General features: G+C 45.1%; 8 protein-coding genes, 4 non-coding genes and 3 pseudogenes across 17 annotated transcripts; 7 read left to right on the forward strand and 8 right to left on the reverse strand.

The window, feature by feature from the left end:
• The first annotated feature begins 34859 nt into the window (after positions 1-34859).
• Positions 34860-48316, forward strand: TRIM69 (tripartite motif containing 69). 2 transcript variants are annotated; one of them, XM_032417902.1, is made up of 5 exons: positions 34860-35415; positions 37049-37282; positions 38049-38071; positions 38154-38278; positions 47759-48316. In XM_032417902.1, exons 1-5 carry the CDS (start codon positions 35386-35388, stop codon positions 48298-48300), a joined length of 954 nt encoding a protein of 317 aa, XP_032273793.1. In that variant the 5' UTR covers positions 34860-35385; the 3' UTR covers positions 48301-48316. The 2 variants fall into 2 exon arrangements, with proteins under 2 accessions (XP_032273793.1, XP_032273792.1); XM_032417901.1 differs by lacking the exon at positions 34860-35415 and having other exon boundaries at positions 36842-37282.
• A 6201-nt stretch (positions 48317-54517) lies between these two features.
• On the forward strand, positions 54518-73466 carry TERB2 (telomere repeat binding bouquet formation protein 2). Its single transcript, XM_032417558.1, has 7 exons — positions 54518-54581; positions 54696-54777; positions 55487-55626; positions 57850-57911; positions 60647-60732; positions 67140-67228; positions 73324-73466. Exons 1-7 carry the CDS (start codon positions 54518-54520, stop codon positions 73464-73466), a joined length of 666 nt encoding a protein of 221 aa, XP_032273449.1.
• A 30577-nt stretch (positions 73467-104043) lies between these two features.
• Positions 104044-134626, forward strand: SORD (sorbitol dehydrogenase). Its single transcript, XM_032417717.1, has 9 exons — positions 104044-104242; positions 113566-113599; positions 116325-116489; positions 120297-120456; positions 124059-124177; positions 127576-127641; positions 128868-129043; positions 132181-132302; positions 133197-134626. Exons 1-9 carry the CDS (start codon positions 104180-104182, stop codon positions 133360-133362), a joined length of 1071 nt encoding a protein of 356 aa, XP_032273608.1. The 5' UTR covers positions 104044-104179; the 3' UTR covers positions 133363-134626.
• Positions 134627-139250: 4624 nt separating this feature from the next.
• Positions 139251-139932, reverse strand: LOC116640680 (annotated as a pseudogene).
• A 1491-nt stretch (positions 139933-141423) lies between these two features.
• Positions 141424-142011, reverse strand: LOC116640216 (annotated as a pseudogene).
• Positions 142012-148552: 6541 nt separating this feature from the next.
• Positions 148553-150007, reverse strand: LOC116640519 (annotated as a pseudogene).
• A 5477-nt stretch (positions 150008-155484) lies between these two features.
• On the reverse strand, positions 155485-173978 carry DUOX2 (dual oxidase 2). Of its 3 annotated transcripts, none has more exons than XM_032417611.1 (33): positions 173909-173978; positions 173546-173635; positions 173140-173304; positions 172364-172551; positions 172010-172211; positions 171723-171889; positions 171255-171315; positions 171042-171138; positions 170524-170614; positions 170144-170246; positions 169425-169588; positions 168657-168832; positions 168317-168435; positions 167814-167951; positions 167482-167595; positions 167080-167282; positions 166582-166767; positions 165368-165593; positions 165195-165288; positions 162931-163112; positions 162338-162407; positions 161848-161931; positions 161142-161320; positions 160768-160998; positions 160487-160586; positions 159757-159806; positions 159361-159488; positions 158964-159117; positions 157051-157283; positions 156645-156803; positions 156149-156304; positions 155912-156040; positions 155485-155607 (listed from the first exon to the last, which is right to left on the reverse strand). In XM_032417611.1, the coding sequence occupies exons 1-33, from the start codon at positions 173976-173978 to the stop codon at positions 155485-155487; spliced, it is 4632 nt and encodes a 1543-aa protein (XP_032273502.1). The 3 variants fall into 3 exon arrangements, with proteins under 3 accessions (XP_032273502.1, XP_032273504.1, XP_032273503.1); XM_032417613.1 differs by having other exon boundaries at positions 162338-162398; positions 162916-163112; XM_032417612.1 differs by having other exon boundaries at positions 162913-163112.
• Positions 173979-175103: 1125 nt separating this feature from the next.
• On the forward strand, positions 175104-178368 carry DUOXA2 (dual oxidase maturation factor 2). The gene is made up of 6 exons (XM_032417769.1): positions 175104-175284; positions 176384-176441; positions 176724-176858; positions 177109-177322; positions 177609-177823; positions 178175-178368. Exons 1-6 carry the CDS (start codon positions 175138-175140, stop codon positions 178366-178368), a joined length of 963 nt encoding a protein of 320 aa, XP_032273660.1. The 5' UTR covers positions 175104-175137.
• A 963-nt stretch (positions 178369-179331) lies between these two features.
• On the reverse strand, positions 179332-182461 carry DUOXA1 (dual oxidase maturation factor 1). Of its 2 annotated transcripts, XM_032417767.1 has the most exons (6): positions 182315-182461; positions 181917-181974; positions 181441-181575; positions 181013-181226; positions 180549-180766; positions 179332-179822 (listed from the first exon to the last, which is right to left on the reverse strand). In XM_032417767.1, the coding sequence occupies exons 1-6, from the start codon at positions 182459-182461 to the stop codon at positions 179566-179568; spliced, it is 1029 nt and encodes a 342-aa protein (XP_032273658.1). In that variant the 3' UTR covers positions 179332-179565. The 2 variants fall into 2 exon arrangements, with proteins under 2 accessions (XP_032273658.1, XP_032273659.1); XM_032417768.1 differs by lacking the exon at positions 181441-181575.
• Positions 182462-190417: 7956 nt separating this feature from the next.
• On the forward strand, positions 190418-220466 carry DUOX1 (dual oxidase 1). Its single transcript, XM_032417523.1, is given in 34 exon segments — positions 190418-190475; positions 192496-192579; positions 192768-192932; positions 194212-194399; positions 194552-194635; positions 194637-194754; positions 194875-195041; positions 195449-195509; positions 195626-195722; positions 197055-197145; positions 198111-198213; positions 198468-198640; positions 199789-199964; positions 200176-200294; positions 200910-201047; positions 201712-201825; positions 202562-202761; positions 203381-203566; positions 205666-205891; positions 206162-206255; positions 206520-206695; positions 208610-208679; positions 209076-209201; positions 209647-209825; positions 209991-210221; positions 210766-210865; positions 211126-211175; positions 212553-212680; positions 216466-216619; positions 217038-217270; positions 217518-217676; positions 218743-218898; positions 219145-219273; positions 219938-220466. Coding segments are annotated over 34 exon segments (4656 nt in total). The 3' UTR covers positions 220061-220466.
• A 1756-nt stretch (positions 220467-222222) lies between these two features.
• Positions 222223-241432, reverse strand: SHF (Src homology 2 domain containing F). 2 transcript variants are annotated; one of them, XM_032417711.1, is made up of 7 exons: positions 241371-241432; positions 231540-231681; positions 229569-229775; positions 227917-228057; positions 226515-226686; positions 226248-226367; positions 222223-223005 (listed from the first exon to the last, which is right to left on the reverse strand). In XM_032417711.1, the coding sequence occupies exons 2-7, from the start codon at positions 231571-231573 to the stop codon at positions 222819-222821; spliced, it is 861 nt and encodes a 286-aa protein (XP_032273602.1). In that variant the 5' UTR covers positions 231574-231681; positions 241371-241432; the 3' UTR covers positions 222223-222818. The 2 variants fall into 2 exon arrangements, with proteins under 2 accessions (XP_032273602.1, XP_032273601.1); XM_032417710.1 differs by lacking the exon at positions 241371-241432 and adding an exon at positions 240353-240853.
• A 5267-nt stretch (positions 241433-246699) lies between these two features.
• On the reverse strand, positions 246700-246771 carry TRNAH-GUG. Its single transcript has one exon. It is a non-coding gene; the product is annotated as a tRNA-His (tRNA).
• Positions 246772-248208: 1437 nt separating this feature from the next.
• TRNAH-GUG lies at positions 248209-248280 on the reverse strand. Its single transcript has one exon. It is a non-coding gene; the product is annotated as a tRNA-His (tRNA).
• A 664-nt stretch (positions 248281-248944) lies between these two features.
• On the forward strand, positions 248945-249016 carry TRNAH-GUG. Its single transcript has one exon. It is a non-coding gene; the product is annotated as a tRNA-His (tRNA).
• Positions 249017-257554: 8538 nt separating this feature from the next.
• LOC116640896 lies at positions 257555-257652 on the forward strand. The gene has a single exon (XR_004301112.1). It is a non-coding gene; the product is annotated as a U6 spliceosomal RNA (small nuclear RNA).
• The last annotated feature ends 27890 nt before the right edge of the window (positions 257653-285542 follow it).

Below are 285542 nucleotides of genomic sequence, written 5' to 3' on the forward strand. Positions count from 1 at the left end.
TGGCTAAGTAATATTCTATTGTGTATATGTACCACCTCTTTATCCATTCATCTGTTGATGGACGCTTGGGCTGCTTCCATAATTTGGCTATTGTAAATAATGCTGCAATAAACACAGGGGTGCATGTATCCCTTCAAATTAGTGTTTTTGAATTCTTTGAGTAAGTACCCAGTAGTAGAATTACTGACTCATATGGTAATTCTTTCTATGTTTAACTTTTTGAGGAACCTCCATACTGTTTTCCAGAGTGGCTGCACCAGTTTGCATTCCCACCAACAGTGCACAAGGGTTCCTTTTTCTCCATATCCTCACCAACACTTGTTTCTTGTGTTTTTTATTTTAGCCATTCTGACAGGTATGAGGTGGTATCTCATTGTGGTTTTGGTTTGCATTTCCCTGATATTAATGATGTTGAGCATCTTTTCATGTGTCTGTTGGCCATCTGTATATCTTCTTTGGAGAAATGTCTGTTCATGTCTTCTGCCTGTTTTTAATTGGATTATTTGTTTTTGTTATACAACTATTAGAGTTGTGTAAGTTCTTTTTATATTTTGGCTATTAACCCTTTTTCAGATATGTCATTTGCAAATATCTTTTCCCAATCAGTAGGTTGTTTTTAGTTTTGTTGAGGAGTTAAACATTTTTAATTGAATTCCTTTAAGATCTCTTCAGAGCTAAAACAAAGGAAGTTATATTTGTCCAAACTAAGTGTTTTCTTGATTGACAGACACAAGAAAATGTATATTTACAAAAAGAAAGCTGAAAAATACTCACTAAAATTCATGAACAAGAAATTTTGACACAAGTCCTTATGTTCTATCATTTCCATTAGTTTCCACTTCTTATAAAGTTTAATTAAACATATATTAATCATTAAGATAAGGTTTTAATTTCTTCAGTTATGGAATCTTTAGATTTGCTTTTATTCTTCTCTGTCCTTAGTTGATGAAACAGAGTATATGTATTTTGTTTATAATTTCTAGAAGGAAAAATAGACACTATTATCTATTCCTACTCTATCTTATTACTATTGTCTATTCCTACTACCCTCTTTTTAAATAAGGTGAAGTTAGTAAAAGTAGACACTTTCCCACAATAGTAAAAAAAAAAAATGTTTGTGTAACAGTGAGCTTTCCATTATTTGAAATGTTCAAGCAGTGGCTAGGAAGGAGTGAATTAAATGACTTATGATCTCTTTTAACTGAGAAGCTCAGATTAAGTGAACAAGTTCATAATCTTTCTTTCTTAAAAGAGTGAAAGTGACAGGGCACATGAAACAAGACTATATCTTGCTCTTGTGTTTGAGCCAGAGGTACCACGTAATTTGTCTTCTATAGATAAATTGTATTTCTCTGCTCTTAAGGTTAATTCTTCAGAAATCTGCCCTTCAGAGTTTTTAAAAATTACTTTGAAGAAATAAAAGCTTTTTGAAAAGTAACAAATGCCCTTTAAAAAAACAACAAATCCCTTTAAATATTTTACTAACCATGATTTCAAAAACTTCTCAGAAAAAAAAAAAAAACCCTGGGAAAAATTAAGCATTTTTTCTTCAAGTTTCCAATGACTTCATTGCTCTACTCCTTCCTTGACTTTTCTCTGCTTTATGAGAATATAGAAGGTGAGTAGAAGGAGGTGGATGTGTTTTCTTAGAAAGTGATCGCTGCCAGCCAGGTGCTTTCTAAGGATGAATTCCTATCCTGGACTTGAATTTCTCTCCTTCTCCCCTCAGGTTAGGCTTTCCCTAAGGAGCTGGAGCTGGCAGGGGGTGTGATTTCCTAAGATTTCCAGACAGAGAAATTTCAGAATCTCCTCTGTTTTCCAGAATCTCCTACTTTTCCCTCTAGAGTAGTGGGAAATTGTTCCAGCAATTTTGTCTCACAAGTTTGATCCATTTATTTTTTTTAAAGATTTATTTGAGAGAGAGAGAGAGAGCAGGAGGGAGAGGAGGGGCAGAGGAAGAGGAAGAAGGAGAAGCAGACTCTCTGCTGAGCAGGGAGCCTGATGTGGGGCTCGATCCCAGGATCCTGGGATCATGACCCGAGCGGAAGGCAGACGCTTAACCGACTAAGCCACCCAGGCGCCCCACAAGTTTGATCCATTTAAGAAATTCAATTACACAAAACATTGATTGGCCCTCTGCTGACTCAATGATTAGGAAAATGGGCTTTAGGGTCAGATATCAGTTCAAATCCAGGCTCTACCACTTAATTACTGTGTGACCTTGGCAAGTTATTTAACCTCTCTAAGCTTCATTTTCCTTAAAAATGGAAGCCTATCTCATAAGATGTTATGAGGATTAAATGAAATGATGTGCATAAAACATTTTCTACAGTAAATGGTCAGTAAATATTAGTTAATATGATTAAACTAATACCTTGTTTTATAGAAGACGTTACATTCTTGAAAGTCAGAGTAATTGGCAAAACCTCAATTGGCAAGATGAATTAACAATCAAATAACAAAAAATCATATAGTGTCACTAATAACATTAAATATATATTAAATATATATTTTCTTTTTTTATTAACATATAATATATTATTTGTTTGAGGGGTACAGGTCTGTGATTCATCAGTCTTACACAATTCACAGCGCTCACCATAGCACATACCCTCCCCAATGTCCATCACCCAGCCACCCCATCCCTCCCACCCCCTCCACTCCAACAACCCTCAGTTTGTTTCCTGAGATTAAGAGTCTCTTATGGTTTATCTCCCTCTCTGGTTTCGTCTTGTTTCATTTTTCCCTCCCTTCCCCTATGATCCTCTGTCTTGTTTCTCAAATTCCTCATATCAGTGATATCATATGATACTTGTTTTTCTCTGATTGACTCATTTTGCTTAGCATAATACCCTCTAGTTCCATCCACATTGTTGCAAATGGCAAGATTTCAATTTTTTGATGGCTGCGTAAAATTCCATTGTATATATATATATACCACATCTTCTTTATCCATTCATCTGTTGATGGACATCTAGGCTCTTTCCATAGTTTGGCTATTGTGGACATTGCTGCTATAAACACTTGGGTGCAGGTGCCCCTTCGGATCACTACATTTGTATCTTTGGGGTAAATACCCAGCAGTGCAATTGCTGGGTTGTACAGTAGCTCTATTTTCAACTTTTTGAGGAACCTCCATACTGTTTTCCAGAGTGGCTGTACCAGCTTGTATTCCCACCAACAGTGTAGGAGGGTTCCCCTTTCTCTTCATCCTCGCCAACATCTGTCGTTTCCTGACTTGTTCATTTTAGCCATTCTGACTGGCGTGAGGTGGTATCTCATTGAGGTTTTGATTTGTATTTTCCTGATGCCAAATGATGTGGAGCACTCTTTCATGTGTCTGTTGGCCATTTGGATGTCTTCTTTGCAGAAATGTCTGTTCATGTCTTCTGCCCATTTCTTGATTGGATTATTTGTTCTTTGGGTGTTGAGTTTGATAACTTCTTTATAGATTTTGGATACTAGCCCTTTATTTGATATGTCATTTGCAAATATCTTCTCCCATCCTGTCGGCTGTCTTTTGGTTTTGTTGACTGTTACCTTTGCTGTGCAAAAACTTTTTATCTTGATGAAGTCCCAGTAGTTCATTTTTGCCCTTGCTTCCCTTCCCTTTGGCGATGTTTCTAGGAAGAAGTTGCTGCAGCTGAGGTCGAAGAGGTTGCTGCCTGTGTTCTCCTCAAGGGTTTTGATGGATTCCTGTGTCACATTTCCTGTCTTTCATCTATTTTGAGTCTATTTTTGTGTGTGGTGTAAGAAAATGGTCCAGTTTCATTCTTCTTCATGTGGCTGTCCAATTTTCCCAACACCATTGTTGAAGAGACTGTCTTTTTTTCCATTGGACATTCTTTCCTGCTTTGTCAAAGATTAGTTGACCATAGAGTTGAGGGTCCATTTCTGGCCTCTCTATTCTGTTCCATTGATCTATGTGTCTGTTTTTGTGCCAGTACCATACTGTCTTGATAATTACAGCTTTGTAATAGATCTTGAAGTCCAGAATTGTGATGCCACTGGCTTTTCTTTTCTTTTTCAACATTCCTCTGGCTATTTGGGGTCTTTTCTGGTTCCATACAAATTTTAGGATTATTTGTTCCATTTCTTTGAAAGAATTGCATTAAATGTGTAGATTGCTCTAGGTAGCATAGACATTTTCACAATATTTGTTCTTCCAATCCATGAGCATGGAACAAAAAAGTTTTTCCATTTCTTTGTGTCTTCCTCAATTTCTTTCATAAGTATTCTATAGTTTTCTGATTACAGATCCTTTGCCTCTTTGATTAGATTTATTCCTAGGTATCTTATGGTTTTGGGTGCAATTGTAAATGGGATCGACTCCTTAATTTCTCTTTCTTTTGTCTTGTTGTTGGTGTACAGAAATGCAACTGATTTCTGTGCATTGATTTTATAAATATATATATTCATATACAAAGTGTACGAGTCAGTGGTTTTTCACAGTCACAAAGTTGTACAACCATCACCACTATCTAATTCTAGAGCATTTTCATCACCACAAAAAGAAATTCCATACCTATTAGCAATCACTCCTCATTTCCCCCTTGCCCCAGCCCTGGAAATCACTAGTCTAGTTTAAAACTAAAAACATACTGAATAAAATTCCTAAATGGTATCCATTTCCAAAAGATACTGCATTCACTAGGACTAACAAGTGGCTCTGGTAGGCAACCTTTCTCTTAAATCACCAATTGGCCAGGTTCTCCAAGTTTTATCTTAATCAGAATGCATCTAATTTTAAAGTTTTCCAGACAGACTGATTGGCTTAAAATGCAGTATTTTTTGTATTTGCATATTCCTTGAAGGGCATATTTTTCTGAGTTTGGTCTTCCAAGCACATATTGAGAAGGTGGAGAATAATTAGATTTTTTTCTCTTTTTTTTCCATAGAATAGTGTAAAAAATGGAAGAAACTTAAAAAAATTTTTTAGGTTATCTATTGGTTAATGGAACTTAAATGAATCATTGACATATGAAAGGATAGTAAATTAAAAATTTTCACTGTACAACAGAACCATGGGAGATAAGACTAGAAATAGGAGTTTGTAATATGTAGAGAATTCTGAAATCTAGGGCCTTTTTAATTAAAAAAAAAAAAAAAACCCACACAACTTATTTTGGCTATGGAAAGCAAAAGAAGATTTTTGAGGCAGAGAAGGGTTAGCCATTACTATTTCTACTATTATTAACTAGACTTTGTAACAGACTAGATGATGGGAAAGGAAGAAGAGAACACCCAAAGATAACTCATATTTCAAAACTGGGATATTGGTGGTGCAATACATAGAAATAGGGAAGTCAAGAGAAGGAAACAACTTAGGGAGAAAGATGAACTATGTTTCAGGCTTGTTGAGTTTCAAGGACCCAGTCGTGAGCTCAGAGATGTGGGCTTGGAGATACAGATTTGGGAGTCACCTCTATAGAGGTTGTACACAAAGTTGGGAATGAATGGCTCACTTGGGAAGAAGAGTATAGAGCTAGAAGAGAGCTGAAGATAGACCATGGTGATTGTTTACATTTATGAAAGTGAGAAGAGGAAGAGAAACCAACCAAGGCATAGGAGTGGTCAGAGACAGGAGAACTAGAACAGTATCATATCACAAGAGCCAAAGGAGAGAGACTCATAAGTCAAGGAGGATGAAGATTGAGAGTAAGTCATTAAATGAATGTTTAGCAAACCCCATGGCAAGATTTCAGAGAACAGTTTTTATAGTGTGCTGAGGTAGAGGGTCTGTTACAAGAGCAGAGATTCAGACAAGTTATCTTAAGTAAGAGGTAACCACACTTACCATGAGGATGGCTACCAAGGAATTGTGCTAGGCATCGGAATCCAGGAAGACTCATAGGACAGTGCTGTGATTAATGTAACATAGTCACTCTCCACATTTGTTTCTCTCTATAATTCTTGCCTTTACCAACTATCTGACTCCATCCTACATCTGCATTTCTTCTGACTTCTATTTAAAAGTTAGCTCTTAGATTCTGTTTCCTTTAAAATTCTTCATGCCATGACTTTTATGTCCCAAATTCTACCTCATGGCTATCTATATGATTTGCTTCAAATGTCAGTTTCCTGATTCAGTTTCCAAAGTTAAATTCGCAAGAGGTTCTAGTTTGCCCAGATCATCTTTTTGCATTAGGTCACACCTTGGGTTGTCGAATGGGTCAGAAACCCACCTGTATTTTATTCACCTGTGGCCTAGGAGAGAGAGTGAAGCCACATGATAAATGTAGTCTTCCCTTTTTTTTTTAAAGGTCTATTTACTTATTTTGAGAGAGAGAGAGTGAGAGAGAGCAAGTGCGAGCAAAAGCGGGAGGGGCAGAGGGAGAGGGAGAGAGAATCCGAGGCAGACTCTGTGCTGAGCACAGAGCCTGATGCAGGACTCCATCTCACTACACTGGGATCACGACCTGAGCTGAAAGCAAGAGTTGGACGCTTAACCAACTGCACCACCCAAGTGCCCCATGAATGTAGTCTTGACCTTTAGCATGGACTGTGTGAATGACAGCAACTTGGTTTAAAAAATCCAGGTGTGCAAAGAATAGTGCATAGCCTTCTCTGTAACACTGTTTAATATTGATTTTGAGTCCCCATTCCTATAGGCTGGAGAGAAATCCAACTTGTAATCTTTGAGGAGAGGCATCCATGCTGATTACTGCTGAAAGTACATTACCAAATCTGGACAAAATGGTGTATGAAGGACATATTGAAATATCTCTATAACCCGCTCCCCCCAAACACATAGAAATGTTGGATAAAGTGTCAAAAACAATTTAAGCTTTGGTTTTCAAATGGTAGAATAAAAATAGTGGTTTTATTTCCTCTGCTCTCAGAAACTTATCCTTCTTTAACTCAAAACTACAAGGAGAATGGAAACTAGACAAACTCTACTTGCAATATAACTAGAGACATCTGTAAGCCTGGATTACAACCCTATGAAGGACTGCCATATCAATATAGTGAAAGTCAAACAGGAATGTGATAATGGATGCTTAGGGATGCAGATTTTATACAAAGCAAGAGTGACATAGCCCTCCAAAGAAAGTGCCCCAAGACCCGCAAGCACTTGTACAGAACAACGAGAACAGGCAACCAGGCTAAAGCAGGAACTTTCAGGTACCCATTTGTCACCAAGATTTGAGACACAGGGAAAGTGAAATTGAACAAGGACAAACAAACCATATTTGTGGAAAGCAGTTTGTTGGTGAGGAAGAGTGGAGGAGACGGACTACATTGTAAGCAACCCTGCAGTGCTGATCATGGGGAAAAGTAAGGGCTATAAGAACTCATATGCACATTGTTTCATAAAAAAAATAGCCTCAAATATGGCCCTGTCTCCACCCTCTTGCAAATTTCTTATAAATAACTAATTCAGGAAAAACTCACTTCAAAGATGTTTAAAGAAACAAAAAATAAACAGCATCTATAAAAAAGAAGAAGAAAATGTCCAGAGCAAAGTACAGACAGCTAAAAAATGCAGTTAGAAAATAAGGAAAGGAAATTAAGAGGAAAGGAGGCTAAGAAGCTCTGATGTTTGTCTGATGGGAGTTACAGAAAAAGAGACTGGAGAGAATGGTGGAGAGGTAATATTCAAAAAGAAAATGGGGGGCGCCTGGGTGGCTCAGTCGTTAAGCATCTGCCTTCGGCTCAGGTCATGATCCCAGGGTCCTGGGATCGAGCCCCGCATCAAGCTCCCTGCTCAGCGGGAAGCCTGCTTCTCCCTCTCCTACTCCCCCTGCTTGTGTTCCCTCTCTCACTGTGTCTCTCTCTGTCAAATAAATAAATTAAATCTTTAAAAAAAAGAGAGAGAGAGAGAGAGAGAGAAAATGGCTATTAGATCCAAGCAGGCAAGATCCAGGTTTGGGGAGATCAGGTGTCAGGGATAGTGAACACAGGTAGTGTGCAAGACTAGGGAACCAAGATCTATGGACACAAGCCAAAGAACTTGGACAGAAAATGATGAAAATCTAGGTATGGGAAGAGAGCAATGGAAATAGTCATCAGTGAGAATGGAATTTGATGATGAGTCAAATAATTTTCAGTCATGTTCCCCTGTCTAGGATAGATGTGAGTATGAGCAGAACTAAGTCCATAAATAGAGGCAAACACAAACTTCTACCTGGGAATGGGGGGCTAAGAATGAGAAATAAAGCCGTGGTGGATACTCAAATTTTCAAGGGCAATGTACAGCAGATGGAGAGAACTCTGGTCTTAGAATTCTTTGGATTCCCTTGATTCTATCACTAATTTGAGTATCAGAACAAGTTCTGAGTTCTAGTTTCCCTTTCAAGAGCATGAGATGTAACCAATCCTCAGGGATTCTGCCTCAGAATATGTCTTCTGTCTATATTTAACTTTTTCATTCTTCAGAGGACCTAATATACAAGTTGAGAAATAGTATATGTACATTTAATATTTCTCCCCCCATTTTAATCTTCCTCACTTTTTGTCTGCCTAAGATATGATCTTTCTTTTTTTTTTTTAAAGATTTTATTTATTTATTTGACAGAGACAGACACAGCAAGAGAGTGAACACAAGCAGGGGGAGTGGGAGAGGGAGAAGCAGGCTTCCCGCAGAGCAGGGAACCCAATGCGGGACTCGATCCCAGGACCCTGGGATCATGACCTGAGCCGAAGGCAGACGCTTAACGACTGAGCCACCCAGGTGCCCCTAAGATATGATCTTTCAAGTCCCATCTTAGAGATCTTAAATGTTTCTCTTGACCATACACCCTACTCAAATGTCAAGGACCTATCTATTATGCTCCCCTAAAACATTCTTATCTCCGTCATACAAATTATCCTCCTACTTTGAGGAGGTCTCATCTCAGTCCCCATTTTTATGCTCCTGGGTCACAGCCTTTCAGCTTTAGCATTTATTTAGGAAAGGGTATGAATACACAGAGCTGGCCATGGTATATACTGGGAGCAATGGGTGTTTGCATTTGAAAGTCTGGGTGGGCAAGGTCATTTTAGGAATTTAGTAGAAAACCTTGTAGAAAGCAGAGCCCAGAATCCTGAAATCTGAGCAGTCAATAGTTATAACTAGGTCCTCCACACAGTTAAGTCAGACAAGCCCCACTGGGCCCCTGAGACTCCAGGAATTCAATTCTGGTAAGGGTATGGCCTGTGATATAAAACTATAGCACCTCCTTGCTGATTCCAGAGCACAGACAGGCCCAACCCATAGCTGGTGCTCAGATGAGATAGGATAAATGTGAGTGGAATGGGACAGAAAGGCAGTACCACCCCAGACCTGGACAATGGAGGGGCTCTTTCCTGGGCCTGTGCTTTGAGGCTTCTAGTCTGAGCCTCTTCCAGCTATGTTCCTCTTTATAAGACAAAGAATCCATGAGACTAAGGAGCTTACACTCTCTCCTACTTTGAATCACATGCCATGTAGTCAGGACTCTAAAATTCTCTGCCCAAAAGATTCTGAGCCCACTGCTAGGGCCTCTGTAGCTCCCAGCTGTGTGCCCAAGGGGTAGCTGTGTGCAGGTGTGTGTGTGTGTGTGTGTGTGTGTGAAGCTTGGTTGTGTGGGCTGGGTTTTCCACACACATGATTATGAGGTATATGGGACAGGGTAAGGAGTCTGGGGAGTGAAAAGAACGGGCTAGGGGCTTCTAGTTGTACTTTAACCTGACCCAAAAATGTTAGTGGAGACTCAGATGTGAGAGGCTTATAGGCAGAGGCTCTCTCTATTTTATTCATTTTATTTAATTTATTTATTTTTTTAAAGATTTTATTTATTTGACAGAGAGAGAGAGAGAGAGATGGGGGGAAGAGCAAGCAGAAGCAGGGGGAATGACAGGCAGGGGAGAAGCAGGCTCCCTTCTCAGCAAGAAGCCCGATGTGGGGCTCGATCCCAGGACTCTGGGATCATGACCTGAGCTGAAAGCAGCCACTTAACTGACTCAGCCACCCAGGCACCACTATTTTATTCATTTTAATGCCCCAGCAAGTATGGGCATTAGAACAGAGCTGGCATTATTGAATGCTTACTTCATCAGACTCTTAGGTATTGAGATCAAAGCCACTTCTGGTGGCTACACATCAAACAGTAGCCATAATACAGCATTATTCAAAGCAGGATACTGTTCAGTATAAAAATTTTGGCTCTGGAGTCAGATATGGCTTCAATTTTTTTAAATTGTAAAATTTACATAAAATTAACCATTTTAAAGTGTACAATTCAGTGACTGCTATTTAGCACATTCACCATATTATGTAACCATCACCTCTATTTAGTTCCAAAATATTTTTATGACCCCAAAAGAAACCCCATACCTGTTAACCAGTCACTCCCCATTTCTCCCTCCCTCCAGCCTTTGGCAACAACTAATTTGCTTTTTGTCTCTATGTATTTACCTTTTCTGGATATTCATACAAATGAAATAATATAATATGTGACTTTTGTGCCTCGCTTCTTTCACTTAGCATAATGTTTTTGAGGTTCATCTATGTTGTAGCACGTATCAGTACTTCATTCCTTTCTGTGATGGAATAATCTTTCATTTCATGGATATGCCACATTTTGTTTATCCATTCATTGGCTGATGAACATTTAAGTTGTTTCTACCTGAGACAAATGTGAATGGTGCTGCTATTAATATCCGTGAACAAGTTTTTGTTTGAATACCTGTTTTTTAATTCTTTTGGGTATATGCCTGTTGTGGAATAGTTGGCCATATGTTAATTCTAAGTTTAACGTTTTGAGGAACTGACAAACTGTTTTCCACAGCGGCTGTACCATCTTATATTCTCAACAGCAGTGTATGAGGGTTCCCATTTCTCCACATCCCCACCAATATTTGTTATTTTCTATTAAAAAAATTATAGCAATCCTAGTAGGTGTGAACCAATCATTGTGGTTTTTATGTGCATTTCCTTAATGATGTTGAGCACCTTTCATATGCTTGTTGGCCATCTGCCAATCTTCTTTTGAAGAATGTCTATTCAAGTCCTTTGCTCATTTTTTAAGTTAAGCACAAACATGTGCTTTTGCTGTTGAGTTGTTAGAATTCTTGATATATCCTGGATATTTGACCTTTATCAGGTATAGGCTTTACAAATATTTTTCTCCAGTCTTTGAGTTGCCTTTTCATTCTCTTGTGGAAAAAAACCCTAAAATTAGTTTATTTTCTTGCAATAACTTTATCTGGCTTTAGTATCAGGATAATGCTGGCCTTACAGAATGAGTTAGGAAGTGTTCCCTCCTGTATTATTTTCTGAAAGAGTTTGAGGATTTTAATTCTTTAAATGTTTCGTAGAATTCACCAGTAAAATCATCTGGTCCTAGGCTTTTCTTTATTGGTAGGTTCTTGATTACTAATCTCTTGTTATAGGTCTATTCAGATTTACTATTTTTCTTGAGTCAGTTTTGGTAGTTTATATGTTTTTAGGAATTTTTCCATTTCATCTGGGTTATCCAACTTGTTGGCATACAATTGTTTATAGTGTTTTCTTATAATCCTTTTTTAGTTCTAAAGCCTGTAGTAATGTCTCCACTTTCATTTCTGATTTTAATTATTTCAGTCTTCTCTCTTTCCTTTTTAAAATCATTAGCTTGTTAAAGGTTTGTCAATTTTGTGGATATTTTTCAAAGAATCAACTTTTGGTTTCATTAATTTTTCTCTATTCTCTATTTCATTTATCTCCACTCTAATCTTTTTTTTTTTTTTTTAAAGATTTTATTTATTTGACAGAGAGAGAGATAGCGAGAGCAGGAACACAAGCAGGGGGAGTGGGAGAGGGAGAAGCAGGCTTCCCGCTGAGCAGGGAGCCCGATGTGGGACTCGATCCCGGGACCCCGGGATCATGACCTGAGCCGAAGGCAGACGCTTAACGACTGAGCCACCCAGGCGCCCTCCACTCTAATCTTTTTGTTCTTCTTTCTGCTAGCTTTGGATTTAGCTTGCTCTGTTTTTTTTTTTTTTTTTTTTTTTTTAGCTTTTTAAGGTAGAAAGTTAGGTCATTGATTCATGGTCTTTGTTTTTTAAATGTAGGTGTTTATCACTATAAATTTAACTGTGAGTACTGCTTTCATCACATGCCATAAGTTTTTGTCTTAATATTTGCCATACTATTTTGTCTAATATTCGTATAGCCACTCCTTCTCTCTTTTGGTAACTATTTGTATGGGATATATTTTCTCATCCTTTATACTTTTAATCTATTTGTATCTTTGCATCTAAAGTGAGTCTCCTGCAGACAGCATATAGTTAGATCATGTTTCTTTTATTCATTCTCCCAAGTTCTGTCTCTTACTCAGAGTTTAAGACATTTGCATATAAAGTAATGACTGATTATGGAAAGACTCATTTTACCATTTGCTATTCAATTTCCACATATGGTATCTTTTTTGTTTCTAAACTCTCTATTATTGCATTCAAACTGATTTTTTCCTAGTGAGCCATTTTGGTTCCCTTTTCATTTCTTTTTCTATGTGTTATTTAGTACTTTTTCTTAGAGATTACCCAGGGGGTTACAATTAAGTATCTGAACTTCCTAACAATCAAGTGTGGACTGATACCAACTTAGTTTCTATAGTATAGAGAAACTCTATTCCTTGTCAGCTCCATTTTCCCCTAATTTTGTTATTGTCACAAATTACATCTTTATATATTGTGTGCCCATTAACATATGCTTATAATTATTGTATATTTTTCTTTTAAATCATATGGAAAAAAAAGAGGAGTTAAAAATCAAAACCTGCAACAATATTGGCTTTTATATGTAGCTACCATCACCATTGTTTTTTATTTCTTCATATGGTTTTGAATTACTTTTCAGTGTCCTTTTATTACAGCCTGAAGGACTCCTTTTAGTGTTTCTTGTAGAGCAGGACTACTAGTGTTGACCTTCATCAGCTTTTGTTTATTTGGGAATGTCTTAACTCCTCTTTCAGTTTTGAAGGATAGTTTTGATGGACATAGTAATCTTAGTTGACAGTTTTTTTTTTCTTGCTATACTTTAAATATGTCATTCCATTGCCTTCTGGCCTCCATGTTTTCTGAGGAGAAATCAGCTATAAATTTTATTGAGGATCTCTTGTACATGATGTATTGCTTCTCTCTTGCTGCTTTCAAGATTCTCTTTGTCATTTGACCATTTGACTATAATGTGTTTTGGTGTGGATCTCTTTGAATTTATCCTGCTTGGAGTTTGTTTAATTTCTTGGATGTATAGACTCCCACTTTGCATATGTTGGTATTCTTGATAGTTTCTCACAGGTCTCTTAGGCTCTGTTAATTTTTGTTTATTCTTTTCTCTTTATGCTCCTCAGTGAATTTTTTTATTTCAGTTATTGTACTTTTCATTTCCAAATTTTCTATTTGGTTCTTTTTCATAATTTCTATCTCTTTATTGATATTCTTTATTTGGTGAGATATTGTACCCCTGTCTTTCTTAATTCTTTGTCTGTTTAAGCATATTTAATATGGATGGTTTAAAGTCTTTGTCTGGTTTGTCCCTGGGTTCCCGTAGGGACAATATCTATTATTTTTTTTTCTGTGAATGGGTCATACTCTCTTGTTTCTTTGTATGCCTTTTTTGTTTAAAATTGGATATTTTGAATATTTTAATGTGGCAACTCTGGAAATCAGATTTTCCCTTTTCCTGGTATTTGTTGTTGCTTATTGGGGATTGTTTTTTGTTAAGTAACTTTTCTCTTTTTTTTTTTAAGATTTTATTTATTTATTTGAGAGAGAGAGAGAGAGCAGGAGTGGGGTGAGGGGCAGAGGGAGAAGCAGACTCCCCGCTGAGATGGGAGCCCAATGCGGGACTCAATCCCAAGACTCTGGGATCATGACCTAAACTGAAGGCAGATGCTTAACCAACTGAGCCACCCAGGCACCCCACTTAGTAATTTTTCTAAACTATTTTTTTTAAGTGTGTTATCTTTGTCATGTGTGTTCCATTAGATTAGTGGTCAGCTAGAGGTTTGACAGAGTTTCCTTAAATGCTTGGAGCCAAGAAAAGAATTTAAAAAAAGAAAAAGAAAAAGTACTTTTTTAATCTTTTCTAATTGGCTCTGTGTTAGGACACTCCTTGAACACTTAGCCAGGCCACTTACAACTCTGCCTTGGCCTTTACTTCCTGCTCACATGCAGCTTGAAGGTCAGTAAGAGGTGAAAATTAGGGTCTTCTCAGGCCTTTTATAAGCAGGTATCCAGACCTGGGCATGCACATGGGCTTCTTGATTCCCCACCATACATGGGAGCTTTTAAAAGCCCTCATTTCCCATGTATCTTATTTTCCAACTTCTTCCTCCCTAGGCTTTTTGGTCTATTTCTTATCCTGACTATCCTCTCTTCCCATAGGCTTCTGTCTTCAATCCTTTGCCTTTAAATACTTTCAGCAAAAGCATCCCAGGAAGCTGCCTCAGGCCTGGGAACTCTGAGTTGGGCAAAAGAAAGGCAAGCCCCTGTTCTGGTCCTCAAGGGAGCCAACAGACAGAATGGAACACACAACCACAGTTCTTTGAGAATAAGGTCCATACTCCCTCTGGCACTAGCAACCTGCACCAAGTGTGCAGCTGCCATCTTCATTGCTGTCAACAATTTAGGGAGTGAAGAATGGTAGGTGAATGATTTAAAATGCTACAGTACACTCTTACTACCATGTGGCAGCTTCTTCTTTAAGTTTTCCCTTGGTTATAAGTTTTTGACTAGATCCCAAAGTTCTGTAAAAGTTCATTCTGACAGTTTTGCAAGTTTAATAGTTGTTTTCTGACGTTCCCTATTCTGCCCTTTTTAGTGACATCAGTCCTGGATTCAATTTTTTCAATCGTCTGTATTTAGCACTTAAAATTAAAATTTAGTGATTAAGCATATTTAGTTTAGGTGAGGAAATAAAATCTATCTAGCAGCTGCTAAAGGCCCATTTCAATGTTACTCTATATAAAGTATGCAATGGTTACCATTTCAATCAATAGGAAGGGCTGGGCTCCTTTTTCAGTTTAATCCTTTTCCTGACCACTCCTGTTTCATTGATTGATGTTCTTAAAAAAAAAAAAAAAAAGATTTTATTTATTTATTTGACAGAGAGAGCGAAAGAGCATAAGCAGGGGGAGCAGCAGAGGGAGAGAGAGAAGCAGGCTCCCTGCTAAGCAGGGAGCTCAATGTGGGGCTCAATCTCAGGACGTTAGGATCATGACCTGAGCCGAAGGCAGATGCTTCACAGACTGAGCCACCCAGGGCCCTTCATTGATCAATGTTCTTAAAGTCCTGTCTGGAGCCTCTGTCAGCTTCCAAAACCAAAATCCCAAAAATGTTCAGAACTACAGAGAAAGAAAGAATTTTTCTCCTGAGTACTTGTCTCAAAATGAGGGTTGGGAAATACTAGGTAATTATAGCACCTGCTTAGTTCACTGAGTTTGGACTTGGACACCTGAGTCTATCTAGAATAAATAAGAGCAGATTTGCTAGCTCAAGATAACTGCTTGATAGTAAAAAGTCTGGATTATGGAAATCACTCAGAATCTAAGTCCTAATTGGCCCATTGGAAAAGAATCTCGCCTAACCTTCTCTCCTCTTTTTCTTCTCTCTCTCTTTCTTATTTCTGTTTGTTTTTTACAACTTCTTCTTGGGTAGCTCTGTACGTAGACAAAGGTGGTCATGTAAGTGATATGATTAGAGCAGAGGCAGGAAAGCAACATCTAAAAGAAATTTTGTATACTCAAGCCTGATATTCTGTGATTTTAAATGTATTACTTGGGATTGGAGGGGAAGATCACAGAGTAGGAAGATCCTGAGTTCACTTCCTCCCATGGATACACCAAGCCTGCAAGCACATATAGAGCAACTATCTCAGAGAATGACCTGGAGACTAGTAGAACAGCTCTTTCACAGCCAAAGATATAAGGAAAAAGCCACATTGAGAAAGGCAGGAGGGGCAGTGACGCAGTCTGGTTGGAAACCAAACCTTGGTGTGGTGACCCACAAGGAAGAAGGATATCACAGGCACCAAGGTCCTCCCTGAGAAGTGAGGGGTTCAAGCCCCACATCAGGCACTCTCTGCCTGGGGATCTGCACTGGGGAGATGAGTCCCTATAGTATCTGGCTTTGAAAATCAGTGGGGCTTAAATCTGGGACTGCTGGAGGGCTATAGGAAACCAAAACTCCACTCTTAAAAGGCCCACACAATCTCTCTTGCTCTCAGACCCAGCACAGAGATAGTCATTTGAAAATCATCTGGAATATAGGTGAAGGATATTTATTAACTAATTTGAGATGTGTGCTCTCAGGGCAAGGATCTGTAGGAACTTACTCCAGGAACCTAAGTATGGCAGGCACCATTTTTCTTGTGCTCCTTCAGCATAGTTGGACTGATGCTGGCACATGCCAGTTCTAACACTCTCCATCCACCTTGCTGGCACTGATTATCCAGCCCCAGCATTCCCCTGCAGGCCCACCATACCCACACAAGGTGGGCAGCTTTAGCTGGGACCAGTGCCTTGGAAAGTGACTCCTGGGGGTGCCTGGGTGCCTCAGTCGGTTAAGCGTCTGCCTTCAGCCTGGGTTGTGATCCCAGGGTCCTGGGATTGAGCCCCATATCAGGCTCCCTACTCAGCAGGGAGTCTGCTTCTCCCTTTCCCTCTGCCCCTCCCCACTGCTTGTGCTTTCTTGTGTGCTTTCTCTCTCAGATAAATAAATAAAATCTTTAAAAAAAGAGAGAGAGAGAGAGAGGAAAAAGAAAAGAAAAGAAAAGTGACTCCTGTCCTGGGGGGCAAGGGGGCCAGCCCCACCCACCAGCATACCTGAAATGGTCACAGCCAGGCCTTGCAGCCAGCTACACCAGGAGCCAGCCCCACTCATCAGCATGCTCACAGCAGCTGCAGCCCACACAGGAGACACCCTGGAGTGCCTGGTTCTGGTGACCAGGAGGGATGCACTTCTGGGCCCCACAGGATGTCTTCTACATAAGACCACGGCCTTCAAAAACAGGAAATGTAGCTGACCACAGAGAATCAGACAAAATGAGAAGACAAAGAAATATGTTCCAATAAAAGAATAAGAAAAAAACTCAGAAAGAGAACTAAACAAAATTGAGATAAGCAATCTACTTGATGAAGAGTTCAAAGTAATGGTCATAAAGATGTTCAATGAACTTGGAAGAAGAGTGGACGAACTCAGTAAGAACTTCAACAAAGAGACAGAAAATATAAAAAGAGCCAATCAGAGCTAAAGAATACAATAAGTGAAATGAAAAATACACCAGAGAGAAGCAACAGCAAATTAGAGGATGTAACATGAATCAGTGATCAGGAAGACTGGGTGATTAATGGAAAGTGCCCAGACTGAACAAAAAAAAAAAGAGAGAGAGAGAGAGAGAGAGAGATTTTTTAAAAATGAGGATGGGGCATGTAGGTGGCTCAGTCAGTTAAGTGGCTGACTTTGATTTTGGCTCAGGTCATTATCTCAGGCTCCACGCTCAGTGGGGAGTCTGCTTGAGGATTCTCTCTCTCCCTCTCTTCCTGCCCTCCCCATTCATGCATGCACTCTCTCTCTCAAATAAACAAATAAATCTTAAAATAAAATAAAATAAAAAATGAGGATAGGTTAAGGGACCTCTGGAACAACATCAAGTGTACTAATAGTCACATTATAGGGGTCCCAGAAGAAGAAGAAAAGAGAGAAAGGGGCAGATAACTTACTTAAAGAAACAATTGTTGAAAACTTCCTAACCCGGGGAAGGAAACAGACATCTAGGTCTAGGAATCACAGAGTCCCAAACAAGATGAACCTAAAGAGATCCACAGATAGACACATAATAAAATGTCAAAAATTAAATCTTAAAAGTAGCAAGAGAAAAGCAGCTAGTTACATACAAAGAAGCACCCATAAGACTATTAGCTGATTTTTCATGGAAACTTTGCAGGTCAGAGGGCAGTGCCATGATATATTCAAAGTGCTGAAAGGAAAAAAAAAACCTACAACCAAGAACACTATTCCAGCAAGGTTATCATTCAGATTTGAAGGAGAGATAAAAAGTTTCCCAGGCAAATAAATGTTAAAGGAGTTCATCCCACCACTAAACTGACCTTATAAGAAATATTAAAGGGACTTCTTTAAGCAGAAAAGAACAGGCCATAACTAGAAGTAAGAAAATTATGAAAGAAAAAATTCACTGGTAAAAGCAAACATAAAGGTACTAGATCATTCACTGATAAAGTTAGTATGAAGATTAAAAGACAAAAGTGTAAAATCAACTATATCTACAATAATTAGTTAAGGGATACACAAAATAAAAAGATGTCAAATATGACACCAAACATATAAAACATGGAGAAGGCAGAGTAAAAATGTAGTGCTTTTAGAAAATATGTTCAAACTTAAGTGACCATCAACTTAAAATAGATTGCTGTGTACGTAGGGTATTAAATATGAACCTCATGGTAATCACAAACCAAAAACCTATAATGGATATGGATACATAAAAAAAAATAAAGAGAAAGGAATACAAGCATAACATTAAAAAAAGTCATCAATTCATAAGGGAAGGGAGCAAGAGAAGAAAGGAACAGAGAAGAACGATAAAAACATCAGAAAACAATTAACAAAATGACAATAAATACATATCTATCAATAATTACCTTAAATATAAGTGGGCAAATGCTCCAATCAAAATATATAGAGTGATTGAATGGATAAAGAACATGACCCATTTATATATGCTGCCTATAAGAGACTCACTTAAGACCTAAAGACACATACAAACTGAAAATGAAGGAGTAGAAAAATATATTCCATGCAAATGAGGTGAAAAATAAAAAGCTGGGGGAGCAATACATATATCAGACAAAATAGACTTTAAAACTGTAACAAGAGATGAAAAGAGAATTACATAATGATAAAGTGATCAATCCAATAAGGAGATACAATTGTAAATATCTATGCACCCAACATAGGAGCACCTAAATATATAAATATTAACAGACATAAAGGGAAAAGTTGACAGTAATACAGTAACAGTAGAGAACTTTAACACCCCACTCACATCAATACATAGATCATCCAGACAGAAAAGCAGTAAGAAAACAATGCCTCGAACAACATATTAGACCAGATGGACTTAACAGAAATACACAGAACATTCCATCCCAAAACAGCAGAATATACATTCTTTTCAAGTGCATATGGAACATTCTCCAAGGCAGATCACACATTAGGCCACAAAACAAATCTCAATAAATTTAAGAAGACTGAAATCATGTCAAGTATCTTTTTTGACCATAACAATATGAAACTAGAAATCAGTTACAAGAAAAACTGGAAAAAATGTAAAGACATGGAGGCTAAACAACATGCTACAAAGCAACCAATGGGTCAACAAAGAAATCAAAGATGAAATAAAAAAAATACCTTGAGACAAATGAAAATGAAAATCCAATGTTCCAAAACCCTTTGGGATGCAGCAAAAGCAGTTCTAAGAGGGATGTTTATAGTGATACAGGCCAATCTCAAAGAAATAAGAAAAATCTTGAATAAACAGTCTAACCTTACACCAAAATGAACTAGAAAAAGAACAATAAACAAAGCCCAAAGTTAGTAGAAGGAAATAATAAAGATCAGAGTGGAAATTAATGAAATAGAGACTAAAAATAACAATAGAAAAGATCAATCAAACCAAGAGCTGGTTCTTTGAAAAGATAAACAAAATGATAAACCTTTAGCCAGACTCATCAAGAAAAAAATAAGAGAAAACTCAAATAAATAAAATCAGAAGTGAAGGAGAAGTAACAACCAACACCACAGAAACACAAAGGATTATGAGACTACTAGAAAAATTATATGCCAACAAATTGGACAACCTGGAAGAGGTAGATAAATTCCTAGAAAACAGGGAGAGTCCAAGATGGCAGAGGAGTAGGAGACCTAATTTCATCTGGTCCCAGGAATTAGCTAGATAGCTATCAAATCATTCTGAACACCTATGAACTCAACTGGAGATCAAAGAAAAGAAGAGCTACAACTCTATGAATAGAAAAGTGACCACTTTCTACAAGGTAGGAGGTGCGGAGAAGTGGATCCAAGGCAATATATGGGAGGATAGACTGCATGAGGGGGAGCCTCTGTCAGCTGGCTATGGGCAAGTGATATAGCAGTGGAGCACAAAATCAAAACTTTAAGAAGTCAACTCTGGTGAGGGACATAGCTCAGGTGGCTAAATGGAAGTGGATCCCTAGCTGGGACAGTGTGGTCTCAGGATCCTTGAGGTCACAGGAAGACTGAGGGTGCGTGAGTGAGGCAGAGCTCCCAGGCATCAGAGCAGGGAAGCCAGGTGCAATCAGTGAGCCCAGGGGTTGGCTCTCAGCTCAGGGTTGCCATAAACCACAAACCATGGCACAGTCGGGTGACTGCTTTCTGAGCAGGGGCCCAATAAGTGGCAGAACTGGCGAGACCTCCCTTTCTCCCCGGGGAGGAGCAGTGCAGGAGCACACTGCAGGAGTCTGCAGGGTTTGGAGACTGAAAACAGGGTTGTGTGCCTGAGATGGAAACGCTCGGTCACAGGCTAGGTGAGCATGGAGTGCGGCTGGAGACAGGGAGACAGGAGTGATTGACTGCTTTTCTCTGAGGGCTCACTGAGGAGTGAGGCCCGGAGTTCTCCGCTCCTCTGAGGCCAGAGATTGGGAGGCTGCCATTTTCATTCTCATGCTCTAAAGCTGCACAGAAAGACTTCAGGGAACAAAAAGCCACAGAGAACAAACCAGAGCAGATTATTTAGCCTGGCCCCCTGGCAAGGGTGGTACAATTCTGCCTGGGGCAAAGACATTAGAGAATCAATGCAATAGGCCCCTCCCCCAGAAGATCAGGAAGAACACCCAGCCAAGACCAAGTTTACCGATCAATGAGAACTGCTAAACAAAATTCCAGAGCTAGGGGAATACAGCACATAGAATTCATGGCTTTTTTCCTCTTGATTCTTTAGTCTTTCAACTTTAATTTTTTTTCTTTTCCTTTCAACCAATTTCTTATTTTAGCAACTCCTTTTTAAAATCTTTTTATTTATTTATTTATTTATTTATTTTTAAGATTTTATTTATTTATTTGACAGAGAGAGACACAGTGAGAGAGGGAACACAAGCAGGGGGAGTGGGAGAGGGAGAAACAGGCTTCCCGCTGAGCAGGGAGCCCAATGTGGGACTCGATCCCAGGACTCTGGGATCATGACCTGAACTGAAGGCAGACGCTTAACGACTGAGCCACCCAGGCGCCCTTAAAATCTTTTTTAATTTTCATTTTTACAGTTATATCCTATCTCTTCATTGTATTTAATCTTATTTTTGTATATATATAAGTTTTCCTTTCTTTACAATTTTGGGATACAGTTTCTTCTAACAGACCAAAATACACCCAAAATCTAGTGTATGGGTCTGTTCTATTCACCTGTCTGATCATTTTCTCTTTTTTGTTCTTTTTCTTCTTCCTTTTTTTGTTTTGTTTTGTTTTGTTTCCGGTTTTGTTTTGTTAAAGTCTTTTTTAATTTTCATCTTTACAGTTATATTCTATCCTTTCAATGTATTTAATTTTATTTTTGTGTATATAAGTTTTTCTTTCTTTACAATTTTGAAATGTAGTTTCTTCTAATAAACTGACCAAAATACACTCAGGAGATAGTGTATTGCTCTGTTCTGTTCACCTGTCTATTTATATCCTTCCTTTTGTTGTTGTTGTTGGGGTTTTTTTTTCCCCTCTTTTGTTTTTTTCTTGTGTTTTATTTCCATTTTTACAGTTACATTCTATCTTTTCATTTCATTTCATTTTTTGTACACATGTAAGTTTTTATTTCTTTACAATTTTGGGATCTAGTTTTCTAAAAAACAGACCAAAACACACACAGAATCCAGTGTCTTGTTCTATTCTGCTCACCTATCTGATTATATTCTTTTTTTTTTTTCTCCTGGTTTCAGGTCTCTTCTGATTTGTTTAGTGTATATTTCTCTGTGGTCGTTGTTGCCATTTTAGTATTCTGTTCTCTTGTTCATCTATTCTTCTCTGAACAGAATGACAAGATGGAAAAACTCACCTCAAAAAGAAAACAAGAGGTAGTACTGACTACCAGGAAACTAAAAGTATGGACATAAGTAAGATGTTGGAACTAGAGTTCAGAATAACTATTATAAAGATACTAGCTGGGCTTGAAAAAAACATAGAAGATACTAGAGAATCCCTTTCTGGAGAAATAAAAGAACTAAAATCTAACCAAGTCGAAATAAAAAAGGTTATTAATGAGATGCAATAAAAAATGGAGGCTCTAACTGCTAGGATAAATGAGGCAGAAGAGAGAATTAGTGATACAGAAGACCAAATGGAGAATAAAGAAGTTGAGAAAAAGAGAGATAAAAAACTACTGGATCATGAGGGAAGAATTTGAGACATAAGTGATACCATAAAGCAAAACAATATTAGAATAATTGGAATGCCAGAAGAAGAGGAAAGAGAGAGGGGAACAGAAGGTATATTGGAGCAAATTATAGCAGAGAACTTCCTTAATCTGGGGAAGGAAATGGGCATCAAAATCCAGGAGGCACAGAGAACCCCCCTCAAAATCAATAAAAATAGGTCATCATCCCAACATATAACAGTGAAACTTACAAATCTCAGATACAAAGAGAAAATCCTGAAAGCAGCCAAGGACAAGAGGTCTGTAACCTACAAGGGTAGAAACATTAGATTGGCAGCAGACCTATCCACAAAGACCTGGCAGGCCAGAAAGGACTGGCATGATATATTCAGGGTGTTAATGAGAAAAATATGCAGCCAGGAATACTTTATCCAGCTAGGATGTCATTCAAAATAGAAGGAGTATTAAAAAGCTTTCAGGACAAACAGAAACTAAAAGAATTTGTGATCACCAAACCAGCCCTACAAGAAATATTAAAAGGGATCCTCTAAGCAAAGAGAGAGCCCAAAAGTAACATAGACCAGAAAGGAACAGACAATATACAATACCAATCACCTTACAGGTAATACAATGGCACTAAATTCATATCTTTCAATAGTTACTCTGAATGTAAATGGGCTAAATGTCCCAATCAAAAGACACAGGGTATCAGACTGGATAAAAAAGCAAGACCCATCGATATGCTATCTTCAAGAGACTCATTTTAGACCCAAAGACACCTCCAGATTGAAAGTGAGGGGGTGTAAAACCATTTATCATGCTAATGGACATCAAAAGAAAGCTGGGATGGCAATCCTTATATCAGACAAAGTAGATTTTCAACCAAAGACTGTAATAAGAGATGAGGAAGGACACTATATCATAATTAAAGGGTCTATCCAACAAGAAGATCTAACAATTGTAAATATTTATGCCCCTAACATGGGAGCAGCCAATTATATAAGCCAATTAATAACAAAATCAAAGAAACACATTGATAATAATACAATAATAGTAGGGGACTTTAACAACCCCCTCACTGCAATGGACAGATAATCCAAGCAGAAGATCAACAAGGAAATAAGGACTTTGAATGACACATTGGACCAGATGGACTTAACAGATATATTCAGAACATTCCATCCCAAAGCAACAGAATACACATTCTTCTCAAGTGCACATGGAAAATTCTCCAGAACAGATCACATTCTGGGTCTCAAATCAGGTCTCCACCAGTACCAAAAGATTGGGATCATTCCTTGCATATTTTCAGACCACAATGCTTTGAAACTCGAACTCAATCACAAGAGGAAAGTCAGAAAGAACTCAAATACATGGAGGCTAAAGAGCATCCTACTAAAGAATGAATGGGTCAACCAGGAAATTAAAGAAGAATTTAAAAAACTCACAGAAACAAATGAAAATGAAAACACAACTGTTCAAAATCTTTGGGATGCAGCAAAGGCAGTCCTAAGGGGAAAGTATATAGCAATACAAGCCTTTCTCAAGAAACAAGAAAGGTCTCAAATACACAAACTAACCCTACACCTAAAAGAGCTGGAGAAACAACAGCAAATAAAGCCTAAACCCAGTAGGAGAAGAGAAATAATAAAGATCAGAGCAGAAATCAATGAAATAGAAACCAAAAGAACAGTAGAACAGATCAACGAAACTAGGAGCTGGTTCTTTGAAAGAATTAATAAGATTGATAAATCCCTGGCCAGACTTATCAAAAAGAAAAGAGAAATGACCCAAATAAATAAAATCATGAATGAAAGAGGAGAGATCACAACCAACACCAAAGAAATACAAACACTTATAAGAACATATTATGAGCAACTATATGCCAACAAATTAGGCAATCTAGAAGACATGGATGCATTCTTAGCGACGTATAAACTACCAAAACTGAAACAGGAAGAAATATAAAACCTGAACAGACCCATAACCAGCAAGGAAACTGAAGCGGTAATCAAAAATCTCCCAACAAACAAGAGCCCGGGGCCAGATGGCTTCCCAGGGGAACTCCAACAAACAGTTAAAGAAGAATTAATACCTATTCTTCTGAAACTGTTCCAAAAAATAGAAATGGAAGGAAAACTTTCAAACTCATTTTATGAGGCCAGCATTACCTTGATCCCAAAACCAGACAAAGACCCCACCAAAAAGGGGAATTACAGACCAATATCCCCGATGAACATGGATGCAAAAATTCTCATCAAAATACTAGCCAATAGGATCCAAAAGTACATTAAAAGGATTATTAGGACCAAGTGGGATTTATTCCTGGAGTACAAGGTTGATTCTACACAAATCAATGTAAATGGTAAGTATTTATCCTTTCTGATGGCTGAGTAATATTCCATTATATATATATATATATATGTATATATATATATATGTGTATATATATATATATATATATCTCATATCATATCTTCTTTATCTGTTCATCTGTCGATGGACATCTCTGTTCTTTCCATAGTTTGACTATTGTGAACATTGCTGCTATAAACACTGGGGTGAGGTGCCCCTTCAGATCACTACCTTTGTATCTTTGGGGTAAATTCCCAGTAGGAGGGCATGTGATGTAATGAGCACTGGGTATTATATAAGACTGATGAATCACAGAACTGTGTCTCTGAAACCAATAACACATTATAGGTTAATTAATTGAATTGAAATAAAAATTTTTAAAAATTCCTAGAAACATACAATCTTCCAAGACTAAATCAGGAAGAAACAGAAAATCTGTCCAGGCTGTTTACTAGTATTGAAATTGAACGAACAAAACAAAGCAAAACAAAAAACTCCCAACAAACAAAAATCCAGGACCAGATAGCTTCATAGATAAATGCTACCAGACATTTTAAAAAGAGTTAATACCTATCTTCAAACTATTCCAAAAAATTGAAGAGGAAGAAATGCTTCTAGATTCATTATGTGAACTTTCATACCAAAATCAGATAAAGATGCTATAAAAAGAAAATTACAGGCCAATATCCCTGATGAACATAGATGCAAAAATACTCAACAAAATGGTAGGAAACCAAATTCAACAATACATTAAAAGGAACATTCACTATGATCAAGTGGGATTTATTCCAGGAATGCAAGAATGGTTCAATATCCACCAATCAATCAATGTGATACTCCACATTAACAAAGTGAGGGATTAAAAATCATATGATCATCTCAACAGGTGCAGAAAAAGCATTTGACAAAATTCAACATCATTCCCAATAACAACTCTCAACAAAACCAGTATAAAGGGAACATGACTCAACATAATAAAAGCCATATGACAAACCCACAGCTAACATCATACTTGATGGTGAAAAGCTGAAAGCTTTCCTCTAAGATCAGGAAAAATACAAGGATGTCTACTCTTTCTACTTTTATTCAACATAGTACTGGAAGTCCTAGCCACAGCAATCAGACAAGAAAAAGAAAAAGCATCCAAATTGGTAGGGAAGAAGTAAAACTGTCTATTTGCAGATGACATAATACTATACATAGAAAACCCTAAAGACTCCTCCAAAAGCTATTAGAATAATAAATGAATTCAGTAAAGTTGTAGGAATACATATATTATATAATTATATATACATACATATATATACATATATAATTATAAAAATTATATACAGAAATCTATTGTGTTTCTATACACTAATAATGAGGTGGCAGAAAGAGAAATTTAGAAAACAATCCCATTTACAATTGCACCAAAAAGAATAAAATACAAAATACCTAGGAATAAATTTAACAAAAGAGGTTAAAGACCTATCCTCTGAAAACTATAAGACACTGATGAAAGAAACTGAAGACAACACAAATAGAAAGCTATATTGTGCTCATGAAATTTAAAGAATTAATATTGTTAAAATATCCATACTACCCAAAGCAATCTACAGATTCAATGTAATACCTATCAAAATACTGGGGTGCCTGGGTGGCTCAGTCATTAAGCGTCTGCCTTTGGCTCAGGTCATGATCCCAGGGTCCTGGGATCAAGCCCTGCATCGGGCTCCCTGCTCAGTGGGAAGCCTGCTTCTCCCTCTCCCACTCCCCATGCTTGTGTTCCCTCTCTTGCTGTCTCTCTCTCTGTCAAAAAAATAACTAAAATCTTAAAAAAAAAAAAAACTATCAAAATACCAATACCATTTTTTATAGAACTAGAACAAATAATCCTAAAATTTGTATGGAACTACAAAAGACCCCTAATAGCCAAAGCAGTCTTAGAAAGAACAAAGCTGGAGATAACACAGTTCCAGATTTCAACTTATACTACAAAGCTACATTAATCAAAACAGTATGGTACTGGCACCAAAAAATAGATATATATATCAATGGAACAAAATAGAATCTAGAAATAAACCCATGCTTACATGGTCAATTAATCTATGATGATTAACTGAAGTCAAGCATATACAATGGAGAAAAGACAGTTTCTTCATTAAATGGTGTTGGGAAAACTAGACAGTGCAAAAGAATGGAAATGGACTACTTTCTTATACCATACACAAATAAACCCATAATGGATTAAAACCTAAATGTAATACCTGAAACCATACAACTCCTCAAATAAAACATAGTAAACTCTTGGACATCAGTCTTAGCAATATTGTTTTGGATCTGTCTCCTCAGGCAAGGGCAACAAAAGCAAAAACAAACAATTTGGACTATATCCAACTAAAAAGCTTTTTCACAGTAAAGGAAACCATCAACAAAATGAAAAGAAAACCTACTGAATGGGAGAAAATATTTGCAACTGACATATCTGATAAGAGGTTACTATCTAAAATACATAAAGAACTCAAACAACTCAACACCAAAAAGAAAAAAGAAAAAACAAGCAATACAATTAAAAAATGGACATAGAACCTGAATAGACATTCTTCCAAAGAAGACATACAGATGGCCTCTCATTATCTGAGAAGATGCTCATTATCATTAATCATCAGGGGAATGCAAATCAAAACCACAATGAGATATCACTTCATACCGGTCAGAATGGCTAGCATGAAAAAGACAAGAAATAACAAGTGTTAGTGAAGATGTGGATAAAAGAAAACCCTCATGCGCTATTGGTGATAACGTGAATTGGTACAGCCACTATGGAAAACAGTATGGAGTTTCTTCAAAAAATTTAGAATAGAAACACCACATGATCCAGCAATTCCACTTCTGGGTATTTAGCCAAACAAAACAAAAACATTAATTTAAAAAGATATGTACATCCTTATGTGCATTGAAGCATTATTTACAATAGCCAAGATATGGAAAAAACCTAAGGGTCTATCCATTCATCTGTCATCAACAGATGAATGGATAAAGATATGATATATATATATATATATATATATATATATATATCTCATATCATATATATATATGTATATCCTACATACATACACAATGGAATGTTACTCAGCCATAAAAATGACTGAAATCTTGCCATTTGGGACATGAATGAACTTAGAGATATTATGCTAAATGAAATGAAATGAATCAGGCAGAAAAAGGCAAATACTGTATGACTTCACTTATATGTGGAATCTAAAAATTAAAACAAATGAACAAGCAAAACAAAATAGAAACAGACTTATAGATACAGCAAACAATCTGGTGGTTACCAGAGGGGAGAGAGATGAAGGGATGGGCAAAATAGGAGAAGGTGATTAAAAGGTACAAACTTGGGGTGCCTGGGTGGCTCAGTCGGTTAGGAGTCTGCCTTCGGCTCAGGTCATGATCCCAGGGTCCTGGGATTGAGCCCCGTATTGGGCTCCCTGCTCAGCGGGGAGTCTGCTTCTCCTTCTCCCTCTGCCTGCCTGTCTGCCTGCTTGTGATCTCTCTCTCTCTGTGTCAAATAAATAAATAAAATCTTAATAAAATAAAATAAAATAAAAGGTACAAACTTCCAGTTACAAAATAAATAAGATCTGGGGATGCAATGTACTGAATAGGGAATATAGTTAATAATGTGTAACAAACTTGTAGGGTGACAGAGGGTAGCTAGGTTTACTGTGATCACTTAATAATGTATATAAATGTTGAATCACTATGTTGTACACATGAACATATATAATACTGTATGTCAGCTATATTCCAATTTAAAAATTTCAGTGTGTTACTTTGGACTACCAGTTCAAAATGACAGGCTGCACATATTTGTCCACCTTGTCAAAATCCCATAAAAAATTCATAAAGCATATATACCAAAGAATATAATGGTGCTAGAACACAGGGAATAGCCTAGCAGCGGACCAAAAATGGAATTTTTGCATAATATAAAGAAAATGGGATTTAATGGTATAGAAACCAAACAGTTGAAAAATCTGTAGTACAACACTAGAAAAAGAGAAGATGCTGAAGTGTTCAATCTTGACAAAATTCTGTAAAAACTCTAAATTCAATCACTTATGCTCACAGCAGAATGAGGCCAAGGAGAAGTCAGCTAAGTATTAATTGAGAGATTAGCAAAGATGGACCAATTCAGGCTTTGGGTCAGCTCCAGGTATAGCTGGCCAAGACCCTCTCACTAAATAAAGCATGAGTATGCTATCATTATGGGAGTGAAAGCTGGAAATAAAACAGGACAGTGCTCCAGAGAACTTGAAATTCCACAACACAAGTGGAACCTTCACACCCTGTAGGGATGTTTATCTCTAAGCACATCCCATCTGATTCATTTAAGTCTACCACTGCATTAACTTCCTCGAGTATGCCAAAGAGGCCACAGAACTTCAATATTAATAGATCTAGGCTCTCATTTATAAAGATGGATACCCATGAATCATCAGAAATTTGAGAAATCCTAGGAACATGAAAGAAAAGTCTCAAGTTACGTAAGCAGAACAAATAACCACCAAAGAAACAAAGTTAGTGCAGGAAATAAAAGAGAATTTTAAAAATCTCATCTACATCTTAATAGAAATTAAAGAGAACAAGTTCATCCTGTCTTTGAGAGCAGAGTATCTAGAGAACAAGAAAGCAGCCTTGAAATTAAAAACATTATTGCTGTCTAGCCAAAAACAGCTCTGTGGAAGGGTTGAATATCAGAACTAATGCAGCCAAAAGCAAATTAGTGAGTTAAAATATCAAATTTAAAAATTCTCCTGGGACGTAAATAAAGCGAAAAAGAAGCTTTAGAGAAAAATTAAGAAACACAGAAGTTAGATGTAGTAAATCTAATGTCCATCTAGTATAAACTCTAAAGGAAGAAAACAGAAGATAAACAGGAAGAAATAACCAATAAAGTTAAATAAAAATTATCTGATATTTTTTTTTTAGCTAAATAATGTTTTAACTGATTAGGGTTGAAAAGATCACTTAATACTGAGAAATACTGAAAAGAGAAATAAACTTAGAGTCATCCTGCTAAAAATTTTGAATGTAAAGATGAAAAGAGAATCCTACACATTTCTAGAGGGAAAGAAACTCATTCCTAAAATAAATTAGAGTTAAACTGGCACTGAATTTCTCTTCTGCAACATTAAATGCAAATAATGGAAAATGTCCATAAAGTACTGAGAGGAAAACATTTGGAACCTAAAATTTGAAATCTATACAAACTATCATTCAAATGATAGGACAAAATCAGGCTATTATTACTAGAAGTGAAATTATTCCAATGGAATATACTCCCCATTCATCCTTTCTTTAAGAAATGCTTGAAGAGAGGCGCCTGAGTGGCTCAATCGTTTAGAGTCTGCCTTCGGCTCGGGTCATGATCCCAGGGTCTGGGATCGAGCCCTGCATCGGGCTCCCTGCTCCGCGGGAGGCCTGCTGCTCCCTCTCCCACTCCCCCTGCTTGTGTTCCCTCTCTTGCTGTGTCTCTCTCTGTCAAATAAATAAATAAAATCTTTAAAAAAAAAGAAAGAAATGCTTGAAGATATACTCTTCAAGTTGCATTTCAGGCAATACTGTGAATGATTTTTTTTTTAAGATTTTATTTTGAAATAATCTCCATACCCAACATGGGACTCAAACTCCCAAGCCTGAGATCAAGAGTTCCATACTACCAACTGAGCCAGCCAGGCAACCCTGCTGTTAACCATTTTTCCTGGAAAATCTACCACTGTAAAACACCCAGAAATGTCAGTTAAGATGTAACAAACATCCTTTGACATGCATACTGGAGTGTACAAGAAAGTAAAGAGAAATTCCAAAATAAAAAAAAGCATATAGAACTGAAAAGCATCAAGGTAGGTTAGAGTACTGAGACTCAGGAAAACTCAGATTTAACAATCCTTAGACCTGCACGAAGTAGGGAGTTGGACCTGAGACTTTTGAATAAAGCTGGGACATTTGAAGAGCTACAGCCTTGGTGAAGGAGTGGAAATGAGAGATAATAAAGAATCCTAACTATCTTGATTTGGGGTCTGAGTGAAAAATAAGAGTCTCCCTTGAGAATTTTTAACCACAGCTTGCCCTCATACAGGAGTAGGTGTAAAATTTACAATCTCCCTATGATCTAGAGACTTGAAACCAATAAAATTAACATAAAATGGTTGGTAGTAACTTACATCTTCAAGAAGTAAACATAAATATTCCCTGGAGGGACTCATCTTTAATCTAGGCAAAATACAAAATAGATAAATATTGAATTACACTAAAATTAAGAACTTCTATTCATGGGAAGACACTATAATGGGAGTGAAAATATAAGCCATGTACTGAGAGATGGAAGGAGATATTTATAACCCAGGTAACCAAAATAGGACTAGTATCAGTGTGCTTGGGTGGCTCAGTCGGTTGAGTGTTGAACTCTTGGTTTTGGCTCAGGTCATGATCTCGTGGGTCATGGGATTGAGCCCTGCAGCCAGCTCCGCACTCAGCCAGGAGTCTGCTTGACTCTCTCCCTCTGTTCCCACCACACTATCTCTCTCTCTCTCAAATAAATAAATAAATAAATAAATAAATAAATAAATAAATATTTAAAAAATAGGACTACTATCTGGAATATATAGAGAACTACTCTGAGTCAGTAAGGAAAAGACAACTCATTAGAAAAATGAACAAGACTTAGACATTTCTTCTCTTAACAAAAGAGGATCCACTAACATGTGAAAAAATGTTAAACTGCATTAGTAATCTAAGAAATGCAAATTAAAGCTCTACTGAGATACAATTACACATCTGCTGGTGTGGCAAAAATTAGAAAATCTGACAACAATAAGTGTTGATGAGGCTGTGGGATAACCAAAATTCTCCTTCTCTGCTACTGGAGTGTAAATTGCTACATTTATTTTGGCAAACAGTTTGGTATTATCTAGTAAAGGTGAAGAGATGCGTATCTCATGATCTAGCAATTCTATTTCTAGGTATAGGTTCTAGAGAAACTCTTATACATGTTCACAAAGGGACACATACAAGAATATTATTAAAAGCATTGTGTGTAGTAGTCAGAAAAATTGAAATGAATGTCTACTAACAGTAGACTGGATGCATACGTTGTGGTATATGCACATAATGAAATACTATATATAATTGAAAAGGAACAGTTGCATGGCTTCTCCATGGATTAATCTTACAAACATAATGTTAAAAAAAAAAGGAAAACAAGTTACAGAAAGATACATACAGTATAATTCCATTTACATAAAGTTCAAAACAGAAGAAAAAACTAAACACTGTATTAGCTAGGGATGCAATCATAGATGATGAAATAATAGAGAAAAGTATAGTAATGTTCAAGTCAAAAGGCAGAATATTGGCTATGAGAAAAAAGGAGACATATGCAATTGGAAAAGAACACACAGGGGTCATCAAAGGTATTGGCAATTAGTGTTTTACTTTTTAACCTGGGTAGTAATTACAAAGTGTTGCTTTGTTATTATTATTTAAAATATATATAAATGCTTTATATACTCTTATGTATCTATATCTCACAATAAAAAGATAATAAGAGAATATAGTTTTATACCAATACATTTATAAACTTAGGCAAAGTAAACTCCCAGAAAAATACAAATTACCATAACTGTGTCAGAAAAATATAGAAAATCTAAATGATCCCATAACTATTCAAGAAGTAAATCAGTACTTCCAGCTAATGCAAAATAAAAAAACAAAGCATCAATCCCAGAAGTTATGCTGGTGAATTTGGCCAAATACTCAAGGAACAGATAATTCTATTATTTTTACACAAACTCAGAGAAGAGAAAAAGAAGGCACACTCCCCAATTACTTTTATGCAGTTAGTATAACTTAGATAAGAAAACCAGACAAGGATGGTTTAAGAAAATAAAATTAAAAGCAATCTGAGTCATGAACATAGAGGTTGAATCCTAAATAAAATATTACCAAACTAAATCTAGTAATACATTAGTAATACATAAAACATATATCATGATCAAGATAGGTTAGCTCCAGGAAAGAAAAGTTGGTTTAACATTAAATAACCTAGAAAAACCCTTGCATATATGTATATACACACCAGGAAACATGTGAAAGAATATTCATAGTAGCATTGGTTGTATGGCAAAACACCAAAACAGTGCAATTGGCTATCAACAGTAAAACAAGTAAATAAATTTTCATCAATAGAATATTATATGGAAGTGAAAATGAATGACTTTCAGTTATGTGTATCAACACAGATGAATCTCAAAAGTTATGTTGAAGAAAGCAAAACAAATCCATATATATATATATATATATATATATACACATACACACACACTTGTATTTATATATGTATGTATATATATTATATGAGCTGGAATGTTCTCAGCAACACTATTTATAATAGCCTGAAACTGATAACTACCCAAAAGTCTTTCAACAGTAGAATAGAGAAATAAATTATGGTATATTTTCACAATGTAATACTATACAGCAATGAGGATGAATGGACTACAATTACATAGAATAATATGTAAAAATCTCACAAATGTAAGGTTGATAAAAGAAGTCAGCAACAAAAGAATAAATAGTGCATGGTTGCATTTATATAAAATTCAAAAACAGGCAAAACTAGTGTATAGTGTTGGAAGTCAAAATAGGGGTCAACCTTGATGAGGGATAGTGACTTGAAGCAGGCATATGGGGGACTTCTGGAATGCTGGTAGTTTTCCGTTTCCTGTTCAGGGTGATGATTACACAGATGTGTTCATTTTGTGAAAAGTCATTGAGTTGTATGCATGATTCTGATTTTTCTATATGTATGTTATTTCTGTAATGTGTTCTTAAAAAAGGAGGAGGAAAAGTCTGGATTATATTATGGTTGGTGATATTATATCACTGAGGAATCTGACTGATCTTCCAATTCTTTGTATATGACTTCTAGAAAACAAAACAAAAAAGTAATAACTAATAGAGCAGAAGTTGAAAGTAAAACTTTTAAGTAATACATGGGGCAAGTGGGTGGAAAGAAGAATGTACAACAAAAAGCACTCTTAGTTTGTGTACTCTTTCTTCTGCCTTAGCTCTCCACTAAAGTTGATATAGTGTTGGGAGTAGAAATAACGTTTGAAAATGATGAATTTATCAGATCACTTTCAAAGAGGAGACTGGTGCTTTTACTCTGGCTGCACCTATTCTCAGCTCCTTTAAGAATGGAGCCCACTCTCCTGGAGTGCTGAAATGGGTAGCAAGAAAGAGAAACTTATTTTAGTTGTTCTTTCCCAAAGGTATCTTCCAGACCCTCCTCCAACATCGACCCAGGCAACTATGGGGAAGTGCATGATCTGATCACCCAGATACCCTCTAAAGTGCAGATACAAGATATTACTAAGGAGCTACACTGCCCACTGTGTAATGATTGGTTCCGTGATCCATTGATGCTAAGCTGTGGCCACAACTTCTGCCAGGCCTGTATCCAAAACTTTTGGAAGCAGCAAGCAGAAACATTCTGTCCTGAGTGTAAGATGCTATGTCAATATAGCAACTGTACGTTCAACCTTGTACTCGAGAAGCTGGTAGAGAAGATTAAGAAGCTACCCTTACTCAAGGGCCATCCACAGTGCCCAGAGCATGGAGAGAACCTGAAACTATTCAGTAAGCCAGATGGGAAACTGATCTGCTTTCAATGCAAAGATGCTCGGTTATCTGTGGGGCAGTCTAAAGATTTCCTGCAGATCTCTGATGCTGTCCGTTTCTTCATGGTGGGTGAGCCCTAGGTCTTGAATAATGCCTTAGGAAAGCTGGGAAAAATCTTTTGTAGGGTTTCTTCTTTCTTTCAACCCCACCCCTTTATTCAGATGATTATTAGTAAGCTCAGAAAATATAACATACCTTGCAAAGTTCTTTTCTAGAGTTGCTGATTATAGGAAAGGAGCAGTGGAGTAGCTCTGGCCTACTCCCTCAATCAATCAAATATTTATTTACCTATACCCTGCCGTGACAGCACTCTGCTAGATGCTGTGTAGAATATGGACGTACAAGATATTGCTCTTGTTATAAAAGTCTTGAAATTTAGTCAAGTTTAAAATGAATAAAACAACAGAAGCAAGATAGTCTACTATTGAGAGCTAAATTTTGTCATATTTGTAATTCATAAATATTTAGAATTTCAAAGAATATTAGAGAAAACTGAAATAGGGGATGTATGGTGAATGAAAGCTTGAATTGGGAAATCATTTGCATTTGAATGGGCAGAAGAAAGAAATGAGTATCCTAAATGATAACAATGTAAGTAAAAGTATAGTTAGTGAGAACAGTATAACTAGAGTAAAAAATGTAATCTTCTTCAAACCCCTGTAGTAAGCCAGTAAGAGCATAAAACTAAGTTTTTCTGCTGCTTTTTATTTTCTTTACAATTCTTAGAAGAGACAGGAATTATGACTTAGGGGAAAGGAAAGACTTGCAGCAATAGCTCACTTTTTTTTCCTCACACCCTGGGGCTTTAGGAGAGATAGCCCTATGGTCCTTCATCTCCCAAGTTAGTGTGGGTTAATTCTGTGTGGTATCCCCAGAAGGAGCTCACCATCCATCAAGGTCAACTGGAGGCAACCCTGAAGGACCTTCAGTCCCTGAAGAATATGCAGAAAGACGCTATAGCTGCTTACAAGGTGAGAAGCAGGGTAGAGGGGTTATGAAATAGAACTGAAACACCTTCCTTGTAACTTCAGCTATATGAGTAGAAAGGTGCCTGTACGTGTATTATCAATACACTAAATGGCACCTGGGCTATAGAATTAGAAAATAGACACTGTAGGGTGGAAAGAAATATAGCAGGGAAATAAGTTCTCAATGGTTGATCAACAGAGAGAGCAGACTGACCTTTCCTGTTACAGGCTGATGCTTCTGAAGGCTCAATCACTAGGTGATTGTTCTGAGGTTGAGATCTGTCTGATCTTTCCCTTTATATATGGCAAAATAAGGGATTTATCAGAAAAATCCACTAAAGATTGTTATGTCCAAAGAAATACATTTCTTTTCTTTGGGTTTATAACCAGGCTACCTCTGATTGAAGGTCTCTTGGATTGCTGGTTTTTTACCATCCAATTTGATCTTTCCTAGCTTCCCCCAAACTAAATAAACTATTGCCTAGAGCTTCACAGGAGCTCTAGGAGAACATTAATAGTCAGAAACTTGGCAAAGCAGTCCCTAGGTTATGGGGCTAAATTGGGGGTTCTATTTCTTCACTAATTATTCTATGGAGGAGAATCTTCTCTGGCTTTTGGCATCTGGAAGAAGAAATATGTACCATGAGGGAAAGAAGAAGGATAGATGGAAATAATGATGTCTCCAGAGAATGTTGTTTCTGTTGTAAGAGTTTCCAGTTCAGCTATTACAGTCAACATTCATTCACTCAAAAATTATTTATTGAGTGGGTAAGGTATTACACTAGATACTATATTACACTAGGGTGGGAGACGGATTAATGGGACTAAGTAATCCCATTAATAGCAATAAAATGACAACTGTGATAATTAGTATAAATGAAAATAAAGGGTACCATGAGAACATATACATGAAGAACTAATCTAGGCTGAGACCCAGGAATTGTTGCAATAGAAGTACCTGAGTACATGAGCATAAGAAGTTAGTTTTGGTGAAATTGCTGGGGATGATAAAGTCCTGGGTGATTAAGAGAATGAGTAGATAAAGGTGGGGATCACTAGAAATGAGGAGGATAAGGATCTGAGAAGCCTGGATGTCAGAAGGATGTTGCAGTACCTTAAGAAAGGGGTATAGCAGTTATCAATTTCAGTGCTTCAGACATTGTCCATCTCCTGTTTCTTCTATATTGTCCTGGCAGTGGAAGTGGCATCCCCCCAGCTCTGATTTCTAGATAAGAATAGTTCTTTCAGCCTCCTTATGGCCCCAGTTTAACAGCATCACTTGGTAGACATCACTTCTGGGTAGGAGGGTACTATCATTCATTCTAGAATGTTTAATTAACCCCACAGCCTTATTTAATATGGCATTGGTTACCACCCCCAGTACTGCAATAGGTACCTAGAGACCACTTTTGACTATTTCATTCCTGAACTATTATAAAACTAACTGAGAAAAACAAGCAAGTCTCCCAAAGGACTCCTACTATTTAATATAGTTGAGTGATAATACTCAAGAGCCATTTTAATGCATCTTCCTGTTATGGTATTTCCCAAATTGTATGAGTACTGGTGGTGTGGACCCCCATCCCCAAGTGCTAGTCTCAGTAATTACCATGGTGATGATCATGGAGGTTTCCAGGAAAACAAGCTACATCTGCAGCAACACATCTCCTTGGAGTTTCTAAAGCTACATCAGTTCCTGCACGGCAAAGAAAAGAACATTTTAAATGAGCTCCGAGAAGAGGGGAAAGCCTTGAATGAGGAGATGGAGCTGAATCTGAACCAGCTTCAGGAACAGTGTCTCCTAGCCAAGGAGATGTTGGTGAGCATCCAGGCACGGATGGAACAGCAGAATCCCTTCGACTTTCTCAAAGTGAGACTCCCTATCAACATAATTATGGGTATACTAGTTGGGGGAAGAGGGTTAGAAAGATGTAGAAGCAGCTTTTCCCCACCAGGACGGGGAAAAAAACCTACTGTAGTGCTCTTTAGATTCTCTGGGAGAAAAGCAGAAGGCTACTTTTGCCTTACACTCAATAGGAAGCTTTATTTTCACCTTCCTAAAAAAGATAATGCCATTAATAATGGTATCTATTAATATTTTTATATTTATTCATAAAGAACTTTGAAGGTTTATTTCTCAAAAATAAGAATGTTGCAACCTGATTTGTATCTTAGACTGGCTTTCAACTGACCTATTTGAAAGGTGTTTGCCAGTCTTTACTACCTGAAGCTTGACCTCTAAAGTGTCATTGATTATCACCTCAGCAATCAGAAGTTTACTTAGCCAGAGTAAGGAAAAGTGGCTTTGGGACTGGAAGACCTATAGTGGTTTTCCATTGAAACCATGTAGCAGTATAGGCAGAAATGGCCTAACTATTAATTTCTCTTTTTCCATGTAAAAGAGAACTCTAGAAAATCAGAATAAGATAAAGCCAATTTGTCCTGGGTTAGATGAAGGATACCTGATCAGAAAAGGCATATGGAGGATGGGAAGAGTTGGTGGTGATGGAATGGAGACATCTGCACAGGATCCCAGTATTTATGGTCAAATTCTGGTGGTGGCCAGTATCACCAAAGAAATTTCTGGTGTTGATAAGCAGGCATCTAACTTCTTTATTACTCCTTTCCTCTTCTAGGATATCTCATCTCTCTTGGATAGGTAAGTGTTTCTGTATGGTATTAATATCTTTCCTTCAGTCCCTGGAGGATGTCTAAGAATAAATGATTTATGTCCCCTTCAGCTTGGAACAAGGAATGAAGGTGCTGATGCCCAGAGAGCTTATCTCCAGAAAGCTGAACCCAGGCCTGTACAAAGGTCCCATCCAATACATGATGTGGAGGGAAATGCAGTTTTCTCTCTCTCCAGGTATCAGTGGGTAGTGGTTATTGGTTCCTGGGTCTCCCAGGAATCTATGTTCCTTCTGTGGGACCTCTTCTGTGGCCCTAATTAGTACTACAGAGTTTGGGATGGGGGAAGGGTGGAGTTTAGCCAAAAGAAGACTATGGTATGACTTCAGTCAGTATGACTGAATTTCTTCTGGTACCATGACCTAAGAATTTATGACTTTTCACTGGTAAATAGAGTCTGATGTGAGAATTACTTCTCAGCCTATGATTTTGTTTCATTGTTCTATCAAATGTGACAACCAGTTATTTTATCCTGTTTTTATAAATCAGTTATATAAATCCCTGGGCTTCTCTGTCCTGAACGAGGAGGTTACTGTACATACTCTTGTATATAATAGAGTCTTTATAGATCCTCTTGTGTTTGGTGTTCATAATGTAGAGTATAACTTTTTAGGAGACTGTTTAGAGATCTTCAGTGCTTCAAAAGAAAACCAATAATTTCAATAGATGTGCCGAATAAGGACACAAGTTTTTGTTTATCCTGCAGATACCAAGGGACTGAGCTGGAGAAAAGAACACAAATGACAATTTAAGAACATAAAATAAAGTTCTAAATAATATTTATTTATTTTTTTAAAGATTTTATTTATTTATTTGACAGAGAGAGAGACAGCAAGAGAGGGAATACAAGCAGGGGGAGCGGGAGAGGGAGAAGCAGGCTTCCCGCTGAGCAGAGAGCCCGATGCCACGGGGCTCGATCCCAGAACCCTGGGATCATGACCTGAGCCGAAAGCAGATGCTTAACGACTGAGCCACCCAGGCGCCCCATCTAAATAATATTTATAAAATAAACTTCTAAATAAAGTTTTTTAATATATTTTTTAATTCACATAGAATCATTATTATTGTTTGTAGTTACTGATTTAATGAAAATCAAATTTGTTCCTGTTAACAAATATTCCAAGTAATTGACATTGAAAACACAGTTTTGCTGAGGTTTAATTAACATAGAAAAAAATATGCCAATTTTAAGTGTACAATTTGATGAGTTTTGACAAATGTATCAACTTCTGTAAACATCTCTAAACGTTTCTATCACCCCCAAAACTCCTGCATATCCCTTTGTAGTCAGTTCCTGCACTCTCTCCCTAGCCCCTAACACTCACAGATCTGCTTTATTTCACTTCAGTTTTCTAAACTCTCAAATAAATGGAATCATACATTATGTAATCTTTTGTGTCCGGCTTTTTTCACTTAGCATAATGCTTTTTGAGATCTACTTATGTTGTTGCATATATCAATAATCATGTTTTATGGATACATCACAGCACAGTGAATCTTTTTCCATCATCTTATTTTTAACTTGTTAGTGTTTTTATATTTTAAGTGCACTTTATGTAGCTAGCATGTAAAGCCTGGTGTTTTTTTTTATCCAATCTGACAATCCCTTAATTAATTGAGGCGTTTTGACCACTGACATTTAATGTTATTATCAATATGATTGGGTTTAAATCTAGCACCTTGGTATTTGTTTTTACTCATACCATCTGTCCTAGCTGAGGTAGTGTTTGTCAGGTTTCCCACTATAAAGTTACTCCCTCACCCCTTTACACTTTGGAAGGAAGTCACTATGCACAGCCCACACTTAAGGAGTGTGGAGTATCTACATAAATTATTTGGAATTCTTCTGCATGGGAGATTTGTTTCTTCTGGCTGGTAATTTTTTATTGAGTGCCATAGATGATCAATTTTACATTGCTGTTCACTGGATCTTGTTGTAATCCTTTAAGTTCTACTGGATTTAACTTTGGCATGTAGTTAAATAACCCTTTTCCTTTTGACACTTCCTTTAAGCTTTGTTGAGGTGTTTAAGCTTTGCTAGAGTGGTTCAAGAGCAGTCTTTAATCTAGGGCTAACTTAGCCCATTTCCTAATGTAATACCCTTCTGAGTACTCTGCCTGATGTTCCACATATTACAACATTTTCCCATTATGGCTGGCAGGATTGAAAACTATTGCCAGACTTGTGTGAGAATCCCTTTGTAGATATTTGAAAATCTTTGTATAGCTCCCTCTTCTGTGTTGCTCTACTCTGCAAATTCTAGCAGTGTTCAGATCACATGAAGTTTTTCTTCTTGTATTCTTCACCCTGTAAAATCAAAGTTCACTTCTAGCAATCATTTAAAGCACAAACTGATTTTTCTTTATTTTTGGTATAAGTCTACATCTAAGAAAATCAAATGAGATTCATTTAATCTATGGCTATTTTACTAATAATGTAACTTTGGTCAAACCTTGGTAAAATATACTTCATACTTTTATTTCTAGATCTTTGTTTATTCTTTAGGCTCATATTTTCTCCATTCCTGCCTTATAATAGAAGTTATTGATTCAGGGTAGAGGCTGGTTCTTTTTTAATAAATGGCCTGATAGTGAATATTTTAGGTTTTGTGGATTGTATGTTTCCACAAAACTTAACTACTTAACTGTCATTGCAGTGAAATGGCAACCATATACAATGTGTAAATGAATGGCTGTTAATGTGTTCAATTTTCAATTAATGTGTTCAATACAAATTTATTTACAAAACAGGCATCAGGCCACATTTGGCCTGCTGGTTGTAGTTTTATCAATTCCAGTGTAGGAAATAATTCAATTTTTTTTTTAAGATTTTTATTTATTTTTTGACAGAGAGACACAGCGAGAGAGGGAACACAAGCAGGGGGAGACGGAGAAGCAGGCTTCCCGCTGAGCAGGGAGCCCGATGCTGGGCTCAATCCCAGGACCCTGGGATCATGACCTGAGCTGAAGGCAGACGCTTAATGACTGAGCCACCCAGACGCCCCAGAAATAATTCAATTTAAAACACTTTAATATATTTCTTTTAGTCGTGTATCAGTAAAATATTACCGAAGTTCGTTCATTCATTCAACACACTCTTATAGAGAGCCTACTATGTGCTAAGCACTAAGTTGGATTCAATGGATATAGAAATAAAAGACACAGTTTCTGTTCTCAGGAATAAGGAGGCTAAAAGACCAAAGTAGAGTCTATACCAGCTACCTAGGTGAAAAGTTATTAAGAGCTAAGCCAAAGGCATAGGAACACAAATGGAAAATAAAGAATAGATTCTAGAGACAGAATTTCAGAAGCTGAAATATACTGGACAGGAATTGGTAGTAGGGGATAGAGAAAGGTAATGTCAAGGATAGAGCTATAGGAGATACAGATTTTGGAGGGGGTTGAGGAGTTCAATTTTGGCCATGTTGTGTTGAAGGACCTATAGGAAAACTAAGTGAATATATTCAAATGGGTAACTATTCTAACGAGCTCAGAAGAGAGGCCAGGGCTGGAATAATCAGAATGATGGGGTGGCTGAAGCTATTGTTGTAAATGAGATTTCCCAAGAAAAGTGAGAACATACAGTTAAGGAGGGAGCATCTTATATAAAAATAAAAAAAGGGCAATGAAGCCTCCCAAAAAGATTGAGGAATTTTGGCAAAAGAGGTAAGAGGAAGACCAGGAAACAAAGTTGACAGAGAATCTAAGGAGAGACAGTGTCAAAAAGAAGGGAGCATTCACTCATGCCAAACGGGAAGACCAATTTAGAAAATGATTGGAGGGGTACCTGGGTGGCTCAGTTGGTTAAGCATCCAACTCTTGATTTTAATTCAGGTCATGATCTCAGGGTTGTAAGATCAAGCTCTGCATTTGGGTTCCACGCTGGGCGTGGAGCCTGCTTAAGATTCTCTCTCTCCCTCTCCCATTTTACCCTCCGACCCCCCACCATCTCTCACCCGCTCTAAGAAAAAAGAAAAAAGAAAAAAGAAAAAAAAAGAAAATGATTGGAAAGAGATATTTTTAACAGGAATTGGGACTTTGGTAAGGGCAGTTTTATTTTTTTATTCAAGATAATTAACGTATCGTGTGTTGTATTAGTTTCAGGTATACAATAAAATGATTCAATGATTCATATATTTCTCAGTGCTAATTAAGATAAGTGTACTCTTAATCCCCTTTATCTATTTCACTCATTCTCCCACCCATCACCCCTCTGGCAACAACCAGTTTGTTCTCTATATTTAAGAGTCTGTTTTCTTGGGATACCTGGTTGGCTCAGTCAGTGGAGCGTGCAACTCTTGATCTCAGGGTTGTGAGTTCAAGCCCCCCATGTTGGGTGTAGAGATTACTTAAAAATAAAATCTTTTTTTTTAAATAAAAGGTTTTCTGGTCTCTTTTTTCTTTGTTCATTTGTTTTGTTTCTTAAATTCCACATATGGGTGAAATCATATGGTATGTTTTTCTCTGACTTATTTCATTTGGCATTACATCCTCTAGATCCATCCATGTTGTTGCAAATGGCAAGATTTCATTCTTTATGGCTGAGTAATATCCCACTGTATATATACCACCTCTTTTTTTATCCATTCATCAACCAATGGACACTTAGGTTGGTTCCATATCTTGGCTATTGTAAATAATGCTGCAATAAACAGGGGTGTATATATCTTTTCAAATTAGTGTTTTCATATTATTTGGGTAAATACCCAGTAGTGGAATTACTGGATCATATGGTAATTCTATTTTTAATTTTTTGAGGAGACAACATACTGTTTTCTATAGTGGCTGCACCAATTTGCATTCCCACCAACAGTACACGAGAGTTCCATTTTCTCCACATCTTCCAACACTTGTTATTTCTTAGGTTATTGATTCTAGCCATTCTGACAGGTGTAAGGTGGTCTTAATTTGCATTTCTCTGAGGCTTAATGATGTTGAGCATCTTTTCACGTGTCTGTTGGCCATCTGTATGTCTTCTTTGGAAAAATGTCTATTCAGGTCCTCTGCCCATTTTTTAAATTGGATTATTTGTTTTTTTGTTGTTGTCTAAGTTCTTTATATATTTTGGAAATTAACCCCTTAGAGGATATATCATTTGCAAATATCTTTTCCTATTCAGTTGTATAAGTTGTATAAATTCTTAATATACTTTGGCTGCTAGGATTGTGAGTGTACTGGTGTGTGTGGTTATCTTTCAGTGGGGCAATTTTAAAAGAGTGGAATGTGTAGAAGTTATATTATGAAGGGTTCAGGAGTGATTTGGAATGAAGCAGTAGTGAAGTGAATAGATCACTCACTAGAGAAGCTTCACTAAAAGGGAAGATGTGAATGTGGCAACAGAGTCAAAAGAAGACTTTTAAAAACATTTTATTTATTTTAAGTAATCTCTACACCCAACGTGGGGCTCAAACCCATGACCTCCACATCAAGAATCACATGCTCTTCCAACTGAGCCAGCCAGGCACTCCAAAAGAGAACTTTTTAAAACACAGTGAAGGAGGGCGCCTGGGTGGCTCAGTCGGTTAAACGACTGCCTTCGGCTCAGGTCATGATCCCAGGGTCCTGGGATCAAGTCCCACATCGGGCTCCCTGCTCTGCGGGGAGCCTGCTCTCCCACTCCCCCTGCTTGTGTTCCCTCTCTCGCTGTGTCTCTCTCTGTCAAATAAATAAAATAAAATCTTTTAAAAAAAAAATAAATAAATAAAAAATAAAACACAGTGAAGGAAAACAGCCTATAGAAAGGCAGAAACCAATGGTATAAGACAGGGGATAACTGATGGAAGTAGGGAAGAGCAAGTGCGATCTAGCAGAGAGAAGTATTGACTTTCCTCAGTTTCCTCTGAAAATGTAGAGGAGATAAAATGGTAGAGGCAAACAATTTTATCGGATGGAACTTGCAGAATGAGTGGGAAGAATTGAGGGATTCCTATAAGATGTACTATAGTCTCTTTGTGAAGCAGGAGGTGAAGTCATCTGCCTGGCAATAAGGAAGGAAGTGATGGAACAGAAGTTTGAGGAGGGAACTGCAGGTCTGAAATTGCTGTTGTGAGGAACTGGAGAGGGTCTGATTGGGAAATGCAGGAGTTCTAGGCGGTGCTGATGGTCAAGCACAGAGTGGAAATAATGAATCTGCAGTAATACCTACATGTATAATTTTGTGATTTTCCTCCTGCAATGGTCAGGAATTAGCATGTGAATTTTGATAGCTAGATAGATCCAGGGTTGGAGAGTTGCATGGCAGATGCTGCAGATACAAGGATAAAAGTGATAAGGTTATTGGCAATAAAACTGCCAATGCTAAGTGGTTTAGGGAAGGATTTTAAGCCAGGAAGCAGCCAGATTAGGATAATAAGGAGAAATAAGGGACCAGAGTCGTTAATGAAGTCAAGTAATGGTTGTAGGGGAGATGAGAGTGAGAAAATAAAATGTAAGAGAATGGGATATCTGAGTTTAAGATTTTAGAAAATGAATAGTTCCCAATGACTACAAGGTCCAGAATGTGGTCATTAATATGGACAGCTGAAACGTAATGGAGTCAAAAGTCACTAGCAGTAAAATCAAGAAAGCAAGAATGGAAAAATGGCCATATCCAAAAGATAGTGAAATCACTTGGGATGATGGGCTGGAGTTGGGGTAGTGGAGTAAAGTTAACGCAAAGTACAGAGAGTACAATGAGGAAGTCTGTACATAGTAACATCAAATAGAGATAGAGGATAATATGAGGTGGAATGACAAGAGCCTCAAAAGAAGAGTGATTTTTACATGAGGATAAGGATTTGAGTAGGGGTCTAGAAATGGCAGTGGTGGCTCCTGGATCTCTGGCTCTGAATTTAGAAAATAGTCTCATGAACTTTTCAAGTTGTATTTTTTGGAGAACAACCAGTCAGACTTCTGTTACAGTAAGATGGTGATGAGAGAATTCTGTAAAGCGACAGTGCAGGAGAGTTATTTAGGGAGGGAGTTCTAAAGGGCAGAATGGAAAGGGATGGGTGGGAGCAGTGGGAGGATGGGTGAAGGTAGAGGAAGCAAAGAACAGAATAATGGGGATAAGAGTACATAAGAGGATAAATCATTGGAAGGGTCTACATTATGGGTTTTGGCCAGGGAGAACAGGAATATGAGGCATGGTGGAATTAGTTGGGTGTCAAGGATTCAGATGGAACTCTAAAGTTCATTTATTTATTTAATAAATAGTTACTTGAATGCCTATGAACAATTCCAAATTTTGAAGGTATGTGAGGAAACAAAACAGATAAAGTCCCCACCCTCCCAGAGATTACATTCTAGTGGAGGAAATGGATAATGAAACAGTAAATAATTTCACATAGTGATAACCACTGTCAAGCAAATCAAGCAAGGTACATTCAGTAAGTAAGTATTCATGAGAAAAAATAAAGTAGGAAAAGGGTACAAATAGTGATGGATAGATGAACATGCTATTTTTGATATTAGCAAAAAAAAAGTCTTTGAGGAGTTTACCCCCCCCCCCCCCAAGTTTTACTATGGACATTGCCAAACATACAGAAAAGTTTAAGGAATTTTATAGTGAACACTGCTATACCTACCCAGATTCTATCACTAACCTCTCACTGAACTTGCATGAAGAAAGGCTGGAATAATATAAAGGAGGGAACCATATGGGGAAAGAGTGTTTGAGGACAAGGAAAGAAACTGTAAAGGCCCTAAATTCTGAATGAATTTGGTACATTCAAGAAACAGCCAAAAGGTAAAAGTGATTGGATCAAAGTAAGTAAGGGAGGTATGTGTTAGGAGATAAGGTCACAGAGGTAGGTAAATCATGTAGGTCCTGTTTGCTCTGTAAGGACTCCAGATTTTATCTTGGGTGTGATGGAAAACATAAGAGTGTGTTGAGTAGAACTGGATGATCTCATTCATATGGCAGAATAGGATGCAGATGGGCAAGAGTAGAAACAGAACAGTTAAAAAGCTATTGCAATAGTTCCAGGCCAGCAGTATTTGTGAAAGTTATCTATCTGTATTCTGAGTAGGCTCAGAATATATTTTAAAGGTGGAGTTGACAGAATTTACTGTTGGACCGAATATGGTATGAAAAGAAAAGAGGGGAGGCAAAGCGGACTTCTAGGAATCTTTGGAGCCAGGGCAGGCTGAATTAGCTGGAGGTATGAGAGGCTTGGTGACAACAGCAGACTGGGGTTCTAAAAACGTTGGTGAGGAGTTGGACATATCCAAAGAAATCCCAGTCCTCACCTTGGAAAGAGCAACAACCCAAGGCAAATGGGGATATGTGAGGGAGGGAAGATTCAGCCTGTATGAAAAAAGTCAGGATTCTACAAAGTCTCTTATTAGAAGAGAATTCATTGGGATGATAAAAAAGACTCTGGATTCTCTGGGAAGAGAAAGTTGGACTGGACTGATCTCACTTCCAAGGATAAATAAATTCATTAACAACAAATATATACATATATGTATCTGTGTCCCTTACGTGAACACATAGTTTTTTTGTTTCCTTTATCAAATTTTGTGCCAAGGTTTGATTACCTTACACCTAAAATTTGTGTTATCTCTTTGCTGATATGCTTCCAACATCTCTTCATTTAGAAATTTTTTACACTGCTGCCCACTTACTTGTCTAAACCAGTGCTAGACAAATAACCAGTGATGAAGAACCAGTTTTTAAAATCTCAACCTGTCATGGACTGATATATTTGTGGAAGACAATATAAACTAATTACCCGAAAAAGTAGAATTAAAAAATATTACAAAGTGCAAGCCCAGTTGTTTAATTATTAGATCAACTGACATAAAATTACTCTATCAGATTGTTATGAAACTTTCTAAGAGCAGGGCACCTGGGTGGCTCTCAGTAGATTAACTGTTTGATTCTTGATTTTGGATCAGGTCATGATCTCAGGGTCATGGGATCCAGCCCCAGGTTGGGCTCCTCACTCAGCGGGGAGTCTGATGGAGATTCTCTCCTTCTGCCCCTCCTCACTCACTGTCTCTCTAAAATAAGTAAATAAATCTGAAGGAAGGAAGGAAAGAAAGAAAAGATTCTAAGAGCTTACTCTTAATTTCTGTACTATTTTGTCCCAGATTGGTAACCACACATTCTGATTAGCAGTGGCATAAACCACTCCACATCTCAAAAGTCCCATTATCTATTAAACCAAATATAAATTTCTCACCATTGTCTTCTAAACCCTCTCAGTTAGCTCAGACTTACCTGCCTCTAATAGGCAAGCCCTTACCTTCCCTCTCACTATGTTTAACCCATTCCTTTTTGCCTCTGTTTACCCAATGCATCCTGAATACATTTCATAACTGAAATACTTATTGTCTTTAAAAGGTTTTCCAAGGACAAACTTACATAATCTTTATGCCTTCGGCATTTGCATTTTCTTAAATTTATTAGTACAGACTGATATTATTTGTATTGTTTTCTTTGTTTTGGAGCATAAATTGCTTCAGAGTAAAGTCAGATTTGTACCACAAATTAAAAAATGTCCAGAATATAGCCACATGGGTATAAAACAATAAAAAGTATATAAGTAATTACTTGTCTAAGAGTATATGTGCATGGGAAGATAAAGTACTGATGTCTGTGTAAAAACTGTCTTTTATTATGGGAATTTGCATTCATCCCTTTTCTTCCATGCCCTGCTGTCTTTTCTTACTAGGCCTATCTTCATTAACTCTGGACCCTAAAACAGCTCACCCAAATCTGATGCTCTCCAAAAATCGAACCAGTGTGTGGCATGGTGACATTAAGCAGGTAATGCCTGATGATCCAGAGAGGTTTGACTCAAGTGTGGCTGTGCTGGGCTCAAAAGGCTTCACATCTGGAAAGTGGTATTGGGAAGTAGAAGTAGCAAAGAAGACAAAATGGACAGTTGGAGTCGTCAGAGAATCCATCATTCGGAAGGGCAGCTGTCCTCTAACTCCTGAGCAAGGATTCTGGCTTTTAAGACTAAGGAACCAAACTGACCTAAAGGCTCTGGATTTGCCGTCTTGCAGTCTGAAACTGACTAACAACCTCAACAAGGTGGGCGTATACCTTGATTATGAAGGAGGGCAGGTGTCCTTCTACAATGCTAAAACCATGACCCACATTTACACCTTCACTAGCACTTTCATGGAGAAACTTTATCCCTACTTCTGCCCTTGCCTTAATGATGGTGGAGAGAATAAAGAACCCTTGCATATCTTACATCCACAGTAATTAGTCATGCTATTGTGTAAATTCAGAGTGTTATTAAAGAGGTATTAAAATAGTTTACCAGTCTCACTGGTTTCTCTTCCCAGTTTATGGGGAACTCTGGAATAATGAAGAAAGGATTCGCAAACTAAATTCCATTCTCAGTGTCTTAAGTGGATTTCACTGGAGCTTTTCAAGATATCCTTCCACTTCTCTGGGGTCTTCTATGACAAAGGAGCCACTCTTCATGAGAATGATCATCATGCTATTGTTACTGGAGCAAACTGTAACTTCAGTTTGTGATGCTTGGAAACCCTTTCCAAACGTGTCCCGAAATTCTATTATGCTGTCATTATTCTCAGCACAAGACTCTTAATAGATAAATTTTCAGATGTGTACTCTTCTTCCTATTTATCTTTTATTTTTAAAAGATTTTATTTATTCATTTTGAGAGAAAGAGAGAGCACAAGCGGGGGGAGGAGCAGAGGGAGATGGAAGAGCAGACTCCCCGCTGTGCATGAAGCCCAACGAGGGGCTCAATCCCAGGACTCTAGGATCATGACCTGAGCCAAAGGCAGACAGATGCTTAATCAACTGAGCCACCCAGGCACCCCCCTATTTATCTTTTAATATAAATTTTGCAACACATTTCTTTTCTAGAACTTGTTACTGTAATTTAAAAAAAAAAAAAAACTGTCCCAGAGATTTATAGAAAAAAAATAGGAAATCGTCTGGGCTAGTTTATAATTTTGTCTTGAATTCTCTCAAGATACTTTTTAGTCCAGCAAATCTGACTCTCTCACTCTCTTTTTCTTGCTTTATTTGTCTACGGAGGTACTTGTTTTTCTGTACTCAAATATATTTAAGTATTTCAGTCTGCTTTTGACTATGTCCTTTTCATCATTCCTACCTATAATTTAAATATCAGTATTTTTCATCTTGTCCTCTCCAGTATACTCATTCTCCAGCATGTTCCTTCTAAGTCTAAAGTTCTTAGCATCATTTATCTCAGCAGTACCCTTGATGAACTATCCCTTCTTTTCCTTCGAAGTCCCATCTAACTGGGCTTCATTCTCTATATCTGATAGGGTTTTTTTTTTTGTGGGGGTGTTATCTAGGACCTGCAGCACTGGCCCTTTAAAATTACAATTAGCACAGCTCTTTGGCAGGGTAAAAGCCCCCTAGCTTATTTATCATAAAGGGAAGGATACACACATACCACAGGTAATATTCCTGTACTGTTGGCATTTACAGTATACACATATTCATAGCTGCTGAGTTGGGTAAACAGCCATGACATGACTATGGCTACTTTTAAGAAATTACTTAAAAAAAAAAAAAAATCTGTGGCACCTGGCTGGCTCAGTCAGTAGAGCATGCGACTCCTGATCGCTGCGAGTTTAAGCCCCACATTGGGCATGGAGCCTACTAAATAAATAAATAGTGTATCTTTTTTTTTCAAAAGATTTTATTTATTTGAGAGAGAGAGCACACACACAAGCAGGGGGAGGGGCAATGGGAGAGGGAGAAGCAGGCTCCCCACTGAGCAGGGAGCCCAATGCAGGGCTTGATCCCAGGACCCCAGGATTATGACCTGAGCTGAAGGCAGATGCTTAACCGACTGAGCCACCCAGAAGCCCCAAATTTTGTATCTTTAAATAAATAAATAAATAAATAAATTCACTTCAATCAGAATGTAATGGCTTGTTTTGTGCCTGAAACCTTGCTAGATGTTTCAAAAGACATAAAAGAAGCATAAGAAGAAAAAAAGGTTCATTTGGAGAGACTTAAATTAAGATGCTTGGACCCCACCCAAGAGTAATTAAATCAAAATCTCTAGCAGGTGGAGCCTGGGCATTTGTAATTCTAAGAGCTCTCAGGTAATATTAATGTGCAGGTAGGGCAGAGAATTACTGAACTAAAGGAATTTTTTAAAATCTTTTCTAAGAAAAATTCAAACAGAAAAATCGCATTTTGTATGATAAACGCTTCTGTACTCCCCACTCAGATTCATCAGTTATTAACATTTTGCCACATTTTCTTATTCTCTCTCCCCCATATCCACCCCATATGATTTTGTGTGTGTAGTGTATGGCTAATGTTATTTTTGCTGAACCACTTCAGATTAAGTTACAGGCATTATGATTCTTATTCCTAAATACGTCAGTGAGTATCTCCTAAGAACCAAGATACTCTTTTTTCTTTAAAGCTTTATACCCAAAGTAGGGGTTGAACTCACCACCCCCAGATCAACAGTCACATGCTCTACTGACTGAGCAAGCCAGGCACCCCCAAGATACTCTCTTACATAATCACAGGACTAATTATCAAATTCAGAAAATTTAGCATCAACCTGGTACTACTTACTAGCTAACAAATAGTCCATACTCAATAAGTAATATTTCTAATGATAGGGTTTTAGACACTGTGGTAGAGAATTTCAAGTAGTATGACAGAGTTTGGGGGCCAGAATAGGGCCTACCTCCTACCTATTAAGTATATACAAAGTTCTAGATAATCGATATCTAAAGTCTGTCCTTGGGGATAGACAAGAACTACAGAATTCAGAGAAAGGGGAGGTTAATATTCACCAGAATAGGAAGAGAAAATTCTAAAGAAAAGTGGTGGTTAAGTTGGAGATAGTGAAAGATGAATAGGAATGAATAAAAATTCTAATCTGAATTTGGTAAATATACTCCTAAAAATGAATGCGTTTTTTTGTGGTGATGGTTGCATAGTTATATAAATATACTAGAAATTAGTGAACCGTATACTTATAATGGGCAGATTTTATGGGATATAAACTATACCACAATAAAATTTTTTTTAAAAAAGGGAAAAAATGAATTTTTTTCCAAATCACCAGGGGAACAAGGACAGACCACAGAAAATATGTATACATATTTTCCACTATTTGTAGGTATCCACCTTAATACTTTCTCTAACATACTACCTTAACTTTCCAGCATTTGTCTTAACATAGATGACACAAATTTATTTTCGCACAGTTTTCCCAGATAATTGGTTATTCTATACTGAATAATTTGAACAATCCTTCTATGTAGAACTCAGATTACAATTAAAGGCAGGAATCCTTCGAATGAGTATGAACCATAAAACACCAATACGAGACTTTCCTGCTAGAAATAGACTCTGAATGTATTCACTAAGAATTATGATTAGGGCTATCTTATATATTGTTTTATCGCAGGCTACAGGAGATGAGGCTGCTAGTAACAAAAATACGAAGTAGAAGGAAAAGTCAGTGGGTTAGGATTCACTGAGGTGAGAACCTTAAAAGGAGAATGCCTTGCACTTTTCTGGGATTAAACTGACTTTTAGAATAGCAGTGGCAATATTGCACAGTTGTATAACATAGTTGAGATATAGGAGAAAAAAAGTAATACTGGATTACCAAGTACTTCCAAGAAAAGAGATGCTCTGGACAAATTAATTTTTCAGATGAGTAAAAGTGATTTATTCAAGGCCAAATATTTGCTTAACTACTTTAGATAAAATCCTAAGTTGACCTACTTGATTATTTTTAAGAATTAAACTGTAAAATACACACAAAAGAGTGTATGTAATATATATATGCAATTTAGAGAATGATACAAAAAACAAACACTCATTAATTAACCATCTAGTTTTGCAAATAGTATCAAAACCTTTTAAGGCCCCATGTGTCCCTCTCCAGGCCCTGAGGTAATCATTATTCTACATTTTGTATGTGTTTTTTTCCTTTCTGAAAATAATTCATAGGTATATTTTTCCAACAACCATACTGTTTAGTTTTTTCTTTACTACATATATTTGTATTCCTAAAAAGAAAGATTCATTATGCCTGTTTTTTTTTTTTAATTAAAAAAAAATATTTAAGTAATCTCTACACCCAACGTGGGGCTCAAACTCACCACCGCGAGTTCGAGTCACAAACTCTTCCAACTGAGCCAGCCAGGGAACCCCCTTATGCCTGTTTTTTGAAGTTTAAATGAATGGAATCATGTTCTATGTCTTCCTTAGCTTTTTTGAAATTCAAAATTATGTTGTATTCCATTCTATGAAAATACAACAGTTTAAATACCCAAACTACTGTTGATAAATAAGTGGTTGTTTCTAGTTTGGTTTTGGTTGTTGCTGTTGCTTTAGCAACAATGTTGCCATAAACATTATTGTCCAAGATGTACTGGTAAAGGGGAGCAAGAACTTCTCTAGGTATATATGTAATAAATGCTGGCAGATAAGTTATGCACATCTTCAAGTAAGTAATGCTGAATTGTTGGTCACAGTGACTATGCCAATTTACATTCCTACAGTTCCCATTAATCTATGTTTTTAGCAATTCAATTATGTACCAGTAAAGTGGATACATAATGGTATCTCATAGTTTTAGTATGCATTTCCAGCTCCCTATGGCTGAGCATCTTTTTATAAGTTTATCGGCCATTTAAATTTCTTCTTCTATGAAATGTCTATTCAGGTGTTTGCCCATATTTTCTATTGTGTTGTTTGTCTCTTATTGATTCATAGGGTTACTTATGTGCTCTAGATACTAATCCTTTGTTGGTTATTCATACTGCAAATATCTTCTCCTACTGGTTAATCCTTGTGTCTGTTAAAAAGTTATTCTCTACTCAGAGGCCTGAGAGGTATTCTCCCCTGCTTTATTCATATGTTTTAAAGTTTTGCCTTTCATATTTAAGTGCTTAATAGTTCAGTCAAGTAGAAAGTAACAAGTATACATTAGCATGCACCTAACAACATAATTTCAATATATATAAAGCAAAAATTAACAAGAAATCAATAAATCCACAAAGGAGATTTTAATATGCTTCTTTCAATAACTGATAGAAAAATCTGACAATATGATTAACAAACTTGACCCAATAAACATGCAGAATGCTGCACCCAACACTCAGAATATCCAACAGGTGCGAATAATCTTTGCAAACACATAACACTGACCATATACTTCAATTCTAAAGGAAATTTCAATACATTCAGTACATTTTAAAAGTCATATTCTTTGACCTTAATGCATTTAAACCAGCAATCATTAACAATAAGATAACTGTGTAGTCACGTGTTTGGAAATTTTAAAGTAAACACAGTTTTAAGAAAATTTATAGCCTTACATGCACATATTAGAAAACAGAATGAAAGGCACTCATCTCTTTCAAGAAATTAATAGAACAGCAATTTAAGACCAAGGAAATGATAACAACAGAAATTAATAATATAGAAAATACATTAAAAAGTATCAACAAATTCAGAAGTTTGTTCTTTGAAAGACTAATAAAATTGGCAAACCTCTGGTGAGACTAAGAAATAAAACGGCACAAATAATAACAAATGAAAAAGGAACTATTGTTACAGAACCTGCAGGCATTAAAAAAGATAATAAAATGTTTTATGACCTTTATATCAATATTTTTGAAATTTTAGATTAAATGGACCCAACACCAGAAAAATATAGCTTATCAAAACTGATGTAAGGGGGTAGGTGGTGGATTGTGGAAACTGCAAAAGAAAAGCATAATTTTGAAACAAAACAAAACAGAAATTTCAACACTGGTGAAATTTGACTATATCAAAGAATCATTATTTTTAAGTGTGATAATGGTATTGTGGTTTTGTCTTTCTAAAAGTCCTCATCTTTTAGGGATTCTTTTTTTTTTTTAAGATTTTATTTATTTGACGGAGAGAGAGAAGCATGCAGGGGAAGCAGCATGCTGAGGGAGAGGCAGAAGCAGGCTCCCTGGTGAGCAAGGAGTCCGACTCAGGACTCGATCCCAAGACCCCTGGATCATGACCTGAGCTGAAGGCGGCCGCTTAACCGACTGAGCCACCCAGGCGCCCCTCTTTGAGAGATTCTAATTGAAACATTTATAAATGAAACGATAAAAAGAGTTTGTCTTCAAAATAACACCTGATGCCACAGAACGTGTGACCATGCCTGTAACAACAGCACAACAACTTTAACACTGAGGGTTTTAAAACTCACAAGCATGACTGACCCTTCTCCGCCATATCAGGGGAAACATGAGACGCTTCTCCACAATCCCACGCGTCCGTCAGCTCTCTGGTAGTGAGTGACCAGACTCCGCTTCCTTTAGCCTCAGGCTTTTCCCGCCCATTACTCTGAGAACCAATCATCGAGCTTGGCTTCGCACCTCAGCCCAATCAGCGATCCCCGTTAGGCCCTCCTCTCCCCCACACCCTCGCACGCACGCCGATCGCCATGTTTCAAGGGCAGCGGGGTTGGTTCTGCGGCAGCGTCGGCCGAGAACTGAGGCAGTTCTGGGGTAGGCAGCTGGGTGGAAGGCGCGGGTGAGGTGGTGGGCAGAGCATCTCTCTTCTCTGTGGTGCTTCGGCACCGGGGTACGTGATAGGCTCACCTTGTGCTCTTGCCTCCGCAGTGGCCGAAGGGGGCTCGATCAGTGACGCCAGGGCCGCCGATTTCTTGTTCAGCTGTGATGCCTCCCACCCAGACACGCTGAGGTACCTGAAGGCCACCTGGCAGTGCCTCCTGGGTCATAATGAGCCAGGAGCTGAAGATGGAAGTCACAGTCACTAAGAAATATTGACGATAGGAATAGACTGGAAAGGAGCAAGTTTTCAGTCCTAGATGGGAAGCGGGGAGGGATAAAAACCAGCTTTCTCTTCTCCTTTCTGCCACAATGACTCGGCCTCCTACTTGGTCCACGAGTCTTCCCTGAGTTCCAGTCTTCTGTTTCTAGCTGTCTCTCCCACAGCTCTGCGTGGTGCCTTGAAGGCCTATCACACTCAGTATGTTCCTACCAAATCTCCTGATTGCCCCTTCACACCTGCACCAGGTCCTGTGTTCTCGAACTTAAAACCCTAGTAGTTTCTTGTGAATAACAACCCCACCCCCATTAATCAGTCGGTGGCCAAACACCACCGTACATGTACCGTGTACCCCTGTAAATGTTCTTGGTGGGACTATAGTAGCTTTCAGAGAGGTTACTCTGCCTCCAATCCGCCCACCTGCGATCCCCCTTCACATTATGATTACAAAGCAGAGGTCTAATCACCACCCTGGCTGCCCCCTCCCCACTCCCTTATTCCCCAGTATCTTGATTGCCTGTAGATAATTATCCCTACTTCCGCTCACCTATTCTTTCTTTTGAAAGGTTGAATACATTCTTGTTTATTTTATAACCTAAAATATTTCCTTTCTTTCTCCTAGAATATATCAGAGCCTTGATTACATAGAAGATAATGCTACAGTTTTTCACGCCTGCTATCTCTCTGCAGTAGCTAATGCTGAAATAAAAAACTCGGTGGCTTTAGGTCATTTCATTCTTCCTCCTGCATGCTTGCAAAAAGGTTGGCAAAGATAATTTATCCGATCTCTGTTAGCCAAATGCAGCTAGGTCTCCCAACTTGACTGATCTTTGTTCTCAATAAGAGATTTTTGTGTTTTGTATCATTTAATATAAGTGGAAAATCATGGACTTGGGATCAGATTGGCTTGGGTGTATATTCTAGCTTTGTTTATTGCTCATTCACACATTCACTAAACTCCTATGTGTCAGGTTTCAACCCAGGTGCTGAGGATTCAGTGGTGAATAAGACAAAAAGCAAATCTTGCCCTCACAGTGCTCACTGGCTAGGATCCAACATTTACCAGTTTTGTGAACTTTAACAAGTTGTTTTGAGGATAAAATGAGATAATATATTAAGTAGTCTGACATGTGAACATTTAATAAATGTTTGCTAGTTTTGAATCTCTTCATTGTAATGAAATTTTAAGATTCGTTATAATAATGAACCCGTATGTTTGTATTATTATTATTTTTTAAGATTTTATTTATTTGACACAGAGAGAGCGAGCACAGACAGGGGAAGCAGCAGAGGGAGAGGGAGAAGCAGGCTCCACAGTGAGCAGTGAGCCCAACTTGGGGCTTGATCCCAGGACTCCAGGATCATGACCTGAGCTGAAGGCAGATGCTTAACCAACTGAGCCACCCAGGCGCCCCTTGTATTATTCTTTATACACTGGGGCGCCTGGGTGGCTCAGTTGGTTAAGCATCCTACTCTTTTGATTTTGGCTCAGGTCATGATCTCAGGGTTGTGAGATCAAGACCCACGTCAGCCTCTGTGCTGGGCCTGGAGCCTGCTTAAAGACACCCCCCCCCATCTCTCTTGCGCACATGTGCGCGTGTGCTCTCTCTCTAAATAAACGATGGGGCACCTGAGTGATTCAGTTAAGTGTCAGACTCTTGGTTTCAGCTCAGGTCATGATCTCAGGGTTGTGAGATCAAGCCCTGCATTGGGGGCTCCACATTCAGTGCAGAGTATGTTTAAGACTCTCTCTCCCTCTGCTCCACACCCCCCCCCCCCAACACACACACCACATACATGCTCTCTCTCTCTCTAAAATAAATAAATAAATCTTTAAAAAAATAATAGTAGTAAGTAAAATTTAAAAAGATCTGTTTTAAATGAAAACATGCTCTTTTTTAAGAATAAAAAGCATACATTATTATCCACCTAGACCAGTATTGTCTAGAAATGTGAGATGCAAATGTGAACCACATACTAATTTTAAATTTTCTAGTGTAAATAAGAAATTGATGTATAAAAATAGGTGAAATTAATTTTTTAAAGATTTATTTATTTTGAGAGAGAGAGAGCCCAAGCAAGGGGAGGGACAGAGGAAAAGGGAAAGAATCTCAAGTAGACTCCCCACTTGATCTGATGCTGATATCATGACCTGAGCCGAAATCAAGAGTCAAACGCTTAACCAACTGGGCCACTCAGGTGCCCCTAGGTGAAATTAATTTTAAGAATATATCTTATTTAACCTAATATATCCAAAATATTATCATTTCAATATATAACCAATATAAAAATTATTGAGATATTTACATTCTTTTTTTGATGCTAAATCTTTGAAATCCAGTGTTTATTTTACACTCACAGCACATCTCACTTTGGACCAACCACATTTCAATATGGTGCCCATATATAGCTAGTCCAGTGGCTACTATATTGGACAACATAGGTCTAGAGGAATGTTACCTTTTTGTCCTCAAGTGGGCTACTGTGGAAGCTTTTGAGATCATTAAGGATGACGACATAGTCCTTTGACATGCTGAGCATTGTTAGAATTCCTATTCTACTATGCCCACTAGACCTGTTTCTCTTTCACTCTTCTTTTACCAAATTATTGAATACTTGAGGACCTCTACTCTACAAATTAAGGAATTTTATACCTTTTATTTTAACTGGACAATTGTCTTCTTTATTAATGGTTGGCCTAAAGACAAAGATATCTAATGAAGTCATAAATTCCAGCAGAAAAAATTTACAACAATGATTCTCATAATGCTTTGGAATCATCTGGGAGGTTGTTAGAAATGCAAATTCCTGAGCTCCTCCTCAATCTTCTGATTCAATAAGAATCTGCATTTTAAACAAGTATCTTAGGTGAGTTTGATGCAAGTGGAATAATGCTGGCCTGGAAAATTCAGACTTCAAGTAAACTTCAGAAAATTCTACAAAATTACTTAAAAAATAGTATTGAATTTGCTTTTCTTACCACAGAAATAAGAAGAAAACTTGGTAGTTTTATTTGGGAACAAGACCAACATTTTCTGATAGAGAAGGTAAGAGTAAATTAAAGTACTTGGTTAAAATCTACAGTTTCAAAAAATTTTGAAAGCAATGTAATCTGAAAAATGTTTACTTATGACATGTTAACACCAGTGATCCAGGTTATGGAATTTAAAGGGCATGCTTTTATTGAACATTATCTTGTCTGATACTGTTTTCACACTAGTACACTGAGATATTTTCATATGAATAAAATTATTCATGTAAAAAGCTTGAAAATTTGCTTCTATCATTAATTAGATACAGTATTTACCAGTTTTTTACTGCCAGCATAGATTCTGATTTACTAATTCCCATGTTGTGTCATCTGTTAAATGTTTTGAATAATACCCCTCAATAAATGTGTACAATACTGAAAATTGACTGTTTTATAGCTTTTGCTATTCTGCTTCAAATTTGTCAGTGCTTTTGACTTACTTCAAAATCTTCATGCAGTAGCCAAATTTAGGAAAATTTGAGCATCAAGAAGAATGGCAGTAATGAATTATAGTACATTAAATTTAAAAGAATCCATGATTCAATAGTGATACTCCAAAAGCATAAAGAAAGACAAAAAGAACAGAAGGAAGGAAGGAAAGGAGGTGAAAAGAGGAAAGAAAGGAAGGCAAGAAGGAGGATTGGAAGGAAGGAAAGGAAAGGTGGGATAAGGGAAATTTTCCTTATAAAATAGTAACTACCACCCCCAATAAAATAATTGATTTAGGCAGGGTCATTAATGGATGTTAAAACCATGTTCTCAAATTATCACCCCACAGATTACTTACTGGTTACAAAGGTAAGTGATGTGCCTTCACAGTAGAGAGATCTGGTAGACACCACCTTAACCAACTGGTCGAATTTAGCATCACCAAAATTGGAATAACCTCTCCTTATGTTCAGCTTGATGTGATATAATAAAAAGCATACAATCTATACAGTGAGTGTTCTTGTTCAAAATGCTTAACCTAATTAACACTCAGACAATTTCAGAATGTGAGACATCACAAAACAACTATCTGGCTTAGACTCTTTAAAACAATGTCATAAAAAAACAAAACAAAACAAAAACAGGAATACTGTTCTAGATCAGAAGACATAACAACCAAATGTGATGTATAAACCTTGATTGGATTCTGGATATTTTTTAAGTAAAAAGTTAAAAAGACATTTTGAGAACAATTGGGAAAATTTAAATATGGACTATTAGGTGATATTGAATTAATGTTAAATTTCTTAATTGTGATGGTGGTATTATAAAGACAAAAGTGCTTTTGAAAGAAAATGCAAGCTAAAGATTAAGGAGTAAAATGTCATAATATCTGCAAACCTTTTCAAATGGTCCAGCAAAAAATAAAAAATGAGAGAAGGCATGCAAAGTGATAAAAATGTTAACATGTTACGAATCTAGGTGAAAGGTATATAGTACTTACTGTATTATTCGCTAACATCTCAGAGTTTGAAAATTTTCAAAACAAACACTTAGGTAGAAAAATCTTTATATGTCTGAAGCCAAACAATTAGCTTAAGCATTTTGTATTCTTTCATTAATTTGTTTTTTCTTCCCAAGTTGTGATCATCTGAAAATCATAGTTATTTTAGTATCTTTGGCTATGTTGGTTCTAAGGACCAAAATATCTAATCCTTGGCAGTCATAGTGTTTTCAGGGATGTGAGTGGTGATCAAATGGTTGTTATTTGACAATAATTATTGAGTATGCAGAACTTTAGAGCTAAAAAGCTCCTAAAGCCCATTAATTTAATCATTCAGATTTAGAAATGAGAGAACCGAGGTAAAGAGAAGGTAAAAACCTGTTTTAGTTCACATGCTAGACAATAGCAAAATGGAACCAAATTTTCTCAGCTCCTACCCAATCCAATATTTTTTCATAGAAAAATAGTAGAATTTTTTCATAGAAAAATTAGTAGAATATGCCTGTAGTGATGATTGATTCTAGAAATTATATGTTTTTATGATAAATGATTTTGTTAGTTCTTTCAAAATATTGATTGATATTAGCCAATTATAATAATGTAACCATAGAATATATAAGTAGAAAGTACTTCATTGAATGGCAACAACAAGGGTAAATCTGGTAAGTAATTTGGGGAACATTAGTATTGTTTGGAGTGGATTTGTGATCTAAACATAGAAATTTCCTAATGGCATATTAAGTAATTATATTATGTGACAGGTATCAGTATCTGAGTCACTGTCAAATAATCTTTTTGAAAAGCTTAATATATATTTAGTTCTTTCATAACTCCATAGCTAAATACTTCATTTTCATTTTGAAGGGGAAATGTAATTTGTTCAGCTTACTTCATGTTTTTGATTTGTAACTCACAGGAAGCCTAGGAATTTTCAAGTCAAGGATTTTAAGAAAGTTTAGTTAAATTTAAATTTTTTGTTTCCTTATCTTTTAAAAACTAAAAATTAATATGGCCAGGGAAAATTTCAAAAATTGAAAAGAATAAAATTAGTCAAAATTTTACAATCTAATACAACCACAGCTGACATTTTAAAAATACATCGTTTTCATTACATAGCCCTAAAAACAAATAGTATAATTGTGTGTGTGTGCAAAATTTTGTTTTTGACACTGAACTAGATTGAATGGATCTAAGTGTATAAATATTTTTATGACTCTTGATATATATTGCCAATTTACTTTTTTACTTTTTAAAAAAACTTTTGATTGGATCATTTATGTGCTGATTTTCAAAAATGTGATTTCTTTTGCTATCCACAGCATGATGAAGTAACACCAAATGAAATAAAGGCCCTTAGGGAAAGCAATGAACCAGCAACAGATCAGGAAAAAGAATTATCCAAAAGGTATTGAATTCATACACTGCATTGATATTCAATTCAATGTAGGCATCTTTGAGCACTTACTGGGTTTATCTCACTTAATTTTCACTGTCTTCTTACACCATTGATATTATCATTATCACCATTGCCATTTTACAGCAAAAGAGGTCTAGGATTAGATAGATTAATTTGCCCGAAGTCATACAAACTTTTATTATTAAGTGGGGAGAAGTTGGATTTGAACTGGGTCAGTCTAATTCCAGAGCCAACCACTATACTAGACTTTCCTTGCACAAAAGAAACAAGAATTTAGGGGCACCTGGGTGGCTCAGTCATTAGGCGCCTGCCTTCGGCTCAGGTCATGATCCCAGGGTCCTGGGATAGAGCCCTGTGTCGGGCTCCCTGCTTCGCAGGAAGCCTGCTTCTCCCTCTCCTGCTCCCCCTGCTTGTGTTCCCTCTCTCGCTGTGTCTCTCTCTGTCAAAGAAATAAATAAAATCTTAAAAAAAAAAAAAAAAAAGAAACAAGAATTTATGTATATTGTGATTACTGTTACATTAATTTTTAAATAAGAAGATATATGAAATATTAGCAGTAATTTTATTAGGATTGGAAGTTCTGAGTGATTTCCCCCTCTCCTTTCCAAATTGTTTGTAATGTGGTTACTTTAAGAAATTAAATTTAAAAAGACAGACAATCATGGACTTACCATTGTGTTAGAGCCGATCTAAGAGAGACCCCTTTGTTTCAGGCTTATTATCTAGTCCTAATTCCATGTTTTCCAGTTCCATGGTTTTCAAATACTCATAAGGAGTACTGGCTATTCAAAGGTCTGCTGAAATAAAAATGACCAAATAGTAGCTGTCTCTCTTCAATATAAAAGTTAATGGGTTTACTTTATAGTTTTTTCAATTTTAAGTTTTTCTTCTATAGTTTTTTTTCTTATATCTTTTGTACCTACTATTTGGTTTGTTATAATTTGAAGTTAGTTGTTATCTAATTTACACAAAGTTGTGCATTTAATTAAGTTTAGTAAACCATTGTTTCATGGTCCTGTGACTTCTAGACATTCTACCACTTAAGTTTGAGAATCCATATTTTAAGTCTTGGGATCTCTATGTATAGCACTCCTTTGAACTTACTTGTTATGGTTTTTTGAGATAAAAAACTGGTTAAAAAAAAAGGAAGAAAAATAAGAAGAGGTAAGACCATGAAGATATTCTTAAGGGATTAATAGAGGAAAGAATAATTATCCTAATGACCTTGTAAGAGAAGGCTGGGAAATAGAAAATAAGAAGTAACTCCCAGTGATTAACTTGACTAGTAAAGATATCAGATACATAAGTTCTTTAAGAAATTGTTGCCCTGCAAAACATGGAGGCCATCAAGGAAAAGATTGATAAGTGTGACTACCAAAAATATTTTAAACTTGTACCTGGCAATAAAAACACCATAAACTAAGTCAAAAGAAAAATATACACATGAAAAGACATCTGACAAAAACTAGTTTAAGATACAAAGGGGGCTTCCAAATTTGGGGAAAATATGTCCAATCCAATAACAATAACAATGGACAAAGGATATGAATAGATACCTTAGATAGGTATCTAACCTAGAGCCTTTTCTTTATGGAACCACCAGAGGGTGCAGTGTGAACATAGATAAAATATACTTTGCCCTTACTCAGAAAGCATTTGTTTCGTTGGCATTCTACTAGTGATACTGAATAGTAAGTGATGAACCAGTTATTAAAAACACTTGCTAAATATAAGACACTTGTGAGCTTATCAGTTCATTTGATTCTCATAACCTTGTAAGATAGATAAATATTAGCCCCATCTCACAGTTGAGGAAACAGGTTAGAGAGCTAAATGTCACCCAACATTACTCATATAGTGAAGCTGAATTTGAAGCTAAGTCTAGCTGATCCAGAATCCAAACTCTTAATCACTATGCTGTTTCCACTTCTCAATATGTTCCCCAAATCTTCTGAAAATTGCATGAATTTAATTATTCTATTATGAACATAATGCATGTAATTTGTCAAAATAGAAAATAAAGAAAATTTAAATTATAAGCAACCCCACCGTTTAGAGATAACTACCATCTCTTTCTAGTTTTATACAAATACATCTTGTTTTCATGTGCATTTTTCTTGATTACTAATGGCTTTGAACCTTTTTGAATTTATTAGCATTTTATATTTCTTCTCTGTGGTTTGTTTTTATCCTTTCTCCCTTTTTTATTGGGGGCCTTATTGTTTTTCTTATCAACTTGTCTGGCATCTTTATGTAATAGCTTTATTATCCTTTTGCCAGTTTGTCACATTATATACTCAGTTTGTTGTCTGGTTTATACTTTTTTAGAGATACAAATTTTAAATTTCTGCATCATTAAATTGATCACTTTTCCTTTATAATTTCTTTAGTTGCTTTCATGATCAGAAAAGTTCTTTCCCATTCAGAGATCAAATCAATTTTAAATTCTGCAGATATTTATTTTGGTGTATGGTAATAGATAAAGATCTAAATTGATTTTGTTTTGCAAATAAGAAGTTTCCACTTTTTTTTAATAATAAATCTATTTCCAACTGATGTGTAATTTCCCTTTGTCATATTTTTTTTAGTATATAGAGATCTATTTTTAAACTATTTGTGTTATTCCATTAATCTGTGGATCTATTTCTATATCAATACAATATTCTTTTAAGTTATATAACTTCATTTATGTATTTTAATACCTGACAAGGCAAGTCCCAAACTCATTACTCTCCTTTTAAAAATCTTTTCCTTAGTTCTTCATGCCTACATATTATTTTTCCATTTTCAAATTTTAATTATCAAAATCCAACTTATACAAAAGGGGATACTATGAAAATACTGGTCCCTAGTGAGCCAGTTTCCCTCCCAGAAGTAACCAATATTATAATTTCTTATATGTGCATATACTAACAAATTCATGTAAGTATTTTCATTTCTCCTTTTTCTTACAAATAGTGATAGACTGTAAGCCCTGTTCAGTCCCTTGCCTTTTTTCACTCAGTAATTTACCTTGGAGATCATTTCATGTTATTACATAAAGAGCTTTTTCATTTTTGCTTTGTATAGTGTTCTACTATGTGGATTTATCATAATTTATTTAACTAGTTGCTTATTTTAATGGATTTTTAGGTAATTTCTAATTTGCTATTAAAAACAGTGCTTCAGTGAATGATTATGTAATGTCATTTTGTGTGTGTGAATATCTGTAGGGTAATTCTTACGAGGTCAAAAGGCATGTAGATTTGTCTCTTTGATAGGTCTTAAAATTGCCCTCCATCCAGGTTAAACCAATTTATGCTCCTACTGGTTGTGTATAAAAGTGCCTTTTCCAATAAAAAAAAAAAACAAACTGTTACAAAAGTGCCTTTTCCAGCTAGGGTAACCAAACATCCAGGTTTGCTTAGAACTGTCCTGATTTTAACACTGAAAAGCCCCATGTCCTGAGAAATCCCTCAATCTAGGGTAAACTGGGATAGTTAGTCATCTTATTAACCCTATACCTTCTCCAACACAGAGTACTGTCATGTATTTTGGTCTTTGCTAATCTGATAGGTATAAAGTGGTATCTCAGTCTAGTTTTGTTTGAATTGCTATTATGATGAATGAGGTTGAGCGTCTTCAGATATTTGAGAACCACTTATATCTCCTTTTCTGTGAACTGTTTGTTCATATCCTTTACACATTTTTCTATTGATTGAGTATTGCTTTTATTTTTTGATAAGAACCCTTTACGTTTTAGGAGAATTACTTCATTATGAAATAAGTTACAATTAATTCTTAGCCTATTGTCTTTTGACTTTAAAAAATGTTGGGTTTTTCTGGTAAGCGCTGTGAATTGTGCAAGACTGTTGAATCTCAGATCTGTACCTCTGAAACAAATAATGCAATATATGTTAAGAAAGAAAAAAAGAAGAAGAAGAATGTAGCAGGAGGGGAAGAATGAAGGGGGGAAAATCGGAGGGGGAGAAGAACCATGAGAGACGATGGACTCTGAAAAACAAACTGAGGGTTCTAGAGGGGAGGGGGGTGGGAGGATGGGTTAGCCTGGTGATGGGTATTGAGGAGGGCACGTTCTGCATGGAGCACTGGGTGTTATGCACAAACAATGAATCAGGGAACACTATATCTAAAACTAATGATGTAATGTATGGGGATCAACATAACAATAAAAAAAAATTTAAAAAAAAAGATAAGCAAATGAAAGACTGATCAGTTTGGAAAAGTTTTTTTTTTTTTTTAAATACCTGTCAGTTTTCTTGAATGATGACTATGCCCTTAGTATATCTAAATACTAAGAATACAGTATTAAAGTACAGAAAATTAAATTAATAAATTTAAAAAAGTAGTAAAGTTCATATGCTAATGTCAATTTTATATATATAGCCAATGAAGAAATAAACAAATTAAAAAATCAAAAAATCAAAATAAAAATAAAAAATGTTGGGTTTTGTCATGCAAATATGTTTTACTGTATACATTTGTGCTTATTAACATTTTCTTTAATGGCTTTCAGGTTTTGTGTTGTACTTAGGGAAGTCTTCCTACTCTTAAGATTATTATCATTATTATTTTTTGCTATGGTTTCTTCTTAATGATTTCTTTATTTTTCAGTTTAAATCTGTGACACATTTGGAATATATCTTGGTGTAAGATGTGAGGTGGGGATCCACTTTCTTTTTTTTTCCTCCAGATAGCTAACTACCTGTGGCTATTGATTAAATAATTTATCTCCCCCCACACACCCTGTCTTAAAATGCCACCTTTATCAGAGGTTAGATCCCTGTAAGTATTTGGGTCTATTTCTGCATTTTATATTTTTATATTCCATTCATTTGTCATGCAACAGCACCACTCTGTTTTAGTTATTTATAATACGATTTGATATCTAGTGCTAGTTTTTCCTCTTTACTCTTGCTATTCTTTCTGGTTTATTTTTCTATCTGAATTTTAGAGACACCTTGTTCATTATTTTTTAAAAATTACTGTTGTTATTTCTGGTGACATTATAAAAAATGTATAGATTAACTTAGGGAGACTACCTCTGATATTGAATCTTCCTATCTGAGAAAATGGTATTTTTTCCCACTTGTTCAAATTTTCTTTTGTGGCCCTTAAGGAACATTTTCACATTTTCTTCATATAAATCTTATGCTTTTCAGGATGCATAATCATATCATTTGTTCATATGAAAGATTGCTTCTAGTAAAAAGACTAAATATCTCTTCCATTTCTTTCTCTACCCTCCCCCATCTCATTGCTTAGCCAGAAATCTTAAAGCCATAGTAAATAATAATAATGGTTATCCTTTTAGAGTCCCTAACTCTTCTGGGAACACTATTTTACTTTATTTAAAGGATCTTATCCTAACTGAGCTGTAGTTTCTTTTAGAAGAGTTCAGATGAAATCTAATTTTTAAACAAATTGAAAATAAAGCTTTTCTAGGTGGCGCCTGGGTGGCTCAGGTCATGATCCCAGGGTCCTGGAATCGAGCCCCGCATCGGGCTCCCTGCTCCGCGGGAAGCCTGCTTCTTCCTCTCCCACTCCCCCTGCTTGTGTTCCCTCTCTCGCTGTGTCTCTCTGTCAAATAAATAAATAAAATCTTTAAAAAAAAAAAAAAAAGAAAAAAGAAAATAAAGCTTTTCTATCACTAAGTGTAATTTTAGATTTTTTAAGGAAAATAATAAATTAAGGATGACCCCTACTTTTAATTATTGAGGTTTTTATTTTCATATAATTGTATTATCTATTGGTTATATGTAGTCTAAATACAGTAAACATTGTTACTTGGCACAGTTGGAAACAGAATATTTTAGTTGAAAACTACTAAGCTCTTAAAAGTTAGAATATAATTAATTATACTACACAACCACACTCAGAATACTTTAACTTTTTCTCTTTTTAACTCAGAAGTCACTTCAGAATCTTAGTGTACCTCATGATTTTCCCAGATTTCATTTTTTATTTAAAGCATTGAAGTAATAGTTAACAGAGTTCCAATTATTTAAACACTGAATAACAAAAAATGCTGTGATTATTTAAAATAGAGCCCACTATACTTTCCTTGGCATAAGATTACATATGTATATATATTTTATCTAATTGTAAAGTATTACTGAATTATTTTGCTTTTAATAATATTGAGGAAAAGACTTATGCCCCTACATACACAAAAAATATGTTTTTTGAAGTGGCCAAGAAAACCGAAAATATCTGTATGGGAACTTGTATTACTTAGAAGCACAAAAGAAGTCCACACATAACATTTTCACCCAATAAGATTGAAAAGATTGAAGTCTGCTGTAGAGCAAATAGATTACTATATATATTGCCTGGAATAATTTCTCAGGAAAACACAAATATAAATGTGACTTTCTGTATGTTTCATTTTATAGCACAGAAAAGCATTTTATAACGACTCCAGTTACAGAAAAGCAGATGTACTTCCCTCTTCAGAATTATCCAGTGAACAACATGGTAACAGGTAATTTAAAATAAAATAAAATTTAGAGAAAACCCAAGTAGGAAAGAAACAAAAGAATATTTTGTACAATAAAGCATTAAATACATGTACAACATGCATTACAACAAATGTACAACAATGCACTAAATAAATCTGCAGAATTGACCCAGAGATAGGTCCCATATTTTGTTAAAACGCTCGTCTATTGGTAGCGTGAATACACATCCCTGTTTACACAAAACAGTCCCAGTTTATGTCTGTTGTCCTGGCATCAGTTTTTTACTCTCAGGTGTCCCAGTTTGGAAGATAAATTATATGGACAACTCCAATCATAGTTTCCTTTGAGAATCTGATGAAACATAGACCCTTTTCCCTAGCATACAAACACACACAAACATAACACACCAACTTTACATATAATTTAAAGAGGTTCACAGGTGTCCACGGACTCCGTGTTTGGGTTTTCTAGTGCCTGACATAAAGAAAGACAGCTTTCTAAGGCTGACATGAGAGGGTGGAACCAAGGGAATCAGGTGGAAGTGGCCATTGGGATTGGGATAGTGGTGAGTGAGGTCGATGTTTAGATACTTTGATCTGAGTAGTATTTAGTTAGGGTCATTGATCATTTCTTTTTTAAAGATTTTATTTATTTATTTGACAGAGAGAGACAAAGCGAGAGAAGGAACACAAGCAGGGGGTGTGGGAGAGGGAGAAGCAGGCTTCCTGCTGAGCAGGGAACCCGACACAGGGCTCGATCCCAGGAGGCTGGGATCATGAACTGAGCCAAAGGCAGATGCTTAACGACTGAGCCACCCAGGCACCTGGGTCATGGATCATTTTAAAAATAGAGGTTTTTAAAAAAATTGTGTTTAAAACACAGCAACTTAAAAAGTATAGGTTTTTGAAATTCCATTTTAAAAATCATTTGTATATTTATCACATTCTCTTTGTCAGACTCTTGGAACTAGTCCACAAATTCCTAGATGTCTTCTCTCATAGTACTATTCCTTCTTACCTTTTGGTCTAGCCATTTGTTTCATTATTTTTTTTCTTCTGTTAATAGCCTTTAGAAAAGCACTTTAAAAGAACTTTTAGGGACACCTGGGTGGCTCAGTTGTTAAGCGTCTGCCTTCGACTCAGGTCATGATCCCAGGGTCTTGGGATGGAGTCCAGCATCAGTCTCCTTGCTCAGCGGGGAGCCTGCTTCTCCCTCTGCCTGCTGCTCCCCCTGCTTGTGCTCTCTCTCTCTCTGACAAATAAATAAAATCTTAAAAAAAAAAAAAAAAAAGAACTTTTAATGTGTCGTTTGAGGCTGAGACTTGGAGACATCAAAGAAAACTGTTACCCAGCTTTGACAGAGAAGTCAGTTCTGGGGTTCTTAGGAGGAATTGTGGGCTGCAAAGGACAATGAACTAAGTAGAAGTACTTGTTCTAATATCGGGAGCAGCAACTGCTACCCTGATTTATCCTTAGGCCTAAACATTCAGATAAAATGTAGGTGCCCCTTAAACCATGGTTGTGGCATATTACTGGTATTGATTTTGTTTCAGGCAACTCTATCACCAGATTCTAAATGTCTCATGTTCATTTGGACTTACCAAGTGTTTGATAACATATTTTAAAAATCAATGATAAATATTAAAATCAGCCATACAATAAAGACAAATGCTTAGATTTGGACATGTAACAATGCCGCTCTGTTTCATTGCTGCCTGACTATTCAAAAGACATGACAGTGTTGTATTAAAAGCAAACTAAAAAAGAACTACAAAAATAATCATTAGTCAGAATTTTTAAAGATTTCAACCTGTGATCATCTTTTGTTAATTTTATTGATAGAACCATAGTAAAATTTTCTGATCTTTTTATTTGCTTGATTATTTTCTTTCCTTATATTTCTACACTAAAATTTTATTTTATTTTTTTAAGTTTGTTTGTTTATTTTAAGTAACCTCCACACCCAACATTGGGCTCCAACTCATGACCCTGAGATCAAGAGTCATATGCTCTTCTGACTGAGCCAGCCAGGTGCTGCCCCTATATTAAAATTTTTAAAAATTTTAAATGGCACTTTCTTGGAAGAAAGTTTCAATCTTTAGAGATGATTCTTTGGCTTTAATTTTGATGTGAAATGACAAGTACTTCCTTTTTTTTTTTTTTTATCATGCCCATCTGCTGGTACAGGAAAGAATAACTTCTTGTTGGAATATAGTGAGTGACAGTTCTAATTTAGGCAGTGGTAGCAATTTTTGTGACTGTAACTTGACTGTCTCTTCCTCAAAATGGGTTGGGTTCAGTTCAATGAATGTTAAGTCTCTTAAAATAGAACTAATTAGATTTTTGTTTGCAGAAAATACAAGTTGGAACTATGCCCTAGAACCCGTGGCCCCAAGTTGTGACTACCAAAAATATCTTCAGATAGTGCCAAATGTCCCATAAATGTCCCATAAAATATCAAGGGATTTTCTGGGTCTGTTTTTGTTTATTTTTTGCTTTTGGCTGGAATTAAATTATTTTAGTCTGATATCACTAGTTATCACCCATGATAAGAAGTTCTGATTGATAGCTATATGTGTGACTAATTTTTAAAAATTAATAATTATAGGGGCGCCTGGGTGGCTCAGTTGGTTAAGCGGCTGCCTTCAGTTCAGGTCATGATCCCAGGGTCCTGAGATCGAGTCCCGCATTGGGCTCCCTGCTCGGTGGGGAGTCTGCTTCTCCCTCTGCCTCCCCCTGCTTATGCTCGTGCTCTCTCTCTCTCTCATAGATAAAATCTTTTAAAAAAGTAGTAAGTGTAAATATCTTGCAGGTAAAAATTTTCAAACCAAAAAGTTCTGATAACTAAAAGTTTGGGAACCTATAATGGATACTGTATTAGTTACCTATCACTGTTTGGCAAATTGCTCTAAAAGTTAGCAGCTTAAAGCCAACATTTATTACTTGATAGTTTCTGAGGGCCGGGAATCCAGGAGCATCTTAATTAGATACTTCTGTCTCAAAGTCTCTCATAAGGTTGCAGTCAAGTTGCCAGCTAGGCTGCAGTTACTCCAAGGCACAAATGGGATTGGAAAATCCATTTCAAAGCTCACTCATGTGGTTATGGCAAGCCTTGGGTCTTTGCTGATTTTTGGCCAAAGGCCAAAGTCCTCCTCAAGTGGGCCTCTCCATAAGGCTCTTCACAACATGGCAGCTTGCTTTCCTCAGAGTGAGAAATGCAGGAGGGAAAAAGAGCATACCCAAGACAGAAGCCACTGTCTTTTTTTATATTCTACTCTTAGAAGTGCCATACAATCACTTCTGCCATGTGCTGCTGGTCATTTTTTTACATAGAAACCTAGTCATTAGGCAAAGATCATGAACCATATGGAGTATAGTTATAGTGCTTCAAGAGACCAACCCAAGTACAGAGTCTCCTTCTAGAGACTACACAAATTTGTGAATACCAAGAGATAGGGATCATTTAGGGCCATCTGGGAGGCTGGCTACCATAGACACATATAGAATACCTTTCCTAGGAACTCTCTTTTCTTCCCCCCAGTACATCTGATTTACACAGAAACATTTTCTAAAACATGAGCTCCTCACCCCCAACTATTGCCTTGGGAATGAATACCTGATTTGAGTTGGGCCAGTTACAGCTCTTTCTCTAGATTTTTATGCATGGAACGCAGCCAGTCAAATCATTCTCATTCAGGTGACCATAGCTCTTAAGATCTAAAACTTGGGAGCCATGTAGTTCCATGTTTCCTACCATGTAAAGAAAGCCAACTTGCCTCAAGAGAGAAAAATTGAAATTAACATGCAGGGAAAACTGGATACCAGTGAGAGACAGCCATGAGCTCTGGTTACTTCTGAGGCCCACACAGAAATGTCTGCCTTCCTCACAGTTTGGTTGATATAGCAATCTTTCTAGTAGACTCCCCTTTCGTTTAAGCTAGTTTAAATTGAGGGTGCCTGGGTGGCTCAGTCGTTAAGCATCTGCCTTCGGCTCAGGTCATGATCCCAGGGTCCTGGGATCGAGCCCGGCATTGGGCTCCCTGCTCAGTGGGAAGCCTGCTTCTTCCTCTCCCACTCCCCCTGCTTGTGTTCCCTCTCTCGCTGTGTCTCTCTCTGTCAAATAAATAAATAAAATCTTATAAGCTAGTTTAAATTGAGTGTCAATCAACTTCAGCCTAAAGTCCTAACTACTTAAAAACTGCTAAAATAATCCATTTCTGATGCATAAATGTCCTATACTTCTTATAGGAATATTTTTATTAATGTAATAATTATTTTTAAAATTCCTATCCTCACACATATCTTTAGCAACTTCACACAGTGTATATGTGCAATTAACTAAATGTTAACATTTTTCTGTACTAGTTTATTTTACATAGAAACCTAGTCATTAGGCAAAGATCATGAACCATATGGAGTATAGTTATAGTGCTTCAAGAGATTTTCTAAAGTAAATGATTATGATTAAAATATCTTTAAAGACACTAATCAGTTTTATATTAGTGAATTCATAGTTAATTTATTAACTGTCAATTTATCATATATTATTAGAAGCAATCAAACTATATGCATATGTACCACATGTTGATGGTGGTGGTGTTCTAAAATCAATCATCTTTGAGCTCTACCAGAATTTTTCTCATACAGTACTGACTATTAAATTAGGTGTCAGTTTTAATATAAACTACAAACATATTACACATAAAATATAATCACTCAGATAAGCAGTAGCTATCAAGGTAATATCACTTAAATCCTTGAGTCCTTTTTCTTTTTTTTTGAAGTGAAGTGAAAGTTTATTAAGTGAAGGTGAGAACAGAAAGGAAAGGAAACAAAAGCCCTCTAGAGTGAGAGGGGCTCCGAATGGGTTGCCCTAAAGTATTGAGTCCTTAAGCTCTCCACATTCTAGGTGGGTTTTTTTTTGATACTCTTATCAATTTCAGATTATTAATGACATCAAAATTAATCACACTCATAACCTTTGTTGACTAAGCAGTAATACTGATTTTCCTTAATTTATTTTTTTAAAAGATTTTATTTATTTATTTGAAAGAGAGCATGGAGGGGTGGGGGTTGAGGGCCAGAGGGAGAGGGAGAAGCAGACCCCACTCCCACCCCATGGGGGAGCCTGATATGGGACTAGATCCCAGGACCCTGGGATCATGACCTGAGCTGAAGGCAGATGCTTAACCAACTGAGCCACCCAGGCCCCCTTCCCTTAATTTCTTATTAAAGAATGTTATCTCAGTGTTAGCAGTGCAGGAAAGTGTTCCCTGCTCTACTAGTGAAGATGAGCTGTTTGTGCTCTTACAGTAGCTACTTGGATAGATAGTTCTAAATGATTATACTCTAAGCCAGGCACACTTCCCAGTTATTTTGGTCTAGGTACCTTATGTTTTACCCCCAACCTGGACATTACACTCTCAGTAGTCAAAGTGGATAATCAAATATTTGTGTTTTAAAAGGAGCTGGAAGGGGCTCCTGGGTGGTTTAGTTGGTTAAGTGTCCAATTCTTGGTTTTAGCTCAGGTCATGATCTCAGGTCCTGGGATCGAGCCCCGAGTCAGGCTCTGCGCTCAGCGTGGAGTCTGCTGGAGACTGTCTCCCTCTCCCTCTGCTCCTCCCCTGCTCGCACACTCTCTCTCTCTAAAATAAATAAATAAAATCTTTAAAAATAAATAAATAAATAAAATAAGAGGTAGAAGGTTGCAGGGAGTGGGGAGTTGGGAAGGAGGGTATTCCCTGGTAATTATCAAGTTTCATGGAGAATCTTCTCCCTGGCATTATTTCTTCTTTTTACTTCTTTCTAAAAACATTCTTTAGAAATCATAACTTTAGGGGCGTCTGGGTGGCTCAGTCATTAAGTGTCTGCCTTCAGCTCAGGTCATGATCCCAGGGTCCTGGGATGGAGCCCCGCATTGGGCTCCCTGCTCCGCGAGAAGCCTGCTTCTCCCTCTCCCACTCCCCCTGCTTGTGTTCCTTCTCTTGCTGTGTCTCTCTCTGTCAAATAGATAAATAAAATCTTAAATAAAAAAAAAGAAATTGTAACTCTAATAAATCAAAGATACTGAAAAACAGTATGATAGGATTTCAAATATATATATATTTTTTATTTTGTAGGTTATATATCAATTGATGCCATGAAGAAATTCCTTGGGGAGCTACATGACTTTATTCCTGGAAGCTCAGGATATTTGGCATACCATGTTCAAAATGAAATTAACATGTCTGCTATAAAAAACAAATTGAAGAGAAAATGTTAAGTTTAATTGTCTTTATATCTAGGTGTTTATTTTTTCTAAAATATTACCAAAGATGTGCATAATTTTACATTCTCCCCTTTGGGACAGGGGGATGGGGAAATGGGGGAGAATTCTGTTTCTTTCTCAGAGTGTGTCTTTAGGAAATTCAGAATCATTCTGGCTCCATGATTTGACATTTGGGCTGGATTTTTCCCCCCAGCTTGTAATGTTATGTCCACAGATCCTGAGTACACAGTTGTTATGGAGTAATTGTCATTGACACACTTCATAAGAAGTCTCAGGCTCTCTCTCTCTGTCATATGCTCTTTTGGCTTTAACATTCTATTAATTATACATGTTTTTCTAGGTTCAATGCTGTGAATACTAAGCTTAATGATTCTGGTCATCTTATTTTGATTTTAAAAAATTAGAATGTTATTGTTGAGTTCTAAATTACTGTTTCTGGGGGTGCCTGGGTGGCTCAGTCAGTTAAGCGTCTGCCTTCGGCTCGGGTCATGATCCCAGGGTCCTGGGATCGAGCCCTGCATCAGGCTCCCTGCTCAGCAGTGCTTCTCCCTCTCCCACTCCCCCTGCTTGTGTTCTCTCTCTCGCTGTCTCTCTCTCTCTCTGTCAAATAAATAAATAAAATGTTTTAAAAAATAAATAAATAAATAAATAAATTACTGTTTCTGGCTTGAAAAATATGGAGTAAAACATTTTAATGATTCAGACTTCATGTGTGGACAGTTCCTGATAACATGTACCGGAAGTGATTTAATGTAAACAATGCTATTTCATCCAAAATGAGCCCTCAAGTCAACTTAGAACTACAGTGCTGGAAAGAACCTTAGAGAACAATGAGGAAGTGAAGGCCTTCAGAGGCTGTTTTGCCTAGGCTGACTAACTGGGGGCCAAGTAAGGACTAGAACATGACTGTCTTGATTTTACAAGTCAGTTTCTCCCCACTGTCTCACATGGTATATCCTGTAGCCTGTTTCAGATATAATTGACAGCAGATCTGCAAAGGGGACCAGAAACCAGCCAACATGCTTGGCTTATTTTTTAAATAATGATTTCAAGACGGCAACTTATCTTTATTCATATGGTCATGCTATATAGAATCTGGTGGATTTATTACTTTATATACATGATATATTTTTTGTGAAGCTATCATCTTTTTAAAACTGTACTTTCTCCTAGGAAGTGCATACCAACTGTAGAATTATCTAAAGAAAATGCAGTTTTTAAAAGTGTTTGGATCGGGGGCGCCTGGGTGGCTCAGTCGTTAAGCGTCTGCCTTCGGCTCAGGTCATGATCCCAGGGTCCTGGGATTGAGTCCTGCATCGGGCTCCCTGCTCCGCGGGAAGCCTGCTTCTCATTCTCCCACTCCCCCTGCTTGTGTTCCTGCTCTCGCTATCTCTCTCTCTGTCAAATAAATAAACAAAATCTTTAAAAAATAAATAAATAAATAAATAAATAAAAGTGTTTGGATCATTTGGGTATATTTGGGCCCTGGCCTTTCTCCCATGACTCAAATTTCATAATACAACATTATTACAGTAATCTCAGCATCATAATTTGAAAGCTCTATTTTCCCCTTGTGGTAACTTTCCCTTATTTATATTTGTATTTGTGATTAAACTCTTCTGAACTTGTAAACTATAAAAAAAAAAACTAAACTAAATGTTAATGACCTTTTCCTGAAACACATTAAATATTATCTCTCCTGAACACTTTATCTCAGTCACATTAAATTGTTTCTTACATAGAAACCAAGTCTGTCTGTGGATCTTAAATTAATTATTAAAAGGATTAAGTAAATTTACATTAAGTTGTGTACGTTGGGATTTCTTGGAAATGTTCAAGTATTTTTCTGATAGTGTTAATATAGTAAATAAAAAACTACAACCACAGTGATTTCCAAACAAAGGTAATTATATCTTTAGGAGTATAGAAAAGGCCAGGTGCAATGCATATCCTTGAAATACTACCAGAAGCAAAAAAATCGGTTGATAACGTAAGCCTTTCAGGAATTAGAAACATATGAACAAATAAAATAGGCAAAGATAAAGTGTTCTGTTAAAAATTGATGGTCTTAATGGGAAGTGAAAGAAAGTATGATTTTACTTATTGCTCATTTAAACAACTTCTTTTTATTTGCCTAGTATGTCTGACGGATATTGCCTCTGGCTCCCATCTTATAAAAATGCTCTCCCCACTTTAGAACTTTTGGTTATTTCTCTACCCTTTTGCAAACATATCTCCTCTGATGCTTTTCACTATTAGGCATAGTCATTCCTCATACTGCTTAATTTAGTGTATAGTTCTTAGTTCATCTTATTTCTTTCATCCTTTGTGACCAGATTACTTTTCTCTAGCTTTTGGTGGGGTTTTGTGACATTAGATAAGTTATGAGTTATTGGCAAAGTCTGCTAGTTTTTTTCTGAATGTGTGTTTCCCTTTCTTTCATGATGATAGAACCCCTAATTTCTACCTGGACACATGCTACCTGGGATAAAGACCATATTCTCAGTCTCACTTGAAGTTAAGTATGGCTATGTCCCAAAGTTTTGGTCAATCATTGCAGAGCAGAAAGGGCATCTGGGAACTTTTCTTAAAGACCTTTGGCACATACACTTTGTCCCCTTTCCTTCCACCGCTATTCTTTCTGTTTCTTTCATCTTGTTGCTTGGATGTGATAGCTATCATTTGAACCATAATAGCAAGAACTAGACCCTATGGTTGACAGAGCAGTAGACTGAGCCTGGGGCCTATAGCAGGAGCCTGGGATCCTGTGGTCACTGGAGAGATATCTGCCATCTCAGTCCTGGGTTGCCTACCTCTAGACTTTTATGTGACAGTGAAATAAACTTCTGTTTTGTTTAAGGCACTATACTTTCATGTCTCTTACTGCTAAAGTAATCTTAAGTGAGGCTTAAGGACAGGCCACTGACCTTATTGTATGGGAGAGAACTGTGTGGAAGATACTAGTTCTTTACACCTGTAAAGTATTGACAGATTTGTGATGTTGAAAATATGTAGGTGACCTTAGGGACATCACATATCTATTATAATGATTTATAGTAGGGTGCCTGGGTGGCTCAGTTGGTTAAGCGACTGCCTTCGGCTCAGGTCATGATCCTGGAGTCCCGGGATCGAGTCCCGCATCGGGCTCCCTGCTCAGCAGGGAGTCTGCTTCTCCCTCTCCCGCTCCCCCCTCTTGTGCTCTCTCTCTCTCTCACTCTCTCTCTCAAATAAATAAATAAAATCTTTAAAAAAAAAAAAAAAATAATGATTTATAGTAGTTTTAGTAAAAAACTGTTCTTTCAAATGGAGTATTTGGTTACACTAAGCAATGTGAAAAACTAAAAATAATCTGTTTAATAGTGAATGAATAGAATGGCACCTTAAATCATGTTTATTTATTTATAAAAGATTTTATTTATTCATGAGAGAGAGTTCAAGAGAGAGCACAAGCAAGGGGAGGGGCAGACGGAGAGGAAGAAGCAGACTCCTTGCTGAGAAGGGAGCCCAACGAGATGCTCAATCCCAGGACCCTGGGATCATGACCTGAGCCGAAGGCAGACACATTACTGTCTGAGCCACCCAGGTGCCCACCTTAAATCATATTGCATCAATTTAATGGAATAGCCATTTTTTTTTAACAGCTTTATTAAGATATAATCACATACCATACAATTCACCCATTTAATAGGTATAATTCAATGGTTTTTAGTATCACAACATAATTGTGCAACTACCACCACAACCTGATTTAGAACATTTTTACCACCCCAAAAAGAAACCCCTTACCCACCAGTAGTCACTGCCCATGCCCCCTCACCCCCACTCCCAGCCCTAGGCAACTACTCATCTACTTTCTGTCTCCATAGATTTGCCCATTCTGTACATTTTATATGTATGGAATCATATAACATGCTCTTTGGTGACAGGCTTCTTTCACTTAGCATAACATATTCAGAGCTCATCCATGTTGTATCGTGTATCAGTACTTCATTTCTTTTTTTTTTATAGGTTTTTTTTTTTTTTTTAAGATTTTATTTATTTGAGGGAGAGAATGAGAGAGAGAGAGCACAAGAGAGGGGAGGGCAGAGGGAGAAGCAGACTCCCCGCTGAGCAGGGAGTCCGATGCAGGACTCGATCCTAGGACTCCAAGATCATGACCTGAGCCGAAGGCAGTCGCTTAACCAACTGAGCCACCCAGGCGCCCAGTACTTCATTTCTTTTTATTGCCAAGTAATATTCCATTGTTTGGATGATACTACATTTTATTTATCTATTCATCAATTGATGGACACTTAAGTTGTTTCTACTTTTTGGCTATTGTGAATAATGGTGCTATGAACATTTCCTGTACAAGTTTTTGTGTGAATGTCTGTTTCTGTTTCTCTTTGGTATATAAAAATGGACTTGCTGGATCGCATGGTAACTATGTTCAACATTTTGAAGACTGCCAAACTGCTTTCCAAAGTGGCTGCACCATTTATCCACCAGCAATGTATGAGGGTTCCAATTTGTCCACATCCTCACCAACACTTGTAATTATTATTATTATTTTTTTTTAATATACCCATCCTAGTGGGTGTGAGTTGTATCTCATTGTGGTTTTGATTTGCATTTCCCTTATGGCTAATGATGTTGAACATTTTTTCACATGCTTATTGGCTATTTTTATATCTCCTTGGAGGAATGTCTAATTGTCAGAGGAGGTCATCGAAAGAATGTGACCACTGATTGACCCACAACCTGGACCCGGGCAAGTGGAGGCTCCTCATCCCTTCCCATGTCCCTGAAATGTGTGTTCTGCCCACTGTTTCCCACAGTGAGAGCCATTTTCAAGGACGCAGACTTGAGAGAGCAATATGGTGTTAAGACCACCTGGTCGATATATATACTGGACTCAGTTAAAGCCTCTATATAAAATTTTAAGATTCTGGTGGGTGGGTGCAGATATCTATTCATCTTGCAACTGCCCAAGACAAGTCTTGTATGTAAGTGCCCTTACTAATTAAACTCTCACCTACCAATCTGGAGTGGTCTGCCTATTTCTTCAGCATTTCCTTGCCCTCTTTGTATGGGACCAGTTACAGATTTCACCTGCAAAGCTCCTGAATTTGCAAATCAACATCTATGCAAGTACGTTACCCATTTTTAGTTTGGGTTGTCTTTTTATTATTGAGTTATAATAGTTTTTAAATATATTCTAGATATAAGTCCCTTATCATATATATGATTTATAAATATTTTCTCCCATTCTATGGGTTGTCTTTCACTGCCTTGATGGCATTGTTTACAGTGCAAAAGTTTTTAATTTTGACGAAGTCCAGTTTTTATATTTTTCTTTTGGTTTTGTATCTAAGAAGTCTTTGCCTAACCCCAGATCGTGAAAATTTAGGCTATGTTTTCTTCTAAGACTTTTTTAAAAAGATTTTATTTATTCACTTGTGAGAGAGAGACAGAGAGAGAGCATAAGCAGGGGGAGCGGCAGGCAGAGGGAAAAGCAGGCTCCCCGCTGAGCAGGGAGCCCAATGCGGGGAAAGGGGGGAGGGTTGGTATACCCTGGGATCATGACCTGAGCCGAAGGCAGATGCATAACCAACCAAACCACCCAGGCACCCCTCAGATCCTAAATTACTAAAAAATTAAGGTTTTTGACCAGATTCATGCCAATAAGTTTGAAGATTTAAATGAACTGTCTAAATTCCTAGGAAATATATCTTACTAAAACATACAAAAAAAGGAAATCTGAATAGCCCTATAACTATAGAAAACAATGAATTTATAATATAAAAAGCTTCCGACAGCCGCACAAGTTACTAGCATTATGATCTTAGCAAGTCATGTAAACTGTTTCCCTATCTGAGAAATGAAGATAGTAACATAATGTCATAGGTAATATTGATTTTGTTTTAAGATTTATTTATTTATATGAGAGATAGGGGGTGAGCAGGGAGGGGCAGAGGGAGAGGAAGAGAGAATCCTAAGTGGACTCTGCTAAGTGCAGAGCCCGACACAGGGCTCAATCTCACGATCCACCCCCACTCCCAGATCACAACATGAGCAGAAACCAAGAGTCAGACGCCTAATTCACTGCACCACCCAGGCGCCCCTGTCATAGGTAATGTTGTGGAGATTAAATGAGATAATGCACATGGCCTAGCAGTTGCCACATGCTCAATGTATACTAGCCATTATTAGTCTCCTTTACAGCTTTGGGTGTGTGTCACTGAGTACAAAAACGTGTGTTCTTCAGGCACCCTTGTATGCATGCTCTGAAAGGTAGAGCATGGTCTGGTCTGTCTTTTTTCTGAAATAAAAGTGTTTAGAGGCAATAGATGCACCTGAAATTTAAAAAATGGAAAGTAAATTAGTCTTCTCCTTAAATCAGATTCTCTCTGTTTTCCTTTTGTACACCTGCCCCAAAGCCAGTCTTGGAATTTGTCCCGCTGCTGTTGGTGCAACTTTTGTATGTGTACAGAACTACCTACACACCTCCAGGCATGAATCCCGACCTCCGTGATTGGGAAAGGTTTTGGCGACTTGTAATTTACACTACAACCTAGTCAATTGCTGTTTCCTCTCTCCTTCCAACCCTGCACTGGGGGCTGATTTCCCAGGCTGGTGTCTGATTTCCTGTGCTGACCGCTCCTGTGATCTCCAGGGCATGCAGTACTGACTAGACAGAATATTGCCCACGTCTCCTGTGTCACATAAAGTTCTTTCCAGCTTATCTGATCTCTTCTTGTCCTTTCCCTGTCCCTCTGGGGCTCTGCTCCAACCTGGTTGTTTAACATTCTTCAGGAGAGTCTACTTTCCTCGATCAGAGGGCTCTTCATTCCTCCAGTCCCTGCCTCTGCCACCATGAGTGTGTCACACAGACCTATCTCACTTCCTTTTGGAATTCCCAGCTTCACTTGGCAAGCCCTTCTTCCTGGCATTGTCTTCTTCAACAAGGTGCCTACCAGCTCTGGAGTCCTCACCCCTCCCATGGGATTTGCTCCTCCGCCACCCTGTTGGGATTTCTTCCACCCACCTCTTATCTTTGGAGTCTGTTTCATTTCCTTGTCCTAATGAGTCTCTTCACCACACCTCCTCTGTATTGTGTTTCTTCCTCATTTGTCAGATTTTTAAAAGCTGTTTGTTTCCTCCTTCCATTCCCACTTGTCCAAATCCTGTCTTAACCTCAAGCATCATCTCAAGGAGGAGTCTGAACAGGGCCTCTTTTGCGAGTCCCTCTTCTTGCCCCTCTCCTACCAGGCCTCTTTATTCTACTTACAGCACTGAGTTTACTCAACCTAAAATTATAATTATTTGTGTATACCTATCAAAGGCCCCATACTAGTTAGGGACTGGAGGGCAAGGATATTTCTTACTCATCTGTGCAGCTCCACTAGTACCCAGCACGATGCCTGGGGCACGGGAGTTGTTCAGGAACTATTTGCTGAACTGAGTCCATGAGCATGAGGCCCTGGAAGACAAAGGCAAGTATTTCCCCCAGTTTCCAGGCTGGGATCAACAGCGCCCTGATTGGCTTCACTGTTAATGAGGAAACAGGCTGTATGGACCTAGGGGGTGTCAGATAAAACAAAGGCTTCCATAATACATGTTTATCAGTCCTGTAAGGATTCATTCATTTATTCAACAAACATGTACTGATGACTAGGTGCTTAAACTTGCTGCAAAAAGAGATGACTAGGAGTAGGACAAATGTCCTTGAGGCCTTTGTAATCCAGTTGGGGAATCTGAAACATAACAACTGAGCGTAAGGCAAAATGAAATAAAATGCTGTAACATGGACCACATTCTCTGAGAGCACTAGCCCTTGATTTCAGAAGGGGAAAGAAGAGGCATATTGGAATAGATGAGGATGGTTCAGAAGAAGAGCAACTTTGTTTTTTCTAGTGGACTCAGCATTGGCATGACAACAAGGCCTCTGAACTTCTGGCCCACCCCTCAAATTCCTGCATCTGACCGGAGTGGGAGGTAGAGTGGGAAGGAGGAAGCAAGTCAAGTTCCTTAGACCTGTGCTGTCTAATATGTACCCACCAGCCAGATGGAGCTATAGAGCACTTAGAATGTGGCTAGTCTGGGCGTGCCTGGGTGGCTCAGTCAGTTAAGCATCCGACTCTTGATTTCCTCTCAGGCAGCTCAGGTCACGATCTCAGGGTCGTGGGATCGAGCCCCACATTAGACTCTGTGCTCAGTGAGGCGTCTGCTTGGGATTCTCTCTCTCCTCTCCCTCTGCCCACACCCCCACCCCTGCTCGTGTGCACGCGCATGCTCTCTCTCTCATAAATAAACAAACAAATAAATAAATAAATAAAATCTTAAAAAACAAAATGTAGCCAGTCTGGATCGAGATGTACGTATGTGTAAAAAATGCACTGGATTTTGAAGACAGGACAAAAAAATAGTTTTTACATTGCTTGCATGTTAAAAATAATATTTTGGATATACTCGGTTAAATAAAATATATTATTAAAATTAATTTCACCCATGTCTTTTTACTTTTATCACATGACTACTGCACAAGTTTCAATTAGATATAGGGCTTGCATTATACTTCTATTGGACACCACTGTTCTAAAGGCCGTTCCTCAGGTTTGGAGAGCCTAGAAAATTTGGAAAACACCTGAGGAAAGTGGATTCTGATACTGAATCAGGACCCAGGCCCAGTGGTATTTACTAGCCCTGACCTGTATTCAAACTCCAAGGACTTCCATCATCATCACTTGAGTCTGGCCTGGGCAGAGTCAGCCCACAGATAGGAAACCTGGTTCTGTCCCACCTGCATTTCCTTATGACTCAGGCCACAGGGACATATGTGACAGGGAGTTGGTTTGTTTTCTGTGTTTCTTTCAAGCAGCTTCCTTGAAGATACAAACAGCTCTTGAAAAGCAAAGATAAGGGACAGATCTGGTAGAGTCTTCCATAATAACAACTAGGTTTTTGATCATTAATCAAGTTAATATACTTTTTGCCTGGGAGGATTTATAACAAATTGTTGGCTGATCTTTAAGATGTTAAAAATGATATGTTTTACTAAAATAAAACCCTGAGGGTGTGAGAATAACAAAGCCTCAGTGGAGGAGCTCCAGCTACTGATAACACAGTTAAGTTGCCCATCTTGGGCATCTAGGTTCCCAACTATCCTACTCTACCCTACTGGCCTTACCCTTTGTGAGAGATCACAACCCTCTGACTATTGCTCTGAGATTATGCCCAGCCACTGATATCTTTAATGTTCTCTCAGCTTCAAGCCTTGACTCTTGATATTCCCTTTGCCAGTAATATTCTTCTGCCTCCCTTATGCCCCACTGTTTCAAGATCCATTTAAAAAATGAGACAGAACTAACACTTGTTCTGTCTTTTGTTTTCATTAAACTCTTGTGAGAAATAAGGATCCATAGGCAAACTCAAGTAATAGGACTTCATTTGAAGATGTCATGTGGCAATAAGGAAGATAAGCAAACTGTGGAAATCCAAGATTAGGAACTCTTCTGAATCCAAGATGGCACTAGGCATCTCAGTGGCAGAAGTTAATGGGTCTTCATTCTACTGTTCTGCCATTTATGTGACTCAGCTACTAAGACTTTGCTTACTGGGGCGGGGGGGGGGGGGGGTGCCCACTTCTGGCTTCCTCAGCATCCATTCTATAGCTTTTCTTGACCTCGCTACTTTTGCATACTCATAGTTTCTGTTTCCTCATTAACTTAGCCCTACTCAAGAACTATATTAGCTTTAAAAATAAAACTGCAGTTATTTTACCAGCAAAAATGGGTTTACTTGGGAATAGCAGAGAACTGCAATCCGGGAAGCAAGCTACAGCAAAGCAAGCTACAGCAAAACCATAGGCAAGTCCAGACAACAAAGAACCCTTTTTTATAGATGAAAGGGGGAATTTGGAAGGGCCATTATAAACAAAAAGACCGTTGGAGTAAACCGGGAGTTCAAAGTATAGTGGCTTTTCATTGGTTGAAGTTGTGACAGTCTCACCAGCTAGGATGTTGCCAGGGGAGGAGGAAAAACTTTCTCCCTCCTGCTGGCATAGTAAAGAAATACACACCTGCAAGGTCTGTCTCTACCTGTAGGGTCTGCAATTCACAAGGACTAGTAGGGTGTGAGAGCTCCCTCTGCTGGCCTCTCCACTCCTTTCTAAACAAAGGTTTCCTTTGTTACTTTCACAATTACAACTTGCTTCTGGCCCCACCTCTTCCTTCTTAACATCTTATTAGCTTCAGTTCTTGTCCCTAATTGCCTGATTCCCTCTTTATTTTCCATTTCAGGTTCTAGAGAGCAACCTGCGGTTATCTTACTGTTTAGACAGAACTTTCTCCACTGAACTGCATCATTAGTATCTGATCAGCCTGTGGATCTGGCTGATTTTGGGGTATCAGGTACCCACACATGGTCTGATCAACTGTGGACCAACAAACATGGCTGCCCAAGTTCTCTCTCAGCAAGGGCTGTAAGCATGCTGGTCATCATGATTGCCATGTCCAGGACACTTTCACTTGTATCATTTTAGTCCTTATAACAATCCTGCAAATAGATATCATTCTATTTTCTACAGATGAAGAAACTGAGGAACAGAGAGGTTACTCAAGGCAAAGCCAGCGTGCAACCCTAAATCTGCCATCAGAAATCACCATGCAGCAGCCTCAATGGAACATGTTAAGTGAATTCTCTTGAAACAAAACTACAAGGCAGAGAGATGTCAGAAGTAGGATAACATTGCTGCTCTCTGTTCCTCCCACAACTGCATAAAGAGCAGGTTTTCCTAGGAGAACTCACCTATGGTTTATGAGTGTGTTTGTGTGTGTGAGAGAGACTGTCCTGTGTATTCAAACCAAGGATATTACTTAGAATAAACCCTGATGGGGGCACCTGAGTGGCTCAGTCGATTGGGCATCTGCCTTTGGCTAGGGTCATGATCCCAGGGTCCTGGGATTGAGCCCCATATCAGGCTCTGTGCTCAGCGGGCAGCCTGCTTCTCCCTTTCCCTCTGCCTGCCACTCTGCCTATTTGTGATCCCTCTCTCTCTGTCAAATAAATAAAATCTTAAAAAGAAAAAAAAAGAATAAAGCCTGATGGATGAAATCTAAGATGGATCCATCTTGTACCACAATCCACTTTAAGGTAAATACAGATGCATCATCCTAAACTGATATAAAAACCCAGATTTATAAAACAAGTCAATGAAAATATAATTATCTTTTTCCCTGTTGCAACTTCTTCCCATCTTACTCTGGACCCTAGGTTATGGAAGTGGTGTGGGAGTGGTTTGAGGGAAACCACTAGGCTGAAGGCTCTTCAGAGTCCTCCTTATCCCAAAATAAGGTAGGTCAGGAAGATTCTGCACATGTGGGTACAAGGTGGGTGTGGTGGGGCCAACTGAGGATGGGGCCAACTTACTAACACACCTCTCCATGATTAATGAGGAGAGGGGAAAAGGTGAGAGTTGGATGAAATAATACATAGGAAGCCTTTAGAATAATGCCTAGCTGTATTCATTTACTGCTGTAATAAATTACCACAAACTCAGTAGCTTAAAACAACACACATTTGGGAGTGACATTACCAAGATGGCAGAGTAGGAAACCCCTCCATCTCTCCATAAAGATCAACAATTAGACAGTCATCCACAAATAAAAACAGCACTGGGGAGCTCTGGAGTCCACTTAATAAACTTCAGTAATGCATTTAAACAAAAAATTTGAGAACAACCACACAAAAAGGGAAGGAAGAACAGCTTTGTTTTGCTCCATCAACTCATCCCCCCAGCCAGCATTACTTAGCACCAAGAGGGAACTTCCAAGTTAGAAAGAGTTCACCTTACCAGGAAAGGAAGGGCAGGGTGAGCAACCGGCCTTGATAAGGATCATGTAGTTGATGGAGTAGACCCTAATGGCCTGAGCTAACAAGTCATCACAACCCCCAGACCTGGTGCCACCAAAGGATGTTCATCATCACTAGACTTGCCTTACAAGAAATGCTGAAAGAGTTCTTCAAGCTGAAACAAAAGGATGCTAACTAGTAATGTAAAAACATGTGAAAATAAACAACATAGAGGCACCTGGGTGGCTCAGTCAGTTAAGTGTCTGCCTTCAGCTTGGGTCATGATCTTGGGGTCCTGGAATGGAGCCCTGCATTGGGAGTGGGGAGCCTACTTCTCCCTCTTCTCCCCTCTCATGCTCTCTCTTGTTATCTCTGTCGCTATCTCTCTCTCTCTCAAATAAATAAATAAAATCTTTAAAAAGAAAAAAAAAGAAAAGAAACAACATACTGGTAAAGACAAGTATATAATCAGATTGAGAATACTCTAATATTGTAATATAGTGGTGTGTTTACCACTTAACTCTAATATAAAGCTTGAGGAACAAAAGTATTAAAAGTAGCTATAACTACAATAACTTATTAATGGATACACAATATAAAAAGATGTAAAATATGAAACACAAAATGTCATAGAAGATGGAATAAAAGGGTAGTTTCTTTGTATACAGTTGAAGATGTTAGCAGTTTGAAATAAACAGACTATAATATCTATAAGATGTTTCAAGTGAGCCTTAGGGTAACCGTAAAACAAAAACCGATAGGAGATACATACAAGACAAAAAGATCATCAATTCACAAAGGAAGACAGCAAGAGAGAAAAGAAGGAACAAAGGAGCTACAAAACAGCCAGAAAACAATGAACAAGATGGCAATACTAATTCCTTATTTATCAATAATTACTTTAAATGTAAATGGATTAAATGTTCCAATCAAAAGGCATAGAGTGGCTGCATGGATTAAAAAACATGACGGAAAAAAAAAAAAAAAACATGACGGAACTATATGCTGCCTACAAGAGATTAATTTCAGCTTTAGGAACACACATAGACTTAAAGTGAAGGGTGAAAAAGGATATTTCATGCAAGTAGAAATGAAAAGACAGCAGAGGTAGCTATACTTACATCAGACAAAATAGACTTTAAGTCAAAAACTGTAATAAGAACATCATATAATCCTAAAGGGGTCAAGTCATCAAGAGTATATAACAATTGTAAATATATATGCACCCAACATTGGAACACCTAAATATATTAAACAAATGCTCAGATCTGAAGGGAGTAATAGACAATAATATAATAATAATAGGGGACTTCAATATCCCACTTTCAACAATGGATAGATCATCCAGACGGAAAATCAATAAGGAAACATTGGACTTGGGTATACTTTAGACCAAGTGGACCTAACAGACATATAGAGAACAATTCATCCAATAACAGCAGAATACACACCTTAGAACATTCTCCAGAATAGATCATGATGACTCTCAGCAAATTAATAAATATTGAAACTGTACCAAGTATCTTTTCTGATCACAATAGTATAAAATTAGAAATTAATAACAGGAGGAAAACTGGAAAGTTCACTAATACTGTGGGAAATTAAGCAACACACTCCTGAAGAACCAATGGGTCAAAGATGAAATCAAAAGGGAAGTAAAAAAATATATTGAAGGAAATTAAAATGGAAACACAACATATCAAAACTTATAGGATGCAGCAAAAGCAATTCTAAGAGGGAAGTTTATAGCCACAAATGTCTACATTAAGAAAAAGAAAAGATCTCAAATAAACAGCCTAACTTCACATGTCAAGGAACTAGAAAAAGAAAAAACTAAGCCCAAGGTTATCAGAAGGAAGGAGATAACAAAAATCAGAGCAGAAATAAATGAAATAGAGAATGGAAAAACAGAAGAAAAGGTCAACAAAAATGAGTTGGTTTCTTGAAAAGATAAACAAAATTGGCAAATCTTTGACTAGATTTACCAAGAAAAAGAGAGAAGACGCAAATAAAATTATAAATGAAAAAGGAGATATTACAGCTGATACCACAGAAATACAAAGGATCATAAGAGACTTCTATGAACAGTTACACACTAACAAATTGGACAACCTAGAAGAAATGGATAAATTCTTAGAAACATATAACCTACCAAGTCTGAATCATGAAGAAATAGGAAATCTAAATAGACCAATAACAAGTAAGAAGACTGAGTCAGTAATCAAAAACCTACCAACAAAGGAAAGCCCTTTGGAATGGATGGTTTTACTAGTGAATTCTACCAAACATTTAAAGAATTGATGCCAATTCTTCTCAAACTCTTCCAAAAATTTGAAGAGGAAACACTCCCAAACCCATTTTATGAGGCCTGCATTACCCTGATTCTAAAGCTAGGTAAGAACACTACACAAAACGAGAATGTACTTATCTTAATGAGCACTGAGTAGTATATGTAATTGCTGAATCACTATATTCTACACCTGAAACTAATAGAACACTGTATGTTAACTACAGTGGAATTAAAATTTTTAAAAAAGGTTTAAAAAAATCCTAAAAAAAGAAGAACACTACATGAAATGAAAACTATAGGCCAATATCCCCAATGAATATATAGACACAAAATTTCTCAACAAAATACTAGCAAACTGAATTCAAGAGCACATTAAAAGGATCATATATCATGATCAAGTGGGATTTATCCCTGGATGCAAGAATGGTTCAACACACACAAATCAATAATTATAACACACCACATTAATAGAATGAAAGACAATAATCATATGATTGTGTCAATAGATGCAGAAAAAGAATTTGGCAAAATTCAACATCTTTTCATGATAAAAACACTCCACAAATTGGAAATAGAAGGCACATATGTTATTCAGCCATGAGAAAGAAGAAAATTCTGCCATTTGTGACAACATGAATGAACCTTAAGGGCATTTCGCTGAGTGAAATAAATCAGACAGAGAAAGACAAATTCCACATATATGTGGAATCTAAAAAAAATTGAACTCATAGAAACAGAGTAGAATGGTGGTTGCCAGAGGCTGAGGGGTGGGAGTGATGGGGGGATAGTGGTCAAAGGGTACAACTTTCAGTTATAAAATGAGTAAGTTCTGGGGATCTAATGTACAGCATGGTGACTACAATTAACAATTACTGTTTTGTGTACTTGAAAGTTGCTGTGAGAATAGAGCTTTAATATTCTCCCCATAACAATGACAAAATGGTAATTATGTGAGCTGAAGGATGTAACTAACCTTATTGCAGTAAACATCTCCCAATATATATGTGTATCAAATCATCACATTGTACACCTTAAACTTACACGATGTTAGATGTCAATTATATCTCCACAAAACTTTTAAAAAAGCCGCCTCCACACATTTATTACCTTACAGTTCTGGAGATCAGAAGTCTGAAATCTGTTTCAGTGCGCCAAAATCAAGGTATCTGCAAGGCCACACACCTTCTCGAGGCATAGTAAAAAACCTGTTTCCTTGTCTTTTCCATTCTTTGGTGGCACCTTCCTCCGTCTTGAAAGGCAGCAGTGTAGCATCTTGCTTTGGGCATCATCATATTGCCTTCTTTTGTAGTAACATATCCCTTTGATCCCCTCTTATAAGGACACTTTGGGTTACATTTAGGATCCACCAAGTTCATCTAGGATAATTTCCCCATCTCAAGATCCTTAATTTAATTACACCTGCAAAGTCCCTCTTGCCACATAAGGTAACATACATAGGTTCCAGGAATTAGCACCTGGATATCTTTGGGCGCCATTATTTAGCCCCTGCCATATTGGCATAAAAAACTGCTTAAGAAACATTAGCTGTTATTATTACTGGGCTAAGTACTTCATATGTATCACCTCATTTAATCCTCACTACAACCCTATGAGGTATAGACTATATCCCTACCTTACAGAAGAGAGGTTTGAAAACTTTAGTAGTTGCCTAAAATCAGATGGCAAGTGGAATTCCAACTCAAGAGACTAAACCCAGAGCCCATGCTCTTAGCCACGATCACAGTCTGGCTTTGGGGAGCACACCTATTACTCTCCCCTTACAGTAATGGTGAAGCGCCATCCTACTTTTCTATTTCAGTCATTTGAATGGATACATGTTTTCTTGGGGAGGGGAGGTCCTTCCCCATTGACTGGACTCTCTTTCAGGATAGGGAGTCTGTCGTGCACTTTCCCTTGTGGCTTGGTGCTCGGTACATACTGAAAATGAAATCAATGTTGTTGATTTAACTGTCAAAGCTGGAGACCATAAAGACAATTAAGTGCAAACAATACTGATCAAACAGAACAAAATCCACATCCTTATTTTGCCAAACCTTAGAGGCTGACACAGTGAGAAGGGTGAATTGAAATAGAGAACTTTAGTTTTACCTTCTAAAGGTCAGCCAGTCTATCGACCTGGGACATGTAGAGATTATAACTACTTTCTGGGAAAACATCTCATTTTGTTCCATAAAGAATAAATACTGTTGGGCGCCTGGGTGGCTCAGTTGGTTAAGCGACTGCCTTCAGCTCAGGTCATGATCCTGGAGTCCCAGGATCGAGTCCCACATCGGGTTCCCTGCTCAGCGGGGGGGTCTGCTTCTCCCTCTGACCCTCTCCCCGCTCATGCTCTCTCTCATTCTCTCTCTCTCAAATAAATAAATAAAATCTTTAAAAAAAAAAAAGAATAAATACTGTTTTGTTAATGCAGTATGTTCTAGTCATCCTGGCACTTTGAGACTGTGGTTAAACTCATCATACTATGGGATGGGTAGGAGATGGACAACATTCAACAGAAAAAAGTCAAATCAGCAAATAAACTATGAAGAAAGAGGTATCTACAAGGTCAAAGTGATAAGCATTCTGGGTGATGGCAGAGAAAAGCAGAGTGAAGGATAAGTGATAAAAGTATGTGATGAAGGTGAGGGACCTGGGTGGCTCAGTTGATTGAGGATCAAGTGTCTGACTCTCAGGGTCCTGAGACTGAGCCCGAGCCCCTCCCCCACCTTCAGGCTCTGAGGCCAGCGCTGAGTCTGCTTGTCCCTCTCCCTCCCCCTCTACTCCCCCCCTTAAATAAATAAATAAAATATTTGAAAAAAAAGTGTGTGATGAAGGCATGTATTTCTGAGAGATAATGAAACATGATGAAAGAGAAGAAGAAAAGGAAGATTCAGAATTAGGCAAGGAGAAGGGGAGGCAGTTTGATTAAGATTGTCTCTAAAACATGAGAGAAAGAACCAGAAGTGGCCATATAAAAATTGAGCCATCTCATAATAGACCTGTTTTTCTTCAGAAGGGGTAAGCGCTAGCCAGTATTTAGTATATCTGAGAAATCATCATCACAGCATTGTCTTTGATGAATTCTGTAGCAGCCACCCCAGAAACCTGAATCACCAAAGCCTCCTTTTTCCTTCCCTATTGACACATGACCTGACTAGACTGGGGTGGGAGAAAAAGACAGAAACTACAATAAGTAACGGAATATCCTTACTAGCATCTCCCAGGCACTAACCGGGGGAATGAGGGTGGCCGAAGTCCAAGGGGTTTTAGATTTCCACCCATATAGCACTAAGGGGATTGAACGTTGTGCTACTGGTTCATCTCCCTTTCCTGTGAGCAAATCTGGGTGGAAATCAAAATGTCACTAGGAAGGTGAGCATGAAACCAGGGGATGGGGAGAGGGTGTGCTGGGTGTTTGCAATGGCTAATGCCACCCTGCTTTGGTGGCCTGATGCCTCCACAGCAGTAGGTGGGGACTGGCTCCTCATATTCTTGGGTCAGAGAACTGTCTCTCCAGGATGGTTTTGGAAACCAAAACCCCCTTCTGCTAGCACATTTTTTTCTTCCCACATTATTATGTAATTGACTAGGTTTAAACCTAACTTAATCTAGTCCCATCCAGTTCACATTTTCCTGACATGACAATATACTCACACCACTTTAATCTGATCTGGTTGCCTCTGAGATTCATCTGTTACACATTTACAAATAATCCCTTTGGCTATATCATTTCTGCTGGTGTTGGATCTCATTCCTTTCATTTGGGTCTTCCTGATTTTATTCTAAGTTCGAGGATACTTTGGGGTGTCAGTCCAACATATTGCCCATATAAATACTGTCTCATTAATTCCATAAATTAACATATGGAGTAACTAGTGTTATTTTCTTTTTTTTAATGTTTTTTAAAAAAATATTTTATTAATTTGGAAGAGCACACGAGCAGGGGGGAGGGCTAGAGGGAGACAGAGAAGCAGACTCCCCGCTGAGCAGGGAGCCCAATGCAGGGACTCAATCCCAGGACCCTGGGTTCATGACTTGAGCCGAAGGCAGATTCTTAACCGACTGAGCCGCACAGGCGCCCCAGATATTTTCATTTTAAAGCTGAAAAAACTGACACTAAGACTTGCCCGGACTTTTCCGAAATCATACACCTTGATAAATTATAGAATTATGACTTCATCTCAGTCTGATTTCAAAGTTTAGCCTCATCTTACATAATACTGAAGTGACTATGAAAAATCAAGCTTCCAAACTGACATTTCAATCAGGAATTTACCATTATGTTCCCTAGTGATGACATCTTATACCATACACAATATTTCTTTTTCTTTCCTTCCTTCCTCCCTTCTTTCTTCCTTCCTCCCTTCTTTCTTTCTTTCTTTCTCTTTCTTTCTTCTTTCTTTTCTTTCTTTCTTTCTTTCTTTCTTTCTTTCTTTCTTTCTTTCTTTCTTTCTTTCTTTCTTTCTTTCTTTCTTTCTTTTTCCTTCCTTCCTTCCTTCCTTCCTTCCTTCCATTCCTTTCTTGTAATGTCCTTGTCTGGTTTTGGTATTAGGGTTATGCTAGCCTCATAAAACCTATTAGAAGCCTTTTCTATTTTTTTATTGTCTTATGTTGAGAAAATGTTATCTGTATATTTGTACCATTAAGATTGTACCATTAAGAGATAAAGAAGATGTGGTATATATATACAATGGAATATTATGCAGCCATCAAAAGGAATGAGATCTTGCCATTTGCAACGATGTGGATGGAACTGGAGGGTATTATGCTGAGCGAAATAAGTCAAACAGAGAAAGACATGTATCATATGACCTCACTGATATGAGGAATTCTTAATCTCAGGAAACAAACTGAGGGTTGCTGGAGTGGGGGGTGGGGTGGGAGGGATGGGGTGACTGGGTGATGGACACTGGGGAGGGTATGTGCTCTGGTAAGCGCTGTGAACTGTGCAAGACTGTTGAATCTCAGATCTGTACCTCTGAAACAAATAATGCAATATATGTTAAGAAAGAAAAAAAGAAGAAGAATGTAGCAGGAGGGGAAGAATGAAGGGGGGGAAATCGGAGGGGGAGAAGAACCATGAGAGACGATGGACTCTGAAAAACAAACTGAGGGTTCTAGAGGGGAGGGGGGAGGGAGGATGGGTTAGCCTGGTGATGGGTATTGGGGAGGGCACGTTCTGCATGGAGCACTGGGTGTTATGCACAAACAATGAATCATGGAACACTGTATCTAAAACTAATGATGTAATGTATGGGGATTAACATAACAATAAAAAAAATTTAAAAAAAAACTCAGACTAAAAAAAAAAAAAGATTGTACCATTAAGAGATTTTCTTTTTGGCCTAGTATATGGTCAGTTTTTGTAAATTATTCATGGATACTTAAAAGAAAATGTATTCTCTTTTTAGAATGCCACGTTTTACCTACATTATTAATTATAAATTTAGACTTTCTACATCTTTAAAGCTCCTACTACTGTGTTTCTGTTTTTCCTGGTATGTCCTGTGGTTTTATTTATTAATAGTAATTAATATTCACATTGATGCTATGGTACATAGTATTCATAGATATGCATAGATATTCATTTGGTACATTTTGGTTTGGTACACAGATGTTCATGACTTTGTAATTCATTGTGAATGCATTCTTTATCATTATAAATGACTACTTTTTGTCACTTTTAACACTTGTTTGTCCTGGTGTTAATTCTGCCTGATTTTAATTATAACCCTTCTCTGCTTGTTTGCAATTGTGAAGATTTCTGAATTATTTTGTTTTGGGTCCTTTGTATATAGCACAGAGTTGCATTTTGCTTTATGATTCAATCTGAATTTCTTTTACATTAATAAATTAGTTTGGCCCACTTACATTTATCAAATTGATGTATATTTGGTCTTAGTTCTCATATTATTTTATATGATGTCTTCTATTTCTTTCTTTTTTTTTAAGATTTTATTTATTTATTTGAGAGAGAGACAGATAGTGACAGAGATAGCACAAGCAGGGAGGAGAGGGAGAAGCAGGCTCCCGCCAAGCAGGGAGCCCAATGCGGGGCTCCATCCCAGGACCCTGGGATCATGACCTGAGTGGAAGGCAGATGCTTAACTGACTGAGCCACCCAGATGCCCCTGATGTCTTCTATTTCTTTACAGATTTTTTAAAGACTCTCAAACTGTGACACGTATTTTTTTTTATTTTTTCTGAAAAATTGGAAGGCTTATATTTTTGTTTTAGTGTATAATTCATACACCTAATCCTCATTACTTAGGCATTATTTATCAATCCCCTAATACAAACAAATAATGAAATTAGTCCATTTTCTTCTCCTTCTCCTGACTTCAGTAGCCCTTCTCTTTTTGTCCTTGTTTTCTCATTCATCACATGGTTGGCTTAAATTCATCTTCTAGTAGTTACTTCAAGGAAGGCTTATGGAAACAATATTTGAGTTCTTGCATGTTCAAATATGTCTCACTGTGCCTTTTTGTATAAACCACAGTCTGGCTGGGTACAAAATGTATGGGTGACATTTTCCTTGAGGACTTCTTAGGTATTGCTTCTAGCAATGAAAGTTGCTATGGAGAAGTCTAAACTAAGCATGAATTTTTTCCACCCTTATAAGTGACTAGATTATTTGCCTACCTGCCCAAAGGATTCTTTATTTATCTTGGAAATCAAGCTTTTCTCAGTTTCCAGAATAACATTTCCTTGGACGTCATGTGAACTTTCAGTTTGTAGATTCAAATATTCCTTTATTTTTGGAAAATTCTCTCAAATTATATATTGAAATTATTTTCTATTCTATTATTTTGGGTATCTTCATCAGGAAATCCATTATGCAAATATTGGATCTCTTTTGCCTATCTTCCATATCTGTCATTTTCTCTCTATTCCTTTTAAACTTGTTCCTTTCCATTTCATTTTGTTCGCTTTTCTCAATCCTGTCCTCTATGTCTTTCACTGTTTTTAGCAGTGCCTACTCCTCTGTGATACTTCCAGTTTTGCTTTCATTTTTTTCCACCTTCCTGAGGTCTTCTGGCTCACATTTCATTTCTTTCTAATATTTAACTATTGCTCCTCTTTTTCATCTCTATGCTATTTTCTTACAAAGGTAAATACATTATTGAATTTTTTCATACATATTAATTTTGTAAACTTTATTTATAGAAAAGTTGCAAGTACGATACAAAGAACTTTATTTCCTAACACAGTTGTCAACATTATGCCCCATCAAACTCAGGAAATTAACATTGATGTATAGTATTACTATCAGATAATCCTCCGACCCTATTCAAGTTTTACCAATTGCCCCAGTAATGTCCTTTACCCAAATGGATCCAATTCAGAATCACGTGTTGCATTTACTTGTCTTGTCTTTTTAATGTCCTTCAATCTGAAACATTTCTTCAGGCTTTCTTTGACTCCCATGACATTGACACATTTAAAGATTACAGAAAATAATTGCAGGATATCCTTCAGTTTGAGCTTGTCTAATGTTTTCTCATGATTAGATTCAGCTTATACATTCTTTGGCATGAATATCTCAACTGTTTTCTTCTCATTGCATCCCATAAAGTGGTACATAATTTCAGTATGTCCCATTGCTGATGATATTAAGTCTGATTAAGGTGGCATATACCAGGCTTCTCCACTATAAAGTTACTCTTTTCCCCTATGTAATTAATAAATATTTTGTGGGGAGGTGCTTTGGGTTATGTAACTACACATTCTTTGTCAAATTTTCCATTTATTAATTGATTTTTATCAGTATGGAGTTATGGTTCCTATTTTATTCAATGGGTTATGATCTGTTATTATTATAATTTATTTTTTATGTCCAAATTGCCTGTGTTTTGGCCAGTAGAAGCTTCTTCAAGCTGACTTCTGTGTCCTTTGATATGTCCCATCATTTGTGGAATACTTCCTTACTCTCTGGCACAACAAGATGTTCCAGGTTCATCTTGTACTTTTCTTTTTCCAGCCCTAGATTAAGTCATTGCTTTAAGAGAAGCCCTGGTTCCTTTTAGTGGAGAATGGAAACCAAGATTTCGGTGCTAGATATATATTTTGCTATCAGGTGTCACTGTTCCTAAGCTCTTTCTATAGACAGAGCTATGGAGTATTATGTGTGTGTGTATACACATATATTTATAATTATATTTATTTCTGCCTATATTGCAGATCATGAGTTCACACTGATCCCTTCAATTTTATCTAACACCATATAGGTTTCATTCTGTTTTTCTCTTTCCATATGTATACCTCCCTTCTCCAATAGTGAGAAACCCTGTTCCCATCATCCCTAATATATTACTTATTTTTTCAGTCCTCCTGTATGTACTGATCTCTTATCTCTGTGGCTCCCTCCCCACCTGAGCAAATGCTATCCTCAACATACTCAGGATCCTATACCCAACGCTGCCCTTTCCCTATGGTCATCCTCTTCATCATACCCAGTATCCCTCACCTCACACTGAGCTGTGCTCCCCCCATGTGGACTCTTCTTCACCCTTTTAGGGCTTTGAGACCCCATGTTATTACCACCTCCCTGTGAAGATGCCCTTCTCATTCCATTCAGGCTCTACACCTATGTTGCCCTACCCCCCCAACCCTACACTTTGCACCCCCTCCACCCCACCCTACCTCCAATGTGGAGATTGGATGCCCTCTTTAGTGTAACAGCAAACTTTTCTATCACAACTGTTATTTGCTCCTCAGCAATATTTTTCTGGTGAATGTTCTTTATTTCTTTTCCTCTCCCTTTCTTCCCTTTTTCCTGTTTGTTTCCTTTATCATGTTTGTACAGTTCCTATTCTGGAACTTTACCGATAACTAATGAATGATGTGAATTACTCCTGGACCAGTTATTTGTAGACTTGACATGAAGAGAAGAGGACAAGGCAGAGTTCTAGGCTAACAGGAATTTCCTCTATAACCCAGGTTGTCTATAAGAGCTCTTTTAGGGACACCTGGGTGGCTCAGTTGGTTAAGTTTCCAACTCTTGATTTCAGCTCAGTCATGATCTCAGGATTGTGAAATCGAGCCCCCTGTGGGGCTCTGTGCTGATTCTCTCTCTCCCTCTCCCTGTGCCCCTCCCCCACCCTTACTCTCTCTCTCTCTCTCTCTCAAAAAAAAAAAAAAAAAGAGCTCTTTTTAGCTCCCATCTCTCCCAGCCACAGACAGGCTGTTTATAACAGAGTTGGCCAGCTCCTCCCCATTGCCTCCTACAAGTAAGACTTGTTAATGGGATTCCCTTTTCAACCCTATCTTCTCTGATTCTCAGAATCAAACCAATTCAGGGAGGTTCTATGCTCCCAGCTATGGTCCCTGTCCTTGCTGCACTTTTTGTACCTCAGAGGGAACTCCTGACCTGGAGAAGTATGATTTTCCCACTTGTCCCCTAAGATCTTTAGGTATTCTTGCCACATTTATTCGTGTACTCCTATATTTCAGTAATGTGAAACATTGGAAGACCTTGTACACCCCTGGATTGGGTCTCCTTGTTCACCATGTCCTTGCCACACTGCTAACTTTTTTTTTTAAGATTTGTTTTACTTATTTTTTATAAAAAGAGAGAGTGCGAGAGCACATGCACGAGCAGGGGGAAAGGCAGACAGAGGGAGAAAATCTCAAGCAGATTTCCTGCTGTGAGTGGAGCCCCACCCAGGGGCAATCCCACCACCCTGAGATCATGACCTGTGCCAAAACCAAGAGTTGGCTGCTCAACTGACTGAGCTGCCCAGGCACCCCAACACACTGCTAACTTTTAAGGATGGTCTCTTCCCCCTCTAGGACTCCATGCGTGTGTTGCAGGAACACACAGTCTCTCTTCTTCACCTCACTGCTGTGACTACCTAAGCTTTTCGATTACAGCTTTTATATCACTTCCTGGGGGCAATCTTCCTTTGCTTTCAAGCTGTACTGGGTTTTCCTGTTACACACTTTCATGGTATCCTTTCCTTTTTCTTCATAGCCCTTACCTTAATTATGGTAGAGTTATTACTTTTGTAGTCATCTATTTAATGGCTTCCCCTCCTTGAATGGAGATTGTTTCTGTCCCGTTAATTGTATCTCAACATTTTATACCTGCATGTCATAGAATACTTACTATGTATTTGCTAAATGAATATATGAATGATTCCAAACTACTATGGCTCCTGTTCCTATCTTCATACCAAAATTCTTTGCCATGATCACCCAGGACCTCCTTTTGGCTAAATTCACTAGACAATTTTGGTTTCTATTGTGATCTCTCATCAGTATTCAACAGTTGGCCACTTCCTTCTTAAAACACTGCCTTTCCCCAATATGCTCTCCCTTATTCTCAGGATTCTTTGCTGGTTCCTCTTTCCTTTTCCTGGTCCTTCAATGTTGGATGCTGAAGTTCAGACCTGAAGTGTGTCCTTTTTCATTCTATATGTTGCAGGATTTCTTTTCCTTTATTGCCCACAGTTCTTGGTCATGCCACTTAGAAGAATAAAGAGGTAGACCAGAAGAAGAATGGTGGGCAGCAAAGCAAAGTTTATTGGGCAATAGTACAAAGCTCCTGAAGAAGGAGGGGACCCGAGAGAGTTGCCAATTTGGCATTTAAATCTAGGGGTTTTTAGGGACTCTTTGGTGTGGGCTGTTTTAATCTGATTAACCCTCCACGTGCTTGTCACCCCATCAGGTTTTTGTCCATGCACTCATCTACCTATCAGGTAGTTGTTCACGTGGGAAAGGGTGGGGGGCTCCTTCCAGGGTGGTGTTTCGTAGCCGGGGACCAAGAGGGCGGCAGCTGCCACTGTCCTAAGGCATGCTAGCCAGCTACAAGCCACCAGATCAAGCTCTTTAAATATCCCACTGGCTGTTGAGCTGGTCCCCAGGCCTGGGTTAGGACGCCCAAGGCCATTCCCTTCCTTTCTGTCAGCCCCTTCCCTTCCTCCCAGTAGAAGACTTAAAGCTGGGTCACTGAGTAAATAAAGTCTAGAATAACAGGATGGGGTCTTTTTCCTTTTAAGGTAGTTTTCCTCCTAGGACGGGGGCCCCTTGTCCCTGCCTATCTTTCTTCTGACTATCCTTTATCACTATATACTCTCCCTACATTACCTCCTTCTCTCTTGTTGCTTTAAATACAGTCTATATACCAATGATTTCCAAATTTAGTCTAGATTTTTCAAACCAAGGCTTTCTCAGACCCTCATATCCCTGGGTTATTTCTCTTGGATGTCTCACAGGCATCTCAAACTTGGCCTATCCAAAATTACCTGCCTGATCTTTCCCCAAATCTCCCTCCCCCCTCAGTACTGCCCATATCAGATAATAGCACTCATCCATCCAGTAATCCTGTCAGAAATCTAAGCGTCAACCTTCCAACTACCTTCTCCTCAAGTCTTATAAACCAATCCCTTACCAAGTCCCTTACCAACATCAAAATAAATCTCGGGTCTACCCGCTTCACTCCATCTCCACTCCCAGCATTTATCCAAGTCACCATCCTCAGCTATCATGTAACAGTAACATTTAATGGGTGCCCTTGCTTCCACTCTTCTGTGCCAGCAGCATTGCCACCACTACCAGCAAGTGCCTCTCTCCTCTGGATAGTTCTAAACTAAAATACCTGCTCTCCTTGCTCTTTTCCTAAAGTTTTTTTTTTAACAGAGATTTTCTTTCTTTCTTTCTTTCTTTTTTAAGACTTTTTATTTATTTGAGAGAGAGAGAGCATGAGTGGGGGGGGTGGAGGGGCAGTGGGAGAGGGAGAAGCAGACTCCCCACTGAGCAGGGAGCCCGAAGTGGGGCTCAACCCCAGGACCCCGAGATCATGACCTGAGTGGAAGGCAGACGCTTAACCAACTGAGCCACCCAGGTGTCTGGAATCTGAAACAGACTCTGGGCTGAGTGTAAAACCTGATGCTGGGCTCGATCTCACCACCCTGAGATCACGACCTGAGCTGAAACCAAAAGTGGGACATTTAACCGACTGAGCCACCCAGGCTCCCTGTTCTTTTCCTAACTTTCCTTGAACTTTGTTAATGGCAGGTATGTTACTAGTTCCTTAGGGAGGCCCATTAATCTCATTCACTGCATGTGGAATTTATTAGTTTAACTCTCATTGGTAACCTTATTTCCAAGGTCTGCAAGAAACTTCATAGTTTCTTTTTTTCTTTGTTTTTGTTTTCTTTCTTTTGTTTTGTTTTTCTTTCTTTTGTTGTAAATAACCAGGTTGGAGTAACGTGAACAGTTGATGACCAAATGTAACATGAACAGTTGATGACCCAATGAAACCAGGATTTTACAACTCTACTGACCTTTAGAAAACTAAGGCCCTATGGCACACTTTACTTGTTAGTACACACTGTTATCTCTACCTGAAGTAACCCAGTGTTTATGATAGGATACTGCCTGGACTAAAGTGTCCCTTTTCCTAGATATGTGACCCTGGAGGATATACATCCTGTGATTTAATTTTTAAATTCCAATAGGAAATTTATCAACAACTTGTAGTTGTATTCAGTGGAGACTGCCTCAAAGTGCTGTGCTGTATGGGAAAGTTAGGCAGGCCACCAGCAAAGGCAAAGCCAGCATTTTATGCTCTATTCAGTAAAATGCCTAGAAAAATCTGTTCCTTACCATCATGAATGCTGGTCTGTGTTAGGAAATTATGTAGAAATGTCACACCAAATTGTTTAAATACTATTATAACAACTTGCTTTTTTACTTTAAAAATGTCAGTTTCTTAAGAATCCTTATCAACTCCCCCCCCCAAAAAAGAATCCTTATCAACTCCCCCTTTTATTTTTTCTTAAAAGGGCCTCAGTCATATTTCTAAATTTGTCTCCTGCCTTTCCAAATCTCTTTACCCTCAGGCAACAACCTTCAAGACGGTTTCAAAATGTTATTGCTCATGAGAAAACAAATACCTCTCCAAAGTGGGGCCATTCTGTCATATTTTAGCGTCAAACCTCTGCTTTGGTTCTGGTGTTCTGTTTACTTAATTTAAAAGTTAGTGAGTGTCTACTTCAAGTGGCCCTCAGCTCTTAAGCCATTCCTAGGGCTTTCTCCATCGTCAGCTTCACCCACTGGAAAGCCATGCTTGGAAGACTGTGAAGGAACTCCACAAGGCAAGAAGGGAAAGCTGAGTTTTAAGTTCAGGTGCATGAGTGAAGCCAGGTAACCCCGAGTTAGTCCATCTCTCCAAGCAAAGCCTGCTCAGAAGCTGAGTGCCGGAGGTGCGGGTGGGACCCGCCAAGTATAGTCTAGCCTTGTGGGATATGTCTCAAAGTAATGAACATGACGGACTCTACATGTCCCCTACAAAAATCCATCTCATTGCTTTGTCACACCTTACCCCCTTGCCCTGACACATACTTTCATTTTTACCATTATTGGGGTTCCAGAGCTTGATCCATGTTTATCATCAAATCTTTTTTTTTTTTTTGAGCTCCTACACTGTCCAAAACACTTTACCAAATTCTATTTTTACAAACGAGGCCTTGGTGAGGGTTCTGGAGAAAAAGAAAATTGGTGAGGATGTAGAGAAAAAAGAACCTTCATGCACAGTTTGTGGGAATACAAGCTGGTGAGACCACTGAGGTAAACAGTATGGAGGTTCCCCAAAATTAAAAATAGAATTATCATATGATCTAGGAATTCCACTACTGGGTATTTACCCAAAGAAAACAAAAACACTAATTTGAAAAGATATATGAACCCCTATGTTTACAGCAGCATTATTTACAATAACCATGATATGGAGCCAGCTTCAGTGTCCATCCATAGATGGATGAAGAAGTGGTATATATTTACACAATGGAATATTACACAGCCATAAAAAAGAGTAAGATTTTTGCCATTTACAACAACATGGATGGCCCTAGAAGGTATAATGCTAAGTGAAAGAAGTCAGTCAAAGAAAGACAAATACCATGATCTTACTCATATGTGGAATTTAAGAAACAAAACAAACAAAGAAAAAAGAGACAACAACAACAACAACAAAACACCCTTAATTATAGAGAACAAACTGGTGGTTGCCAGAGGGGAAGTGGGTAAGGGATGGGTGAAATAAGTGAAGGGAATTAAGGATACACATATTGTGATGAGCACAGAGAAATGTATAGAACTGTTGAATTATTATATTGTACACCTGAAACTAATATAACACTGGATGTTATTTATACTTCAATTAAAAAAAAAACCAATGAGATGCTGGATGGAATGGATTACGTGAGCAATTCAACCAAATAGCAGTACTTACAGACTGAAATAAAATAAAATTTCAAATAAAAAAAAACCAATGAGATGCACTACGTGTAATGCATTAAAAATCTAAAAATTTTTTAGATTTTATTTCTTTATTTGAGAGAGAGAGTGCAAAGCAAGTGAGAGAGAGAGAGAGAGAGGGAGAGCACGAGCCGGGGAGAGGGGCAGAGGCAGAGGGAGAAGCAGGCTTCCCACTGAGCAGGGAGCCCGATGCAGGGCTCGATCCCAGGACCCTGGGATCATGACCTGAGCTGAAGGCAGATGCTTAGCCGACTGAGCCACCCAGGCGCCCCAAAACATCTAAAATTTTTTAGAAACTGACCATATCAACTGTTGGTGAGGATTTGGAAAAACTGGAACTCTCAGCTCCAGCTGCACAGCTGCTGGGAATGTAAAGTGGTGCGATCACTTTGGAAAACAGTTTAAAAGTTCCTCAAATGGCTCAACATAGAGTAACAATGACCCAATAACCCAGAAGAAAGGAAAGCCTATGTCCACATCAAAACTTGTTCATGAATGTTCATAGCAACCATATTTGTAACAGTAAAAAAACTAGAAACAACCCAAGTGTCCATCAACGTGTATATGAAAAACACATTGTGGTACAGCCATATCAAGAAATGATACTCAGCAGTAAAAAGGAATGAACTATTGATATATGTAACAACTTGGATGAATCTCAAAACAACTGTGGTAAGTGAAAAGAAGCCAGACTAAAAAATTACTGACTTTTTTTTTTTTTAAGATTTTATTTATTTATTTGACAGAGAGAGAATGAGAGAGAAAGCACATGAGAGGGGGAGAGTCAGAGGGAGAAGCAGACTCCCTGCCGAGCAGGGAGCCCGATGCGGGACTCGATCCAGGGACTCCAGGATCATGACCTGAGCCGAAGGCAGTTGCTTAACCAACTGAGCCACCCAGGCGCCCCCAAAATTACTGACTTTTTATACCATTTATATAAAATTCTAGAAAATGCAAACTAATCTGTAGTGAAGAAAGAAGAGCAATGGTTGCTTTGGATAGGGAGACGACTTTTGAGGAGGATAGATAATGCTCATTATCTTGAATATGGTGATGGCTTCATGATGTACACATATATCAAAATTTATCGTAGTGTGTACTTTAAATATTAGCTGTTTACTGTATGTCAATTATACTTCAATAAAGCTGTTTAAAAATTAAAGATAAAAGGGAAAGTAAGATACTTAATAGATTAAGGGGAAAAAGAGAAAGAAATGAGGCGTTGCCCTCAGTGGCCTTCCAGAGCATTTGGGGAAGGGATGATTACAGGTGAAAGTACGGCTGTGACCCATTTGTGGGTCATGCAGTGAGTGCCACAGAGAGATATCTTCAAGGACTGGGCACTGGGGAAAGTCTCCTGAAGGTGATAAAATGATCCAGCAGCATATCTGGGCATGGGGAGAGGCTGTAGGGAATGAAATCCTGAGCACTGTTCTCAAAGGAGGAAAGGGGCTTTATGGACTTAGGCCTGTCCTGAGGGAAGCTCTCCCCTTGGAGTAAAACTTCACTCCTGAGGAAAGAGAGGCTTGAAGGAAGAATGTAGGCAGAAATCCTGCTTCTATTATAAGAAACAGAGCCAGTTAAGAGAGAAAGTGTTTGCAGATTCCATTTCATAGCTTCTTTACTCTGATGCATCAAGCCCATGGGATGGTACACCAATTCATTGATTCACTCTTAGTAGCACCAGGCACTTTGCGGGATGCTGGGGACACGGGGACAACGTGGAGGTTGCGTCAGTGTAGAGCCTGTTCCTCAAAGTGTAGACCGTGCCCTACCTGCAGCCTCAGCATTCCGATGCTAATACAAATACAGACCCTCCGGCCTCACCCCTAGGTAAGACCTAGACTTACCCTATCAGAATCTCAGTGCTGGTCCTGAGACTCTGCTCCACTTTGCAGAACTCCCTTCTGCAGCTGAAGTCTGAGGACCTTGGTCTGGTGGCTGTTGCCTCTGCGGGCTACTTGCAGTGCATCAACGTTCCCTTGGATTTGAGGCTGACAGAAACAGCAGCGCCGGCAGTTGGCTGCGGAGGCCGGGGTTCCCCCCCCCCCCCACCCCCCCCCCCCCCGTCCCCTCCCAACTTCCTCCCAGCCCCCACCCGAACCCCCTACCGGCGAAGGCCGGAGCGGAGCAGGGAGGCCCCGCCCTCCACACTAGCCCCGCCCCGGTTGTCAGGGGCGATGAAGCCCCGCCCCGGGCCGGGCGTGCGCCTTTTCTGACAAGCAGGGCCTCCCAGCTCTTACCCTCAACCCTCGCGGGGCTGTCACCAGAACCCTCACGCGTCCTGCGGACTGCAGCCTCGACTCGGCAGGGAAAAAACGACATGGCGGCGGCCAAACCCGAGAACCTCTCTCTGGTGGTGCACGGACCCGGAGACCTGCGCCTGGTAAAACGGGAAGGGGAAAGGGAAGCCTAGCCCGACCCTGCCCTGCGGGCCTCCGAACTCAGCCGCGGTCCCAGCTCGCCAGTTGCAGCACCTCCGTGTCCCGGCCACCCGGATCAGAGCTGGTTACCATGTTGGGGGGAGGGGGCTGGTGGTTGTAAGGTCGCGTGCCTCCCGGAACCCAGCCCCGTGGCTGGCACGTGGCCAGAGCCCCAGATTCATAGTCTAGCCTCTTGTCATTGCACATCAAAAGACCAGGAGGCTGCCTGATGTAGGACATGCCTTGGACTTCTCCGGGAAGACAGTGCAGGGCAGAAAGGAGGGCCAGAGGGACATTTAAAAGCTGTGGAACTCGAATTTAATCTGTCTTGCCTGGGGCTGATAAAACCTCCTTTGCAGGATTATTATGATCACAAGAGTACCCCAGCACTTATTAGGTACTCAGAAAGTGCCAGTTCCTGCCTCTTTTCCTTCCAGCACAGGCCTCCATCTCCAGGACTCCTAGTGTTCCCTGTGCCTATGCCAGACTTCTGGATCTGGATAGTGTCCATGTCTCTAAAGCTTCTTTCCTCCTTACCTCCCTTAGTCCACACTTGGTTCACTTTTCCGCCATTTTCCTCTCTGATCCGGCTCCCCTGTTTCTTTAAGAGCATTATGTGTATGTCTCCTTGGCACCATACCTTTCCCTCTGCTCCCTGGCTCATGGGGCCAAAGTCAGGGAGCTGCAGGGTTGGCCCTGTGGTCGTGTGAGGGGTCCCTTGACAAAGGCCATCTCAGATGGGCCTGGGATGGCAGTGGGTGTGTGCAATGGGTGCCAGCCATCTCTACTGCTCCCTGGCGCCTCCTTCCTCCTCAGAGAAAATATACATGAGGATCTAGATAGGAGAGACTCAGGAGATTATCCAGATTAGCAGTTCTTGACAATTTGAGAATCTGTGGTCTCTCTCCCCACAGAATGCAAACAGACTGAGTTTGGCAGCAATTTCAGAGATTTTGGTGGACTTCCTTTAAGTCCCTCCATCAACCCTCTGGAGGTTTGTGGACCCCAGACTACAAACTCCTGCCCTGAGCCAATTCTCCCATTTCCTGTTAAGAAAGTGCCGACCCCAGGGTGACAGGCTTGATTAGTTAACAGAGCCCAGATAAGAACTCAGGGGTTCAGGCTCCCATTCCGGTGCTCTCTCCACTCACTGTGGAGCCTCACTCAAGGTCCTGAATTAAAGTGACCCTATTAGTGTTTATTGTTCCCAACACCGGATGGTATTGTAAGGAAGGCAAAATGGCACAGCTCTGTGCAGCTTACAGAGTGATCTCCAACTCAGCCCTTCATTCCACAAACATTTATTAGATGAGAGGGTGCCTGCCACATGCCAAGCACTGGGCCGAGGGCTAGTGCCCCTACCCTCAAGCTGCTCTAGGGAGACAGACAAGCTGAAGTTAACAATGAGACAGTGTGACAACCTTGATGGAGGCTGCGCAGAGTAAAGACCTCACAGGGAGGGGCCCTTGGCCTAGGAAAGAGGTCCTAGAGGAGATGGGTGCTACCTGATCTGGTTCTTGAAGGATGAGTAGGAGTCATTCAGGCAAATGTAGGAACCAGTGCAAAGATATATGAAGTACAAGATTACAGGTCCTGTTTCCTGGCCCTGCAAATAGTGTGATGTACTGAGTGGAGTTTGAAGCTGGAGAGGTGGACAGGATCTGCTTTTCCTGCTGCTCAGGGCCTGCTTTAAGTCATGAACCTGTAAGTAGCGGAACTAGAATTGCAACTCCAGGATCTGCTTTGCCTTAACTCTTAAACTCATGCTCTCCCACTGCTCTACCAGATGACCTCTTTTTTTTTCATGCTCTCTAGAGCAAAGCCTTGAAGACTGGAGGGCCCGGGAAGCTCACCTTAAAATTGATATTATGAAAAAATAATAGACATTTTTGAAGATTGATTTTATCAGCTTTGCCTTAGAATCTACACTCTAAATTAAGGAGGAATTGGGGTAGGTGTATCCTAAAGGCTCTAGAAAATACGACCAGCTAGAGAATGTTGCGTTGTGGGATTGGTACACTAAAAGGCTTCAGGGTGGATTCATGAGTGCCTCAGGTCTGTTTGAGAGTAGCGGGTGGTGGGATCATTTTACTAGACAAAAGAGTAGATTAAAATGATAAGATCAGGTTTGAGTTTAAGATGTGTCTGGGACATGACATCAAGGTGTCTTTGAGAAATTATCTTGGTTCTAGAGATCTGGGATATAGGGACGATGTCTTGGGCTGGAGATGTAAATTCAGGAGTCCTCTGCTTCTTTACTGAGCAGTCCTGCACCCCCTCCCCATGAAGCATTTGTGAATGTGTGTGTGTGGGGGGGGGGGTTGTCACAATGACTGAGGGGCAGACTTCATTCAGTTTACAGCACTGTCCTGCTCAACAAAGTATTGTCCTGGCCAAAGTAGCACCCTGGTGGGAATTTGTAGATGGACGAGCTTGCCTAGGCTGAGCGGGACATGTAGAGTGAGAAGACAGCGCGTGGAGGACATTACCCTGGAGAGAGCCCCACGCTCGGGGGAAGGGGCAGAAAGCTGTCAGTTGAGAAGAGTGACCAGGGATGCCCATGCTGCCTCAGAGATACCTGGGCCTCAACACAGACCCTCCTGGCCCCTCACCACTCCCTCCCGAGAAGGACCCCCAGCACCTCACAGAGAGCCCCCTGACTGCCATAGCGCATCTCTGCCCCCTCCTGTAAGGCAAATAGATAAGTGGTTTGGGATTGGGGGGTGGTGATACTATTAGTAAACCAGGAAGCAACAAGGAGGAACAGTCCTACGGCAGCTTTGGGAGCGAACACCAGTTCTCCGTTCTGTGGGAGAACCAAAATAAATCCAAGATTTCCTGGCCATAGCAGGCTGTGGCCATTTTGGCCAACCAGGGTCAGCGTCCACTGATAGAAATGGTTGTGCCTCGGGAACTCGTGTGAAGGGAGTTGTCTGGGGACAGGCCATTTCTAAAATCTGAAGCAGGATTCGGAAGGGTTCTGAAGCAGGGAGCGAGGGCTCAACCCTGCCCGCTGCTGCCATCCCACCTCGGGTAAGCCCAGGGACCGGCCAACATCCATGGCAGCGGTCTCTGGGGGACATTTGACCTGCGCCTCTTCAAACTGCTGCCATCGTCCACCTGCCAGGAGGGAAACCTAACACCTAGCTTCTTCCTGCCTATGGAGGAAGGCAGGAAGGATTCCCTTTTCTTTCTTGGTGCTGGGGCTGCAGGGAAGGAAAAATTAAATTCCTTGCCTACTATGCAGCTAGTGATCCCCTTGGCCACAGCAAGGGAAGGGCCCTGGCAGCTCCAGTGCTCCCTGGCCTGGGGATTCAGGTCTGCATGATGCCTCGGCTCTGGGCATTTCTAAATTGGGTGGTAAGTCGGAGAGAGTATGCGTGCGCGCGCGCACACACACACACACACACACACACACACTGACTGGTGGTTTATCTTTTATAATGAGGAAAACAAAAATATGAGGGGGAAAAAAAAGACTTTTACTTTTCCGTCCCTAGTTTAAATAGAGCAAGGGAGAGAGGCAGCCAAGCTGATGCATAAAGAGGCAAACAGCCTGTCAGCAAAAACTGTCAGCTCAAAGTGCAGCTCACTGAAGTCCTCTTTAAATGGAAACAGTAACAAAGTCACGAGCCAGGTTGAGGCCCAGAGTGGGGTTTAGTGCTAGCTCTGCTGTTTATAGTTGTGTGACTCGCCAAATTACTTTCTGCTTCAATTTCCCATCTGTATGGTGGGCATGACAGGAGTTCTCATCTCTGGGTTGTGTGAGGGCTAGATGGTGTCAGGGAACAAGAATTCCTGTCCCCTCAAAGGTTCTAGCTGGACCAAGAATCAAATTGACATGAGACAGATTAACAGGAGAAAATCAAATTTTAGGGCGCCTGGGTGGCTCAGTCGTTAAGCGTCTGCCTTCGGCTCAGGTCATGATCCCAGGGTCCTGGGATCGAGTCCCACATCGGGCTCCCTGCTCGGCGGGAAGCCTGCTTCTCCCTCTCCCACTCCCCCTGCTTGTGTTCCCTCTCTCGCTGTGTCTCTCTCTGTCAAATAAATAAATAAAATCTTTAAAAAAAAAAAAAAATCAAATTTTATAGTTTATATGTACAGAGAATCCACACACACATGGAAATGCCAAAGACAGGCAAAATGAGGCCTCTGTGTCATTCTGAACTAAGGAAAAGGGGTTAGAGGCTTGGGACTTCAAAGGGAATGAATGCAATTTGCAGGAAGATCAAAAAGAGGAAATGTTTGGTAAATAAATATTTCCCCTCCCACATAGATGGATTACTCAGATAAAATTTATCTGTGGTCAAGACCCTCCAATTTAGATTCTTCTTTGTAGTTAAGGGTGGGGCAAAAGTTTCTCCTGAGCTTGTAGGACCTTGATTGCCTTCAACTCAAAATAATCCACATGCCAAAATGGCCCATCTTGGAGCAGCCTGCCCTCAATCAGCCCTTACAATGTGATGGTGTCTGTAAAAGGTCCAGCACAGCTAATGACAGGAGGCTAGGGCCTAGGAGAATCAGACATTTAAACCATCTCAGCATAGGGGTGCCTGGCTGGCTCAGAAGAGTACAGGACTCTGGATCTCAGGGTCATGAGTTCAAGCCCCATGTTGGGTGTACAGATTACTTAAATTAAAAAAAAAAACAAAAACAAAAACCATCTCAGCATAAAAAGAGATAAAGACCAAGATCTTCAAATACATGGGCATTTTTTTTTCTTTTGTGTTATGTGGGCATTTTTTTTTTAAAGATTTATTTGAGAGAGTGCATGCGTGAGCAGGGCTAAGGCAGAGAGAGAGAGGGAGAGAAGCAGACTGTCTGCTGAGCGTGGAGCTCTGTGCAGGACTTGATCCCACTGATGTAGTTTTGGAATGTTGGTGAGGCCTGGAGCCAAGGGCCAAGAAAGAATTCTTGAGACGTCTTTGGTGCAAAAAGGGTGATTTTATTAAAGCAACTGGGACAGGACCGTGGGCAGAAAGAGCTACTGCACTGGGGTTGTGAGGAATGGCTGATTATAAACTTGGGAGTTGGGGGAGGTAAGGAAAAATGGAGGTGTCCAAAAGGACTTTCATATGCTAAAGAAGACCCTCAGGATACTGGAGGTCTTGCTATTGTTAAGCTAAGGTAGTTTTTCCCTTAGCAAAGATAGTTGAAAGTTTCCTGGACGAATGTCACACATATCCCACCTAGGAATGGGGGGGGGGGGGGAGAGGTTGGTTGTGGGGTGTCACCTTATGCTTCATCCTCAGCTTGCCTTCTGTTCCCTCATCACCACCACCCTGAGATCATGACCTGAGCCGAAATAGAGTCAGATGCTTAACCGACTGAGCCACCCAGGTGCCCCTATATGGACAATTCTTAACTGAATTATAATAAATGTGGGCCCAGGCAATAATCTTGTATTCATCTGTATTTACCAGTTTAATTACTTTGTGCCTCTTTGGTCAGTTTTGAGAAATCCAGAAGTTCCTTTTGATTGGGAAATGAATTCTATCTGAGTTACTAGTTCATGAAGTTGGGATATAAAACAGATGAGTTTTTCTCCACAGAAGCTGTTTTTGGTGGGGGGGGGGGGGGGGGGGGGGAGGGGGCTTTGTTTTTTTTAATGCTCTAGGTTTCACTTTAAAGGTAAGGGAAACGGAGAGAATTAACATGTTGAGTGCATACTATATTATGGACATCTGCTGGGTGCTTTGATGAAGTGCTTCACAAACTATCCCAGATGAAACGCAGTTTTATTTATATTTTCAGCCATGAGCCAATATGTTTGTATTGCTGTATTTTGATATTGCAGCAATGTCAAAATGTGGTAAATATTTCTAAATGCTGTTTCTGTACATATTGCATCACATGTCAGTAGTAGGCCATCGACCACACTGAGTACACTTTATCTGCCTCACTCCTTTTTAAAAAAAAAATATTTTATCTATTTATTTGAGAGAAAGAGAGAGATCATGAGCAGTGGGGAGGGGTAGAGGGAGAAACAGACTCCCCGCTGAGCAGGGAGCCCCATGAGGGACTCAATTCCAGGACCTTGGGATCATGACCTGAGCCGAAAGCAGACGCTCAACTGACTGAGCCCCCCCGGGCGCCCTATTTGCCTTATTCCTCACAGCTCTGCCACAATTCAGGCGCCAGCATCTGGCCAGGGAGAAGAAAGGAACAACGCAGCCCCCGTTTCCAGGGGGCTGAACACTGGGTTCGGGATGGGGTATAATCAGATTTTTGTTTTGTGATGTAGGGGAGGAAAAAGAATTTTCTCCCTGTGCTTCTAGGTTCTTGGCTGAGACCCCTTGTAATAGAAGATTAACAAGAGAAAAAGAAACAAGTTTAATAATGTGTACTTTCTGTACCTATGGGAGGTATGGTGAGAACTGAGTAATTTCATGAAATGGCCCAAGGTACCACCTTAAGTACCATTTCCAGCTAAAGACAAAACATATTTAGGAGGCAAGAGGCACCTGGGATGATTCCAAGCTCCCACAGAGAGTTCTTCCTGAAGTATTTCCATGATTGATTCAGGGAGGTGGGGTGAGACCCGGAGGGGATGGACGGGGTTGGGGGGGGGCATATGTATGTGATGTATTTCTGACTGGAAGTGAAAAAGGCTGGAAACCCGACGTAACTACAGGAAAGAATAGTTACCTCCACTCCCCTTTATCCCTTTGTTACTGTCAATCACAGAAAGGTAAGAAGTCCTGTTCAGGAAACCATGACTATGCCTGATGACAAAACTTTGGGGATGAAAGGGCTGTGGGGGTAAAAGTGAAAGCTAGGGATCTCAGGGGAGCTAAGAAACTGGTAGATGAAGAATAGGGTGCATGAAAGAATATCATCACCGAAATCTGAGACAGAAAAGGAGATTAAGTAAACAGAGGACTGTGGCCAGCGTCATTCCAAGGAGCTACAAAGAAAAGCAAGGTGTTTTTTTAGTAACCATGCTGCGATAACTTTCTAAAACATCATCTCCACAGCCATGCTTAGGATAACATTTACAGACTTAAGGGCTGATCTTAACACGGTCCTGTGCTTCTGCGGCATGTCTCCTGCAGAGAGCGGAGTCAGGAGCCGAGCTGAGGTGTAAGGGTGGTTAGAGACAGCAAGAAACAACGAAAAGAAGTTGGTTTGCAGGGAGAGGTATTTAAGTTCTCCATAATGTGCAATCAGCCACTAAGGAAAAGCCAGGCTGTCTGCACAGCACCCTCTAGTGTCTAGGAATGTCACTGCAGCTTTGGGGGGGTGGAAGGGCCAAAGTTGGCCGCTCTGCCCCTCCAGCAAATGTTTACAGTAGTAATCGCTAGTGACCCAGGGCCTACTTGGTGTGCCCAGCTGTTGATTTGAGCTTGATTCTTACCCCTTCTCCACCCCTAAATGGAGCTGCCTACTAGAGCCTTTACTGGGAAGGACAGCGTTCTGTTCCATGTTTGAAATAAAGGCCTCAGTCTTCAGTTTCAACTAAACTGCAGTTTAAAATTCCACCCAGTTTAAGAGAAACATAACTTTATACAGCAATCCCTGATGTTGGGTAATGTCAGAGATGGGACCAGCAACTTTGAGAAGGGTTTTGGTGACAGCCGGCTGTCCTGAATTGTCCATTTCTAGATGGATTCCCTCCCCCCGACCCCCTCCTTCCTTCCTTTCACATGTAGCCAGTTTAAATTACTAATAGATGAAAAACTGCCTTGACACCTTTTCCCCACCTCAAGCGGCTTTGGATATAACTCCACCAGTGACCTTAGTGCTACGATGGGCAGATCACTACATCTCCCTGTCCTTCAGTTTCATCATGTGGAAAATGGAATAATAATAGAAGGTATCACATAGGGTCGTCATGAGGATGAACCGAGGCGATGGACATACAGCACTTAGCCCAGGACCTGGTAGAAAAAAGCTGGTAGTGTTTGCTAATCAGCATTAGCATTGTCACTCTGGGCTTTGTTCCACTGGGGACAAGCAGGTCAAATTAGCATCAAGCTACTTCAACAGAAAGGCCAGTAATCTGAGGGGAGCGAGAACCGCAGACCTTCCTCGGGGTCTCTTATGGAGACTGGGTGTGTAGCAAGTGCATGCTCCCCCATGTTTGAGGCAGTGCACTGTGCCTGGTCACTGAAGAGACTGAAGCCATGGTCGTTGGCATCAGGGTTATTTTGTTAGCAAAAAAGCCCTGGTGTCATTTACTGCTACCTGTTAAAGCATCTGGGGGAGGCTTTCTGAAGGAGGCAAGCTTGGAGCAGTGCCCCTCCCAGAGTGCTCTGCGTGGGCCCCAGCCCCAACCTTCTCCTCACCTGTCTGCCTGCTCCTTGCATCGCCCTGGAAGGAGAAAAGGCATATTCCACCCTTGGGGTGCAGTGGGGTGCAGTGAGGCAGGCCGGGGAATCAGGTTTAGTCTTGGCTTAACTACTCTGTGGCGGTATGACTTTGACCAACTTATTCCACTTCGAAGCCTCGGGTTTCTCGTCTGCACACTGTGGGCCATGTGCCATGATGTGTTTAAAGCCAGAACATTGTCTGGTAATGTAGTTGGTACAGTGAACGTTTCACCTTCCTTCCTTTTCTTGGCTGCCTTCAAAGAATTCATAAAATGAACGCTTGGATCTGGCCACTCACTGCCCTGCCTTCTGATCACCATGAATTGCTCAGCTCGTTGGCAATGGGAAGAAGAGTTAGTTAATAATAATACTAGCCATGAATGCCAGAATAGCTCAGATTGCCTTTTGAACCCGGAGAGTGGCCAAAATGCAGGTCCTCTGTGTTCCCAAAGGGCCTGTAAAACTCCACATGGGAGGTCTCAGAAGAGAGGGCTGAGCGCTGGTCCGTCCGTGTGCTGATGTCAAGGGAAGAGTGGCAGCACGCACTCTCTCCAACCTTGTCTAGAGGTCAAAGCCCTCACATGCAACTACCAGATACCTTCACCCTTTTCCCTGTAAGAGTTTCCCAGACCAAACAAATCTGTATCTTAAGAATGTGGTTTTTGAGAAAGGAAGGATCTGATATGGAAGGCAGTCCAAACGTCCTTTCTGCCTAGGGGAGCATTTAGTACCCTTTTTTATCAGTCTAGGGCAAATGGCACCGGGAGGTGGGGTGGGGTGAAGTCAGGAATCAGAGGCAGCACGATTTAGTGGGCCCCCTCAGGCATCCACCCAGCTGCGATATGGCCTGAGCCTATGTTCATTCTAAGAAGAAATATTTGAATGGAACTCCACGTTGACTAAACAATTGAAAATATTCATAAGGGAAAGTTATTATGCATGCTAAATGATTTTTCTATTTTTATTTCCTCTAGGAGAACTATCCTATCCCTGAACCAGGCCCAAATGGTAGGTCCTTGGGATACTCGACTTACATTTTATTGTTTCTTATTACTTACCCTGAAGACACCTGGGCATTGCTCGCTTACCCCACTTTTCCTACCGTTTATGACTTTGCCTCCAATTAAAAACTATCTTTCTGTTAGGCTGTCAACCTCGTCTGTTATCCACGACACGACTGGATAGATTCAACTTGACTGCCACATGAAATAAACAGTGATGGAGTCAGCAGAAGACTTACCATATCAGACTGCTGACTTGTCCCAGAGTTTTTGACATAAAATATCTTTCTGTTCCAAAGGCAGAGTTGTTCCTCATTTGACCTAACCTAGAGTTGGGTTACTCTATCTACCATAAGCTGCTATTCGGGTGGCCAAATCCCCCCCTAACCCTAACCCGAGCTTTGAAAATGAGTGAGTCGACAGAGCTTAATTTCAGAAAGAAAGAGAAATCAGAATCAGAAAGAGAGGGTCACTATAGGAAGACTGGGACCTTCTGTCCAGTGAGGATGGGAGGGGCCGCATGGAGTGCGGCCCCACAGTCCTGATCAACCAGGCACAGACAGTGGGTGAGTGCTCTGGGGCAGGCTTCCTGCCACCTTTGTTCCAGTGCTCTGGCCTCTCACTGGGCAAGCCTGTAAGGCCCAGCTGACAAGCACATCTCCTGGAGTGATGTGTGTACCTGGGGAAGTCATGCCCCCTGTTGGCTGGGGCAGATACCTGCTGACAGTTTTCCAATCCCTCCCATCCCTGGAGTCCCACTTCATAATCTGCAGGACTCTGAAGTGAGGCTGAGAGCAAGGGGAAGAGTGTCTATAGATAACTGCTCCCATACCCAGCCACTCGGGTCTCCTCTCTGTCCTTGGTGAGTTGGGGATGTGCTTCCCCACCTCACCCCAGAACTGTAGCTTCTGTGCGAACTTCAGATTGAAGGCAGCTTTCCTGGAGCCTCCAGAGCTTTGCTACTCAAAGGTCAGCTAGCTTATTGATTTATAGTGATAAGCATAAAGACAATAGCTGTTTCTATCAGTGTTCAACACGTAATGTATATTTAGGGCTTAAGCATTTTCACCAAGATATCATGTTCAGAGAAGTGAAAGAGGCCCCTCACTGTGTCCTGAAAAGTTGGTATTGATTCTAGAAGTAGCCAAACAAGGGCTGTCTTGGACTCAAAGGACCCTGGTACTGTTTCTCTCTCTGACGCAGCATTCTGCTCTTACTTTCTTGTCTCTTGCTGCCCTTGAATTTGGAAGGGGAAATTATGGTAAATTTCAGCTAGCATCCTAGCAAGTCAAACTTAATCTCTTATTACAAATTGGTAACTTTTAAGAGAGGAAACTCAGATAATTTCCTCTACCTTGATCTCAGTCTTCACCCTGCTGTACCCTGCCATTTCTTACTCTGTCACCAAGGCCAAGGACAGAGAAGGTTCTACGGAGCCACACCTGGGGTGGATGGCTGGTGATTTGTGGCAAGGGCAGGGTGTAAGACACTTGAATGCACAGCAGAGTTTTAGGTCTCTTTGTCTTTCTAAGGCAGAGCTTTTTCTCAGGGAGATACTTGCAACATGGTCACCTTAGTCAGACTAGGCCAGTAATCCTTTAGCACTTACTTTAGCAAAGGGGCTCAGTAGCGTCATTATTTCTAACTTGGAAAACTGACAACAACAATACCAACAAATCTCACTTATTCAAACCTGTGAAGGGGAAATACCCTTTGAAACCTTTGGATGGTTTAAATTAAAGGTACACCTTTAAACAAAACAACAGGCATGAAGAACAAGAGAGTTCACAAAGTGTTGCCAAGCCTAGATTTTGCCAGGCTTTCTCTCATGATAGATAAGAATCAGGCATAGCATATTAATTGTGTGGAATCAGTTATCTCCTAGAAAACAGTTTTTCCCTTAGATGGCTGATACATTTTTTCCTATTAATAATATCTTGTTTATGCAGTGTGTGAGAGTTCTCCAGAGAGACGGAACCTAGAAAGAGAGGAGAAAGATTTGTTACATAGATTTATTTATATATAGGTTTATTATATATGTCTATAGAGAGAGGGCTGGGGGAGATTTATTTTAAGGAATTGGCTCATGTGATTGTGAGGACTGGCAAGTCTGAAATTCATAGGGCTGACCAGCAAGCTGGAAATTAGGTAAAAGTTGATGCTTCAATCTTGGAGGATTCCTTCTTCAGGAAACCTCAGTCTTTTCTCCTAGGGCCTTCAACTGATTGGATGGGGCCCACCCACATTAGGCAGAGTAATCTGCTTTATTTGAGAGAGAGATAGCGAGAGAGAGAGAGAGAGAGTGAGCATGAGCAGGGGGAGGGGCAGAGGGAGAGGGAGAAGCAGGCTGAGCAGGGAGCCCGACACGGGCCTCGATCCCAGGACCCTGGGATCATGACCTGAGCTGACGGCAGACGCTTAACCGACAGATCCACCCAGGCGCCCCGACAGCTACTGTTTGACCAAACAACTGAGCACCATAGCCTAGCTGAGTTGACACATAGCATTAACCCTCAAAGGCAACTATTTCGCTCTATGGAAGCTTTCTTGGCTTACAAGCCTTAATTGGTGTTGCTGGTTAGCTTGTTTTCCTCTGTGGTCTAAATATTGTACCTGCCCTTTGAAACCAAGCCAGAGGGTTGGTTTTCCTGTCCTGAGGGGAAGCATGGTGGCGCCTCAGACTGCAGAGGGGTCGTTCCTCCCCTCACTTGTTCTCTCCTTCCTCTTATCAGAAGTGCTGCTGAAGATGCATTCCGTTGGGATCTGCGGCTCCGATGTCCACTACTGGCAGCATGGTCGAATTGGGGATTTTATTGTGGAAAAGCCAATGGTGCTGGGACATGAAGCTTCAGGGACAGTCGTACAAGTGGGATCACTGGTCAAGCACCTAAAACCAGGTCAGCAAAACCCTTCAACTAACTGATTTATTTATTCCTCAACATAAATGAATATTTGTGTGTACTTTCTTGGGGCCGGGCCCTCTGTTAAACCTGGGGGGGTTTACAGCAGTGAGCAGGACAGTCTCCATTTCTACACACAGGGACTGTAACCTTCCACGGAGGAAGACAGGTCTGGGACACACATACAGTTACTTAATTACCGTTGTGTTGAGGGCAACAGAGAATAGCGATGCGATCAGTGTCTTCTAACCAGATCCCTGGCTCTTCTGAGGAAGGAACAATTAATCCGACATCTGAAGGCGTGGAGGGGTAAGCCAGGTAAAGGGGTAGGGCAAATGTTCCAGGCATAGGAACCACAAACTGCCTCCACCTGCTGAGAAACAGGGTCTTGGATACAGTCTTTGATCTTACTGGATGACTGGAAAACCACCAATACTTTTCTAGATTTGCTTACTTCATTCTCTTGGAGGGAGGAAATCTCAGCTGTGGCAGCCTGCGATGTTACCCAACACAGTGAATTAAATCCCAGCTGTGTGACACGGCCAGCCATTGACTTTATCCTTCCTTTGCTGAGGAGAACACTGTACATCCTGGAGAGGTCATCAGATTATTCGAGACAAGGAGAAGTTTGGCGGGAGACGCCATTCTGTGTCAGTTATAAGGCTCTCTGAGCGCAGCTACACGAAGAGGAACGACCCAGCCCTGAAGAAGCTGGACTTGTGTTTCCCTGAGGAACATTGTCAGGCCCTCCATTCATCCTGAATGGAAGTCGAGGCCGCCCCTGAGGTTTTGTGGAGTTATCCCAAAGAGGAAGATTCATAGTTTCCAATAGCCACTGATTGGTTCTTACCTGTGGGACGAGATCTCTTAATATTAGTCATAACAGAGTGGGGTTCTTTAAATTTAAGTTATAATAAGTGCTTAGATACAGAAAAATGAGAAGATCCAATCCCTGGATACTTTGATCTAGTTGGGGAGATCAGACGTCAGGACATACATAAATACCAGTAATTAGAGAATAAGACCATAGTGAGCTATCAGGTGTGAAAAAGAATAGGCTCTGGCAGTTCAAGGAAAGGGCATTTGTTGTGGGCAGAGGTGTTTAAAGAAGGTTCATGGAAGAGACAGGTCTTTGAGCTGGACATTTAACAATAATAAGGCAGCTAATACTCATTGATTTACTATTTGTTAGTCTCCATGTTAAATATTTGCATGTATAATTATGTATTTCACTGTTGAAACAACTCTGAGGTAGGCATTATTTTCTTCCTTAGCAAATGAAGAAAGCGAAACATGGTGACTGCCCAGGGTCACAAACTAGCGAATCTCAAGCTGGGGTACCGACCTTGGTCTTTCTGACTCTAAAGCAAGTGCTCAGAACCCCTGGGCTGTCCAGCAGCTGGAGACCTGAGAACGGTTTTGTATTTGAGTTAGTGAAGAGGTCAGAAGCGAATATTCTGGTTAAGAGGAACAGAGTAATAAAATTACAGAAGCAAGTGTAACATATCTGGGGTGCTAATAATTCTATGCTGTTCAGAGTAGAGGTTCTGTGTTGGGGAGTTAGTGGAGATGTTAAAAATGCATAATCTGTGTAAAAGTCCCTCTTCAAAAAGCACTCTTCAACTGTGAGTTTATTATTATATTATTATAATGTAATCATTAGAAGACAAAACTGAGGCATACAAAACTCCACCTGATTGTGAAGAATCTTGAATGCTAGCCTGAAGAAGTCATTGTCCATGGTAGAATGTAATTTGGAACAAGGGCTGCAGAGAAAGCGGAGAGGTACACACACAGGTGGAGCAACACATTTTGGTGGTTGCAGGGATTTCTGTAGATCCTTTTTTTAAAGATTTTATTTATTTATTTCTCAGAGAGAGAGAGAGAGAGTACAAGCAAGGGGAGCAGCAGAGGGAGAAGCAGGCTCCCCACTGCGCAGGGAGCCAGATACGGGACTTGATCCCAGGACCCTGGGACCATGACCTGAGCCAAAGGCAGACGCTTTACCAACTGAGCCACCCAGGCGTTCCTAGAACACAAAATTTTTATTGAAGTGTTTCATATGCTGATTTGGACTGAAAGGTCTAATCAACTAGTCTAGAAAGAAGAAAAGCACTCACTGAGTAGTTCTTAACATTTGTTTCTAAAGTTTTAACATAAATCTTAAAGAATCAATAAATCTAAGGCATGGAAGAATTCCTAACTTATATACAATCTGGCTCTCTATCTTATAGTGTGAATTTCCTGTTCAGTAACACCAGCTCAGATAGTTATAATAAACACAATATAAATAGTTAATACTACTTACATGACTACTATCATCACTGCCACCACTACTGTTAAGGAGCGCTCACTATGTACCAGGACTCTGCGCTCTTCTGTGGGTAGTTTTAACACAAAAAGACATAAAAATAACTTAACATGTATCTGTTTAGTAAAGGGCAAACCTCCCACGGGTGACATGCATCAGGCTAAGGAGGGCCCCAGCTCCACTTACACACCCCTCTGGGGGTAGGGGGTGAGGATTGACTGGGAAGGGACACAAAGGAAGGAATTTCCAAGGTAGTAGTAATGTCCTGTATCATGATAGGGGTTCATATTACACAGGTGAGTACATTTATCAAAATTCATCTAGGGGCGCCTGGGTGGCTCAGTCATTAAGCGTCTGCCTTCAGCTTGGGTCGTGATCCCAGGGTCCTGGGATCGAGCCCCGCATCGGGCTCCCTGCTCCGCGGGAAGCCTGCTTCTCCCTCTCCCACTCCCCCGCTTGTGTTCCCTCTCTCGCTGTCTGTCTCTCTGTCAAATAAATAAAATCTTAAAAAAAAAATTCATCTAGTGATCCATGTAAGATTGTGCATTTTATCAATACCTAAATTTTACCTTAAAAGAGAACCAGAGACAAGTATTGAACTCTGGTTAACGATATGCAGGCTGAGGTATTTAAGCGTGGCGTATACTAATGGCTACATCCTACTTGGGAATGCATCAGGAAAGAAGATGGGGCGATGGACAGAGGAGAAATGGATAGGTGGGATGGATGGGTAAATATGTGATGAAGCGAATTAGCCCCATAGTAATTGAAGAATCAAAGCGGAGGAAGTCTGGGTATTCACTGTACAGTTCTTTCAACTTTGATGCATGTTGGAAAATTTCCATAATGGAAAGATAGAAGAGCACTTCTAAGGCTGGGTTTCCAAGCAGGCGCAGTGAGACAGAGGGGAAGGACGCTAGTTCACAAGCCTGAATGTTATTCTTCACTGGAGTCTCAGGCCTCTGTGGGTCATTTGCCCAAGCCAGTCTGTTAACCCATGGATCCGTCAATTCCTAGTTACTGTCTAAATACAACCAAACTGAACATAAGACACACCATAATTGGTGGCTCTTGTGTTTGTAAAGGCCTTGCCCCATATTTTCAAAGCAGGTGAAGGAAAAAAAGTCTGCGAACCCCACACAGCAGCTTGAGATGGGTCCTGGCTTGCCTTGGATTTGGGGCTGGTTCTCTGTTTCCCAAGCTGGGAAGTGGTTGTGCAGCTGAGGGGAGAGGGGGTTGGCTTGCTCCATGAGTGGGTGAACGGCAGGCCAAACCAGTCTGTGGAGAAGTATGCTGGTCACTCTCTCCCAGAGTGTAAGTCTGTGCTGCATCCCGAGTTTTCTGTGGCAGCTCTACCGGGTTGGGCTTGTCTGGGGCGCCCTGGATCCCAGGTAGGGGGGTGGCTCATTGGGCCAGAGTCCCCTGTTGGCACCTGCCCAGGAGCTCGTGCCCCTTCACAGAAGCTCTGCCCCTGCTCGCGTTTTCCTCTTCAGGGGATCGTGTTGCCATCGAGCCTGGTGCTCTGCGAGAAATGGATGAATTCTGCAAGATTGGCCGGTACAATCTGTCGCCATCCATCTTCTTCTGTGCCACGCCCCCTGATGACGGGAACCTCTGCCGGTTTTATAAGCACAACGCTGACTTCTGCTACAAGTTAGTGCCCGAGGCCCAGCCCGGCCACCTGGGACCTCTCCCCACTCCATTTGGTTGGGGTTCTTTCTTCTAGTTTCCTGTGGTGATTTCTTTGTTCTTTTTATTTTTAGCTCATAATTCCAGACATGAAGCATCCCCTCGACAGGCCCTTCTTGGTGGCATCGAGGGAAGGTAGCTTGCCTAGGGCTGAGACTGACTCACAGTACTGGGTTTAGTCTTTGAGTTGAAGCTCCCCTCACCTAGGACAACAGTAGAAAATTGTTGCGAACTCACTCACTCCCCTCCAGCTATCCTGCACATAACCTACTGTGGTTTGTCCTCTATTACTGGTTTCCAAGGCATCTCCCAGGAAAGAGAACTTATTACAGCAGTGACCCTGGTCACAACACCAGTAACAACAGCCACTGGGGTTTACTGAGGAAGCGTGGCCTGGAGCCAGCGTGTGAGCTCTGGGACCCTGGATCCACTCCCTCCTAGTGAGTGACGTCCCCTTCCGCTGCTTCGGTCTCATTTAGTCAGCTGAAGACCCAATAAGGCAATGCATGTGGAGTCACAATTGTCAGTACTCCGTGCCTGGCCTTGTGCTCGTCAGTGCTTTGCAGGCTTTATCTGACTTAACCTTCATAAGAACAGTGGTGAGGTGGGCACCAGTGTAGCACTTTTGTGCAGGGGTGCAGAGGCCGGACGGAGGAGGCTAATTGGGCACGCAGCAGAGCCAGGAGGCAAGCTGGGGCAGCCATGAGTCTTAAGTTCCTGCCCTGTGCTCACTACCCTATCCCAACTCTCCATATGGTTTTGGGGGGAGAACTCGTATCCGGCAGAAGCAAAGTGTTGCCCCTTCTGCACAGGTCCCAGCCCATGGAGCCGTGGATGCTGATGTGCCACTTGCCTTCTGGCCTTCTGACAGGTGTGTTTTCCTCCATCCCGGCCCGGCCCCAGCTGTGGCTCTGTTGGCCAGGATGGGGCTTGCCTGAAGGAGGCCAGGTGCCAGTCACAGGGGCAGTCTGACAGATCTGAGTTTTCTAGTGCCCCCTGGAAGCCTTGAGAGAGTCACAGGCCAGACCTCGTGATGGGTTTAAGTCAACACCTAACTGCTCTAGGAGAAAGCAGGTTACCTGGGTAGAGTCCACCTTTCAGCAAGTGGTTCCTGAACCAGCCCACGTTGTCTGGGCCCTTTCCAAGTTGAGGCACCAAACAAGGTTTTCGTGAGAGGCAGAAAAGCAAAATGGTAAAGTTGAAGACTAAGCGCTGGTCTGCGCCTTCTACCAACGGTGTGACCTTCAGCGAGTTAAACTTTGTAACCTAACGTCCTTGCCTGGAAAATGGAGATGATAATAGCACCGATATGTTGAAATGCATAGAATTATTGACAGAATTCAATGAGAAAAGCATTTCAAGTATTCAGCACGAGGCCTGGCACATAGTAGGTGCTCAGTAAATGGGGCCATGCTATGGCATAGCCATGGCCTTGTGTCTGGGGGATAGGTACAGGTTAGGTCTGAAAGGAAGCCTTGCACTGGGGTTGGGAGGATGGGGTTTGTAGGGCATGGTGGGGGAGGGTGTGTTCTGTTGGCAATGTTAATGGGAGGGTTGAGGAGGGGACAGGCAACCCCCCACCTCTCCTTTCCTCCCAGGGTGCTTTCTGCTCATGTCCGCACACCAGCCTTGGACCCACGCCCTTCTCTCTGGTTTCTTTGTGAGGATTCCTGTACTGCCACGGCCTTTTTATTTTCCTACCCACCTTATTTTCTTCCTTTTTATCTTCCTGTTTCCCCCTTGGCTTCTTGATCATCCTCTACCCTTTAGTTATTCCCTCAACCCTATTGTGAAAACCACCAAGTTGTCTTATTCTCTGGTGTTTATAAAGTCATGATTAATTGGAGCTGAGAAGAAACTTAGGGTGCTCTCATCCTCCCTCTCCCTCAATCCTCACCGAATAAGGTCGGGGAAGGAGGACCCAGTGACTGTCCAAAGATCAGTGGCAAAGGCGCTGGGCCTAGGACTCTGCCTGGTGCTTCTGCCTCGTCAGTAGCATAATCTCTCCATCACAATCTTCCATCATCGCCATTCCAATCCCATTTTTCCTGGGTGTTCTCCTGCCAAGGGGAAATCAGAGCGAAGGTGAGAGGAACGCACCAGTCCTGACCAAAGGCCACCCTCCGCTCAGAGCCCATACAAGCTTCGGGGGAATCCCAGATGTGAAGGGGCAGGCTAGTCTGAGAGTGGTTGGCGGTTCCTTGGGAGAATTTGGGAGTCTTCATTATTTCATTTCAAACTTTTGTCCCTTTTATAGAGTTGATGGGGTGGGTGGTGTGGGTAGAAGGGGTGATGGCGGCAATCTGAGCAGGAGAGGACTGAAGTGGGAGGATTGTGGGAGAAAAGCAGAGGGGTGGGGGGGGCAGGGAGAAGGCAGGGCAGCAGGCAGGCCGACTTCGGGCCTCATTATTCTGACACATCACGGGAATGAGCACTTGGCTTGGCTGCCACCTTTCTTTCTTTTTGGAACTTGAGGAATTTTATGTTCTAGCATGTGGAGGTTTGGGGCACTGAATAAAAATACCGGACAGTGAGGACCATGCAGAAATGAGATATCCACAGAGCCACTTGTACTAGGAGGCAGCTAATATGGGGCAGGCGGGATGTGGAAGGAGGAGACCTGGCTTCAAGTCTTGCTTTTCTACTCATTAGCCTTGTAACCTTGGGCAAGTCTCTGAACGTCATTGGGCTTCAGTTTCCTCTTCTGTAGAATAAAAGTAAAAATAAAGCCCTTCCTTCCTTCCTGACAAGGTCATGGTGAGGATCAAATGAGATAATGGATGAAAAAGCCCTCTAATCTGTAAAGCCTTATGCAAATGTTTGCTGTCATCATCAGTGGGATGGGTAATAGGGTCAAGTGGACACAGTGAAAACCAAGAACCCGGTGGTGAAGGTGACACAACATTTAATCATCTGCCTGGAAGACAGGTCCTTTTCCCATCATGACCGGTCCAGGGACAGCCAGGCAGCTGCTGCCATCAAATGTGGTTCTTCTGGAACATACCATACAGGGACAACAGAGTGACACCAGCTTCTAAATCACTGTTCTGCAAAGCTGCTGATAGTTGGGATTGTTTGCTGAGGTGAAACCAGAAAGGCTGTATGTTAAGTTTGAGAAGCAGATGAAATGCTGGCATGTGGTTATATTAAACTCTTGTTAGATGAACTTCTCATTATTTATTAATGACAGCCACACCATACCTTGTCTTGGACAACATGTTAAAGAAAACATAATGTGTTCACATTCACCGAAGTGATTTGTCCAAAGAAAACCATTTTCAGAGGAGGGCAGTGTGGCCTGGGCTCTGGAATCAGGCGTATCTGGTTTCCATTTCAAATCCTTCGAGCCTCTTACTAGTTTTGAACCAAAGTCATTTAATTCTCCCAAGGCTTTGTTTCCTTGTCTGTAAAATGGGAATATTAGTACCTACCCCGGAACTCTTCCAAGGATTTGTGTGAGTGAATATATGTAAACTGCTTAGCACATAAATAAATGCTCAATAAATATTAGCTCTTGTTATTATTAACCCAGAGGGACTAACTGAGTGTGTTGAATGACACCCCAGGCTTCCTGATAATGTCACCTTTGAAGAAGGGGCCCTGATTGAACCCCTGTCTGTGGGGATCCATGCCTGCCGGCGAGCTGGAGTCACCCTGGGGAACAAGGTCTTTGTGTGTGGAGCTGGTAAGAAAGATGACACCCTGGTTATGAGTTCATTGAAGGGGAATGTGGAGATCCCTCTGCCCATCTCATTCCCTCTCCAATGGCTGAAATTGAAATTGGTCCTAGACTCTTTCTAGGCGGGGGAGGGTTACATGTCCCTTTCCCTCGGTGACCAACACTTTGCTAAATAAACCGTCTGCAGACATAATAGTAACTCAGGTTATTTCCCAGGCAACATAACCCTTTTGGTCATTTAAAGAATGCAATTTGGAATTATTTTTTAACTCGGCAGGAAACGAGGGACATATTTTTGGTAGTAAAGGGAAGGGCAACTTTTGGAACTCTCAAATCATACCAGAGAAGTGGTCTCCCGGTCCATCCAGGAATGAGGTGTCGTGGCCAGTGGAAGGAATGGAGTCCGGCTCACTGTGAGCCAGCACTCTTGCTTGTTGGGTTCGCGGGTGGCTGCCTTCTTTCCTTCCCTGCTTCCAGCCACCCAAACAAACCTTAGCAGCCTCAGACTGAAACATTCTAGGTGTCTAATGCTAGTGACACAGACAGCATGCTCATGCTCCTTACCGATGTGATCTGGTGTTCCTCATACACTTTTTTTAGGTATAATTAACATATAACATTACATTAGTTTCAGATGTACAATGTAATGATTTGATATTCATATATATGACAAAATGATCACCATAATAAGTCCAGTTATCATCTGTCACTATACATAGTTACAAAGTGTTTTTTTCCTGCAATAAGAACTTTTTAAGATCTACTCTTAGCAACTGTCAAATATGCAATGTGGTATCATTAATTATAATCACCACACTGTACATTATATCCCCGTGATTTATTTTATAACTGGAAGTTTGTACCTTTTGACCCTCTTCCCCCTATTTCACTCATCTCTCACCACCCCCCTCGGGCAACCAATCTGTACTCTGTATCTGTGAGCTTTGTGGCTTCATTTTGTTTTTTTAAATTCCACATGTTTGTGAGATCATACGGTATTTGTCTTTGTCTGTCTCACTTACCGCACTTAGCATAATGCCCTCAAAGTCCATGCATGTCACAAATGGCAAGATTTCCTTTTATGGCTGAATGATATTCCACCGTGTACATATATACCACATTTTCTTTGTATCTTCATCCATGGGTGGACACTTAGGTTGTTTCCATATCTTGGCTATTGTAAGTAATGGTGCAATGAACATGGGGGTACATATATCTTTTTGAGATAGTGTTTTTCATTTTCTTCAAATAAATCCTCAGAAGTGGAATTATTTGGCTCATATGGTAGTTCTATTTTTAATTTTGTGAGGACTCTCCATGTTGTTCCCCATAGTGGTTGGAAATTTACATTCCTACCAAGAGTGCATGAGGGTTCCCTTTTCTCCACATCCTCTGCAACACTTGTTATTTCGTGTCTTTGTGTCTTTTTAATAGTAGCCATTCTGACAGGTGTGAGCTGATATCTCATTGTGGTTTTGATTTGTATTTCCCTGATGATTAGTGATGTCGAGCACCTTTCCATGTGCCTGTTGGCCATCTGCATGTCTGCTTTGGGAAGGTGTCTGCTTAAGCGTGCCTGGCTGACTCAGTCAGTAGAGCATGCACATTGGGTGTAGAGATTACTTTAAAAAAAAAAAGAAAATGTCTACAGATCCTTGGCCATTTTTAAAATTAGATTGCTTGGTTTTTTTCTATTGAGTTGTAGGAGTTCTTTATATATTTTTTGGATATTAACCTCTTATCAGATATGATTTGCAAATATTTTTTTTCATTTGGTCAGTTGACTGTTTCATTTTGTTGATGGTTTTCTCGGCTGTGCAGAAGCTTTTTAGTTTGATGTGGTCCCACGTGTTTATTTCTGCTTTTGTTAGAAAGCGTTTGCCTTTGGGCTTAAATCCAAAAAATCATGTCGAGGCTGATGTCAAGGAGCTTATGGTCTGTTTTCTTCTAGGAGTTTTATGGTTTTAGGTCTTGATGTTCAAGTCTTTAATCCATTTTGAGTTAGTCCTCATACATTTTTCAGGACTGATTTTGACAGGGCCAAATAAATGACTACAGGGCTTTCTAAGAGAGGTGATGGGTATAGAACAGACTTGCCTCAATGAGCTAACACAGTGTAGTGTTCAAGTGACATATCTATGTTAAATCCACATAAGTAATACCTTTTCGACATAGAAAAAGAAGTCACACATCCCACATGTGTACATACACGCAGAGAGATTCACCCATAGCTCCATCACCTATCAGCCTGAGAGAACCACTGTAAATATTTTGATGTAGAATCTTTCAGGTTTTTCTAAAATGAGATCATGCTAAACACGCTTTATTTTATCTTTTATAAAGACAAAAATCAATATATTATGAACATCTTTCCATGACACTAGATAAGAGAGTTATGACACGATTTTTAAGAGCTATGTGGTACCCCACTGTAGTTTGTTTAGCTAATCACCTCTGTTGATCATTTCACGTATGTTCCAGTGTTTTGATTTTGGGGGGAACTCACAAAATTATTTTCAAAGGCACTGACAAAAAGCCAATCCTCAAAGATAATCTGCATAGCTTCATTTTGTGGGTCTGGTTTTTTGTGTATTAAAACTGTGTCATCTAGCATGCAGATTCTGTGGGAAGCAGGTGGTCTCTGGGCTGATTTTTTAGGCACCTGAACAACTTAGAGCTGCTTGAGAAGCTGGGTCAACCCAGGGAGCCAGTTCACTTAATGACACCCGCCAAGATAGTTCTTAGAGGGCACCTGTAAAGGATGTGTCTCTCCTTGGGGAGATGTGATGGACAGTAAGAAGGTAGGGGTCAAAGAGAGAACAGGACAATGTATCCAGACCTTCTGAGACATCTTATTCTCTTAACAAATATATGTTTCTGGATGCCTGGGTGGCTCAGTCGTTAAGCGTCTGCCTTCAGCTCAGGTCATGATCCCAGAGTCCTGGGATCGAGTCCCACATCGGGCTCCCTCCTCGAGGGGAAGCCTGCTTCTCCCTCTCCCACTCCCGCTGCTTGTGTTCCTGCTCTCGCTATCTCTGTCTCTGTCAAATAAATAAATAAAATCTTTAAAAAAAAACAAAAACAAATATATGTTTCCTTGAGCCCTCTGGTTCTTTGACATTACCCCAAGCAGTGTCCAAGAGTAAATGGCAAATTTCTACCTCTGAGGTCTGAGAGAATTAAATAGAACTCAGCACTAGGAGCAAAATTTCATGTAGAGAACAGTTCTTCATATAGTCATTTACTTATGTATTCGAACAGCTGTTAAGGTCTCACTATGTGTCAGCACTGGGATAGACGCTAGAGGTGCACAAAAGATGTGGTTCCTGTCCATGGCCTGGACAAGAGGGGGAGAGCTGCTGTTTAATATTGCACAAACATCTCCCATTTTCTGCTTTATTTAGGGCCGATAGGACTGGTCACTCTGATCGTGGCCAAGGCAATGGGTGCAGCTCAAGTGCTGGTGACTGGTAAGAAGGTTTTCTTTTTAAATCTTCTTGAAGAGGGCGTGCCTGCCTGGCTCAGTCGTTAAGCGGCTGCCTTCGGCTCAGGTCATGTTCGCTCCTCAGAGTCCTGGGATCGAGTCCCGAGTCGGGCTCCCTGCTCAGTGGGAAACCTGCTTCTCCCTCTCCCTTTGCCCCTCCCCCTCCCTGCTTGTGTGCTCTCTCTCTCTCTCAAAGTAAATAGTAAATAAATTAAAAAAGTCTCCTTGAAGAGGAAACAGCTGGCTTATAGTTTGGAGCAAGGGCATGAGAACTCTTCCCTTCCTGGGGTGCTGGGTTTCTAAAGAGGCTCCTCCTTTTTTCCCCTGGGTTCCAGGGTTGAAAAGCCCACCCAGGGGATGACCACCTCAGGGCTCAGGAGGAGAGTCTTTTGAAGCTTCCGGGAGAGGGTAGATGCTATGGAGAAGAGGACCTGGCTCTTTATGTGTGGACCTCAGATGCCCCTACTGCTCACTTGGTTCTAAGAAGAGGCTTCGCCCTCGGTCCATTTGGCCAAACCCAGGAGGCGCAGAATGTGTGCTCGTGTGTGTGTGATGTGGAGTTAGTGGGCTGTATATGTTTATAAAAGGGTGTTTGTGTGTGAGGTGTGTGGTATGGGCGGGAGATGTGTGTACGTGTGAGGAGAGCTTATCTGTGACAGCACATGCGGGTCAGTGTAGTATGTGTGGAAGCGTGTAGGGTATAGAAGGATGTGTGTGGAGAAGACTCTGTGAGAGAGAATGTGTGTGTGTAAAGGTATCTGTGAGAGTGTGGGTGTGGGTAAGTGTGTGGAGTTGTGTAGAGTATGTGAAGGGGAGTAGGGATATAGGCGAGTGGATGTGTTTTGTGTGCAAAGAAGGTATCAGAGTGTGTGTTGAAGTTACCTGAGAGTGTATGTATGAGGGGCAGTTACCTTTCAGAGAGAGAGTGCGCCGCTGTGTGGTGTGTATAGGGGTGTGGGGGGGTGTAGAACAGTGTGGATGTTTGAGAAGTGATCTGAGTGACGGATGGGGGAAGAGGAGGGAGAGTGTGTGTGTGCACGGCTGTGTGGTGTGTGTAGGGGTGTGTGAAGGTGTAGAGAGTATGTGTGTTGGGCTCATTGGCACCACCCACTACACCGGAGCTATACTACCATTAAAACCTGCCCCTCCACCTTTTTCTCCCTAATCCACCATCCAGTTCTCAGTTTGAAAGAAACTTTTGTTCCACTTTAGATCTGTCTGCCTCTCGGTTGTCCAAAGCCAGGGAAGTGGGGGCTGATATCGTCCTCCAGATCTCCAAGGAGAGCCCTCAGGAAATCGCCAGTAAAGTGGAAGATCTGTTGGGGTGCAAGCCGGAAGTGAGCATCGAGTGCACAGGGGCAGAGTCCGCCATCCAGTCAGGCATCTATGTGAGTTGGATGAGGGCGGCTGGTGCGCAGCTTTGGGGAATCAGCACAGGGTAGGCGGCGGTAAGGAGTGCTGGAATTGAGTGTCTCCACTACCTTACCATGTGACCCCCAGACAAAGTGAGGTGATCTCGGTATCTCTGGTTTTTATTTGCTTATTTGTTTTATCTCACTTGCTTCACATCCTTCCTTATTGGGTCATTGTGAGGCTCAAATGAAGTAACAGGTGTATATGGCCGTTGAAAGATGTTAGGAGACCCACCCCTGAAGTGATCATATCTGATCATAAAAGGACTCTTGGTAAAAAAAAAAAAAAAAATCAACAGGAGGAACGGGAAACCATGCTTTAGTTGTGTGCGGGAAATCCCTATCTTCCTTTATTGAGGAAAACTGCTGTCTTTGAGTCACTGATACAAAGCAACAGCCATTAATTTAGTTAGTCACGAAGGTGGGGTGGTTTTTCAGGGTCACAGTTGGCTACTACTCTTCTCTCCCAGACCTGGGAAAGGGTAAGCTGCCAATACCTGATTTGCCCCTCAGTGACCCACCCAGAATTTATGGGAAGTTGGTGGAAATGGGGGGTGGTGGGGGAGGGCGGGGAACACGCAGGGGTGGGGAGTGGCGTTGAGGGATCCAAGTATGACGAAATGAGGGGAGAAAGAATACCTTCTAGGTTCCAGCCCTACCGTGTGTTGGGTCTTCTGCTGGGGGCTTTGTAAATGTGATGTCAGGTCTGCACCGTGGCCATGAAGACTCGTTACCCCTTTCCACATTTTCCCACGGGAGGCCTGGTGGCTTGCCTCGAGCACACTGCCCCGACGTCTGAGCGTGTCTCACCCTGTCCGCCGCTTAGGAGAGAAGGCAAGCAGGGCCCAAGGAGCCAGTGGGCAGCTGTGCTCGGGCGGGAGGGATGGGGCTGAGGAGGGCGGTAGCAGGAGCTCCCACCCCTGGGCATTCCTGCCCTGCCGCCCGCACTGCTGTCCCACAGTGGCGCGGGCTTCCTCCTTCCTTCTGAGTCACAGCTGGGGCATGCAGAAGGGCATTTGCAGCATGCCAGACCTTCTGGGGATAGCTGACCTGGTACCCGGGCCGAGCTGCCTCGCCATCTTCCCACCAGGATGCCCCTGGCATCAGGGGTGAGGAAGGGGTGGGACGGGAGAGGAACAGGTGCCACTTTCTCTTGCTTTGTCCTAAGTTGCAGCTGGAGCCGGCCCCCCCTCTGCTCCACTGTCAGAGGTACCGGCTGCCTTGTGGGAAGGGGCAAAGAGAACCCCGAAACTCAGAGGGTGATGGGTCTGTGTGTGATCAGTCGACCAATGACATGTCTTGGGCACCTGCTGTGTCGTGGCTTTGTGCCGGGGCCCTTGGGGGCTATGATGCATAAGGCATGTCTGGCTGTCTTCAAGTTGTTGGCAGTCAGTGACCCCTCACTCCACAGACAGGCAGTAAAAGACATGGCTCCCCAGTGCAAGACTTTCCTCCCCTTCTCTGCTGCCTGGAGGGCACTGGGAACAGTTGGCATCTATCTCCAGCTGTTGATGGGGGGGCCCAATTGCCAGGCTCCCTGAGGTGGGTGCAGAGGTAAATGTGACCCGAGGGCCTGCCCTGTCCTGAGTGAGGGGTGGGGCCATCGTGCATGACAGACGCTTCAGCACACTGCAGGCCACCCCGCCAGTGTGCACGTTAGGTGGAGGCACCTTACATGGACATACCTGAGAGCCACTTCCCTGCCAGAATCGTGACTAGAAAATGTTTGGGAGGAGACGTGGCAAAGGCTCAGGGTAGAATCCGCGTCATCTTGGTGCAGAGGTCACACCCACAAAACAATGGTCAGGTAGTTCATGTTCCTTTGTCTGTGGTCAGCAAACTGCTGGCCTCCCGGCACCTTGGGATGGCCAGTCTGGCAGTATTCCTCCTCCTTCTGACTAGGTAGAGAGGAGATGCTGATGGGGGAACAGTTTTCCAAGGAAATTTCTCACTCAAAAGAGTTTTCTGTGGCTCCGTCACAACTTTGATCCCACGCCCCACCCCACCTTTTCCAGTGGGGAGAGAGCCTCCCCCCTTACCAACAGGGTTCATAAGTCACAGGTGGTTTGTAAGGGACTCTGTGCTTCAGTAAAAACAGAAAACGTGCCAAACCATGAGCCCAACCAAGTGCTGAGCACTGTGATTGTTAGGCCAACCGCCCTGCTGGGGAGGCATCATCCTGATCCTACACATGAAGAAGCTGGTTGAGAGGGTCCCACAGCTCAAAAGTGTAAATTCCAGAGTCACCCTAGTGCTGCAGGCCTCTCTTCATGGTGTATCCTTCCCCTCAGAGATAGAGGCTCTGGTGGATGCCCCTTTGCAGCTCCGCTCAGTAAACTGAGAATGGTTCCAGTAAGTGCTTGCTCCTGCCAACTGTCATGAAAACTGAGGCAAGTGAACTATTTTTCTGTCTCTCACAACGTTGACCACAGTGATCTCCAAAAATCTCTGGAGCAGGCACAACACTCATGTGGAATCACGTGGAGATTATCGGGAGAAATTTCCATGTCTGGTCCACTCCAAGGAGGGAACTGATAAAGCAGATAGATGTTCAAGGAAGACAAAATCTGTTGTGATTGATGATACTATTGGGATGAATGTCTCTGGAACAAAAATATTTCTAAATGTCAGCTAGCCTGCACGAATAGGGCAATGTTCAAGCCACAGAATTCTAGTGGCCCTCCCCGTTTGTATGTGCTTGGTAGTTTCCTCACCAAGAGGGTGCTTCCTTAGAGGTTTGACAAAAGTCCTATCTTTTGTGGCGTTGACATTCTGGAGGAGGGATGGGTGCTGAGATGAGGAGGTGCCTGAGCCAACACCTGGTACGGAATTAGTAAAGCTTTGAGAGATGCCCAGGGGCTGGAGGGGCTCCCCCTGTGCCCGGCCCTCCACCAGTAAAGTGTGTGACTTCAGGGTCCTTAAAGATAACTCTGCTGCTCTGCTAAGTTTGGTTGACATATGGAAGAGTTCAACAGTAGAGAAAGAATCATATTCTCTGGAATATTTGGATACTCACCTGATGCAAACAGATATTTATGTGACAAAAGTCATTTTGAGTGAGAAGTCTGCATTTTCTGATCTTCTGGGTTTTCTTGTTCTCATCTCCTCTTCAGGCTACTCGTTCTGGTGGGACCCTGGTGCTCGTAGGCCTGGGCTCCGAGATGACCAGTGTGCCCCTGGTGCACGCGGCCACCCGGGAGGTGGATATCAAGGGCGTGTTTCGATATTGCAACACGTGAGTATGTTGTGGGTGAGCCAGGGTGGCGAGCGGCCAGCAGGACCCCTGCACGGCCTCTGGGACCAAGAGTCTCTCCCGTTTATTCATGAAGGGCACTCCCTAGCCACACTGACAGCCACGTGTCATGGTAGGGATCCAAAGAGAGAGCATCACTCCTGGTTAAAAAACAGGAAGGCAGAGATGGCAGAGGGAAGGAGGGAAGCTGGGGGATCTTGAAGCATGCTCTTCTTGGGTATCTGCCCCTCATCACCCAGGCCCTCTCTTCTAAATTTCCTCAAATGGCCAGCTCTTCATTTTCTCCCTTTAAAGGGAAGAAGGAGAGAAAGGGGGACAACAGCAAGAACTCAAGTCCCTTGGTTTCCACCCCAGAGCCCCAGGGCCCACCCTGGGAAGTGAGAGGGTCTTAATTCACCCCACCTCATGCTCTGTGGCTCTAGCCTCTCCCCAACCGGGCAATTTTCCCAGGACCACCTTCCCCAGCAGTGTCCTTCCTCCCACCATTACAGTCTGTGGCCATTCTGTCAGCAGAATGCCATTTTCCAATAAACTCTGCCACGCCATGCTGCAAAGGGATATGGATGTATTATCATCGGCTGCCTCTCTGAGGCTTATCTCCCTTTCCACAGTGGCCTCCATATGCCTTATGCCTTCATGCCAAAGGAATTCTAGGCTCTGTGACAGACATTGCAGAGGGGTGGAGGCATTTGGGAACAGACCCTGTACTCCCATATTGCAGGTCATAAGATCATTTCTACCATTGTTTGTAGAATAGACCTTGTAGAACCACAGCACTATAAATAAATATGGCCAAGCTGATCGTGTGCTTGGTGGTTTTGGGGACCTGGTTCTGTCCTCCTGTAGGTTGAATGTAACACTTGTGATCTCTTACAGGTGGCCGATGGCGATTTCGATGCTTGCCTCCAAGTCTGTGAACATAAAGCCCTTAGTCACCCATAGGTTTCCCCTGGAGAAAGCTCTGGAAGCCTTTGAAATAGCCAGAAAGGGATTGGGGTTGAAAGTCATGCTCAAGTGCGACCCCAAGGACCAGAACCCCTAATATGAATTGGGCTCTGCCCTCATCCCCGCCCCACGCCAGTATCTCAGGGCAGGGCAAGGCTGTGATGCAGAAGTTTCTTTTGAGTAGCAAGAATAATTAAAATAATTCATTATAAGCAGAGAGCCTTACACAGAGGAATTGGTGTGCCTTAAAAACACAAGTAGGGACAGTTTGGGGGAATTTGCGGCCGGGGTGTCCTACCTGTTCCTACAGAGCAAAGTTCAGCAAGTAGAGCAGAGTTTGTTAGGTAGGTCCTGGGGAACTCCCCTTCTTCCTGGAATGCCTAAGTAAGGGAAAAATCTGCCCGTTGGGTTCCTGGTTCCGCAGTGACTGGCCAGGTGGGGGTGGGAGCTAAGTTATGAAGAGACAACTTTATCCAGACTCAACTGGCACAGAATTGATTTCCATCTTATTTCAGGGTCTGGGATGAAGGATTGTCAGCAGTTTTTAGAGGACAGCGTTTCTAGACATACGTGCCATTTGGTTTGATGATAAAAGGAGACTTTAAGGAACTGACCTGCCTGGGTCTAGGATCATTTTTAAATCAATTAAAAAAAACCCCAAAAACTGAAATCCCAAGTGAGATCCAACCAGCTTGCATTCTCCAATTGTAGAAATAGTCAGGAAAGTTCTCAATACTGCTGGAAGATTGCCTCTTCTTCAACTCCCGAGAACTCTGTGTAACTTAAACTGCCTTCCCCACACTCCCCACCCCCACCCTTCTGCATTCAGGGGCTGTCACTGTGCGCTCCTTTGTCACTACGCAAATAGGAGGCTCCTTCCTTAAGGCAACAGTCAAGGGGAGTCCCCCTGGGAGACTTGCCCAGGAGGGTTTGGCCAGTGCACCTGTCTTCCCACCCCACAGGGTGAGCATTCCCTTCACACTCACTGATGATAGACAATTCCATTAAATTCTGATGATTATAAACAGAATTCCCTCCTCCTTCTCATAGACCGTGAACACTCTTGGTATCTTTCTGTTGGAATGATCTCTCCTGTCTTATTTTAATCGTAGGGTTTTCCTGTGTAAGATTTGGGTCCAAATCACTTGATGCCCATTAGTGACTTTGAGATTATTAGTCAAGAATGAGGATATTGTAGTGGTGACATAACTTGACCTGCAGACTTTTAATCCTTCCCTTCAGCTGGGAGTGGAGGCTGAGTTTGAAGAGGCTCTGGCTTTCTTGTGACTGGGGAGGGCCGTGACCAATGCTTGGAATCCCTCAGACTACTTTGGGTAATAAATTGTGGTTGTGGGGCCTCACTGTTGCCGCCTGTTTGTGCCCCCTTTTAGGGGGGGAATGGCCTCTGGTTACTCGTTTTATAAAGGGAAGGATCCAGGATTTTTGAAAGGGACACATTTTCTGCATCGAATATGTCATTAACTGCTGGGAATTTATGTTAATGAACTCTAATCCTCGCAGCAAGCCAAATGCCTAGGATTATTTTACAGCTAAGGAAATAGAGAAGCCAAGCAATTTGCTCAAGGTCACCCACCGCCTTTCCTCTCTCATGTTATCTCTGGGCGGGGGGGATCTTGACACTTCAGTGCACACTCAGAGGCACACAGCCCACTTGTGGAACTGTCCCATTTTCTTCTCGGAGTCCTGCTTCGCTCCAAAGCCACACTCACCAGCTGCCGCCTCTTGAACCCCCTGCCAGCTCCGTGGTGCCCAGAGTTCCTTGAATATGGAACAAGAAAACCTTCCCCCTCTCGATGGAAGGCTTCCAACAGGAATGCCCTGAGGGAAGTGGATTCACTGTCAAATTCACAAGTAGCCACTTTTCCTTTGATTGTGGTCTGTTGGGGGAAAGAGGCCACTGAACCTGAGAGGAACTTAGGAGCTAGGGCGGCGGAGGGGGGGGGGCGGGGCGTGGCAGAAAGGTGGGGCTACCAAGGACAAACAGGTGTCATTTATCTCACAGTCTTGACTGGGCTGGATCTTCCCAGTCGGTGGCCCACAGTCTCTGTTTCCTGGTGCTTCTGGCATGTGGGCAATCGTGAAGAGTGGACAGCCTGATGGAAAACAGCAGCTCAGAGAGCACCTCCCCTTTCCAAATCCGCCCACCGCTCCCAAGCCATGGCGCACTTTGGTAGCTCCCAAGCAGGGGCAGAGAGGGTGGCAGGAGAGGCCACCGAGGGCTGGCTACCCAGTGAGCCCTCCGGGCGGTGAGGGTGGGAGGGCCCGAGCTCTGCCTGGCTCCCTGGCCTCTGCAGCCTTGTTGAATGTTCCCCCTGCTGTTGGGAAGGAAGTGCGGGAAGCCCAGGAATTGATTCCTCCCACCACCTCCACCGCGAGCTCAATAAATATTGATTAACTCAGTGAATCAGTCCCAGAACCCAGAATTTGGCCCCACTGGTCAACGTGTGCTCGTCACCAGTGCCTGGCACCTTGTTGGCTTTCGATCAACACCGAGGACCCCACCCAGCCGGCACTCCCAGCATTGGGGGCGGGGGGTGTACCGGTGGAGACCTGTGAAGAAAGACCCTGAAGACAGGCTAGACGGTGGAAGGGAGAGGCCAGCCCACAGACCCTACAGGAGAGAAGGGGCCACAGCTCCCTCTTGCCGTCCACCTGCGGCTCCAGTGGATGTGAACTCACTGCCGGGGGGCCCGTCCCTGGTTCTCAGGCCGTCCCCGTCAGCCTTACTTCTGTGTGCGCAGGCCGGCCTCTTCCTTCGGGGCTCCTATTTTACTCCCTTTGGGAGAACAGTGGGGGCCTGCGGCCAAGTTGCTTGGGCCAGAAGTTAGGAGTGCAGGAGGCAGACAGGATTTAGTGGGTATTTGCCTTTTCCCGAATTGTCCTCTGCACATGATCTCAGCCTAGGCTTGGAAAACAGAAGGCCAACAACGGGACCCACATTCCTGAGTGGCAGGCAGATCTCTGCCACCTCCACACCCCCCAACACACACACACACACACACACACACACACACACACACACTCAAGTCCCAGGAGGTTCGGGGAGGAGCAGGGAAGTGGTGTGACCAGGAGCTCCTTGCAGAGGGGCTGTTCTCCGCGCAGCACCTGCCATGAAGAAGCTGCACAGCAGTGCCCCCCTCCCCAGGCCTCTGTTCCCCACTCCCAGCTTCCCTCTCCTCTTAAAACCCTCCTGGAGTCAGACACTGAGCTGCTTCCCTGGCCCCTGGAAGTGACACGGGATGTCAGACGGTGTTCCTGCCAAGGGACTGTTCCGCCGCTCTTACCATCGGCGGGGCGGCGGAGTAGCCTCTATCCGCAGAGTCTTCGACCCATTGGGCCGACGAGAGGCAGCACGTTGTAAAGGGTTTGATGCCAGGATTCTTGGGTTCTATCTAATCCTGGACTCATCACTGACTCACTGATTGGCCGGGTCACTCCCCCACTCCCCCCGGGTCTTGGTTTCCACCCTTTTCAATGGAAGGGTTGGGCAAGATGATCTCAAGGTCTCTATCAACACTGATAGTGTCACCAGCTAGACCCTAAGATCTGATCTTTACTGCCCATTTGCTTGTACTCACCGACCTTTGCCCCACTTTTCCCTTATGCTCTTCTCTCCAGCTTATCTCTTAGCTCAGGCAAAAGACCCAATGGGCATAACATCCCGTCATGGAAACCAAAACTCAAGCAATAACGTCTGCCCTAATAAGACCCAGACGACCCAGCCCAGTTTGAGCTAAACCCCCAACTTGAGCCTGCACACATGAACCATGGAGTGGCCTCTGGGATGATTGGCAATTACCTTTATCCCCTTATAATACCAAAATCCCCATTCATTGAGGAGCACAAGCCTCATTTACGTAATACACAACGTATGTATGCACAACACTATGCCCACCTCTACATACCATGACAAGGATCCCCTTTTTAAATATTCATCCTAACCCTAAATAAGAGGAACTCATCCACCCTTGCTTGCGGAGTCACAGCTTTGGAAGTTATTCCCCATGATCTTATTTGTTGCAAATAAATTTTAGATTGTGCAACAACTCACCTGGTGTAGATTCTACCTGCAACTCACCAAGAAGGGAACTCACATTAGTTCAGTTACAATGTTATACAGGGTTCCCATCATGCCAAGGCCCTGGGAGGTGAGGACCCCTTAAGGGGGGGGGGTGGCCCTCAGGCTGGAGGTGTGAGGGGTGTTCTCGGGTTTCAGTTCCAGTCCCGTGTGTGCATATATGTGTGTGTGAGGAGGTCCCCTGAGGGAGGGAGCTGAGAGGAAGCGGGGTGGAGACGCTGCCTGTGGAAGCACCTGCGTCCTGGGCATCACCTTGTTCTGTTACTTGGCCTCGGGCCCCCAGGTATGGTCCTGAGGACGTCTGTACAGCCCAGAGCTGGGCCTTAGGAGAGCTGGCTCCATCACCGACTTCCCTGCTGGTGGGCACTGATTGGCCTTTCTGTGCTCTACATAGGACTGGAGGCAGAAGCACAGCCGAGCAGGGGGTGGGAGACCCCAGCAATCCATCCATGGTTAGGAGGGAGCTCTGGGAAGAAGGTGGGTCTGGGCCAAAGTGGGCTCATTGTGGGCACAGCACCACCGAGGAACGGTGGGGGGGCAGCTCCCTTGGGACGGGCTCCAGCCTTCAGGAGGTTGGTGCTAAAGCCCGATGTGTCCTGCCCAGATCTCACAGGCTCCCTGTGTACTGAACCACCCGCTCCTTGGGCCTGGAGGCCTGTCCCACAGATCTGCCTCAGCTCCTCCTCCCTGCAGGAATTTCAAGAGGAATCCCTGCAGGAATCCCAAGAGGAATCCCAAGAGCAGAGCCCTTGCCACCGAGAGATAAGGGTATCTGTCCCTCCCCTTATCACACACCTTTGTACATTGTTAAGAAAATAGGGCGCCTGGGTGGCTCAGTTGGTTGGGCAACTGCCTTCGGCTCAGGTCATGATCCTGGAGTCCCGGGATCGAGTCCCGCATCGGGCTCCCTGCTCAGCGGGGAGTCTGCTTCTCTCTCTGACCCTCCCCCCTCTCATGCTCTCTCTCTCTATCTCATTCTCTCTCTCAAATAAATAAATAAAATCTTAAAAAAAAAAAAAAAGAAAAGAAAGGCAGGTAAGTAAGAAGAAGAGAAAATCAGCCATAATCTGTTCTCCAAGGATGCTAATAAGTTGGAGAGCTTCCTTCCAGCTTTTCCCTGTGCATCTCTATACATCTCTAAAACATGTACCTGTATTTATAATCAGGAATGGGAATGTACTTTACCTACTTTCCCCCCATTTTCACCCATAACAAATAAGGACTTTTTTTTTACTTATCACAATTCCCATTAGTGAAATTAACAATAATTGCTTCACACCATCTAACACCCCATCAATCCAAGTCCAACTTTCTCCAATTACCTAAAAAAAAAGTGAATTTCTCCACCTCATTTTCATTTTTTCTTTTTCTTTCTTTCTTTCTTTCTTTCTTTCTTTCTTTCTTTCTTTCTTTCTTTCTTTCTTTTTCTTTCTTTCTTTCTTTCTTTCTTTCTTTCTTCTTTCTTTCTTTCTTTCTTTCTTTCTTTCTTTCTTTCTTCTTTTTTCTTTTTCTTTCTTTCTTTCTTTCTTCTTTCTTTCTCTCTCCCTCTCTCTCTCCCTCCCTTCCTCCCTTCCTTCTCTTTTCTTTTTTTCTCTTTGGCTCAAACTTTTAATATAAAAAAATTCACTGATGTACAAAATGTGAAAGTCTGACAATGACAACATATGAAATCCTATGATTTGAGAGTCCCCCCGAGTGCGTGCCATGGTGCCCATGCCCCCTCCCATACATACCCTGGCGTGGAAACAGAAACTAATGCAAACCATTGCTAACAAGCTGCGCAGATAGGTGCGTTCTCTGCTCCTGGTCCAATCACAGACCAATATCTACTCCAAACGTTCAGTAAGGAAAAGCAGAGCATCTTCCGAAAACAGAAGGCAGACTTCTTACTCACGATGGACCTGCACAAATACACCCAGCCGAAAGAGTACTGCATAGTCATTCATGAGGATCGTCATTCATGAGGATCGTCACAATCCTAATATAAGGAACAAATCCCCTTGCTCTCCCCACGACATTTTTCTTCTCTAGCCAGTGTTGTCCCTGTTTATAGAGGCCTCGGTCATCAACCACGTTATTATCTCCTTTTGTCAAAAATTGGTATGTCCATTTTGCTTCTTCTTTTTTTAAAAAAAGATTTTATTTATTTGTCAGAGAGAGAGAGCACAAGCAGGGGGAGCGGCAGACAGAGGGAGAAGCAGGCTCCCCACTGAGCGAGGAACCCGATTTCGGACTCGATCTCAGGACCTTGGGATCATGACCTGAGCTGAAGGCAGATGCTCAACTGACAGAGCCACCCAGGGGTCCCCATTTTGCTTCTCATGAGTCTTCAAAACTCCATGAACTATAGGAGTTTCTCTTCCTTCTATCCTAAAAACAACCATTTTCTCCCAATCAGATGGGATCTTCAACTCGATTTGCTAAAAAGAGAAGATCTCTATGAAATGCAGGTTCCATGCTGCCCCTGAGCACTGCTACAATTGGACTTTCACTTCCAGTTATGAGCACTAACCCCTTCCAGATCATTAGAGCCAAGGAGATAATCATTCCAAAATTTAGGACTTGAAAATACAACGGAGCCCTGTCCCTGCACTCAGCTTCCAACCCCTCGAGTTTAGCTGGGAGGCTGCCCTGCTCCAAGGCATTTTCTTGAATCAGGATCCAAACACATTGCATGTGGTTAATATGTCTCTTAAGTTTCTTTGAATGTATTATAGTTCCCCTCCATTTTGTTTAAATGTCATTATTATGTTGAAGAAACTGGGTCATTTGTCCTTTACATACTGTTTTGCATTTGTTTTCATTTAATAAATTGTTATATTCCTTTTTATGTCAATATTTACACACATCATTATTTTTAATCACCATATTCCATTGTGTCACTCATAAAGCAAATCATAGTATTTTGGGTATTTGTATAGTCTACAGGGTTTGGGGCTTACAATAAAGTTGCAATTATTACTTTATCCATACATTTTTGTACTTCTTGCTTTCTAAAGTTATGTTTTTAAAATGAAAATAGCTGGGGGCGCCTGGGTGGCTCAGTCGGTTAAGCAACTGCCTTTGGCTCAGATCATGATCATGGTTCAAGAACACTAAAGTGAGTCATCTCCTTTGTCACCTGCTTTGTGCGGTGGGGTGGGATGGGACTGCCATCATTGCTGATACAAGGATTGAGATTCTAAGGAACTTCTGAAAAAACTGTTAGTAGTAAGCAGAAGGAGGACAACACATGACCTGAGAGAGTGAATGAGGAAAAAGCTGAGAAACAAAGGAATTAGTAATCTAGGGCAGGGTGAAGAATGTGACTCAGCTGTGGCCTTTGGATACTGGGGCTGCTGGTTCTGGGGAGCAGCTGGGCTTTCTGCATAGCACAGGGACAGACAGGCTCCAGCCAGAGCTTCCCTGAACCAGCCCAACTTGGCTTCTCCTGGTACCACGTATAAGATTCCCATATCTCACTGCACACCCAACAAAACTAGAACCTGAGGAACGCCGTTGCCCTGTTCACTGGTCCCCAAAAGCCATGGTGCCGTGCTGTCTTCTCTCATAACAGGGTTCCAGAGGGAGTGAGGCTTCCAAGGAGAAGACAGATATTGTTGGGGTGGTTGGCTGGGGAGGTGTTTCTGTCACCCAAAATATGTCTTATCATGGGCCCACCTGGAGGAAAAACTCCCATGCATTTGGAAGAGGTGGTAAAGAAAGAGGCTAGTGGGGTGTTCCAATGTCGTGACCTCCTTACAGTAAGAAAGAGGTAGGTACACATTAGTCTACTCCATTTCCTTATGACCTTGAGCAAATCACTTTAATTCTTTAAGCCTCATCGTTCTTCATCCTTTAAGTAAGAAAAATAATACCTAGCTCAAGGTTGTCACTGAAACAAAATGAAGTGATTTTGAAGTTTTTTTTTTAAGGGTAGAATCAGTATTTTATTTAGTCACTTATAATCAGAAGGCAGTTGAGTATGTAGCCTTCATACTCAATCTTTCCTTTTTATAAATAAAAAAGAATTACAAGTTTTAAACAGCCAATGGCTGGTTATGTTTTCAGAACACATAATTAGATTAATTCATTAATGGTGGCTTCAAGTTTTTCCTTATTAGTTCCAGAAAATTCACTCACCTTTTGTCCCTTTTTAAAAAATGGAAGGTTGGCATGTATTTGGCTTCACACTCTGAAGCAACAACCTGACTGTCACCCATGTCTACTTCAAGGAACATCACGTTGGAAGTCTTCTCAGAGAGGGAATGAAAGAAAGCCTTGCTCATGGGACGCCTGGGTGGCTCAGTCAGTTAAGCGTCTGCCTTCGGCTCAGGTCATGATCCTGGAGTCCTGGGATCGAGTCCCAGGATCGAGTCCCGGGATTGAGTCCCGCATCGGACTCCCTGCTCAGTGGGGAGCCTGCTTCTCCCTCTGCCTGCAGCTCCCCCAGCTTGTGCTCTCTCTCTCTCTGATAAATAAATAAAATATTTTGAAAAAAGAAAGAACAGATTCCTAGAAAGAAAGAAAGAAAGAAAGAAAGAAAAGAAAGAAAGAAAGAAAGGCTTGCTCATTTTGCAAGGCCCACACCATGTGACTGAGAAGTTTATCTCCTGCACTGTTCAAGGCTTCCTGAAAAGCATACTTGTTCTCCATCTGCTTCACCATTTTGGCGGCTGGGGTCTGACAAGCAACTGTAAGGATTGATGAAAGTGAATCTAAAACTCCGGACAGAGCTTAGATTTGAAATCTAGCTTGGTGAATGGCGCCATGATTGTGCTTAATAAGGCCCTGCCTCTCCCTCACCTAACCTTGTCTCTTCATCTGGTAAATGAGCAGGGGGGCTGATCCCCAAGACTTTTCCGGCTCTGTACCTGGAGTCTGGAAAGGCACTTGGAAGTATGTGAGAAGTTCCCAGGGTGGCAGAAAAGGCCTCAGCCCGGCACGACCCAGCACCCTCAACTCTTCCATAAACCTGTCAGGGCAAGAGCAGGAGAAGTAGATCTGGAGAGCTGACAGAGAGGAGGATTGGGAACCAGGTCATTGTACTCAGGAGCTATCTCTTACCTGGCTGCCCTAGGCTGCCCCCTGAGACCCGAGGAGGCCCTGTACCCAGGAGCCCTGAGCAGTTGGTCCCAGTGGGACCAGGACTCCCGGAGGCATGGAGGTATGCCCTCGGTTAGCACAGTGCCTTGCACACACAGAAGGAGCTCTAGAAATATCTGTAGCCTCATAAGCAGCCAGACCTCCCTCTCAGTTCCAAGCCACTGCCGTCCTGCGCCGTCAGCTTGAGCTGACCCCGGAGTGGCCAGGAGACTTCAGCAGGACTCATTGTGTAGAAGGAGAAGTCAAGCCCCAAGGACCCAAGAGGGGCATGTTGGGAAACTGCAGCAAGAGGAAGGCTCACCTGAGCCTTGAGCCCCCAGCCCTGGAGGCCCAGGAGACAGCCTGGAGTCCAAATAAGATGGGGACCAGCTGCCCACTCCAAACCCTTTTGGCTTTAAGAAGGATTGTGAGGGACCCTCTGGTGTGGTAAGAAAAACACTGTATCAGGAGTTCTCGGTTCTGGGACCAACACGTCCCCCCCACCCCAACTAATTTTAGGAGAGCTATTTAATTTGTGTGTGTTCTTGGGCATCTGTAGTGGGGTCAGTAACTCCTCTCCCAGTATCATTCTCACTTATACAATAGAATACTAAGCTGCTGTGAGAAAGAATGAGGGAATAATCATAACAATAATGCCCGAATGCTTACTACGGTCCGAGCCAGATGCTTCTAAGAATGCTAGATGTCTTAGCTCAGGTCACCTTCAAATAACCCTGTGGATTAATATCATTACCCCCATCTTAAAGCTGAGAAAACTGAGGTACAGAGGTTAAATAATTTGCCCCATTCCCACCCCAACCTCATATATGCATATGTTTGAATGTATGTGGGGAAAAAATTTCTATGAGGATAGACACCAAAGTGTTAATGGCAGTTAACTCTGGAGGAAAAAATTTTGAGATTTTGTATTGTTTGAAGGGAGGGTAACAGGAGGAATTTCTTTTTTAAAATCATATACATTTCTCTATTGATTGAAAAAATATACATTTTTTAACCAGGATCGTTCATCACTTTTGGAATTTAAAAAAATGAGTAAGGAGGAGGCTCCTGGGTGACTCAGTGGGTTAAGTATCTGACTCTTGATTTCAGCTCAGGTCATGATCTCAGGGGGATCATGTGGGATTGAGCCCCTTGTTGGGCTCCTTGCTCAGTGGGGAGTCTGCTTGAGATTCTCTCTCTCCCTCTCCCTTTGCTCCTCCCCCCCTTTCTCTCTCTAAAGTAAATAAATAAAATCTTTTTTAAATTTAATTTTATTATGTTATGTTAGAGAGAAAATGAATAAGGGACTCACAATTCGCTGGTTTTCAGACTTAACCGCAGAAGAGCATAAGTAGCCGCGCGGGCCCTCAAGGCAGGGGACACTCTCCATTCCCAAAAAGGCTTTGGCTGGAGCCAGTTCCCAGAAGCAGGGAGACAGAGGGAGCTACCCCCTCGCAAACAATTAGAACCCTACCCCTGTCCCCAGCAGACCCCTGTGCAGTCTGGGCAGGGTGATGTATGACATCATGGGCCCAAGGGTCAGTCATGTGGCCTCAAGGACTGTGGGGTGGGTCCGCTAGTTCTGAGAAGCCGGCTGCCTGCATGCTTCAGCCATGAGGCTACATCCTTCGTCTTTTTAATTAATCACCTTCTGTATCCGATGACCAGCAGAGTGACTGCCAACAGCGGGCCAGGCTTTGGTGCCTCCTGTGAGTCCCCAGATGCCTGCATCTTTTGGTCTTAGCCATGTTTTGTGGGCTTCATCACCCTGAGTTTTGTTTTTGAATCATCGATGACCCTTCCAGTGCCAGAGGAATTCAGCCGGTCCTCACTGTGGCTTTGGCCGTGGCGCGTGTGGCTTCGTCCTCCCTCGGACCCGCCTCGCTTTCTTCTTTTGCTTCCTTTCCCTGTATGCAATTTCTGTGGGGGACTTTGTGTTTTCTGGGTCCTTGAAAGTTAGGTCAGATGAGAGCATCACCTCACCTGGCTAGTTTTTTAAACTGGTTTTTACCATAAGAATCTTTAACAGAATATTTTTATCCTTTCTACTACCGATTTCATATTTTAATCTTGCTTGAGAGAAATATGGGTTTAAGTTTCCTCCCCAGCCTTATTAACCCTTTGATATCATAGCGTAGTCTAGAAAACCCTGTGAACCTCACTGTTCACTTGCCTGGTAGTTGTCAGGATATCGAAGCTGATACACCATTTAATTAGACCTCATGCCATTAGACGTGACCTCAGTCTTTCAGATCACTTCTGTGTTAGTGTCCCCACTGTTACTATGAATTATTTCTACAGCCCATGACCTCTGTTGGTGAATTCTTTCAAGGTTTCCATTTCTTGAAATATGCTCCCAAAGTAGCAAAAATCAACTGGGGTCCTTATCTTATGTTGCTAGTTCCTTTTCCTTCGTGTTGTGGGGCTTTTCTTTCAGGCTCTTCTCTTTCCCCAGGCTTCAGACATGAGGCTCAAAAAAATTTATTCTAGCTTTCTTAAAACATCTCTTACCAGCCCCCCCCACCACTCACCAAGTAGTGCACCCATATTTATATGATCCTATTTGATCTCATCTCAGAATTTACAGACTTGGCAAATAGTTGTACAAGGAAATATGGAGGATTGGGTCGCACTGTGTGCTTTACAAACATTATCTCATCTTGCCCTCACATTAAGGGTCAGTGCAGTGATGGAACTTGAATGGAGATGACTGGCTCGTGGGGGTTTGAGCTCAAATGACAGATCCCTCAACCACAGTGATGCTGCATTTTCTTTGTGATATTCTTGATCACAGTGTGGCCCTTGGACCTTGATGTTCTCTCTGTTCAGCTGCTAGGTACGTGGTGGGGGCAGGGTGGTTTGCATTATAATCAACTTGTTGTTTAATTTGGCTCTATTTAGGCTTTCTAGGCTAGTATTCTTGGCATTGCTAATTATTTGCTCTCCTGTAAAATGGAGATTTAACTCAGCTGAGAAACAAAATGTCCCTACCTTACCTCAATCCCCCTTTTCGTAGAACCCTACATAGTTAATAATTTGGAGTATGTACTTGAAGATATACCCCAAAGGCTATCCATACACTATCTCCATTTATCTATATCATACATACACAGATTTAATTGTACAAAAATGGGATCATGTCCTCATTACATATATTTACATGATAATCCATGTAGACCATATTCATTCTTTTTAATGCTAAAATTATTCCATTGAATGGATGTACCATATATCATCATATATCTTTTATCATTATCCTGTAGGTGGGTGTGTAGGTTTCTTCTAATATGTTGCCCTTATAAATACAATGAATTTTATTGTACATATATCTTTCCACATAAATACATAAAATATTTCTGTAGGATTATTAGAAGTAGGATTTCTATGCTGAAGAATTTTTTTTTTTTTTTTTTTTTTTTAGAGAAAAAAAGGGCACAGGGGGGGGGGGGGGGGGGGGGGGGGGAAAGAGAGACAGAATCCTCAAGCAGACTCCCTGCAGAGCGTGGAGCCCAATGCAGGGCTCCATCTCACAACCCTGAGCTCATGACCTGAGCCGAAATCAAAAGTCAACTGCTTAATGGACTGAGCCACCCAGGTGCCCATGTGCTGACGGATATTAATGCAATTTTCAAGGATCACCCATCTGCTCTGTTGGGGAAGCAAAAATATTTTCCTCTTTTCTTTCTTTAAGAATAAATGCTATGAAGCATTCCTCCCACTGTTTCTTCCTTCTTTAGGTTCCTTTTAACCACCTTTTCCCTTGTGAGGGTGAAACACTGATTTAAAAAAAAAAAAAATTTCCAAGCATTTATTCTATGCCAGAGACCATTCATAGGAATGGCTCAGATGAACATGGAGCTGACATTTAATTGAGGGTGGTGACTGAAAGGAAAGAGATGATAAACACGACCCTTGCAGGTTGAGACATTATATAAAGTAAAATATACAGGATGATGTATTAGAGGATGTTACCGTTTTCTATCGCTGCACAAAAAACCAACACACATCAAATGGGTTAATACAGAAACACTGATTAAAAAAATTTTTTTTGACACAGCTGTAATACAAATTTTGATTTGACAACAACCATCACTGTAACATGTCAACTTTTAACTTTTCTCTGTTGCCAATCCTTGCTTATACATAATTATAATTTTAAGATATCTCTATTTTTTATGACTATGAAAGTGATATATACTTATTATAAAAAAATCACAGAAATGTGTAATTAGAAAATGAAAGTCACTCTCAATTCTACTCCACCCCCAAAGATAAACACTATTAACAATTTATAAATATTTTCTTAGTTACCATCAAAACATAGATATGATTTATTTTTACCCAGTAATAAATATTAGCCATTTTTATATGTTTACAAAATCTTTGTAATTACAGTTTCTCCCAAAAGACTTTTGTTTGGACTGGAATCTATTTTTTTAAAAAGATTTTTTTTTAAAGATTTTATTTATTTATTTGACAGAGAGAGCGAGAGAGGGAACTCAAGCAAGGGGATATAATATATATACTATAAATGTAAACCTTTGTCCAGATTTTTTATCATTTTCCTGGGATAAGTTCCTACAAGAGGAATTTGGGAGGAGAGGGCTTAAATATTTTAAGACTCTGGAGATATTTCCTATCCTAAATCTCTAAGTATGAGATTACTCATCTAGTGATTTTCATTGTAAGTGGTTACATAATACTGTTTGATTCTGTAGTTTACTTAACTATTCTCTTACTGCTGGATTTCCAGATGTTATGGCTGTCTCACAGGCTGCTGAGAAAATTAAATGAGAGAGCATAGTAGGGAACCCAGCCCTGGGCCTGAGAGGGCAACTCCATTACTTTGGAAAGAGCAGGGATTCTGAGATTTCATGGGACCTGGGTTCAAATCCTGATTTTGCCTGTTACCAGCTGGATATTTGTGGGCAATTTGCTCCCTGAGGTTCAGGGGCCTCCTCTGTACAATAGGGGCAACAATATTTCCCCCAAAGGGTTAGTATGAGGATTAAATGAGGAAATTTATGTAAATGTGATATAGAATCTTAAATGTCAGTTCCCTTCCCCTAGCTGATCGAACCTTGAATGAGAAGCCTAGGAAGCCTTTTTCCTAATATGGGGGCTTCCATTTGTTTGAGATGACAAGTGTAGAAGGGAATAGTGAAATTTTAGGTCTGGAAGGGGTCTTAGCTTAATCCCTTTATTTTCTTGGTGAGGAAATTGAGGCCCAGAGAACTCAGGTGACTTCCCTAAGGTCACACAGTGATTTTAGTAGGATGGCTGGAGATAGAATCCAGGTTTCTATTCCAGCATTCAATGTGTTTTGGGCAGTCTCTCCTAGAATCTCACGGCCAGCCTCTCACTCTCAGAAAAGGAAGTTCCTTCACATTATGATTCATCTGAGGTCACTCTCCAGGGAAATTGGCTGGAGAGATTCTCACACCCTTTATAGAATTCTTGGAGCCTGGGTCAGGAGGTGATCAGCTCACTTTGTCACATTCCATTTCAGGCAAGGCCAGGATGGAGTGACTTCCAGATGATTTAGGGGCTAGGTATCCCTAGAGGGTAGGGCAAACTTCCTCTCTTTTCTTGGGGAGATGAAAAATTGGCGGAGTGGTCACACAGGACAGGCCTGGACTGGAAACAAGGCACTTGACATCACTCAAGACCCAAACACTCCAGGGATGCCTGGGTGGCTCAGTTGGTTAAGCATCTACTTTCAGCTCAGGTCATGATTCCAGGGTCCTGGGATTGAGCCCCGCATCGGGCTCCTTGCTCAGCGGGAGCCTGCTTCTCCCCCTCCCTCTGCCTGCTGCTTCCCCTGCTTGTAATCTCTCTCACTCTCTCTCTGACTCATAAATAAATAAAATCTTAAAAAAAAAAAAAAAAAAAAGACCCAAACACTCCAAACTCCTCAGAATATAGAGCTCTGCCTTCTGGATCCTCAACTTCTCTTAATGAAAGTAATAATAAGACCAATATTACTAGATGCCAGGCACAGTAAAGGGCTCTCCACACATTATCTTTGGCTGAACACTTGTAACCTACCAAATGAGGCACTGAGAGTTTCCTTTGTTTGCTCAAGGTCACCCAGCTGGGTCTTTTTTTTTTTTTTTATACTCAGCAACATATTTTATTATATTTCTCAGTGGTGGCTCCTTTCTTCCCCTTTTATAAAACCCAGCTAAGGCTTTAAGAAAGGCTTAGTTTAATATAACTTACTATATAATTAGTTTTTCATTTATACATTGTAATTTAATTTAAAAAAAAGCCCAAAAATATGGGTTACAATCCATATTACTTTTGACAATAAATGACATATTTAACACAACCTATTCTGTATAATAAAAAATACTGTACTTATTTTACCATCAAAAGCTATCTTGAGAAATTTTCTATACACATTAAGTAAAAATACTAAAATAATATGTCAGTACTTCCAATGTAAAAATAATTGGGTTACCTAGCACTAATTTTTGTAACTACTAATCTTACAAATTGAAAATTGCTTTTCAAACCCATGTTCTAAAAACTGCATTTTGGAAATGCTTTTTTTTTTATGATGGTGGCAACATATAATGATGAAAAGAATATTTAAGTTATCAAACAGTATAAAAATACATATGACTACATAAATATGAAAATAGCCCCATTTCTTGACTTTAAGTGTAGACTTACACCTTTCTTAAATTACATCAAAAATCTTAGAAAACATCTAGTTAACTAGAATATACAGAAAGACTGTAAACAGACTAGCTGGAACAAGGCTTTATCAAAACCTATAATGATAAGGCAATTTATTCAAAACACCTATTAACTAGAATAAAGTAGTCACAGTGGGAATGACTTGTTTCTATTATTTAACAGCAGATATTGTAGTCTTTTATTCCTAAATTCAATTACATCAAAAGAAAAAAGTGTTAAAATTTCACTTAAAGTAATCCAGTTTCATCAGTTTTTAGAGAAATACAATACTTCAAAACAATGAAAATAAATCAGTGTGTCTTAACAAACTAAATTCATAAATGAAGTTTTAGTCTTCTTAACAGGTGTTGGCCAAAACTGAAATTGTAGAATAATCCTCACATACTCTGAGTTCAATTTAGATATCATCAATGTCTTCGTCATCATCTCCAATATCATCAAACTGGATTTCATCATCATCTCCAGGACCAAATGTATCTGTTTCATTGATTTTAGCATATTCTGGAAGCTCGCCATATGCCTTCAGACTTCTAGCTTCATCAGCATTGTACTTTAAAATTACATCAGCTTTGTATCCTGGTAGTCTCAAAGACCAACCAATATAATGTTGGAGGTATTTATCCAAACCTTTTTTCTCAATTTTCCTCTGATATGACATAATCTCTTTACACCATCAAAACACATAGCTTCTAATCGTCCATTTCCCAACATTTTAATTACCTGAGCATACTCTTGTCCATCCTCTTTAAACACCAATTCTCTTTTTTCAGATTCATTTTCATTCTTACCCCTACGCCTGTTTTTACCTCTTTTACCTTTATTCTTTGGCATGGTGGTGACTGCTACCTCCCGGCGCTTTCGACTTCTTTCCCGTGTAGGCCACCCAGGTGGGTGCAGTCCAGTTTGACTCAAGAGCCCCTTACTCTTGGGACATCTGGGTGGCTCAGTGGGTTAAGTGTCTGCCGTGGACTCAGGTCACAGTCCCAGGGTCTTGGGATCAAGTCCCACATGGAGCTCCTTGCTCAGCGGGGTGTCTGCTTCTCCCTCTGCCTGCTGCTCCCCCTGCTTGTGCTTGTGTGCACTCTCTCTCTGACAAATAAATAAACAAAATCTTAAAAAAAAAAAAAAGATTCTCTCGCCCTCTGCCCCAGCCCCATGCTCACATATGCGCATGCGCAAAGCTTTCTCTTAAATAAACCTTTAAAAAAAAAAAAAAAAAAGAGCCCTTACTCTCAACTGCTTTGCTAGATTGGCTCCACTTACTCAAAAATTCTTAGCAAGTGAGTGGGAAGGTTTCCACATCTTATCAACTTTCTCTCTTCTCAAGTGGGGTAGGTTTCCACATCTTGTCAACTTTCTTCTCAAGTGGGGTAGAAAGTCAGTCTGGAAAGTTGGAAAAAGAGGCAAAGAGCTAGCCTTCATTCCTTTCCTATAGAGCTCAGCCTCAACACCTGCCCGTCCTCATCTACTCCCTGCCTGACCCCAAAGCTCTTCCATCCAATTTCATCCTCATCCTCATCTTCTCCATCCTCATTCCCATTGCCATCCAATCCCACCTGATTCCTTCTTCATCCCTGTTCCATTTTCATCCTTATCTCTATCCCTTCGAGGCAGAATTTGCGTTGGGCTTTGTCCCAAGGCCTGAGATCAACATCTGTGACCTGAGGTAGAGGTTTGTTCCCTTTTACACTGTTAGGATGAACGTTTCCATGAATTTCCTCTAAGTCCACTTCCCCAGTCCTCTTTCCCTGAGGTATTTTTGTGGCTTCCCTTGTTTACATAATTTTCCAGAGTCTGTCCTCTCCCCTACACCCACTTGTGTAGTCGATGACCTCATTTTCTCAACCCAAAGGCACATCATGTGTTGGCTGCCTGTTCCTGGCTTACCCCAGGGGCCCTTACTCTTATCTCAGCAACAAATGGCTCACTAGAAATCTGGGCAAGGTTAGACTGAGCAGCCAGATCACAAGAATATATACCTAGTGTTGACATTGAGAACCTGGCTGGAGTAGGGAGTCAGAACGGAGGCCAGGCCACCTGAGGCTATTCAAGATCATGATGGCACGTCCCTCTGTTGAGCTGGACATGCACTTGACATTGTGTGGTGTCTGGTCAAGCATGATCATGGAGTCTTCAGGAGATCCTCAGGCTCTAGCATGGCAGGGAGGGTAGGGCTGAGTAGAGTGTTATGGATAATCATGGCAGCCATATCAACAACATTCTCTAGTCTGGCAAGGAGAGGTGAGTTAAGATGGGGCAGATAAATACTTTGAGTAGTCTTTAGAAAGGAATAAGGAAGGCACTGATGAGCCAGATTTGGGAATAAGCTAAGGTCGAGACTTAAGGGACTAGAGTTTAGGATTAATCACTGGTTGTGCACCAGTGAGGAGCAGGAGGGCTGGAAGCTCATAGGCTTGATGGTGTTAATAAATAGGTAGATTAATAATCATCACATATTGCAATTATATAATACATTCTTATAGTATAGTGCAAACCTTGATAATTTTTTCTTTCTTCTTTCCTTCTTTCCTTCTTTCCTTTTTTTCTTTCTTTCTTTCTTATTCTTTATTTTCCTTCCTTCTTTTCTTCCTTCCTTCCTTTTCTATTTTTTTTTTTTAATGCACGTGACTAACTTAACTTTGGATTTTGACTGAGGCATTGGCTCAGTCCAGTTGAGCATCTGACTCTTGGTTTTGGCTCAGGTCATGATCTCAGTGTCCTGGGATAGAGCCCTGCCTTGGGCTCCATGCTCAGTGCAGAGTCTGCTTGTCCCTCTCCCTCTGCTCCTCCCCCTGCTCTCTTTCTCTCTCATAAGTGAATAAAATCTTTTAAAAAATGGTCAAAGTACCAAAGAAGACATACAAAAGATCAACAGGTACATGAAAAGATGCTCACTATCACTAGTCATTAGGGAAATGCAAACTAAAACCTCACGCCTGTTAGAATAGCCATCATCAAAAACATAAGAGATAACAAATGCTGGTGTGGCTAAGAAGAAAAGGGACCCTTGTGTACTGTTCTGTTAAGAGGATGGTAATTTGGTGCAGCCACTGTGAAAAACAGTATGGAAGATCCTCTAAAAAGAAAACATAGAGCTACCATATGATCCAGCAATTCCACCTCTAGACATATGGTGGATATGTCTAAAGGAAACAGAAATGCTAACTTGAAAAGGTATTTGTACTGCCATATTCATAGAAGCATTATTCACATTAGCCAAGACACAGAAATAACTCAAGTGTCCATCAGTGGATAAATGGATAGAGAAGTTGTGGTATGTAAGTATATATATGGAATATTATTCAGTCATAAAAAATGAGGACATTCTACCTTTGTGGTAACATGGATGGAGCTTGAAGGCATTATGCCAAGTGAAACAAGTCACGCAGAGAAAGATAAATACTGTATGACCTCACCTATATATGGAACAACAACAAAAAACGCCTCCAAACTCATAGAAAAAGAGATCAGATTTGTGGTTACCAGAGGTGGGGGTGGGGAGGGGGAAGTGGAGAAAGGGGATCAAAAGGTACAAACTTCCAGGTATAACATAAATAAGTACTAGGGAGGTAATGCACAACATTACATTAGCTAACACTGCTGTGTGATATATAGGAAAGATGTTAAGAGAGTAAATCCTAAGAGTTCTCATCACAAGGAGAAAAAAATGATTTTTTCTTTTCTTTTTTTCTTTTTATGGTAGTTATATGAGATGATGAATGTTAGCTGAAGCTATTGTGGTGATCATTTCACAATATATGTAAATCAAACCATTATGCTGTACTTCTTAAACTTACACAGTAATAGAGTGATACAGGTTAATTATTTCTCAATAAATACAGAAAAAAAGAGACAGTCATTTAAGAGATGGCTATCTTGAATAAACACGTTGCCAGCCACACGATTGGATAAAGAGCCAGGATGCGATCCCTCCCACCTCACCAGTCAAAGCTCCATTGTTTTAGAAATCTATGTTGAAGTTTGTTTGATAACTGACTATTTGAGCTGCTTGTTTTTTCTCCTCCTGTACTTTCAATTCCCACTCTTATGGGGTTTTTAAATTTTTTTTAGAGGTGTCGAGGGGCAGAAAGAGAATCTTAAGCAGGCTCCACGCTGGGGCTCAATCTCACAACCCTGAGATCATAACCTGAACCAAAATCAGGAATTGGATGCTTAACTGACTGAGCCACCCAGGCACCCCTCTTATGGGTTTTTTTAAAAAAGATTTTATTTTTAAGTACTCTCCACCTAACATGGGGCTCAAACTCACAACCCTGAGATCAAGAGTCACATGCTCCTCCTACCAACCCAGCTAGCCAGATGCCCCTCCACTCTTGTTTTAAATTCACCAATAAAGAGTGAGCTTGCAAAACCCTAAGCACCCACCCTCTAGCCCAGTAGAAGCAGAATCCCAGGCCCGAGCTATGACCTCACTGTGTGGCCCCAGGTGTGTCATGTAATTTCCAACACTTACAAGTAATAAACCTCATCTCTTTCAAAGTCTCCTGATGGTTATTCCTGAGGGCGTCTAGCAATCATAAGGAGAACCCCAAGGGCTGGTCCAGCTACAACACTGATTATTGGTAGGCTGAGCCTGGCACACAACACATACATTTTCTCATCTGAATCATTTTCTGGGCCAGTATTGCTGTCTGACTTCCTAATACCCACATAGACATTTTAATATATGAGGAAACAGACTCAGAGAAGTTAAGGGTTTTTCCTTTGTAGCTACTTAGGGGTAAAGTTGGCACCAGAATCCTGGTCTCTGAGCCAGCGTTCTTTCACTTCTGTCAGAGAGATTCCTTCAATATAGAGGGTTGGGAGCCAAAGGCATTTGGGCTGTAGGAAGAGGTTGGGTGGGACCAATGAGGAGAGGAGCCTGGGGCAGGCATACGGAGATGGGCAGAAACTCTCCCTGCCACAGGTTGGCTGGCGAACTCTGTGACCCAGCAATTCCACTCCTAGATACATACCCAAGAGGAATGAATGCATTATGTCCACCAAAGACAGGTGCGAGAATGTTCATTGACGTTCTATTGAGAATTATCAAAAACTAGAAACAACCCAAATGTCCATCAATAGAAGAATGGATAAACATTTTGGCACATCTCTATAGTGGAATACAACTCAGCAATGAAAATGAATATACTACTGATACACACAACAATATGGATGAATCACAAGGACATTGTGCTGAGTGAAAGAAGCCAGTTTCCAAAGGATGCATTCAGTATGACCAAAACTAATCTGGAGTGACAGAAATCACATCAGTGGTCGCTTCTACTGGTTGAGGGAGACTGACTGGAAGGGGTACAAGGAAGTTTCTGAGGGTGATGGAAATGTTCTATATCTTGACTTGGGTAGTGTTAACACATGTACACGTAACTTTAAGATTTGTACACTTTGCTGTATACAAATTATACTTAAATTTATATTTAAAAAAACTAAAGCTCAGCTTTTCAGGAAAGGGTCAGTTACAGAAGGAAAAGGAAGTGTCTCAAAGAGCCGAGTATGGAGGTGACATCCCAGGCTGCCTCCTGTGTGGGGTGACCAACTTTGAGTTGCCTGGGATTGAGGTGTTTCTGAGGACAGGAGACTTTCAGTGGTTGTATGGAGAGTGTCCTGGGCAAACCAGGACAGCTGGTCACCCCTCTCCTGTGGGAATAGGGAACTGAGAGGGAGTTTTGGGCATCTGGAAGACAGGCTGGATTCCCTTGGTCTCAGAGCCCAGGGGCTGCTCCACAGGCTCAGAAAGGGGCCACAAAATGTTCACAGCAGTAGGCATTGCTGGTTGACCACCGGAACATCAGTACGAGGGAGCCATGCTTGTTCTCTGAGCTCCCTTTAGGAGCAAGAAGGGGTCGGGAGCAGAGCTGGAGGGACAAGGCCTCAGAGACTGAATAGAGTGTGACTGTCCAGGTTCAAAGCATCATGGCTTCTGAGGTAGGCTCTGAGGTGAGTCCCACTTAGCTCTCTCTTCACATCAGATATCCCCACCCCATCATCCCTCAAGTGCCTTGGCCAAGAAAATACCAAAGCAACACATCGATTTTGTGTAAGGAAAACAGAGACATGGGGACCTATTAGAGGCAACCGCTGTTGTACCTCTTCACCTCTACTGATGTCACAAGGCAGGGGCTGTCCCCACCCTGCTTTTGTTTGCCATAACCTGCTGTGACTTGAGCCGGAGGGGCCTTCTCTACCTTCTCAGAGCATAGGACAGATGAGGCCATGAGGGAGGGGCGCTTCCAGCTTTCTAGCTGAGGCCTGAGGTGGATTCTGACTGAGAAACTGTTGGCAGGGCTGCCCACAGAGGGGAAACAGGAACCAGGAAGTTCTCAGAGGTTCTCAGAAGTTCTCGTAGTGGTGCACAAAGTGGGCCTGGTCCTGCCTGTTGATGAGCTGACAGGCCTTCTCTACATTCTTGGTCATTCCTGGAGGGCCACAGCTGAACACCCCAATCTTCGGTACCTGTCAAGTGTGTTGAGGGGAATGGTTGCAGAAAGGAGAGCCCTGAAGGCTTAAGATGCTCACCCTGGGAAGAAGCTGCTTCTCAAGCCTGCTGGAATGACCAAGGCATTGACCCCGGCCCTAAGGAGGAGGTTTGAGCTGAGGGCAGCAGGGGGTTGGGCTTGAAGCCTTCCTCCACACTTGACCCTATCCTGGGGCTGGCATGGGGTGGTCCTCCCCTCAGATTACATCTGCAGGGTGCTTGAGGGCAGGATATCCTGGAAGGGGAAGGTCAGGGTCCCAGGACAGGTGGGGTGGGACTGACCTGCGGGTGGACCTCCTGCAGGGACTTGAAGAAGCGCTCAAAGGGGGGACGGCCAAAGTGGGTGATAGAGCGCAGGCCCGTGAACAGACTCCGATTCAGCACCTTCTGGAAGTGCCGCTCACAGATGTACTGGGAGAGGAAGTAGAGGAGGAAGGTCACAACCAAGCAGAGCCAGGGTCAGTTCTTAGTCTAGATGGTGACCCACCTAGCCACCCTGACCGGCTGGCCCTGACCTACCAGCATGGTGGTCCTGAGGTCAAACTTCTCGGCCAGCTGGGTGATGTAGATGTGCACAGACACCAGGTCCTGGCGGTCATTCTCCTCCACCTCCCGGATGATGTCAGCCAGCCACTCAAACTGCCGCTGGGTTCGCGTCACCCAGATGAAGTAGATCTGGGGACACATGGCGAGAGCTCAGGACCTGGCTCAGCTCAAGGTTCCCCCACTCCAGATGCCTTCACCGAGAGGCCAGAAAGCCTCTGACCACCCACAGACACCAAACCTCGGCAGCCCCACAAGCTTTTAACCAACAGACCCCAGCAGAGGCCCTTCTGTCTATACCTCCTACCCTCCCTCAAATGTTGGGCACGTGGACAACTGCGTACGAACGACCCCAGCAGAGTCAGTGTCTAGGAGCTTTTAGGGCTTTTCCTCATATTACTCTGCTGTGACATGGGGACACAATCAGGCAGTCTGTTCCCATTCCTTCAAAGAATGGGAGAGAGACACTCACCTTTTTACAGAGCATTTGGCTGCCCAAGGATGACTTGAAGACTAGGTCTTTGAGGATGGAGGCAAAGGGGGTGACCCCAATGCCCCCTCCCACCAGCACTGACACCTCAAACTTATGCCATTCCTGGTGGCCCTCTCCAAATGGTCCATCAAGGTATAGCTGCAAGAGGAGGAGTGGGTTTGAGTTAAGCTCCACCACCACAATAGTTCTGAAGCTAGAAATGGGAGGCAGGGAAAGGCAGGTATGTTTATGGAGTGAGGAGAAAGGGGGTACCATGGCATTACTTGGAAAGACCAGTCTCTGGATTGCGGAGGGGAAGAACACAGTGGGGAGCCTGGGGATGCAGGGCCAAGGCCTACTAAGGGGATGTGGGGGCGGGTAGCTCATCTGGCCTGGGTCTGGTCACCTTCGGGTATCTGGCACAGCCATCTCCCGTTGGAGGTGAGTAGATCTCCCTGAGCCGAGTGGTCCAGGGCCCTGCCGCCCGGATGTGCAGGCTGAGAGTGTCCTCATGGGGTGCAGAAGTCAGTGTGAACGGGTGGTACTCAGTGGTTCCCAGAGCCAAGCAGGCGATCCGCACCCACTGTCCCGACTTGTACTCAAAGCCTTGGGGCCGCTGGAACTGCAGGTGGGTGACTCCTGGAGGTCAGAGGCAGGCAAGGGCAGGGATCAGAAGCCTTGCTCCTAGTACCTGAGGACTGGCAGATACCCTGTCTTCTCCACACACCTGAGGCACCCTCCAACTCCCACCCTGACCATAGCTGAGCTTCAGGCCTGTTCTCTCTTTGTTAAAAAAGTTCATTAAAAGAAAAAGAAAAGTTGATTTGTGAGTACTGCAGAGTGCAAAGGGTGTACTAACACCATGCTGAGGCTTTGTCCTTGAGTAATCTTAATTGACATAAAGTTGAAATGAGGTTAATTTTCTTACTTAGTCCTGAAGATTAGATGGTCCCACAACAGCTAAAATACCTGGGAGCAGGGGGACAGGGTCAGGCACAGGGAGTGGGCATATGGTCTGAGCAAGTGGAGTTCCTCGGGGTGGGAGTTGGAGGATCCCCTTCTCTCTTTCCTGGGTAACCCAAGAGTTGGGTTTCTCTGCTCTGGTTCCAGCTCTCTCCTCCCCTCCACTCCTTGTTCCCATGAAAGGCCCAGGCCCTATACCACTGTCCTGAATATCAGCCTACAGGTCAGGGGACCTCAGGTTCCCCAAGGACCATCTCAGTGTTTACCAAACCTCCACCGTTTGAGAATTACCTTTGTGATGGGCCATTTCTGGACACCTCTGCATTATTGTTTACCTAATGTTTTTCTTTAAATTGACTTACTTTTTCAATTTGATTTACCTTGACAAACTTCAGATCACTAAGATGGGTGGAAAACCAGTATCATGTGTTCTAAATAGAAGGCACCAAATTTTATCAGATTTTAACTGGATACTGTTTGGTACCTGACCATCGCTGAGCTTCAGGCCTGTTCTCTCTTTGTTAAAAAAAAGTTGATTAAAAGGAAAAAAAAAAAAGTTGATTTGTGAGTACTGCAGAGTGCAAAGGGTGTACTAACACCATGCTGAGGCTTTGTCCTTGAGTAATCTTAACTGACATAAAGTTGAAATGGGGTTAATTTTCTTACTTAGTCCTGAAGATTAAATGGTCCCACAACAGCTAAAATCATCTGTCAGCCTCCACAGTGATGTGAACCCCCACCCTGGTCAACAGGGACTCTCAAAAACAGGCTCTCGAAATGTGGGCCAATTGCCCATCTCTGAAGGGGGGTTATTCTAGGAGAAGGGAGGGGTATATATGGTTCCCCAAGCTGCACCCAGGCCACACACAAGGGGGAGGTCTGTGTTGTCCTTAAACTTCTCTGTATGAGGCCTGGGTGGCTCAGTCATTGAGCTTCTGCCTTCAGCTCAGGTCATGATCCCAGGGTCCTGGGATTGAGCCCCCCATCCGGCCCCCTGCTCAACAGGAAGCCTGTTTCTCTCTCTCCCGCTCCCCCTGCTTGTGTTCCTGCTCTCGCTATCTCTCTCTGTCAAATAAATGAATCACATCTTTAAAAAACAAAACAAAACAAAACAAAACAAAACACCTCTCTGTATGCACTTCCAACTGCCTCTTCTCATGGTCATTTCTCATTGTTTGCAAGTCATCCTGGGGGCAAACATAGCTGGGGCTCCGTTCGCATCAGGAAAGTTGCACAGGTTCCCCAAGGGGCTATCAGAAGCCTCAATGGTGGTCTGGAGGCTTGGGGAGCTGTCTCCACACATCCCATGAGTTGGCTTCCAATGTTCCCTCCCTGGGGTCAGGCTGGGCCTGGTACCTGAAGGCAGCAGCTCCGCCTTCACCACACTGATCTCCACCTTCTTCCGGCTCAGGCTCACCAGCTTGTCTCCCCCATAGATTAGTGCCGGGACCAGGAAGTAGATGTGGAAACGGGGCAGCTGGATCAGGCCGAAGCTGCCGTGGATGATGAGCTGGAGACACAGCCAGTTAGTACAGCTCAGGCCCAGCCAGGCCCCCTTCATGCACTCCTGTTGTCCAGACACTTCCTGCCTGGGCCCTCAGCCTGGGCTGGGTAGATGAAGCTGGTATAGACTTTAGAGACTGGGGTCTCCCACCTCAGGGTCTCATTCTGAGATCTTAGGTCCAATTCAGCCTGCTCCCTACCCTGCTCATCCCTGCCCCATGGCCTGGCCTTGCCCAGAGGAAGCCCTCACCAGCACGTAGAGCAGGATGTAGAGGTGGTGGGTCAGCCAGAAGCCCCGGAAGCTGCGGCGCCGGAAGTGGTGGGAGGCAAAGACATACATGATGGCCAGGACCAGGAGCAGGAGCACCCCTGTCATACCTGGGAGCAGGGGGACAGGGTCAGAGAATACTCTCAGGACCTCTACATGGGCTGACAATACAACAGAGCATTCCCCCATTCTGCCCTCCTTCTCTGACCTCCCTGGCCCCCAGAACAGCTTGCCTGCAGGGGCTGCAGCTGGGGCTTGTCCTGGAGACTAGAAAGAAACCATGACCACTATAAACAAGGATGTACTCATGGGAAGATGAAGACAAGCAGAGATCCTCAGATAGAACCCCCAGACCCCACATACAGCCCCACTCCCTACCTGGGACCGTCTGGAAGAACCACCAGTAGAACTTTTGGGGAAGCTGGGACCTGTAGGACAAAGATATATGGAGCTTCTGGCTGGGGTAGGTTTGGCTCCCCCATTGTCACAATGTGATGCTGCTCCCGCCGGCCCTGACTGCTGCGCTTACTGGGGCTCCACTCAGATGGCCATGGGTCCGTTCCAGGAACATGGCACCCAACCTCCCATAGATCTACCCTCAGCTCTATCGGTCGTTCTTCCTCCTGTGTTATCTTGAACTCTCCTACTGTAGCTGACAGTTGCTTCATAAGCTCTGTGGAGGCAAGGGTGTGGCTCTGCTCTGCTCATTGCTCTAATCCCTATGCGCAAACAATGCCAGGCACGTAGTAGTTACTCAGTATTTGCTAAATGGTTGTGTGAATTTGGCCTGCTTGTTCTCTGGCACCTGGATGGGCACGTAAGATGTGCTCCATAGATGTTTGCCCAGTGAATGGACGATAAGCTAAGACGCCACGCTCTATGCCAAGTACACGTGGGAAAGGGTCTCCAATTGATCTCCAGAACATCTTTCCTGGCTAATCATGGCCAGCTTCCTTCCAGGGCAAGGAAGTCACCTTTCAGCTTCCCCAGCAGGCTTCTCACTCTCATTCAAAGGAAGAGTAGTGTGTCTAGGGCCATCTATTTCTTTTCCATTATGCCTTTCAGCCTGCCCCAAGTGTCCCAAGGGGGAGCCCTCCCCAGAACTGACCCATCATTCACAAAGACGTTGGGGAAGATGCAGGCCAGCAGGCTGAGGGGACTGACTGAGAAGATGAAGACATTGACCACGTGGCCAGCACTGTGCAAAACTGAGAGAGACCCTGTTAGAGATGCCACCCAGGGCCGATGGTACCTCCCACCCTGAGGGACAGAGGAGGCCCAGGGAGGAGAGAGGGGAGTATAAGTAGCTCCGGTCTCCTCACTGTTTCCCCCACAGCTAGACCCAGGGGGCTGCGACAGTGGGGGCGAGGGTGCCCAGGAGCCACACACTGGCCAGGACAACAGCAGCCATGGCGATCCAGCGATGGAAGTCCACGGCGGCGTCGAAGGGCACGTAGCGGTTGAGGAAGGTCTCTCGCAGGAAGGTGATGAGGTTGCGGCACATGGTGAGCAGGATGTAGGAGAACATGAAGGAGATGCTGGCGGCCGTGCCCCGGGACAGGATGATGCCCACAAAGGTGGTCTCTGCGATGCCCGAGGGTGGCGAGGCAAAGGCATAGTCTGGGGAGGGGGCGAGGGGTGGATCAGCATGGCACAGAGGCTGGGGCCCGGGCCTGAGTCGGCACGCCTGGGCTCCAGTGGGGAGAGCCACCAGAAGGCTCTCTACATCTCCCTTCCCACTGCCCGCAACCCGGAGCTCTTACAGTAGGCCCGCTCTGCAAACAGGCCCGCGCAGATGGCCGAGAAGACGGCAACGCACACAATGTGCCGCCGGTAGTTCTCCACGAAGCGCTTGTACTGCCGAAGCTTCTGGGCCAGGAGGCCCCGCTGCATCTTCTCCTTCAGCGCCTCCGTGTACAGCCGGGGAGTGGGCCCCACCGCCCTGCAGCCATGGGAAGCAGGTGGCCATGAGACCAGGGCACCCCAGCCTCCCCTGAATGCCACCCCATGAAGGAGACCTGGTAACCTGGCAGGGTCAAGAGGGGCCAGAACAGATGAAGGAAACAGCATCCGGGGAGTAGACTCCTCTCCCCACCCCAACTTTTACCTCATCTTTATTTGCTCCATCTACCCCACTCTTCTGTCTCCCCACTACTCCACTTCATCTTCCTCTGTCCATCTGTCCTTCCCTCTTGCTGCTCCCTGCACAGGCCTTGCTGCTGTGCCCAAAGAAGGCAGGAGCCAGGAGACCCCTTACTGCCATCTCAGTATTGCCTCTGAGTGCCAAGCCCCTGCCTGATGACGAGGGTGCAGAGGTTGGAAGATGTTGAAGAATCCTTTGACTCTGTGGCCCACCAGTCAGGGAATGAGACACATGACCTGGTGTGTCCATGGGGGGGTGGGCAGGGCCAGAGACTCTGAGACTTCTCCCCATGTTTCCTTGGGCCTGAGGTTCTGGAAAATACTCACTTTTTGCCAAACCTCTTCTTCAGCCCAGGGCCTCCCAGCTCTGGGGCTTCTGAGGCAGGGAGCTCCAGTTTCTGGGAGCAGGACCTGAGAAATGGAAAATAGGGCTTATTCTCCCCTTGTCTTTGCAGCCAGGAGAAGAACCCCCAGACCAGAACTTCAGGAGATGGGGATGGATCCTGGGACCCATCCCTGCCCAGAGAACCTGTCCATAAAACTGGTCAGAGAGAAGCCAGGCAGGAGAAGCAGGGCAGAATGAATGAATATGATCCGGTCATATGTTTTAGAGAAGGATTCTGTCCTGGAGTGGCAGGGAGAGAGCCAGGTTCCTGAGCCACATGGGGTGTGGGAAGCACTGGAATTTGGGCCAGGATCAATCATGGACTAAGAGCTACTTTCAGAGGGCAAATATCTGGTCCCAGGGACTGACTCAGCCAGCCCTACTTCCTTCATTTCTCTTCAGGGGACCTGCTGATACTCCATTCCTGCTCACCGTTCCCCCGGAGTCCGAGTGATGAATGAGACTCGACAGCTGATGTTTGGTTTAAAGATGCCTCCAACACCTGAAGTGAAGAACGAGAGTCTGGAAGCGTGGGAGACCGCTCCCACCCACTTCTCTAGGAAGGCTGCCACCGCACTTGCTAGTGACTTTGTCACGTTCTCATCTCTTGTTCCTGCCTTGTTCCCCTCACTGCCCACACTGAGCACCCATTGTACACAGGGCAGCCACTGCTAGACGAGGTGGTGACTTGGCACAATTAGGAAAGGGAACCGCTGCAGGCAGATGCAACCCTGCATCCTTTGTATAAAGAAAATAATGCCTCTTCCTCTGACTAGATACGCCCCAGGCCAATGTGCACGAGCTTAGTGAGTAGCATGTAGGTTGGATTTCAGCCCACCCCGACCTCTCAGGAGGCATCTTTGTGCAGTGCGCAAATTGCACAGCTGTGTGTGACACCCTAAGTGCCGGGCTCTATACTAGGCACAAAAGACTTGGGGAGAAATAAAACCTGGGTCCTATCCACCAGTAACTCTCATTTTGAAGGAACACCCCTCCCTGACTCCTACCACTTCTTACGTACACACCTCCACCTTTGACGCAGAGCTGCGTGAATCGGAGCTCGCTGTCATGGTCCCGCAGCATGAAGTGGAAGTCCTCCCACGTCAGCTCCTCCTTATCCTGGAAGCCGGACTCCCGGAACATGGACTCCACCACCTCCTTCAGCTGGGCCTTGGACAGGCAGTTGTTGGAGATCTCGATGAAGGACCTGGGGGAGGAGGAGAGACAGAACCACCTGTCATCCGGCAAGGTCAGGTTCAGGCAGGCACAGGGTGGGGCGGGCCCCAGATTATCTAATGTGGTTACCAGTGACCCAGGAAATGGCACTGAGAAGGTGTTCATCGAGCCTGCAGCTGACATGAGGCTGGGTGGGGTGGCCAAAGGTTTGAAATTGAAAGTGACCTTGACCAATTAGAGAAAGCAGCCCTCAAACAAGGGGGCATTGAGAGGTGGGATGAACGTCCATTTAGTGTAGGGACACTTCCAGATGGGCCATGGACTTCTTGCGTGGCAGGCTCTCTGCCCCCTCTCTCGTGTTGACACATCCCACGCCACCGCTGGCCTCCCCCTTTCACAGTCCAATGGGGGCACAGATAGCCCGGGTGTGGGGGGAGGAGATGTGGCTACAAGGCTGCTGCTTCCTTGTGCCAACACCCCAGGGTGCACGCAGGGGTGTCTCCACACCCCATCTGATAGAACCCGGAGTGGCAGATGCAGCGGCCATACTTTTTTCTTAGCTTGTGCTTTGGGATACAAACCAACCAACCATGCACGTTTGTGTGAGTCCAACAGAAAAAGACCTTTGTGTGCATGGCACAGCAAACACATTTAAAAAAGGCATCGTCCAAGTGAGACTGAGCAAGAGTCACAACTGGGTAAAGGAGGAGACGGTGGTTGCTCAGCCCTGGGGGTCAAGGACCCTCTCCTGGATTCCTTAGAGCCTCACCCAGGCCTTGGCCCGCAATGGCACACCCAGTGAGGGATGGCCAGCAGCCGGCTTCACCCTTGCCTTTTAAAGATTGATTGATGATTGATTTGAGAGAGAGAGATTAGGGGGAAGAATGGAGGGAGAGAATCTCAAGCAGGCTCCACGCTGAGCATGGACCCAACGCAGGGTTTGATCCCCCAACCCTGAGATCATGACCTGAGCTGAAATCAAGAGTCGGACACTTAACCGACTGAGCCACCCAGGCAGCTTCACCCCAGCCTTTCAGACGCCCACGCCCAGTTGTGGGATCTGGGCTGCAAGAGGGATGCGGCAGTTAGGGGGAATGCTGAAAGCAACAGAAAGGCTTGAGGTAGGAAAGGTAAAAGACTCCGCACCATTTTATGCATTCTATTTATTCATTTGCTCATTTATTGCACCTGATTCAGGTAAGTTTGTTTGGAATACCTGCTGTGTGCCAATCACAGTGCAGAAGAGGTGGATTCAGTGGGAAACAAAGGAGAAATAAGACCCCTGGCCTTAGGGAGCTGAAGAGGACTCTATTACCGGAACAGTGTCTTCAGGAATAAGAAGTCTATGCACTAAAAACTGGACTTTTTTTTTTTTTTAAGATTTTATTTATTTATTTATCTATTTATTTATTTATTTGCGAGAGAGAGAGAAAGAGAGAGAAACAGCACGAGAGGGGAGAGGGTCAGAGGGAGAAGCAGGCTCCCCGCTGAGCTGGGAGCCCGATGTGGGGCTCGATCCCAGGACCCTGGGACCACGACCTGAGCCGAAGGCAGACACTTAACCAACTGAGCCACCCAGGCGTCCTCAAAACTGATCTTTATCAGCACACCATAATCAGAAATAGCTTACGCAGCAGGAAGAAAGAAGGTTTGGAATATAGAGGAACTTCCCATGTTTCTCCTCCCACATGTCATGGTGATTAATACAGGAAGAGTGACCAAGGTCATCTGTCCTCCATTCATTATTTCACAGTGCAAAGCACAGTGTTATGTATGGTAACAAGAGTTTACAAAGGTCCAAAGGCATCCAAAACAGGCTAGTAGACTTCTGTTATTAGTCATATTGGTTTGGTTGTTGTTGTTGGTTTGTTTGTTTTTAACTAGGGAGGGAGAATTTTCTGGCTGGTATAGACAGTGCAGACAATAGACCCTCCTGGAGGCAGGGGCCTGGCCAGATAAACTTAAGAAGCTGGAGGCTCTGAGAGTCTAGGAAGCAGTAGCTAAGCCACCTGTCAATACAGATAGTCACATTGCCTCCTCGCCCACCCTCTGATTTGACTTTCCCTGTTTCAAACAGCAGGGAGTCTCAGAACTGGAAGGGCCCATACCATACCGCATCATGGTGAAGAACTCATCCTTGGAGAGGAAGCCATTTGCATCAAGGTCATACATGGTGAACATCAGGCGGGACTTGTCCTCTGGGGAGCCTGGGAAGAGAAAGAAGGATGCAGGTCACCTCTGTGCTGAAAGATTGCTGGTTCCTGGAACGGCCCACCCTCCCCCTACCTTTCATGAAGACCACCAGGATGTCCAGAAACTCCCGGAAGGACAGGTAGCCGTTGCCATCTTTGTCAGCCAGGGAGAACATGGACTCCACAAACATGTCCTGGGGCTTGAGGCCCAGGGACTCGGCAAACTCAGCTCTGCTCAGCTCGCAAGTCAGGGCCTCCCGTACCTTCTGTGATGAGTCCAGGGGCAGGGTCCCTGCGTCCGCCTCGTCGATGTCCAGCACCTGCACTCGGGCAGCAGCAGAGAGAGCAAGAGAGAAGGAGGTGAGGCCTGGGCTGGATACAGTTCAGTGACCCTTCCCATCTCCCCAAAGTCCAATTCAGAAACGGTGAGCCCTGGTGGCCATTCCCGGTCCTTAGATATACTTCTGACTTGGGCCTCTGCTCTCCTGTTGAGGTGGTGACTCAAATCTCTAGCAGCCAGTCCATTTTCTCCCTGGACCCAAGATCCAGGAGCTTTATAGAGTAGGAATGGTGCTAGGTCTCAAGGGGGGAGGGTGGGAATGAGAAAGGGCAAAGATGGGGTTGCAAAATGAAAGAGTCTATACTGGGGACAGAAGATGAAATAGACAGGAGTGGAAAGGCAGAAAGAGGCTAGGGATATGTTCTTTTGTCAATTTAGACAGGGCTACCACGTGCCTGATTTGGTACCTGCCCATTGTGCAAAGATTTTAAAAGTCCTATACATGTAACTACCACTTGTTAAATGCCTACAATGTACCAAGCACCTGGGCTAAACACTATACATAGAACAGTGTTTTTCAAACCTGAAAGTGTATCAGAATCCCCTGGAGGGCTTGTGGGCCCCAACAGCAGAGTTTCGGATTTACTAAGTTGGGTGGGGAGTGCTGAGGCTTTATATTTCTAACAAATTCCCAGGTGAGGTTAGGTGAGGCGGCTACTGCTGGTCCAGGGGCCACGCTTTGAGAACCACTGATATGGACTATCTCACTGAATCGTCACAGCAACTCAAGGTGGTGGATCCTATTTTAATCACTGTTGAATAGATGAGGAAATGGAGATACAGAGCAGAGACGATGTGACTTGCCCAAGGTCAGGCAGGGAGGGAATGGCAAAGCTATGATTCAATCAAGGCTGTCTGTCTCCAGCCCACAGACCAGAAGCTTAGTTCACCCCGTGTAGGATCCTGTCCAGCCCAAGTTCCCTCCAGCCCCTGGGCCAGGTCCTGTCTCCAAGACACAGCCATGGCACCTGGGCAAACAGGTGTCTGAAGAAGATCTCCAGGATGCGGCCCCGCTGCTGCTTGGTCACAGCCCTCCTGAACAGCTCGTTCTCGCTCATCTCAGCCACGTCAAGGCCCAGAGCCCATTGCACACAGAAGTCCTGCAGATGCTGCACGAAGGTGCCCCGTTCCTCGTCGGAGTTAAACAGTAGTACCTGGGTGGGAGGAAACCCGTGCCGGTGCTCGGAGCTTCAGCTCTGGCGCAGCCTCCCCTCAAAAGGACCTTGAGTTTAGGGAAGGGGAGAAAAGCTGCCCCCCAATCCATCCAGGCTGGAACCAGGTGAGTGGCCCAAGGTGGGGGTCAGAGGGAGGGTCACGTGGAGTGTAGGGTCTGCTGAAAGGGTGCCTCTCCCCAGCATTGCCTTCACAGGGGAGCTCTGCAGCTGAGGAGAGGGTGAGTTGACAGGACTGGCTCAGAGAGGGGAGACGGAGGAGCCTTCCAGGTAGGGGAGGCAGGATGGCCATACCAGGTCATACTCCTTGGGGATCTTGAGCAGCAGGGTCCGGCGTCCACGGTTGCTGGACAGGATGAGGTTGACCTGCTGCGGGGGCTGCAGCTGGATGGTGCGGAGCACAGAGAGCCGCCTGTCCAGGACCTGCAGACACCTGTCTGGGAGCAGCTGGATGGTGATGGGGTAGCTCTTCTCCCCGGGGCCCGGCCACTCCATCGCTGGGGAAAGGACGGTTGGGCAGAGCGGTTCAGCAGAGGTACCCAGGCCCCTGACCTCAAGCCAATTCCACTCTACCAGTCTGAGCAGGCCACCCCAAAGCCTGGCTTTCTCCCCATATCTGTACCCTGGTTTTTCTCCCAGGGCTCCGTATCCGGCCCCCGAGCTCCCTCCCTCCTTCCCTCCCCCCTCCCATCTCACCTGGCACACCATCTTTGGCTGCTTCTTTCTTCACACTCTCTTTGCCTTTCTTCTGTAGCCTCTTGCGCTCTCGGCTCCGGAAATGGGCCACCACCCCAGCGATAAGCAGACTCACTGAAAAGGATCAGAAGGAGCCAATGGGGAGGGAAGCCCCTCACCTGCAGCTTCACTGAGGGTTCTGCTGTTGCCCCTCCCTTCACAAGGTCTGCTGAGCCGGGCTTCGATGGTAGCAAGCTCGTCCCACAGACCAGCAGGTTATGAGGGGCAGGGACAGTTGGCAGGCAGGGGGACGGGCAGGGAAAAAGAGGTAGGTGAGGGTGTGAAGAGCTCACCAAGCGGAAGACAGCAGAGAGCCACAATGGTAATGCCAAACCCAGGACCGCTGCCCTCGAAGTAGTCCAACATGGTCAGGGGCACACAGCTGGGCAAGCCTTGGGTTGTGAGCTGCCGAGGCTGAGGGCACGGGGCACCTGAGGGAAAGGACACAGAAGGCCTCAAAGTCTGAGCACCTCACTCATGGCCAGGCACTCCTCCTCTCTCTCCGGTAAAGGACTAGGTACCATTCTCCTTCCAGGCCCACCTCTCTGGAGCTGGTTCCCCTCAGTAAGTTCCCTTCCATAGCCTGTTCTCAGCACCCACCCCAGCTGGAGCACAGAGTGCAGCCTGCAAACTAGTCCAGTCCCTACTAGGGGAGGCAGCCTATTGCAGGCTTCCCAGCACCACAGCGAAGGGACTGCCTGGCACCTGCTTCCCTGGACAGGACCAAGTGATCCGCTGCCCCCCTCCTTGCTCCTTTCTCTGGTTGCCACTCACTATGTTCTCCCAGGCCACCCACCTGCATGCCAGATAAAGACATTGGGCTGCAGGGCACTGGGGTCCACGTTGGTAACAGCCACCAGCACATCCCAAAAAGTGGTGTTTCTGATTTCTGCGATTTCCTCTTTGGAGAACAGCCTAAGTTGGAGAAAACCAGGAATTGTTGGGATGGGAAGGGGCTGCCAGCCTCCAGCATTCTCGGACCCAGGGACCCAGATGAGGGAAGAAACCCAGAGGGGCTGAGGAGCGCGGGAAGCCAGCTGGGAATCAAGGGCCCATGGGGCTGCTGACAGCACCTGCAAAGGGCCTGGGGCAAAGGCCAAGGTGAAGTCTGAGGAAGGGACCCAGGCAGGCCTTACCCATTCCTGGTGTTCTCAAACCAGTAGCGGTCGCCATCCCGCAGCCTCACAAACTGGTTAAGGACAATGGTGCTGAAGAGGGGCCCGGGGTCCCCATGGCTCTCCAGGAGCCCCCCAGGGAGCAGCTCCAGCCGGGACAGGTCCTGGTTGTACAGGGCAGCTGTGGCCTCCAGCACCTGGGGCACCACGGGAGGTGAGGAGTTTGTGTGTGCACGTGTGTGTGCACACGCGCATGTGCATGTGAGGGACGGCAGCCACTGTGGCTCCATCCTTCAAACACAGGACTCCGTCAGCTGCCTGGCTTGCTCCTCAGGCCTGAGGGAGTCTCCTCTTCCTAGGCAGTCCCCCTCAGGAGTGGCAAGTCCAGTGGGAGGACCAATGTGTCCCTCCCATGCTGAGACCACTGTGAGGTGCCTGAAGACCATATCCTGTGACCACCACTACCCAGACTATCTGGTCCCAATGATTAGCAGCTTCAGGGTCACCCAATTCATGAGGGGGGAGCCTGCAGGAATAGGACAATGGCACCCAACACAGGTCACCCTGCAGGAATGGTACAATGTAGTGGTGAGGAACATACTCTGGGGTCGGTTGGCTGAATTTAAATCCTGTCTCTAGGACTGACTTACCAACTATGTCATTGGTAAGATAAGGATGATGAGAGTATCTACCCTATAACATTCTTGATGTAGATTAAATGAGTTACACGTGTACAGGGCTTAAAACAAGAAAGTTTTAGCCCCTATTGCCATCATTACTATTTCTCACCTGGGGGTCCACATGGGGGTTGATGTGACTCCAGTTCCGTGGGGTGTCCAACCCCAAAGCCATCAGGGCTTGGGTATAGCTGGGCAGCCCCATATCTCGGCCACGTTGGATACTGCTGGCCACGTAGTCTGTGCGGGAGAACTTGCCAGGGCCGGGCCAGTAGTCTGAGAAGGAGAGAGGACCAGGCTACAGGCCGAATCCTCCTGACCCTGCTTTGCCCAGCAGCCTTACATTAGGCTATGGGCACTACCCGTCCCCAGCTCTCCCAACATGTGACCTGTGCCCATATCAACTTTGCCTCCAGGGGGGCGGGGGGGGAATGTTACCATGTGTGATTGGGGGCAATTTTTCTGGCAAGAATCTTCCCCTGGGACTCAAGACTATTCTAGTCACCAAGTACTGTATTCCCTGTTCTTTACCTCCTTAACCTCAAGACAGGACTGGATGAAAATCTTTAGAGACCTAAGCACCAAGGAGATCATGCTGTCACCCCTCCCCCCACATACTCAGACACAGGTAATTTAGAATAAAAACCACACTAAACCCAAATTAAGCAAAAAAAAGAAGTTAAAAGCTTTTTTCTTCTAATGGCTATTTGCAGTGTGTGGGTCTGTGCCTCCGCATTGTAGGTACCCTAGGGTCTGCCTGTTGATTCACCCAGAAGGGTCCCCAGGCTCCCTGGCCCCTGGGCCTTTATCCCCTCTGGCTCCCGAGTTCACCTCTCAGATCTTCAACCACTATCCTGTCCTCCAGCTCTGCAATCTGGGAGGCCATTCCCAGCAGCAGCTGGTCCACTGCCTGGGCACTGTTCAGGTTGGCGTTCTGGAAAAAAACAATACATTCAGGGTAGGCTCTTGGGCCTCTTCCCAAAGCCTGGTCCCTGTCACCCTAAAGCACTGCAGTACCTCAGGACAATGGGTCCTTGGCCCGTCCTAGACTCTTTTGAGCTGTTGTCTCCACCTAATTTTCTGATCATTCTCCCCTTCATCTCCTACTAACTGGAGCAGCAACACCCCAGAACTGGAATGGTTGCTTTTCCCAGCCTGTGTGTCAAGACTGACATTGACCCACCTTCCCCTGACCCGGACCCCAGGCTGACCTCCCGACGCCAGTAGCTGTTGCAGACTCTGAGAGCTGGGGAGCTGCCAAAACCCTCGTACAGGACCATCTGGAACTGACAGCTGGCATTTCTGAAATGGGGAATCAAGGATGGGATGAGAACTCAGGGAAAAAGCTGAGATGAGGTTGAGTGGGGTGAGGGACTCAGAGGAGTTTGGCCAAGACTGAGGACTGAGCTTCTTTGAACACAGCAGGGATGTGGCAATATGTGTGGATTGAAGGTATGGGTTGCTCTTTGTCCACCTAGAGTGGGCAGGGAAGGAGGGACAAGAGTACCCAGCTGCTGGACAAACCCTGCTCTCAGCAACTGAAGTTCAGCCATTAGGAGGGGTTGTTAAGTTTGAAACCCCTACCGCAGGGTCCTATTTAGGGTTCCAAATCTGCTTCTCTTCCCCATTAAACCGTGGAAGTGTATAAAAGCCTCCAGGCCCCCAAGGTCCTTGACCCTTCACCTCTGTCAGTGTGCTAAGCCTCTCCCACTGCCAGCCCCTCCCTCACCTCATGTAGACCCCAGGAGGCACCATGGTGGAAAAGAACTGCTCAGAGGCCACCAGGAACTCTGGGGAGATGCTGGGGTCCAGGAAAGGGCTGTATCCTGGGGGAAGGGGAGAAGAGAGAGGATAGTAACATTTAGCCCTTAAACCACCCACCCTCCCTCCCCCTCCAAAAAACTCCTGCTAGCTCTCCCAGTCTCCCTCCCCATCCCCTTACCTGCATACTTCGGGAGCGTTTTCTGCAGGAAGCTGGGCAGCCACTCATACAAAACGATGTTCTGAGGGTCAACAGAGGGCAAAAGGGAGGCAAGTGCTGGAGCAGCCACGCTGGGAGGGTCTGAGCCCCAGGAAGGCTTAGGTGGGAGGTGAGGGCCAGGCAGGGGCAGTCAGCAGGGAGGCGACTCCAACAGGACAGGTGCGGACGCCTGTCCCCCACTAGGAACACGGGATGGGCGTGGGCTAATAACTAATAACCACAGCCAAGTCTCGTGTGTGACGGTCCTTTGCCTGCTCTTCATCTTCGGGGTCCCTTCCTAGACGCTAGCTCCAGTTCTGGGGAGCAGTGTCCTCCCGGAAAAGGGCGTTTCCGGGGGCTGCTTGCGCGAGGATGGAGGGCCCCGCGGGGCAGCGGAGTCTCCCGCGCAGCCGTCGGGGGGAGGGGGCGGGGAGAGGGCGCGTGACTGACCTGGTAGGTGGCGATGACCCTCTTGCGCGCGTGCTGGAACAGCTCCTCGTCCCCCCATTGCGGGTGCTCGCGGGCCAGCCGCTGCGCGCACAGGTTGTGGTAGCGGAACCACAGCAGGCCCAGCGCCTGCAGGAACGGGTCGCGGTTCCCTCGCTCCGCCCCGAAGGCTGCACGCGACGCGGGGCCGCAGGGCAGGAGAGGAGCGGCGGTGTGACCACCAGCTTTGCCTCCCGCAGCCCGCGCCCCGCCCCGCGCCCCGGCCGCCGCAGCCCGCCCCGCGGCCTCACCGTACAGCCCCCCGGGCCCGCGCTGTCCGGTGGCGGGGTCGGGCGCCGTCCACATGAGCAGGGGGCTTTGCGCGTTCCGGGGGAAGGCGGGGTCGGGCCCCGACGCCAGCTGCCCCCCGGAGAAGCTCCGCAGCGCGTCGCTCCACGAGTGCGAGGAGCCATAGATGGCGCTGCCGTCCAGCCAGCCCGTCACCTCGTTGGTCTGCGGGGGGCACCGCGAGGGTGAGCCGGGGGTGAGCCGGGGGTCGGGCAGCGGAGGCGGGTGTCGGTGCGCGAGGGGGTGGGAGCCTCTCTCCCCGCCCCGCCCTGCCCTGGCCTGGCCGCGAACCCGGGACCCCGCCCGCCTCGTCTCACCAGGTCCCGGGGGTTACTGGGGCTCTGTCCGGTCTCGGGGTCCCAGCGGCTCCTCTGGAAGGGGAGGACCACGTCCCCGCGCCGGTCGGGGTCGAACACCGGGTCCCCGGGCGGGATGTGGATGTTGAGGAACTCGGCTGGGCAGCCGGGGGTCTCCACGCTCACCAGGTCCGAGAGCACGTGGTAGCCTGCGGCCATGGGGGCCAAACTGATGAGAACCGCCACTCCCCGTGGGCAGGGAGTTTCTCTAGGTTTCTCAAGAGTCAAAAGACATGTTGGAGTGCAAGCTCTGCCACCGGCTCCGGCTCTTTTTTCTAATTTTCAAAGTGGGGATATAGTACCCTCTCCACCCACCTCATAACACTGTTGTAAGAATCAAAATAATATAATTAATGTAAGGGCTCCCCCACCCCAATTCCCATCTCCCAACAGATCTTGCCTCTCCCTCTCTCTTCGGAGGAAAGAGGATATAATCATACGGTAGGAGAGCGGTGGCAGGGGACTCAGCTCCTAGAGCTATAATGGAGGTCCAATGACACTCCTAGGTTTGGCCTAAGGGGTAAGAGAGAGATTAGAGGAGCGAATATCCCTGACTCGACACTCCCAAATCTCTCGAGATAAAGAAGGGCTGGAAGTGTTGCTTAGCGCGGAGGAGGAGGTGCCTGGGAGTCTTGGGTCCGTCTCCCGTGCTCTTGAAGACGGGCCGCAGGGCCCCTCTCCCCAGGCGCTGAGCTAAGTGACTGCTCACCCCTGGCGTCCTCCCACTTTGCTCTCACCAAAGAAGACCCCCAGCACGGTGCGGTTGCGGCGGGATGGCTGCCCGGCTGTGCCCCGCATGGCGGCGTCGCTGAGTAGGCGCGGGTTGGGCAGCAGCGGCTCCCCTAGAGCCTGGTAAACGCCATCCGCGTAATTGGCTGGCACGAGGCGCTGCAGTCGGAAGCCTGTGGGAAGCAGGGAGCTGCGCTGTCAGAGCACCCCGTCCCCAACAAGCCCACAAGCTTCTCCCTACGCCTACCTCAAATCCCCATCCTCACTGGCGAGACCCTCTTCGCCAGGGTCTTCTGGCCCCAGGAGTGCGTAGGAGTTCGCTGCGGAGACAGCCCGGCTTCTCCGCGCCGTGTCTCCCGCGGCCCGGCCCCCTACCTAACCCCCCCGCCCTCCCCCCCGGACCACAGGACGCACCTGCTGCGCCACGCTCGTGATGCCTCAGGTTGTTGAACCAGCCGTCATAGCGCTGCACTTCCCACGACAGTGGGAGTGAGTCCTGGCCGCCTGCAGGTCAGAGAACGGTCCCCTCAGCGCTAGCCTCCCAGCGACCGCTGCGGGACGCGACGGCTTCCCCCCGCGCTTCTCCGCTCACTGAGCGCCCCCAACCCTACCCGAGAGGCAACCCCTGAGCGGCGTTGTGGCTGCCCTGGGAAGTTTCCCATCCCGCTGAGTGGCGCTGCGATTTGACCGATCTTGTAGCTCGCCTGCATCTGTTTCTTCCCCCAGCCTCAGGAGGTACAGGGTGACATCCCGAAGCTAGGGGCACCGGATACTTACCCGCTGGATCCAGGGATGCAGTCAGCAGAGCTCCCAGGAGCACCACTGCCTCTGGCCTTGCGCCGAGCATGCTGACCCTGCCGCCTGGGAGGTGGGAGGTGAAAAGTGAGTGACAAGGAGCTGGTGTCCCCCATGCCTACAACCCGCACTGGGGAGGAGGTGTCTGCTGTTTTCACTTCTGGAGCAAAGCTTTTAGAAGCATCACCAACGACCCACATCGGCATGCCACTCTTTTCAGGACACCTGGTAGGTACTGACACTGGTCCCCACTGTCCACCTGGTGGAAGAACTAACACTGGCCAAAGAACCCCTCCGCCTGCCGCCGCACTAATCTTCTGTGGTTTATCAGTCCAAGGCAGCACCACCACCCCCCCCCCAACTCCCAACCTCCTATCTCCATCCCCAAGCCCTCAGTAACTGCTTCTCCTAGAGGAGGCAGGGAAGGGAAAGCAGTTAGTGAGCTGGGAACCGGGACCTGCAGCCCCTCCTACTCTACTGTGAATGCCTGTGCATGGACAGGAGGGATGGAACGATCAGGCCCCAAACTCCCTCCAGCCTCTGGTTTAGGGCCCCTGTCTGGGTCAGAAGTCTTTCCTCTTGGAATCTTTGCTTCTCTGCCCTCCTCCCAGCCTCCACCTTCCCAACACAGCACCACTCCCACCCCCCCAACCCCTCCGAGCTCTGAAGATCCTCCCCAGCAGCACTCTCACCCTCTTCTCTGGATCCTCTAAGGCCAGCTGCCCTGGTGTCCGTTGAGGTCAGACCGGTGCCAAGTGTCCGCATCTGGGCGGGAGGCTAGCCCTCTTACTGTGGAGGTTGGGCTTCCGTCATTTGCATAGTAGCCTCCGCCTCTTATTTGCAAGATCTCTTTCCAACTGCACCCAGCTGCCAAGCCCTGACATCCACCCAGCAACCTACCCAGGCTACTATAAAAGGGCTCCAGGTCCTGCACCACTTCCAAACACAGAGCCGCAAAAGTAACTGGCTATAGCCAGTGAGAAATAATTCCTCTCTCCCACCTACCCAACCCTGCCTGGGCCAACCCAGAGCACTTGAAGGCGGCCAGCCACTACGCTTCCTTAGGGGCGAGTTGAGCAACTCAGACTTGACCAGCCCATTAAATCCTGTCCAAGAACGCAGGGGACCGGGTAAAGAGAAGTGGGACCTGGGTTCGGTTGCCAGGTTCGCACTTTTCCCTCTCCAGCGGACCAAGCTTGGCCCGTTGCAGCATGACTCTGTGGAATGGTGAGCTGCCTTTCTACCCCCAGCCCCGGCATGCCCCCGGCTTCAGCGTCCCGTTGCTCATCGTCATTCTGGTGTTCTTGGCCTTGGCCGCCAGCTTCCTGCTCATCTTGCCTGGGATTCGTGGTCACTCGGTAAGGGGGTGCTAGATGCTAGGGCTTGAGGGTCATGGGCAGCTTGTCTCTGGAAGACCTAGGACAGGTAATACTGTAACAAGGGCTTCCATGAATAGTCAGACGAAACGTTGAACCAGAGGAGCATAGGTGGAGCAGACCCAGAAGTCTGGGGGCAGCCGGCACCCCTCCCTGCCCAAGGACTGGGAGAGATGGAGACCCTGTATAAGACATTCTAGAGACTGACCCCACCTGGATCATCCAGGAGGCTGCTGCAGAGAGTGGGTGCCCAGTCCAGTAATCCTGGGGCTAATTCTAGTCTTCACATGCTGCTAGAGTCTCCCTCCTCTCCTCAGACTGCGGCTGCACTCCAATCTCAGCCTTCAGGTAATGACCAGTGGACCAAGAGCTGAGACTGCTGTGTTTCACTGGTGTGCTGGGTTGAGATGCATATGTATGGGTGCTCCCATCCTAAGGACTCAGGGACTTCCACAAATGATTCGAAGTTGTAACAGACTGGGTACTTGTCCTTGGACCAGCCCCCCCACCCTTCTCCCAGAACCTAAGTGGTTTATCCAGTCTAGGAGTACCTAGCCTCCCTGAGTCTTGATCTGTGTCGGTTTCCTTGGGAAACTGGTGCACCTAAGAATATCTGAGAGGCTGCTTTCCCACCTCCTCTACGACAGGACCCTGGGGCTGCCCTCTCCTGGGGGAGGTGACCCCAGCCAGCCGGGCACTTCTGGACTCACTGAGCCTCATCATAGTAGTGACTCGAGTAGCTGGCAAGACCAGGACCAGGAGCCAGATAGCTGGGGGAGTGAAGGTGATATGACAACACCAGGCAGGGAGCCAGGTTGCAGGGTGGAATGGGAAATGGGGCTAGGGAGGCAGAAGTGCATGGCTAGAAAACATCAGAAATGTCAGTGGCTCAGAGGGACTTGCACAAAAAGCAAGACAGACTTTGGCTTTAAAACCTCAGGAATGCAACTCGGAAAAGGGTGTGGGGCAAGAGGGGACAGCTGCAGGGACACTAAAGATCTAGGTGGCATGGGGTCAAGGGAGGTCTTGGGGACTCTAGTTGGGCAGTTACAAGACCTGACCCAGGTGCTTGTTCCTGCAGCGCTGGTTCTGGCTGGTGAGAGTTCTTCTCAGTCTGTTCATAGGCGCGGAAATTGTGGGTGAGTGTGTGGTGCAGCAGATGGGGAGAGGACCTGGGGTGAGGATGGAGGTGGGCAGAGGGCACCTGGGAAAATGGAGATTTGGGGGTTGTTTCCTGCTCCTTCTTTGCATTCTTCAGCTCTTCCTAGTGCCCACTCTTCCACTCTTACCATGTATACCACCTTGGACCCCTAGACCCTCCATCTCTCTTCACAGTGTCCTACCTGCCATCACCACTCTCCTCATTCCATCTCCCCAGTGCTCTCCCTAACCCTCCCCCGACACTGTGTTTCTCCCCACAGCCGTGCACTTTAGCGCACAATGGTCAGTGGGTGGGATGAACACCAACACATCCTACAAGGCCTTCAGTGCAGCAAGGGTCAGCGCTCACGTTGGTCTCCACGTCGGCCTGGAGGGAATTAATATTACACTCACAGGTGAGGGGGCTGGGGCAAAGTGAACTTCTGGATTGGCAGACCCCATGGCTGGGGGAGTGTGGCAGAGGCAGCTGGAGGAAATCTCAGACCCCACGGGCTCGAAGAGTTTTTATTCCTCACCGATCCGTGTTTTCCGCAACCGCTGCCAAACCCATGTCTCTCACACCTCCCCTTTCCTACGCGCACTAGCTTAGTTGCGGTGTCCCGGGTTGTGCGCAGCTCCACGACCCCGGCCGCCCTCCCTTCGCAGGGACCCCGGTGCAGCAGTTGAACGAGACCATAGACTACAACGAGCACTTCAAATGGCGTCTGGGTGAGAACTACGCCGAGGAGTACTCGGAGGCACTGAAGAAGGGGCTGCCCGATCCAGTTCTCTACTTGGCGGAGAAGTTCACCCCGAGCAGCCCCTGCGGGCTCTACCGCCAGTACCGCCTGGCGGGACACTACGCGTCCGCCACGCTGTGGTGAGCGCTGGAGGGAAGGCACCTGTGAGTGAGGGAGTGTCGGGGCGGGGGCGTGTGAGCCAGAGGATGTGAGGTATAGTTACAGCCCTATGGTGCGGGGAGTGAGAATTACCGCTCAGACGGTCGGAACCCAGAGAGCCCCAGCAAAGCCTGGGAGTCGGCTACTCGGCTGGAGGGTTCCCCTGCGCCTTCGCCGTCCCAGCCCCGGCTTTCGTTCTGGGGTAGGGACACAGAGCAAGCGAGGCTGGGGGAAGCCAGCTCACAGTGCGGCGGGCCCCCTCCGCAGGGTGGCGTTCTGCTTCTGGCTCCTCTCCAACGCGCTGCTCTCCATGCCGGTCCCGCTCTACGGAGGCCTGGCGCTCCTGACCACCGGCGCCTTCACGCTCTTCTCCATCTTCGCCTTCGCCTCCGTCTCCAGCGTGCAGCTCTGCCCGCTCCGCCTCGGCTCCTCCACGCTCACCACTCACTACGGCGCCGCCTTTTGGGTCACCCTGGCCACCGGTGAGGACCAAGGGGGCGGATTCCGGGAGCCTGGGCGTGGGAGCTGATGTGTGCTTTTCCCGTTTGCAGAATGAGTTCACATATATTATCTAATTTGCTCCTCTTAATAGTTTCTAGAAGCAGGCAGTTATGCCCATTTTACAGATGAGGCCAGGGGGTTCTGAAGGGTTCGGTGGCTTGCCCCAGTTAGCGCATGAACTCATGTATCACGTAATCCATATTAGAGGTCTTTCTGCCGTGTGGGTTGGGGGAGGAAATGCTAGGGGTAGCCCCCAGGAGATGCAGGGGGGCAGGCCAGGTTCTGGCCTGGAGCCCTGACTACCCTGTTTCTTTCTGTCCGCGCCGCCGCAGGCATCCTGTGCCTCCTCCTCGGAGTGGCGGTGGTGAGTCTCCACTACTCTCGACCCAGCGCTCTCCGCACCTTCTTGGACGGAAGTGGCAAGGACTATGGTAGCCAGGCGAAAGGGAACTTGCCTCTCATCCTGAACAACCCACTGCATAAGCAGTTCGGAGCCCTGGACTTAACGACTAGTACTAACCTTTGAGGGTTATTCAACCTCGGACTCCTACCCCGCCTCGGCCCCCTGCAGGCCGGGTAGCAATACCTGCTGGGCTCGGGCCAGGAGAGCTAGCTCCAGGAGGGTCACTGCGCCGCGGGCGCCAGGAAAAGCAGGCGGCCTCAGACGTGCCGCACGCCTACGCCCGGGGAAAAAGGGTCTTCCAAGGTGAGCTGTAAATAAATCCTTTTTCTTTTTCTTTTTTTCTTAAATTTGTTTCTATTACATTCAATGGCTTTTCCAGGCTTGGGGAATATGAGTCCTCGGCCGACTTCCCTGGGTTGGAAGCAGCCTACTACATTCTCTCTGCCTTGCCACAAGGCTCTGGGAGAGGGGCGCCCTCTAGTGAGCCCAAAGGGGAACCCTCCGGAGCCAGCATCTTTCTGAGCTGCCCCAGGCGGATGGCAGCAGTGACCAGACAGGTCAACCTCCCATTGGCTCAGCTGAGTGGGAGGGAATGGCATTTCTGAGGTCATTTACTAACTCCAGTTTATTCACTAACTAAGAGGTAGTGTCCAAGGGACAAGGTAGTTGTCAGCAAGGCATAAAAATGTAAATCCTGGGATTTTTTTTTTTTTTTTAGGTCCTTGGCAAGACCTACAATCTTATTTGGCAAATTTGAGAATTGAAGCTTAAGCTTAAAGATAATGTAGCACACTTAGTTAATATTAGACCTGGGACAAGAAGTTTGGTTTCTTCTGCTGCCCAGGGCTTTCATTGTATCAAGAGATCACACAAGTAAAAGAAGAACAAAAGGGACCCAGGAAAAAGGAAAATAAGAGGTACAGAGGGATGAGGGGGACTACATGGGAATCACACAGTAACCTCCCCCCCCACACACACACAATATAGATGAAGCTGAGTTTCAATAAATGGCCCCTCAAAGAGGCAAGCATCAAGGGAAGGCAGGGTTGCTGTGCAGAAATGGGCAGCACCTGCTTGGTCTTAACATGGAGACAGGGTTGATAGGCACCCCCAATGTCTGTTTAGCATATTAGGGCTTTTTGTTTTCGTTTTTGTTTTTACATCAATAGAAAGAGTCTCTTTTTCCTACTCCACCTGCAGATTGGGGCTGGGGACAGATTGGTTTCAACCCATCCTGCAGTCAGTTCTGGCAGGTTTATGGGGCTCCAATGAGATCTGCAACCAGATTGGAAGTCCAGGTGTCCACCAGGGAGAAGAACCTTATAGGGCACAGTCAGACTCTCTGTGATGCTCCTCCTTACACCATGCCTCAGAAGAAGCCTCTGACAGAAGAATGTCCTGGGGCTCAGGACTCTCAGCTGTGGACCGGTATCTGGGGCTCAGGAGTCCCCCTTCCTCAGGATTCCACTCCAGTGAAGGATCCTCCCCTGTACTCTGGTTGAACAAAGCCTTCAGCCTTTGGGGCTGCATCCTGTGGGCCACTGCCATGGCCAGGCCGAGCAGCATACAAAGCAGTCCTGGGAATGAGATAACAGGTGTCCCGCCTTGGTGATAGTAATGCCCTCCCAAGGACATCTTCTCCCAAGAGCATCAGAACAACTCAAAGAGAATCGCTGGTATCCCTGTTTCAGGGCAACTTGGGCTGAGAGCAGTGATGGACTTAGGGTCATACAGCTGGTGTGGCTCTGTTGTTCTGAGTTTTGGGATTCTAAGCCCAGTGCTCTTTGCATTACATCTCAGAAGAGAGAGAGAGAGAGAAAAAAAGAGAGAACTCTGAAAACAGAGAACCCTGGGGGAAGGGCAGAACACAGAGGAGGAGGCATGAGAAAGGGCATGAGAGAAGAGGAGAAGAGAAGAAATTGCAGGACAATTTAAGGCTACGTGAGGCAGGGAAAGAGAAGGAAAGCAAAGGAATGGGGGACACAGAGAAGAGTGTTTGGGGGAAGTGGGCAGGGACATAAGACTGGAAGATTTGGGAAAGAGCTGGGTGAAGAGAGAGTTAGGGGATGAGGGAAATGACAGAGACAGAAGACACGGGGAGTAGGCATCTATGGAGGGGAGGCAGGTGGAACTGGGGAGATAAAACCCAGAGATGAGTAATGTAAGAGGGATGGGGCTTTAATGAGAGGAAAGGCATCCTGGTCCCCAGAGGCAGACCCTCAACCCCCACTAATATGGTGGTCCCTGGCCCTCCTTCCCTAGCCCTAAGCCTTCTGGTGTCTGTCTTCAGGGCTGCACCTCACCTGTGGTCAATGTGATCCAGAAGGCAGGCCCATGGTGAGTGTGCAGCATAGCAGTACCCAGGTGCAGGGCACAGGGTGGTGTGAGTGATGTGGCCGTGGAGAAGAAGAGCAGTCCCAACAGCTGGAAGATGCCTGTGGCCAGCAGCATGTGGCCACCATAGACCAGCACGGGCATGGACAGCATCACATTGGCCAGCAGCCAGCAGAGGAATGCCACCCTGGAGAGCCAGGACCCAGTGAAGGCTGGCCTGGACACCTCTACTTGGAAGGGCCCAGGTGGAGGCTCAGGGACCCAAGAATACCCCAAAGATGTGAGATAGGGATTTCTGCCTATAGGTTTCCCAACCAAGCACCATGGGGCTGGTGCCACCCTGTCCCACCAGGGATTTCCACATAAGTGGAGGAAGATGGGTAGAAACTCCATTCCTGGGTCTAGGCCAGCAGGGCCTCCATCCCACCCTCACCAGAGCATGGCTGAGGTGTAGTGTCCTGCCAGGCGGTACTGGCCATGCAGACCACATGGACTGTTCGGGGTGAACTTCTCAGCCAGGTAGAGCACGGGGTCCGGCAGCCCCTTCTCCAGTGCCTTTGTATACTCCTTAGCATAGTTCTTGCCTAGGCGCCAGGTGAACTCCTCATTATAATTGATGGTCTCATTCAGCTGTTGCACTGGGGTCCCTGGGGAATAGGGCAGTTGTGCTCAGCAGGAACCCAAGGACCGGAGTGGGCATTTGCCTGGGTAGGGGCTCATCACATTGGGCAGAGGGACAGGAGCTGGTCTCAGTCTCTGGAAATTTCCCTTCCTACCATCCCCCCATCCTGTAGATCCAAATTAGATCCCAAAGACACAGCAGAATCTTCTCCTCCCTCACAGGTAAGAGCGATCCCTCACCTTTGAGTGTAATGTTGAGTCCTCCCAGACCAACCTGCAGCCCCACATCAGCGCTGATCCATTCGGAACTGAAGGCTTTGTATGATATGTTGGTGCTGACCTGGCCCACGAACCACTCAGAACTGAAATTCACAGCTGGGGTGGGGAGTTGGACATATGGGAACTCAGGAAGGTCCAGGCATTCCTGGGTTAGAGTCAGAAGGAGAGCTACAAGGGGTCTAGGTCTGTTTTGCTCATAATTGTATATCTGTTGACTAGCTCAGGGTCTGGCTCATGGTTAGTTTGTCAACAGTATATTTGCCCAAGATGAATAAAGGGGTCAGAATCCAAGATTTCCTTTGGTGACAGTCTGCTTATGCCCCCCCCCTCCCCTCCCTCCCCTGAAGCAGAAGATGCCATGAGGAAACAAGGAGAGGACAGGCTGACTGCTGAGGGAACTAGACGGGACAGAGGCAGTTGACCAGGATTATACTCACCCAGGATCACAGCCCCAATGAATAAGCTGGTCACCACCCGCAACAGCCAGAACAGCCTCTGAGTCACAGGGTGGGTGGGTTTAGAAGGAACACCCTCCTTCCAAATCCACCCTTCCTCTTTCCAGACTTGTGTGTGTGTGGTGGTGGTAGGGGGATGTTCTAAAACTGAGGTCACTTGGTCAGTTGTGATCAAAGTGCCTGGCATGTAATAGGTGCTCAATTATTATCCATTGAATCAATGAGTAGGGAACTCCCTCCTGGGGGTGGGGGTGGGTGACACTTTCTCAGGACTGGAGTCTCTTTCCTGAGTCTTGTTGTAGCCAGAGAGTCTGGCCCCCTCACCTTGAGGCCAAGATCTCTCTGGGGCTGGGGTCTCCAGGGTTGGGCTTGTTTCTCACCATCTTGCCCCGAATGCCAGGCAGGATGATGATGAAGGTGACCAGTGCGGTCACAAAGATGGTAATGACGACGGCCAAGGTGGTGTCCATTGGGAAGATCGGCTTGTGGCCCACATAGAAGGGGAATGTGTGTCCCAAAGTAGCCATTTTGCTGGGGTTGTGCAGGGGAGGCGTATGCTGTAGGACAATAGACGTGTATGTCTAGGTGCCAAGCCCTGTTCTTGGTGCGGAAGATACCGCAGAGCATAAACCAGACCGCGTCCCTCATCTCTGGAGCTCACCAGGTGATACCGCTCCTGCCATTCGGCTGCCCCTCTGCCATTCATTTCCCTACGTTTTGACTGTGAGGGAACGGGGGTCTTGGCAATCAGTCTCTGTTGCCCCATGCTCCTTTCCTAACCCGTAGGTCCCCTAAATCAGGGCCACAACCACCCTCGAGTCTTCTCTGCTTCCTCTGGGACTGTCTTAGGAAATATAATTCTCTTTTATCTTTCTCAGGCCTCCAGCACAATCAGACAGATCACAGGACATAAAAAGATCTATGTTTACTATCAAGTGAAGGCATAAGGGTGAAAGATGGTACAGATTACAACAAGTGGCTTTCCTTCTCAGTCCCCAAAGGAACAAAAGCCAGACAGCTCTGCTAAGTATCTAATCCAACTACATCATCAGAGGGCTGATTCCCAGTCCTGGCACTCCTCGGACTGGTCTGTCCAGCTTTCTCAAGCACCCTGGCTCCTACTCTGGCAACTCTAGAATAAACAAAATCAAGTTCACTTCATCTTACAGTCGATGAACCCAGCTCTACCAATATCCCTGTGTGTGATCTGTACTGGGGCCTTGGTTTGCCTGGGAGGCTCCATTATTTACAGTCTGACCTGGTAGTGTCTTGTTAAGCGATGCAGTGAAACAGTAAGTTTGGAGTTGTGCAGCTCTGTGTCTGAATTCTGCCTCTGCCTCTTGCAAGTTACTTGGCCCCTACAGAGACTTGGTTTTTTTACAAAATAGGAATGATAATATCTACCTCGCAGGGTCATTATGAGTGTGAAACAAGATTGTGTGTGTAAAGTGCTAAGAATAATACCTGAAACAGAGTGACATCAATAGATGGGAAATAGGGGACATTTTATTACTCCATTTATCTCTCTATCCAATCCTTCTTGGAGGGAACCCTGGGCTAGAATCAGTTCTGGGTCCAGTTCCAGTTCTTCACTAATTTTAAAACATTGGGCAGTCAAATGACAACCTCCCTGGCCCTTGGTTTCCTCATCTGCAATTGGATATGATGATCTCCAGGTCCCCTCTAGTTCTAAATTCTGTGATTCTTCTATAATACCTTGTGGAAGGCTCCCAGCCTTCCACTCTCCTCCTAGGCCGGGCCACCTCCTATGCTATCTCGGGGGGTAGCATAGTGTCAGACAGACAGTTTGAACTTTTAATCCCATCTTTTGGACAAGTCACATAACCTCTGAGTCTCAGTTTTCATGTGGAGTTTTGCTTTTTTTCTTAACTCCTCAATTCTTCCATTCCAGAGGAACAGGTATCTCTTTTCCTCCTGGGCTCTCACTCCAATCCTGCCTGCCTTCACTACCACCTTTCTCATTACTCATCCCCTTTCTCTTTACAACTTTTCAGCTTCTCTTTCTCTGCTGGCTGTGTAAATTTCTTCCATCTTAGGAACACAAAGAGAAGGGACTCTGTCCCTTGAACTTCTTAGTTCTTTCCAGCTACTGTCTTATCCCACTCTCCCCTTTTCACAGCCAGGCTTTCTGGAAGAATAGACTATGTTGGTGTTTTCACTGTTTTATCTCCTCAACCCATTGCAATCTGGCTTCTGTCTCTGAGAAGTCTCCGACTTCTCCATTAGGTTACCACATGCTAAATCCAAAGGGAAGTTTTCACTTCTTATCCTTCTTGACCTCCCTGTGGTATTTGGCATTGTGGAAGTTTCCCTCTTTCTTGTCCTCCTTGGGTCTCCATGACACTATGCTCTCCTGGGTCTGCTGCCTTTGGCCATTCCTTTTGTGGCTCCTTTGCTAGTCCTTCCTCCTTCTGACATATTTCTGTTTCCCAGGAGTCTGTCTAGGCTTTTTTCTTCTAGCACTCTTCATGATTCCCTAGGTAAACTCATCTATTTCCATGGCTGTTGCATCTCAAATCTATGTCTCCAGGTAGACCTCTTACCTGGGCTCCAAACACAAAAGGTCCAATTACCCTGTTGACATTTTCACTTGGCTTTCACATGGATGCCTCAGATTTAACAGGTCCCACACTGAATTCACTCTCTCTGCTCTGCTTTTTATTCTGTTTTCTTTGTCTCTTTGGTGGCATCACCACTGTACCAATAAAATAAATCAGAAAGCTAGACCATCTGACCTCCTAAACATTTCTTGAAGCCATCCATGCATTTCCTTCCCTACTGCCCTAGTTCAGCCTCATTCTATCTTGCCTGGTGGCAGAACATTTTTTTTTTCTAACAAGCAAATATAATCATTTTACTTCTTTGCTCTAGGTAAAGTCTAACCTCACAATCACATACAAAATCCTCTGTAATCTGATCTCACCTACCATTGCATCTCTATCTTTGGCCCAGCCTAACCTCTAGCCATACTCAACTATTGGCCTCTCCCTGAATCTGACATGCTCTTTCAAGTCTTCATGCCTCTGTAGATGCTATTTCCTCTGCCTGGCATGCTCTTACCCCTTAGCAAAGACCTTTTCACCCTTCAAGTCTCAGCTCGTATTACCCCCTCTGTGAAGTTTCCTCTGAAACCATTGGGCCAGTGTGGATGTTCCCACCTCTAATATTCTGATTGCATTTTGAATATACCTCCACAATCACAATAATTACACTGTATTATAATTATTTGAACATCAATCTCCCCATTAGCTTCTAATCTCCATCTTTGCATCCCCTGCTTGTAGCATATACTAATAAGTCTATGGGTTGAATGAACGAATATATGAATGAGTTCCTCTCCCTGCTGGTAGCATCTTCTATTTCACACACAAGAGGGAGCTATGCTCCCTCTGTGCTCTAGACAGTATTAAACTCTCATTCAACATTAATTGAGTGTCACGAATATAAGGCTAAGGATTGGGCAGGAAGGGATTTGACCAACCCTGCCCATTTTTAGTGCTTTCACAAAATTTTCAGAGAGCCTCTTCCAATAGTTAGAATCCAAAGCATGAGTGTTCATGTTTAATTGAATCTGAAACATATATTTCAACTCTAGCTAAAGATAAATAACTAAGAACGTGTGGATTAAGTTATCTTTTATAATATGTGATATATTTATTTTATTTATTGGCCTAACAATTTTTTATCAATGACACCTAGACTGAAGCCATTACAATTGTGATGGAAGGCTATATTTTTTAGAAAAGGCTATAAATGTAGAGTATCTTGGGTAATAAGGTAGGAAGATAAAGCAAGTTTACTGATCCTATAAATACATATTATATGCTGAAATTTCAAAAACAAATATTTGCAATATAAGCAAATAATAGTGTAATGTATTTGGGTTAGCGTTAGATGTTAGCATTATTCCTACATATATTTTAATGGGAGGTTATAAAATATTTTACAAGAATGGCTCATCTCTATTAACATGGTGCTTCAAAGAAACACTAACAAAAGGCTCTGTAAGTACAAAAGAACAATGTTAGCTTATTTCCAATTCTCCAGAATACTTACTAAAGATGACTAAAGAAAAAAGATAGTTGGTGAATAAAATTCACCTTTTTTAATTTCTTCTTGCTTAACTTAATGAATTAGGTTTTCCTTAATCTACATCGCCTAATCTAAAGTTAATTTTGGATGACGCTGATCCCAAATTAGTTTTAATTATTAAGGTAACAGGCCTCCTGCATGAAGTGGTGGGACTGAAATGAAAGTCCTCATGCCCAGCCATCCTGCTTTTCCTACAAAGCTTGTAGTTTCCCTCTGGAACATCTTCCTCCTTGGCTTGCCAAGGAGGCTCTGACAGTAGAATTTCTTCCAATCTGAGAAAAATCTCTTGTCAGTCTTCACTCACTTCTCCCCTAGCTCACCACCACGACTGACAGATATACACAATGGACATGGATATAAATAAGACAAGATACAGTCAGACATACACCCACAGTTTCACGTAAACAGAAATATAGACACAAAAAGAAAGTAGCTCTCAGTAACATAAAGAACTAGATACATAAGCCCTCAATCAGAGGCCCCGGTGACAAAACTGAGGTGCTTTCTCAATGGGTTGGGTCAATCCCCACGCTTTCTCCCTGTCCTGGAGAAGGGAGGGCCACTCTTTTCCCTTTCTGAACTCCCTTAAAATACTGAAGCATTTCTAATGCTCAGTTGTGTTTCAGACACAGTTACCTAACCCTTACCTATCTCAGGTTGAAGTGGGGTTCCTATGTGTGTATGAGGGGTGGGCAAGAAATAAAGTTACGCGTCTTTAAGAAAATTCAGCCTAGTACAGGGTCTTCAGCAAAGTTGTCAGGTGCTTTCTTAGTGCTCTGTGGCCCCTCTTGTAGCCTCCCTCTGCCCACCTCCCCCATCTTCTGGAACCCAGAAAGACTCCTAATTCTCTACAAAGGGGGGAATGGGTGACATGGCTGGAGTTGCCACGAGCTCTGATTGATGATACGCAGCTACTAGAATGTAATATTTTGTTTCTTTGGTTGGGGTTGATCCCATTCAAAGTTTACAGCTCTGGCTGGCTACAGGGACCCTGTCAGGCACTCCTGTCCCAGCCTCTTCTCATGAAGAAGGCATGTGGACATGTGTATGTGTGTTGTTGCACCAAGGAAAGAATTAAGTGTTGAAATAGAAGATCTGAGGAGTGGGTTGAGGCAGGAATCCCCAGTAAGGGCTGAGGTGAGTAAGGACCGAGATAAGGAGTCCATGTCTGTAAACCTAGTGGCATTTATGGATGGCCTCCTCTTAATTTCTTATCAAGCTCTCTTTGAGGAACTCCCACTTGATCTGAACTTGCCCCGGGTGGACGCGGGAACCCGCGGGGCAGTGGCGGCACTCCGACGTCCCCTTCAAAACCCTCCCAGACCGCACCGACCCCAGCAGCCTCATCCCCGCCACTCACACCCGGACCACCATTTCTTACCTTCGCGTCTCGCAAACGATGCGTGCGTGGCAGCCTGAGCCGCCGCTCGCCTCGTCCTTGTGGAACCTCACAAGCAGCGCTCCTGGGGGTGGGATTAGGGCGGGAACCGGGTCCAGACGTTGTCACCGAAAGCGCACTCCCTTTCTCTCGGCGGAGCCCGCTTCCCGCCCCACTCTTCTAATGCACTGAAGGACCAGGCTTCGACCGGACAAACCGGGTCCGGGGTGCTTCCCCGCCCACCACTGCAAGTCGCTCTCAACCTTCTCAGACCGCACCCGAGGCTCTGAGGCGCTGCCTCCCGTCCTCGGCCTGGGACAGAGGAGGGACGGCGCGCAACAGCGGTCCCCTCCGCAGCCATCCCTCCGGCCCCTCCTCCTCCTGCCCCCTGCCCGGAACCCCGGGCGGCTCCGGCACAAACCTAGCGATGCAGTCCGGGGACCGGCGGGGCGCGGGCGGGGCTCGAGCGCCGGAGACCCCGAGAGCTCACGAGGAACCCTGCGGGGGGAGGAGTGGTTGCCACAGACTCTTTCAGGGTCTTAGGACGAGGGCCTTGCTTGGACGCCTGGCCTGGTCTGCCGGCATTGACCGATCCTCTTGGTCTTGGAGCCCAGCTCCGAAGGTGTGGAGAGTTTGGGGGAGCGCCTCCCCGGCCCCCCCGCACCCGCTTGGCCTCCCGCCCACACCCCAGTCCCGGCAGACTTGCCCTTTTTGCTGTCCAAGTGGCCGCACTAGCCGAGCCCTCGCCAGGGACGGGACAGATCCCCCGCCTGCGCCCTGCGAGCCAGCGCCGTCTCACCTGGCGCGTCCCGGTCCCCTCGGAGCACCTCGGCGGGTCCCCGGCGCGCCGGCTGGTATCCCGCCCCGCCCCGCCCCGCCCCGCCTCGCCTCGCCTCGCCTTAGAACCCGGCCGTGCCGTCTCTTCTTCACCGCCGGCCCCGCCCTCCCCGCGCACCGCCGCGGAGGAAGCCGGCCGGGAGCGGGCGTCGCGGCCCCGCTGCGAGCCAGGAGGGAGGCAATCCGCACTCCGGCGTCCAGGGACGCCGCGGCCACAGGTCAGACCCAGAAGGGCTTCTCCGGCCCGCGGGCCTAGGCGCTCCGGGGGAGGGAGGGAGCTCCACTCGCGTGGCTTCGGCGGAGTGTGGCCCAGCTCGGCCACGCTTTCTGAGGGAAGAGGAATTCTAGCCCTGGCCCCCCTGCGCCTCCGTTATTAGCCTGACGCTAAAATGGAGCCGGTTCAGGCCTATTCCTCCCCCACCCCACCACCAAAGTTTTAGGTTCTTGGAGAACTGGGAGTGTTGGGTGGCCTAGTTTGCTTGGGCCTAAAGGATCCTAAAGGATCTCTCTGGAGTTCTTCCTGACACAAGCACATGATGCCAGGGAGGGAAGTTTGGGCTTTTAGAGTCCAGGCTGCCCCTCAACCTTCCCTTGGGATCAGGTTGGAATCCCTATGGCCTTGGCTTATATTTCCCCCACCCCAGGGTCACCACTCTAGGACTTCAGGCTGGAAAAGTAGCCATGTGGGACAAGAACAAGGTACGCCTGTGTTCTCTCCCTGGTTCTGCCACTGCCTGGGGCTTCACTGCCCTGTCATAAGGTTATGCCTTCCACTCAAGGCTGTTAGAAAGTTACTGAACCAATGTTGTATAAATCATTGTGGCTACCCACCCGAAAGGAGTGGTTATTAAGCATACCCAATTCCTCTTCAGGTTTATCTGCACAGCCTGGCCTGAAAGCTCACTACATGCTTTTTGTGGGCTGAGTGGTCTCTGGGGCCCAGGATCCTGAAGACACAGTGGTAGGGGGGAAGGGGCAGGGCATCCTAGATCAGGGAAGGACCACTGCGGCCACTTCAGCACATCCATCCTTATGGCTTCAACCATTCAGGACCCTGCTCTTCACACACTATCAAAGGTCACCATCTGGACAGTCTCTGGGATGGAGTGGGTAGAGTGGCTGAGCTTTTGAGTTATGACAGGGCCTAAGGTTTTTCACTTGTTTAATGGGAGATGGCAAGTTGGGATGAGATCACCCTCTGGGGCTCCTCCTCTGGGACTAGACAACCTGTTCAGGAGTCCTGAGGGTTTGGTTTGAGATAAGGCTTTCTCTGAGTTCCCACTTTCTTCCACTAGATAGTTCCCCAGCCTCACCCCCACCCCCACCCCCCAGTTTCTATGCCACCTTTAGAAAATCTTTACTGGCCTGAGGCACTCCCTGTGCCGGTCAGGAGTCCCAGCCTGAGTCCCCTGCTGCCTCTGTTTCCCTGTTGTCCCTGGGTGATTTGTTGGCCTGGGGAGAGAGAGCAGAAAGTTGGCACCAAGCACAGGAGTGCCTGGCGCTGCATTCTTTGATTCCACTGAGAGGAGCCATGCTCCAGCCACGCTCTCTCTACATCACATTTACATAACACCTGTCACCTTTCTTGCTTTGAATTCAACCTCATTCTCAGGTTTGATGTTTGATTCCGGCAACCATGCTAGGAGATAGACAGTTCAGGCATGTTTACTCCCATCGCTGGAAGAGGTAACCAAGGTCCAGATCAGATAAGTGACCTGCCTAAGACCACACTCGTGGACTAGCAGCAGCTCAGTGTCCTGGCCCCCAAGCAAGGCTCTGTCCAAGGAACATACACTTTGGAAAGCTGGACCAAAGCAAGGTTTTTCGGTTAATCTAAGAAGGTAAGTCCAGGAAGTCAGAGATTTTTGTCTGCTTTGTTCATCACTTAATCTCCAGTTCCTAGGTCAGTGCCTGATACATAGTGGGTGCTTGTCAAGTGTTTGTTGAATGAATGAAAGATTCTTGGGAGACAGTGTGTCTCCTGCTCTCTGCTCCTCACTGTGGTGTTGGCCCAGGCCACACCTAGATTCACAGGGGCCTGCAGAGGCCCTGGCCTGACTCTTCTGAATTGCTGGGACTCATTCTTCCTGTCCTCTTTTTCTAGGGTCTCCATTTTAGGGTGTTCTAATACCTAAGCCCTATTATCATATTCATCATGGGCTTCTGCCTGGCTCTGGCATGGACACTCCTGGTTGGGTCATGGACATCCATGGGTAAGTATAGATTGAAGAAGTATAGCTAGGAACAGAGGAATCCTGCTGTATCAGCATTTCCTATTTCATTCCTCAGTCTGGAGGCCCTTTCTCTCTCCCCTGTCTTCTCTCTTTCTTCATAATGTAAGGACCCCTGATCCCAAGTGGCAAAAGACTGATGAGGCATACAAGATAATAACGGATCTTGTGGTCAGACTAGACCCAAAGCTGAAGGGAAGTCACCAGTGTTTTAAAACAATATGGAAAAAAAAAAAAAAACCAACACAACCAACCACCACCACTAATATGGTCGGTCCATTCGATTTCGTCTTGTTTCTGTCAGCTTTGGACAGTCTCTTACTAGAATCTGAGGCCATTCTCTGAAGTCTGGGTCTCTGAGAAGGGAAGTAGGTTTAAGGTGCTACAAGTTAGGTTAAAAAGAGCCAGTTCCTGGGGTGCCTGGGTGGCTCAGTTGGTTAAGTGTCTGCCTTTGGCTTGGGTCATGATCCCAGGGTCCTGGGATAGAGCCCAGCTGTTCAGCAGGGAGTCTGCTTCTCCCTCTCCCTCTGCTGCTTCCCCTGCTTGTGCTCTCTCTCTCAAATAAATAAATAATTTTTTTTTAAATAGCCAGTTCCTTATCATCAAGGGTTGGAGGATACAGGAAAAGGAAGCAGAGAAAACCTTTGGAATGATCTATTCTGACTGGGCAATAGATCCCTGCAGCTTCTCCCAGGACAGAGCTGTTACCATTCCCATTCCTTCCAGCTCTCTCTTTGCCTTGACCTTGGATTTTCCTTTTCTAGTAGGCTCTTGCCACTTATTCCCAGAAGGCATTCTTCCTTATGCTCCCTCCCAAAGGCCCTCCTCCCCCTTGTTCTGCCACCAGTTCATCTTATTTTAGAGATCACATGTATATAGCTGCACTAGTTCCTGCCCCAAGTCCTGGATCCTTAGTTGAGTTCTTTGCTCAAACATCAGGGCCTGAGTCATTTTCCTTCTCTGACCTGCTGGTGAGTGAGTGTGCACACATGGGTGTGCACATGCACATGGAAGTGTGGGGCAGGAGGGGAGCTCTGAGATCTTGTTCTTGGTCTGAGTGGAAAGACAATCAGGAATGGGTCTCTCGCTGGCTGATGAGGGTCCTTTTCTTTGTTCTGTTCTATGAAGTGAGCAGAGAGGGAGCTTTAGCCCTGTAACCTTCTAGTTTGGGGAAAGGAATCTAACTGGTCATCTGATCTACTGACCAGAAGGACCCCCATTCCACCTCTGATTCTGGACCCTTCCCTCTGCCCTCACTGCCTGAGTTCTTCCCTCAACAGCTGAGTGCTCCCTCCCAGATCCTAGTTTTTGGAAAGTACAATAGGGTCAATAAGAGGAATTACATGAGGAACCTGATGCCTCAAAAGAGGAGGCGGGAAGGTTATCCCGTGACCAGGCAGTCCCTGATCTGATCCCCACCCCAGAAACTGGAAAAGAGACCAGAGTAGCAACAGGCCCCAGAGCCACAGCCCCAGGGCCCACACACTTGCCCTGGGGGCTCTGCTCAGCAGGAGAGGGCCAAGCCCCTCTTCCACACTTCCCCTACCCAGGGAGTGGTCACAGAATGACCTCTCCTTCCCTGGTTGGCGTTTGGGGTGCGGCTGGCTCTTACTCCCTATGGTATCTTAGGGCTGGGAATGGTTTCTGTCCTGCCTTGTCACCCCAGGGAACTGAGGTGTGAGGGCAGTAGAAGGCTCCTGCATGCCCTTCCACATAGCCACTGTTCTCCAGCTTCATCTTGTTCTCTGAGGTTACTTGTCAGCACACACTGCCCCTGGCTACGCTGCTTCAGTGCTCCCTGCCATGTTTCCCCCACTGAGCTTGAGTTTGGATACCACTTTGTCCTCGGTTCTCTCCCTCTGCCCCCTACCTTCCACACTGTGCTGGGTGTCCACCTTCTGCTGCTCCCCTTACCAGGCTCCCAAGAGCCATATCCTTCAGGCTTGCCTGTCCTCTCATGCCCGGACTTGCCCAGCTGCCCCTTCCTTCTGTTCTCACACAGGAGCTCAGAACCCCATTTCCTGGGAGGTGCAGCGATTTGATGGGTGGTACAACAACCTCATGGAGCACAAATGGGGCAGCAAAGGTAGGTGAGGGACAAATAGAGACAGCCCCAGGGCAGGGGTGCCCGAAGGGGCAAGGCCTGGCAGGTACCAGCAAAGGCTCATCCATTCTTAAGGTTTTAGGATCTGTGGTATGGAGGGAAGCCTGGGAGAGAGGAGGTAAGGGAGCCCCACTGAGGATTTATCTTTGTCCCTACCCCTCCTACCCCAGGCTCTCGGCTGCAGCGCCTGGTCCCAGCCAGCTATGCAGATGGTGTGTACCAGCCCTTGAGAGAACCCCACCTGCCCAACCCCAGAAACCTTAGCAACACTGCCATGAGGGGCCCTGCAGGGCAGGCCTCCCTGCGAAACCGAACAGTGCTGGGAGTCTTCTTTGGTGAGGCCCTCAACCTCTGGGGGAGGGAGGCCAGTAGGGTCAGCTGGACACCTCTATGTCTGAGGTGGGGAGTCAGGGAGTGAGGGAGAGAAGTGATGGAGGATCTTAGAGATGCGGGTGAGAGATGGAGGGGGGAGGCAATGGGATGGGGTATTCTTACCCAAAACTGGATTTGCCTCTCGGTGGATATTGAGCCAAAAGACAAAACCAAGACAAGAATAGGAAGAGTTTTATTTAGAACAAGTAAAGGAAAACATGGAGAATATTTCCTAAAGCAGTGTCTTCCCAAATAATAAAACTGGGGAAGTTTTAAGGTAAGGGTACATATGCATTCATGAAGGCACTTGTCCAATGGGGAATAAGCCTAGAATTTAGGCAAAAGTCATCTCGGAGTGACAGAGTCCAGGTCTTAATTGATGGAAGTCACAAGGGCCAGCAAGGGTTGGCATCAATTGTCTGCCTTTTAATTGCTCTAATATCTGAGTGCTCAAAGGGGTTTAAATCCTGCAAAGATAACTCAAGAATGTGCTTTGTGCAAGTAGGCATAAATCATAAGATGTCTGGGGCCTAAAATGACTTTTCTTAAGTCAAGAAAGCTATGTCTTGTATTTCTTTTTCTGGGGAAGAAAAAGTAGAGGGAGAAAAGTCTGGTTGGGGGAGGCATAAATTTGCCCCACATTGAGCTGTTGATGGGACTGCAGGTAGAGACAGGAGCATGACAATAATCTCGTAGGGACTTTTGGTGGGACCCTGTTCTCACTCTTTGCCCGCTGTGACTCCTAGGACAGTCTTAGGGCAGGATTCTGATTTTGACAAGAGGGCTGGTGGGCATGGTGTCAAAATGCGGGTGCTAGGGTGGGTGGCTGGACCCCAGTGACTGTGGGTTGTTGGCTCCCAGCAGGAATGCCGGGCTCCTGCTGGCCACCCAGGGTGCCTACATTTGAATCCCAGTGTCCAGTGTTGTAGTGAGCCTGGCAGGTTCTCTGGGCAGGCTGCTCCCAGCTGCATGTTGGAGCAGGTGTTCCCAGCCTGACTGCCTAGGCACACTCACCCGGCACCTCCCAGTTACCAAGGAGAAGACCAAACTGACAATGAAAACAGTTTGGACCAGGGTGTAACAAAGGATTGGGAAGGGTGGGGGAGGTCAAGACTTGGACTTGCCAAAAATGGCTGAGGAGTCTTTTGAAGCTTCAAGGGTAGTCGGGGAGGGCTAGATACCTGATGCAGAAGGGAGAATGATCCTTAGCTGGTCCTTGCACGCCCTCCCCATTGCGGACAGGCTACCACGTGCTCTCGGACCTGGTGAGCGTGGAGACCCCCGGCTGCCCAGCCGAGTTCCTCAACATCCACATCCCGCCCGGGGACCCGGTGTTCGACCCCGACCGGCGCGGGGACGTGGTCCTCCCCTTCCAGAGGAGCCGCTGGGACCCCGAGACCGGACAGAGCCCCAGTAACCCCCGGGACCTGGTGAGACGAGGCGGGCGGGGTCCCGGGTTCGCGGCCAGGCCAGGGCAGGGCGGGGCGGGGAGAGAGGCTCCCACCCCCTCGCGCACCGACACCCGCCTCCGCTGCCCGACCCCCGGCTCACCCCCGGCTCACCCTCGCGGTGCCCCCCGCAGACCAACGAGGTGACGGGCTGGCTGGACGGCAGCGCCATCTATGGCTCCTCGCACTCGTGGAGCGACGCGCTGCGGAGCTTCTCCGGGGGGGCAGCTGGCGTCGGGGCCCGACCCCGCCTTCCCCCGGAACGCGCAAAGCCCCCTGCTCATGTGGACGGCGCCCGACCCCGCCACCGGACAGCGCGGGCCCGGGGGGCTGTACGGTGAGGCCGCGGGGCGGGCTGCGGCGGCCGGGGCGCGGGGCGGGGCGCGGGCTGCGGGAGGCAAAGCTGGTGGTCACACCGCCGCTCCTCTCCTGCCCTGCGGCCCCGCGTCGCGTGCAGCCTTCGGGGCGGAGCGAGGGAACCGCGACCCGTTCCTGCAGGCGCTGGGCCTGCTGTGGTTCCGCTACCACAACCTGTGCGCGCAGCGGCTGGCCCGCGAGCACCCGCAATGGGGGGACGAGGAGCTGTTCCAGCACGCGCGCAAGAGGGTCATCGCCACCTACCAGGTCAGTCACGCGCCCTCTCCCCGCCCCCTCCCCCCGACGGCTGCGCGGGAGACTCCGCTGCCCCGCGGGGCCCTCCATCCTCGCGCAAGCAGCCCCCGGAAACGCCCTTTTCCGGGAGGACACTGCTCCCCAGAACTGGAGCTAGCGTCTAGGAAGGGACCCCGAAGATGAAGAGCAGGCAAAGGACCGTCACACACGAGACTTGGCTGTGGTTATTAGTTATTAGCCCACGCCCATCCCGTGTTCCTAGTGGGGGACAGGCGTCCGCACCTGTCCTGTTGGAGTCGCCTCCCTGCTGACTGCCCCTGCCTGGCCCTCACCTCCCACCTAAGCCTTCCTGGGGCTCAGACCCTCCCAGCGTGGCTGCTCCAGCACTTGCCTCCCTTTTGCCCTCTGTTGACCCTCAGAACATCGTTTTGTATGAGTGGCTGCCCAGCTTCCTGCAGAAAACGCTCCCGAAGTATGCAGGTAAGGGGATGGGGAGGGAGACTGGGAGAGCTAGCAGGAGTTTTTTGGAGGGGGAGGGAGGGTGGGTGGTTTAAGGGCTAAATGTTACTATCCTCTCTCTTCTCCCCTTCCCCCAGGATACAGCCCTTTCCTGGACCCCAGCATCTCCCCAGAGTTCCTGGTGGCCTCTGAGCAGTTCTTCTCCACCATGGTGCCTCCTGGGGTCTACATGAGGTGAGGGCAAAGCGAAAACATTTGTGTGTTGGGAGGAATGGGGATGTCATTTGAGAAAAATCTGTCCTCAGGAAAGGATTATCAGTCTGAAGTGTGCTAATTTCCCCAGAGAACAGTGAATTTGGAGGGGGAAGAACAATTGTTTAAAAAGACATTGTTGTGGTTTTGAAGCACTTTATGTCCATTTTCCTACGGCTGGTGTATATATTAACCCCCCAATTAAACACAGGCTAATTGAGGCTCAGAGGGTGAGTCACAAAGCCTGCTGGTCTGAATCTTAGGTCTTGACACTACACTGGGGGCATTTTTAACTATAAGCACAGGACCTGGGTCTTGCAAGCCTTTCTAGGGAATTATAATTAAAAAAGCGTGAGAGCTGAAGAGAAATTTTGACTCCAAAATAAGGAAAAGGGAAATTTAAACTAAAATATACATATTTAATTAAATGTATATGGAACAAAACATGTCAGTTTATTTTTATAAGTGCATTATAATTTAAAACAATTTGTAGGTTAGGGGCACCTGGGTGGCTCAGTCAGTTAAGCAGTTGCCCTGGGCTCAGGTCTTGATCCCAGGGTCCTGGGATTGAGCCCCACTTCCGACCATCTGGCTTTCTGCTCAGTGGGGAGTCTGCTTCTCCCTCTCCCTTTACCCCTTCCCCCTGCTCTGCACTTGCACACGCATGCTCTCTGTCAAATAAATTAATAAGATCTTTAAAAAAAACAATTCATAGGTTAGATTTTCTTACTCTGGGACAATTTTTGGATATGCCTAATCATAGCCAAGAAATCATAGCATTTGACTTATCCATAGACAAGTAATTTCAAAAGAACAATTAAAAATCCTTTTAAAATGTTTTAACATATATATATACACTCTCTCTTTGGGAATCAGGAGAGAAGAGGTGCTCTAAACAGAGCCCCATGCTGTTTAGTAATATATACATAGACAGAAAGATGGAGAAAGAGATGGGGGAAGGGAAGCATGTGCATGCTTTGGGCACATTTTTAAATGCTTTTTTAAAATACTTTATTTATTTATTTGACAGAGAAGGAGACAGGGAGAGAGGGAACACAAGCAGAGGGAGTGTGAGAGGGAGAAGCAGGCTCCCTGCAGCAGGGAGCCTGCTGCAGGGCTTGATCCCAGGACCCTGGGATCATGACCTGAGCCGAAGGCAGACACCTAACGACTGAGCCACCCAGGCGCCCCATGTTTTTAAATGTTTACACTGACCTGGGCCCCTGGCTATGTACAGTCTTGGAGATCAGAGCAGATGCCTGACTTTAGGACCCCATGGCCTCAGTCATCATTCCCCTGCTCCTTGCATTTCAGAAATGCCAGTTGTCACTTCCAGGAGGTCATCAATAGGAACTCAAGTACCTCCAGGGCTCTCCGGGTCTGCAATAGCTACTGGAGCCGAAAGGTCAGGGCTGGGGGCACATATGTGGGTGGGTGTGTGTGTGTGTGTGTGTGTGTCTGAGGTATATGATGAAGGGGGACAGTAGGGCCTAGGCAGCCAGCTGTACATGCTCGAAAGTCAATCCTCCACCTCCACCTCAAGGCGGTGTGAGGGACAGCGAGGCCTATGCAGGTGTGGCTCTACATTCATTCCTTCCTTGTAGGTTTTTCTTCTCCCTTGACAGTTCTGAGTCCCCCATAGGCCCGGAGTACCCCAGCCATCCCACCCCCCCCCCAAGGAAATGTCCCAATTAGACATACTGAAGGCAATGTGTGAATGTGTATGTTGAGGGGGGAACAAGAAGGAAGGAAGAGTTCTGAGATTATCAGGGATAATCTGTCCCATCCAAACCAGGCCAGTGTGGGTAAAGAGCATTGATGAATAATTTAAAGCAAAATCTGATACTTTGTGTAGAGTGTTCACAAGAGAAGAGAGGTAGAAGGAAAAGGGAGAAGAGGAAAGCACAGAATCAGAGTGATAAAGCTGAATTGAAGAAGACCTCAGTATCCTCCTAATTGTTTTAATTTAATTTAACTTAATTTAATTTTATCCCTAATGCCCTTTTTATTAAGGAAAAGGCACTGAGTTCAGAAAGGTCCTGTGATTTGCCATGGTCACACAGCTGCTCACTAACAGAGCAAGGACCAAGACCTAGATGTTCTAGTGTCTTTGTTGATCATACTGTCAAGTCTCCTAAAATAGAAGTAAAGTTTTAGATCCCTTGTGTTTGTGGGGACCTGTCTCCCAGCATCCTGAGCTTTGGATGGGGACATCACTCACCCTGAGTGGGGAATCAACCTATGGAGGAGGAATGGCCTGCTGGTTTCAGAGCAAACATCAGCACTGGGTGGGCCCAGGACATGGACTGTGGTGTGGGGAGAGCTTGGCTGCTCAACCTCCAGCCCCATCTTCTCTCCCCATTCCTAAAGCATCCAAACCTACGAAGAGCTGAAGATGTGGATGCGCTACTGCTGGGCATGGCCTCCCAGATCGCTGAGCGAGAGGACCATGTCGTGGTTGAGGATGTACTAGGTGAGGCTGAGGCTGTCCCTGAAGGCTGTGCCCTGCTAGCCCCTGGGTGGGGATTCTGCTGGAGCTCCAGTGTCAGGCCAGGAGGAGTGTCTGTGCCTGGGAGCCTGTACTCTTTCACTGCTGAGAGATGTGGTGACCATGGTTCCCTCTGTGTGATTCTGGTCCCCCCTGGGGCTGGTTGGAGCCCGGGTCCTGGGCTAGTGGAGCCGTGGTGGCCCTGAGCTCCCTCAGACTCTCTGCTATTTCATCCCCAGATTTCTGGCCTGGGCCCCTGAAGTTCTCTCGTACAGACCACCTGGCTGGCTGCCTGCAAAGAGGCCGGGATCTGGGCTTGCCCTCTTATACCAAGGCCAGGGCAGCACTGGGTCTTCCTCCTATTACCAGATGGCAGGACATCAACCCTGCACTCTCCCAGAGCAACCATACCGTAAGGAAGGGTTGGGACACGGAGGGCAGGGTGGGAGGGCCAAGGCACATTGGCCCAAGACATGGAAGGGAGGCAGTGAGACACAAACACTAGAGACAAGTCCCTGGGGAGAAGGATGGGACTCACCCAGGTGGCTTTTCCCAGTATCGTACACCAGGATGGAAGTTTCCAGACCAGTAGGATTTGGCAGTATATCTTGTGACTCTGCAGATCTAGCAAATGTTTGTTGAGCATCTCTTGCATGCTAGGCACTTAATAGGCATTATCTCATTTGCTCTTCCCAACAAGCACCTGAGCAGGTGTAGAGGGTCCTCGACCCAGGAACAAGCTATACTTTTTTATCCACCGATACTCAAGCTGCCCTTGGGGAGTTAACTGTCACACCCTGAGCTATCACCTGGGCAAGTGGCATTGCCTGCCAGCCAACAGACCAGTTTTGGTGGCCTTAGCATCTTGGCATAGTGGCGTTTCTGCAATTGCATGCTTGTTTTATTGCTTTTGTCCTTACTATTTTATAAGATTGTTGGAAAGTGGAGAATTGAAAGGCTGATGAAGAAGCAATACGCACATGGGGCTTGTAAACTTTATAAAATCAATATAAAGATAGGAATCACCAGGCATACTGAAAGTAGCAAATCTTTAGCTTACCTGGGCCTCACTGGAATTAAGCTGAGCAAATGTTTGTTTACATTGCAGAGAAAAGAACTAAAGTAAAGGTCAGGTAGAAAATGCTGCTCATATAATATTGAAGTCTGTCTCCAAAAAGCAATGTATATGCAGGGATTTGATTTTTAAAAACTTTTTTAGCTCTAAGAATAGAAAGCTTTTCTAATACATCATTCTACCTTTCCAACTTTTGTACTGGTTTTGACCCTCAACTTTCATACTGTTTTGAGCACAAGCCACATAGGGAACTGGCTGCCTGTTTTGTTCCAACTTTCTAAAATAGGCAGCTGAATCTGTGAGCGAGTTCCCATAAAAGAGTTAACTTGTGTAAAGCACTCGGAGCGGTGCCTGGGGCATAATAAGTGAGTGATTGTCACTGTCATTTATCATTATCATCCTGGGGGCTGATCCCTGCGTACTACCTCTTTGCCCTAGGGTGGGTGCCAGGTCCTTGCACTCACTTGTGTCCCTTCTTGGCCCAGGTGCTGGAGGCCACAGCTGCCCTGTACAACCAGGACCTGTCCTGGCTGGAGCTGCTCCCCGGGGGGCTCCTGGAGAGCCATGGGGACCCCGGGCCCCTCTTCAGCACCATCGTCCTTAACCAGTTTGTGAGGCTGCGGGATGGCGACCGCTACTGGTTTGAGAACACCAGGAATGGGTAAGGCCTGCCTGGGTCCCTTCCTCAGACTTCACCTTGGCCTGGGCCCCAGGCCCTCTGCAGGTGCTGTCAGCAGCCCCATGGGTCCTTGATTCCCAGCTGGCCTCCCACGCTCCTCAGCCCCTCTGGGTTTCTTCCCTCATCTGGGTCCCTGGGCCAGAGCAGGCATCTCTCTCCCAATGCAGCAGCTCCCCACCTCTCCCACCCCCAGGCTGTTCTCTGAGGAAGAAATTGCAGAGATCAGAAACACTTCCCTACGGGATGTTCTAGTGGCTGTCACCAACATGAACCCCAGTGCCCTGCAGCCCAATGTCTTCTTCTGGCATATGGGTGAGTGGCCAGGGGGTGCTTGGAGGGGCCTGGGGTCTGGTGTCTCATCCCTCCTCATCCGTGGGCCTGGTTCAGGTGTGGTTGGGCAGTAGACTCCAAGGAGGCAGTGAGCCATGTTTCTGCCCTTGAGAACTTTGTTTCTGGGCACCAAGGTGGCCACATGTGGCTGTGTAGGTCCCCTTCTGCACAACTCCAGAGGGTACCCAAGTGGGGACAAGACTGAGACTCAGAGAGACCTAGGGAGGAAGGCTCCCATCAGCTGGGTTGAGCCTGGGGTGGGTGTGATATCAGGAAGGCCCAGTGCAGTGAGGATATCCTAATCCCACAGCAGTGACAAGGGAAGGGCTGTGTGTGCGTGTGTGTGTGTGTGTGTGTGTGTACATATGTGCATGTGAGGGAGAGAGAGGGCTGAGGTTCATTTTTGACCCCACTTGTTACCCCACTAGGCAAACACCACATTCTTGGTATACTGACAGGGGTAAGCAGCTCTCACCCCTCTGCTACCCAGAGGCCCCCCCACTCTACCCTTTCTGCCACTCTAACCTCCTCGGTGATTCTGTGCCAGAGTCTCTGGCCCAGCACGCCCCAGGACTCTAGCTTCCTCTGTCTCCCCAGGAGACCCCTGCCCGCAGCCAAGACAACTCAGCACTGAGGGCCTGCCAGCCTGTGGTCCCTCCATCATGCGGGACTATTTTGAAGGCAGTGGATTTGGCTTTGGGGTCACGATCGGGACTCTCTGCTGCTTCCCCCTGGGTAAAAGTGATGGGCAGGGTGGTGTTGGGTGAAATGCATAAGCTAAGGGGTGGCAGTGGGGTGGTTTCATCTCTAACAACTGACCATGCGGAGTACTGTTTCTTTGGGCACATGACGAAAACATCAGAGCAGGAGGGGACATGAGAAGTGTCTGACCTGCAGATAAGTCAGCTCCAGGGAAATTTGCCTTCCTGTTCTCCTGGGGTCCCTCCAGGGCCTAGGTTGGTCAGGAGCCACAAGGAATCTGTATTTCACAGTTATTTGCAGGAGCCTGGGCCTGGGAAACTGTCCGAGGCAAACCCTGCTTGAGAACCAGTTGAGAACTAGCTGGGGCAAAGGCTTGAGACTTAGAGTTCGGCATGGCTGTGTGTGAGTCCACCAGCTGTATGGCAGAGTGGGTCCAGTCTCTGGCACAAGGACTCTGGCCTTAGTCTCTGGCTAGGAAGGGACCTGAGTGGTGGAAGCAGCAGAGGCTGTGTTGGCATCTTACCCAAAGCTCCTTCCCCACCCCTACCCCACTCCCCACCAGGGAGCTTCACAGTTTGAGACAATTGAATGAGCCGACCTAGGAGGTGGGGAGAGCAGGGGGTCTTGCCAAGGAAAGGGGCCACTGATCTCAGACTCCTACCTTCCTCTGAGCATCCTCCTGCCTCTGCCCTCTCAGTGAGCCTGCTTAGTGCCTGGATTGTTGCCCGGCTCCGAAGGAGAAATTTCAAGAGGCTCCAGGGCCAGGACCGCCAGAGCATCATGTCTGAGAAACTCGTGGGGGGCATGGAAGGTAGGCCTGGAGCTGGCCAGCGTGCTGTGGGGGGAGGACATGACTCAGGGCTGCAGACTGCTCCCACCCCAGCAGCCTAAGGAAAAGGCCTCCCTTTTCTAGGCCTCCAAGCAGGTCAGGGCAGGTGGGAAAAGCCATGGAGGCGTCAGGTGGAGATTGGACCTGGAGTCCTCCACCCTCCATAGATCCTCCCCGTGGTCCCACATAAAGGGGATGTGATAGACTCAGGGCGGGGAGTCACAGGGCCTTGACTACATTTCATAGGCTTACCATGACTCTCTAGAATCCTCGGCAACAGATGCTTTGCGGCATCTTACACTGGAATTTCAGGCAACAGAGAAGTAATTAATGAAGGTCCAGAGTCACACTGATGGAGGATTGGAATCTTGATTCTACCACTTGAGCTTTTGGGCCTTAGGCAGATTTTTTAATTTCTCTAAACCCATTTTTTTTATCTGTAAAACAGGAATAATAATAGCACTTACCTCATGAAAGTTTATGAAGATTATATTAACTAGTTCATGCCAAGTACTTGGTACAGTATTGGGCACACAGTAAACACTCAGGAAATGGTAGTTATTCTTCACGTGGGCTAGAGGCACAGCAGGACTGTTGGGGAGGGGATGACCCTCAGTACTCAAGAAGGGGCCAGGAACTACGGAGGCCCTGACCTAACTCCAGCCCTAAGCCAGCCTCCTTTGTCCTGGCCCCAGCTGACCCAGCCCTGTCTCTCCAGCATTGGAATGGCAGGGCCACAAGGAGCCCTCCCGGCCTGTGCTGGTGCACCTGCAGCCTGGGCAGATCTGCGTGGTGGACGGCAGGCTCTCTGTGCTCCGCACCATCCAGCTGCGGCCCCCGCAGCAGGTCAGCCTCATCCTGTCCGGCAACCGCGGACGCCGCGCCCTCCTGCTCAAGATCCCCAAGGAGTATGACCTGGTATGGCCCAGCTGGTCCTATTCCTGCTCCATAGCCAGGGAGGCAGCCAGGTGGAGGGGAAGGAGCACTGAATCAGGCAGGGTTTCTGGCTTTTAGTTCCTGGCTGTAGTACCTGATAGAGAAACGCGAACACATTCATCCTGCTCTGGGCCTGTGGGGTGACATGATCTCCACAGTGCCTTTTTCATGTACAGTCTTCCTCCCCCCTTTCTAAGGATGCTTTGGTGGGTCCTAGCTGGGAGTCCTTGGAAGGAGTCAGGCCCTCTTCCCTGCCCCCTGATTTTAGGATCTAGTGAATTGTTAGAGATTTTGGAGGGGAACTCAACCAGAGGCTGATTTTCAGCTCTCTCTGGCTCCCGGTCCCCTCCGTCATCTGTCCTCCCCACCTTCCCTTCTCTTCTCCAGTGCGAACAGAGAGGGAAGGATGACTGCAGACATATGTCTCTGAATGCAGTCTCTGTGCCTATAATCGAGCCCAGAACCCCACCGAGCCCAGGACATACCAGTAAATCCCTTTTACAAGGGCACTCTTCCCAGTGGCCCCTGACAAAACTCACGCAAAGCCCCTGGCCCCAGGAGGCCTCGACAAATGGTTGCTCTCCCTGTCGCCACTCTGTAGGTGCTGCTATTTAACCTGGAGGCAGAGCGGCAGGTGCTGGTGGAAAACCTTCGGGGGACCCTGAAGGAGAGCGGGCTGAGGTTCCAGGAGTGGGAGCTGCGGGAGCAGGAGCTGATGAGGGCGGCCGTGACGCTAGAGCAGAGGAGCCACCTCCTGGAGACCTTTTTCAGGCACCTTTTCTCCCAGGTGTGTAGCTAGGCTCAGGTCTGTCGCTGCATGTCTGCCTATGGTGGTGCCCTCACCTGCAGGCGGCCGTGGGCTGACTCCAGGGAAGTCAGGAGCCCTGACACTACTAATCAGGTCTGCTGCGTTTTGGGCCCAACCACCTGGCCTCTCTGTAAGAAGATGCTCCGCAGCGCCTACCTGTGGGACTCCAGGGAGGCCACGTCAGGAGCTTATCTGCATGTGTCACTCAGTGTGCTCCTCAGGGCTGTCCAGCCTTTCTGCCCTCACTTAACTCATCCTGGCCAAATGCTCGCAGAAACCCAGGGTCAGTGTGGGGGCAGTGAGGACCCTTGGTCCCCCATCCTTGTTGGAGTGCAGCTGCCAGAGGCCTCCATGGGACATTGGTGCCCACCTTGCAGACTTCCATGAACTATTGAGAGGGTGTGGTGAAACCAGGAAGAGAAATGCAAGGACTTGCACCCATATCTGGCACAGACATAAAGCCGCCTGGGTCCAAAAGGGTGGAGAGGAGACGCTTGGTAAGAGATAAGATCCATTCAGCCTAGGCCCCGCTCAAAGAGTTTGTCACCCCTCTGGGAAGAAAGAACAGACACAGAAAGGAAGATAACCAGCACTTCAGAATAATGGCTACAAAACTGAGCCATGAGATAAGCAGTGTAGGAGTTCAGAAAAGGTGGTGAGTCTTCAGGCCGGTGGACGGTCGTGGTTCGGGTCAGATTTGGCGAGGACTTAAAAAGAGGTAAAAATTTTTTGGCTCAGAGGAAAGGAGCAGGGGGGACTGAGCAGAGGTGCCCAGTAGAAGGGCAAAAAAATTAATGTTTGAGGAGAAGGAGCAGGGTTAGCTGGCCCGGGAGAGGATTTGTGAGGGAAGCGACCATTTAATGGTCATTTACGATGTGCCAGGCACATGGCTTTTGTCATTTACTCCCCAAGCCCGTTGAACTTGAGTATGCACTAGAATGAAGGGACCCTCAGGTGGGGAGACTCATTGCCAGGGCCCAGGTAGGGCTGGGGCACATGCACTCAGTTCGGGACCCATCAGGGCTATGGGGACTCCTTGTGCTGGGGGTGTGAGGGTGTGCTACTGTGTCTTGGGGATAGCTGCCAACCCTCTCTGTCTGCACAGTACTTCCAGGTTTCAAGATGTTTTCCATACAGCGTCTCTTGTTGATTCTCACAATAGCCCTGTGAGATAAGTAAGGCAGGTAAGAAAAATGAATGCCAGACAACTGGAGAGACTTGCCTGAAGTCACACAGCAAGTGGGTGGCAGAGCTGGGACAGGAACCCGGTCTTTCGCCTCCAGCCCCAGGCTCTTTCCACTAAAGCTCCTTGTTTGAAGCAACAAGGTTTGCCTCATGAAACCACAGCCAGGTTGGGACTGGGGGCCCCCGGTTGACAGGCAGGAGAAATAAGTGCTGTGGCCTGAGGCCTGCCTGCTTCCCTCACCGCCTGTTCTGATGCTGGGGCAGCCCCTGGGCGGGCTGAAGATAGCCCACCGTGAGAATTCCCCTTTCCCAAGCACAACTTTTTCTCAACTCAGCTGAGGCTTTTTCTCAGTCAAAACGCCTTTGGGTGTTAAGAGCAAGCTAGTACTGACAAAGGGTCAGTTGACTCTGAGGCTATGGTGATGTCTCAGGAGTTCCAAAGGGAGGACTGTGACCTGGCCTGGAAGGGGCAAGGAAAGGGAGAGTTGCCAGCAAACAAGGTCACTCACTTCTCTCTCGGCCTGCCTCGTTTTCTGTGTGTTTACTTCCCTCTGTCTGTGTCCCTGAGCACTTGGAAGAACATGATGGTCCACCACTTTTGAGTTTTCTTGTGCTCAGGTGAAGACAGACCTGGGACCTCTTAGTCCCAATTCCAGATCGTCTGCTTGTGTCAAGTGTGCATGCCTGGTCCAATCGGCTAACACAGAGGGCCAGGGCTCTGTAGAAGAAATGGCCCCAGGGACTACCTGCTGGGCACAGGGTAGGTGCTCAGGAGATAGGGTGCTGGGCAGAAACCTGGAAAAGGTGGATCCTACAAGGCTCAGCTTGACTTCAAATCAAGGAAACCTTGTCTCCTTCTCTGTCTCTCTCCCTCTGCTGCTGCCCAAGTGCAGGTGCTGGACATCGACCAGGCGGACGCAGGGACCCTGCCCCTGGACTCATCACAGAAGGTACGGGAGGCCCTGACTTGCGAGCTGAGCAGAGCTGAGTTTGCCGAGTCCCTGGGCCTCAAGCCCCAGGACATGTTTGTGGAGTCCATGTTCTCCCTGGCTGACAAAGATGGCAATGGCTACCTGTCCTTCCGGGAGTTTCTGGACATCCTGGTGGTCTTCATGAAAGGTAGGGGAGAAGGGAGTGATTGTCCAGGTAGGAGAAGATGGAAGGGGCTAGAGACTGAGGCTGAAGGGTAGCTGACCCATTGGAGATGGGGAAGTGCCAGATCAGGTCTCCAGCCACGGCAGACATCTGGGAGCACCCAGGTAGAGCTCAGGAAGCACAATGACCCCTTGTTGTGTTCAGCAGTGGGTCACACTCATGTGAGGCCCCTTCTGGCCAGCCTGGGGTTTAGGCAGGTAGGTTGGGGCTCTCACGGGGTCCTCTTCCTCCCAGGCTCTCCTGAGGAGAAGTCTCGCCTTATGTTCCGCATGTATGACTTTGATGGGAATGGTCTCATTTCCAAGGACGAGTTCATCAGGATGCTGAGGTTGGTCCTGTAGCATGGCCAGAAGAGTGGGCCAGGACAGGGACTGCTGGTGGAAAGAAGTGGGGGCATGAAGGTGGGAGCAGGAGGGTAAAGAGCTGGGGCCATATAGCCAAAGACTATTATAACTAGGAGGGGGCTTGGGATTTGGCCAGTTGGGGACCTTCCATGTGGGCTCGGAAGGCCTGGTGGGATGGCCAGTAGGCCCTCCTGTCTAGGCCTCAGGCTTCTTTTCAGGGCCTGATGGCTTCCCTCCCCCAACCCCAGGTCCTTCATCGAGATCTCCAACAACTGCCTGTCCAAGGCCCAGCTAACAGAGGTGGTGGAGTCCATGTTCCGGGAGTCTGGCTTCCAGGATAAGGAGGAGCTGACATGGGAGGACTTCCACTTCATGCTGCGGGACCATGACAGCGAGCTCCGATTCACGCAGCTCTGCGTCAAAGGTGGGGCAGCCTGGCCTTGGGGCTGACTGACGTAACCATTAGACATGGCAGGCACAGTGCATCAGGCCCACCTACTTTTAGGAGCCCACAGAAATGTTTTAATCTCTTTTAAAATCAGAAGAATGAATGAATATAATAATAATGAATAGGTGATAATATATCCAGCCTGGATTATATCCTTTTATATACCGACACGGTTGTAAAAAATATTTATCTTTTATAAATATATGTATATACTTTTTTTTTTTAAGGGTGGAAGTGGTTTAAGAAGGTGACAGTGCCTAGGGCCCACAAAAGTCCTAATGCAGCTTTGCTCCCAGGGTGGGCAGTGTCAGGATGGGGTGCGGGACAGCAGATAGAATTCTGCTTCTCCCAGCTCTCTGTCAAAGGCCCCTGTGCCGGGTGCCCAGGACCAGTGGAAACAGTGTCTCCTTGTTACAGCCCTAACCAGGCCATATTCGCCTGAGCTAGGGTGTCTGGTGGCGGGGGGTGGGGGGGTGGGGGGGTTTGTTTGCCTTTATATCCCTTGGCTGAGTGCTCAGTTAATGTTTGCTTGAGGACATGGAGAGACCCACTTCTGTTGTCCTTCCCCCTACTTCCTGTCCCACCTGTGTCTGACTCAGGTGGGTGGGGGCTAGAGCCAGGGTGAGGAAGGGGCAGGTAGCAGGACTCTCTGTGGCCTACTCTGAGCTGTTATGGTACCTTCACAGTTTCTCACTGGGGCATGTTGAGACCAAACCCAGCCCCTCCCAGGATTACGAGAACTTGGGGGAGCTGAGCAGCCCAGATGGGGGAGAGGGGTGAGTTGGGCAGGACACAGCTTACACAGCCCAGGGCTGGAGGAGAGCTGATGGAGTGCAGACCCAGCACTCCTGATTCTTCAGCCTCTCACTTTTCCCAGGCAGCGAGGGCAGTAGGCACCCGGGCCTGAGGGCAGAGCAGGGGCAGGTGCCTGAAGGTGAGCCCAGGCCAGAGTCCCAGGAACATCCATCCAGCCCCTGGGGTGGAAGACCAGGCTGGGGGAGTGAGGATTATGTAGAAGGGTAGCACTGAGTCCTATTTTGTTTTGTTTTTAATTGTTGTTGTGCCTTGTTGTTTCCTTCAGACTTTACTATGAAACATTTTAAATATACCTACAGAAAAGTTACAAGAATAGCACAAGGAGCATCCCTTTACCCTTTCCACCTAGATTTGCCTTTTGTTACCATTTTGCCACACTTGCTGTTTGCTAAAATTTGAGGGATAAAGATCTATACTTTGTTATAAACATTCTTATTTTATGAAATTCAGCTTAATCACTTTTGCCCTCTGGGCTGTAGACCAGGGTAATCTTCAAGACTGGTTTAGCACTTGGAAGTGACCTGGAGATCCTCAGGTCTCCTGTGAGAACATGGCTTTGCAGCTCAGTCCTGCCCTGCCCCTCAGTGCTCAACCCAGACAGAGAGGAATGGGTGGCTCATGGCAGAGTATTTCCCCCCCAACATTTTATTATGAACATTTTTAAACACAGGAAAGTGGCAAGAATTTTATGGTGATCTCCATATATGCGCCACCTAGAGCTACATTTAATTCCCAGGAGGTTTTAAGCTGAAGGGTTTAGCAGGGTTTTTGTGGCAGAATGGTCTCAGCGGGCAGGTTGCACACAGTTCCTGAACTCCACCCCATAAGCCTGATACCAGTCCCAGGAGTGGGGCTGAAGGTGGACATGCATCCAGGGGACACTGCCGGGCCAGCTTTGTTTCAGGCCTTCTCCCTGCCCACTCATGGCTGGGTCTGGCTCCCACTGGTGGCACAGGCTGAGGCTGGGACACCCAAAGCCAAGGGTACTGGCCAAGGACCCTCTACAGTATGGACATGGGGTGAGTACCAGGTCTTCCTGGGCTCTGGGCCCTGAGCTGTTGCTCTGTGTTATAGGGGTGGAGGTGCCAGAAGTCATCAAGGATCTCTGCCGGAGAGCCTCCTACATCAGCCAGGAAAAGATCTGGTGAGTCCTCCTTGGAGGAATGTTGGAGGGAGGGCTGGATGGGGGCGTTGCCTTTTCTCTCCCCAGAAGGCCTGGGATCAGCGGCTCTACCAGCCTACGGTAGTGGCTTCATGCAAATTAGAAGAAAGGGCTCCTTGCTTTAGGCAGACCCAGCCCTGCGCCAGGAAGAGCAGAGAGCCTGCTGCCAAGGTCACATGCCCTTGTGAAGGGCCCAGCTGTATGTGTATCCCCAGGATCTAATTCATTCTCTCTCTAGGTCTCAGTGGGAATCCTGCTGTCCCCTGCCTGAGAGCTCTGACCCTTCCTCCATAGAGTCGGTCTGAGGACAGACCAGGGGCAGCAGAGGATCGAGTGGCTCAGGTGGCCAAAATCCTATCTCTCTCATTCCTGTCCTAGTCCCTCCCCCAGAGTGAGTGCTCACTGTCCCCACAGCAACGCTGATGTGGAGTGTGCAGCACAGAGACTACAGTGCCCCATGGACACAGACCCTCCCCAGGAGATTCGACGGAGGTTTGGCAAGAAGTACGCCTGCTCCTCTCCTCAAGCCCAGGCGGTTCATCCATCCCTTTAGCATGCAGGGGTGCAGGCAGGATGCATAGTTCATGCCCGGGAAGATCACAGTCTGACAAGATGGACTGGCACATTGATAATTACAGTGTCCCACTGATGAACGTTGCAGTAGTGGTCAGAGCAAGGGGCTTCAGAGCTCAGGGAAGTGCTCACCTCTGCCTGGGAAGTCAAGGCAGGCTTCCTGGAGGGGGGGTCTTCTGAGCTTCCAGTAAAGGGTGAGAACGGAGCAGGGTAAGAACACGGAGCGGCAGACTGGGAGGGGAGAGGGCTGTCTGAGTGTGAGTGGGAACTGGGCTAGAGGGAGTGCATCCCCTGGGATGAACTGACCAAGTGAGCACTTACAAGGCTGTCCCTATGCGGGGGTGCATAGCCAGAGCCAAGACTTCCTGTTCCCCAGGGTAACATCGTTCCAGCCCCTGCTGTTCACGGAGGCTCACCGGGAGAAGTTTCAACGGGGCCGGCGCCACCAGACCTTGCAGCAGTTCAAGCGCTTCATCGAGAACTACCGCCGCCACATTGGCTGCGTGGCTGTGTTCTACGCCATCACCGGGGGCCTTTTCCTGGAGCGGGCCTACTGTGAGTGCAGGCAGCTCTGGGGTCGGGGCTCCTGTGGGTGCAAGGGGCCTGCTTGAACAGAGGCTGCGGGGGTGGGGGGGGACGGCCTGTGTGAGGGGTGGCGCCTCTCAGCGGGGCTCTCTCCTCCACACTGCTCCCCTCTTACCCGCCTGGGCTCCCCAACAGACTACGCCTTCGGGGCTCACCATATGGGCATCACGGACACCACCCGTGTGGGCATCATCCTGTCCCGGGGCACGGCCGCCAGCATCTCTTTCATGTTCTCCTACATCCTGCTCACCATGTGCCGCAACCTCATCACCTTCCTGCGAGAGACCTTCCTCAACCGCTACGTGCCCTTCGACGCCGCCGTGGACTTCCATCGGCTCATTGCCTCCACGGCCATCGTCCTCACAGGCAGGGCCCCGGAGTCCCAGGGGTTCTGTCCACGTCCTCCTGCTCCCTGCTGCCTGCCCCTCCTCTCTTTTGTGCTTCAGTGTAAGCCCTAGATGTCCTTCTCAGAAGGATGGAGCTGGCCCTGCAGTAGTGTGAAGTGAGCCCAGGAGCAACCCCCCCCCGCCCCGGGGCTCTTCCCATGCTTTCAGGGCCACCTCACCAGCCTCCAGCTGACAAGTTACCCACACCCCAGAAGGAGGGCACATCATGTGCAATCTCTCCCAGCTTTTATGTTGTAAAACATTATCTGTGAGAGAAACCCAAAGAATGAACTTCTAGTGGTATAATTTCAGACTCCTGTGACTGTGCTCGTCGATGGTATATATGGGGGCGCGGTGGGGGTGGGGACGGCCAGGAAGATGATTAGCAATCAGAAGTGCAGGCCCCTAGGGTCCTTCAGGCCCCCAAGGCCGGGCGCCTGGAATCCTCCAACTTGGGCTAAATGGGTTGAACACCCCCACCAGGCTCCCCCTGGCTCACTCCCACCCTGTCTGGTCTTCCTTAGTCTTGCACAGTGCGGGCCATGTGGTGAATGTGTACCTGTTCTCCATCAGCCCACTCAGCGTCCTCTCCTGCCTCTTCCCTGGACTCTTCCATGACGATGGGTGAGTGAGTGGGCGACACTGTGTGTGTGTGTGTGTGTGTGTGTGTGTGTGTGTGTGTGTGAAGGTGGGGGGAATTCTCTTGGCTCAGAGGAAAATCACCTTCCAGGCTATAGGACAGACAATGACTAGCCAGAGCCCTGGCCCCAACTGGGCAGAAAGGGAGACTGGTGGCTGGGTTGGGGTATTTCCTCTGGAGGATTCTTTCTGGAAGTCCCAGACATCTCCTCTCAGCATCCTTCCTTGCTTTCCCTTCTCCACAGGTCTGAGTTTCCCCAGAAGTATTACTGGTGGTTCTTCCAGACTGTGCCAGGTGAGAGCCCTCCCTGCTCTAAATTTCTGGGTCTGGCTCTGAGCTCTGGGCTCTGGGTTCGATCTGCCATAAGGCAAGCCCACTAGCACTCACTCAGCTCTCATGGTGGGCCAGGCTCTGCCCTCTGGTCCTGAGGACTCTCCTGGGCAGTAGGAGCTTCTGCTCTCCAGTCCTTCTCTTGGAAGCTTGGTTGGGCTCCTGCCCCAACTCTGAACATCCTCCTTCCATGGAATGGGAGTGGACCCCCTCTCCCCCCACCCCAACATACACACCTACCATGACAGTGGCTTTGAGGAATGCTGTGCCCCAGCTGCATGGTGGAGGGACCGGGCTTGTCCAGAAAGGCAGAGCCCCCCGCCCCTTATAGTCTGTCTTGACAAGAGCTGTTTAGGGACAAATTCCTAACTCCCCATAATTGCCCATTTTAGAACTATTAGCTGTGAATCTATTCAAAAGCTTCTTGAATCTATTTATATTTTCAGTCTGTTTCCTCCTAGGGGTAACACATTTTCTACACTCCTCTCTGTGAAACACAGCATTTTTTTTTTTTAATCCTAAAACAATCTGCTTTGAACTTCAGAGTGCTTGCTAATCCCTGCACACTGGGATTTAGTGGATAAGGCTATGTTTATGCCCTCCTCTCTGCTCAGGCCTTTACAGGCTTTGGTTAGATCCCTTCTTCACCTCTGCTTTTCCATACTGCAGGGCTCTAATCTTCGTAATTTCTGCCTTGCTCCTCCTTGATCGCTTGAGGGGCCATTCTCTGGCCCTGCACTCCCGTCCTGAATCTAGTATTGCTCTCTTGTGTGCCCCGGGTCTGGGATCTCCTGTGAGAGGAGGGACCTCCCACCAACACTGGGCTGAACCCAGGGGGCTCAGGTGGTCACGCTTACTCACTAATGGCCCCAGCTCATGCTGTGGTAGCCACGTCGGGGCTACGGGATCATAGACCGAGTCTTGACTCCATGGGGGCGGGGCCTGCAATGTCCAGAGTCTGACCCAGAGGGCCCAGAGTAGATGCCCTATGTGTTCATTCCATCAGCACATGTTTATGTGAGTCCCCCAGGAGGCGCTAGGATTCTGTGCTGAACCAGCAACAGCCTGGTCCCTGTTCTTGTGGGTCTGACAGTCAGGGAAGTGACAGACAAAACAAATGATACCGGTACTTGAAAAATAACAATCGGGACAAGGCCTTGGAGGGGCAAGCAGAGTCTGTTGAAATAAAGGCACCTGTGATCAGTGGTGTGCGAGAACAGAGGAGAAGCCTGGGCTTCCACGGCCCCCACCCGGAGCAATGAAGTGGGACGGGGACCCTGACCCATGGCAGCCTCAGAACAGCCCCGCTCCTCTGCCCTTCACCCCATGTTCATTTTGCAGGCCTCACAGGGGTCCTGCTGCTCCTGATCCTGGCCATCATGTATGTCTTTGCCTCCCACCACTTCCGGCGCCACAGCTTCCGGGGCTTCTGGCTGACCCACCACCTCTACATCCTGCTCTATGTGCTGGTGAGGGCTACTGGGGTCTTGGCAGGATGATCCCAGGGAGGCCATGAGGGCTGAGACATCAGTTCTCTGTCCCCTTAGTCATTTCAGGAATCCCCTCCACTTCTCACTTCAAAGCTGGAGAGTATAGTGGGGGGCTGTCAAGCAGACGGACCTAGGGATGCAGTGCCTGGAAGACGGATGCCTGGGCATGGGTCTGGCATGGGTCTGGCAGTGGCAACCCTACCAGGCTGGTCTCATTCCTTGCAGATACCCCCACATTGTTTCTGCCCAGCCAGTCATTCCCCAGTTCCGGTGGCTGGTGTGAGCTCCTGGGTGGACTGCCCACCTTCACGGGAGCATCACCCTTTTTTTTAGAGAAACGTATCTTAATTTGGTTCTGCCACTTTTGTTCTGATCCTGTTTTCTGGGGTGTCAGCACCCCACCCAGTGAAGTGCCACTTGTAGAGTTAACGAGCTTGCTCAAAATGTCTTCACTTGGACTGTTGATAAGATGGATTTTTAAGACTACCTGTTCCCTTTCCTTCTCTTAACCCGGGCTCCTGCCTCCCTTCCTTCACATTCCCTCCCTTCTCTTGTCCTGTTCCCTTTACCTTCCCTGGGTTTGCCATCAGCTGCGTCAGCTAATTCAATCCAGAGCTGACTCTGATCTGTGCCTGTGTCATGGCTCTGCTTGGCCTGCCTTCCTCACGGACACAGGCAGTTCCTTCCCTAAAGAGCACCTGAGGGTCCTGCTGAGAAGCTAAACTAAGTCCCAAGGCCCCAGCATCCCCACCAACGATAGCTTGGCTGCCAGCATTCAGAAGCTCAGAGTCCAGATGGTTGCCATCTGTCACCTGGCTCCAGGCAGAACTACACAGGGTCCTGAGACAGAGGGAGACAGTCCATCATGGCCTGGGTCAGGCTGGCACCCGGGGCTGCCCTGCCTCCTCCCAGGTGCAGTTCTGTCCTCACTGATCAGAGAGTCTGTTTCCCTGTTGCCCAAGGCTCAGCACTTCACGGTTCTGAAGATGACTACCCAGCCTGCACTTAGGTCATTTCCTAGAACTGATGTTTGTTTACAAAGAAATCTCTGCCTTCTTTGGAAGCTGTAGCTAATTTATCCCTCCCTACCCACCCTTGCTAGAGTGGAGCCCTAGCATCCTGGGTTACTGTTTCTGTTAGGAGCAGAAATGATGTTCCTGGTGAAAAAGCAGCTTCTTTGAACTCTATGGGAGACCCAGAAGAGTGGCCAGACTGGCTCTCTGAGACCAAGACCCCTTTCTGACTTATTCCTGGATTTTGGGGATCACTGGGGTTCAGAGCCACCCTTCCTGCCAGCAGGGAAGTCAGCAGCTCAGAAAGGTGCAGGACCTCTGCTGGGTAGTCCTAGCCCTGGCCGCTAGGGAGAGTCTCACCTGGGGGGATATCAGGGCTGAAATACCCACTTCCTTCCCATCTATCCCTGGTGTGTCCACTTGACTTGGGGCAGAAAGAGAAGCTACAAGTAAAGGACCCCAGTGTGCAGTCGACCCTGCAGAAGGATGTCCAGGCTCCTGATCCAAGCAGAAGAGGGCAGGGCTAGCTTCCCCAGCCCTCAGCCAACCATGAATCTGCAGCAGCTTTGTCGTTTAAAAGTAGAGCCAACACCAAATGGGATGTATAAACAGAGCAGTATGAGGTCACCCCGACATTGTTCTCAGCCTGGTTCGATGCTCAGGAGGCCTTGGGGGTGCGTGTGGGCTCCATAATGAAAGAGGAACTTGGGGAAACCGGAGCCAGCTCAGGGAAGAGCCCAGAGCGGTTTAAGTTAGTCCTATGGGCAAAGGAACATTAAGCTGGGGAAAAGGAGAGCTGAATGAGGAGCCAGAGTTCAGTTTAATAGTTATCTGTCAAAGGGTCTAGTATGTACTTGTTCGGTGGAGGAGGGGGGCACTCAAAGCTCTGCCCTTAGGAACTTAGGATTTGCTGCAGAGATAAGTGCCATGCACTTGAAATGATCAGAATGAGCAGACAATATAGGATTAACTGCTGAGCTGAGTGTTCCAAACAGTGAGTTATAGTAGCTCACTGAAGGGAGTTTCATTTGGGCCAAACTGGTTAGGGAAGACTTTGGGGAGAAGATGGGACTTGAGCCAAGCCTTAAGGAGAGGTAAGCTAAGATTAGACAAGGCAGAGTGGAATCTGAAGAGCATTCCCGGTAGAAGAAAGGGCATGAGCACTGGTACAGAGGTGGAAATGATGATTCAGGGCACAGAGGGGACCGGCCGTGGATGGCCCCAGGGCATTAGGTGGTGGCAGGACCTGTGTGGACTGCGGTGGCCGCTGAGGGGCTGTGGCTCAGCAGAGGGGCCGTGCCACATGGGACAGCATAGACAGAGGAGAGCAGAGAGGGAGAAAATCAGGTTTGGGCAACATGCAGGATCAGGGCTGGGAGAAGGAACAGAGAGCCAGTGGAGGAGATGGAAAGTGAGTGGCCCAAGAGAAGCAGCAGACGTGGCAAGGAGTGGGCGGTTGCTGGTGCCACAGAGGGCCAGCCGTGGGAGCAAATGAAAGGGGACCTTGGGGTCTGGCCATTCATGGGGCAGGTGAGCCCCCAGTGAGCAGGTCCTGAGAAGAGGTGGAAACAGGAGCCAGACTGACCAGACTTAGGAGCAAGCAAATGGGAAGCATGGGGGCAAGTCGTGTCTGACTGTGTTAGAGCAGCTTGTTGGGGAAACGACCAGAGCTAGACAATACCTGTCAGGTATTTCAAGGAAAAGGGAGGACTAGTTAGGTGTTCTTAGTCTCCAAAGGGAGAAGACTAATTGGGGAAACTTCTTTTATTAACTCAACAGTTATTAAGTACCTGGATGTGCCAGGCAGTAACTGCTAAGAGCTGAGAGTATGGTAGCAAAAAAAATGGACACCACCGCCCACCAGGGAAAACAACAGAAACATGGAAATGAATGATGAAACATTAGTGTGGATGATGACAAGTGCTCTGACGGGACTTAACTGGGAGATATAACAGAGGACCGAGGGGAAGGCCTGAGGAGGTGGCGTTTCTGCTGAGCCCTGACAAATGACATAGAGGGGTACACCCGGGTGACTGAGGCGGTTAAGTGGCTGCCTTCGGCTCAGGTCATGATCACAGGGTCCTGGGATCGAGCCCCACGTCATGCTCCCTGCTCAGCGGGGAGCCTGCTTCTCCCTCTCCCTCTGCTTCTCCCCACCCCCCACCCCCGCTCATGCTCTTGCTCTCTCTCTCAAATAAATAAATTTTTTAAAAAATGAGACAGAGGTAGCCAGGGAAAGAACCAGGGAGAGGGCATTCCTGGGAGAAGGAACAGCGGGTGCCAAGGTCCTGAAGCAGAGAGGACTTGCCACGTTAGAGGCCAGAGCATGTCAAGGCCTTGTGGTGTAATGGGAAGTCCACTAAGCCTGGTTAAGCTGGGATGGCATGATAAAACGAACTTGAAAAAGTCACACTGGCTGCCTTGAAGAGAATGGGTCACAGTGGGCAGCCCTGTAGAAGACCAGCTAGGAAGCTACTGCAGGAGACCAGGTGAGAGTTAAAGTGGCTGGTTTAGATGGTGCCAGGAAGGCACAAATAGTCTCACTGGTCATGGACGCTCCACAGGATGCGGTTGGGGTTGGGAGTGGTTAGATTTGGGGACCATGGTACACGGATAGGTGGGGATGGAGGGTGCCCGTGGGGGTGGGGTGGGGTGGGGTGGGTGGAGGATGCAAGGGGCTGAGGCCTGAGCCGGCCACAGACATTATTGTAGGTATGGCTTGGTCAGAGCCGAATTCTTCACTCTATCCAGCTCATCATCCACGGCAGCTTCGGCCTGATCCAGCTGCCCCGTTTCCACATCTTCTTCCTGGTCCCAGCACTAATCTATGGGGGAGACAAGCTTGTGAGCCTGAGCCGGAAGAAGGTGGAGATCAGCGTGGTGAAGGCAGAGCTGCTGCCTTCAGGTACCAGCCTCTAGGCTGTCGGGGACCAGCTGGGTAGTTCTGAGAAAGCCCACAGGGCAGTGCCAGAGCCTGGACCTTGCAGTCTCCTGGCCTGACCCAGTGGAGTTGGCAGGGGCCTTGAGGTGGCAGCGATAAGGGAGCTGGCAAGAGAAGCTCTTGGCCAGGGGACCTGAGCCTCTCTCACAACAGAGAGGAGGAGCCTGGGCCAGGCTGCTCCTTTCCCTGCTGACCACCAGCACCAGTGCTGCATTGCCCCTCCTCAGGGTGGACATGGCCCAAGGGGAGTAATGCCTTCTGATGGGTAGAGGCCCTGGCATGTTCCAGAAGGAGAGCTGAGGCTGCAGGTGGGGGAACTTTCTGGAAGCCACAGTGCTGCTGGGTCCTGGATAGCAGCCTCCTGCCCACTTCCTTTCCTCAGGAGTCACCCACCTACAGTTTCAGCGGCCCCAAGGCTTTGAGTACAAGTCGGGACAGTGGGTGCGGATCGCCTGCTTGGCTCTGGGAACCACTGAGTACCACCCGTTCACACTGACTTCTGCACCCCATGAGGACACTCTCAGCCTGCACATCCGGGCGGCAGGGCCCTGGACCACTCGGCTCAGGGAGATCTACTCACCTCCAACGGGAGATGGCTGTGCCAGATACCCGAAGGTGACCAGACCCAGGCCAGATGAGCTACCCGCCCCCACATCCCCTTAGTAGGCCTTGGCCCTGCATCCCCAGGCTCCCCACTGTGTTCTTCCCCTCCGCAATCCAGAGACTGGTCTTTCCAAGTAATGCCATGGTACCCCCTTTCTCCTCACTCCATAAACATACCTGCCTTTCCCTGCCTCCCATTTCTAGCTTCAGAACTATTGTGGTGGTGGAGCTTAACTCAAACCCACTCCTCCTCTTGCAGCTATACCTTGATGGACCATTTGGAGAGGGCCACCAGGAATGGCATAAGTTTGAGGTGTCAGTGCTGGTGGGAGGGGGCATTGGGGTCACCCCCTTTGCCTCCATCCTCAAAGACCTGGTCTTCAAGTCATCAGTCAGCTGCCAAGTGTTCTGTAAGAAGGTGAGTGCCCTCTCCTCCTGCCGACCCGTGGCCCCTGTTCCCTATCACTGTGTCCATCTCTGCCTGTCTCTCCTGCCTCTGTTCTTGGCCTGATCCGGGCAAGGCCCAGTTGGCCTGACCCCAGAGGGGTCAGGATATCCTCAGACCCTAAAGAACAGAGTTGGAGAGGGGTAAAGAAACCCACTCTGTCTTGCAGAGGAGGCCAGCCCCTGAAGGGAGCATTGTCAGCTTGGGAGAAGGAAAGGAACACTTGGGGTGGGGCAGAAGTGAAACTGGCTCTGCTTTCAAGAGGAAAAAGAGGGGAGGTGGCCAGGCAGGGCTGGTGGGCTGGGCTGGTTCCAGGAACACAGCCCAGGCCCTCAGGCCCCCTCCATCCCGGGTCCCTTCACCCCAGCATGGACCTGGTAGCAGGCCCCTGCTTGTCTCTGTGGGCCCGGCAGGTGAGTCAGGGGCACAGGAACGCGGCAGGCAGAGGCCCAGCCATGTGCTGTCAGCTTTCGGAGGGTGCCAGGCAGCTCCCCTGCTCCTCCATCCGTGCCAACTCTGCCTCTGCTTCTTAACCCACGTGGCCCCTGCTTCATCCTCTTCGGAAGTTGGAGGTGGCTCCCTCCGTGGCAACTTCCGTCCTCTGGAGCCCATTCCCATCTGCTCCTGGCAGCCAGCTGGGTCTTTCCTAAGGCTGTTCTGTGACGTGCCCCTTAGTGGAACCCTATCCCTCTGGGCTAGGGTTGCTTGGGAGCCTAGCAGCCTGAGGAGGGCCTATTGGAGGGAGCGGCAGGGCAGGCTCCGTGTGAAAAAGCTGCTTCCCACCCCATCAGACCTTCAGCTCACTTGACAAGTGTCCTTTTTCATCACCCCAGGTTATCCCTCCCTTCTACCTCTCCATGCCCTGGGGTAACCCCCATCTCCCGCCCCAGAGCCTCGCCCTATGGTCCCCGCAGCACTCCATCTCCGCAGTGTGTCTGGGGAGAGGCACAAGCTGACCAAGTTCTATTGCTGTGGGGATCCCTGGGATATAGGGAGCCTGAGCTGAGCCAGGTCCTGAGCTCCCGCCATGTGTCCCCAGATCTACTTCATCTGGGTGACGCGAACCCAGCGGCAGTTTGAGTGGCTGGCTGACATCATCCGGGAGGTGGAGGAGAATGACTGCCAGGACCTGGTGTCCGTGCACATCTACATCACCCAGCTGGCCGAGAAGTTCGACCTCAGGACTACCATGCTGGTAGGTCAGGGCCGGCCGGCCGGGGCAGCTAGGTGGGTACATGGGTTGGTGGAGTGAGGCAGATGACCAGGGCAGGTGGGTGGACAGCCAGGTTCAGCCGGCAGGAGGTACAGAGATGGCGGTCCCGATCCTCAGCCTCCAGCTCCCCCGCCAGCCACCCCATTCTCTGTCTCCTGAGCTGCAGGCTAGCTTGGGCTAGGCACTGACCCTGACTGTCCTTGGCCTGCCCTGCCCCTGTGCCCCCAGTACATCTGTGAGCGGCACTTCCAGAAGGTGCTGAACCGGAGTCTGTTCACGGGCCTGCGCTCCATCACCCACTTTGGCCGCCCCCCCTTCGAGCCCTTCTTCAAGTCCCTGCAGGAGGTCCACCCGCAGGTCAGTCCACCCCACATCAAGGTTCTCCTGGCATTTATCACCTGAGGTCTGAGCAAACCTCCCAACCCAGCTCCATGAGGGAAGGAATTGACTGCTGAGGAGAACTCATCACCCAGGAGATAAGTGGGGATAATGGAATGGAAAAACAGTAGGGGTCACTCTGAGGGGCGAAGGGGGGAAGCAGCCACAGGGACTTGCCACTTCTAAAGCCATGATGCCTGTCCAGAAGGAACAGCTCAGTGATTGAGCTCATCCTTACCATAAACTCAAGAGCTACTCTTACCATGAATACTGAGCCAGCGCTCACCCTAGACACTGATCTTTACCATGAACACTGGGCTAGCCACTACTCTCAGAAATAATGGCCTAGCCCTCAAAGAGACAGTAAGCTAGCCTTTAACTGGAACATTGATTAACCCAGCCCCTATCAGAAACACTGATCATGTACCTGAAGCTGACAGATGCCTTGGAGGGGGTGGAGGTTGGACCCACACAGAGCAAGTCTACCAAAACTGAGCTAGATGTAAACACACCGAGCCATCCCTCACCACACATGATTTGAAGCACACCTTTATCAGAAACATAGAAGGAGCCCTCACCAAGGACTCTTGCCTGTCTTTAACACGAACACCGAGCTAGCCTTCACGTTTCCCTCCCCCAACAGGTCCGGAAGATTGGGGTGTTTAGCTGTGGCCCCCCTGGCATGACCAAGAATGTGGAAAAGGCCTGTCAGCTCATCAATAAGCAGGATCGGACTCACTTCTCCCACCATTATGAGAACTTCTAGGCCTCCTGCCCAGGGGCTCTTCCCACTGCCCAGCTGAGCAGAGGTTTGGGCCCCCACCACGCTCTGTACTTCCTATTTCTGACTCCTTCTGCCTCCTCCTCATTCCTACCTCCCAACCTTGGTCCAGGTGGTCATAGTCAGTCACCCCATATGGGTTCAGAGACCCCCAAGTCCAGAACGTCTCAGCCTGGAGAAGTGGGAGGCACTGTCTGGGCAACAGAGGTTGGGAGGTAGGAGAGCTATTATTACTTTGGGGCAAAGTGACACCTCTTCTTCCAAACTAAGAAAAAGCCTCAAAAGACTGGAGCTGACAAGCAGTGTGTATGTGTATTAGGGGGCTGTGAGCCTAAGGATCAAGTAGGAGCACAGATGCTGGCATCTTGGAACTTCCCCCCCACAACCTCCCCCTCCTCTAGGCTCCCCACTGTCAAAAGGGCTGGCGAATGCCTTGGGGTGGGGTAGAGGCTGGGCCCGCAGAGAGAAGTCTGCAGGAACCCCCTCAGCATCCTAGTCTAACAGCACAACTGATCTTTTCTCCCCAGTTTTTAAACATGTACTGTAGTCAGAATCTGGCCCAATATCTGTGTGGTGCTCCTCAGGCCTTGTCTCTTCTTCCTACTGCAGCAGTCTCCTTTACAAATAAACCACTTTTCTGCACTCTAGGTTTCTTTATTCTGCCCCGGGATGGGGATAGGCACTGGCAGAGAAAGCTACTCAACCAGCCAGCTCACCGAGGCTGGTGCAGACAGTCCTCTGAACTTCCCAGCATCTACTGAATAAAGGAACCAGCTCAGGGCTGAGTGCTTTAGCTGGAGACCCCTTTCCCAGCTCAGGGGCACGCTTCCTGACCGAGGGCCTCTCAGGGTGGCTAGTGTGAGGCTTCTGAAGCCTGATCAGGAAGGGGGGGGGAGAGGTGGGCGTTCATGGAGAAGGTGGGCCAGGCACAAAGTGCAGGTGTGTGTGACAGGACAGAGCAAGAGCCCACAGGGAGCCAGAGTTTGCCTGGCCGGCTCCAGGACCTCCGGGTAACAGGAGTTGACCACCTCTGCCTACATGGGTCTTCCAGGTAAAGAGATGAAAGCAAGGAGACGGATGAGCACATCACCTAAACACTCAGAGCCTGCTTCCTCATCTGCAAAGTGACTCAATACCCTCCAAGATATAGGGCAACCCTCTGAGGGACTTTCTAAAGCAGGGCCCAATTTCAAGTGAGCCTTTCGATTGTCCCTACAGAATTCCTACATTTGTCAGGTCACATGTCCTCGATTTCGATAAAATCCAAAATTCCATGACTGACACTACATGTGGGTGTTGCAGGTTTAGGTTCTGTAAGGAGGCCCTCAGACTGCGCTCCCAGGCCAGCGGATGTTTGTTCGGCCCCTCGGGGAGCCCCGTGGGAGCAGGAGGGCGGGCCTGGAGTGGGGCGACAGCAGCTCCGACAGGCGGCCCGCTGGGTATTCCCGGGGGCTGGCCCCACAGGCCTCGGCCGGGTCCAGCTGTGGGCGCGGGCTGGGGCGTCTCCAGGGCCGGGGTCGGGTGTGGCCCGGCGCCCGCGACCCGCGGTTAGAGGCACGGCCAGCAGGGGGCACGCGCGGACCGCCCCGCCACGCTCGGCCGCGAGCCCGAAGGCCCAGCCCCAAGGGAGCTCCGAGCCCAGACCTGCGGGCTGCAAGTCTCCAGGGGCCGGACTCACGGTCGGAGAATGGGGGAGGCGCGGCAGGCCCCGCTTCCTCTGGAAAGAAGACGCAGTCGCCGCGCCAGCTTTCCCGCCTCCGCGAGTGCGCGGCTTCCGCGTGGCAGGGCCGCCCGCTCCCCCTCGCCTGGCGCGCTGCCTCTTTGTCTCTCCGCGGCTCCCCTCCTCCCAGATGAACGGCTGTTGGCAGGAAATTGGACGCGCTCTTGGGGAGCCGCGCTCGTAGGCGCGGCGGGGAGGGGGCGCCGCGCGGCCGGTCGGCTCCGGGTGCCCCCAGCCGGGGCGGGGGCGGCAGGGGATGTTTTGACATCTCGTCAAGGGAAGGAACTTGATGCTTCGAAAGTGCTTTTCACAGCCGGCTTGTGTCGGCTCCAGAACTGATTTATAAACAGAATCTGCGCTCGCTTCGCCTCTCCCTCCCCCGACAGCCCGGGGGGCGGCGCTGGAGGCGCGGACGCGGCTGTGCCTGGCAGGACTGGGTTTATTTATTGCATCTGGCCGGGAGCCGGGGCGGCCCGGGGACTGCGCAAGTTCCCTCTGGCCCGAGCCCTTCCCCTCGTCTCCCCACCCCCACGGCCAGCTCCATCCTAGGGGGGTCTGCCTTCCCTAAGCCCCGCACCGGACTCTGGACGGAGCCCGCCGGCGGTTTAGGGGTGGAGGCGGCCAGGGCGCCCCGCAGGCCCGCGTCCTGCCCCACCCCGCACTGACCCAGGGGGAAGGAGTCGGTGGGGAAGGGGGTCGCCACCTGTGCCCTAGGGGCGGAAAAGGCGGGGAGCTGCGGATCTTAAACTCCTCTGGAGACCAGCGGCTCTGAAGCCCCCTTCCTCCAGGGGCTATCCTTTCTCCCCAGGGATTCCTGTCCTTGGCTCCAGACCACCTTTTACTCCGAGGCCCCAGTAGGCCTTCCCGTTTAGAATAAATTAAGGAATCTCCAGCTTCCACTCGATCTCAGGGAGAGGGGAAGAAAGGTTTGACAGAACACGTCCCTGGGAAGGGCCACAGCCCTCAGCCAGGGGATGGGCACAGGGCTGGGTCCAGATTTGTCACAGTGCCCAGGCCACCCATCTACAGAGTCCGAATGGCCACGGGGTAGAGCAGGGACATGTGCTCGGCCCCCTTAATGGGCAGCTTGCGGCTGGCGTAGTGGTGCACGATTTCAGGGACGCTGCTGAAGGGTGGGCTGTTCTGGCCCAGCACGTACTTGTGTTCCTTGGTCCGGGACAGCTTCATGTGCATGAAGCCCTGACTGCTCCTGGGAAGAGGAGAGGAGACCCTGGTGAGTAGGGGCCCTCTCCGGTCCCCCTTCCCTCCCCCACCCCTGCAGCAAAAGTGGTTGTTCCGAGCCAGCTGTGTGTGGAGGTGGGGAGGGAAGGTGGAGGTCAGTCCAGAAAACAGGGAGGAGGCAGAGGGGATTTTGTGAGTGGGTAACAGTAGGCATTGGCTTTGTGGTGAGGGCACTGGGTGCGCCAAGAATGTGTGTGTGTAGTGAGTGTACAGGGCGTGCAGGTGGAAACTGGAGCGACCACTCTCCCTGCCCCAAACTCTGGGACCCAGGCACCAGTGCCCTCCAGCCTGTATGGCCAAGGCTGGTCTACCCTCCCCATCTCTGAGCTGTGGGGGACGACACCTGTGGGGAGCTCCTAATGACTGATGTGGAGACACAAACATCCTGGGCAGGACAGTGTGTGGACAGATGTGACAACCAAGTGAATCTTGGTTGAGGCTCTCTCTTGCAGAAACCAGGGGAGGGGGCGAGCTAGCTGCTCTGGAAGTCCCTCCCAAATCGGGAAGGCTCCACTGCCTTGTCCCGGGGATACCCCTTTACCCTCCTGCTAACTGGGCCTTGGGCCAAGCCCCCAGCTCCTCTCTCCCTTCAGCCCGGATGACATCATCCGTGAGGCTGTAACTCCATTCCCTCCCTCAGAGAGGGGAGGCTCCCCTGCCTCTCCCAGCTCCCTGACACAATCCAGGAAATGGACATTAGTGCCCGGCCCTGCCCTCAGACAAGGACCCTGCCGCTCAGAGCTCTGGCTAGCTCCCAGCTGCCCCGGCACCCTGTCTTAGAGACACAGCATGGGGGTGGGGCCCGAGCAAGAACAACCCCTGCCCAAGCTACCACAGGCCCGGTCCACAGGCAAGGAGGAAGCAGTGCATGCGGGAGCCCTGAAGCCTGAATACTTGTCTCTCGGGGCCAGAGCCTACCTGGGGACAAGTGCAGGGCTCAGAAACTAGTATAGGAGGTAGGACTGGTGAGGGGGGCCCTCAAACGAGGTGAGGCTGGCAAACCTTATTTCCCTCCCCTGCCTGGGTACAAAGAAGGCTCTGACTGGACCCATTTCACTGGGCCCACAAGTGGAGATGGAGAGTGGATGACTGAAGAGAGGAAAGGGATGACAGGAAGAAACAGTCCTTTATCGCCCACCCTCCCAATTCCTTCTCCCTGCCCCAGGATCCAGTACCCTAAAGCCTGCTGGGGGCCCCAGGCTGGGTGTATGTGTGTATGGCGGGGCGGCGGGGGAGCACGGGCATCCTTCTTCTGGAGGTCTGAGATAACAGCTGAGGCTGACAGTGACCACACAGGCCCTGGGGAAGGGAGCTAAGGGCCTGAGGAAAATGTACAGTCCCTGGGGGCGGTAGAGAAGGGAGGCAGTGAGCAGTCTCCCTCCCCTGTCTGCCCTATGCCATGGCCCAGGCCCAAAGCTGTGGGCAGCAGCTTGGCCCTTGCTTTCCCTCACCCCCTCACAGTTTGGGGACAACCCCTACCCACAGTCCACTTGGGATAATCACCTCTCCCCAAAACTGCATTATATCTTCTCCTTGAGGGACAGATTTGGCTAAAAAGGGCAATAAAGTGGCAACAAGCCTCCATCTGGGAAACTGACCTCCTGGGATAAAGTCCCAAGCCGAGTCCTTGCCCAACCCTCAGGAGCCTGGGTGGGACTAGCTGGGCCGCAGGGCCAGAGCTGACATGGCTTTGGGAGGAAGCTGTTTAATTACCAGTGAAAGCCCTTCCATTACAGAGAGCAGAGAAACCATAATTGTATTTCAGAGAAGCCATTTATATGCAAACGAGGCTCTGGCAGACAGATGCTGGTGGGGCCAGATCAGCCAGGGCTGAAGCAGCATCCAGGCCTGCCTCCCCTCTTACTCCCCAGGCTAAGGCGGAGCCCTGCCCTGCTCCGTTTAGGGAGCCAGACCCTTGCTATCTAACGCAGCCTTGGACTGTTCCAGACTTGAGGACGGGTGGAGCTATGCAATGGAATAGTGCTGTTCTTGTAGTCAGACTTAACTGAGCTGGGTCCAAATCCTGCTTTTGGCACTTTACTACCTGGTGGCCTTGAGCAAGTCACATACCTCTTTGTATTTCTTTCTGGCTATAAAAAAAGAGATTCATCTTGCAGGTTGGTAGTTGGTTTGGAGAGGGTATATACGCTGCTTGGCACAGAGCAGATGCTCTGTGACTCTTAACTATTAAAGCAATACACATCCTAGTGTTATATCAGATTTTTGACAGATGAACTTTTCCTAAATGCTCCTTTGATTTTATGATAATTTGCAGAGTATGAGAGCTGCAAGAAACCTAAGAGGTACCCATCAATGCATTTTGCAATGGGAGAAACCAAGGCCCAGAGAGGTTACATGATTTGCCTAGGGTCACATAGCTAGTTTTATTAAGCCCAAGAATAAAATTCAAGTTATTTGACTATAGACTGGATCTTCCCATTATCTTTTAGTTGAAGTTGAATAATTATCCTCAAATGTATCTGTTCAATAGTCCCAAATTTCTGTATACTGCATTTGTTTGAAGTGGGCATATACCTGTATTCTAATATCCCTGGGGAATGTGGTAGGAGGTGGTACAGGGCCCCAGTCGTGATGGGGGGATGTGAACGGACACACCATCTGACGGGCTGCCACGTGGGGTGCAGGCCCTACCAGGCAGAACTCCTGGGTACCGAGGGGAGGGCTGGCCGTTCTACCAGGATGGCCTCGGAGGCCAGTGCTCGTTCTGTGTATCCTATCTTCCTATCCTTCCAATAAAGATGATGGCGATAATTTATTTAGCACTTAGCACCATGTTAAGTGCCTCCCATATGTTATTTCATTTGATCCTTCCCTATAAGGTAGACATTATTATTTCCCCATTTTATAAGTAAGAAAACTGAGGCCCAGAGAGGTTAAGGGGGCCCCAGGCCACACAGCTAGTATGTGACAGAAACTTTCTGAGCTGGACACTGTAGCTTGACTGTTTCCTCTAATGGACTCTGAGCTCCTTGCAACCTGGGGCTGAGCCTCAGACCCTCCAAATCCCCAGGGCCTGGCCCAGAGTCAGCAAATGTTCATGGGGATGGAGTTCTCCCCAGCTTGGCTGGGCACGGGGAGAATGTTGGAGTCTCCTCCTGTCCTGCCGGTTGTCTTCCCATGGATTCTCCTTGGTGCCATGGTGACAAGTTAATCCTGCCTAACGCTGGTAGTTGGCCCACCCCTACTCACTTGAGGGACAGAGAGAAATCATTCTTGCTGGTCTCACTGTTGCGCACCAGGTAGCTGGCCTCTTTGCACAGTCGGAGCAGGTTCTCGGCATCTGTTCGACTGATGGCCCCGTGGTACCAGCTGAGGACAAGAGAGAGGAAGGGGGGCATCTCTGCTGGGTCCCTCGCCGTCCTGGCCCACCCATTCTGGGTGTCCCCTGCAGGCAAGCCAGTGGCAGGAGGGGAAAGGAGGAGGGGAGAGAGTCCCCAGCTGGACACAGACACTCACACCTGGTTTTCCAGAGGCAGTGCTGGGTCTGTCCACTCCCCAAGGGGGCTGCTGGGCTCCATGCTTAGGGACTTGGCTGACTTGGGGTTCCCTGCAGAGAGTCGGGGAGGTAGCCGCCCCTTCTCCTCCCGGCCGGGTGACAGGCAGCTCTTCTCAGATCCTTCAAACTGGGCTGTGGGGAATATACCAGTCATAGACTCTGAGGACCTTAGAGATAGAGCCCTGTAGAATAACTGGTGCTCCACCCCCATTTTCTGCCAGAAGGGGTCAAAGGAATGTTCTGGAAGGGTGGGACATGCTCCTGGGCTTGACTGTCTCCGGGGACAGAATCCTGGGTCCACTCCCTCGTTGGAGGTGGGGCTCGGCCCTCCTATGCCATACTGTGCCTACCAGTCCCCACGCTGTGGGAGGAGAGGGGAGAGGAGCAACATGAGAAACCACTTAAACTTCTCCCTCTGGAGGAGCGGCCTGCCTTCCCCTATTCCATTCCCCCTCGGGGTGGCTTCAGCGCTGATAATATTGTTTCTTTCTCCTCCTCAGAGTTCATTACCGTTCTCCATATCACCCTGCCAAGCCATTCTGTAGAAATGACTTATCGATTTGAGAACAATTATCCGATTCCCCTTGGTGCCATCCTGACAGGCTAATCCTGCCCAAAGCCGCCAGCCGGCCCGCCCCTCCCCCGCCCCCAGGGTTGCTGCCCACAGGCTCCCTGCCCCCACCCCGAGGAGCCCAGCTGAGGCGGCTCTGCCCTCCCAGACCAGGGCAGGCCTGACCACTGAGCCAGCACAGGGGAGGGAGGAAGCCAGTGGGCCACATGAGCGCAGGCACACACGGGCAGGCGATGGAGACCCTCCTTCATCCTGTATTTACAAAATACCCCTCACACTCAGGCCCAAATGTACAAACATTCTGTACAAAACTGAACAGAGATGAAGCGTTCAGTGCTTCCTTTCTCCTCATCTGGGCTTTTTCTCTCCTTGTAGCACTTTCAGGACCTTATTGTCTCTCAGTCACCAGATGCAAGGATCAGACCCTTCCCTTACTCGAAGGAGTCAGACACTTCCTATGCTAGCATCACCCCCACCTCAAGAGTTATTTGCATCGCCAAAGGATTGGGGCAGGCAAAATCCTATGCAAAGAAGTGAATTTAAAATAGTGGATTTTTGTGGCATGGTAGGAAAGATATTTGGAAAGGGATTCCTTTAGAAGACACCTTCCCCACACCTCTGGGAGGAAGGAGGAATGTGTGCTTTGTCCCTTCTCTCTTCCCTCCAGGACAAGGGGGATTCTTCCTGGGTTCTCCAAACCCTGCCCCACTTCAGCTCCTCCAACCCAAGCTGACAGGGCCTGAGGCATGAGAGGACATGTCACCCTGGCCAGAAGCTCCCACAAGACCCACCGCTGCCGTCCTCCAGGCTGGGCTCGGGGAGGGGTGAGGCTGGACCGGAGATGTCCCTGTCCCCGTCAGGCAGGGAGGGGCTGCTGTCCAGCTGTCCCACCGGCGGAGGCCAAGGTAGGTCTTTGATGACCTTAATGTCAACTGGAACCAGTAGCAGCAGGGAGAAGAGGCACAGACAGGGACAGAGACAGAGACAGAGAGACAGAGAGAGGCAGAGGTTGAGACACCAAAACCCAGAGCCAGGACACAGGACAGCCTAGAAAGGAGGAGGGTCAGAGCAGAGGCAGGGGTGGCTTCTGAGGGGGGAGCAGGACTCTCAGAGGGTTGGATGGAGCCACAGTGACCACACCAGGCTGGCTGAGTCCAAGGGTGGGAGGCACAGGTAGCAAATAGCAGGATGCAGAGTCTTGCACTGCCAGCCACGTGGGCCCCCTTCATTTGAACCCTCATAAGCCTCCAGGGCCCAAAGGGACCAGGAGAGGAGGAAGGGAGAGACAACGAGCTGCCCTTGCCTCCCAGCACCACACCCAGGCTCCCACAGCCTCCTGGCACCCTCAGACTTGCCACCTTCTCCCCACGGCCTGGGAAGTCATGGGCAGCGAGACTGACAGCCCGGCTCCAGGCTGTCAGGAATACTCCGATGTGGGGGCAGATGTTTTATTGAAATTTACCCCCCACACCCTCAGTCCTGAGCCTTGACAATTAAGACAGGGATGCCGCTGGCGGCTGCAGGACTGCTAACGAGGTTTCCTAATGACGAGCATAGATTTTCCCATTAAGCAATCCAAACAGTATTGATTCTCCAAGGAGACTTCTGGAGATAAACGGTCCATCCTCAATGGTGCAAGCTTTACAGGAAACAAATTAGAAACCTATGGTTTCCCAGTCTGGCTGCCAGGGTGGGGGGGACAGGGCAGAGAGCGGAGTCTAGCTCCAGGAGGGGTGAGGGGGCCATGGGAGTCCGGGTGAAGTCGAATGGCATTGCCACCCTTTGTGTTCTCCCCGAGTCAAGAATCCAGGGGCTAAAGCACTCTCCAGGCTCCCCAGACCGTAGCAGCACCCACTCAGACCACCAGCACATACCTCCCCAGGTTGGACGCCAGGCCTGGGGCAGGAGAAACCTAACCCTCATTCAACCAACCTCCCTCTCCCCCACCAGTTCCTGCTCCTCAGAAATCCCCCTGGGGCGCAGGTGCCCCTGGTCTGGCACAGCCTGCTACCGGGAGACACAGCTCTCTGATTCAGGGCTGGGATCTCTAAGGGTTACACACACAGCCATTTTCATTGTCCGGGGGGTTAAATGCCTTCTTTCGTTAAGTGTAAGTATCTAACGTGTCACAAGTTTTATCATTTTGTTTGGGAATTTCTTTATTTTAAAATATGCCCTGTCTCCCAAAAGATGGAAGTGGCCTAAGCCTCTTGGCCTCTGAGAGGTGGTGATGCAGGGGAGACCTTCATCCTCCCGTGCCCGTTCCCTGACCCTGCACCCACACTGCCCAATTCACCAATCTCTGGGATGCACTCAACTATGCTTCCCTTGAGCCCAGCTTCGGGGACTCCCCCAGCCCCTGGGGTCCACTCCTTCCACTCCCCTGGGCCTGGAGAGCTGTTTAGAGGCCCCAGCAGACCCACCCTCTCCACCCAGGGCTTACCTGCAAAGGCTTTGGAAATCCGCTCCTTCTTCCACTCCCAGGGCTGGTCATACTCCTCGGGGGGCCTCTCGTCATCCTCTGGCAGCCGGGACTCCCGGGGCCAGGGGGCCCCCTCACCCTCTGGGGTGGCCCCCTCCTCCTCTGGCTCATAGGGCGTGTCATACAGAGGCAGGGGCTGAGCTGCTGTCTCCTTGGAACTCCGGATCTCTGCCAGGGCAAGGCAGGAGGGAAGGTGTGAGAGCAGCCCTGGCTGCCCGGCTCAGCTCTGGCAGCGCCCTCAGCAACACACCAAGCCTCCTTCAGAGGAGATGCCACTGGCTTTGGGGGCCCAATGGCCACACATCTGGGGTCCCTTGCCCTCAAAACACCTCTGGGGTTCCAAAAAGCAATGGGATCCAATGGAGGCAGGGGCAGAGAAGCACCAGCGTGAAAGACAGAGAAAAGATCTTTAGATGGCCAGCAAGGGCTTGGGAAAGGAGGCTTACGCATTTTGGAAACTGAGGCAGGGTCCTCTCCTAATCCACCTCCTCTTGGCTACTCAGCTCCAATTTTTTTCCTTGCATCCCAAATAATACCACTTGACAATCAGAAAATCCTTCTTTGTTGCTCAGATACTGCTGATCACTCCCTCCTTGAAACTGTCCCCTCTGACAAGTCATGTTCATGGTCGTCCTCTCTGAGCACCCCTATTTGGACTCTTTCCCTGGCCCCTCTCTCGGTCTCTGTTCCCCAGAACCAGGTCTGATTTGCCCTCACTCCTTGCCCAGTCTCATGGCACCCTATACACTTCCAGTTGCCATCAACATCTTTCACTTTAACGTTTCAAACTTGCCACTTGCCCCAGAAGTTCTTCTAGTCTGTTCTGTGATTCTTTTTGGGATCGTTGACCCCAGTGAAAATCTAGTAAAAGCTATGGAGCTACTCCCCAGAAAAATGTGCAAATTTTCACATACAACTCCAGGGCATTCATGGGCCTCCAAGGGGGACACACCCCTCTGATCTAAATTGGGTAGTCACCCTCCCACCTTCTCCCTTTCTGTGCACTACACTGCTCTCCTTGGTCCTGGCCCTCCTTCATCCTCCAAATTCCATCTGTTCACCACCAGTACCTGATGACTCTTAGCCTCGTCTCTCCACATCTAGATTCCTCCACTCTACCGGCTCACGTTTCCATGCGCCCCATGGAAGAACACTCCTGACCACTCTCTGCCCCCTTGCCCCTCTCCCAAGGAGGGAGAGCAGCTTATCTGATCACCAGTGGATGCTCGCTCTCTTTCTCAGCTCTGCCTTCTGGCTCTTTCTCCTCCTGCCCCCCGTGAAGGGGCTTATAGCTGTGCTGCATGGCCCAAGCCTGAGTGGGCAAGTTTAATTCTGTGAAGTATTAAGCAGCCCATTGTGGAGACATAGCTAAGTAGTGTTCTCAATCTACTTTGTCAGTAATAAAGCTGACATAATCTTATCTTCATCTTTCCCTGGATCCTCTCTTGACCTCTGCTCTGCGCCCCAGGACCAGGTCTTATTCATTGCTCTCCGCCCCCACTCCTTGACAGGCTGGCTCTTCTCTAGCCACGTGGTTCCAATTGCCATAAAGATGTTTCACTCTGACATCACATCATCTCAAGCTCACCACCTTCCCTAAAGCTAGTGATTCTCTTTTTGGGTTCCATGACCCCCGGCCCACACCACTATCCTGCCCTCCTGACTATCCTAACTCTATCTGCCTGACCTTTGGTTGTGTGGCCTTCTCTACCGCCTCACATCTCAGGTACCACAAGTCATTGCTCCTTCTCCAAAATGACTCTCTTGAAGCTAGTGGCCAAGGACCCAAGGTGGTCCATGGTGGACCCATGGTCTCCAAGGACCCAGTGAAGGGATCATGGAATCAGTCCTTAGTCTTGTGGGTCCCAGAGCCTGTTGTGCAAATACCCAGGCTTCAGAGAGCAATCCCCTACCCCTGACTCCATCACGCACCAGCCATCATCTTTTGGGCCTCATAGGGCTCCATGTAGCCGTCATTCTCAGGGACCTTCTCTGGGGCTCCCGAAGCTCCTGCTGGGCCTTCACCAGTCTCCTGAACATCAAACGGGTCTGCGTAGTCTTCAAGGATTGCCAACTGCGGGAAGACAGTGAGGAGAGCAGGCTTCAGACATCTGAGAGACAGCTCTGCTTCTCCCCAGATGCTTTGTCCATGGGAGTGAGTCCTGAACAGAATGTCTTAGACCCAGAGCCCAAGGTATCCAAGGGCAGGCTCTGAGCTTGGACAGGGACAGGCTCTGGCTCTTCCTCTGCAGGGTTCACCTACTAGGCTGCCAGCAGAGTGGCAGATCTATCTTTTCTGTTAATTTTGTGCCTCTGCGCCATCCCTTAGGTTAAATGGCCAGGATGAAGCTCTGGGGAGGCTTCATTAAGGCCTGCCTCAGTCCAGGTCCAGGCAGGGCGATAGAGGTGTTCAACACCAGATGGTTCAACAGAGGGAATTAATTCAGAGAGCTGGCTACAAAGGGGTTGGAGTTCAAAGAACAAGTGGAGAATAGCAGGCAACTCAGAGATTGACTTGGTCCGTGCCTGCAAGTTCAATCCCAGATGCTGAACAAAGAAAAATTTGCTGACCATCGAGAAAAGAAAAGCCAAATACTCATTTTATGGCACAGTTCTGCTGGTCTATCCTCAGAACATTCATCACCATGTCATGTGCATATTATTATACTCATTTTAAGGAAATAGAGGCTCAGGGCAGGTAGGGAACAACATGCCCAAAACCATCCCACCTAAGTGGAGGAACCCATTTGGAATCTGTGCCCTTTGTGCAAAATTATGCTGTCAACCTGCCACCAGTAGGCATGTTGGCCATCCCGGGAGAGAGACCACCCAAGGACAGCCCTGAGGAAAGCCAGGGTTTGGGCTCTGCTGAAATTCCCTGGTTCCTGGGGGCCAGGAACAGGAAAGGCGTAGCCTTGACCCTCCACATCCCACACTGCCCCTTTCTCCTCCCAAGTGGTTCATGACCAACCCTCTGTCCCTGCTCCAGTCAAGGCAGAGCGAACTGTAAGCCACACACCCTGAGGAAGAGCTCAAGGTGCTCAGGGCGGGGTGCAGCCGAGGACAATAGAGCCTTTCTCCAAGCTGGGCCCAGGCTCCTTGAAGGGGGGAGGCCGAGGCGGAGACAGAGCCCAGCCCACCCAGGGCTGCCAGCACCTGAGGGGAAGCACTGCACACTGAGTTGACAGGCATTGACAGGAGGTGGCTCTGGGGCCCGCGGCACAAGGAGGGGCCACTCCTGCCTCTCCTCCATTCTTGGTGTAGGCTTTGGGTCTGGGCCAGATCAGGATTGAGGGAGCCAGTTGAGCAGGGAGGCTGTGGGGTGACTGCCTGTCCAGGGTCAGTGGATCTGGGACCCCTAGCAAAGCAGAGATGGAGAAAGGAAATTGCCCCCCCGACAGAGACCGCTCATGCATGTTCCTTGGGCCCCCCACGAGCCCCTCTAGGGGTCTCTGAAGCACATCCCAACGACTCCTACCATCTCCCTCTTCAGTTCTTCAGCCCCTACCATGTTCCACCTTGTTCCACCCAAGCCCCCCAGTTCCTTCACCTCCCTCAAATCTCTACCTGCTTCTGAGAAGACCACCATCTCAGGTCATACCATCCCCACCATCAGCTCATCCACTAGCCTACAGTTCTTTGTTGTTTCTGTCTCTCCAGCCCTAAGAAGCACCCGGCTCACAGCAGGTACTAGAAAAATGTTGCTACTAGATCACTGCCTATCTCCCCTTGGAGCTCTCCACCCCTAGTCCTCTTTCCTCCAAGAAGCAGAGAAAAGAAATCCACCCCAAGCTGCTTCCTCCCAGGCCTACTAGCACCCACAGCCGCACCCACCTGACCAAGGGGGCTCTGGAGCTGGCAGCGGGCACCCAGCCTCACGCTCCTATGTGGCAGCTACTTAACAGTAACTGAGTCACTGGACGTGCCATCCTTAAACAGTGTAATGCCCACAAGACAAAGTCCAAAGTTAAAGGGATTTAAAGATTCTGCTTTCTTCTTCGGTTTCTCCCTACCCACCTTGGATCATTCTGTTACCTGAAAGTTCTGTGCTTTGTTTCTTACCAAAAAAGCTTTCCCTCTGCCTGGATTAGATTATTTTCTTTCTTCAGAAAGCCTTTCCATTCTCCCCCCAGGTATGGTTAGCTGCCTCTGTGCTGGGCTATTATGACACTGTGTAGTAAATACTTGTTTTAGCATCTGTCTTCCTGTAGACCATGAGCTTCCTGAGGGTAGGAACCATGTTTACTGCTAAATACCCAGTGCCTAAAAGTGCTCAGTAGATATTTGTTAAGTTAGTTCACATAAAACAGGAAGAATGGACAAAGGAAGCATTTTTCCTTGTTTATTCAGAGGAGAAAGGCATCATGAATCCAGCGGGGAGGGGGGGGGGGGGGGGCGTTGAGTCCCAGAGCTGCTCAGTGAGAAGTGCCTGGCCTAAGCTCCAGTCCCCCCAACTCTACAGAGCTCCCCCCAACAGCCCTTCCCACTGGAGTCCTGGGCTGGACTTGAGCTGTGACCCCTCCCAGGCCCAGCACGGGCCTCCTGAGGGCCAGCCCACGATGCCTATGGGCACCCAGGTGGCAGCTCTGTGGGCAGCTCAATGGCTCCTCTGTTCTATCCCTGACTCCACACCCTGCTCCAGGAAACACTAGCCCCCCGCCCTGGGCGCGTCACCCAGAGAAGCCACCCACAGGGCTGGGAGTCAGGAGCAGAAGCAGAAACACCTGCTGGGAAGGTTGGCAAGATGGGCACCCACCCTGGGCACATAGGATCCCTGTCAGAGGCCAGGCCTGCCTTCCCAGTGATTTCTAGGTCATGTGAGGAGGCAAAACTGCTCTGGGGGTGGGGGGGGGCTGCCTCCGCAGGCTTCTGACACCTTTGTTCTATCATGATTTATTTTGTTTATGGGACCTTCACCTGACTACTGTACTCACCGTTGTATACCGCATCCATCACGGGGCCTGGCACGAGGTAGGCGCTCAGTGCACATTTCCTGGATGCTCAAAAGGCCTCCCTCTCTCAGACTCTATCTTCTGGAGCGACACAGACTCTCAGATCCCCATTCACCCCAACTCTGACCACTCTCACAGGCCAGTAGCTGCTGTAGGAGCAGGCTGTCTGGAGAACCAACATTTAATGGGGATCAAAGCCTCTGGTTCAAGGGCAGAAGGGAAGAACTGGCAGGGAAGGCACCTAAAACCAGGGCTAATATTTAGGCAAACCCTCTAGTAAACAGAATGCTACTGAAAGGCTGAAATAATTCCAAACTAGTAGGCAAGTAGCTGCTGCTCAGCGCCCCCTTGTCCCCACGCCTCCTGCCAACCAGATCCCCCCCTCCTGCCATCCAGCAGGCTCCACACCCGGCTCTTGTGCCTGTTCCCACTGGGCAGCGCCCCTCCCAGAGCAGCTGTCCGGCTTTGACTCTCCTTCCCGCCTAGGCCTCTCCTGAGATAGCTGGCAGGCCCACCATCTGGTGTGACCTTCCGCTCTGCAGCTGGGCCCTGCTAGGAGTTCCTGACCCCACCCATGGGGCTTGCCAGTCCAGGGGGCGCTAGGAGGGGGCACAAGTCACAGGATTTGGGCTCTGCAAGGTCCCCAAAGTCTATCCCTTCCCCTTTCCTCCATGTCTTCAGTTGACATTTAATGTCTGGAAGCCTCTGGTTTTTCACCTGTAGAATGGGGATGGTATTAGTACCTACCTCACAGGACTGGGAAGAGGACAATGAGCGTCAAAGTCCTTAGTTCAGAGACTGGAATGCAGTCGGTGCTCAATAGATGTTACCCCTGCTGCTGATCTCGTCTATTCGGACACTAAAGCCCAGAGTTTAGGTGCCTGACAGGGTACACAGATGGTGGCCATAGAGACAAGACTGGGACCCAGGTCTCCTAACTCTCAGTGCCTTGCTGCAGATTTTCCAGACAACTTGGGAAATGTAGCATCTTCTCTCCTCTCCTTGTAGATTTAAAATACACTCTAGGATGTTAAAGGCTCTGAGAAATCGTGTAGCAAAGAGAGCTGTCTAATTTTGTTTAACTCGGCATTTCTCCAAAGTATTTAACCGTGAAATCCTTTTTCCGCTGAAAGTCTGTCAGTTTTGGAAATGGTATACTATTTACCTTTCCCAAGATCAAACTTTCTGCACCCTCTTCCCACTTATTGGAATGTCTTTCCCAATTTTATCTGCCATGGAAACTCCTTCACATGAAACAAATTTGTCATCATCTTTTTCTAATTACAAAGAAATGTCATGCTTGTAAGACATTCGAACATCACAGACACACAATGGATGTCGACAACTCTTTTAAGGTGTGTCTGGGGCCACCTCAGGACTGGGTGGCAAGTGCTGGCCTTCAGGCTCGGGAAATGGTGAACTCAGCACGGGATGCACCCTCCATTCCTTCTCTGAGTCTCCTTCCCCTCGTTCCTCAGCAAATACTTGGTGAACACCTCCCGTCTCCTGTCTGCAGGTGCCACGGTCCCACGGCACGGTGTTGGCAGCCAGCCTGCCGTCAGGCTGCCTGGCTGTGCACCTCAGCTCTCCTACTTACCAGCTGTGAAACCATGCAAATGTGACTCAACACTCCTGTGCTTCAGTCTCCCTATATATAACCTGGGGATAAGAACAGAATCTTCCTTGTAGGGTCACTGTCAGAAGCAACTGGTCTAAAACACATCAGCTGGTTCAAAATGGTACCAGGCACACGGTAGGGACTAACTAGGTACCTGTCTGCCATTATATCATTAAAGACGAAAAGACCAAATTTCTGGGTCCTCCAGGAGCTCACAGTGACAGCCACAAAGGGAGCTCCAAGAGTGCGGCCCCTCGAGGTGCTGCGAAGCCCCGCGGCCGCGCCCCAGGCTCACTGCGCACAGGGACCGGGCTCCCCCGCTGCTCTCGCGGAGCGTCCCACTGGTCTGCAGCGCCCTGGCTGCTCCCAGCTCCCAGCAGGTGGAGTGCCAGGGCTGACTGAGGTGTCACCGAGTCACCGGCCAAGCCAACAAGCTGCAGATGCCTTCTGGAAAGAGTGAGTGCCGCAGCGTGAGGAGGTGGCAGTGGGAAGAGTGGACGGGCCTGCCATAAAATGCGCCGGTAGCTGGCAGGCCTCAGCCGTAAAGCTGAGCACCAACGGCAGCAAAGATGGCCAGCCCAGGCCCCAAAGGGTTAAGAGCTCTAACCAGGCCACAAAGGTCCCTTCACCTGGACCCTTCTCTTTTCCGCCCCCTGCTTCCACCGGAGGACATGTGCAAGATAAACAGATCAGAACTCCAGACTCTGTGGAAGTCATAATAAGGAAAATTAAAGCAAGACCGAACAAACTCAAAAAAGGCAAGGACCGGGTCTTGTAGGTGGTAAGTCCCTTCAGCGCCCAGGCCAGTGTCACTTAATGCTATAGAAATCCTCAGTGAACACTGGCTAAGGCACGATCCTGCGGCAGCCCCTACCCGCCCTCCTGATCCCAGGGCAGGGATGTCTTGTTTGACTTTGGACACCCTCAAAGTTTCCTTCCCTTTCCTCTTTCTACCTGTTTTTTCACTTGTTTCCAAATTTGGGCCTGGAAGATCCAAGTCCACATGGACACCATGTATGAGGTGTATCTATTTTTTTAAGTTCTTGATATTTTGGGCCCTATGAACTCCTGTGAGAATCTGGGAGCTGTGAGCTTTTCCCAGAAAAATGCTCATGCACCCAAATATTTGCACACAATTTCTGGAGCTTCATGAACCCCAGAAGCTTCTCCATGAGCTAAGAACAAGAGCCCTGGTTTCAATGCATCCAGGGTGCCTGCCTGATTGTTCACATCATCTCTTTCACTGTCTCTCTGTCACACACACACACACACACACACACACACACACATATCTTGGCAGGATGGAGGCAAAGGACACACTGTGCAGATGGTCACAGGCAGCTCAAAGCTTCATCCAATTAGGGTCCCTTTCCCATCCCCATCCCCCTTTCCTAATTAGACCAGGTTTTTCCTGTTGCAGATCTGAGAAAAGGGAGCAAAGCAAGGAAGGCCCAGTTCTCTCACCCCTCTACCCAAGTGTGGCCTGGAGGCCAGACAGGGCCCAGCACCATGAGGGAATTCTTCCGATGGCCAGACGGTGAGGCCCTGCCTGCCCGGTCCAGGGTGCAGCTCCCACTGCTCCCACACCTGCCCTGCCAGGCCTGCCCAGATGGCACCCTTGCCCCCTTGCCAAATGCGGCAGTGGGCTTCAGGGAGGGCCAGCAGCCAGAGCCCTGCGTGGGGAGACACTAACTGTCTTAAGCTCCCTGGGCCTCTCAGGGTCCTGCCTAAATCCCCATTCTCTCCTGCCCCCCATGTTCACTTTCCACAGGGCTCGTTCCTCCTCAATCGTCTCATCACAGAAGTATTTCCACCCATTTCATCAAACCTCACAACCCAGGCCCTCTCACAGGGTTCAGGCCCTCCTGGCACCAGCCACTGGGCTCCAGGAGAAGAAGAAAAGTGGGCCAGCCTATGGCACATCCTGGTCTGCAGTCCCTATCTCACCTCAGGAAGTGACCCCAAAGCAAAAAGCCAAGAAGACCTGCCTGGCTGAGAGGAGAGGAACAGAGAACTGGGACAAAACACCTCACAGAACATAAACTCCAGATCAACAGGCCAGCTCACTGTTCAGGGACAGCAACTTGGGTTTAGGATAAGGGGCTCAGGGACCTAACCTGGACTCGTCCTAAGGGAAAACTCTGGGATCCCCCAAACTCTGCTCCTAAACGAGTGGAGCTGCTCTCTCTCAATGGTGGGAGGCTCCAGGTCAGGGCCCGCAGAGACAATGTCCCTGCCCCTGAGCCAGTTTGGATGGCATCCTGGATCCTTCTCATCACACCCACTAAAGAAACCACAGATTGTGTAGCTCCTGGGAGATCCTGCTGGATTTCATTCCTGTCCCTGCAGCTGACAAAGGAGTCAGACACCTCTTGGCCCCTAAGGTCCGAACAGCCCACAGATCAGAGTCGACCCAGGTTGAGGAATGGTTGCCCTCGGTGAGAAGAGGCTATGGATCATCCACAGTTGTGTGGATGCAGCCCCTTCCTTGGGGGTCTCTGTGGGGAAATGTACAAAAGGGAGCTGTAGTTAAGGGAGTCTCTGACCTTCAGGTCACCCTAGCAATGGGCGTATTTCATTCACCCCTTTTTAGGCCAAGCATGTCAGGCACTTGGGAAATACAAACATGAGGAGGACAACGGTCCTTGTCCTAGAGGAGCCCATGGCTTGGGGGGCAGCATGTTAGGCCATTCCAAGACTGCAGAGAGGAAGGCCAGGGATAGCTCAGGCCCATGTGCCAATGGGCAGTGGTCAGGGAGAAGGACACTAACTGGTCAATAGTAAGAACAAGGCCTAATGCTCCCTCTGCCTCACTGCCACCACCACCTCACATCGCCCAACAGTGGGTGACAATGAGGAAGGAGAGGAGCTGAAGGACGTGATGAAAGCACAGTCTCCTTCTGCAGGCTAAGGATCCCGGCCCAGGATGGGCAGTCATGCCCCATGGCAGGAACTAGGGGAAAAATAATTCACATTCCTGAGGCTTCTGCTCTGACCCCGACACATCTCTCTTATCCAGGAAATCGGGCAGAACGGCACTCTCTCCACCAAAGGCTTAACACTGGAGCCAATGGATTTGCCCTCCAATCAAATAAAACTGTGTTCTCCACTGAAGAAAGGGATTAAGCCCCAGAGCTGAGCTTCCAGGGTTGCATGAGAAAGGGACAACAGAGCCAGGGCAGCCCACAGAGTCACTGTCGTGGAATTTAGGGCTAGAGGGACCTGGAGATGGCTTTCAGCTATCAAGGAGGGAGAAGGCTGAAATGGGGTTGGGCAAGGGATGGCTTCTCCACCAGAGCCTCTGAGGCACTGTGGATGTTCTCCAGAACAGTGAATGCCCAGCTTTCCCTTCATCCCATGCCTGCAGGTCCCCCAAAGGCTCTAGCCTCCCTCAGAATGGGCCCGGGAAAGGGGAGGCCAGGAGGAGACAAGTGGGCTCAGCTGCTCAGCCCCTTCTGGGCAACAGGTTCTAAGCACTGACTGCCCCCTTACCTGGGGGGACAAGGGAAGTAGTGCAGGAGTGGGCCCGCCTGGACCTCAGTGGTCAGTATCCTTGGTGAAGAGCTACATACCTCTTGTTCTGGCTTCCTGAGAACAACAGTCCACCTGGCTCCAGGACCACACTGGGTAAGGCAAAGGCCAGCTCTTGCGTAGCCGCAGGGAGAAACCCCAGCGCCCCCCCGCCCTCCTTCCTGGGGCTCCAACACCTGCAAGGAGGCTTGGGCTCCCTGAAGAGGAGCAATGGAGCTCTGTGCTGCCTCTGCCCAGGGGGGAGGGGTCAGAGATCAAAGGGCAGGGAGGCCATAAACTGGTGTAGGGTGGGGGGGTGCTCAAATTCCGTTAGAAAAAAGCTTGCTGATTAGGCCCGGGAGGAGGCGGAGGACTGAGATGAGGAGGGCAGAGCCCGTGAGGAAGAGGGCCACTGGTCCCGGGGCGATAACAGGGACAGAAGCAGAGTTTGGGGCGCACGTCCCAGATTAGTCAGTCGAGAATTTGAACAAAGGTGGTTGAAGGCTCCGAGCCCCCGGGTCAAGGATTAAGATCTTGTCCGCCAGGAACCGTGACATTGAGGGGCCCAGGCCCGGCCCCGGCCAGGCCACCTTTGTCCCTCTTGAAAGCCCCAGACCTCCTACCACCTCTCCTCCCGGCCACCCCCGCCCCGGCGCAGCACTCACCCGGTCGCTACTGGCGGGGGGTCCAGAGATCCGCTCCTCGGGAGGGGGCGCTGGGGGGCCAGGGGTCTCAACCCGAATAAGGCGGTGGGGAGGCGAGCCGTGGCGCGGGGGCGGCGTGGGGCCGGGAACGGCGGGGGTGGCTGGGGCAGCAGCGGAGCTGGACGGCCCCCCAGAGTAGGGGTCTTCGAAGTCGCGCTCCCTCTGCAGCCGGTAGGCGGCCAGGATGTCCGGGGGTGGCGCAGGGGGCGCGGCCGGGGAGGGTGCGGGGGGACGGTAGTCCGGCTCCGGGGGCGCCGGCTTGCCCCCACCTCCGCCGCCGCCCCCCCCGCGGAAGCCCAGGTGCTCCCGGAGCCACTTGGCCACTCCGCCACTGCCGCCCCCTCCAGGGCCGGCTCCCGCTCCCCCGGCGCCCCGGCGCGACCCCCCCGGGCCGCTCCCCGCGCTCCCCTGCGCCCGCTGCCCCGGGCCGGAGCCCGCCGGAGGAGCTCCGCTCAGTAACATGGGGCCAGCCAGACTGAGCGAGGGGAGCTCTGTGGCCGGGCGGGGGGCGGGGGCGGGGGCGGAGCTCCGCCGGGCGGCGGGAGGGGGCGGGGCTCGTCAGTAACAAGGGAGGGGCGGGGTTCCGCTCCCTATCGGGGTCTACCTCCCCCCGCCAGGGAAGAGAAGAGGGGGTGCGGGTTTCCAGCCGGGGTGGACGCACGAGAAGTAAGTGGGCGACCCCAAGGCAGGGGATGCGAATCCTGGACTGAAGGTGAATCCTCCACGTGTCCCCACACGTGCCCCTGTGGGGGCGCACCTGTCTCCATCTGTTCCCCCTCCCCAGCTCACGCGCGGCGCCTCACACTCCTGGCTTCCCAGCCCTTGGACGCCTACCGTCCCTCCCCTCCCTTCCCCCAAGGCTTCCTAACTGGGATATATCCCAAGAGGAAAAGCTAGGGAGGGCGAGGGAAGGGGCTGTTCCGTAAGATGTGTCTGTAACAATCCCCTCTCTTCTGTGTACCATGGGAGCCCCACCTACCTCCTCCCATCCAACTGCTCCCACTGCATTGCTTCCCAGTCCAGGCAGGCATATCTCACATCACAGATAATCAAGTCTCTAGTGATACCCGCTTCTCCCGTGTCGTTTCCACACACGCCCTCCTTACATGCAAACAGCCCTCACACGAACGCCTCGCACCCACCCGCGCAGCCGCTAGGAGCAGGCCCACCCGGCCCTGACGGCAGCGTGCACACACGCAGAAATCCCTTCGAGTCAAATCCCAGGCTTCATTGTCAATCAGGTTAGTGACAGAATAGAAACAGACAAGTCAATAAATCAAGTCTAGAAACAGTTCCAATGTTGTCTATCACAAACCCCTTATCCTCTCGAGGCTCGGATGCTCAAGCGACAGGCATTTTTGTCTTAGAAATAAAGCCAGTTTCCCCACAGAAATAATGTAACCCTGAAGCAAACGCCAACATTTGCTTTTGGCTCTGCTGGGGAGGTAGCAGCTTCACATCATCATCATCCCTCTGGGCACTGCCTCAGAGTCTCTCTCACCCTTGGGCTCACATCTGCCATGGGAGGGAGCAAAGAGCCACATTAGGCCCCAAAGGGAAGGGGGCTCAGAGGTGGGGGGAGTAAGAGAAGGATGTAATGGCAAAACTGTGAATCCCCTAGGAATCCCAGGGCCCAGGTCAGAACATTTGGAGAAATGTTTGTTGGGTTTCTGCTTTGTGCCTATTCTAGTTGGCATCATAGGACAGTGCTTCTCAAACTTTAATGTGAACACAATCACCTAGGGAACTTGTTACACTGCCCTTTCTGATTCTGTAGGTCTAGCTGGGGTGGGGTCCCAGACTGTAGTTCTAACAAGCTCACAGGTTATACAGATGCTGCTGGTCTCCACCCCCACCCCCAAACATACACACGTGCTTGGAGTAGTAGGGTTGTAGGAAACACTGACTCAGGAGTCCAATAGTTGCAGGCTCTAGCCTGATCTCTGGGCAAGGTACTCAGTGCAACTGATGCTCACTTTCCTTATATCTGCAGAGGGCAAAGTAACTGTTGTGGGAAGATTAGGGGAGATGATGGACAATGAACATGCTCTGAAACCTGTAACATGCTTACAATGGTAGGTGTCAAATGAAGCCACATTTGTTTAAGAAGTAGGGAGTTAAGCTGCGGACAGCTCAGAGGAACGGAATCAATCAAGTCTACACAAAAGATGGCAGGCTTCATGGGGCAGGTAGACCTGAGCTGGGTAGGATTTGGGCAGATGAAGCAAAAGAACGAAAGGTCACTCCAAGCTATGAGGTCAGCATGAGCTGAGCCACGGCAATGAGGTAGGAAGCAGCATAAAGAAGGGGAGGATACCTGGTGGAAAAGAATAGAAAAAAATGTTAGATGAGGAGGGGGGTGGATATCATAAAAGTAGAATTTAAATGGTAATTTTAAAATTAATACCCTGTGTACACCTTGCACTTGTACACCTGTTTTAGATTATCTGTTAATGTACTTTCTTCCCTCACCAGAGTGTGGACTCCTGGAAGGAGGCTGTTGAGCACCTCATAGGGGCCAAGCAGCTTGCTAGGAACCAGGGTATAGAGGTGAGGTCATCACAGCAAGGCTCTCTGAGTCTTGAGTGAGGTTTGCCAGATGCAAAGTCATCCATTTTAAGCATTACACCATAAAATCAGGATTCTGTAGGGGAGCAGGGTCCTCCCATCTCTTAGTGCAGAGCCTATTGTGTGGCAGGAGCTTAACAAATGTTGAAATGAATAAAGATCATTTCTCTTGTTCTTATTTTTATATAGCTATAATTGTGGTATACACAATTTTATGTCCTTATTTTTTTTCACTTAACATTGCATAGTTTCCCTCATTTTTATTATGTAAACTTTATTTTCTTCCAATTTTTTTTTTTAAATGTCAAACCTACAGACAAGGTCAAAGAAAGTACAGTGGAAATCTGTATACCCTTCACCTAAATTCACTACTTTTTAACATTTTGCCATATTTACTCTATCCCTTTCTCTTTTTTCCTTAACCATTTGGTGCAAGTTGCAAATATCATGACACTTTTGCTGTAAATAATTCAGCTGCTATTTCATAAAAATAAAGAATTCTTCTATAGGGCCATTCAAACACGTCCACAATAGTGTTGTTTATTATGCAGTCCGTATTAAATTTTTTCCATTTTGCCAAAATGTCTTTTATATACATATTTTTTGTCCTGATTCAGGATTTAATCAGGGCTCTCCCATTGCATTTGTTTGTTAAGTTTCTTTAGTCTTTTGAAATCTTGACCAGTTCCCCCATTTTATCGTTGTTATTTGTTTTTCATGACATTGATCACTATGAAGCATCCAGGGCAGTTGTCATGTAGAATGTCCCACATTCTGGGTTTTTCCAGTTTCCTCCTGATTTGATTCAGATTAGACATTTTGGAAAGGACCACTACATAGGGGATGTTGTGGACTTCCCACTATATTACACTGGCAGGCCGGTAGCACACATTTGTCCCTTCATTGGTGATGCTGGGCTCGATCACTTGGTTAATTTGGAGTCCATTAGATCTTTCCTTTACAATTTAAAGTAAGCTGCGGTTGGGATATCCTGAGATATCCTTGATTATTTGCTCCCAACAATGTTTTGCCCAATGGTTTTTAGCTTCCATTGATGATCTCTCCTTCTATTTGTCATGATGCTGGAGATTGCAAAATGGTGACTCTAATTCTGTCATTTCTTCTGCATTTATTATCTGGCATTTTCTTGTAAAGAAGAGCTGCTGCTGCTTCTCTCTCTGCCTCTCTGTTTCTCTCTCTCTTTCATCTCCATGGTCTCAAAAATTATCTATTTCTCTGTCTACCTATTCAATGTGATATAATCCGTAACTATTATTTTTTTTTAATTTTTTAATTGTTATGTTAATCCCCATACATTACATCATTAGTTTTAGATATAGTGTTCCATGATTCATTGTTTGTGCATAACACCCAGTGCTCCATGCAGAACGTGCCCAATCCGTTACTATTATTACTCATTACTTTTTGATGCTCAAATTGTCCCAAATTTGGCCAACAGGAGCCCTTTAAAGAGGCTTCCGTGTCCTTTTGACTTGGTCCCATCAATCTTTAAGCAGTTAACTTTCTTTCTTACAGAAAATATTTCAGACTTATGCTTCCCCTGCCGTAGACCTATAATCAGTCATTTTTTTTTTAAGGGAACCTTACTCCTTTTGGTTGGAAATGGTATTTAAAAGTTGACCTAGGGGCACCTGGGTGGCTCAGTCGTTAAGTGTCTGCCTTTGGCTCAGGTCATGGTTCCAGGGTCCTGGGATCGAGATCGGCTCCCTGCTTAGCTGGGAGCCTGCTTCTCCCTCTCCCACTCACCCTGCTGTGTTCCCTCTCTCGCTGTGTCTCTCTCTGTCAGATAAATAAATAAAATCTTAAAAAAAAATAAAAGTTGACCTAATACTTCATTTATGTACTTTTGATACTTAAAAAAAAAACTATTCAATATATCATCAAATGAACATATTTTATTTTGGTTCAATCTTACTTTATTTGTTGAGCATTCAGGATATTTGCACTCTCTTCCCTTCTAAATAACCCTATAATAAACATCTTTATGCAGATACCTTTTCCAAGTTTAGGATTATTTCCTTTAGCAAGATCCCCAGAAATGGAATTATTGGGGTAAAGGGTGTACATTTTTTTTTCTGACTCTTGATACACATTGCCTAGTTGGTCTCATAGGTTTTTAAAGTCAACGATGACTTCTAAGTGTCAAACCCAATGATTTTATCTTATTCCTCTTTCTTTTTTGCAGCACCTGAATCTTCTGACCTCTATCCCTGAAACCTTCTCCCAAACTTTCCTTAAATGACACTGTTATGATTCTCCTCCTTTCTTTCAGGCCACACACTCTTCCTCCTTTAACCTCCTACATTTGTGTATGTCCCAAGGCCTAGTTCTTAGCCCTTACTTTTCTTAGTGGGTACTAAGTGGGGTGTCCTCACTTCTCTTTGTCTAAGTTTGGATGCCCAGTCCTCTCCTGAGTTCTGATCCCTTCTGGGTTTTGCCTTCTTCTAAGACTGGTCCTTGTCTTCTGTCTCCACCCTTGCCTCAGGCCCATCTCTGTTCACAAACTTGAGAGGGCAAACATATCTTAGTACACTCACACATGCACTCTCTTCTTTGAGATTCTAGATAGAGATGGAGTTTCATTTGGGCCAAGTTTTCTATTTGTCTGATATGAAGATAACATGTATTTGAAAAAATACAACGTAAGGTACAATCATGAAGTAAACTGGCCCACTTCACTCATTTATGGACTCCATAAGAAACCTCTCTTCAAATGTTTATGGAGAGGTTGTATGCTTGGAAAATATACATAGTAAGATTCAGTTCTGCCTTTGATTAACTTGAATTTTCTAACTCTAGTGGCCTGTAATTTAAGTTTGATCCTCATAATAAGATAACAGAGAGATGGAAGTGAAGGGTCTCCAAATGGACTACCAAGTCAAGTCCCTCTTCCCAACCCCAAACCTAGGATGCTACCCTGCCCTTCCAACGTGAAATCAAAATAGGACTGCTTCTCAACAGAGCCCAGGCTCCCATCCAAAGGTTTTTATAAGCACAATAAGGTATCTGTTTCCTCTATCTCACCAACCCAGCCATCCTTCACCTGCCCCAGCCAGGATCCAGAGCCTGGGGAGAAAAAGGACAGGATCGGTGGGGAGGTATTCCCTCCCGGTATGTGTACTCTTCCTTGTAAAGGGAGATTGCCTATTAGTGCAAATATATCACCTCAAGTTCTGCCTGACTTCTGGGGGTGAGGGCAAGGAAGGGAAGAAGTCATTTGTATTATGCAAGAAGGGGGGGGACATATTTTTATACATATATGCTATATAAATGTTTGTTTATACAAGGGCTGTCATGGAAAGATATGAAGGAAACTGCAATAACTGGTGGATAAAGTGAAGAATGAGAGGGAGACTTACTTTTCCTTGGACTTGTGCGCATGTATTCTCTATTTAAACATAAACAACTCAATTTTTAAGAATTCATAAAAAGGAAAAAATCGCAAGGTCATGGGGCGCTGTTTTGCTGCTATAGAATGATTTAGACACCGATTTTCAATTTCTTCAGGAGGGAAGGAATTATAACTGCTGTGAAACTGAATTCACAGCATTAAGTGAGAATTACTGGAGGTGGCGATCTTAGGGGTGGCTCACTCTTCAAGGCAGAAAGACGCGGTAGTTCATTTCAAGAAGGCGAATTGTGATCTCTATAAAACATTATCGACTGCAAGAAGAAAAATTTAAAAAGACGAACCCCTTGCCGTGCCATTGTTCCCACAATGCCGTGACTCGGATTCGAACCGAGGTTGCTGCGGCCACAACGCAGAGTACTAACCACTATACGATCACGGCGAGCTACCGGGGACCTGTAAGGATGGCCTTCTGATTGTCCTCTTCAATAGTCATAGGCCTTCGCAGTGTGCACGTCACCGAGAGACCCACCTATGGGGCGGAGTTCCAGCCTAACACTGAATCTGAGAATGCGCAGGCGCATTGCGCTCTGGCCAGTTGCTCGGGTTCTCTGAGGTTTTGGTCCCTTAGCCACAGAAATGGTGATGTTGCGGTGGGGAAGGGTGGGTTCTATGTGAATGGGGTGGGAGTTGGGGGGGGCCACTTGGGCATCCAGGGACGGGCCTGGCCGGAACTCAGTGTTCACAAGTTGTGTGATTCCCATTCCTAGGAAGATGCCCATCTCCTGTGCCTGGGAGGGTCTGCAGGGGACGTTCCTAAGGGGTTCTCGTCCTTGCTGATTCCCCCAGAAGTGACCCAACATCGCCTCGGTGGAGGATGTGGACGCCCTCAGGACCGATTGGCTACGTAGAAGGGGCTCAATGAATGCATCTCACCCTGCCGATCCCCTCCCCACCAACTTCCTTGCAGCTTCTGTTCCTGCCTCGACGGCCCTGACTCCTCCCTCACAGTACTGCCGCCGCAGGACCCGGTGCCCACCTTGGTTGTGCCCCGGGCGGCAGCAGGCACCAGTCCGGTTTTTCTTCTTGTCCATCAGTGCTCCCGCCCCCACGACGCTTAGAACCAGGCCGAGTCCACAGTAGGCAGAGGCTTTTTGCTAAACTGAGAAGGTGCCACTGGTTCTAACAAGAGAATCCACGGTGACCATCTGTCTGCTCTAATCATCACCCCCACCCCCTGCCGAGTCACCGGAGGGGTGTTACTAAACACGAATTGAATCCTTTCACTCCTCCACCCCTCACCCCCACCCACAGACTGCCGGAAATTCGTCCACCTTTTCCAGCCCTTGGCCTTGCCTCAGTGTCGTTTCCCATTCCTGAATTACTTGCATTCATTCACTCAACAGGTCCTTTAGAGGTGGGGAAGGGGGAAGATTTATAAAGAATTGCCGATAGTTCCTTTTTGAGACCTCCTTCATACCTTTGCACACAAGATTATCCTGGCTGCTCGGCAAATTCCTTCTCTGCCTTTAGAGTACTTCAAAAGTCACCTCCTCTGCGAAGCCTTCTCTTTCTATTATGATTGGGAGTCCTTTTCCAGTGCTGCCATAGAAATTCGTACATATGCCTATGACAACAATTAGCCTTGTGAGTGCTCTGTGCTTTGTCCGCACTGAACGGCATCGCGGGTAGGCCGAGTAACCGGAAGCCTATATTCTTTGGAAGTCCAATTTAGCCAGAGCTGGCGTGACGTAAACGTCGTTTCCAACTGTCACAAGAGGATTGGGATCCATTTTCGAGAATGTTGTTACAAATTCGAAATAAAAATGGAGGACGGCGATAAAAAACCGAACCCCCTGCCGTGCCATTGCTTTCGCAATGCCGTGACTCGGATTCGAACCGAGGTTGCTGCGGCCACAACGCAGAGTACTAACCACTATACGATCACGGCGAGCTACTGGGGATTCGCCCTTCGGTTTCCTCGCCTGAGTTCTTCTGTGTTGAGAGCCCCGCCCCCTCGTCACGTCATTATCTGTTCCCGCCGCTCTGGGGCTTCGCTTCGCCTCGCGCGCGCGCAGACGCACTGGTCTCCCTGCTTTCTTGATTTCGATCCGCACTCGGCGCGGGCCAGATCCCGCCGCTTCACCAGTTTGGAGGCTGCGCTCGAGCTTTCCCTTGCCCCCGCGCCTCGAAGGAAGTTGTGCGGGTGGGTCGGAAATGATTTTTCCTTCTTGTTGTAGAATTCGAGAGACCATTCCCAGCCGGAATCCGCTCACATACCGTGAGCGCCGGGGCCTGGTGGGTGTGAGCGGGACGACCCCGGGGCATTCGGGCGACACCGGGGCATCACATCCTTACAGGCTACGGGAGCGTCCCGGCCTCCTAGGAATCCTTTCGTTTGCAAAGCACTTTCCCGTCCTTTCTTTTACGATCGGTGCGCACGACCGGCGGAGACCGGCGGGGGAGACCACGGCGCCCCTTCTTCGCTTCGGGGTCAGCGAGAGGGCCAGGCAGGCCTGGCAGAGCGCGGGCGACGTTGGAAGGCTAAGGCGGCGGCCGGCTAGACCTGAAGCCCCACACTCGGAAGCCAGAGCTCCGTGGCGTCCCGGTAGCTCGCCGTGATCGTATAGTGGTTAGTACTCTGCGTTGTGGCCGCAGCAACCTCGGTTCGAATCCGAGTCACGGCATTGTGGGAACAATGGCACGGCAAGGGCGCCTTTTTAGATTTAGGAAGCCACATTGCCTCCCACGGCTGTGCCCCGACTGCCCCCTTTAATAGTAGGTTAGGTTTGGGCCGAAATTAGAATGCGGCAAAATCGGACAGAAGTTCTGCGGATCTCTGGAACTTTAATTCCTCTTTCTAATTCTCTAAGAGCGAGTGAAGCTGCCCACCTCCATCCTCCCCGCTGTATGATTGTTTTAGGACGTCGTTCTGTGTGGTACTCTTAACTCATTTGGCCGCTGTCAATGGTCAAACCGTACACCAGATCCTCAGAAAAGCCTCACCCTGCTACAACTTCAATACTTTTGAGTGTAGGGGTTATAGGAACAAGGGGCAAACATTTTTTAAGGGTTAGAAGAATGCACATTAGACAATACGGTGAACCATTTCTGGTTCAGATCCTGTGACCAGTGAAAAACATGACCACACTAGAGGCACTGTTTCCCATAGCCACTTTGAGGGGTGCTAACGAGGGGCTTGTGGCCTCCGCTTCCACAGCCTCCTTCGTGAGAGGGTGTTTTCTCCTGGCGGATTTTTTTTTCCTAATCTACCTCAGATTTAAAGGCAAATTTCATTTGTTAGTTGGTTTTATGTGCACTTAAAAAATCCGAGCTCCACAAATTCCGGTCTGTCATTTGGCGTTAGGCAAAATGGAAGTGAGTTTTGGATTTGGCTCTCAGGTGGCTGCTGGCGGCTGTGTCACTGTCAGGGAGGGAATGAGGTAGGACTGAGTGAGGAATGAGCCTCTCCAGCTCCTCTCAGGGGACCTGGAGGTGGCAGGGCAAGTCAGGAAGCATTCCTGGAAGAGATGGACGTTTCGCTGGGGCTGGGCCCCCTTTACCCGCAATCCATCAGCAAAGACTCACTGAACAGCATGTAAAAAGCGGGACACTGCTGCAGGCTGTAATTTCCTAGGGTCTCCCAGATCCCTGTTCCCTAAATTTGACGAGTTTAAAGCCACAAAACAGACAGCTCAGAGCATGAGAGAATAGAATAGCAGAAGGTCGACCTGAGAACTTGCTATCCCTTCCACCTTGAGGTCTTCCTAGGTATCAGAACCAGGAAGGAGACAGGGGGTGTAAGACCTCTCTATTCACACATTCCAGCTCCAGCTGTTTCTGTTTGGGTTGGATTTGTTATTTTTTGTAGGCTTCCTGTCTCCATTGTAAGTCACTTAATTTTTATCTTTTCCTTCTGATGGACTCTGTAGTAGCTGACACTCCTTAGGCTAGTCCTAACTCTAATTAAGGTTAGCATAGCTTAATATTTAAGCCAGTGACACCTGGAAGCAGGCTCCCTAGGGTTTGAATCCTGACTCTTGCTTTAATTAGCGGGGTAACTTTAGGTAAGCCACATAATGTCTCTGTGCCTCAGTTTTCTCATTTGTAAAATGGGAATAAAAGCAGGCTTATTATGAGAATTAATGAGTTAATATTTGTAAAGCAACAGTGCCTGCTACTCACTAAGCCCTATTTGTTTTGCTTAAATAAACTAGTAATGAAATCAACTCCTTTAAAAGGACATAATAAAATCAACAACTTAAAAGGACCGCAATGGTACTAAGCAGCTAAATGAGTGTTGTATTTCAAGGTAGACATTCCACTTTCTCCAATCAGCTACCCCAAATACTTTTGGAACTCTTGTTTGGGGATTACCTTCAGGCCTAATTTATAAGTCATATAAGTAAATCCATCTCAATATTTATAGTCACATTTTATTTTGAAATGTTTTTTGACTGCTTTTAAATCCACCTTCAAAGAAAAAGAAAAACTGAGTTTTTAAGGTGCAACAGGCTTCAACGAACATTCCAAAAACGTTTTAGGCAACATTCCAGCAAAATATTTTTCGGTATCGGTGTGTTGACTTTTTTTTTAAACATTATTTTTATTAAGTTTTTAATTTTAATTCCAGTATAGTTAACACACAGTATTCTATTTTTTAAAAAAGATTTTATTTATTTATTTGAGAGAGAGAGATAGGGAGAGAAAGCACAAGCATGGGGTGGGGGGAGAGGGAGGAGCTTGCCAAGCAGGGGATCCCAGGATCCCAGGATCATTACCTGAGCCGAAGGCAGAGGCTTAACCGACTGAGACACCCAGGTGCCCCCAGTGTGTTGACTTTTAAGGGGCAATCCTTGAAGGGGACAACTGTAATTTATCAGCTTCAGTGTTTGCATAAACAGCCAACCCCATGGCTTCCGGGTCACACCTGGTGCATCTGGGGGCTGGTCACCGCAGAGGTGCAGTACAGACTGGACCAACAGCCTTGGTAGCTCCCGGAAGGTGGTTCAAAATTCAGAATCTTGGTTCACAACCCAGAACTACTAGATCAGAATCTTCATTTTAACAAGATCCTTCCCAGGTGATTCATCTGCACATTCAAGTTTGAGAAGTGCTGCTGTTGTCTAGAACACTCGGCTGGAATGGAGCCCTTCATTGTTCACCTTGTCGGTACTTGGGGTTACTAGAAGGGACCTGCTAGAGTCTACCGGACCTCATCTAGGGGAGTAACATTATGGTTTTGAGGATGACAAGATGGAGCTCTGGGAGGGAGTTACCAAGAGGCCCTATTTGGGGCATCTAAGGAGGAGGCAGCACCCCTGGACTTCCACTAGGAGGTGCTGCCCCCGCAGGAAGTGGATGTGGAATGCTGAGGCTGGATAAGACTCAGTCTGGGAGACACCACTTTGGCCTTAAGCCCGGAGAGGGAGCCCATTCCTCAGAGATTCTCTGGATATTCAGACTCAAGTTTCATTCATTCATTCATTCATTCATTCCATAAACTAGGATCTTTTAGCTCTCAAAGTGCTTTGTATCCGGATTGGGGAGCTGTAAAGGTATATACTGATACTGCTTGCCCAAAATAGTTTAGTTTTCCAGCTAGGAGAAACAACTAGCCCAGAGGCAACGATCAGAAAAAAAAAACACAAGAGGGGAGCCTGGGTGACTCAGTTGGTTAAGCATCGGACTCTTCATTTTGGCTCAGGACATGATCTCAGGGTCCTGAGATCGAGCCCCTACCCCCACATGGAGCCTGCTTAACATTCTCTCTTTCCTCTGCCCCTCCCCACCCTAAACACACACACACACACACACACACACACACACACACACACACACGGAATGGTAGAAGGAAGAGGCATTTCTTGCTTCAGTGGAACGAAACTTTCCAAGAGAAAACTAATACAAACTTCCACCAGAACTGTAAAAGAATTGAAGTTTATTTTTAGCACTTCCAGCCCCCTCACTCTGACACTCTTCTACCTCTTTGTGTTGTTCTTATCCCGTCATTCTCATTCATTAGATCAACAATATTTACTGAGGTCCTCCTACGTGGCAGGCACTGTTCTAGGTTCTGGGGCCATAGTAATGAAAATAAGATAGATGTGTTGTTTTCGTAGCCCTATAATCTAGTGCAAGAATCAGAAAGGAAAGCTAAAAAAAAAAGAAGAGAATTTGAGCCAATGGAAAATAATATGATACAGTGTCCTCCTGTTCTCTGCCTATTGTCCACCCTACTATTCCCTCAGCTCCTTTGTCTGTACAAAGTATGATGACTGATATAGTAATAAGTGTTGCATTTTAAAAGGGATCAAAGTTTTACACTGAAGAAAGAAATTCTAACCCTGAATGGCTCAGATGTGGCGTAAAGAGCCTTCAGATCTGAGGCAGTCTTGTGTGTGAGAATGACTGTGGTGATCTGTATGGACCCACAATAAAATCAAATATATCCAAGTGGATGCTAAGGACCAATGAGCAGAACCAGATGACCCCACTGGTAGGCTTAGAACTTACCAAGGACACCAGGGAAACAAAGCATCTACCCCAAAATGTAAGACAGTTTTTGAAAGAATAAGAAGCACTGAAGTGATGATTTCAGGAGAGAGAGAGAAAAAAATGAGAACTTTGTTGGGAAATAATGAGCTATACGTATTTAAAATTTTTTCAGTTACATATGAGACATCATAATCTCATCAGTGCTTAAGACCTTGGGAGGTTTCATCTAGCCCTGCCTGTGTACTAAATCAGTCCCCTGGATCAAAGATGAAAGAAAGGGAGAGGGACCCCAAGTTAAGATGATATTTGTCACCCAGTGGGACATATTCAAATAGAAAATAAATTCAGTAAGAAAAAGAGATAAAGTTGCATTTCTTGCATTCTTGAGTTTTTAACTGTGATGGTAAGTGCTCAATATGCATTAGTTGGTCTCTTATTTCCAGGTACTTCTTTCTATTCCTGCAACAAGAAACCCATGGGGAGATCCTGCAGGACTGTCCCTGTCATGAGGCCAAAAACTCATTCCTGAGGAAGAATGCAGGAGTCACCTTTCAGAAGCAAAGGTCTAAATCAATGGTTTCCAAACATTATTCTAGAACTGATAAACAGGAATTTTTCATCATGGAATGAGAGAAAATAAGGTAAATGTGGTAAGCTTTTCGAAAGGCTAAATGCATTTAATTCAAAGGATTATCTTCTAGGCTGAGATTATGTCCTTCATACTTTTGAGGTTTTAAAGTGACTTTTCTTATAACGTGATGGAGAAGGTAAGTGATAATTTCTTCTAAAGTCTTTACTTGGAAAATTAAAAATTGGCAATCCTATATTGATCTCCAAAATTATTTTTGAAATTTTACTGGTCAGTAAGATCTAAAAGAACAAAGCTCACTACAGAGCAAAGCACTAGGGGGAGAAGAAACTAGGGTCCTCAGTTTATAGGGGGTCTGCAGGGGAATGCTCATAGGGAGGTTACCCCTGTTCTGTCAGGCAGTGGTCCAAGCTAACACCCATCCACCGACCCGACAAACAGTAGGCCCTAGTATGATCTATGCTAGGCCTTGGAGATATAAATTTGAATAAGACTCATTCTAACTCTGAGATGATCATTTCAGTCCAGGGTTAATCAGAAGAGTGAAGAAACAATTACAATTATGTTAGAAGTATATACAAAACGCATTACAGCTTAGATCATTCATTCCCCCAGGATATGACATTTGAGCTGGGTTCCAAGGCATGCATACTAATTTTCCTAGCAGAAAAGAAGGCAAGGTATTCTAGGCAGAGAGAAAGGCAGAAACAAAGGCAAGGAAGCATGAACATACAGGTAGACTAGGGAAAGACGAGTCATAGCTGTGACATAAGATATGGAAGGGAAAGGAAGGGTGGAGTCAAATTCTGATGATTCTCTTGCCCCTTGTTGAGTCAGGCCTTTTTCCTGGAAGCTGGTGGTTCTTGACATTTTGTGGTAACTTACTGTTTGGGGGATCCATTTAAAGCCATAGGCTTGTTCCCCAAATGATGTACCTATGACAAAAATGTCAGGAATTCACAGATTTCCTGAAGGCCATTTATAGACTTTGTTATAGGTATTGGGGGACCATTTAAGTCTCCATTTTTTAAAGGATTTTATTTATTTATTTGCCAGAGAGAGAGCACAAGCAGGTGGAGCAAGCAGGCTCCCCACTGAGCAAAGAGCTTGATGAGGGACTGGATCCCAGGACCCTGGGATCATGACCCAAGCCAAAGGCAGACACTTAACCGACTGAGCCACCCAGGCATCCCTTAAGTCTCTATTTTTAAACAGAAGAGGACATAATTATATCTGTATTTTAGAAAGATGAGGTATAAATGGGTAATTATTGACAAAGTCTTAATTCAGAGGAGAGACAGAAGAGAATTTCAGCTTCTGGTTCTGGTTGTTGAGGTTGGGGCTTGGGGACTAATCTGGGGGTGAAGGAGGGACTCTAGATGTGTGATCAGAGGGCAGTAAGTTCAGAGGCTCTTTAGCTCAGAGGTAGAGGGGATGGATGTGTTGGATGAAGGAAATGGATGTGAGGTTTGAGAGGAAGCTCTAATATCAAGGATGGAAAACTTTTTGGAGTCATGGTAGTTAAAATAGTATGAAAATAGGTGTATCTGTGTTACCCTGTGGTATTGAGAATCTGACATGATGACAGAATATGCAATTTTCAAATGTAATTTTAAGTTAAAAGGGAGAGACACATGTAAAAATTGCAAAAAACTGACTTGACTCTTTTCCCAATTTCTCCTAAATTTCAGAGTCAAAATACTTCTGTGTCATGACTACCCTTTGGTTCACTGGCCTCATCCTGAGTCTGGATGACTTTCTTTCTTACTATATCATCAAAACTGCTAAGAACTCCTTTCCTCCCTAAGTCTCTTTAGATCAAATGCTTCAAGAGAACTTGTGGTTTTAAAATATATTCACAAATTTTTTGATGCTCCTCCCTTCCAGAAGTAGAGATTCATTTCTGTCCCTGGACTGAGGGCTAGACTTAGTGACATCTTCAAATGAATAAAGTAGAGGTGATGGTGTGTCGTTTCTGAGATGAGGTCATAAAGCGCCCTGCGGCTTCCTCTTTGCTCTCTCTCTTGGATCTGTCAGATAGGAATAATTTACCCTACAGGGGCCTTCTAGTTGAACTAAGAATTAAATTGACATGAGACAGATTAACAGGAGAAAATCACATTTAATAGTGTTTGTACAGGGAATCCACACAGACATGGAAATTACAGACAGTGAGGCAACAGGAGGCTTGTATGAGCTAAGGGGGGGGATAGGAACCTGAGGATACAAGGGGGAGAAAGACCAGTAGCAAGAAGGTGAGAGGAGATGTTTGGAAAACAAAGGTTGCCCTATTATATAGATTACTTACTTAGGTAAAGAAGAATCAGGTAAAGAAGAATCTGTTAATAACTCTTTTCCTAGTACAAGCCAAGCCACGTTGAGGGGGATGTAAAGAGCTTTTCCTGATTCTACTGGGTTTTGATTGTTTTTAACTCAAAATGATGTTCGTGCCAGAGTGGCGCATCTTAGGGCAGCCTCCCCTTGGCACCTACAGATCACTAGCTCCAGAAGAAGCTAGCTGCTATGTCATGAGGACACTCAAGCAACCCATGGAGACATCCATGAGTTGAGGAACTGAGGAGTCCTGCTAACAGTCATCAAGAAAATGAGATCTTTGACCAATAGTTATGTGAGTGAGCCATCTTGAAAGCAAATCCTCCAGCCTCAGTCAACCTCCGGATGCCTATACTCTGGCTGACATTTTGACTGCAATTTCATGAGAGATTCTGAACCCAAACCACTCAGCTAAGTCACTTCCAAATTCCTGAGTTAAGAAACCGTGAGATAATCAGTGTTCATCAGTTTAAGCTGCTAAAATTTCAGGTAATTTGTTACACTGTGATAGATAATTAATACAGATTTTATTACTAGAAGTGGGGCACTGCCATAATATAAACACCTAAATATGAAAGTGGCTTTGGAACTGGGCAGACAGTAGAAGAGCTTTGAGGAGAGTGTTAGGGAAAGTTTGAATAGTTTTTTTTTTCATTATGGTAAGTGTACTCTTTAATCCCCATCACCTATCTCACCCATCTCCCACCCACCCACCTCCCTTCTGGTAACCACCAGTTTGTTCTCTATATTTCAGTCTGTTTCTTGGTTTCTCTATCTCTCTCTTTTTCCTTTGGTCATTTGTTTTGTTTCTTAAATTCCACATATGAGTGAAATCATAGGGCATTTGTCTTTCTCTGACTGACTTATTTCATTTAGCATTATCCTCTCTAGCTCTATCCATGTTGTTGCAAATGGCGGGATTTCATTCTTTTTTTATGGCTGAATAATATACCATTGTATAGGTATACCACATCTTCTTTATCTATTCATCTATCAGTGGACACTGGGCTGCTTCCATAGTTTAGCTATTGTAAATAATGCTGCAATAAACATAGGGGTGCATGTATCTCTTTGAATCAGTGTTTTTGTATTTTTTTGGTAAATACCAAGTAGTGTGATTACTGGATCATAGGGTAGTTCTATTTTTAACTTTTTTTTTTTTAAAGATTTTATTTATTTATTTGACAGAGAGAGACACAGCAAGAGAGGGAAGACAAGCAGGGGGAGTGGGAGAGGGAGAAGCAGGCTTCCCGCAGAGCAGGGAGCCCAATGTGGGGCTCGAGCCCAGGACCCTGGGATCACGACCTGAGCCGAAGGCAGACGCTTAACGACTGAGCCACCCAGGTGCCCCTCTATTTTTAACTTTTTGAGGAACCTCCATATTGTCTTCCACAGTGGCTGTACCAGTTTGCATTCCCACCAGGAGTGCATGAGGGTTCCTTTTTCTTCATATCCTCACCAACACTTGTTGTTTCTTGTGTTTTAGCCATTTTGACAGGTATGAGGTGATATCTCTTTGTACTTTTGATTTGCATTTCCCTGTTAATGAATGATGTTGAGCATTTTTTCATGTGTCTGTTGGCCATCTGGATATCTTCTTTGGAGAATATCTGTTCATGTCTTCTGCCCATTTAAACAGATTATTTGTTTTTTGGATGTTGTATCAGTTCTTTATATATTTTGGATACTAATCCTTTTTTGGATATGTCATTTGCAAATATCTTCTCCCATTCATTAGGGTGCTTTTTAGTTTTGTTGTTTCCTTCACTGTTCAGAAACTTTATTTTGATATAGTCCCAATAGAGGGCTTACTTTGGCAGCACATATACTAAAATTGAAACAATGCAGAGATTGTCCCTGTGCAAGAATGACACACAAATTAATGTATAGTCCCAATAGTTTATTTTTGCTTTCTCTTGCTGCAGGAGACATATCTAGAAAAGTGTTGCTACAGCCAATGTCAGAGAAATTACTGCCTGTGCTCTCTTCAAGGGTTTTTATGATTTCAGATCTCACATTTAGGTCTTTAATCCATTTTGAGTTTATTTTGGTATGGTCCAGTTTTTTGTTTTTTGTTTTTTTTGGTTTTTTTTGCAGGTAGCCGCCCAGTTTTCCCAACAGTATTTGTTGAAGAGACTGTCTTTTTCCCATTGTATATTCTTTCCTCCTTTATTGAAGATTAATTGACCATATAATTGTAGTTTATTTCTGGTTTTCTATTCTATTCTATTGATCTATATGTCTATTTTCATGCTGGCACCATACTGTTTTAATTACTACCACTTTGTAATATAACTTGAAGTCTGGGATGTGATACCTCCAGTTTTGTTTTTTGTGGTTTTTTTTTTTTTTTTTTTTAAAAGATTTTATTTATTTATTTGAGAGAGAGAGAACGAGAGACAGAGAGCATGAGAGGGAGGAGGGTCAGAGGGAGAAGCAGACTCCCCGCCGAGCAGGGAGCCCGATGTGGGACTCGATCCCGGGACTCCAGGACCATGACCTGAGCCGAAGGCAGTCGCTTAACCAACTGAGCCACCCAGGCGCCCTGTGTTTTTTTTTTCAAGATTGCTTTGGCTATTCGAGGTCTTGTGGTTCCATACAAATTTTAGGATTGTTTGTTCTAGTTCTGTGAAGAATGCTGTTGGTAATTTGATAGGAATTGCATTAAATCTGTAGATTGTTTTAGGTAGTATAGACATTTTAACAATATTTGTTCTTCCATCCCATGAGCATGGGATGTCTTTCCATTTCTTTGTATTGTCTTGAATTTCTTTCATCAGTGTTTTATTGTTTTTGGAGTACAGATCTTTCACCTATTTGGTTAAGTTTATTCCTAGATATTTTATTGTTTTTGGCACAATTACAAATGGGATTGTTTTCTGAATTTCACTCTCTGCTGCTTCATTATTAGTGTATAGGAATGCAACTAATTTCTGTACATTGATTTTGTATCCAGTGACCTTACTGAATTCATTTATCAGTTCTGGTAGGTTTTTGATGGAGTCTTAGGGTTTTCTATGGCTACATAGTCATTTGTAAATAGAGTTTTACTTCTTCCTTACCAATTTGGATACATTTTATTTCTTTATGTTGTCTGATTTCTGTGGCTAGGACTTCAGTACTATGTTGAATAAATGGGGTGAGAGTGGACATCCTTGTCTTATTCCTGAACTTAGGGGAAAAGCTCTCAGTTTTTCACCCTTGAGTATGATGTTACCTGTGGGTTTGTCTTATAAGGCCTTTATTATGTTGACTACTCTGGAGTGGGTTTTTATCATGAATGGATGTTGTCCTAAAGTCTGAATAGCCTTGAAGAAGCTGCCTCTCTTCTGTTCTCTAAATTTCATGCAAGTGCCTCTCATTTGTGGAATCTAACATGCAAAACAGTTGTCAAGGGATTCTAAGAAATATTTTCCAGAATTCCTAACTCTTGGGGGAGTACAGAAGTGGGATGCTGAGTTGCCAGTAGACAGTCTAGTGCAGTTCATTATTTTAGGTACTCAGGATCCATACATACCATTTTACTCTCATTTAGTTTCCAAACGATGATAATGACAATATAATGCTTGCACCTAATGTGCTGTGACTATCTCTCTTACAAAGATGCCTTACCATCTTCCCTCAAAAGAGGAGACCGAAAGTTTTATCAGTCATTTTTCTTGTCTTTATGATGGTCATCCTTTTTCTTTTTCAGTCATGATCCCCCCTTGATGTCCTGTAATCTAAAAACAAAATATAAGGTTAACTATCATCAACTCATCCTATATGGAAGAGCACAGGAAGGGAAAAGAGAAGGAGAAGAAATAAATTAACAAGTATACATATATACAGAATAAACCAAGGAAAAAATATGCCTAGCTACTAAGATCTTTTTTCTTTTTAAAAAGATTTTATTTATTTATTTGACAGAGAGAGACACAGCAAGAGAGGGAACACAAGCAGGGGGAATGGGAGAGGGAGAAGCAGGCTTCAATATGATAGTATTTGGAGCTGAGCCCTTTGGGAGGTAATTAGGTTAGATGAGGTTATGACAGTGGGGCCCTCATGGAGAAACCAGAAAGCTCATTTGCTGTCTGCCATGTGAGGACATAGCAAGAAGGCAGCCATCTGCAAGCTAGGAAGAGAACTCTCACCAGAACCCAGCCATGCTGCACCCTGATCTTGGACTTCACCGTCCAGAACTGTGAGAAATAAATTTATGTTGTTTAATACTAGTCTATGGTATTTTGCTATGGCAACCCAAACAGGCTAATACACCAATAAACTTTCCAGACCATGGTTCTCTTTTGTTGACAGATCTTTTCACATGGACTAGTATCTGTGTTGAAATTATCCCATAATCTGGCTCTGAGGTCACCTCTTGGACCTGAGAACAAATTTGGCTCTACCACTTTGGATCTCTGTCCTTGTACCTCAAACATGGCCTGGGGCTTTCTGTCTGCCTCTCTAGCCCAAGCCCAAAGCCAGCCCAGCCCAGCCCCTGGTCCCATCCTGCTGGGTTACCCCCAGGTGAAGGGTCAGATGATCAGTCATGTGACAGGGGCTGTTGAAAGTACAATGAAACATAAGAAACAGGGCATGGTAGAATGAACATTGAACCTAAATTTAGCAATAGAGGGCACCTGGGTGGCTCAGTCAGTTAAGCATCTGTCTTCGGCTCAGATCATGATCCCAGGGTCCTGGGATCAAGTCTCACGGTACAAGGTTCTAGTCCCACATCGAGCTCCCTGCTCAGTGGGGAGTCTGCTCCCTCTCCCTCTGCCCCTCCTCTCATAAATATATAAAAATCTTTTTTAAAAAATTTAGCGATAGAGAAAGAAGGGAGGAAAGAAAAGGGAGAGAAAATTTATGGAACATCTCTATGTACCAGGCAACATGTCAAAGACTTTAACTATTTCATTTAATTCCATAGTTCTGTGAAGATGCCATTGGCATTAGCCTTCTAAATACCAAATAGCTCATCTAAAGGTTTTGCCCTCGGTGGTAAATGTGAGATTTGAGGGGGACAGACAAATTTCTCTGTGGGGCTAGAGAGGACACAGGCTGTTGCATGAGTGTAGCTCTATCTAGATGGTGAGAGAGGGAACGGAAAGTTAGATTTCACCTTGACATCCAAGTTTACCCTCATGCACCCTCATGCCCCAGGCTTGGCTCACTGTTTGTTGGCTCTAGAACCCTCAGGGAACAGGACGTCATCACTCTGAGGCTGCATTTTCTTATCTTGAAAATAGGAGCAATACACTGACACTTGGCATACTATTTGTGGGTTACTGCCAGGATCTGGTGTGTCCATATACAGGAATGAAATTCATACAGGGTAAAAAAGCCCGACAAATTCAGTTGCAACACCCTGTCGTAGGTGCAATCCCAAGGAGGTTACAATATGGCTAAGGGGGCATAACATAAACCAAGTGATAATAATATACATGTGACTGAAGTGTTAGCCACTTAGATGTCCCCAGACTCCTCTGGCCTGCTGGGAACTCCCATACTTTCATATTTAAATAAAATTATCTTGAATCTTCATCTCCTGTAGAATGAGAATAATCACCATCACTCCCAATATTTCTAAGCAATCTTGGCGATTCTCTCCTTGTTGTCTCTGGCTCTGTTTGCACACTTCTGCTGAGTTCTCTAACTTTACTAGGGGGACTGTCTTTTTAAAAGTATCACCTCCCTTTCCCCCTCCATGCCTCACCAGCCTTGATTAAAGATACCCTAGCTTCCTGAATTCTCCAAGTACCACTGACACCAAGCTGTACATGTAGCAGAGTTTACCAAAGACTTGAGGGAAAGAGGGTAGCTCAGCATAGCAGATGTTAAATGTCCTTTTTCTTAGTTGCTCCTTGGCCATTGCCACCTCCGAAAAGGCCTTACTGGCCTGCTCTTTACATGGATCCCCAGCAACCACCATAGTGCTCCCTTTCTTTCTCTCTATTCTCCTGCTGCCTTCTGTCTCCTGCTTCTAAGATGTTCCAGTGATTCCTGCTATGTTACTTATGTAGGACAGGATAGCCACCACCAAGCAAACATTTACTTTGTACCAGGCACTATGCTAAGTGATTTGCACTTCTTGGAGTACTTTGCCATTTATACAAATGTCTTTTTTCCCCTTTCACTTTGGTTCTAATTTAATCACTCCCAATCTTGTAGGCAGATATGCTTATCACCACTTCCATTTTGCAGAAGTGGAAACTGAGGTTCAAGGAAGTTAAATACTGTACTTTCCCCAAGGTCATGAGGTCGCTTTGCCCATAGAGCCTCTGACTCCAAATATTTCTAATCCTGCATTAAAAGTAAAAAACCCCAAGAGAGATAAACCTTGAAATGCTTAATAACAAATAGGCCAAGGATTACTTCCTTATAAGTTATCTTCCAGACAAGGATAGACTTTTATCAGCGTTAGAGCATTGGTGTTGGGAGAACAACACCAACTGTTTTAGACTTCGTCCACCTCACAATTTAGCCATGGAAAATAATTAGCCAATCATAAATCAATAAGGGATACTGGAGGTCAGGCTTTTCTAACCAGAACCCAAGCCAAAAGTCTTGGAACTTCCATGAAGTTTAGCAAACAGAAAATAAAGATTTGATTCCACATCCTTATAAGACTAATTGTAGAAGGTTGTTGATGCTGAATGTCTATAGCACATGAGCACACTCACAGGGCCTCCCTGGGTTCTCCCCAAGCCTCGTCCATCCCCATCACAAGGCCATGACTGCTCACCCACCTGCTCTCTGACACACAGAGCACAAACGCAGCACCGTCTGCCTCGGTCACCAGCTCCACTCTGCGAGGACTGCGATGGCCCCACAGGCATTCCGGAGGCTGTTTTCCCAGAGCCGTCTCCATCACAGCATTCTCAGGCAGAGCACTGCAAAGTGTACTTGGAGAGACGGGAGAAAGGAAGGAGGGGGTTTGAGGGAGAGAGAGGGAAGGAGAGTCAGAGAGATAGAGAAAGTACAAACAGGATGTAGAAGCAGAGGACAGGAGGGAAGATAGAAATCCCTAATGCCAGGACAGAGAGGTTGTAAGCCCTTAGTATTTACCATATTCCCACTCTCCTTATTGTGGTCGGATAACGTGTGGTTGATCTTTCAGTTAGGTATTTTTTAGAAACTCTTTCCTGAAAGAGCAGGTTATCTGGTATGGCCAAGCCCAGCGCTGCAGCATGGAGGGGCATTTATCAAGTCCCTCCTCTCTTTCCACACCCTTCACACATCTGGTGTCTCACTGCCGCAGGAACCTGCGTGTGGGACAAAGCTAGAGAGAAAAAGACCTTACCGTTCTTGCCAGCAAAATTCAAAAAGCATCAGAATTCCATGAGAAATGGCAAGCATTTCAAAAAATAAACTATAACTGGATACAAAAATAATGGGATTATAAAAATAACAGGATCCTTGCAAAACACTTGTCACCTCCCCTTTAAACCTGCCATTTTAACTGCCTGCAGTAATTCAAATAGCGTGGTATTCAGGGTGCACACATCCAAAATTGTGATGTTGAAGAAATATATCTTCAAATGCTTCCCTCTGCACCCTACTCCATATCTCTTTTTCTACTTCACAAGCTCTTCACTCAAGGAACTTCCCCTCTGGTGAGAGGGCATAAAGGCCCTTAGCTCTAACACAGGCCCTGCTCCAACACAAGGCTGAGTGGGGGAAAGTGCCAGTGGTGGGGGTTGGGAGGGCTGGTATAGGAGGAGAGAAGCAAGTATAAGAAGTGCTTTACCCAGGGGGTAACAGAGGGGAACTGGGAGGAGGTGGCATCTGAGAAGATACAGGAAGTTCTTTTTTTTTTTTTTTGTAAGGTTTTTATTTATTTATTTGAGAGAGAGAGCACATGAGCACAAGTGGGAGGAGCAGAGGGAGAAAAAGAATCTCAAGCTGGGCATGGAGCCTGACGTGGGACTCTATCCCAGAACCCTGGGATCATGATGTGAGCCAAAGGCAGATGCTTAACCAACTGAGCCACTCAAGTGCCCTGATACAGGAAGTTCTTGTGTAGAACATAGTGGTGCTGGACATCAGTGGGTCATCTAAATGGAAATGACCTTCAGGTTTTTGGGAAGACAGGAGCATGGAAGGAGACTTCTTAAGGTCAGGGTTAGAGAGAGGAACTGCATGTCCTCTCCAGGAAGTGGGAGGTGTAATAGGCTGTTGAGTTCACTGAGGGCCTGAATGCAGAGCCAACAGAGCACAGAGTCCTTATGCCATGCCCATCAGGTGACTGCCTATGGCTTGATGATTTGGATTATCTACAATCAGTGCAGTTGTGGTTAACAGGAAGATCTTAAAGGTCCATTTTGCTCTAAAAATCTGAATGACTCTACAAGATAATCTGCTCTAAGCCCCCAGATAACAGCTAATTTATGACCCTGGCTGGCACCAAGGACTTAAGATGGAATTGAGTCAGAGAGGAACAGGAGGGCCTCCAAGTACTCCTCCTTGGTACTTTGATTTCTTCAGTCATTCTCTTGGAAACAGGATAATTTCTAGATCTGTTCTCTTCCTTAGCTGATAGCAAGATAATATAACTACTCAGCATTTAGCTTAGCCAATGATTAGAAAGTTGGAATTTTCAGTCTCTTGAAATTTTCAGTCTCTTGACCTTTCCTCTTAATATAACTCCTTCATTTTAAACAAATTTTCAGCATTTTCCCCAGAGGTGGCTAAATGACGTCAGCATTGCGTTAACACTGGCAGACCCAACCTTAGAGCTCAAAAAGGAGTCACCCACAGGGAAAGATTTCAGGAGTGCCTAAAAGATCCTGGTGTTCAAAGTTATCTAGCTCCTTTCCTTACAGCATGGTTTCTTCTGTCTTCATTATTTTAAAAAAATGTTCCCTTTTTTAAAAATTGAAGTATAGTTGACACACAATGTTAGTTTCAGGTGTACAACACAGTGATTCAACAACTCCATATGTTATGCTGTGTTCATCACAAGTGTAGCTCTCATCTGTCACCATACAACACTATTATAATACCACAGACAATATTCCCTATGCTGTACCTTTCACCTCTATGACTTATTCATTCCATAATGAGAAGCCTGCACCTCCCACTCCCCTTCACTCATTTTGCCCATCCCTTCCATCTCCTTCCTCTGTCAACCATCAATTTGTTCTCTGTATTTATGGGTCTGTTTCTGCTTTGTTTGCTCATTTGTTTTGTTTTTTATATTCCACATGTAAGTGAGATCATATGGTATTTGTCTTTCTCTGACTTATTTCACTTTAGGTCCATCCATGTTGTCACAAATGGCAAGATCTCATTCTTTTTAAGAATGAGTAATATGCCATTGTAGGTACATACACACATATATATGTGTATATATGTATATGTGTATATATGCATATGTGGGAGGATGTATATGTATATCCACATCTTCTTTATCCATTTGTCTATGGATGAACACTTGGGCTGCTTCCATATCTTGGCTATTGTAAATAATACTGCAGTAAACATAGGGGTGCATGTATCTCTTTGAATTAGTGTTTTTGTATTCTTTGGGTAAATACTCAGTAGTGAAGTTACTGGATCATATGGTAGTTCTATTTTGAATTTTTTGAGGAAACTCCATACTATTTTCCACAGTGGCTGCACCAATTTACATTCCCACCAGAAATGCATGAGGGTTCCTTTTTCTCCATCTCCTCATCAACACTTGTTCTTTTTTGTCTTTTTGATTCTAGCCATTCTGACAGGTGTGAGGTGATATCTCATTGTGGTTCTGATTTGCATTCCCCTGATGATTAGTCATGTTGAGCATCTTTTCATGTGTCTGTTGGCCATCTGTATATCTTCTTTGGAAAAATGTCTATTCAGGTCCTCTGCCCATTTTTTATTTGGATTTTTTTTGGTGGGGGTTGTTGAGTTGTTCTTCACTATTAACTATCCAACAAGTATCTATCAGGTGCCCACTGTGTAACAGCCTAGGAAGCACTGTGCATTTGAGTTGTGAGTGGTGAGTGTTTTGGTTGGTTTGTTTGTGTGTTTGTTTCAACTGGGCTACTGGTCTGCTGGAGAGGCTTTCTGTCTGTGTGACAGATGGATACGGAAATCACAGAGGAGAATGGAGTTTTCCTGGGGGTGAGATAGGAGCAGGAAGGCCTTCTGTGTGTCATATAACCTGTAGACAGTTTAAACAACCATAAAAAAAAAGTTTTAAATTGAACTTCTAGAAATGAAAACACAACATCTAGAATGAAAGTACACTGAATGGGATTAATAGCAGCTTAGACATTGCAGAAGAAAAGATTGGTAAACTTGAAGACATAGCAGTAGAAACTATCCAAAATAAAACACAGGGGCAGAAAGACTGAAAGAGAGAGAGAACAGTATTAGAGATCCCTGGGATATTATCAAGTGGCCTAATATACATATAATTGGAGTCCTAGAAAGAGGGGATAGATGGGAGAGACAGAAAAAAATATTTGAAGATATACTATTTTAAAAATGATATCCTTTTAGAAAAGATTTTATTTATTTTTTTGAGAGAGAAAGAGAGCAAGCACGAATAGGGGGCAGAGGGAGAGAGACCCTGGGATCACAACCTGAGCCGAAGGCAGACGCTTAACTGACTGAGCCACCCAGGTGCCCCTAAAAATTATATCTTAAAGTATCTTTCATTAAACTTCATTTTTTGGTACACAGAAACAGTTGATTTTTGTATTTTGTTTTTGCATATTTTTGTGGAAATCATCCCCACCATCAATGTATGAGAAGTCCAGTTGCTCTGAAAGCCTGTTAGTACTTGGTATGGTCCTTAGCTGTCCTGTAAACAGCTCTCTCATAAGAACCAGTCACCTTTTCACTGCCAAATCTAGCATCTTCTTCTCATTTGCCATGCTACCTGATTTTATACATCACTGAAAATCATTGATCTCTCCTCCTTCTTACAGATTATATCTCTTTTTCACTTTTCCTCCTAGCTCACCAACTGCTTCTACCAAGTCTGCTGTCTCTTCTGGCTCTCCTATCAGAGCAACTGTTCTGACTTCCTGGGAGGATGGTGGTAAGCCTGGCAGGGATGGGTGGGCATAGCAAGATCGGTGGGTGGGTATGAGCTGTACAAGTTCTCAGGAAGGAGGTCTGGAAGAACATCTCAGTCTTGACTATGTTACATGTGAATGCAAATCCCAAGTGAAGAATTTCAGGCAGCCCGTCCTTGGTAGGGGATCCTTCCCATCCTCTACTTTTTTTCTCTCATTAGGGCCTGAATCTGCTATCTGCAGCTGAAGAAGCTAGAGCTTTTGTGTCCTCAAATTCCTACGTAAATTATTAAAAGAATGTATAAATAGGAGCAAATTGTATCAGCATAGGAAGTCCATGATCAGCATTAACTGTATACTAGAAACCAGGAGAAACTTTTGGTAACAACAGAACCTAGGACTTGGCTTGAAAAGGCCACTGGAGATAGAGTCGTGATTCTCCCCAGTGAGAGAAGGCATCTTCTCTCTCATAAAGTCCCTGGGAAGACTTTACTGCCTGTCAGAACCAGTGTTATCTCTAACTCTGAGAGATAAGAGTTCTGGAAGGAAGAAGTTGAGGGTGGATTGAAGGGCCATTTGGATATCTCACTTTACTGCCTTCCTGGACCTTTGGGGTTGGATCTCCACCCTTAGTGTGAAGAAGATCTGATGTTTTCTGTTTCTGAAATGGGCACATGAAACAGATTTGGGTACTCTGTGGAGAAAGCATTCTTTTCTAAGGTAATACATCCATCACAACTCAGCAATTAAGCACCTGGCCATGTTCAGTTTCGGTTCCCTTCTCACTCAACCTGGGCTGATGGCTCTCAGAACTGGTCATCCCCAGGTTCACAGAGTCTCTGCCTCCATTGTAAGTTTGCTGGCCTCCATCTGATAGACCTTTCTCTTGCCTCCCATGGTTTTCCAGCTCCTATTTGGCTTTCCACTTTGGCCTATTGATAACCTTTTTTGCTTTTCAGACTCAGTCATTCTTACTTTAAGCTAAAGCAACAATAATCAGCCTGGGTCACAATGTCAACAGCACTGGAGATGGATTTTCTGAAAGTCATCCTAAGCTTTCCATTCTAACTGCTAAATGCTAGTACCCCAGACCCTAGGAGTTTCCATAGCTTTGTCTCCCTTAGTTGGGAGTTTCTGCATCCTGTGCATAAGGTCATTGAGAAAATGCACGAACACCTTGGCTGCTAAGCCTGATCTGTAGTGTCCACTAATGCTCTGTTCAGCTAGCACTACCCACCACCTTTATCCCACTCTTTCTTGCTCTGTCAGTTGAGGCTACAGGCAGTAAGCACGAGAGAGGGCTATTGTTAGTCCATATCTGAAAAGCCTCTCATATACATACCTGGAGAATTTATCAGTGGGTAAATACTTCACAGCAAGCTATGGCCAAGGTATTACGTTTCACCATTTATCAGACAGATTTTTTTCTCAACTCAGCTTCCAGATAGAGCACAGTTACTAACCCTCAAATTGTACCATTATGTAAAGTAAAGAGCTTGGTAGTATTAACAAGATCCCAGGCCAAGCAGGATAGCAAGACCATGAACTCCCACACCTCTATGCCCTGCTTCTCAATTGGTTAAAAAGGGTGTGAGAGTTTGTTTTCTCTCTTCCTTTGCAATGCCTCTTATGGCTTTCTTTTTATTTTAATTTTTTACAAGAGAGGTCCAGTTTCAACTTGATATTCTAGGATCAGGTTGTTAATAGATTTTGCTCAAGTGATTGTTCTTAACTGATTTCTGGTGGTACCCACTGAACTTTAGTTCCCAGGAAATAGGCAAATGTGGTTGTAAAGTGATGACAGACATCTTTTCTAGGCATGTGATTTTTATTTATTTTTGGACTGGTGCACCCCCTCTAATTTTGCAGTGGCTTTACTGAACTGGCATTTGACTGGGTATAATTTTAAATCAGCTTCACCTAGTGTATCAGTTTGGGCCCCAAGAGGAAACAGATGGAATATTTAAATTCAAATTATAGGAGGTTTATTTACAAAGAGACCATTACAGAGATGTGTGCCAGACGTAGCGGAGCCACAGGAAAGAATCGTGCAAGAACCCGAGGCAGTAAGCAGTGCACCCTTACTACTCCCAAGACGTAAGAGAACCAGGAGAGTCAGGTAAAGACCTCCTCAATACCCTCACCTCAGCCTTTTCATGCTCTCTGATCTCTTTGTGGGTCCCCTTGGTAGAACCCAACTAGATGAGCTGGAGGGCATGGGAGCCCATAGTCCACAGGGTCAGGCTCCTAGGGTCCAGAGCCAGGTGGAGAGTTGATCTGGACGGGCAAACCAAAGGTACCTGACACACACACCGGAAGTCTAGGATTAAAACTAAATTAGTTCCTTGATACACTTTGCAAATGATGTTCCAGAGATAATGATGTCTCTCGGGCACACTGACACCTCTAAGCAATCCTTTTTACTCCCTACGTTCTCTATTAAGCATGGAAAGGCAACAGAGTTCTTGAGATCCTAAAGTATCCTCTTGAATTTATTCAGTTAGGTGGTGATAAAGATTATTTTCTCTTTTCTCAGATTCCCTATATCTGGTAATATACACTCTACTCAGCTAACGCAGGCTTGGGCTCCCTGCAAAGGGGAAATGAGGAGGAGGGAAGAGTGAAAAGGAAGGCTATGTATAAGGAAGAGGAAGCATCTCAGATGGGAGAGATAGCAGTGGAGAAAGAGTCATGGAAATCTGTGAGCCAAGACCCTTGGGCATCTGAACTTAGTGACTGGTCCCAGCCCTGGCCAACCTGTCCTGCCTCAGCGTGATGGCCAGCTGGGACCTTCTTGCTGGCCTCGCCTTCTTTGGACCTTCCAAGAGTTTGGAAATTGGAGATCTTTGCTCTTATGACTTCAGTGTGCTGAGGATACTTAGGAAGGGCAGAGATGGGTGAGCCTGGCCCAGGTAAGATGCAGCGTAGGAGGACGGTTGAGAGCTCAGATTCTGAAGCCAGGCTGCCTGAGTTTGCATTCTGTCTATGCTCCTTATAGCTTCTGTGACCTTGGGAAAGTTACTTAACTTCTCTGTTTTCTGTAAAATGGAAAAGAGAATAGTAACCACCTCAAGAATTCTGAGGAGGAGTCAGTGAGTTACTCCTTGTAAAGTTCCGACAAAGAGCCCAGCACATAGAAAGCACAATATCAATGTTAAATCAAACTGGAACAGCTCTATTGCTGGGCTTCTTGGTTCAGGCCCTGCCCACCAGGGATTCTTGAGGGTGGTGGTGTTTTCCTTCCAGCCTGTCAGTGCACATCTGATTTACTGCTCAGGGGTAGGCGTTCATGTGGCTTTTAGGGAAGAATGGTCAAGGCTACCTCTGAGAATAGGCCCTTTTCTGAATCTGGAAGCTAAACCATCCTTTGTCCCTAAGGAACAGGGAGAAGTAAGTCTCAAGAGTCTCTCCTGATGTGACAAGTGTCCACTTCCATGGTAGGAGATTACTGAGGAGATTACTGATTACTAGTCCAGGTTGGGTAGGTCTATTCTGACTTGCTCCTCCTTGGCAAGGTTTGATCTGACCTTTTTGCCATTGCCACAATATTATCCAGTGTCCCCTGGCTGAATACTTTTCCTCATTGATTAATAGAAAATTCTTCCTCAGGCCAGGTAATCTAAGTTCTGGGTATTGATACAAATGGGATGCAGTAATTTTTGTAACTTAGTTTTTGGGTGCTTATCAGGAGGAACCTACAACCTTTCACCAGAGCAAGAAGTTCCTACAAAACACATGCTGGCTTGTTCAAGAAGATCCTGCTGGGCCTGTTTAGGTGAGGTGTTGAGAATTCACGGAAGCAAGAGATGCAGTTATTTTAGGAACGTGACCTTGTGTCAAGACAATTACTAGATGGAAAGCAACTCTCTTCACAAACTGATCTAAAGGGCTATTTGATGTATAGATCTTAATTACTTGTAAGTGAACCATAATTTATTGGAGTTGCACTTCCAGGAATAGGTAAAATCTGAGGATAAACTATTTCTGAGGATAAACTATTTTTCAAAACTGTACTATTTGATAGACTTAAATATTTGAGAGAATCTGGGTTTGGCTCTTGATTCACAGCAGGGCCTGGTTCTTGTAGCCTTTACAAGAGAAGCCTAGTCTATATTACTTATTTCTAGCTTTATTATTAAGATCAATGATATAAAATACCTTAAAAAGGGAGAAAACATCTGTTTAAAATATACTGTCAGTGATGTATGGAACATTGATGCCATTATGAGAGAGAGCTGGGATGGTGAAAACAAAAATCTTTTTTTTTTTTATTTTATTTATTTATTTGACAGAGAGAGATAGCGAGAGCAGGAACACAAGCAGGGGGAGTGGGAGAGGGAGAAGCAGGCTTCCTGCCAAGCAGGGAGCCCGATGTGGGGCTCCATCCTAGGACCCTGGGATCATGACCTGAGCCAAAGGCAGACGCTTAACGACTGAGCCACCCAGGCGCCCCAAAACAAAAATCTTATTTTGAGGTGAGTCATGGAGCCATGAAGTGAGAACCATATGGCTGTACTTCTTATTAGTAGCCTTATTTACGTGGTTTTGCTCCAGAGGAAAGATTAAAATGACTGAGGTTATATGGTTTTGAGGACAGATGACTTTTGAAGAGTCTAATGGTAGATGCTGATCAAATCTACTCCAAGGGACGGAAAGAGGTTATCAGATAAAATAGAAGGAAGTGAGATTTCATTAGAGATAAATGAAAAAAATGTAGTATTCAAACTAAGCTGGACTCTCCCTGGGAATCCTCAAGAAGAAAACGGCCATCTATCCTGACCTTGAGGACTGCAGCTCAGTCTGGCACTTAGGACTGGGTAGCAAGGTCGCTGGAGGGTTATTCTTGCTTTAAGTCTCAGACATTCATGACCAGAGTTTCATCTGCCCCCGAGGAGCCCTGTTTGCTGATCCTCACTCTGTACCTTCTCTTTTTACTACACTTGATCTTAGCCAAAAGGCCGAGAAGCGATGTACCTTCTCTTTTTAGCTTAAGCTGCTTACTTCCTGGCATCTGCATCATGGATTCCCAGAGGGCACTGACCTTGTCTGTCCTCACCTGTTTGGTGCTCTTGGTCCTGGTTCACCACTTTCTGAAAAAGGTTCTTTGGTAAAAAAACTAACAAGATGTCTAAGCTCTTTAAAAACTCCTTCCTGAAGCTCTGGATGAAATGATGAGTAAGATTTCAATATCTTCCCTTTTTCTCTGTTGACAGCTCCTGAGCCATCTCTCAAACCACTCCCCTTACAAACCCAAAGCTCAGGGAGCAAACAGCAACAGGCCTCTGGGCACTGGACTTCGGGTTCTTGTAGCCTTGTGTCTCAACATTGCTAGGGGGCAGGAGGGGTTAAGTTTCAGAGAAAAGTTTCAGTCTGTTTATTGTCAGGGCTGGTGTCAAAAATGAGAAAAAACATGCTCCTTTTCAATGAAGTAAAACAAAGAGGCTTGCAGCTGCATTAAGCTATTGAATTGATTTGGTGGTCATATGTGTCTCCCTTACTTCCCTGATACTCTTTATGCTTTTTTTCCCTCGAGTCCTCCAGACTTCTTGAGTCCATTGCTATCTTTTACAATTCCTTAGAGTTTAAGGGGAAAATTTACTGTCCAATGTATACTGAGCTGGATTCTACAGCAGCCACAGCTCATCTAACTATGGCATGCACGTGTCCTTTGATCGCAGGCCTGGGGCGAGAGAATATCTTTCAGACTCTATGAAGTTCCTCTTTTCTGCCTATTCTCCAATGGATGCACAGAAGATGTTCACACACACACACACACACACACACAAGAATGTTCACAACAGCGATAATTTGGAGAAACACACCAGACTACAACCTTGATTTTCGATCCTTGATTTATTTGACACTGAGAAGATAGAGCTAAAAAGACTTCACTCATTAACAGGATGGATTTTGGAAGCCAGATTTTATTCACTTTAAGTGAGATGAGTTCACAATGAGAACAGCTCTGAAATTCAACTTTGACCTGTGAAGCCTTTTGTCATTGTTGGTGTTCCTGACCCATCTCAATGGACAACGTGTTCTTTTTGTTTTCTCTTCTTTTCATTTGAGACCTCTCTTCTAATTTTCTTTCTTTGTCCAATACTCAGACATGAGGAAACCAGTTTGTGTATTGATCCAATATGTCTGGTACATCAAAGGACCATAAGACCATAAGTAATTGATTTGTGGCTTAGCCTTTACTTTTGCCCTTGGAGTAGTTGGATATTGGGTAGAGATCCATAGGGGAACAAGAATATTTTTCCTCCTTTTTAAAAATACTTTGGTTACGGGCGCCTGGGTGGCTCAGTCGATTAAGCAATTAAGCGTCTGCCTTCAGCCCCGGTCATGATCTCAGGGTCCTGGGATTGAGCCCCTTTTCCCTCTTCTGCTCCCCCTGCTTATGCTTTCTCTGAGTCAAATAAATAAATGAAATCTTTTAAAAAATACTTTGGTTATTCATTAGAACAGTCTTAAAAAATAAACCTTTTTTAAAAATTTTTAAAAATATTTTATTTATTAGAGAGAAGGAGCACAAGTGGTTGGTGGAGCAGAGGGAGAGGGAGAAGCAAGCTCCCCACTGAGCAGGGAGCCTGATGCAGGGCTCTATCCCAGGACCCACAACCCAAGTAGAAGGCAGACGCTTAACCAACTGAGCCACCCAGGCACCCCAAGAATAAACCTTTATATCACATCTTACCGATATGGAAACTTGAAGAAAAGGAAGTTATGTGACTTGTGTCCTCAGATTGGACTCTTTTTTTTTTTTCCTTTTTTAAAATTCAGATTTCTTTTTTTAATTAACATATAATGTATTATTTGTTTCAGGAGTACAGCTCTGTGATTCATCAGTCTTACACAATTCACAGTGCTCACCATAGTACATACCCTCCCCCATGTCCATCATCCAGCCACCCCATTCCTCCCATCCCCCTCCACTCCAGCAACCCTCAGTTTGTTTCCTGAGATTGAGAGTCTCATATGGTTTGTATCCCTCTTTGATTTTGTCTTGTTTTATTTTTCCCTCCCTTCCCCTATGATCCTCTGTCTTGTTTTTCAAATTCCTCATATCAGTGATATCATATGATACTTCTCTTTCTCTGACTGACTTATTTCCTTTAGCAAAATACCCTCTGGTTCCATCCACGTCATTGCAAATGGCAAGATTTCTTTTTTTTGATGGCTGCATAATATTCCAGTGTGTGTGTGTGTGTGTGTGTGTGTGTGTGTGTACCACATCTTCTTTATCCATTCATCTGTTGATGGACATCTAGGCTCTTTCCATAGTTTGGCTATTGTGGACATTGCTGCTATAAACATTAGGGTGCACGTGCCCCTTCGGATCACTGCATTTGTATCTTTGGGGTAAATACCCAGTAGTGCAATTGCTGGGTCGTAGGGTAGCTCTATTTTCACCTTTTTGAGGAACCTCCATACTGTTTTCCAGAGTGGCTGCACCAGCTTGCATTCCCACCAATAGTGTAGGAGGGTTCCCCTTTCTCTGCATCCTCGCCAACATCTTAATTCAGAGGCCTGAAACACAGTTCACTTATGGCATAAATGAGCACATTTATCTCACCAGTTGCCCTGCCATTCTCACTACAGACCTTATCAATCATCTCTTTCTTTGGATGTGTGATGTCCATGCTCTACTACTTGGGCCTTGTGCAGTAGATGGTTCAGAAGGTGAGTCATTCTCCTGTACCAGTCAGGAGGTGGGCTTTCATCTCGTGATCTGTCAAGAGGCATGAAGGTGACACTTACTTTGGAAAAATGCGTATGTGTAGGATGTAGAGCGGTAAAACCAATATGAAAAGGCAAACCCTTTCAAGCATGCCTGATTTCAGATGGTCAGGTGCAGGCCCTATGTAGGCTGAGGGGCAGAGCAGAGATGGAAAATAGGCTGAACTCTATTTCAAATGAGTTCTAATCTACTTGTTCTGGAAGCCAGGAGTCCTGAGTTCTGGTCCAGGCTCTGTTTGTAACTTGCTCTGTGGCCTTAGGCTTGTCACTCTACTTCTCTAGGCCTCAGTTTCCTTACCAGTAAAATGGAGGAGGGGTTTTGTGGGATACTCTCCAAGATTCCTGCTAATGTTAATGCTTTAGGTGTTTATATCCCTTTAGGTAACCTGGTTTTTCAAATCACCATGGGTACCACTGCCACAGACACCCTAGCTGTGGCAGGAAGCCTCCTTGTGGGGTTGGTAAGCACCCTAAGGCCTTTTGATCTTCTTTTCTTTGGGGAACACAAAGTGTGGCAGAAAGCAGGTTGAGAAAAGCATGTTTTCTTTCTGATAAGTCAAATATATGAGGACGGTATGGACAGCCAATTACTGATAAAAGAAAACTTGGAAGCTCAAAGAAAACTCTGCTATTGCTTTCACACTTCATGCCTAATAATACTTATCTGGGCATACTTAATTTGGATATCCTTAACCACTGATCCAACTTCTTATACAGGAATGTATGGAAATGTCCTGGTCCAAAAATTCTCCTTCTTCGGGGAGCTATGCAGGATGTTAGCTCTATATTCTGGTTTCTCTCTGTGACCCCTGTTTTCCAGGGTTTCTAAGGAGACAACAGCTTGCCTTGCTCAGGGCTAACACTAAGGCTGTCTCTCATAATACTTGTTTGATACATTTGTCTGTATGGAGTAGGTGCTCAATATGTACTATTGACTGAAGAGCTCAATGATAGGGACAGTGGCTTGTCAAACTGACACAGAGTTAGTATTGAGGTCTTTCTCTCCCAAGGCCTCGGGCAGATTAACTGTTTCTGAAATGTTCTTAGGGCACTTCTGCACACTTACACCATAGCACAAAAATTATGCATTATCAGCTTAGTTTCTTCTGCTAGACTCCTAACATCAGAAGTTTGTCTTATTCATATTAATATCCCTATCATTAAATGATAAATAGCATTATTTTAGCTCAATACTAGATAAAGTTTACATAGTTGGGTCTTCATAATTTCGTAACATTTTCACAAACATTATTTTTCTTTAAATGAGGTATAGTTGACATTCAATATTACAACAAACATGGTTTCTTTTGATTCTGTCATAAACACTGGGCTTTAATCATCTATTTGCAATTAATTTAATAAGTACTTTTCAAGCAACTAATATGTACTCCATAAGGTCATTCATTAAGTATATGGCTTCAGACACTGAGAACATACAAAAGAAATGTACCATTTCCCTTCTATAGCATTTTAAAATTTAAATGGATGAGATACACTCCTGTGAAAACAGACAGAACAATGCCAGCCAGGATATGAGTAGGTGCCAGAAGGAGTGAGGTAAACACTGGGAAGCTCTGAGAGCAGAGCTGGGTGCTGGAGGGGCACTCACACTGAAGGGATGTGTCCTGGGGGTTGGGGTGGGCACTCTGGAGCTGGGGAGCTGCACCCTTTTGAAGCTGCCAGCAATGGAGCCATGGACACCATAGGCTTTGTTGATAATGTAGCAGCCATCCTGATCACCTTTTTTGGCTGTGTTGTCCTTCATCAGCGCTGCCCTCTGCTGGTTAGAAGAATTGGTAGACATACAGGATTCCCCCTTTCCAGGTGAAGGTTGGGCTATCCCTCTAGAGTGCCGTGAGTAGTCCTTGAACCGTGCATATCCTGACCCATAGTGAGCTAAGAGAGAACATGGATAGGAGAAGGGTGGAGACTGAGTCAAGGCTCCAGAGAGAGTCCTTGGCTCCTGGCCTCCTTTTCCTGGGATATCTCTTTCCTTCACCCAGGTCATCTGCTCCTGAGAAGTGGAGGGGTAGAGGAAGAAGTAAGGAAGGGTGGTTACCATGATAAGAAGGTACTGTATTTATTGTGATTGGAATATAGATACGTTGTTGGTAAAGGTTTGGCAGTGGTCCTAAGTGACTAAAAAATTATGGGCTGCTTCTGACAGAAATGAGGAAAACTGAGAGAGGATAAAGTTGTCTTGATAAGGTGCACCTGGGTGGCTCAGTTGGTTAAGCAGTTAAGTGTCTGCCTTTGGCTCAGGTCATGATCCCAGGGGATCGAGTTCCCAGTGTGGCTCCCTGCTCAGTGGGGAGCCTGCTTCTCCCTCTCCTCCCCGCTTGTGCTCTCCCTCGCTAACTCTGTCTCTCTCTCTCAAATAAGTAAATAAAATCTTAAAAAAAAAAAAAGTTGTCTTGCTAAAACCATGATGCATTTAGATACTGCAAACATGAACTTGCTTACCAAATTCTGGGATATTATTATAATAGAATGTAAGGAGTTTGGAAGTCACTACTCCATCCTAACAACAACTGAAAAAGTGAAGAGTCTGAAAAGCCAACAACATTTCTTGGATCTATAGGAGAGGTGAGGACATAAGGCAAACCACTGCCCCCAAGATCTCTGGGGGGACCCAGTCATAGAAGACTTCCCCATACTTTTGTGAGTTTTACCTCCAGTGGCTAGACCAGGTTCTCATAATCATATTGGACAAAAATCCTCTAATGCTTTGGCAGGGAAAGGGGAAAGGAACCATTTTGAAACCAGAGCACTCTCTTCTTTTTAATAAGGACTTCCCTCAGGGGAAACTAGTTAACTAGAGCCTAACCTTCTGGGTATTATCAGGACCTACCTGACCCAGGAGAAGGGAAATACCCAACTCCAGTCTACTATAGCCATCCTGTCCCACCTAAGGAGGGAGAAAAAAAAAACTAAGAAATACTTGTGAAGTTTACAGTCTAGATGCATAGATCACTAAAAGACTGAGACCTAATCATAAGACTAGAGCACACTTCTCCCTCCCCTACCCCTTACTACCACATTACTAAAGATCTATTTATAGCAGTTCTTTTATGGGTACATCATTCCTGGCTATCAAGAAGAAATTACAAGGCACACTAAAAGTCAAAAAACATAACTTGAAGACATCCTGCCATGTCTGGATGTTGGAATTATCACACTGGGAACTTTAAACAACTACAGTTATTATGCAAAGGGCACTAATGGATAAAGTATATAGTATGCAAGAACAGATGGGCAATGTAAGCAGAGATATAGGAATCCCAAGAAAAAACCAAAAAGAAATGCTATATATCAAAAAACACTATAACAGAAATGAAGAATGCCTTTGATGAACTTATTAGTAGACTGGACACAGATGAGGAAAGAATTTCTGAGCTTGAAGATATATCAATAGAAACCTTCAAAACTGAAAGCAAAGGGAACAAAGACTGAAGAAGAAAACAAAACAAAACAAAACAGAATAGACTATCCAAGGACTTTGAGACAACTACCAAAGGTGTAACATACACATTATGGGAATACCAGAAAGAAAAAAAGGAATAAAAGAAATATTTGAAACAATAATGTCTGAGAATTTCCCTAAATTAATGTCAGACACCAAATCACAGATCCAGGAAGCTCAGAGAACACCAAACAGGATAAATGTCCCCAAGAATTACACCTAGACATATCATTTCAAATCACAGAAAGTCAAAAACAAAGACAAAATACTGAAAGAAGGCAACAGGGGAAAAAAAACTATCATTAAGCTAAAAGAACTACTTACAGAACACACAAAAAGATTTGAGGAACTAGAATGTTTGGTTCTCCCAAAGCAAAAGATATGTGTATTAGTAGTGATACATGGGTAAATGAAGAGAGTTGTTTTAGGAGATGAGGTTGAAAGGTCTTTAAAAACCTTGTATGAAATGCTAGGAATTTAGATTTTGACTGTCAGAATTTTGAACACTGGCATGTTAAGATGTTTTTCCAAAGATCATTCTGGTAGCCACTTGGATGTCAGGGAAACCAATAAACACATTGCTGTAATGGCCCAAGTGAGACATGATGAGAGCTGATACTAGGTGGTTGTGAGGGTGGAGATGCACTAGATCAAGGAGAATCAATAGGATTGGTCATTGCTAGGAGGGAAGGGTGGTGAGGAAGGGAAAGGACTCATAAAGGACTTCTTTCTGGTTTGGGCAAGTGGGCCTAAGGGGTGCCATTCATTCACTGTGAAGAACAGAACTAGTTTTAGGAATAGAAGTAAAGAGGAGAGATTATGGCTTAATTCAGTTGGATATGTTGACTTGGAGGTACCTAGGGGACCACCATGTGAAGCTATTCACAAGCCAACTGGGGTCTGGGGTTCAGGAGAAATATCAGAGCTAGAGATAGATTTGAAAGTTATCTATCATTAAGCAAGTGATTCATTCACTATACAGATAGATGTTCAGGTGCTAGCTGCTTAACAGGTTACTATGCCAAATTAACAGATGTTACCCTCTTGTGTTTGGAGATTATCATCAGAGAGGGCAACCATCATCCTCTGAGAAAATAATCCTTTTGATGTACTATTAAAGATGAATTATAAATTGGAAGGATCATGGTCTGGCAAAAGTTTTGATTCCTATGTTCTTGTGGCAGTTCAGTGGATGTCATTGTAGGCACAGTGAAAATTGCTAATTTTTGTTTAACAACAAGTTGTCTTTACATCACTAAACTTCCCTTAAAATTTAATTAAATATTCTTCCTGCTCATTTCTGCCTTCAAAGCTGCAACTGACTTTTTGCCTAAAGTCACTTACTGAGCATCATTAGGATTTGGAATCTGAAAGAGATAATGCTTTTGTCCAACTCATTTATACTAAGTAAGACTGGAGTGACTGCAGACCAAGATGGACGCATAATAGGGTGCAGAATTTCCCTTCTCCCATAGATGTGCCAAATGTACAGTTACACATGGAGTAATTCCCTCTGAGAGAAATCCAGAAACTAGTGGCTGAGTGACTCCTACATATCAGGCAACAGAGAAAATACATCTAATTGGGTGGGGGAATCTGAGACAGTCTCCCCATAAACCGTACCCCTGATACAGCACCATACAATCCAAGGGAACTCCTAACTCCCATCTTCTCCCTGAGAAGGAAAGAATTTGAACTGCACATCTAGTGCCTCAACTTTTAAGGCTCCCTACCCTGAGCGATGGGCTCCCAAATCACCTAGCTCTGAAAGCCTACAGGGCAGGGGTTCCCGAGTCCCACAGAACTATAAGGAATAAAGAAGCCTTAATAGTACATGACTACTCACTGTGGCTATGCCTCCAAGCCTCAGTGCAGAAGGAACTGGCAAACATGCCCATTTCCTAGTCTTTCTCTGGAAGGGGTTTGACTATATACTTTACTAGCTGCTGCCTGAGGGTCCAGCTTCTAATTAGCATGTATCCAAGTGCTGACCATCTTCCTGGAGCCTGAACAAGCTGATAGGCACGTCCCCACCTTCCCCTCAGGCTCACTCCAATGGTAAAACCAGGTCATCGGCATCTCTCTGGAAGGAGCTTGTACACATGTCTGGTGCCACAGCTTTTGTGGCTGCCACCCAAGGGACAAGCTTCCGGATTGCCTGGATCTGATAGCCAACAGGACTTGCATTCATGAGTCCCACAGGACTGAAGCAGACAAAGAAGCTGTTGTTAATGGGCTTGCACAAGAGCACTCACTGTGGCTATCCCCCCAGGGCTCAGTGCAGAGGGAGCAGGCAAAAACACCCATCTCCCAGTCTTTCACTGAAAGAGGTGTGACTGCATACTTTACAAGCCACTGCCTGAGGTCCAGCTTCTAATCAGCATACATCTAGGGGATGACTGTGATCCTGGAGTTCACCTTTCCCCTCTGGCTCCCTCCAACAATAAAATTAAGTTGCCAGCATCTCTCTGGAAGAGTTTATATACATATCTAGCCCCTCAACTTTTATGGCTGCCACCCAAGGGATGGGCCGCCAAGTCACCTAGCTCTGATAGTAAATGGCATTTGCATACATGAATACAACAGGACTATAGCAAACAAAGACACAGTTTTCAAATGGGTGCAGAAGCAAACCCCAACAGCTGTCCAGCCAGGCTCAGCATAGAGGGAGCAGGCAAAAAATGCTCATTTCCCAGAGGGGTTTAACTGCATACTTTCCCACCTGGTACCTAAGGGTCTAACTTCTAATTAGCCTGTAAACTGTCAGAAATTAAATATAGGGGTGCCTGGGTGGCTCAGTCGGTCAAGCATCTGTCTTTGGCTCAGGTCATGATCTCCAGGTCCTGGGATCGAGCCCCACGTTGGGCTCCCTGCTCAGCGGGGAGTCTGCTTCTCCCTCTCTCTCTGCCTCTCCCCCTGCTTGTGTGCTTGCTCTCTCTCTCTCAAATGAATAAATAAAATCTTTTAAAAAAAGAAGTTAAATATAAAGAGTGATTCTTAAAAACAGCAAGAGAAAAGCAAGGAAACCCCCGTTAGACTACTAAAAGATTTTTCAGCAGAAACCTTGCAGTCCACAAGGGAGTTGGATGATATATTCAAAAGAAACAACTGCCAACCAAGAATACTTTACCTGGCAAAGTTTTCCTTCAGAAATGAAGGAGAGATGAAGAGTTTCCCAGACAAGCAAAATCTGAAGGAGTTCATCACCACTAGACTGGTCTTAAAAGAAATTTAAAGGAAGCTCTTTAAGCTGAAATAAAAAGATGCTAATTAGTAACATGACACATAAGTATAAAACTCACTGGTAAAAGTACATATATAGTTAAATTCAGACTAATATTGTAATGATGGCAGGTAAATCACTCATAACTGTAATATAAAAGATAAAAGACAAAAGTATTTAAAATAACTATAGCTACAATAATTTGTTAATGGATACACAGTATAAAAAGCTGTAAATTAGAACAGCAAAAACAAAATGGGGGGGTGTATAAATCTATGCATTCAAAGTTAAGTTGTTATCAGCTTAAAATAGACTGTTATAACTATAAGATGTTTTATGTAAGCCTCATGGTAACCACACAACAAAAACCTGTAGTAGATACTACAAAAGATAAAGGAATCAAAGCATACTACAGAAAAACCATCAACTCACAAAGGAAGAGAGAAAGAGAGGAAGAAAGGAACAAAGGAATTTCAATAAATTCAGGAAACAATTAACAAAATTGCAATAGTAAGTCCATACCTATCAATAATTACTTTAAATGTAAATGGACTAAATTTTCTAATCAAAAGACACAGAGTAGCTGAATGGATTAAAAAAAAAAAAGACCCAACTATATGCTGTCTACAAGAGACTCACTTCAGCTTCAAAGACGCATATAGACTGAAAGTGAAGGGATGGGAAAAAATATTCCATGGAAATGGAAACCAAAAGAAAGCAGAGGTAGCTATACCTACATCAGACAAAATAGACTTTAAGCCAAAAACGGTAACAAGAGACAAAGGTCATTACATAATGGTAAAGGGGTCAATTCATTAGGCAGCTATAACAATTGTAAATATGTATGCATTCAACATAGAGTACCTAAAGATATAAGGCCAATACTAATAGATCTGAAGAGAGAAATAGACAGCAATACAATAATAGTAGTGGACTTTAATACTCCACTTTCAACAATGGATAAATCATTCAGACAGAAAACCCACCAGGAAACTTAAACTACATGTTAGCAGACATTTACAGAACAGTCCATCCAACAGCAGCAGAATGCACATTCTGGTATACATGGAAATCATCTGATAGATCATATGTTAGGTCACAAAACAAATCTTAATAAATTTAAGAAGATTGAAATCATATCAAACATTTTTTTCTGATCAAAATGCTATGAAACTAGAAATAAAGTATGAGAAAAAAACTCGTGAATTGACAAATATGTGGAGATTAAACAACATGCTCCTGAACAGTGGGTCCAAAAAAGAGAAATTAAAATACCTTGACTTGTGACAAGAAACAAAATTTTAACTATGTGAGATGATAGATATTAACTAAACTTAACCATGGTAATCATTTCATAATATATACATATATCAAATAATTATGTTGCATGCCTTATATTTATAAGTGTTACATGTCAATTATATTTAAGTAAAACAGGCAAAAACTTGAAAAAAATAGAAACAAATGAAAATGGAAACACCACATACCAAAACTTCAGAGATGGAGCAAGAGCAGTTCTAAGAGGAAAGTTTATAGCAATAAATACCTACATTAAGAAAAAGGAAAGATCTGGGGCACCTGGGTGACTCAGTCCTTAAGCGTCTGCATTCGGCTCAGGTCATGATGCCAGGGTTGATCCCACGGTCCTGGGATAGAGCCCCACATTGGGCTCCCTGCTCAGCAGGAAGCCTGCTTCTCCCTCTCCCACATCCCCTGCCTGTGTTCCCTCTCTCACTGTCTCTCTCTCTGTCAAATAAATAAATAAAATCTTAAAAAGAAAAAGGAAAGATCTCAAAATAAACAACCTAATTTAACACTTCAAGGAACTAGAAAAGAACAAACTAAGCTCAAAGTTAGTAGAAGAAAGGAAATAAAATAAGAACAGATATAAATGAAATAGAAGCAAAAAAGACAATAGAGACGATCAATGAAACTAAGAGCTGGGTTTTTTTGTTTTTTTTTTTTTGAAAACATAAACAAAATGGATAAAACTTCAGCTAAGAGAGAGGGAAGACTCAAAATCAGAAATAAAAGAGGAGATATCACAACTGATAACACAGAAAGGATCATAAGAAACTGCTATGAACAATTATACCCCAACATATTAGATAACCTAGAAGATATGGATATATTTCTAGAAACATACAACCTACCAAGACTGAATCATGAGGAAGCAAATTCTAAAGAGATTGATTACTAGGAAGGAGACTGAGTCAGTAATCAAAATCCTCCCAACAAATAAAAGCCCAGGATCAGATGGGTTCACCAGTGAATTCTACCAAACAGTTAAAACAGATTTAATATGAATCTTCTCAAACACTTCCAAAAAACATAAGAGGAATGAACACTTCCAAACTCATTTTATGAGGCCAGCATTACCTTGATACCAAAGCCAGACAGGAGCACCACAAGAAAAGAAAATTACAGGCTAATATTCCTGATGAATATAGAGGCAGAATTTCTCAACAAAATATTAGCAAAACAAATTCAACAGTACATTAAAAGAATCATACACCATGATCAAGTGGGATTTGTTTCTGGGAAGCAAGGATAGTTCAATATACACAAATCAATAAATGTGATATACCAGTTTAACAAAAAGAAGGATAAAAATCATATGATCATCTCAATAGATGCAGAAAAAGCTTTTAACAAAATTCAATATCCTCTCATGATGAAAACTTCCAACAAATTGGGACAGATGGAATGTACCTCAACATAATAAAGGCCACATATGACAAACCCACAACTAACATCATACTCAACAGTAAAAAGCTGAACACTTTTCCTCTAAGGTCAGGAATATGACAAAGATGCCCACCTTCATCACTTTCATTCAACACAGTACTGGAAGTCAGGGCCAGAGCAATTAGGCAAGGGGGAAAAAAGGCATCCAAATCAGAAAAGAAGAAGTAAAGTCTCTGTTTGCAGATGACATGATCTCCTATATAGAAAACCCTAAAGACTCCACCAAAAAACTATAAGACCCAATAAATGAATTCAGTAAGTTCAGGACATAATCAATATACAAAAATCAGTTGTGGGGGCGCCTGGGTGGCTCAGTCGGTTAAGCGTCTGCCTTCGACTCAGGTCATGATACCAGGGTCCTCAGATCGAGTCCCACATCGGGCTCCCTGCTCCGTGGGGAGCCTGCTTCTCCCTTTCCCACTCCCCCTGCTTGTGTTCCCTCTCTTGCTGTGTCTCTCTCTGTCAAATAAATAAATAAAATCTTAAAAGAAAAATCAGTTGTGTTTCCATTCACTAACAATCAACTATTGGAGAAAGAAAGAAGTAAAATCCCATTTACAAAAATAAAAAAAAAATCCCACTTACAGAAGCATCAAAAATAATAAAATACTTAGGAAAAAATTTAACCAAGGAGATGAAAGATCAGTACAATATTAACTATAAAACACAGATGAAAGAAATTTAAAAAGACAGAAATGGAAAGATACTCTGTGTTTCTGGATTAAAAGAATTAATATTGTTAAAATGTCCATACCACCCAAAGTGATCTACAGATTCAATGCAATCCCTATCAAAATTCCAATGGCATTTTTCATAGAGAAAAAACAATCCTAAAATCCATGTGGAGCCACAAAAGAGTGAGTAGCCAATGCAATCTTGAGAAAGAACAAAGCTGGAGGCATCACACTTCTTCATTTCAAACTATATTACAAATCTATAGTATCGCTATAGTGATTTGCATAAAAACAAACACATAGAGTAACAGAACAGAATAGAGAGCCCAGAAATAGGCCCATGGGTATGTGGTCAATTCATTTTCGACAAAGGAGCCAAGAACATACAATGGGGCATAGACAGTCTCTTCAATAAATGGTGCAGGAAAACTGTATATCCACATGCAAAGGAATGAAACTGGATTCCTATCTTACGCTATACACAAAAATCAACTCAAAATGGATTAAAGATTTGAACATAAGACCTGAAGCCTTAGAACTCCTAGAAAGAAAAACATAGTGGGTAAGCTCCTTGACATTGGTCTTGGCAATGATTATTTTTTGGATATGACACCGAAAGCACAAACAACAAAAGAAAAATAAAACAAGTGGGACTTCATAAAACTAAAAAGTTTCTGTATAACAAAGGAAACTATCAACAAAATGAAAAGTCAACCTACAGAATGGGAGAAAATATTTGCAAACCACATATCCAATAAGGGGTTAATATACAAAATATACAAGGAAACTTATACGACTCAATAGCACAAAAATCATAATCCAATTAAAAATGGGCAGAGGAACTGAATAGACAGTTTTCTAAAGAAGATATCCAGGGGCACCTGGGTGGCTCAGTTGGTTAAGCGGCTGCTTTCGGCTCAGGTCATGATCCCAGGGTCCTGGGATCGAGC

The sequence above is a fragment of the Phoca vitulina genome, unplaced genomic scaffold (assembly GCF_004348235.1).
Source record: "Phoca vitulina isolate PV1807 unplaced genomic scaffold, GSC_HSeal_1.0 scaffold20, whole genome shotgun sequence".
In the NCBI taxonomy this organism is placed as follows: Eukaryota; Metazoa; Chordata; class Mammalia; order Carnivora; family Phocidae; genus Phoca; species Phoca vitulina.

Bases quoted from the DNA above. Each gene is read 5' to 3' on its own strand.
- TRIM69 (XM_032417901.1), top strand. From the start codon at position 36,935: ATGCATCTTCCTGTTATGGTATTTCCCAAATTGTATGAGTACTGGTGG. The intron at 38,072-38,153 runs GTAAGTGTTTCT...TGTCCCCTTCAG, and splicing joins ATCTCATCTCTCTTGGATAG to CTTGGAACAAGGAATGAAGG. The intron at 38,279-47,758 runs GTATCAGTGGGT...TTTTCTTACTAG, and splicing joins GCAGTTTTCTCTCTCTCCAG to GCCTATCTTCATTAACTCTG.
- TERB2 (XM_032417558.1), top strand. From the start codon at position 54,518: ATGTTTCAAGGGCAGCGGGGTTGGTTCTGCGGCAGCGTCGGCCGAGAA. The intron at 54,582-54,695 runs GTAGGCAGCTGG...TTGCCTCCGCAG, and splicing joins AGAACTGAGGCAGTTCTGGG to TGGCCGAAGGGGGCTCGATC. The intron at 54,778-55,486 runs GTACCTGAAGGC...TCTTTCTCCTAG, and splicing joins TCCCACCCAGACACGCTGAG to AATATATCAGAGCCTTGATT.
- SORD (XM_032417717.1), top strand. From the start codon at position 104,180: ATGGCGGCGGCCAAACCCGAGAACCTCTCTCTGGTGGTGCACGGACCC. The intron at 124,178-127,575 runs GTAAGAAAGATG...TGCTTTATTTAG, and splicing joins GGTCTTTGTGTGTGGAGCTG to GGCCGATAGGACTGGTCACT. The intron at 132,303-133,196 runs GTGAGTATGTTG...GATCTCTTACAG, and splicing joins GTGTTTCGATATTGCAACAC to GTGGCCGATGGCGATTTCGA.
- DUOX2 (XM_032417612.1), bottom strand. From the start codon at position 173,978: ATGCTCGGCGCAAGGCCAGAGGCAGTGGTGCTCCTGGGAGCTCTGCTG. The intron at 161,321-161,847 runs GTGAGTATTTTC...CCATGGCTGCAG, and splicing joins AAGAAGAGGTTTGGCAAAAA to GGCGGTGGGGCCCACTCCCC. The intron at 159,489-159,756 runs GTAGGGAGTGGG...CCCTGCTCCCAG, and splicing joins GTTCTTCCAGACGGTCCCAG to GTATGACAGGGGTGCTCCTG.
- DUOXA2 (XM_032417769.1), top strand. From the start codon at position 175,138: ATGACTCTGTGGAATGGTGAGCTGCCTTTCTACCCCCAGCCCCGGCAT. The intron at 176,442-176,723 runs GTGAGTGTGTGG...TTCTCCCCACAG, and splicing joins CATAGGCGCGGAAATTGTGG to CCGTGCACTTTAGCGCACAA. The intron at 177,824-178,174 runs GTGAGGACCAAG...GCGCCGCCGCAG, and splicing joins TTGGGTCACCCTGGCCACCG to GCATCCTGTGCCTCCTCCTC.
- DUOXA1 (XM_032417767.1), bottom strand. From the start codon at position 182,461: ATGGCTACTTTGGGACACACATTCCCCTTCTATGTGGGCCACAAGCCG. The intron at 181,975-182,314 runs GTGAGAAACAAG...CCTGTGACTCAG, and splicing joins CTGGCATTCGGGGCAAGATG to AGGCTGTTCTGGCTGTTGCG. The intron at 180,767-181,012 runs GTGAGGGTGGGA...CTGGCTCTCCAG, and splicing joins TACACCTCAGCCATGCTCTG to GGTGGCATTCCTCTGCTGGC.
- SHF (XM_032417710.1), bottom strand. From the start codon at position 240,853: ATGTTACTGAGCGGAGCTCCTCCGGCGGGCTCCGGCCCGGGGCAGCGG. The intron at 231,682-240,352 runs GTGAGTGCTGCG...GTCTTCCCGCAG, and splicing joins CCCCCGCCAGTAGCGACCGG to TTGGCAATCCTTGAAGACTA. The intron at 226,687-227,916 runs GTGGGTCTTGTG...TATTCCCCACAG, and splicing joins CAGCCTGGAGGACGGCAGCG to CCCAGTTTGAAGGATCTGAG.